The sequence below is a fragment of the Mustela putorius genome, unplaced genomic scaffold (genome assembly GCF_011764305.1).
Source record: "Mustela putorius furo isolate JIRA1106 unplaced genomic scaffold, ASM1176430v1.1 tig00003993_pilon_pilon_pilon, whole genome shotgun sequence".
Taxonomy (NCBI): domain Eukaryota; kingdom Metazoa; phylum Chordata; class Mammalia; order Carnivora; family Mustelidae; genus Mustela; species Mustela putorius.
In genome coordinates, this window is record NW_025422132.1 from 185,447 (window position 1) to 473,804 (window position 288,358).

The 288,358-nt window shown below is 43.7% G+C and overlaps 2 protein-coding genes and 1 pseudogene across 6 annotated transcripts; all 3 read left to right on the forward strand.

Moving 5' to 3' along the window:
* Positions 1–373: 373 nt before the first annotated feature.
* Positions 374–2,800, forward strand: LOC123389689 (annotated as a pseudogene).
* A 38,245-nt stretch (positions 2,801–41,045) lies between these two features.
* LOC123389690 (translation initiation factor IF-2-like) lies at positions 41,046–94,639 on the forward strand. Its single transcript, XM_045071905.1, has 6 exons — positions 41,046–41,119; positions 42,545–42,701; positions 61,649–61,834; positions 90,258–90,889; positions 91,172–91,346; positions 92,544–94,639. Exons 1-6 carry the CDS (start codon positions 41,046–41,048, stop codon positions 92,610–92,612), a joined length of 1,293 nt encoding a protein of 430 aa, XP_044927840.1. The 3' UTR covers positions 92,613–94,639.
* A 1,138-nt stretch (positions 94,640–95,777) lies between these two features.
* PROX1 (prospero homeobox 1) lies at positions 95,778–148,285 on the forward strand. Of its 5 annotated transcripts, none has more exons than XM_045071901.1 (7): positions 95,778–96,004; positions 96,138–96,243; positions 101,867–101,910; positions 103,977–105,768; positions 112,758–112,865; positions 119,312–119,506; positions 142,703–148,285. In XM_045071901.1, exons 4-7 carry the CDS (start codon positions 104,044–104,046, stop codon positions 142,889–142,891), a joined length of 2,217 nt encoding a protein of 738 aa, XP_044927836.1. In that variant the 5' UTR covers positions 95,778–96,004; positions 96,138–96,243; positions 101,867–101,910; positions 103,977–104,043; the 3' UTR covers positions 142,892–148,285. The 5 variants fall into 5 exon arrangements, with proteins under 5 accessions (XP_044927836.1, XP_044927837.1, XP_012904675.1 ...); XM_013049221.2 differs by having other exon boundaries at positions 95,779–96,004; positions 142,706–148,285; XM_045071902.1 differs by lacking the exon at positions 101,867–101,910.
* Positions 148,286–288,358: the final 140,073 nt, after the last annotated feature.

Genomic DNA, 288,358 nt, shown 5'->3' on the forward strand with positions numbered 1-288,358 from the left:
CTTCTCATCTATTATTAAATTATAAAATTTGGGGAGTTTACATCATAAGTCCAATTGGAAGGAAAAAACTCAGTCATTACATTTCCACCTAAAAGTGTTATTTCTTTGCCGTCGGTGGAGAGAACAGAGGCCCTCCGGTGTGCCCTTTATTGCACTTTGCAAATATTTCATCCTTTACAGATTCAGAGTTTGTGGCAATTCTATAAAGAGCAAGTCCATCAGTGCCATTCTTCCGATGGCATTCGCTCATTTCATGTCACATTTTGGTTTCATAATTTCAAACCTTTTTCATAATTTTCATAATTGTTATCTTTGTTATGGCAATCTGTGATCAGTGATCTTTGACGTCACCATTGTCATTGTTTTGGTTGCCATGATCCCGGCCCATTTAAGACAGAAAATCGACCAGACAAACCATACGTGTGTTCCAACTGCACCACCAGCCAGCCCTTCTCCATCTCTCCTCCTCAGGCCTCCTTGTTTCCAGCGCCACCACAGCATTGACATTAGGCCCGTTAATAACCCTGTGGTGGCCTCTAAGTATCCGAGTGAAAGGAAGATTCACAGGTCTCTCGCTTTAAATCCAAGGGTAGAAATGACGAAGCTTAGAGAGGAAGGCGTGTTGAAAGCTGAGATGGGCCGAACGTGAGGCCTCTTGCCCTGAACGGTTAGCCAGCTTGTGAATGCAAAGGAGAAGTTCTTGAAGGAAATTAAAAGTGCTGCTCCAGTGAACACACAAATGATAAGAAAGCAAAACGGCCTTATTGCTGATATGGAGAAAGTGTTAGTGGTCTGGATAGGAGATCAAACCAGCCACAACATTCCTGGAAGCCAAAGCCCTGATCCAGAGCAAGACCCCAGCTCTCTTCAGTTCTATGCAGGCTGAGAGAGGGGAGGAAGCTGCAGGAGAAAAGTCTGAAGCCAGCAGAGGTTGGTTCATGAGGTTGAAGGCAAGCAGCCGTCTCCAGAGCATACAAGTGCCAGGTGAGGCAGCAGGTGCTGAGGGAGAAGATGCAGCAAGTCACCCAGAAGGTCTCGCTCAGAGGATTCCTGATGGGGGTTACGCTAAACAACAGATTTCCAACGTGGACAGAACAGCCTTCTCTTGGAAGAAGATGCTATCTAGAATGTTCATAGCTAGAAAGAAAAATCAATGCCTGGCTTCAAAGTTTCAAAGCATAGGCTGACTCTGGTTAGAAACTAAGGCAGCTGGTGACTTCCTCTTTAAGCCAATGCTTGCTCACTGTTCTGAAAATCCAAGGCCCTTACGAATGATGCTAAATCTACTCTGCTTGTGCTCTAGAAATGGAACAACAAAGCCTGGATGACAGCACATCTGTTTACAAATCGTTTACTGAATATTTTAAGCCCACTGTTGAGACCTAGTGCCGGGCAGAAAGATTCCTTTCAAAAGATTACTGCTCGCAATGGCCACAGTCGCCAAACTGTGGAAAGAGCCAAGATGCCCTTTAACAGACGAATGGATAAGGAAGATGTGGTCCATATACACAACGGAATATTACACCTCCATCTGAAAGGATGGATACCCAACTTTTTTATCAACATGGATGGAACTGGAGGAGATTATGTTGAGTGACATGAGTTAAGCAGAGAGAGTCAATTATCATATGGTTTCACTTATGGAGCATAAGGAATGACATGGAGGACATTGAGAGAAGGAGAGGAAAAGTTGGGGGAAATTGGAGGGGGAGACAAACCATGAGAGACTGTGGACTCTGAGAAACAAACTGAGAGTTTTGGAGGGGAGGGGAATGGAGGGTTGGGTGAGCCTGGTGGTGGGTACTAAGGAGGGCACATATTGTATGGAGCACTGGGTGTGGTGCACAAACAATGAATCTTGGAACACTGAAAAAAATACAATAAAATTAAAAAAAAAAAAAGATCACTGCTCATTGCCAGTGCACCTGGTCCCCCAAGAGCTCTGCTGGAGATGGACAATGAGATGAATGTTGTTGTCATGCCTGTTCACACAACATCCATTCTGCAGAGGTTAGAGGACATGCAGGGAGCTGAAGTTGGAACAAGATGACCACTGATCAAATAATTCGACTTCCAGGTATTATCATTTAAGAAATACATTTCATAAGGTTATAGCTGCCATAGATCCTGACTCCTCTGAAGAATCTGGGCAAAGCAAGTCAAAAACCTTCTGGAAGGGATTTGCCATTCTGGATGCCATTAAGAACATTCATGATCCATGGGAAGAGACCCAAATATCAACACGAATAGGAGTTTGGAAGAAGTTGATTCCCCACCCTTGTGGACGACTCCAAGGAGTTCAAGACCTCAGGGGAGGAAGTGACCGTGGACATGGTAGAAATAGCAAGAGAACCAGAATCAGAAGTAGAGCCTGAAGATAGGACTAAATGGCTACAATCTCATGATAAAACTCTACGGGAGGAAACATGCTTCTTAAGGATGAGCAATGGAAAGTGGTTTCTTGAGATGGAATCCACTCCTGGTGAAGATGCTGTGAATATTGTTGAAATGACAACTAAGGGTTGAGAATATTACAAACTTAGTTGATAAAGAAGCAGCAGGGTTGGAAAAGACTGATTCCACTCTTGAGAAAAGTACTCCTGTGGACAGAATGCTATCTCTGTAGCATCACATGCTACAGAGACATTATTCATGAGAAGAAGAGTCCTTTGCTCCAGCTAACTTCAAGGCTGTCTTATTTTACAAAATGGCAACAGCCACTCAGGCACCAGCAACCATCACCCTGATGAGTCAGCAGCCATCGACATAGAGGCGAGACCCTCTCCAGCAATTATTATGAGGCACTGAAAGCTCAGGTTTGTGTCTTTTAGACAATAAAATAATTTTAAATCAAGGTATTTATATTGGTTTTTTAGACATAATGCTATTGCACACTTAATAGACTATAGTATAGCACAAATACAACTTTTATAAGTACTAGGAAACCGAAAAATTTATTTGACTCACTTTATTGCAATACTTGCTTTATTGCAATGGCCCAGAACAGAGCCCACCGTATCCCCTAGATATACCTGTGATAAAAAACACAAAGTCATACATGTAGTTATGCTATGAATCTATATTTGTCATTTAGAAAAATTACACATCAGAAGTTTATGGGCAAGGGGCACCTGGGTGGCTCCATTACTTAAGCATCTGACTCTTGGTTTTGGCTCAGGTCATGATCTCCAGGTCACGAGATCGAGCCCTGCTTCATTTCTCTTCCTCTCTCTCTGCCCCTTACCCCACCTTCTCACTTACTCTCTCTCTCTCAAATAAATAAATAAATACATCTTTAAAAAAAATTCCTAGGAAAGACATTATCTGCTACATGTCGTCAGAGACTTTGCACACACTATCTTCGGTATTCCTCGAACTACCAGGTAAACCAGGCATTATTCTCATGTACTAGATGAGGAAACTGAAACTCTGATTAATAAATCAAGATTTACATTTCCAATGTCACTAAAGCTAGAAGGTACCAGAACTTGTATTGGAATGCACCAACACGATCTTGGTAGGACTCTTTCTGTTCCCCTGCATGGCCCAGGGTCTCGCACCCCTGCCCAACTTTTCATACAGAGACCTGCCTAATGGCTATACCCCTGATGAATGCCCCAGGAGATGCCTCCTGCTATCTGGAGATGGACACTGAAATGTCCCGTCCAAACTGCCAACTTCCAATTTTATTTGACCTTACTAAGATCCAGCAGCCCATACCATCTCCCCCCCTACATCAGGAGACTTGTTCTTTTTCCCTCAGTCTCCTTATTTCGACGGGAGATGGAAAGAATTCTTTTTTCTCTCTGGCTGCCACCTTTGCATTCACTCTGATCAGTGCATTCAATTCTTTGTAGAAAAGGCCAAGTTGCTTTTCTGGTTCCTCAGCTTCTCAGACTCCTGGTCTTCAGGACCATGGTCTTAACAAATCAGCAGCAGGGGTAGGGACCTCATTGGCTGGGCTGCTCAGGCTCATTCAGGTTCCTTCTGATCCTTGCCTGTCCTGAACATTCCACAAGAAGCATGCACGAGGCAGAAAGGAAGGTGCCATGATTGCTTGGAAAACCAGCCTCCAGAAGAATCTGAGATTAGCCTGCTGGTCTCCAGAAGACACTTAGACGACTGCTTCGGAATATGCAGGCATCCCAACCTCTGGAGTCTGAACCATGTGGTAGGACAATTATGGTGGGCTTTCTGAAGTTGTGGAAAGGACTAAAAATGGCCAATTCCTCAGGACATAAGGAAAAATAGGCATGGAGCCAGGGGAAACCGAGAAGTAAGCCAGAAAGAAATGAAAGCTTTTCTGCTTTTCTTTACTATTCCATTTTACTAGCAGAGTCCTTTGTAAACAAATACTTTCAGGGGCGCCTGGGTGGCTCAGTGGGTTAAAGCCTCTGCCTTCAGCTCAGGTCATGGTCTCAGAGTCCTGGGATTGAGCCCCATATCGGGCTCTCTCTGTGGCAGGGAGCCTGCTTCCTCCTCTCTCTCTCTCTCTCTCTCTCTCTCTCTCTCTCTGCCTGACTCCCTGCCTACTTGTGATCTCTGTCTGTCAAATAAATAAATAAAATCTTAAAAAAAAAAAAAAGAATACTTCCAAATTCCCAGACCAGTGAAAATGAAGATTCATAGAGCTGTTTGGAGAGACTGTACCCTTATATGCCTTTGTGAACCAATACAAATTAAATTGTGGCTGCCCCTTTTTAACGACTGAGTAATGATACTTACTTCATGAAAATGGCTAATTCATAATTAGAAAGCTTAGAACATCAAGTTAACCAGAGTATTTGACTTAAGGGAGAATTTTGCCCCCAAACGGACTCAGAACCAGCTAGCTGGTATCATGGAAAATCCATGTGCTTCTGAATTAGAAGGACGAGGTTGCCTCCCAAATGCTATAATTTAGTAACTGTGTGACCTTCAAGTCCTTCGAACTCTCTGTGCCTTATTTTTCTCATTTATAAGTGAAGGGAATGCTATCGTCCCTCCCCCCACCGGATGCTACACGAGATAGGCACGTGCACCCGCCCAGAGCAGCCTTGCACGGAGGAGACACTTAGCAAATACAACTGTAATTCTTAAGATGGTAAAAGACATCATTTTTAATAGTGCTACGACTTGTTCTTCCGTATCTAATTCTTCCCTTCTCTTTCTACCAACCTCTACATACCCTTGTATTCTGGCTTTCCATACACCCCCTGGAACACTGAGAATCTTCCCAAATTCTGTGGTCTCGGCCCCTCCCTTTCTCATGCAAAGTATGAAGAGTTGTTTGGGAATATGGGAGACTCTCCCAGGCCAGCTCTCCCCTCCACTGAGACACCGCCCTCTGCCCTTGTCTTGATTTTCCCCATCATTTCCTCTTTCTCTGGGCCAGACCTGGATAAACTTGCAGCTTCCTTCCTTCGTGCTCTCTGGAGAGCTGAGAGCTGCACACTTGAAAGCCTAAAAACTTGTCATTTCCACCTTGAACTAGTGGCTGACCTCGCCAGACAGCCTGGGAAATGAATTAGTGTCCTTAAGCAGAGACAGAATGTGAGCAGTGACCCAGCTCCCCTAAGCGACTATGGAAACTGTCAAACGGTAGTTAAAGTTCCCTTTTTCCCAACCCCTTTAATTATGTTGAAAACTATGTCATATTGTTTTTGAAAAAGTTAATGAAATAGTAGGTAAAGGTGAACCAAGGAACATAATTTACTTGGATTTCCTTGCAAGCTTTTGATAAGGTCCCTCATAAAAGGCTATTAAGGAAAATAGATGACCAGAGGGCTATGGGCAAAAGTCTTTTTGGTGTATTAAAAACTGGTTAAGCTATTTTAGAAGGAAGAATCACTGATGCTGGCTACTTCTTGGAGTGGAGAGAGGTTAATCACAAGCTGTCCCTAGTGTTAGTGTTCGGACTTAAAGTGTTTGAACAATTTATGAAGGAAAAGAAAACCAAGTTAATCAAAGACATGAAATGATTATCATGGTACAAGCTTCCCCAAGTGCTTGTCCTGAGTGAAGTCTCCTTGTCCATCAGGAATGCAGTTCTTGGAGGGAGAATGGGGCATGGCCCAGAAGAGGAAACTTCCAAAGGTGGGAACTAAGTTTCTGAGAACCCTTCGGAGAAAGGCCAAAAACAAAACAAAGCAAAAAAAAAAATATGCTTTTTCTGTGATGGGCCCAAGCGCAGCCCGGGCTGAGGCTGAGGGAGGGGCGTGACAACCTTGACAGTGTCCTTCCCGCCCTCCCAGCAGATGGTGTTTTAAGGCCATGAAAAATCAGAAATGAGTGGCATGGGTGGAAAGCATTTCAGCAATACGAAGACACCATTTTGCATGCTCTTCATTCCAAAGTTGTAAAAGAATGATACTATTGGGAAGGAGAAACAAAGGAATGTAACGGGACCGCAGAAAATAAACACGGGACCCTGAAGGTCTGTTTGCTGCCTACCTTAGGGGGCAACAGGAAGACCTTCCCTGTTACAGAAGAAGACAGACCTTCCTTTAAAGCGCTTGTAATCTAACAATACGCTTATTTTCGCAGCTTCCCTGCCGCTCTCCACCGCCCAAATATTTTCACCATAAAACAGGACAGAAGGAATGACACAAATATGTGGATACTGAGGAGGCACATCCCAGCTCTTCCCTGAGCCTGGGCCCTCATTAATCTCTATGACACTCCTGACTGAGTCTCACCTGTGTTTTTTCAAGATCAAAAAGTCCCAAATGCAAAAGTCACACAGCCATCAATGGCAAAGTTCATTCGAATCTTGGTTGGCCAGACTTCTTTTCTTCTGCCTACTCAAGTCCTGGCTCTAATTCAGATGGGGTGTTATCTGCATGGCAGGAATGCCGCTATTTTGAGAAAGACAGAGAGAGTGCATGAAGTAATATACTGGACATAAAAAGGCCCCTCTAAGGGGCACCTGGGCGGCTCAGTTATTTAAGGGCCCAACTCTTGGTGTCCACTCAGGTCATAACCTCGGGGTCCTGAGACAGAGCCCCAGTCAGGTTCCACAGTCAAGTGTGGAGTCTGCTTGTCCGTCTGCCTCTCTTCCCCACCCTGCCTCCGCTCTCTTGCTCTCTTTCTCTCTCATAAAGAAATAAAAACTTCAAAAAAACAACACTTCTCTTGAAGAATCCAGCAATATACCCACACAAATATAGTCAAGTAACTTTTGACAAAAGTGCAAAAATAATTCAATAGAGAAGCGATGGTCTTTCAAACAAGTGGCACTAGAACAACTGGTATTAGAAATACTATTTTTTTTTAAATATTAAAAAAAGAAGGGGCACCTGAGGTGGTGCAATCGGTTAAGTGTCCAACTCTTGGTTTCTGCTCAGGTCACGATCTCAGGGTCGTGAGATCGAGTCCCATATCAGGCTCTGTGCTCAGTGAAGAGTCTGCTTAAGGTTCTCTCCCTCTCCCTTTGCCCATAATAATAAGCAAATCTTTAAAAATAAACAAATAAATCTTTAAAAATAAATAAATAAAGGTTAACAAAAATAGATCCTAAATGCAAATGTAATTATAGAATTATATGGAGAAAATCTTTACAACATTTGGGATAAACAAAAACAGCCGCAAAAGTGTTATCCATAGAAGAAAAAAAATTAAAAAAACTGGACTTGATAAAAATTCAAAACCTCAGGACCTGAGTCATAAGCAGGAATTGAAACAAAAAGCAAACCTTTCATTTTTCCGACGAGACTAAGCGACATAAAACCTTTTCTCCAGGACATGAGAAGCCGAGTGAGCAACTAAATTGAAAAATGACAGCACCTCAGCTAACTTTTCCCCAAAATGGGTCAGGTAGAAATTAATGGCTCTTTCCTCGGCCTTCCTAGTAATTTGTGTGCTTTTATCGTACTTAACACACTCTATTGTCGCTAATTGCCGTGGACTCATCCCATCTCATGCACAAATGTCCTGAGTTGTGAGCTCCTCGGGGGCAGGGCCAACTATTATTGTATTATTATTATATCTGCGCACCCTTGGAACTGAGCAGAAGAGTGACACAGAAGGTGTCGTCAATACAGGGCCGAAGAATGAAAGAAAGGAGGAGGAAAGCAAGAAAAGACGAGAAAGACATTGTGAGAAGAGATAGATGGAGAGAAGGAAGGGGGGGGAGGGAGAAGCAGAGGGAAATGGGTGCCTGGGGCGGAGGAACCGGGAACCGAGGACCCGTAGGGTCTGCTAGGAGACGGGGCAGTGTCTGCTGTGGGAAGGGGCAGCCATGGGCCAGCTGGGTCATCTGGGGCCCTGTGACCCCAATCAGCCTGTGGCCATGAGGCCAGGCCACTCTCTCGGAAATCACCACCAGCCTCTCTCAGGAGACGCAGTGTGGTTCGGCACAGGCCCGACCGCTGCTGAGGCAGGAAGAGGAGGCCGCGGCGGCGGCCTAGTGCCTCTGGGTCTACTCCCCCCGGCTCCCCGGCCACAGGTCTGGGTATCCGAGCCAGAATCGCTGGGTCAGGGTGGCCAGGAGCTGCTGGCATGGCCAAGCTCTCACGTTCTCGCCTTTCCAATGGCCCGGCCCGGGATGCTGGGGAGACGGGAGGGGCCAGGCAGCCAGCAGCCCAGAGTGAGAATTTCCCCTTTGCCAGAGCCAGCTGCTGGCTGCCATCTGGGCAGGGGCAGTGCCAGTTTCCCAAATCTGCCTTCCCTCTGGAAAAGGGGAAGAAAACTCTGTGCTGAGAAGATAGCTTCTCCCTCTATCCTGAGGTTAAAAACCCAACAAAACCAGCCTTTACAAAAACGGAAGCGATGGGAAATGCTACTCACTGGGCTGTTTCCAAAGGAATTTGCTTCTCTTGGGGCCTTGACATCCACAAAAAATCTCTATGCACCCTCCACGTCTCCTGGCTCTTGCATTTCGCTTCGTGATAACCTTTCCTTTTTTTAAATTGAATCTCATGGTTTGCACAAATAAAAATTCATGTGTCCTTTACTTCTGCTATGTCAGGGTGGGATCATCTGCCCGAAGCTGAAATTCCCCAACAGGTGGGATCTCGTCCTCTTGCTTCACTCTCTACCTGGGCTAACCTGGCACTCCCTGGATGCTTTCTGATGGGTCCATTCCTGCAGTGAGCGCCTACTGAATACCTTCTGAACACAAGGGCACAGAACTGTTGAAGAATCAAAGAAGGTCCAGGTCTGGTTCTCAGAGATGAGATGAGCTCAATGGAAAGCTTCCTTCAGGTCCTCCTGGAAGTCGGCTGCAGCATGTCAGCCCCGAGACCACAGGGTACTTACGATGCTGCACTCTGTTTCCCGGAGGCGACGGGAAAAGAGTTAGCCCCGGACAGAGCACAGAATCAATGAGAGCTTCTGCAAAACCAAGCAGAGGCAAGCTTTATCCCGGGGTGAGAGTGGATATATTTAACAAGCCACCCGCCATGAGCACTGACGGGTCAGAACAGATCCAGGATTTCATTTTTTACGGTGGCTTCATCTCTCAAATCCTTCCTCTCCACCTCGATACCTTTCTTCTTAGCAAAGCACAGAACTGACCCAGCCTCCCACCACCGCAAGCAGACAGACATGGGGAAAGAAGTGCCCAGGGCCGCGTGAGAAACTCATCTTCACAGAGCCCCTCGTGGTCTTCCCAGGTCAGCCTCCCAACTTTGCGGGCTCCCTTGTTCTGGAGCAACTCTCAGTGTGCTTACCATTCATGCAATAGTTGCAAGAGGCAGGCTGAAAGACACGGAAGGTCTCGAGAGCGAGGTTGGCTCTCTCCAATAGACGGCTTGGTCTCCCAGCTCTCAAGCCTTAATGTTTAGCCTGCTGGGGGGCAATCAGCCCTTAAGAAAAAGTGGCTCGTGTTTTCCTAACTCACAGGAACGATGCTATCTTGCTCTTTGAAGTGTTTCCTGAGTTAACTTACAATTATGAGAAACAGGAGGTCTTTACCATGTTTTTCACTTAACCTGGGTATTTAGCACGGGTAACACATGCGTGTTACCCACGTTACCCGCGCAGGCTGCTAGGATCGGGCCCACAGTGAGTGCTCCTTGCTTCATGAGTTAGAATGTGAAGGATCTCCTTTGTGCTCATCACAGTTGCTGAGACAGGCAGGGCGGGCATCATCAGTTCCCACGCTCGCAGCCCAGCAGAGCTAACTAGCCGGTCCCAGCAGGCACAGTAGGGGGCTGAGTTAGACCAGGTCTCCTGACTTCAAATTTAGCGCCCTTTCCATAAGCCAGATTACTAACCGATAAGATGAACTCCAGCATCTTAGGGATGATCTCACCCACTTGAGACAGAAAGTTAAATCAGCGCTTACACGGATGGGTACCCAGGTGAAAACATAGATGGTCTCGTGGCTGAGAGCACCAGCTCTGACTCGGGGTGTGATCCCTCACCAACGATGCGCTGTTGGACAAGTTAACCAGACTCCCCAAGTCTCTGCTTTTTTATCTACAAGAGGAAACGGTGTCTTTCCCACCAGTCTTACAACAGTAAGACTGAATGACCCTGATCGTTCCAGCCTGGAGTAGGTAGGTGCTCAGTACATGATCGAATTCTTTGTTACTTTTATTATTTATTTCTGAGATAAAGCCCTCCCTGGGGCTGTCTCTGATTTCTCTGAGCTACCAGGAGCTCCCGCTGTCTACTAACTGTCTCCTGCACAAGGTGGGGAGGTGGGCATTCATTCACATGCTGGTATGTTTCAGTGTGACATCTATCCGCGTCTTCCCCAGGAACGACGCTTGTCTGTTTATTGGGCACTGACTCTTTCCAGGCATCCTCTCATACTTTAGAAAGAGTAATTCAGTTCATCCTCACAACTCTGTGAGGGCAGGTGCTCTTGGAATCCCTATTTGACAAGCAGGAAAACTGAGCGCAGAGAGGTCGAGTCACACTTCTAGGAAATGGCAGAGCCCGTGATTCTAGCCAGGTGGTCCAGCCCCAGAGCCAGTACACCAGGTGGGCCCACCTTCTATCAAAGGATATACCTTAAATCAAAGAGCTATGAATGGTGTACCTTCCTGACCCTCTTAAATCTCACTCAGAAGTCTTTCTCCTACTCTTCCACCAGAGCTTGGATAGAGCTGGAGTCTCTTCCTAGAAGTTTCTTGAGCCCTGAGGTCTGAAGAGCCAGTTATTAAAACTGACTAACTTGCCGTGGAGTCGAACTATAAATTGCTCACCAAAATCCATTTCAAAGTGCTTATTGAGACATGGCATCATGGCAGACTGAGATACCAAATGGCCCACCTCTTTGTTCATATTCTAGCCCCTTCCTGATAATTTGCTGGCCTCCTAGACCCTGGAGCCCTATTCCCCATGAGGCTGAGATAGATACCACCAGGAAAGGGCTGCCTGGCCTCCAGGGATGTGCAATGAAGGAAGACAAGACAGGCACAGATGGACATATGGAAATCCCAGTAGACAGAAGGCATTCCGATAGACCTCAAAGGATCATGGGGATGGAGGGACCTTTGTGCAAGCCCAGCCTGAAGGAATGAGACCTGCTGATGCCCACAGAAGCAGCCCCCGAGGGACAATGAGGAGAACTTACACCATCGTGAAAAGTGCCAACAGAGTGAAAACAGGTTTGTTGGCAAATCCCAAAGCTCTAAAACCACGAGACATCTCCTGGTTTGAAGGAGGAAGTCTCAAGACAAATAAAAGGTAATCCTACTTCAAGACATGAGTGGTCTTCAGAGGTGCTTCCAGGAGAGACGGGACCAAGCACAGCCACTGGCAGGACAAAATGTCCCACTTACCAGCCCTTAGGTTTCCCCGTTAAACCCGGGCTCGCATGCATGACAGGCTCACACGAAGATCTCACGGGGGACTCTGCTGTTGATTTTTTAAAAAATAAATAAATAAAACAACTACGAGTTTTATCTCTTTATCTCCTCAGTTCAGAGGGGAAAAAAGGGACACAATCTGTTCTCCCAGTGGGACATCCACCTGATTAGATGTCATAAAACAGAGTAGTCCTTTAGTTAATAATGGCTGGAATGCCTCCGACCCACAGTTACTGGAAAGAAAAAAACAACAACACCTAACTAGAGATAAACTCCCTAGGGCTTCAGATCCGTTTTGCAATAAGCTGTGTTATGAAGGAAACCTGGCCCCGAAAGATAGTTTGAATGCAAAATAAAGATAGTTCACATGCTTTGAAGCAGAAACAGGGCTCCCGTGGAAGCACCAGAATCATATTTTCAGAGGATCATTATATTTCCTGCCTCGGACTTTATTTGGGTCCCACCGTTCTTTTATACGAGTCCTATTTTTAGTCTTCAGAGGCACCATATCCTGCCAGGCAGGGGCCTCAGCGGGGCAGGCCTGGGCAGCTGGGGTGTAGGTTGGGTGCCTGGAGAGGCAGGAGAGCTGGGCGGGGAGGAGGCAGGCAAGCTTCCAGGAGCAGGTGCAGTTCGGAGAGCCAGGCAGGCTGGAAGTAGGGCTGGGGGTGGCGGGCCACAGGGAAAAGATTAGGGAATTACCATGGGTTCGGGGAATAGGGCTTCAGGGTCTAGGAGGTCAGCAAATTATCGGGAAGGGGCTAGAATATGAACAAAGAAGAGGTGGGCAAGGAGTCTGAGTTCTGTCCTATATCCTGCCACAAAAGAAAGGACACGGGCTCCCAGGCATGGATTTGAGAACCTTGAAGACACTGGCTAAGTGAACAGAAGGCCAAATGATGATTCATCTTTTATGATGGTTTCTCACATATGAGGTCTCTAAGATGGGCCAATTCGTAGAATCAAAGAGTGGCACGGTGGTCACCAGGCTAGGGGGAAGTAGAGGGTTACAACAAGCCTGCATCAAGTATCAGTTAAAATAACAAGCCCTAGAGTTCTGCTGTACAACATCAAACCTGTAGTTAACAATACTGTGTTGAATACTTAAAAATTTGCTAAGAGAGTAGATCTCATGTCAAGGGTTCTTGCCTCAATCAAATACATTTTTTTAAAAAGCATGGGTTTAGGGTGAAGAGGTACAGGATGTGTTTGATTCAGGCAAGAGCAAATGTGCTAGGCTTGCAATGCCTACAGCCAGAGGCCCTCGAAGAAGATGACAAAAACATCTGTAGTCATTAAAAACTGTTGTAAAAGAAAAACTCAATCTTCATTTAGCATTCATGCATGACCACTAACCCTAGGAAACATCACCATTGGTGAAGAGGTAGAAGAAAAGCAAAGCACGGGGTCTCCTGAGTGAGAAGTGGCCAAGAGATATTCTTTATCTGCAGGGGTTTTAGATTGAGTCTTTATCTGGGGGCTGGGCCCCATCTTCTAGGTGGATCTCTAGACTCCCTTAGGTGTAGAAGAAAAAGAATCCTGAAATTCTTTTCTGGCTCCCAGTTGCTTCCCACCATGTCACCCTTGCTTGGCATTTTCCATTCTGTGTGTCTCCAAAAAATAACAGGGAAGTTATGAGGAAATGCCATGGCACAGAATCCAAGAGATTGATTTGACCCCGTCATCCGGTTGTCTTTATTTCCAGGTATAACAGACCTACCTTTCTTCCCTGGGGAATCCTCTTTTCCTTCCCACATCCCTATCCGGACCTTTCTGCCCTTTATGTAATCAGCACATCTCTACTTTTGTCTCCCGATGCCTTCCTCCTCTGGACCTGAGTGTTGTCGAAAGAGGCCTATGGAGAAATGGGGAGGAGCAGGAGGGGCCTCAGAAGCAGACCCCAGGTAATTCCTGTCCCATGTAGGAGAGGCTGGGGGGACCATATTACTGACGGTGGAGATAGGAGGTGAGCTGCCATGACAGTCATAGTCTGGGAAACAGATCTCTGAAATCCCCTCATGCATTGGCCCAGCCCTTTGTAAAGGAAGACACGAAAGGAATTAGAGAAGAAGATGATGCCAGCCCACTACAGGAAAAAGGAGAAGTAGAAGGAAGCGAACAGCTGAGCCTTGCAGAGCAGACACCCAAGGCCCGGATGGCAGTGGGTGCCCCAGTGGAGCTGGGGGCCCGCGAGTCACAGCAACTGCCTCACTGCGTCATTATGCACACAGACCCAGCCTGCACCGTTCACTTGCCCATATATTCGTGTCCCTTCTAAGTTCCATGTGTTGTGCCAAGTAATGAAAATGGACAAGATATTCCCTACTGGTGGGCACCCATCTATGAAGAGCACAGGCAACACAGGCCTTGGAGGAAGCACTGAATGAAGGCTGAGACAAGACACATACTGGTTGGAAGGCAATGTTCCTGGTCATCAAAATGGTGGAAGGGTCAAAACAAATCGTTATGGTATGTATTTGGTGAAACAACTTAGAGAAAACCTTATTTTTTTTTAGTTTTTTATTTTTTAGCAGCACATTGTCCACAGAAAGAGATTCACTTTTGTTGAGAAGATGCTGGCTTTCCTGAGCATAAGGATCCTTTGATGTCTTTGACTAAGAAACTCAGAAGAAAGCTGAATGTCTCTTGAGAAGAAAAGGAGGACATAGGCAGTGGTCACTTCGGGGAGAGTTTCAGAGAATGGGGAAGGAGACGCAGAGGTCCATGACCAAAGAGGAACGCTACCAAGAGAAGATGAAAATCTCAGTCTTCATCTAGTGCTGGGTGTTGTATCATGTAGCATTCTCTTTCATCTCCCCATAAGTCACATCCGGTTTTCTATTACTCATTGATGCTCTGCGGGGTAGGTCTGTCTTGAGGGGATGTGGTAACGCCCGGAGTCTCACTTCAACACAGTCACAGGCAAAGGTTCTCGGTGGGAGAACTAATCCATATGAATTACTTCGAGGGCACACTTTTAGCAATGCATTAGCAAGTTTCGATGTGAAAGGCATGTGCTCAGGAAGTTGAAAGAGAACTAACCCGAGGACAGGTGGTTAATCAAGGCGGTCTTCCTGAAAGAAGAAAATTTTGAACTAAAGATCCCTTAGGAGATAGATTCAGGTGGTGAGCACACAAAGGTACCTGGCAAGTTCACAGAGACCCCCAAAATGCATACACTGTTTTCCGACCTCAGTTCAAGACCCAGACATACGCAGACAGACACACGTGTACTCAGCTATCCCAACACCTGTCACAGAGGAAAACTCAGGAACGCACCAGGCCATGTATCCATGCACACAACCAGATATCACTTAGCACTTCACAGTCTGCCAAAGTGGCCGTTGCTGTCCCTGAGATGTACAAAAAAGTGTTCATTAGTATTAAAACCATGTTCCTGGCAAAGTGCAGAAAATTTATAACTTGTTAGACGTTTTTAGTGGAAAATGCCAAGACATGGCAGAGGAGGTTGAGCACATGGCCCTTGAAACCATCACCTTACAGAGCTACCGTGGGTCCGGGTCTTCCACGGAGAAAAGCGATCCAATTTTAGCAACATTCACAATCATCTCATCAAAGTCAGAGTGCGGAGGCTTTAGATGACACAAAAAGGCAACTCAGGAAAGAAGAAAACTAATAGCCCATAAAGTGTATATACATAAAGTCAGCGTCACTGGAAGTTAAAGAAATGCACATAGAAATGACATGATGCCAGTTTTGCCCTACTGGGCAAAGTTTCGAGAGAATTTAAAAGCTCAGTCTTGGTCCAGATGGGAGTGTGGAGGCAAGGTTCTCGCCCACAGCACGTGGGATAACCCTCACAGGAGGCAGGTCTACAGTCCACTCTGAAAGTCTGTGAGTCCACTTCTAAGTCTGTCTTAATGGAATACTCAGGTAAGTGCATAGAGACATGTACATAGGGATTTTCATCAAGCTGGTCTTTAAAATACAAAAAAAAAAAAAAGAATAGAAACTACCTAATACCTAGCACAGGGAGATTATTAAATAAAGTGCGGTATCCATTCAATGAAATACTGTATTGCTATTATAGGAATAATGTAAGGTTTCATGACATAGAAAAATGTTATAATACACAGCAGGATGTTATAAATGAGAAAAGCAGATCCCGTAGGCCATATAATATGATACTCTTTATAATAACAAAACCAGTTAATGTCTTTGGTGGTTTGACCAGAACGCAAGCTGTTACACATTGTCTAAAAAAGTGACTGGCTTCCGAGTCAGGCAGCCCAAATCCAGAGTCTTTATCCAAACACTTGTCTGCACATACACGTAGACCAAAGTCTGGGAAAGTGCACCAACACACGAACGGTAACGCATTGGGCAGCTCTGGATGGTGGGATTGCTCAAGGTTTTGTTTTTCCTTCTCACTTGTCAGTTTCTCAACATTAATTCATTTCAAATGTATATAAGTAATACTTGTAAACCACATTCAATTTTTCTCTAATGAATGCTTTCTCTGTCTAGAGGCAGAAGAAAAGTAAAGCCGAGGAGAAGCATTCTCAAGGGAGAGGGCAAAGATGAGAACCAAGTAGAATGACCCCAGCTCTGCATTCCCGGGACCAAGGACCTTATAGAAAGAGAAGATTTTCATTTTCCATAACAAGGTAGAGAATTTCCAGAACCTTCAAGCCCTCTAACTTCCCACGTCTTCTTTCCCAGATCCTTCAACCCAAAAGGAGTCCAGGATACTTCCTTGGGGCGGCTGCCGACCCCGACAGGCACACAGTGGCCTTGAAACAAAGGGTCTCCTGCAGAAACATCTGTGTGTGGACATAAATATGCATGTGCCACTGTCCAACAGGCATTTCTTGAGTTCTGTGCTGGGCACTGGGTGACCGTGAGGGGCGTAATTTAAAGAAGAACAGCCTCTGCCTTCAAGAAACTCCGATTGTTGGGGAGACAAACTGAAAGTGCATGATTACGGGACAGGTGACCCTTGGAGAACATTGGTCTGAACTTCACAGGGACGCTTGCAATGTGGGTTTTCTTGGATAAACGCGGTGCCGTCCTATAAATGTATTTTCTCTTCCTTGTGATCTTCTTAATAACAATTTCTTTTCTCTAGTCTACTTTTTTTTTGCAAGAATGCAGGATACAAAACATACACAAAAGCTCTGTTAACCACCTGTTTTTGTTATCAGTAAGGCTTCCAGGCAAGAGCAGGCTCTTAGTGCTTAAGTTTGAGGAGAGTCAAAAGTTATATGCAGATTTGTGTCTGTTAGGTTGGCACCCCTAACCGGGCGCCATGTTGTTCAATGGTCAACTGTGTTGTAGGGCTAGTAAAGGCGGTTAAGAAACAGTACAGGGGCACAAAGGGGGGGGGGGCATCTAATGCCTGTAACATCCTATACTCACCTCTATCATCAAGCCCATTTCATTCCATAGTTTAATTGTGTGCTTTCTCATTCATCTGTCCAATAGTTGACTAACTCCTTGGGGGCTGGTGCCGTCTCTCCTATTCATATTTGGGTCCCAGCATCTGGTGGCAAGAAGTATTCTTCATCAGCAGCTTTGCCTGAATGAGTGTTTCCAAATGGAGATGGCTCAGGTGGCAATCGTCTCCAGTCTGGCCCACCAAGGATCAGGCCAAGGGAGAGGCTACACCTGGAAATCTCTCTGGCTCAGACAGAGGGGACAGATAAGAAGAAGAAGGAAGGAATTGCTAAGCCTGGAGAACCCAAGTGCCAAGACCAAGTTTAAAAAACAGCTGATTTGTTCTGGTCAAAATAGATGCTGCTACAGCAGAGATGAGTCACAAAGGGCCTTCTGGATACACTAAGTTCATATTTTATCTTGCCAGCTATGAGGATTTAAAGAGAGAGAGAGAGATGCAATCAGATTTAGTTATGGGGACATCACCCTTGTAGCGCCGTGGAAAGGAAAGCCAGGAAGGAAGAAAAGGGGCAAGTCGGAGGCAAAGGAGCCAGTTAGCCCAGGAGACTCCTGCAGGAAAACAACCGGGAAATAATCAAGGCCTTGATGAAGCAGGTGTTCCGCGGGTGGGGAGAAAAAAGCCACCCCAACGTTATTTTCCTCCAGGCCAGCTTGAAACCATTCTCAGGCATAGAGAACACTTGAGAACTGATGCTGGGTGCAAAAAAGGCAAAGACAGTCGTCAGGACCCAACCATCCTGCCCGCAGAGCCAATCCCCCAAGGTTTGAAACCCCACCAGCACCTCGAAACACACCGTGCCCCCACGCAGAGCGGAGACATCCAGGCACCCAGAGAAACACTCAGAAACAGGCAGCAGAGGAGGGAACAGTGCACTGCAGAGCCCAGCATCTGTGCCTAGCAGCTGCCAAGCAGTCTCCATGTGTTCCTGCAGCTGTCGGCGTGAGAGCCATGGAAGACGGAACAGAAGGAAGAAAAGAACGTTCAGCAACAGGCCCAGAGCGCCAGGCAGGTGGGTGGGCTCTGGGACAACCGAGGCCGACCCACTGGGCCATCCTGGGAGCGCGGCTGCCATCGCTGAAGAATTGACAGCCAGAGTCCCGCCGGACCAGCCCTGCAGCAGGGTGGGGTGCTGACCTCCTCCCCTGAACCAGGTGACCTGGGGAAGCCAAAACTATACTAGCCTCATAGGCTCCTCTCATTTGATTTCAAGGCCCCCATCTCCACCGCTCTGAAGGCACGGCATGGTCCATTATCACTCTCTGTTCGAATCAGTGAATCAAAGTGAAGTCCAGGGGGAGAACTGTTTGAAAAGCTCATGACCTCCTCCCTACCCAGTCATCAAAGAGATGATCTCTGGTATCATTATTCAACCAAAATAGGGAATTACTGGTTTTGCTACTCTACCTGTGGGAGGTCGGGGGAGTGGGTCCACGGTGATTAAACCAATCATTCAGCCATTAATTCAGAGCCATATCAAGGACCTACCAAATACAGAGGCTAGGCTAGGCTAGGTTAGGCTTTGTGGCAGCTAACAAGACATGGCGGACAAAATAAAAATGCCTGGGATGTTTGTCATGCTGTACAATGTACAGGGAAGTTCATCTGTCACTCTTTTTACAAGCAGAGCTCAAGTTCAGTTGTTTGCATGGTACACAGACCCCAGATACTTATAGCCATTGGTTGTTCTGATTAGTCAGCCCCCTCGTGATGAAGCACTTGTCAAAGGCAGCATCTTGAAGACCACCCCGGCCCACAGCAACACTTCGAGGTCATACTGACATTCTCCAAGTATGTAGCCTGTGACCGTCTCCTAGTGAGTGGCAAAGTCAGGAAGAGAATCCTCGAGCGGCTTACGATAGAGGTAAAGGGGGGGACAGAGAGCTACAGAGTCATTCTAGGATGACGTGAAAAGAAATGCCTGATGCGGGGCACCTCGGTGGCTCAGTGGATTAAAGCCTCTGCCTTGGGCTCAGGTCATGATCCCGGGGTCCTGGGATCGAGCCCCACATCGGGCTCTCTGCTCAGCGGGGAGCCTGCTTCCTCCTCTCTCTCTGTCTCCCTCTCTGCCTACTTGTGATCTCTGTCTGTCAAATAAATAAAATCTTAAAAAAAAAAATTAAAAAAATTTTAAAAAAGAAATGCCTGATGCTGTGGGCAGGGAGTAGACACGGTATTGGGTAAAACTCAAAAAAACACAGAAGGACCATCAGGGACCCAAGGCAAGGTTGATGAAGGGTGCCATTTTGTGGAGGGAGCTGACGGCTGGTACAGGCCTTGAAGGCAATCTCCGATTTGGACTCAGACTGGGTTTTCGGCATGACGGTCTAGGAAATAGGCCATAGAGACAGACTCCCCGGGTTCAGAACTCCGCTTTCCATGTGTAAAGTGAGGATGGCTCTAATGGTATGTCCTCAAGGCTTGGCTGGGGAGTTAGGAGATAACCTAGATAAAGTGCTCCGTAATGCTTGGCTTTATTATTTCTTTTCCCTTTGCACATGGCAAGTGGTAAATATTCTTGCTCCCTTGTATGTGGCTTTACCTCCCACATACAAGTAGCCACTGGAGGACACCACCTCTGGCTAGAGAGCGTCTGCAAATTGCCACCCAGGGAAGGAATCTATTGAAAGTATTTCCTCGACTCACCAGAATGCCTGAAGAATCAGCTAAGAAAATATGTAAGGACCAGAGCAGCTCAGACAGCCTGGACCATGGGCAAAATCATGCTTGAAGACCCAGGTGGGGAGAACGCCTGCGCCACATGTCACAGTGGACACTGCTATCCACACCTCCAATGCCACGGGCTTGAGTATCGCACTGTCTTTTCACCTTCCTTCCAGAATCTGAGCCTGGGAGAGGGGGCATGTGACTGGCGGGGCTAAGGTGTCTGTGCACAGCCTAGCTCCCACGGGGCGGCGTGCTGCTGGCTTCAGGAAGCTCAACTTTTCTAATGCAGGAAGAGAATATGGTGGTGAGTGACCTAGATCAAGAAGAGATGGGGTATACCCTAGGGAGACAAAGCAAAAAGTTAGCATGAGCCCTGGCCTCTGCAATCTCAAGGAGCAAAGCTGCCTGCCGTATGAACAATAGGGCACCTTCTTCCAGATTCTTCCATGGGAAAGATGTGCACCCAGTTGAAGGCATTATCATTTTGAGTTTCTGTTACATGCAACCAAATTCCTACCCCAACAAATATTACTAATCCAACTTGAAATCCAGCCACTTTTCTCATCAGGAACATACATCTCTGGTCTCTGGAAAGCTAGGAAATTATCTAAGTGACGTGGGACATCAGCAGCTTCTAAGTAGACCTGTCTCCCCTGCCTCGAACCTTTCTCCACCCATAGTCCTAGAGATTCCTGAACGCTTACTCTCAGAAAAAGCCAAGGTTTCAATCCCTGTTAAAATATAAATACCCATAGAATGAAAATGTGGCTCTACTGGAAACCCACAGGCCAGAGGACAGATGCAGACCAAATACTGCCAAAAGCAACCCTAATCACGAATGCCTGTTAAATCTTAATAACCCGGTTACACTTGGGGCTGGCCTTGAGCCAGAACCCCGACCGGAACCCAGGCAGAGGCTGTGGGGAAGAATCACTTGCATCATCAGGTGAATTCCACAAAGTTCCCGGGTCCTTTCCATGGGAAAGTGGCAAGACAGGACGAGCTTCCTTTGGGAGAAGGAAAGCACTATTCTTCCTCTGGTTGATAGACAGTAATGGCACCCTCCCCCTTTGTCCTTCACTGAGTAGACACTAATTATCTAGCAGTCACTTTCCTTTTCATTTTGGGATCTGGTAAATTTTACCTACAGTCTGTAGTTGACTCAGCATGCCCTGAAGGGAAGGAATCTGTATTTTCTATCAATCTCCATAGCTGTGTTTTAAATGACATGTGGTGACGGAAAGCAGATCTAATTGCCCTGTGACAAAGAAGCCAATGATCGAGTCCCCTCTCGATCATTTCTATAGCACTGTTGAGTCACAACACTGTCCCTGTACTTTTTATTCATGCAAATGAAGTGTAAATCAAATAAAAGCAAACCGTCTGTCAACAGGTTGGTTTAAATACCAGATTTCTTTTTTCTTCCCTTTTAAATAAAGAGCCAACAAGGAGAGAAAAGAAACAAGATGGTGCCTTTTGTGTTTGGTTTAATAATTGGGTTTTGGTTTTGTTTTGTTTTGTTTTTCCTGTCCTTCTCCTACAATGAGGCCTGAAAGGTCACAAGATAAGTGTTCTTCATTCATATCCCTGAGCTGTCGGTATTTGGAGACGATAAAAAATGCACTTTTTTGTTCTCCCTTTTCTTCTGGAGGCCTCCTGTCACAATGCCCAGAGTAATGCTTCTGGAGCAGATGGAGAAGGCATGTGAAGCCACACTGGGAAACCACGGTTCCAGAAATGGTGTTTGTGTCAGCGCTGTTCTTCAACAACAAGAGCTGCCCAAGGGAGCCTTCTACACTGTCCTCCATACCCCACACAGGAGTCCGATAGGACCTTGAACACTTGGCCACTCCTGGTATTTATTAATTTGGCACCTGCTTCTAGAGACCCCATATTTTTCACCCTGAGGCCAATGAGACTTTTTCACCTCATAAGGATTTGGCTTGACGTTGGTGTTGGAAAGGACCTTGAGAGAGAAACCACATCTGCAGCTAAGACAGATGGGGTCACTCCGAGGAGCGAGACACTGTAGGCAGCCCCAGAAAGACAGCTGTTCAAGAAGAGCACTTGTCAGATGTCTCCAGGCACCTCAAAACAGGATGTAAGGATTTCGTGGGAAAATGCCCAAGACTCCATCGCTCCCCGTGCAGTGTCTTCGGATGGGTGCTGCCGACTGGTGTTATTCAGGATACCTCCAGACTAAAGGGATCTGGGGAAAACAGCCGAGATAGGAATACCCAACAGTGTCTCTCTACCCCAGCCTCTGCACGCCATACCACTGCTGTGCCATTATCTCGTTCAGTCCTCACACTCAATATGACACGGGTATGATTAAAAATGAACCAACCCTGGGACACCTGGGTGGCTCTGTTGGTTAAGCATCCAACTCTCGGCTTCAGCTCAGCTCATGATCTCAGGGTCGTGGGATTAAACCCTGTGTCGGGCTCCATGCTGAGCATAGAGCCTGCTTAAGCTTCTCTCTCTCTTTCTCTCTCTCACTTCTCTCCCTCTCTCTCTGCCCCTCCCCTGCTTGTTCTCTCTCTCACTCCTCATATATATATTTTTTTTAATTTTTAAAAACATACACATGTTAAAAAATAAAATAAATTTATTTTTTATATTTTTATATATTTTATATTTTTATATTTATATATTAACATATACATGTTCAAAAAAAATAAATATTAGTCAACCATGCTGGGGTCTCTGGAGGGGGCCAGTAAAGAGCACCTCTCTCTACCTGAGATCTGAGCAAATTGATAACTAAAACAAGAGTGTCAGATGGAGGCCAAAATAAAATCTTCACCTCCAGTAAAGGCCGAGTGGAAGGACCCTGCTCAGCATGAGCACCGCAGAACTACGCAGAATCGCCCTCCCAGGCACAGGGCATGTTGATCTGGAGAGATGGCCTCTGCAGTGTAGAGAGAGAAGAAAACTCCTGTTTCTTACAGACAGGCAGGCAGAGAGCTCCCAAGAAGGAGAGGGGGAGAGGTGAGTCAAACAGGGATGGTTTCTTTTTCTTAAATGTATCAATCAGGTGAGTGACAGCCAGGGTCCAGCATGCCACGCCTCCTACATGGAAAGAAACATCAGGAGCAGGGAAACCCTCCCCTCCCCAGGATCATTGCAGAGATGAGGAAACTGACCCCAAGAGAGGTTCAGAGATTTCACTATGTCACCCAACTAGTAAAAGGTGATGTCAAGCCTTTGGACTGCCAAGCCCCAAGATGCTATGTCACCTCTGCAACTTGACTTTCAGGTCTGGAAGGACTTTATCTTCACTGCGGTCATCAGCCACTTCCTACCCAGCCCCACCTGGGCTGGCTTCTCCATTTTCACTAAAGTCTCCTAATACGCTTTCTCTGAGGCAGTGTTTAAAGCTGACTGATCACTGCCTGATACCCTCACAGAAAACCCCAATTCTTTGCAGCTCGACTTAACTGGGAAGCATGTTTTGGCGGACTTGACAGATAGCTTGAAGTCCAGACCATCTGCATTGGTCCTAACCCTCCTCAGACATAGCATTACCTCCTCCAAGTTGGCATTTCAGAACAAAATTCTTTATTACACTTAATAAAGGGAGAGTGTTGAAAATATGGTCAATTTTGTTATTCAGTCTCCTGAAATCAACACACACACACACACACACACATACACACACACACACACACCCTTCTTTTTTAGCCCTAATATTTGTGGCTTTTTTCCCAATTAAGATATTCTTTGAGGGTGCCTCTGCCTTTGGCTCAGATGGTGATCCTGGGGTCCTGGGATCAAGTCCCACATCGGGCTCCCTGCTTGTGGAGAGCCTGCTTCTCCCTCTTCCTCTGCCTCTCTTTCTCTCTGTCTCTCATGAATAAATAAAATCTTTTGACAAAGAATAGTCTTTGCTCAAGGTCAATATAGTTAATATCAGTTGTGTTATACAGCTCGTCACTAAGTGGTGTTTCCCTTTTTGACTTGGTCATCAGGAAACTCAAAACCAGATTTGTGGCTCCATGGCAGTTGGACAGTGTAAGATGTGAAGGTCTATGCATCCACAAATTCTCCCTCTTTTGAAACTCTCCCTCTCACCACACCCTTACTCTGTATCCTATTTATATCCTCAAGACAATATTTGTTCTCCATTTTATAGTAGACTGGTTACTCTTGTAAGAAATCATAAATCTCATGGGAAAACAGAGATAAATAGAATGCATCCATTTCTTTTTTTTTTTTTTTTTTTTTTTTAAAGATTTTATTTATTTATTTGACAGAGAGAAATCACAAGTAGATGGAGAGGCAGGCAGAGAGAGAGAGAGGGAAGCAGGCTCCCTGCTGAGCAGAGAGCCCGATGCGGGACTCGATCCCAGGACCCTGAGATCATGACCTGAGCCGAAGGCAGCGGCTTAACCCACTGAGCCACCCAGGCGCCCAGAATGCATCCATTTCTTCATTAAATTTGCAATAAGTGAATTTTAAAATTTTACAAAAATATTCAATAAACATGTATTACCTGGGATTTTAAATCTTAGAATCAGAATATAAAGTTTAATTTCATATAAAAATTTCCAAATATTTAACAACCTTCCTTCTGCCATCTAAAATCAAACGTATATAATTAGAATAGATTTTTTTTCTAAGTTAAGGTTCGCTGACTCATAAATTATCAATTACATTCTATTTTTCAACATAATGGTTTATTTAAACTTATTTTCTTTTATCACTAAGCTAATTCACAGCATTAAGAGATGCATTCAAAGGATGAAGCATTTGACTCAGGTTAATTCTGTTTTATTTCTATAAATACATTCTAGATTTAAAATCATTAAGTGCTGGGCGCCTGGGTGGCTCAGTGGGTTAAGCCGCTGCCTTCGGCTCAGGTCATGATCTCAGGGTCCTGGGATCGAGTCCCGCATCGGGCTCTCTGCTCAGCGGGGAGCCTGCTTCCCTCTCTCTCTCTCTCTCTGCCAGCCTCTCCGACTACTTGTGATTTCTCTCTGTCAAATAAATAAATAAATAAATCTTAAAATCATTAAGTGCTTTATTTGGCCATATGCACCATGTAAAAAATAATGGCACTTGGTAAATTTTGATAAAAGATCCTCACTAAGCCTATCTCTCAAAGGCTCTCTCTGTTGGCATCTGCAGGTCAATCCAACCTCCTCTATACCCCGTTGCCTCTTGAAATTGGGAAGGATTTTTTGTGATTCTTGTTTTGGTGGTGTTTTCACTCAGAAATATCAACTGTTGCTGTCATTCTTACCAAAGTAGGTTATCTCATTGCCGTCATATAAGCCAAGCTTATTTCTTGCAAAATATTTTTTAATAATCCAAAGTCCAGTCACGAGATCAGTTGTCACCGGTTTGGCCTTTAGTACCCGAAGGGGACAGAAAATGAGACCATTTCATTTTCTGTATTTTCTTCATTAGTTCTACCTCAATTCACAGAGAGTAGAAAGAAACTGATGAGAGTTTTGTTTTTGTTTTTGGTGTTGAATATGTGGTGACATTTATTATATTTCTTTTCCATTTATTTATCTTTTACAGAGTGTGTGTGTGTGTGTGTGTGTGTGTGTGCGCTCACGTGAGCAGGGGTGAGGAGATGGAGAGTGAGAATCTTTTTTTTTTTTTAAGACTTTGTTTATTTATTTGTCAGAGAGAGAGCACAAGTAGGCAGAGTGGTAGGGAGAGACAGAGAGAGAAGCAGGCTCCCCACTGAGCAAAGAACCCGATGCGGGTCTCAATTCCAGGACTCCGGGATCATGACTCAAGCTGAAGGCAGCAGCTTTACCCACTGAGCCACTCGGGAACCCGAAGAGTGAGAATCTTAAGGAGACTCCCCATTGAGCACAGAGCCCGACGCAGAGCTCGATCCCATGACCCCAAGATCATGACTTGAGCAGAAATCAAGAGTTGGACATTTAACCAACTGAACCACCTATAGTGACATTAACTTAAACAGAGAAATTAAACACTGACTTCTTACATGCCTAAAGATTATGACACACTTGGTATTCACCATTCATTTCTTCATCCATTCATTCCCAAAATATTTACTCAGCACCCACTCTGTGCAGACATCATTCTGTGGGCAATCAAGAAAAGAGCAAAAAGACCATGGAGGAAGCCAGGGAAATAGAAGCCAAAACACCTATCCCTTGGGCAGCCAACAGGTGACTCTAGGAAACACCGTACAACCAGGGCCTGGCATTCAGTAAGTGGCACATAAATATAGGCTGTACTGAACTTTACCCACAAAAACAATTTCACATTTCTAATTCAGCAATGTGATATTCATCTAATATCAATATATCCACAGAAATACAGATCAACCTGAGAAACTGTGGGCTGAGACTATGTGCATCATGACTCAGAAAGCAAGACCATTCGACCGTGCTAATTTAAATTCACCCATTTCATTTCAATTAATTTCCCCCATGTAGTTTCTTCTTGTTCTCCCCCTAAAATTGGGAAGTACTTCTGGAATGCAGGCTCTGAAGCTAGACTTATCTGGATTTTTTTAAATGGAGGTATGAGTTATATGCAATAAAATGCAAGATCTTAAGATTTTGAACATGTGGGGGCACATGGGCAGCTGAGTCAGTTAATAGTCTGACTCCTGATTTTGGCTCAGGTTGTGATCTCAGGGTCATGAGATTGAGTCCCAACTCCGGCTCTGTGCTCAGCATGGAACCTCTTTGAGATTCTCTCCTTCTCTCTCTTCCTCTGCCCCTCCCCCTACTTCCACTCATTCTCTCTTTCTTTCTTTCAAATAAAATAAATAAATGTTTTTAAAATTTTGGGGGGGCACCTGGGTGGCTCAGTGGGTTAAGCCTCTGCCTTCAGCTCAGGTCATGATCCCAGGGTCCTGGGATTGAGCCCCGCATCGGGCTCTCTGCTCAGCGGGGAGCCTGCTTCTCCCTCTCTCTCTCTCTCTCTCTGCCTGCCTCTCTGCCTACTTGTGATTTCTCTCTGTCAAATAAATAAATAAAATCTTTAAAAAAATTGTTTTTTGAACATTTGGTTCAATGAGTTTTGCAGTTGTATACACTCAAAACTACAACTTAAATTTTAAATTTTTAACTACCACTTAAATAAGATACAGACCATTTCCATCACCCCAGGACATTTCCTTATGCCCCTTACCAGGCAATCACTTTCTGATTTCTGTGACTATAGATTAATTTTTTCTGTTCTATAACAATATAAATGGAATCCTAGGCCATGTACTTTTTTTAATGTCTGGCTTTTTTCACCCAAACAGTGTTTTTGAGATGTTGCATTAATCAGTGGTTTGTTCCTTTGTTTTGCTGAATAGTATTCCATTGTCTGGAAAAACTGCTATTTGTTTATCCATTTTCTTGTCGATGGAAATTTGGGCTGTTTCCAGCTTTTGGCCATTATGACTAAGATTGCTACCATTTTTGTACAAGTCATTTTGTGCACTCACGTTTTCACTTTTCTTGAGTAAATACTTAGAATGTAGTATTTCTGAGTCCTACAGTGGATATATGTTCAATTTTTAAAGAAACTACCAGATACTTCTCCAAAGTGGTTGTCATTTTTTATTCCTACCAACAAATGTATCAAAGGAAGTTCTGATTCCTCCACGTACACACATTTGGTATTGGCAGTCTTATTTGGTTTCAGCCATTTTCATGTGTGTCAAATATTAGCTCCCTATGGTTTTAATTTATATTTCCCTGATGATTAACAGCTTTTCATCTCCTTCCTGCTATTTGTACACGATCTTTGAAATGTCTATTCAAGATTTTTGCCCATTCTTTTTGTCTTCTTATTGTTGATTTTTATAAGTTCTTTATATATTATGACTCTAAGATCCTTGTCACATTTATATTGCAAAGTCTTCTTTCTTTTTTTTTAGATTTTATTTATTTATTTGACAGAGGGAGAGAGAGGGAGGAAGCGGTCACAAGTAGGCAGAGAGGCAGGCAGAGAGAGGGGGAAGCAGGCTCCCCGCTGAGCAGAGATCCTGATGGGGGGCTCAATCCCAGGACTCTGACATCATGACCTGAGCTGAAGGCAGAGGTTTAACCCACTGAACCATCCAGGTGCCCCCAATATTCATGTTATTAATGAAAGAGCAGATCTCCTCTGGTACCTTCTCCCAGTTAACTTCCCTGGAGAAGGATTTAGAAATACAGTCCTTCTGATATCACTAATCATCAACCTTGTCTTTTCTTCATACAAAGAAAAGCATTTCTCTATTTTTTTCCTATCCGCTCTCTGTTCCTTTGCTTACGGTCTTTGCAGAACTTGGCATGTCCCTAACGACATCTATATATCCCTCATTGAATTAATTGCTTCATTCTCTAAATACATATAACAGTTCACTTGTTTCTTTCTTTCTAAATTAATAGTTTGCATGTCGTCAACCCAAAGTTTTTCTTGAGCACCAGACCAACATATCTATCCATACATACTTAGCATGTCTACTTGGACATTCTCTTCAAATTATGCGGCCCCCAGATGGAATTCTTCATGCCACTTCTTGCAATTATATTCCCTCTTTGTGCTTCCTGTCATGGTGAGAAGCACCACCACATGCCAAGTTCTTAAACCAGAAACCCATGCGGTTTTTTTGACTCCCGTATCCACTCCTTCAGTCTAGGCCATTAATCCTATCAGCTCCCACCCTTCACCCAAAAGATCTTGAATGAATCCACCTGTCTCCATCCTACTGTCACATGCCAGTCTGCCCACTGTCATTTCCCATCTAGATTCCCATTTTAGTTTTGTCATCTTTCTCCGCACTACGTGGTCTTTTGGGTAGTTTCTACAATGTGCCAAGATTTCTCTTCTCGTATCTTTGCAGTTGAAATGACTTTGCCCATGGGGCGCCTGGGTGGCTCAGTGGGTTAAAGCCTCTGCTTTCGGCTCAGGTCATGATCCCAGAGTCCTGGGATCGAGCCCCACATCGGGCTATCCGCTCAGCAGGGAGCCTGCTTCCTCCTCTCTCTCTGCCTGCCTCTCTGCCTACTTGTGATCTCTCTCTGTCAAGTAAATAAATAAAATATTTTTAAAAAAAATAAAAAAGAAAAGAAATGACTTTGCCCATAATGCTCTTCTCTAGAGCTTCCTTGATCTGAAACAGTACCATGTTCCCTACCTTGGTACCCTCCAACACCGTAACCTCCTTATTCTCTTCTAAAGACTCATGACAAACCATGGTCACAGTTTTCCTGTTGCTTTCTCCTGCTAAGACGTAGTAAGTTCCAAGAGATAGGCTCCTTGTCTTTCTTGTCCACCAGTACATCTCCAGGATCCAGCAAAGTGCCTGGCGTGTGCTAAGGACTGCTGAATGAAGAAATGCTTCCCTCACCAATTCAAATCAAGGGAAATTTTCATTTCCTATTCACCCCAAAATATTTTGTTTCACCAATATGAGGTCTTATAAATGCCTTCTTGGGTAGATTCCATTGACTTCCTTCCATAGCTTTTGCAAACTGCATCAATTTTCCCAGATCAGCGTTGCTCACCTCACTTCACATGTCCTCCAGTCTTTTTCTCCCCTAGCCCATCCATGTCCACAGCCCGGCCCCAAATTTGTTATTTCTCTGAACATCCATGCATGGCCTAGACAGAGCTGCATCTATGAGAAACTAAATAATAAGCAAAAGGAGTTTTAGGCAGATTCGGTCAATTTGGTGAAGAGAAACCAGCCGCAGAACAGCTGACGAATCAGCTCGATCAGACAACAGACCAGGTAGAAATCGTGTTCAGACAGAAAACCTCGCTGTTTCCTGTACCCTTCTCTGCTGGTATCACTCTCCCCTCTCGTGAGGGTGTTTGAGTCTGATCCTCTCAGCCAAGTGGCAGATGGAGAAATTGTTTGCGATTGAGATGAGAATATTTTATCAGACTTCCTACAAATGGGGTCCACTGAATTTTAATCCTCTAGCAAAGCACTGACAAAAAAAAAAAAAAAAAAAAAAAAAAAAAGGAGGAAGAGTCTCCACAGGACATCCTGTAAAGTCTCCTCAGGAATTAGTGTGTTTTTGGTCAACATTCAGTTGAGAGATGATAAACTTCCAAGGGCAATCGAGAGAGCCCTGAAACAGATACTTCCCTGGTCCCTCCAGCCTCCCGGGGAAGCCTGCATGGCAGAAGGGATCCTGGGTCAGGAGCCAGGAAGTCTGTATTCCAGACCTGGTTCTGGCCCTGACTCCTTAGGTCACCGCCTGTTGGTGATGTCACTTTTCAATCTCTCGGTTACTCCATCTGTACAATGGAAAGAACACATCCGATTCCTCCCAAATGGGTGGCGAGGACGCTTGGGAGATTTGTATGCCGTCCAGATAGAAGAACCAAAAGTTGCTTGTGAAATTCTATTTTGTTCTCTCCCCTCTTCTACAACTCCACGGTAGGCAACAGCAACAGCCTGGATGTTTACTGAGCAGTTATTATGTGTCAGATATGTGCAAAGCAAATATCTATGCACACAAAAGCTACTTCGTTGTGTGTTGCCTGAATAATCTCCATGAACCCTTACTAACTCCCGGGAGAGAATGTTAGAAAGGACACATAAAATATGAGAAACAGTGTATCTCGTTAACAGATAAGATTTCATCATTGCTTAGAGCGGGAAGCGGGAACAGTAAATGGCTTTGGAAAACAAGGGTTATGGCCATATGCCATGCCTCAAAAAATACCTTCACAGCCACCCTGAAACAGATCCAGGCAGCCATCCCCAAAACTGCATTTGCTCCCACCTCTGAGGGCCTCCTCTGCCACTCCCTTCATGCGCAGATGCACACAAACATGTGTGCACAATATGCACACAAACGTGTGCAAATAATAATGAGTCTGAATTTATTGTGCACCAACTATGTACCAGACTGTGTAATGCCAAGCATTTTCAGTACATTTTTTTTAAAGATTTATTTATTTATTTATTTATTTGACAGAGAGAGAGAGCACGCGCGCACATGAGCAGAGGGAACAGCAGGCAGAGGGAGAAGCGGACTTCCTGCTGAGCAAGGAGCTTGACTCAGGACTTGATCCCAGGACCCTGGGATCATGACCTGAGCTAAAAGCAGACGCTTAACCAACTGCACCCCCCAGGCACCAAGCATTTTATGTATATTATCTCAACTACACATCACACCAACCTTTGGAAGTAGGTACTATTTTTAGCCCCAGGATGATAAAACTGAGATGGGGAGATTAACCAGCCCGAGATCAGAGGTAAGTGACCGAGCTAGAACAGGAGGCTAGTATTTCTGAAATCCAAAACTCACTGTTCTATTTACCACTCCATACTACCTCTCGATGCATTGTTTTTCATTTTAACATTTCTTTTATTAGTATTATTATTGTGTTCAGTTAGCCAACATAGAGTACATCATTGGTTTCTGAGGCAGTGTTCAATATTTTTAAATTAAGCTTTACAACTGGTACATACATTTAACGGGGTAGCAGAGGGTTTTGTTGTTGTTTTTTTTTTAATCCTCAAAAAAGAAGCAGTTGTTATTTAAACAGTGGTACCGAAGAACAGAGGATATGGTGTGGGGTTGCGGGCATGATGGAGGGGAAGGGGCCCGTGACCAGGAGGCAGGAAACCTGCTCTCGTCTCCGCTCTGCCAGTACTGGCCATATGACCAAAGACAAGCTGCTTGGCCTCCCTGAGCCTTCATCTCCTGGCTTAGGAAATGAGAGAATGGGCTAAATGATGCTGAAATGTCATGTGCATTCTCCATCTCTACATGGAATCTACTCCAAGTGAATGTATATGGGATCATTCTCCAATAGCCCAGCTTGAAAGCCCCACTAGCTCAGGGAGACGAAAGGAGGCACACGCAGGACCTCAGCCCCAGGCACGCCGCGCCTCCCTCTCCATCCCAGACCCTCTCTACGGCTCTCCAACAACACAGGCTGGATCCAAAGCGCCTGTTCCAACATCACTTCTGTTTACTCCACCATCAGGATGGTGTCATTTAGCCAGAGCCATCATTCACAGTCACACCAAATGGCCCACGGAAGAAAAGTTGGTTACACTCGAAGAACAGATGACAAGTGACAGGCTCCGCTCCTGATTTTCCATAATAACAGAAGAGACCAGCAACTGCCATGGTGGTCCAACACCAGAACCGGCCCCTCCCTTCTAAGCAGAGGCGATCTGCCGATCTCCCCTCCTCTCTGGGATTAAAGAGTCTCCCTTGTCCCTGGTGAAGCCGGGCATCCTGCCTCTCCAGGGACAATATCAGCAAAGCCATGCACACAAGCAGTCCCGCTCATCTGAGCTCTGCTGCTGGATAAGAGGGAGAAGGAGCTGAAGACAAAACACATGGTGAGAAGAAAGGACTATAGATGTTCTCGATCAAAAGCAGCCATGGGGGAGAACTGAACTATTTTGCCCATGCCCCAGCAGATTCACTTTCAGACCCCTTTATTTTGGCCGAGGAAAGGCAAAAGGAGACTTCCACGGTAAATGACTAGACAGTTGTCTGTTGCCTATGGGATAATCAGAAGTTTCAGTCACTGAAACTGGGCATTAGGGGAGTTCTCCCAGCCTGCTCTGAGGAGGCCATTCATTCTGATGAAAAGTTCTCCTAGGAAGGCTAGGTCCGGTGTGAGGATTGTTATTTTACTTTTTAGGATTCTGTTTATTGATTTAGAGAAAAAGAGAGAGTAGGAGCTAGAGGGAGCAGGGGAAGTGCAGGGAGGGAGGGAGTAGGACAGGCAGACTCCACTCTGAGCACAGAGCCTGACGCGAGCCTCGATCTCACAACCCTGAGACCATGACCTGTGCCAAAGCCAAAAGTCGGACACACCTAACCGACCGAGCCACCCAGGTGCTCCCAGGTTGAGGATTTTTAACATCAAGACATGTCAAATTGTCATTTGCCCATTTTTGACCCACACAAGTAGAAATAGTGTAAGGTTCAGCTTCATAGTTTATGGAAGCCACTGCTCTAGGTGGTGTTGAAAACGTGTAAGGAGAGGAGACACAGTCTATCTCCAAGGCGCTGCCGGGAGAGAATTCCATAGAGAATGTGGATCGGATATGTTGGTGTCACATGAGGGAAATACAGAGGAAAGGGGGCTGGGGACTAGAAATGCAGTGTCCTGTAGTAGGAGTTCGCTCCTTTCATCGGTAGGAGTCCAGATCCAATGGAATAAGCACTAAGTCCCCTTTCTTGCCGTCTCAGCATCTGAGGATCAGGCAGTAAACCCAGAGTCTCCAAGCAAGTCTGAGAACAGGGTGAGCTCTGAACCTGCCAACCTTGACTGAGTCTCTTTAGCATTTGTTATTTTTATGGGTCCCTGAATGCTTCCCTTGAATATTAATTTTCTTCAATTCTTTAAGTATATATTAGTTATTACATATTTTTGATTAATATTTGATGGCCGCTTAGGCTGCCAAGAGCTCCCATAAATTTCCCCAGTGGATATCTGGCACTAGGTAAGTGTGGGAGACCCCTTGTGTGGAGCAAAGACATCAATCATTTTAAGTCTCTGACTCCACACCTTAATACCCAAAGATATATTGCTAAGAAGCCCATAACAAGTCATTAAAAATGAATGTCTTGTGGCAGCTTTCATGCCTGCAGAATTCAGCAGGGGAGGGAGGGGAAGCTGAAATGGGGCGAAGCCCAGACCGCTCACTAACACCTCACTAGGCATTATTTAAAGATTTTCTATCCCTTACTCCAGGACCAGCTACATGATTGGCAAGGTCCAGTGCAAAACGAAAATGCAGGGCCCCTTCTTCAAAATTATTAAGCGTTTTGAGACAGCAATGACGACGCATTAAACCAAGCGTGGGTCCGTGTGTATGACGATGCAGGTCACGGAGCCGTGAAGCCCTGCCTCTCTCCGCCTTCCCAGGCACCCGCACCTCTGTCTCTCTGGAACTTAGTCTCCATCTGTAAGGGCTTCCCATAACAATGACATTAACAATAGCACTTACTGAAACACTGTAAAGGCATTCACTAACTTTTATTTTTATAAACTCATAAGATCAAGAGAAGGTTCTCATTAACCCCATACATGCTATTATTACCCCCGTTCTATAAAGGAGGAAGGAGATAGAAGCTTATGATGGTTAATCTTACACGTCCACTTGACTGGACCACAGGGTCCCCAGATATTTGGTTAAACATTATGCTGAGGGTGTCTGTGAGGGTGTTTCTGGAGGAGATTAATGTTTGATTGGTAGACTGAACAGATGCCCCTCAATAATGGGGTGGGTCTCATCAAATCAGTTGAAGTGCTTACAGAACAAAAATGCTGACTCTCCCTCGAGGAAGGTGGAATCCTCTAGCCTCACTGCCTTTGAGCTGGAATACCAGGTTTTTTCCTACCTTCAGACGCAAATGAAAACATCAGTTCTTCCTGGGTCTCCAGCTTGGCAACCGCAGATTTGGGGACTTATGAGCCAATTCCAATTCTTATATATGTGTACATATACATATGTATGTATTTCACAGAGAGCAAGACGAATAGATGGTAGATGGTTGGGTAGACAGTTTCCTATTGGTCTGTTTCCATGAACAACCTTGACTAAGGCAAAGCTCATATAGTTAAGGAACTTGCCCAGTGCCTCAGACCTGATGAGAGGTAAGGTTGTGACGTGAACACAGTAGATGGACGCCTGCAAATGACTGCAGTGGTGTTAAAAAAAAATGTGTGAACCTGGCCTGCTTAGAAAGAAAGGAATAAATCCATAAAGCAGGGCCCATTAACAACTGTCATTTGGTCCAGGGCAGAAGAAGCCAAGCAGGTCAATGCAGAGAGGCTGGTACTGGGAGACTCGGGCTGAATGCTCAGATCCAGAGAAACCCCAGCTCTGGTCTCAGGACTTTCTAACAAGACAGTCATGTTAGTCAGGGGAACCCCCATGCCCCAGGCTCTGGGGAACCCATCTGGGAAGAGAATGAGCTAGACTTCATGTCCTCCACGAAGTCCCTTCCCGTCTAAATAATGAGGTCTTCACAGTTCAATCCAATGAGCTTCTGGGAAGAAACTGAGATGATAGATACCTTCTCTCTTTGGGTTCCTTGAGATGACTTTTGTTTTTTATTCACTGTGAAGAAACTCACCAGATTGGAGAAACGGTCCCACATCATGCCTGCCCACAGCATAGACACATGAAAGGGATGACGAAGGATGCTCCCAGGGACAAGAGATGCCCAGGGGACGTACTAGACAGGTTTATACTCACTCACTCACTCACTCACTCACTCACTCAAACCTTCAGTCCAACCTGAGGCTTGCGCGTGTTTTCTTAGCTGTCAGTGTCCTGGAAGTGGATAGAATGGGATCCAAGGGAGCTTCAAGGAAACCTTTATCAGAAACCAGAAGTCCTTGTCCTTTCCCACTATCTTAACTTAGGAGAAGAAGGACAACAAGACTCAGAGGAAGAAGGGTAAGACAGAAGGCAACTAGGGGTACCCGGATGGCTCGGGCAGCTAAGTGTCTGCCCTTGGCTCAGGTCATGGTCCCAGGGTCCTGGGATCGAGCCCGGCATCAGGCTCCTTGCTCAGTGGGGAGCCTGCTTCTCCCTCCGTCTGCTGCCCCCACTTGTGCTCTCTCTGTCAAATAAATAAAATATATTTTTAAATTTTTAAAAAGAAATAAAGAAGGAAGGCAACTAATGCCTTTTCTTTAACCCCCTGATCTGTGCCAATTCCTGAGACAGCCTCTGATTGATACCCTCTCGTGACAACCTTGCTAGGCAAGAAATACTATCCCCATCGTACAGACACCAGTCTGAGGGTCAAGGAGATGAGATGACTTGCTGGTCTCAAGCTTGTCTCGAGCTTCTGAGCAATGGGCAGAGCTCGAAGTCAAACCCAGACCTTCCATGGCACCAAGAAGAGCCATGCTGAATTATTTCAGTGTCATAAACTGAAACAGGGTCTGGAATTAAGCTGGGCACTTTGAGTGTGTCCTGAAGACATCGGTTTACTTTATCCAATACATTAGCATTTGTTCAGTCTTTACCAATGCTCAGATCAAGTCAGGACATGTAAGATGAATTAACCCCCCATAAAGGAGATATATAATGGCTATGATCCTAGTGGCCCTCATCTCCTAGGGTCCCAGGTCCCGTTACTCATCAGGGATTCTCATGGCCACTCAGGGAACGTCCTGTCCCCCCACATGTGAGCCAGTCCACCTTCTAGTGAGCTCTAAGGAGCATCACCGTCTTCATTTATTGAAATCTCCAGCACAGAACACTCCACCTGCAGCAATAATGGGATCCAAAGGTCCACCCGGCCTTGGGCTCGATAAACTACAGTAGACTTCAGTCCTTCCTGCTGGGATCTCAGGCTGTACCCCACAGGGTCCTGGTCTGGCCATGCACAGGACCCTGGAACTATGGAAATACAGCACACAACACACAGCCTAGCAGACAACAGGGGTGACCGAGACGTTCTTCTCTGCCATCACACACGTGCCACGTTTCCCACACGATCTCACCTCCTCCCCAGAGCTCTGCATCCTTCCAGCCCCTTTAACTTTCTCATTTGCTTCCCTGTATTTAGTCTGGTGGTAATTAGTTAGACCCATGGTTTTAAAACAGGGGCAATTTTACCCCCTGGGGGACACTTGGCAATATCTCGAGACAGTTTCAGTTGTCACAACTGCGAGTGTGCTACTGGCATCTGGTTCATAGAAGACAGGGTTGCTGCTCAGCTTCCCACAGCTCCCGGGATGGCCCCCACAACAAAGAATTATCTAGTCCAAATGTCAGTAGTGCCGCAGTTGATGAACCCTGATGTAGACCCAAGATGGCAAGCTTCTGCCACGAGTGCTCCTCTTTCCACTCCCTTTATGTCCTTTGCTGTCACATCTCGTTGATCAGGACAGTCATTCCCTCTGAGCCCAGTTCTGATCTCAGAATCCTCTCGGCACGCGGCCCCAGGGAGCTGCTAATAAGTGATAGTGGCCAAAATGCCAAATGAGCTCGACTGGCCATCCTTACGCGAGACGCTTTCTGTGCTGGCCCACGTTCACCAACGTGGACGGTCACCCTTTCCTTGCAAGGATCATGTTTCTCAACTCTATCATCCCCAATAGCTTCAAGATGAAGAAAGGAGAAGACAGAGAGACGAAGAGGAAGAAAGGGAGGCGGCGAAAGGAAGGAGGGAGGGAGAAAGGGAGGGAAGGCAGGAAGCAAAGAAAATCAAAGAGAAAAGAAGGGAAGAAAAATAATGGAATAAAACAAACAGGAAGGGCAAGCAGAAGAAAGGAAGTTCCAAACAAGGCTTCACTGAGACGGACCCTTCGAATAACGAAAGCGGGCCCTCTGCATTTTGTGTATTTGTTAAGGTGTCAAGGTCAAAACGAAAGGAGCCAATCTTCAGACCTTCCCTACCATCAAGAGGTTGGCTCCCTGGCAGGAGAACATCACTGTGTCTTCTTTTGGTTACTGTGGTTGGCCAGGCTCATCGTGGGAACTCCCACTTCCCCCAGTCCCTCCATCAACCCCAAGGACAGACTTATCTTGCCAAGGGGTGAGGCAGAACTGTCCTTTGGTGTCCTCTTTCCCACAGGCCACACAGAGGGCCCCCAAAGAACAAAGATTCAAGTTCTTCCCCAAAGTCGGTCTGCCCTCATCTTGGTGCAGATCACAGATGAAGGCAAGGGTGCCCATCCTAGGCAACGCCATCGTCTGCGGTCAACAGTGGTGGTAGTGAGCAAAACCAAAATCCTAAACAGTGCTTGACCGTTGGTGGAGTTTTTGATAGATTCACTCGGAGTGTTTTTAATAGCGTAGATCTTCAGGAGAGATTTGACGAGCCCTTACCATTTCAGCATTTTGCCATTAAGATGGCCCAACCGCATGTCCATCTTGAACTTTTCCCTTTTCCTCCATGTGGAATGGAGGCAAAATTCTCAGGTCTACAAAGGGCACCCCTTTTTCCTACTGAGTAAACAAGTGATCAATTTGTTGGAAAAAATTACACTTTGAAGGCACGTATAATTTTTGGCACCATGCATCTTGGGATGTTTTTTCCCCCACAGCATTGCCAACTAGAAGCCCAGCACAGGCTGTGTTTCAGATGCTTCCATGCATCTCTACCAGCAGCACTTGCCCTGTCTAAGGTACAAATCAGCGCGGCTTCCCATGCTCAGCTCCCACAGTGGCCAGACTCACAACCCCCTTCCACTGATTTAAAAAAAAAAAAATTTTTTTTTTTTCTTGAATGTATTCCTATTCTCAGAGTCCATCTGTTAAGTCTTTTTATCGGTGGCATATTTGGGACCCCATGCCATGCAAAATTCCACAAAGGAACCTTCTTTGTCCATTGTAAAATGAAGTGATCTTCCCTCCTCCCTGTAAAAGAGAGCCATTTGGATGAGATCCCAGTCCTTGGAGAGAGAAGATGGAGGCAGCAGGAGTGACCGCCCCCCCGCCCCGCCCCCATCCTAGCTTAGCTCCTCCTGCCCTTTGGACAAGGTAGACCAGAAGAACGCAAATCATTTAGCCTCTATGAGCAGCTGAGCAATGGTGTGCAGATACCTCAGGCAAGTTGCAAAAGGGGTTAGCTGAAGTGGGAACTGGACGCAAATTTGGCATTTGGAGAGCCCTTGCATTTGCTGAGAGATTTCCAGGGAAGAAGTCGCTGGCCCCTGCGCTCTTTACCCCTTTCTCAGTGACTTCTGAGCCGCTCGCCTCACACTCCTTTAATTTCTAGGCAACCAGGCCCAGGAGGACCCGTGCGGGCCCCAGCTCCGCTTTCGCTACTACTGCGAAAGCAAAGGCATCCTTCGTCACCTTTGCCTCCTGTACAGAAGGGACTGGTTCTCATGTTTTCCCCGGCTCAATAGCTCGGGGCTTTGCTAATCTTGCTGAACACTTCAGTTTTTCGATGGTATATCAATGAGGCATTCAAACAGAGCAGTTTATACACAAAAATTCTGTCTGCTTTGTAAAAGATTATCCTTTTATAAACACTCGGCAGAAAACATAAAAGCAAAGAGGGGACAGCACATAGGACAGGAAAGATGTTAGCAGGGAGATTAATGCTGAAAGGGTCGAAATGAATGGCGCTCACTAAAACGAGCTCCAGATACTTTGGCTGCAGCGAAACATAAATAATGGGAATGACACATCGTTTATTCGGGATAATGAGTTGATCCAAAGTAGAGGCCTAGGACAAGAGATTAAAGATTAAATATCCATCTCCTGATGAATATCAGTAGCCAACTTTAACCTTTTCCTTCCAAAAGTACAATTTTACTTGGACAGTTGTGCGTGTTTGTGCTCCAGTACAGGAACTGGATTCTTAAAAAGCAGCCAATACCCCGTGCCTCTTTTTCTTATCCTAGTGGAAAACACGGTTGCACATTTCAAGACAGGAAGTGTCTTGAACTTGATTTCTAGGCTCTGAGCCTCTGGACACCATTATAAAGAAAGATTCCCTCCCTCCAGCGTTCTGCACTGGAGACATCGAGCTTAGGGACTCTGCTCACATCTCTTCATTCACTCATTTAACAATAAAGTTTTTCAAAAGAAAAAGGGAAGTGGGATTGGCACAACCCCATATGGGTTTCACATCGACCGGGAGCCCCCCCAGAATGATGGGATGGCACGAGTCTCAGAAATCTGTGTGTCCAAACAGCTCACCCCGACTCGGGAGAGGACACCGAGGCTGGCGGCCAGGGTGTGTCCCGGCCGGGGTCCCACAGCCTATTAGAAGTGGAGTTGGGACTAGTACCGAGCCTTCTGGCCTCCAGCCCCCACTCTCCCCAGTGCACCCTGCTGCCTCTTTATTCCCTCAAGTTGGAAATAATGACCAAAGCAGCTTGCTGGAAGAGCCAGCACCCCACATGCTAAATTAAAGCCCTGAATTCATGAAAAACTTAGAATATTGGAAGCTCTGAATAAATAAGGGTTGGAAACAAAAAAAGGGGATGGGAAGAGTTGGAGCAGTGGGAGCAAATGCAGAGGAGGAGGAGGCAAAAGGAGCAGACAGCAATGACAGACACCCGACGCCCTGCCACCCAGGCACGATTCTGGAACAGTCTATGAGTGGCCCTTCTCTCTCAAAGGGCAAGAAGACACCAGGCAAGGAGAAATCGTGTGGTTTGCCCATTTCTTGGAGCCAAGAAGCAGCCCACTGTTCACAAGCCAAGACCAGGAAAGCGGTTTTGTGGCTGGTAGATACCGGGGAGTGAGAAGAGCAGTTAAGATTCAAATGTTGCCATTGAAAAAAAAAAAAAAAAAAAAAAAACCCAAACCAAAACCCAAAACCCAGGACACCAACCAGGCGGGAGCAGGAGACCATCACAGGTTAATTCCGCAGCCGCTCACCTACAGAGAGCAAGGTCAGGATTTGGCTGGGGTCCCATGTGATATCAGTTTGGTGGTTTCAGTCTATGCTCCAGGGAACATTTGTCTCAGTGCCAAACCAACATGCACGCACGGTTGGCAAGCTGTCCTCGGGAGGCCAGGGATGAGGAGCTGTGGAAGTGTATCCATTTTCACTTTGCAAGTGTTTGCATGCCAATGCCTCGGACATGGCTGCTCTTCGGAGAAAGAGGGGAATTCATGCTTGAGAGCAAGGCTGTTTTCAGCTGCCTTACCCCACAAAGGGGGGTGGGGGGAGAGGTGGGAGCTAGCCATTCCAATCCCTCTGTCCTCTTCCTGAGTGAGTTCAGCGTTTTGTCATAGGTGAAAATAATTGAACTACTTCCTAGATAAGAAAGGTATTACTGGGACCACCTGCCAGATCTTAGCAGGCAAGAATTTTTTGTGATGACCACGTGATGACTCAGAGGTTTCCACTTAGATGAGATCATCAAGGCAAAAGGTGAGATAGTCATGAGACATGCAGCTGCCATTTTGGAAAATGGAAGACGTATGAAATAGAAAGTTCTTTAAAAGGGCTCTGAAAGGGAGTCCAACATAAATTCGGAATTTTTTTTTTTTTTTTTAAAGCACTGAGCATGCTTAGCACCAAGGACCCAGGAAAAACCCATAGCACTGCTCAGCTTCCCTCAATTGAGAGAGTTCCCCTAGGTGAGCCCACCAGGAAAAAGACACATGTTAATGTCTTCACCAAGGCTTGAGAAATAATCTGGTCCACATAGTTATGGAAACAAGGAGAGGGTAGTTAGGCGGGGGAAGGTAGTAGAAGAACTTTCCAAAAGAAGCACCATGTTTTCACTGAATCTCTCCATGATATCCAGCCCCGGGTAAGGTTATGTCAGCAACGAGTAGTAGCAAACTGAATGCCACACTGTGCTAGAGATGGCGTGACACCATGGGTCAGGACAGGAGGAGGACGGACATGGACTATGGACCCATCCACAAAAAATTTCCAGGTAAACATTCCCGGTAATTAAAAATGCAACTCATGGGTGCCTGGGTGGCTCAGTGGGTTAAGCCGCTGCCTTCGGCTCAGGTCATCATCTCAGAGTCCTGGGATCGAGTCCCGCATCGGGCTCTCTGCTCAGCAGAGAGCCTGCTTCCCTCTCTCTCTCTCTGCCTGCCTCTCCATCTACTTGTGATTTCTCTCTGTCAAATAAATAAATAAATAAATAAATAAAAATGCAACTCATGCAAGCAACATTGCCTTGCAGTTGAAGCCTATCAGCAGATCTAACCATGAAAAGACTGCAGCCTCAAAGTGAGGCTTCTTCATCTCCCAGGAGAAAATTTAGTGGTTGTTGAAGCAAAGATGGCTGCCCTCAGATTAATCCCCAGTGGGTCAGTAATGAGCTGGGCTTGGGAATTTCTCTGAAACTGCTGTTTGAAAATGTTGACCTACCAGCAAAGATCTAGGGAGGCTTTATAGGGACTCCCTAAATGGGATCTTTTTCTCAGATGATCAGACTCTCGGCAGATGACGTGGTCTTTCTCAGAGCTCCCAAGTGACAGGCCTCCATGCTTGTGAGACTACGTTTGTCCTTAGAGCCAAGGCTCCAGATAGCAATGGAGAGGTGGGGAGGAGAGTCTTCATAGGCCAAATTCTGATTTCCCCCCGAATATATTCACTGAAAAAGAATCAATATTTTTTATAGGTAAGTGGGTACAGTGAGAAAGAAAAAAAAAGTGATCTTTCATGGCTAAAACAAGTAGTGAGTTCTGGAGGGCTCAGGCTCCCAGCATGTTCCCCAGTTCTGGGCCTGCCTCTAACACTGGTTTGTAGTGCGGACTGACGTTCGTTGTTTTTACAAATTTACACATGTACGTCCATACGCGCTTTCCAGACTTGGGCTTCCAACTCCAGGGCGCTCAACTCTACATCTGTGTGACGACAGCTAGGTTTGCTCTCCATCAGTTTGTTGGCTCTGTACCTTCTTCACAATTTGGACTGACTTGGGGGTCATATGCTCTAGAAAGTCCGTGTCAGCTTGATGGAAAGAAGTAGTAAGGATTGAAGGAGGTAGGACCAAGAACCCCAGGGAAGTAAATCACAAACCCTTTCAAAAAGGCCCATGAAGTGAGGGGTCGTTAGCTAAGCGGGCTTACCAGGTTCAGAGGGAAGCAGAGGTCTGTAAACGGTGATGACTTCCCGCCTGCCCCTGCGAGCACTCTTCCCTTGCTCTGCACTCATCAGTAGCTCTCAGTCCTCGTGACACAGTAGAGTCACGTGGGGAGTATTGCAAAAATACCCATGCCCAAGCCTCACCCAGAGATTCTGACCTAATTATCTGAGGTGAAGCCCAAGCAATTGCATCATTAGGAGTTCCCAAAGAGATCCAAGTGACTGACTGTCAGCCCCCAAAGATATCAGGTCCTAATCCCTGGAACCCATAGATGGTATCTAGATGGCAGAAGAGGATTTGCAGATGTGACGAAGGATCTCGAGATGAAGAGACGAAGCTATGTTATTCAGGAGGGCTCTGCATGCACTCGCCAGTGTCCCTATAAAACGGAGGCCGAGGGAATTGGACCCACACAAGAAGAGGTTAATGTAAAGAGGGATAGAGAGAGCTGAAGATCCAGAGTCTTGCAGCCTTGAGGACTGGAGTGATGTGGTCACAAGCCCGAGAACGCTGGCTGCCACCCGAAACTGACAAAGGCAGTTTGCAGTTCTGGAAGCATCCAGAAGGAGTACTGCCCAGGTGACACCCAGATTTCAGTGCTGTGTTGCTGATTTTGGACTTCTGGCCTCCAGATCTATGAGAAAATAGGTCCTATTGTTTGAAACCACTAACTTTGCAGGGATTAGTTACAGCAGCCACAGGAAACTCACAGAGCCGGGTTTGGCAACCACGGCTCTGATGTCAGTGGCCACAAGGAAAGCCATCAGAAAAGCCAAGCTCAGCGCCACCTCTGAGCCATTCATCTGCTCTGCTCTTTTCTCAATCGGAAACACTTTCCCCCAAAATCTTCACTTGTCTGACTCCAAAAGCTTTTCCCTGGTCCCCGACCCAATCTGCATTGGATCTGCTTGGTATTTCCGTTTAGAATTTTGTTCCCATCTTTCATAGTGCTTATTCCAGTTTATCATCAGATATTTATTTCTCTGGTTATTTATTTAGTGTCTTTCTCCCCCAGCAGAATATGAACTCCCCAAGAACAAGGTTTAGACCATTTTGTTTGCCACTGCATTTTCAGCACCTGGCGTGGCAGCAGACACACACTGAGTGATCAATAAAAACATTAAAGGAAATAATGAACTTGAATATAGACATAGTAGGTGGGAATGAACCCCAGATAACAGCCACGAGCATCAGATCAGGATGAATCTCTTGGGAGAGAGAATGGTAAGAGCTAGGTAGCAATCGAGGAGTCCCACATAAGAGGGCCACAGTGCTGACAGTCCCCTGGAATCTGTGGGAGAACAGGGCTAACGAGGGAGGTTATGTACAAGGACTACATACATGCACACTTGACTCTTGCCCTGAGCAGCCGATCACAATTCTAGATTGCACTCGCTATGTCATGAGGATCTCGATCCAGTACCAGGTCTGCCTACTACTGGCTCAGGAACCAACCGGACAGGGAAAAGAAAGCAGGTAAACTATCTTAAGACCTATAGCAAGTCATAACTGGGAAAGTGTAGGCACTGACAAATATTCAGGTGAGGTAAGACACATCTATTCCGGCATCTGCATGAAAAGATAGGACACTGGTTGACATCCATCCCCCTCCAGGTGTTTTAAGTACACTCCAACTATCCACCTGTTAGGGACTACCTGTTTTGTTGTATTTGTGTAGTCTGTGCTTAAAACAAAATCACTTGAGCAAACCCAGAATAGTAAATACAATCCATTGCACTATTCCTTCCTGAACATCTGCTCCAACCATAGGAAACAGACCCCAACAGCAAAAGCAATGGACTACAGGACACCGCTTTTCAGGGTCCGGGACCAAGATGGTTCTCCCACCAGAACACTCCAGGCCGCGCACTCACCTGGTGAAACAGTAACGGCCAGAGCAATGCCACTTTGAAAATCTAGAAATTCCACGATTCAGGAGAGCAATTAAGCGAAAAAGCAGAACTAAAAGCCCTATGTTCAGACCCAAAGCTAAAATGATCAGGTAAGGGAACAAGAGGGTTGGTAAAGGAGAAATCCTCAGGAGGATTCCAGGTAGGTTGTGTGATGACAAGGAACAAACTCACCCACACATACCAGGAAAAAGATGATGCTCGAACCCTGCCTTTTATTTTCCTTTGGTCTTCCTCCTGCAATTTGGACCTCAGGAACACACTGCTTTTATACCTGTAAATGTAGACATTTTAATCAGAGGAATACCAACGCCAGTGAATTTTCATAAAGAAGCTACTTCCTAGAGCTGACCTCCTCGGTTCTGTGTATCTCTGGTTTCACCAGCTTCACCCTGGTGTCTCCAAAGGCAGGGGTTTTGTGTTTATCCTGCTTGGAGTTTGCCAAACCTCTTGAATCAAGAGGTTTATGTGTTTCATCAATTTTTTAAAAATACTTGACAATTATCTCTCAAATATTACTCCTTCTTCATTGCCACTCTCTTATCCTCCTGGGACTCCAATTTATAAATGTGCTAAAACATTTCACTATGTCCCATTTATCTCTTCTGCTCAGTATTTTTTTTTTCCCCGTGATTCAGTTTGGCTATTTTCTTTGGGTCCGACTCTGAGTCCACCAATTCTGTCTTCTGCTGCACCTGGTGAGCTGCTAGACTTAGCCAGGGAAGTCTTTAATATCAGACATAATATTTTTAGGTTTCAGAACATCTGATTGATACCTTTATATAGACTCAAACTCTCAGTTGGTTCTCTCCCATCTTTTCTCCTCTTTTGTACATCTTTTCTTCCATTTTCTTTAGCATATTTATACTAGCTCTTTTAAAGCCTTTGAATGAATTCCTGTATCTGGATCATCTATGGGTTTACCTCTATTCCTTGCTTTTCTCTTAATTGTTAGTCTTGTTTTTCTGCTTCATCACCTGTCTCGTAATATTTTACTGTATAGGTAACACCATGTGTAAGGAGTCTGAGAGACGGGTCTTTGTGGTTTCCCCCAGAGGGTCTGTACATTCCTCTGGAAGGCAGATGGGGAAAGGAATCGATCACCTCAGTCCAGTGTGGAACTGGGCTGACTTGGAGCCAGATTGAAACGTCCATTAGAAAAAGTCCACCCCTCTTTTCAAATATCTCAATGACAACTGTGTGTTCACTGTAGGTCCTTCCATCATCGGGATGGTTGTCAGAGCACTTGACAGCAGAAAGACACTGTCCTCTGTTTTCCCAGCCCAGCTTCCCAGACTCTTGGGCCACCCCAGTACTTGGCATATGTGCCCTAAGAAAACTGGCTAAGACATCTAGAGCCCTTCTAAATCCGAGCTTGCCAGCTTCCTCAGCAGGTTTGTCTTTCCTCTGCAGAGTCCCTCTGTCTAGGCCATGCCTGACCGACCCTCAGCCTATGACCATACATATAATTGTCCCCAGGAAACAAAACAGCCAGTAATCTCAGCTAACCCAGGAAGCAAACTTCCCTCTGGAATTTTAATGTATCTAATACTTTTTGTTTCTTAGTTCTCGAATGTCTTTAAAAATACAGTTTTTCAATATATTCCATTTTTTTTCAGTTGTTAGAGCCAGAGCCAAGAGCCTGCCATGACATACTATTGAAGAAGTTCCCATTAGCCCAAATTAATTCCACAAATAATTCCTATATAGAATAGGCAAGCTTTACCAGTATTTTCTACTTCATTCTTATTTACTGACATGTCTAGCTCAATTTTTTTCTACATAAATTTACAACCGAGATTTGATTTATTCATCGGTATCTTTTACCATATAAAATGACATCACTCATAGCTTCGGTTGAGTTTCCACTGCAAACATAGCTTCTACTGTGTAATTTTACTGATTTAAGGTTTGGAGACCTAAACTCCAAACTAGTCAAGAACATTCCATTTTTTTCAGGCAAGCTGTAGACTCTAATATATTTTACCAAGTACAGGTATAGATACTATAATTTTTACTCTGTATTGATTGTTTTTACCAGGAATAGCCTTCAAAAATTCAATAAAAAAACCAATGATCTGACCTAAGTCCTCTTTAGTCTCTGAGAAAACCCCTGTGCAGTTCTCCTTAGATAGTCCAGAATTTTTTTAGCATCTTGAATTGTTTGTGCATTCCTAACAAATGTCCCCTACAAGTCTCTAATCTATATAGTCCTAGTGCCCCGTGTTGGCAGCACAAAGAGCAAAATGATGAAACTGAAGTGGTACGCTTGTCATGGTGAGATCAACATGCCTTGCATCATGATGGGAACACAAAGACCCTGGGAACTGAAACAGCCCCAAAGGCTGGGAGTCAACTCGGTCTCAAGTTTGGTCCTTACTTGTCTCTCTGCCTTTGCTCTTATCTCTTCGCTACAGAAAGCTCCTTGTGGGGTTGCTGGGCTGACTCAGTCTGCACAATGTATGACTTTTGATCTCGTGGTCATGAGTTCAAGCCCCATGATGGACATGGAGTTTTGAGTAACAGTTGGTTAAGCATCTGTCTTTGACTTAAGTCATGATCTCTGGGTCCTGGGATTGAGCCCCACAGTGGGTGCCCAGCTCAGCAGGAAGTCTGCTTCTCCCTCTGCCCCACCCTCTTTGTTCCCTCTCTAATAAATTAAAAAAAAAAAATCTAAAAACAACAACAACAACTTCCTGTGGATTCATCATGATTTTCCACTCCCTCAACCTCGGATCTCCCAGAATTCCTCCCCTACAGCTGTCCTGACCTCTCTCCCTATATCATCCCCTTTCAGCTTTAATCCCTTCACTTTTTTGGATGGGACAACTGGGTTCAAAATCTTGAGGAAAGGAAGGTGACTAGCCCAACATAGTCATGAGGACACCTGTTCATAGAATCTTCCTCAGGAATAGCTCTAATTCGTACTTTTCAGTGTGATCTGTAGATCACCTTCAGATCCAACATCCACCCCTCCACATTCCATGGCCCTAGGTCTTTACCCTGAGTTACAGTTCCCTTGGCCATAAGGGAACCCAGGCAAGAGGCTGCAGCTAATTAAGCATCCTGGTAGCGAAAAACTGCACGTCAGATTAGTCTGGGTTCGAATCCCAATTTCACTGCCTATAAACTGATCTCAAGTGAGTTTTCCAATTCTGAGTTGTACTTTTCTTATCGGTAAAAGGATAAAGTTATATCAGCTTTACAGAAGGAAATGAAAGGATACATCTAAAGAGCCACCGAAAAAGTACTCGTAAATATTAGTTCCTTTCCTTCTGAAGACAGGTACTATGGGGCCACCTTCATCCCAGAGAGGATAGCATCATCATAGTGTCTGGCCAGAACCAAGCAAAACACAAGAGACGAACCCAAGAAATAAATGAATGGATTGCCAGCAAGAGACAATGTTATTTTTTTCCCTTTGCCAAGCCTGAATTTCCCAGAGATACTGCATTTCTTTGGAAAACTCAGCAAGCACGCAATCCAGATATAGTCTCTCAGGCAGGCAACATGTTTACAGTCAAAAAGCTCACTTCCACTTCAAGTTTCCAATCCCCTGCTGCTACTTTCTGCAAACTTAATTAATTAGTTGCCGCTAACATTTGTTCAACCTCATGCAGCAATGGGAGACTGAAGGAAACGGGCTTTCGTAAATTAAAAACATTTCAAAATATTGTCTTCTCCTAAGAAAACAGCTTTTTTTAAATTAACACTCCATTTGGATAACTTTAAGGTTTCAAAAGAAAACAAACAAGGGCGTTCCAATTCATATCGATTGCCTTTAACTATTTCCCTACCACTAATTTCCACTCCTACTCTCACTATCCTAAGCATCATCGTCCCTGTAACAGGTCTGCGAGGGCTCCTATACTTATCTCCTTTGTAATGCTCAGGTAATTATATCACATATGGTCCTGGTGTGAAAATGCCTGCCACACACTCCATCAGTCAGCAGATTAAGAGATGCCTAAACCCTAAGTGATAATGTTGTCTTAGAAAATTAAAATCTCAAGTGCCATATTGAAGGCAGTGATGTGGAACAAGAAGGTACAGTAAATTTTTATTTTTCTTATTGATTTGGTTGTTTCACCACCAAGACATAATTACACTGGATAAGACTAAATAATAGGGAAAGTGGCTAGCAAACATCAACTTAGCCCAACCGGTGAATCCAAGGGATTCAGAGTGGGGCATTCTGATCTGTTAACAGTTATCAGTTGAGTATTTGTAATCAGGGAGGGAAAGCTCCTCCAATGACCGATGAGTCTGAGATAGCATCCCAATTACTAGTCACCTAGTACCTGTCGTGATTTTTGTACAGTGCATCATTACATAAAAAAGATCAATGATATTCATTCTGTCTACCACGCATGATCGGTGAGACACTCTACAGTTCCACAAAAACGTCAGTTGTTGTTGTCTTACTGCTGTTATGAATAATGTAGTAGAAAGAGCTTTGAACCTGGAATTATGACCTGAGTCTTAATCAGAGCTCTGCTCATAAAATGACCAAGTCACCGTCAGTGTGGTGAACAGTGACATGGGATGAGCAGTGACAACTGGTAGACACACTATTTGGGGATGCTTCTATAGTTTCTGTGACACAGTCAGAATGCCCACAACTGTGTGAAATTATCACCCATGCCTTCCTGGTTCATTTCGGTGTAATCTTCATTCTTTTCCTATGTGCTGATGATACTTATAATGCTGATGATACTTATAAGACTCCAAAATATGTCACACAGTTTGAAAATTACTGGTTCAACCATAGAAGTGGACAAGAACAAAAGGGGAAAATTAAGAATGCAGAAACTAAAGCCTGGATCACTAAATGAGTACATTTATCTTCAAAGAAATGGGAGGCTGTAATTGTTGAGACATTCCCATCAACAGTGATGTTGACTCCAGGCACCAGAAAACAAATCAAAGCTGCCACACGATAGAATAAAAAAAATTTGATTTAATTCTGCACAAATAACACCAGTAGTTATGTAGGTAAAAATACCTCCACTTGAGAGTAACTACAACAGGCATGGTAATTAGCATCATATTTAACATATCAGATTATTTTTATTGTTACTTTTATTTGATTTTGCTCAGTTTTAACAATGTGTATGTATGAGTGCTCAAATAGAGATAGAAACAACAAATCTCTCTCTCTCTCTATCTATGTAACAGATATACCTCAGAGATATTGCAGATTTGGTTCCAGACCACTGCAATAAAGCAAATATCACAATAAAGCAAGTCAAATTTATTTTTTTGTTGCCCCAGTGCATATAAAAGTTAGATTTGCACTACATTCTAGTCTATTCAACAGGTAATAGTGTTATGTGTTTAAAAAAAACACACAATGTACATACCTTTAAAAATAGTTTATTGCTAAACAATATGAACTGCTATCTGAGCTTCAACAGCTGTAAACTTGCTGCTGGTGGACGGACGTGCCTCAGTGTGGATGCCTGCTGACTGACTGATGGCTGCTGCAGGTCAGGCTGGCTGTGGCAATTTCTTCAAACAAGACAACAGCAGAACAAGACAACTTGCTGCACTGATGACCCTTCCCTTCATGAATGATCTCTCTGGTGCACGTGAAGCAGCTTGAGAGCATTTTGAGGAGAACTTCTTTCAGAACAGGAGTCAGTCTTCTCCAACCCTGCTGCTTTATCACCTCAGTTGACGCACTCTTCTAAATCCTTGGTCGTCATTTCAACAGTCTTCACAGCATCTTCCCCAGGAGGCGATTCATCAAGAAATCATTTTTTTGCTCCCCCATGAAACGCAACTCCTCATCCACTAAAGGTTGATCACGAGAGGGCAGCAATTCAGTCCTGTCTTCAGGTTCCATTTCCGATTCTAGTTCTCTGGTGATTTCCACCACATCTGCAGTTACTTCCTCCACTGAAGTCTTGAACCCCTCAACATCAACCATGAGGGGTGGAATCAACTTCTTCCAAACTCCTGTTCATGTTGATATTTTTCCCTCTTCCTCTGAATCATGAATGCCCTTAATAGTATCTAGAATGGGGAACCTTTCCAGAACATTTTCATCATATATATATATATATTTTGATATTTAGTATTTTTTAAATTTTTTATCTGATTATAGTTGACATACAGTGTTACATTGGTTTCAGATATACGACATAGTAGTTCAACCTCTCTAGATGTTATGCTATGCTCCCCACAAGTGTAGCTGCACTATTACAGTATCATTGACTATATTCCCTATACTATGGTTTTGTTCCCATGACTTATTTATTCTACAACTGGAGGCCCATTTCTCCTACTCCCCTTCAACCCTGACTTCCACCTGTCAGAATGGCTAAAATCAAAAAGACAAAAGGTAACAATTGTTGGCAAGGATATGGGGAAAAAAAGGACCCTCATGCAGTATTGGTGGGAATGTAAATTGGTGCAGACACTGACTGTGGAAAACAGTATGGAAGATTCCTCTAAAACTCAAAAATAGAAATACCATATGGTCCAATAATTACAGAAGGTTTCCAATTTATTTTGCCCAGATCCATCAGAGGAATCAATATTTATGGAAACTCAAACCCTATAAAATATTTTTCTTTAGTAATAAAACCTGCAAGTCCAAATAGTTCCTTGACCCATGGGCTGCAGCAAGCATGTTGTGTGAGCACGCAGGAAAACAACCTTGATCTCACTGTCCATCTCCATCAGAGCTCTTGGGTGAGGAAGTACATTGCCAGTGGGCAGTAACATTTTAAAAGGAATCTTTTTTTTCCTGAGCCAAGAGTCTCAACAGTGAGCTTAAATACGTGTTGTAAACAGATGCGCTATGGACCAGAAGTTATTGTTTTGTTTTATTTCCAGGGTATGTACAGAGTTGGTTTAGCATCATTCTGTAAGGGCCCCAGGATTTTTAAAATGGTAAATAAGCATTGGCTTTAAGAGAAAGCACCAGCTGCTTTAGCTCCTAATGAGAGGGTCAGCCTGTCCTTTGAAGCTTTGAAGCCTGGCACTGACTTTTCCTCTTTAGCTATGCCCTAGATGGCATCTTTTTCCAAGAGAAGGCTGCTCTGTCTACCTTGGAAAACTGTTGTTTAGTATAGTCCCCATCAGGAATCCACTTAGCTAAAGGCCTTCTGGATGACTTGCTGCATCTTCTCCCTCAGCGCCTTCTGCCTCACCTGGCACTTAAATGCTCTGGAAATGGCTTCTCACCTTAAACCTCATGAACGAGCCTTTGCTAGCTTCAGACTTTTCTCCTGAAGCTTCCTCACCTCCCTCAGCCTGCATAGAACTGAAGAGAGCTGAGGCCTGGATGAGGCTTTGGCTTATGGGAATGTTGTGGCTAGTCTAATCTTTATTTCAGACCACTAGAATTTTCTCCATATCAGCAATAAGGGTATCCCCCTTTCTTCTCATTCAGATGTTCACGGGTGCAGCACTTTTCATTTCCTTCAAGAACTTCTCCTTCTGGGGCGCCTGGGTGGCTCAGTGGGTTAAGCCGCTGCCTTCGGCTCAGGCCATGATCATCGGGCTCTCTGCTCAGCAGGGAGCCTGCTTCCTCCTCTCTCTCTGCCTGCCTCTCTGCCTACTTGTGATCTCTCTCTGTCAAATAAATAAATAAAATCTTTAAAAAAAAAAAAAAGAACTTCTCCTTCACATTCACAGCTGGGCTAACTGGCACAAGAAGCCTTGCTTTCAGTCTGTCTTAGCTTTGGACATGTCTGCCTCTGAGCTTAAGCATTTCTAGCTTTTGATTTAAGGTGGGAGACATGGGAATATTCCTTTCACTTAAACACGTAGAGGCCATTGTAGGGTTATTAGTTGGCCTAATTTCAACACTGTTGTTTCCCAGGGGATAGGGAGGCCTGAGGGGAGACAGAGATGAGGAACAGCCAATTGCTGGAGCACTCAGAAGACACACACATTAATCAATGAGGTTCACTATCTTACATAGACGTGTTTCCAGGTGTCCCAAAACACAACAGTAACATCAAAGATCGTTGATCGCAAATCACCATATCAAATATAATAATGATGAACAATTTTGAAATACTGCAGGAATTGCCTAATTGTGACATAGAGACAGGAAGTGAACAAGTGTTGTGGGAAAAATGAGGCTGATGGACCTGCTTGGCACAGGGTCACTACAAACCTTCAACTGGTAAAAAATGCAGTATTTGGGCAGCAAAATGACGAACACAATGAAATATGCCTCTGTGTGTGTATACACATATACATATGCACATACGTAATATATATGGACATATTTATTTGTATTATTCAAATACAGAGAAAGATAGAGACATACAGCATAAGTTCTCTGTCTCTCTCCATTTATGTATGTGTGTATGTGTGCATCCAAACAAGAATTTATACAAAGGGATAGAGACAGAATGAAAGAGACAGACAAAGACAGAGTACAGAATATTAGTTGCCTGCAAGTTGTCAATAGCCCTTCTGTCCATTAAAATAACCCAGATTTTGTTGGAGAAAGCAGTATGTCCAACTAAAAAACAACAACCACACGATATTTGCAGCGTTCCTTGCAAACCGAATGGCTACATATCTAACTGCTGACCAGCAAAAGGTAGGTATTACTGTGGCATGGAGCCTCCAGGGAAGCCCATTAAAATTAGGGCTGATCAGGTTGGAAAGCCCGTTTGCTCCTTGCTTTTCCCCTTCTGCTTGTCTGCAGCACTGATGCTTTACTTGAAAAGGATCAGCCAGCTTGCGATTCTGAAGAGACAAATCCATGCTAAGGATGGCTAAGTGGGAAGGTAGGAGGAGGCTGGGTCTCTGCTCTCATCAAGATTTGCCAAATCAACTTAGGATTACTTGCCTTCGTACTTCTCATCTAGGAGCAAAATCAAACACCTAATTTTTTTTTTTTTTTTAAAGCCACTGCTTGGGAGCTTCTGTTCTCAGCAGTACAATAAAATTCCTAACTGATGCAAGAGGAACATCGATCCTTACCCTCAAGGCATTTATAGCTTTACTGAGAAAACAAGATAGGTACTCATGTTTGACCCAATTAAACAAGGACATAGACACATGTATGGTCACATGCTTTACAAAGAGTGTGTGCTATAAATGCTACAGGGGGTTGACAAAGAGAAAGAAGGGTGTGCGTTGGAGTTCTTGAAAAACATCTTCACGTGGAAAGGACCTGAGCCAGCCCTGACTCACACAGAGATGTTGACAATTAGATGTTTGGGGAGTGGGGCCCAGGCACGAAGAACAGCAAGAACTGAAAGGCAAAGGCCAAAAAGCAAGTGTAGTTTGCTAACTAACTGGACCAGGCGGGGAGCTGCAGACTGTGGCATAGTCAAAGATGATTTGAGTAAGTGGGATGGGGCTAGATGACAGTAGCCTTGAAAATCAGGCTGTGGAATCGGGGTTCATGGGCAGCAGGTAGCTCTTCATCATTAATTTTTCATGTCTTCTCCTAGGCCCTTGGCTACTTACGACTCCCATATTTTTGATGGCCTGTAAGATGGTTCTACTGGACATCCCAATCGATCCCAGAGATAACATGTCTAAAAATAGAAGTCACCATTTTCCTGCATCAAGAGATCAGTGGTGTTATCAATTATCCAGCCTCCTAGGGGGTAGAAAATGTGGGGTTGTCTTTAATTATACAGATAGTCAATATCCAGTGCTGCCTGGTCCCATCCTTCCCACCTTCAAAATGCCTCTTGAGTTGATTTCTCTCTATCCATTTCCACCATCATCCTCTGGGGTTGTCTTGTAATCCTCTCTTACGAGAGTCCCCTAACAAATGTCCCTCCCGACAGTCTGTCCCCTGCTATAGTAATCCTATAAATAACTGCCAGAAAAATCTTCCCAAGTTACTATCCCAAGTTACCACCCCCATCTCATACTTCCAAACCTAAATTCCTCTGCTGAGCTTCCAAAAACTCTCATTTTATTGCTACCGAACCCGTCTACCTTATTTCTTACCACACAGGAACCAAGACGCAGTGCTAGTCTTCTGTACCGGCTCAGAGGACCTACTCATTCATTCCTGGCTCCCACACACTCAAAATGTCCAGTTTTCCTATTTGGTTATCTAAACACTATCCATCCTCCTCAAAGGTTATTCAACCAACATGGATCTCTTTTCTGGATTCCCACCTGCTTTACGTTTTATGTCACAAAACATATTATTTCTAATTGTTCATGTATTTCAGGTTTGCCAGCCAGGTAGATTGTGAAGAGGGTAAGATCTATGGAAAGTTGACGTCAACTCTTAGGGTTGAGGGACCTCCGTAATGTATCCTTAGTGTTCCCCGTGTAGAAGTCTTCAATCTCTGCCAGAGCAAATTCAATCCTATGCTCTTCAAAAGAATAGACCTTCAATAAATATCTATTCAATTAATGATTTATAAAACTTTTTTTGATACCGTGTTAGGCCAATAAACACTTGTTAATCATTTGATGACAATTACTGACCAAGGTTTGCAATGATGACACCATGAACATATGCTTTACGGAGATTAATCATTCTTGTTGTCCATATCTATGAGTGTTGACTCTGCCAGGAGAGTTTTAGATCTACTAAGCCAATATAGTTTACATTAATCAAAAAAAACCTAAAGTAAGTTCCATTGTTATGTAGAATTTATTCTGGTTTAATGACCACTGATTATAGTTTGGTTAATCCCCATTCATAGACAAATTTACCTTGAATTGCTGGACAATTAAATATACCATTGTTCAAAAGGCAGTAATTATTTCTAGCTGAAAATTGAAAGGTATGGAACTGAATCAGCTGTACCCATCCAAAATTCCTGATGAATTCTGAAAACCCATATCATCCTTTTTCATTTACTAGATCCCCTTGATAGTATTAGAATTTTCCCTTTTGATTCAAAGGAAACAATTCCATCAGTAGACACAAAGAGAGTACCTATTTCGAGATGAATTTGAGCAAAGAGAATTATACCCTTAAAGAAGCAATTCATTATCTTCTTATAAATAATGGACACCTTTGCTAATTTCTCAAAAACAGGAAAACTGAACACTCAATCAATAAATATATATCCTTAAAAATGTTGCTAAATCAACTCCATTACTTTGTTTTAACAGGTCATATGATACATCAGAAAAAAATTCTAGATAATGTGTTTTTAAAATTTTCCTTTTATCTTGACATCACTAAATGGGAGTATTCACCATTAAGTTCTTTAATGACAATATCCTTTCCCTTACAAATGGCTTTGAAGTCTTCTACCGCCTATTGCAAGTATGTGGATACTTCCCCAGCAAGGGTGGGCAGGAAGCCAATACAAGCCACCAGGTGCCAATATTACACCTGACAAATTAAGCCACACGACTGGAAAAGGGTGGGCCCATCCTCCTGCTGGAGGTTCATTTCCTCTCATTTTCCCATGAACAGGAAGTCATTGGAATGGGGAAAAAAGCTTTCCTTAAAGACCCAGATGGTCAAAGGTCCGAGCTTGTTAACTCCTTGCTAACAAACAACTTGGAAGCAAGTTTAAACTGATCATAAGACTTATTTACATTGACTTGTTCAGCGCTGCTGAGGGCCTGGGTGCCAGGGTGCTGTGATTTAGTTAACCCTCTGGGTGGTTCCTGGGGCAGATGGGGAGGTTCCTCACAGCTGGCGGAGGAAGCCGTTCTATCTCAGCCTTTGCACAAAACCCAAGACCTTAAGATTGAAGGGGTCCTGACAAGATCCTTACTGCGGCCAGGGTTAGGGCCAGAGCCCTCTCTCCATGACCCAATTCAACAGGACTGATCTGAAGAGCCTAATCAAAGCTGACTGAAATTCCATAAAATACCGCACCATATTTATATAATACTCAATCCAATTACACCCCTGAACTAATGACTTGTAACTGTCTTATAAAGATCACTTATTTAGCTTGATGAGTGTTAAATAAAGCATAATAAAAGGGATGTTTTCTAGCCAAAAAGTAAGCCAAAGGCCACAGATGTATACTTAGACTCATTCTAATGCTGTTCTAAGAAATAGCTACTATACAAGATAATGTGCATTTGCAATGCATAAACAATTAATTATTAACATGAATTCTACTTACACGCGTTTTTTAAAAAGTAATACGAAAGTGACATGATATAATGTACAGTGTTCTACAACTTGCTTCTTTCACCTACCAACGTAATCTTGACATCTGTCCTTGACGGTCTATATGGTATATTCATTCATTTTTTTTTAAAGCTTTTTATTTATTTATTTGACAGACAGAGATCACAAGTAGGCAGAGAGGCAGGCAGAGAGAGAGGAGGAAGCAGGCTCCCCGCTGAGCAGAGAGCCCAATGTAGGGCTCTATCGCAGGACCCTGGGATCATGACCTGAGCTGAAGGCAAAGGCTTTAACCCACCGAGCCACCCAGGCACCCCTATTCATTCATTTTAACTGATGTATCAAATCAGTTCCCTTAGTTTTTTGGCCGATCTGTTAGGTTAAAAAAAAAAAAAAAAGGCAGTTCATGCCCTTTTATTGTACATTCGTTTTTACAACTAATGAGGTTGAACGTATTTTTCAGCCATTTGCAATTTCTCCTGAGAATTGCTTATATTATTTCTTTTGCCATTTTCAAGTACATTATTTATTTTTCTCATTAACTTGGGAGCGCTCTTTAGATAATGGACAGTAACACCCTTTATTCTGTAATGTACGATTCAAGTATTTTGTCCCAATCTGTCATTTCTCTTTTAACTTTGTTTATGATGTTTTTTTATGAAGTCAACTCTGTCAGGTTTTCCTTAATGGCCTCTGGATTTCCCATCTTGTTTACAAAGAATTTCTAACCCAAGATGACTGGACTAAAACAAAACAAAACAAAAAAAAAAACAAAGAAAAAGAAGGTTCATTCATATTTTCTTCCAATACTTGTATAGATTTGATTTTTATGTTCAGAGCTTTATTCCATCTGGAATTTACTTTTGTGTATGGTAGGAGTCCAGATGGACCGCCAGTTGTCCCAACACCATTTCTTGAGCAGTCCGCCTTCAGCCACTGATTCAAAATGCCTGCATATTATCTGCTAAATTATCCTATATTCTTAGGTCTGTTTCTGGGCTGTGATCTTACTGATTATTTGATTTCTCCATCACCACACTTGTGCACTCACTGTGTCACAATTGCATACTGCTTACGAGGAATAGTTCCTTTTAACCTCCACGAGGACAAGTCCTCACTCATCTTAAGTTTTTTTTGGTTTGTTTCTTGTGACTGTTGTCACATATGCTGCTCTTCCAGATGAACTTTAGAGTAGACTGCTCAAGTTCCATTCCTGGGGTCGCAGTGCAAGATACATTTTTAAAAAACTGAATGAAATTTTACATCTTAAATGCATCTGATTTAAAGCACAAAGTTTGGGGGTGCCTGGGTGGCCCAGTGTGTTAAGCCTCTTGGCTTCAGCTTGGGTGTTGATCTCAGGGTACTGGGATAGAGCCCCGAATTAGGGAGCTCAGTGGGGAGCCTGCTTCCCTTTCTCTCTCTGCCTGCTGCTCTGCCTACTTATGATCTCTCTGTGTGTCAAATAAATAAATAAAATCTTAAAAAAAATAAAGCACAAAGTTTCATATGATAAAATACTTTACAATACTTTTAAAAGTTAAACTAGCCTAATGAGTAGGATATTTTGTTATTATTCTTGTTATATTAAGACTTTCATGGGGATAAATGGAAATACATCCTTTTCACTGGCTGCTTGGCTAACCAAATGGTAGCAATTCTGTGCTAGGATATGACAGTACATGCTATGAGCACATAGGAATAATATGTGGCATAGTCCCTGTCCTTGGAAATGTACAACCTAGTTAACCAGGCAGGACATTTATCCGTATACATATAAGGCATACGGATTGACACAACATACATATTGATAGAAGTTAGCATATATTAAGAATCAAATGAATTACTATAGAAAATAAACAGTTCAAAGGGAGGAGAGTTACAGTAGGGAAAGCCCAGAGGCTCACCCTCTCTCTCTCTCATCTTATGGGAGGGAACATTAAGTCCCACTCAGGTTAAGTCATCGAGATAAGTAGCAACAGAAAACATCAGGTCAGCTGGTTCCCCTTCCAGTGACCTTCCCGCTGCATCAGGCTTTTACACCCTTCTTTTGTTGACCATTTTAGAATGATCTAGAAATCCGTATCAGTGAAGCAGCAGAGTCTTTTTAGAAAACTCACATTGATAACTGTGTCAATACCCACAAACCAGTTTCCCCAAATCAGTTAAAAAGGAAAAGGTTGCATTCATACAACTCTATTACAGGGATGCCTTTTGATACATGTGACATCAAATAACAGATATTAATGATGTTTCACTTTTCAACCACTGGTTTTGACATTAGAACACATAGACTGTGACTAAGTAATAAAATGCAAGGATTTTTTTTTTTTTTTGGCCCCTTTAGGCACCATCCATCCCCTTGTCATATTTTAAAGCCTCAGGTAACAAACCCTAAGACCCACAGGAATCTTTACACCTGTGGAGAAGAGATTTCTAAAACTCAACATCAAATCCACTTTTGATTTTCCCTTGAGTTTGTTTCTGTCAATGTTAGGCAGGTAACACATTTCAGCTTTTAAGCCATGAAGTGATCTTTTTTTTAGAAAAAAATTGCATTCACAGCTTTAATCTTATATTTCCATGCGTATTGAGTTAAATGTTGTAAAACTATCAATTCTGTCAAAACCTAGCAAAGAGAAAACAGGACACCATGCAATCTTAATGTCCAAACTGACTAGTGATTATCAGAAATTAAATGTGCAGGAATTCCAAATCTTTTTTGATCTGAGATGTCTAGATAACTTTTGTTTTTCCATAATTGTATGAGGTTTCTACATAGTATTTAAGAATCAATTATATTGCAATTGATGTAATTAACTCTAATAATCCATTAAAAGTCAGTAGGAGGGCTATTCAAGTCAATAGAAAAGAAGGAGTATATTATGAAGGTGTTATTAACCTATACAGAATTTTACTAGACATTTTCTTTTCTTACATAATAAATACACAGTGGTTAGGAAGGCTGTCATTATAATTTAATGTGAACAATAGCCCATCACTTCTTTTCCTATGCAACCCTTAACTAATTCCATGTACCATGCACAAGTAAAATGAAACCTTTTCTAATCAGGGTACAGTCATATCAATCATCTATTACTCCACGATTAAAGAAGAGGTCCTTACCCAGCTAAGTGGGAGAGAATTGGGTGCTTAGCAGAAGTTTCAGACCCACCTTTTCTTTTAGTTGACAAGTCTCCATTTCTGAAGGCTGTCTGCACAGTGTAACTAATCAAAGAGTAAACAGCCATCCAGAAAGTTCTGTATTCTGAACAAGTATTCAGAATGCTCCAGCAACCATCAAATCATCATTGAAGCAAGGCTACCCACCATCTAGAACTTTGGAGCGTTCAGCAACTTTTGAATTAAGTGAGATGAGACCTCCTCAGCCTCATGGCATTCTACATACCCACACCACTTCCTCATCGTCTTGCTTGGCCCTGGCTGTGACCCTCAGAGGTATTTAAAATAGCCATCCTCAGTAGAGCTGGCCTTATCATCCCTGGGACTCCAGGTCACAGAGCAAGGCCTAGGGGCTCTGCCTGCTCCCCACCCCTTCTCCATCCCTGGCTAAATGAAGTCAGGAGAATATAATTTCATCACTGATCAACAACCAGACTGCTCTCTGGAAGGACCTTCATCTCTCGCTAGGTCCCAGTTCTGCTTTTCCAATTTGATACCGACCAAAAATACCATCTACATGGAAGGACATTTCCTTATCATTCTTAGCCACTGACCCTACTATAGACTTCATTCGGAATATACAGTGTCAGCCTCACATATGCATCACAGTAGCTGTCCCCAGCTGTGTGGACAGCAAGCATTACCGGGACTAACACCTTTGACACCAAGAACAGCAATGCTCACAAAGGAGCCCCCCGGGGTTGTACATGAAAGAGGATGGTGCTTAGAATCACAAGACCTGGGATGAACACGGGCTTTGCCAAGAGCTAGAGATGTGATCCAAAGACTATCACTCCTGTCTTCTCATCTGTAAAGTGACTGGGAAGGGGATGCCTATCCGAGGGCTGTTATTACATGAGCCCCACTGCATGAGGATTGCGTAAGACCAGCATGGGAGAAACAGGCTTGTGAGTCAGAAAATATCACACAAATCTGAGACTGAGCTCACAGCATGGTTCGGTCACCAAGAACTCTCAAAGCCAAGGAGAAAAGGGATAAAACAATCACCCTCAAACTTTGGTGCACATGAGCTTCATCTCGAGACATATTTCAAAGCTCACATGGCTGTTTTCCTGGTGAATCCAATTTGAGCCATAAGCCGAGAGGCCCCAGAATAGGCAGCTGGCTGAAAATGGCTTCCCATTCATTCATCAGGTATTTCAAGCACTAGGAAGTCTTAGAGGATACAAATAATGACAAGATAGAGCTTATTGTGGAGCGACTGCAGATCTACATGCAGAAAGAAGACAACCATCCAGAAATAGATAAAATAGAAGGCTCTGTGTGGCACAGTAGAAAAGACAGCAAGTAGGTGAGACCTCTTGGAGCTTGTCCCTAGAGCCCTGACATACATAAATCTGTATTCCCTGGAAGGAAATTCTGGTTCCCTCTGGCTCCTCAAGTAAGCACGGCAGGTGCCCTGTGTCCCCTCCCCCACGAACATTACCTCCCGGCCCGAGAGTCACCGTGAGTCATTGAGTCTCGGCCAGGAATCAAGGAGAGAGTGTGGGTCCCAACCCCTCTCCTGGAAAAGCCAGGCCTCACGGTGAAGGGGCATCTCTGACTCAAAGGGTTCATCTCATAGATGGAAGAAAGAACCCTTTTCGCTCTGGAGAGCTCCTGATGTATGTGGTCCAGGCGAAGATGGAAGAAACCCACCAGAGGCATGGGCAGCCGCAGTGACTAGAATGAGACTTCCCCTCTGAAGGTTTCACTTTGAATCTCCTCCCTAAGGCCAGTCCCGGAGAGAGAATCTGGACACAGCAAAGCAGTGGCTTCAAAGTCACAGCAACTTTCCACATGCCTGGGAGGGATGGAGAATGTCACCTTCCTTTTTTCTGAAACTCCCAACATCACTTTGTATAGGTCGCAAGAACACAAAGAGGCTTGGTCCCAGAGTCAGGAGACCTGGGTTGTCGTCCTGCCCCTGTCAGTGACGAGCTAGGCAACAACCTCCCTTTTCTTTGGCCACATCGTTTTCCAAAGAGGAAAAAAAAAAAAATCAGGATCCTGACGTCTACGTGAGCTACTTCACAGGGTGAACGTGGGGGCTAGATGAAAACCTTCTTTGAAAAGTAGAAAGTGCCACTGAACGGTAAGACATTAATAATATTAAAGGCCCCAAGGGAACTGGGCGACCTCTGAATTACCCAATTTGGTTATGAATATTGTCCCCGTCATTTGCTCAAGTTCTTACAGTTATGAATATTGTTCCCCCCCAAATCTGTTCAAGTTCTCGCTGCTGCTCTGCTTTGAACGTGGAAGCGGGCCCTCTGATAAGTTACCACCAGAGCTTGCTTCGCACAAACAGACCCACAAGACTCGCCCGCAGGTGCTCCTGAATGCCCTCCGGCTCTCTCCAGGCCCCCAGAAGCTTGAAATGCCCCCATCCGGCCCAGCCCGCTACACAGACCCGGAGGTACCCAGGAACGTCTGACCCCTGTCGCATTCATGTGACACCTTTGTTCAGTGCAGCATTCACTTGAGAGGGGAAAAAAATACCTCAACCAGGAAATACATCTTTTACTGCTATTTCATCCTCCCCTCACGTGGCGCTGGAATATCGCTTTAAAGAACATTCTTGTGGCCTTTCCAGTTCTTTTCCTTTAGGTCTGCAAACACGAGTAACCCGTCCAAGGGGAAACTACTCCCCAGTAGAGCCGTTCTTCAAAGGGGACTTCTTCGGGCAGGAAAAGGGAATGTCTGATACCAGAGCTGAATAAACACAGTCATCAAGCCCAGTGCCAGACTGGAAAACCAGGCCCTCTGAGCAAGCAGCCGGCCAGCCGCACACCTCAGACATGCTCGGGCTCGGGCCCTCCTGTCCCTGTCCTTCTCGGTCCTTCTGGCTCTGTCTCTGCTTCTTTTTTCCCCTCTTCCATTCTGTCATCTTCTTCACCAAATGTCTTAACGCTCTTGGGTCTCCAAGCATTGTTTGTATTATTATTCATTGACTGAGCTACTGGGCTCTGCAGGTTTCAAAGCCCATTTCTGAATCACAAACCATTCCAGCATCTCTACTCCTACAGCTTACCTTACCTCGAGGTACCTCTAGTGCCCCCCGCCTCATCCCGGGGGGGGGGGGAAATGACAAATTCACAGACTCAGAAAGAGAATTGTCTACTCTGGGTTTTGAAAGAGTCCAGAAACTATAAACCCATTTACAACTCAGCTTAGTGTCTCGGTCTACAGAAGTACTTCCAAATGTCTAAGCTAAATTTATACCATAATTAGTTTTTCCATGTGAAGAGCTGGTCATGAGTGAAATTCCAAAACATAGGTCATAGCAGGGCTCAGGTTTAGAAATTGTAACTTGTCTTCTCCATACTGGAAAATTATGGGGTTTTCTTCTTAAACAATTATAGCCATAAACTTATGGTTATTCAGATAATCTGGACACTAACTAGTTTTAACTATCTGTTTATCCATACATACTCACATGGACAGAGACAATTTTGTGTGGATGTCATTAAACACATTATCAAATCAATTAGGTCTTCAGCCACCCAAAAAAGTTGTCAGAGGGTCTCATACTGATTGGTTTCTTCTTCGTGCTTCAACTCTTCCTTAAACATCTCTTTGAAAAAGTAGTTCTTTGATGATAAATATACTTGGAAAAGGTTTATAAAAGTCTCCAGTCCCTAATTTTAAAATTAGAAGTCAATTCTTTAATTGACTTAGCTTCTATCCGTAACTGGTTTCTGGCTCACTCCTTATCGTAATTTGCGAACGTCCCATATAAAATGCCTCTCTAATTGGCTTTACAAACTTCAGATTTCCACAAAAGCAACAACAAAAAAGAGTCAAAATAGAGAAATGGTCAGTCAATACCTGGTTAGTAAGGGACTTCTGGGACCCAAAGCATTACTCCTTTTTTTCCTAGTAGTAAGCCCTTAACCTCAACTGCTCCGTTTTTTCCCACTGTCCCATCAACATTTATGCACTGGAAGTTAGTCTTCTAAAAGACTAGTTGAGCCCTACACTATACGTTTGACCAGTCGGAATGCCTTTGATTACTACAGGGTAATCATAAGAACAATCCAATGGTCCTTGATGTCATGAATCACCACCAACAGAAAAGTCCAGAGTAGCCACGAACTGGTAAACTTATTTTCCTATTTGCCAAGAGCTGTGCAGTGTCTACTTTAGGAGAAGGAGAAAAATATTCTAATTCGGCTGCTCTGATGCCATATGACAAGCAACACCTGGATATTTAGAACTAATCTCAACAACAAATAGATTTTTTTATATGCTTTTTGTATAGACACCACATTCAACGGCTTGTCAAACAAAGAGCAATAAAAGTCAGTGACTATTTTTAACCAGTAGGAGTCTAAAATGCGTGTAGATTAGGTTCTGGGTTACACAATCCTTGGCGCAAACATCCCCTTAGATGGGCTGAGGGGACAAGGTGGGAGACATTCATTTCACTTACCTTTGCCCGGGTTTTATTTGTTCTGCAGATAATAAACTTTGGACTTCTTTACCCAACCAGTCATCTTGCACAAACAGTAAACTCTCTCAAACTTTCTGTTCCCATGAGACCCTTGAGAAAACAAAATGGGGGGGAGGGGAAAGGCATGATTAAAATCTACGTTCTTTGGTCAACATCCTAGAATTGAGCAATTTCTTGACATCTTAAAAGGGACTGTCTGGCGTCAGGTTGAGAGTTAGTAAACTCCCTATTGATCAAATGACTGAAATCAGTAACAATGGCAGTCAGGATTCTGAAGTGGCAAACTCGTTCTGAAACTATCTCCTGATCTTCCACGCAACATCATGAAAACCTTCCCCACATTTATCCCACATGAACAGTACTTGCTAAACTTCTAGATCACACAGTTCTATCAGCAAAAAGATTTGAGATATATACAATTGTGTGTTTTCGCTTATAAATTCTATGTGTATCACAGTACTCAGCGTATCAAAAATAAACACACCCTGGGGCACCTGGCTGGCTCCATTAGTAGAACAAGCAATTCTCAATCTCAGGGTCATTAGTTCAAGCCCCACATTGGGCCTTGAGCTTACTTAAAGGTAGATTTATAGATCTCTCCAAAAAAAAACCAAAACAAAACAAAAAACCTTTACTTAAGATGAAATTTTAAAATAAAATAAACAGAAGATTTACTATCTTCCTTCTGGACCTCGAGGGATCATTTGAGATTCTCCATGAAGTACCAATATTCTACTTCTGAACACAGTGTTTTAAGAACACAGTGACCTGGAGCACCTGGGGGGGCTCCATGGGTTAAGCGTCTGCCTTTGGCTCAGGTCATGATCCCAGGGTCCCGGGATCGAGCCCCGCATCAGGCTCTCTGCTCAGCGGGGAGCCTGCTTCCCTTCCTTTCTCTCTCTGCCTGCCTCTCTGCCTACTTGTGATCTCTGTCTGTCAAATAAATAAATAAAAATCTTTAAAAAAAAAAAACCCACAGACACATTTAAGAACACAGTGACCTACCACTGTCCCAAACTCAATCACCACCTTGCCCTTATGAAAACCCGTTCTCAAAAAAAGATCTGCCGTCAGTCATTATTAGCACCTTATGGGAATGAGGGCCCATCATTATATTAATGCTTCCAGCAGGATTTGCATTTTAAGCATGTGCCTAACTAGGAGAAGAAAGCTTTATTTCATGTTAATGCAATATCAGGAATGTCAAAATAATATATGATAGTTGAAGGATAGAAGACTTTTCCTGGCGGCCCCCCCAAGCAAACAAGTTGGGATGTCCCTTACCTAGCAGAAAGGCCATGGCAGCACCAGACTTTGTATATAAAAAGGGTTTAGGGACTGCAAATTATTTAGAAAAGGGAAGAGTGGGGATGACACAAGTTAGGAGATTTTTCCTAAGGCCAAGCCCACGTTTCTACTTAAATCGTATGTCATTTAGGGAGTCAGAGCTGGGAGCTAGCTAGACATTATAGAGGAAGAGCTTAAGTCCTCCAAGTCATGTCCGTGGCCCTCTGAGGACCAATTTGGAAAATCCTTGATAAACTCCCACAAGGCTGACATGGAACGTCAAAGGCTTTGTAGCCTCATGTTGAAGCAGAAAATTTCTATAATCCAAGGGAAAAACTCACTTTTGCCACAAACAATCATTCCCAGGTACTGACATAGCTGAAGTACTTAGGTTTACATGAATTCACAAAAAGAGTTTTCCCAGAGAAAAGATAATCAGTCATCGAGGTTATTTTCATCTTCATGAATATGTAGTTGAAATGCTTTAAAAATCAGAATAATCCAGGCGCCTGGGTGGCTCAGTGGGTTAAAGCCTCTGCCTTCAGCTTGGGTCATTATTCCAGAGTCCTGGGATCGAGCCCTGCATCGGGCTCTCCGCTTGGCAGGGAGCCTGCCTCCTCCTCTCTCTCTCTGCCTGCCTCTCTGCCTACTTGTGATCTCTGTCTGTCAAATAAATAAATAAAATCTTAAAAAAAAAAAAAAGTGGGCAGATCAGGTGCCCATGAAAAGTTATAAAATGGCATATCTAGCCTTAGGCACAAAACAACATAACCCCAAACACTTCAAGTAAGTATCCCCTACCCAAATGAAGAGGAGGGTATAATTAAAATTCATGAATTTCCAGAGAAGTAGGCACAGGCATTTCAGACAGATAAATAAATTGGTAGGAGACATGGGAAGAAGTTTAACTTAGCAAATAATGCCCAGGGGACACAAGACTCACTAGGATGAGAAAAGCATGCATAGCGGGGCAAGTATAAGGTACAACGTTAAAGTTAATGGAGGAGTCTGGTTATATATGTCATTTAGCCAAAATTCAGTTTTGCTTGAAACATCTATGTCATTAGGGCAAAATATGTGTTATGATTGTTGTTTTTTTTTACTTAAAATATCCCCTATTACGGCCTTTCACGTTAGGTGAGATAACATAAGTGAACAGACCTAAGAAAGCACGATACGATACCAGCTTCACGGCAGGGAACTTGACAAGCGTGTGCAGGAATTCTGCCTGCTCTGGGACCTTTCCGGGCTTTGACCTTTGTTTCTGAAATGTCAAGGGATCTCTTGTGTCATCATGAGTCCCCTCCCCCAATCCCTCAGAGCTGTTACCGTGAAATGGACATGAACTGTGCCAAAAACGATAAGACCTGAGGATTGCTGAACACCACCAACTCTTCTGTCAACATTCCTGTCCTGAAATCTCCTTTTACTGAACAAACCTAGATCACCTTCCACTAATGACATGGGAGAGAAGAAAACTGAGGCAAATTGTCCATTCTCTCTCTCCAAAAGGTAGTTTTCAAGAGGGAAATGGAGAGATACCACCTGTCTAGTTTCTCCCGTGTTTTCTGGGTTCCACATTTTGCTCTGTAATTGTCACAAGTCGCTCCACCTGTTCATGATCAAACTGCCAAAAGGAATGGAAGCTCACCAGGAGCAAAATCTGGCTTTTCGGTGTCTTGTATATTCCCCATCACAAATTTAAAAAGTTAGCGTCAGCCTCCATGCAGAGCAGGAACTCAGCGTTAGGCAACAGAGGACAGCCTAGTTTTGCTCAGATGTTTGAAAGAATGCATGTGTCGATCAGATCATCAAATGGACCACCAAGCTATGGATCTGATAATCACAGATTTCAATCCCTTCAACTGTTGAGGAAGTCAAAATGACTAAACCGCAAGTTATCATATTAGCGCTTACCAGTTTCATGGCCACATACATGGAGTATTGAGATCTACCGCTCAGCAGTGGATTGGGGCACCTGTCCAGTCAAACTGGAATGGAGATGGATTTTAATCTCCACAAGGGCAGAGACTGTGCTTCTGTAGTCCACACGATTCCCCAGTACCTACCACAGCGCCTGCCACCTGGTAGGTACGTTCCATAGCTTGTCATTAAGATGATCACCACCATTTCTTTCCTTCCTGGAATGCACAAACCATTCCCCTCCTGTGGGATGGTCCCTATTTCTCCAGCTCCTGGAATCTGGGATGGCTGGTGACTACTTTGATAAACAAAACATAGAAGTGACCTGCATGACTTCTAAGGCTAGGTCTTTTTTTTTTTTTTTTTTTTTTTTGCTTTTAAAGATTTTTATTTATTTATTTGAGAGAGCGCAAGAGCAGGGGGAGCAGCAGAGGGAGAGGGAGAAGCAGGTTCCCTGCTGAGCAGAGAGCCCAATATGGGACTCGATCCCAGGACCCTGAGATTATGACCTGAGCCAAAGGCAGATGCTTAACCAACTGAGCCATTCAGGCACCCCTAAGGTTAGGTCTTAAGAGGCTTTGGCACTCGCAGGTGGACTGTAGAGCGCTTGTGCTGGGAGAAGCTGGTCACAAGGTAAGAAGGCTGATTACCAAGAGGCCAGAAGGCTCTGAGGAAGCCCAAGGTAACTATGTGGAGAGAAAGAGATTCCTGACTAGCCCCATGCCAGACATATGACTCGGAAACCCTTTAGCTGGCTCCAGCTACCATCTGGAACCCTTTAGCTAGCCTCAGCTACCATCAGACCGCAACCGTATGAGGGACTCCAAGTAAGAACCATGCAGCAGAATCCATCAAACTCAAGAACCAAGAGTGATAATAATAAATTGTTGCATTAAGTCACTAGGTTTTGGAGTAGTTTATTACCAGCAACAGATAACTGGAATAGTGTTCAATGCTTATTAAATAATTTATAAAAGCAACCACTTAGAATAAAGGGTTCCCAAATGAACCCAATGAAATCCATTAAATAAATTATTAAGGTGATGTCAACAATGGTAAAGACTATCAGAAAAATTGGACAACTCTGTGGATAATTAAGGCCAAGAGGAAATCTGTTACAGGGTAGAGAAAGTAATTTTTTTTGAGAGTGGAATTTTCCAGATTCACTAACCATCTTGACTACATTCATTAGATGATTGCTCAATGCTCTACTTCCCTTTACACAAAATAAACTCATGATTGTGTTCCATCCATGATTCTAGGTGCAAAGCAAGAGAAAATATATTTACCAAGAAGGACCATGGGTAAACAAGGGAAATAGATTTTGTGGAGCCTGGTTTTTCTATGAAGACTCTAACTCTTCTCTCTATTCTTTTAATTTTATAAAATAGACTTCAGTCCAGGTACACTGTGTAAAACAACTAAATATAGCCAGAGATCAGGGTGGGTGGGAATGGAAAAGAGAGGCTAAATACTGGGCACTAGCAGCTCTTACATCATCACATCCCCCATAATTGTGCTATTATGCACACAACACTTCAGCTAGATACGGTCGCCACTTCATAATGATAAAAAGATTAATTAGTGACATGATCCATATCTTTCACTTCTTTGATGGTTGTAAATAAGTCTGAGTCATTCTACTATTATTTTTACCATAGACACAATAGTCTTACCCCTTTTTGATGAGGAAAATAAATACCAAGAGGATGTCTTTAATCTTCTACAGGGTTTTAACTTTGTGCCTTTCTAGATGAGACGACACCAGGGTCTCGCCCTCCCTTTCCTGAGTATCCTTTTCTTACGGCCGAACAGGTCCTTTCTAATACCCAAGTCTACCCCACCCCCACCTCACTTACACAATACTCCCCACTTTGCCCCAACATGAACTCACAAACCCCACATTCCCAAAGAGATCCCAGCTCTGCCAAAGCACAAAAGTCATGTTTGGAGCCAAATGAATAAAATATAGAAATACTTTGACTAACTCTACACAACCAACTTGATTATGTGTGTATATATGTGTGGGTGTGTGTATGTATGTACATATATACATGTATATATATATATATGTGTGTGTGTGTGTGTTTGTTTTAAACTACATTGGCCATCTCTACAGATCCACTATCCCAGATCATTACCAAAGTCTCCACTTTTTGGCTGTGTGGACAGGACACAGAGCTCAAACTGAAGGTCACCTGTGGAGCTTGGAAGACAAGAAAGGAAGACTGCTTAGCTGAAGAAGAAACTAGGGCAGCCATTAGAGAGAATCATCAGATTCTGCAAACAGGACCCTTGAATTCTAACTTAAATACATGGGACTTTCTTATTTGCTAGTGATTCTGTTGTCATGCCATCCAAATCAATTCACAACAGTTTTTTGTCTGGTATTATCTAGCACTGGGGAATAGAGAATTGATTAAGATCTGCCCTCAAGAATCTAGAGAAAATGGGTTATGGAGGGATGACCACTTGGATTTACTCTAGCAAGGACAAAGAACATTTGTGCCTGACATTTTTTTTGTTGAAACTCAACAAGCACCACCTTTGTCCTTCTAAGCTCCCCTCTGTCCCGTAAGGGCTGAAAGCCTGACAACTACATTCCCAGACTCCTTGAGCAGTAGTGTTTTGGTCCTCCCTGTCATTGAGAGATGCTCTTGCAATCCCTGGAAGATGGAGGGAAAAGCCATGTCTCCCTATCAGAAGCTACAAGCAGGTGTGTGGGCACTGGCAGAAAGCAGACACAGGGCTCTGTGTCATTCTACTAAGCTTCACCCCCATCGGTGCTGCAGACAGCTGAGATCATTGGAGGCGATCTGACGCCCTGCTGATGCCTTCACTTGAGATCTCCTGAAAGTCAGCAACAACGTCCTTGACCTTGACCCTGATTCTCACGGTGATTCTGGTCTTCTAATCCTCTACCCTCTTACACTGAATTCCTCCCTGATGAAATACTTTGAGTACCGTCCGAACGTGATAGGTATGTTTCAGTAATAAACACCTCTCCGCCCCAAACCCTGAATACAACAAAATACAGTTCATTTCTTGTTCAGGTTATAAGCTGAGTGGTTTCTATCTTGTAGCTCTATCATCTGAAATACACCTCCTTCAAGATCCAGTGGAAGAGAAGAAAGAAACAGGAAACATACATACACTCTTAACTCCCTGGACCAAAGGTGGCACCGTACTTATGTTTACACTCCATTACCAAGAATCGGTCCTCTGGCCTCAATTACATTGCAAGAGTGAGGACATTATGATCTTCCCAAGGGCCCAGGGAAGAGAGATCATTTGGTGAAGACATTACATTGCATCTGCCACAACAGGCTTCCGTTTTTCTGACTAAACTCGCCTATAATAGTTCATACCAGATATGGTGTTCTGTAACAAAACACTAAAATGTGTGGCATTGACTCTGTGGTCAGGTTGCTAGAAGCAGATATGTTGGTCTGCATGGCTGGAGAGCCATTACATGCAGTGGAAAAATACTTGGCAAAACTGCTGCTTTTAGTAACTTGAAAGTCAGACCACATGACTCTTAAACTTGTAGGTGAAAAATAGCATGTGTTGGTTGTTATTGGCTGCTTTGGTTACCATAATAGAAGAAGATATCAGGAAATAATGAACCTGGGGCGGGGGTTGTGTTTTGTTTTGTTTTGTTTTTTTCTTTAGCAAAGGTGAGAAGAAAAAGTAATTACTAGAGCTCCCTTCTGGTATCGATTTCTATATTCCTCAAGGTAAATAACACTTGCTGGGAAAACAAACAATTCCCGACAGCTCAGGGACTAAACAAATGAACATGTATCTGTCACTCACAAAAAATCTCATGTGCATGTTCCTGGTTGGGCAGCTTCTTCTGGGCTGCTCTTCTCCAAGCAGTGATTTGGGAATCCACATTCCTTCCATGCTCTACATCTATGCATGGATGATATCAAAGCATTATCTTGCCAGAAGATGGACAGAGAGAGAACAGAGAAGCTACCTGTGTCTTAACTGAGCCCCAAAGGGACACATCTCTCTTCATCACAGTTCATATTCCGCTGATGGGAACCAGTCCCGTGGTCCCATATCACCGCAAGGGAGGCCGGGAAATGTAGTCTTCTCCAGGAATTTGCATCCCAGGAGCACCACCGCTGGGCAGAAGGGGAGGATGTATCTTCATTGGCCTGCTAGGCACCTCTGTTGGGAGACTGTGATGCTCCTTTCTTTTTTTTTTTTTTTTCTGCTGCGGTATCCTTTCTTTCCCTCACATTCGTAATAAAGCTTTGTGCTCCTTCGAACTCCTCTTCCCTGTCCCTTTTGACAACTACTTTCTCTCTTTTGTCTTTTGTTTGCTTTTCCTTTCCCCTCTTATTTTACTGTTAAGATAATGAATCTGCAGCATTCTACTGTCTGAGAAATTTCTAAGCATGAGGTCAGGAGAAAAAGATGGGGCTGTCATCTTGTCCGAATTGAGACCTTTCCTCCTGTCTCAATTCCCATCTTATTCTCACTGTGGGAAGTGACAGGCCTGCAGAAAGGGGCGGTCAGAAAGATCTAACAGAGCCAGCAAAATTATCTGCGAGGTTGGTGATGCTTTTCCTACTTCCTTGTTCCATGTTCTTTGGTGGTTTTTGTTTTTTCAGGGTCCGTGCTAGCTTTGGGATGAAAGTTTCAAGTGTTCATTTTTTTTCTCTTTATTCAGTTATTAAAAGAGACTACCCTTCATTGCTGGATGAAAATGACAAACGTGATCCAGACGGTTTCAACTATTTGATAACACGATGAGAGAGGAGTTTCCTTCACTCACGGAAGCAATTTTTATCCATTTTCAGTTTGAAGGCAAAAAATAAGCGTTTTTTGAAAATGTGAAATTTAAATATTTATGACGTGCTAATGCCAGATTCCTCCATGAAAGGTGACCAGTCCAGGTCACTAGGGCTCCCTCACAGCCTACCTAACCCTACACTTTATTTGGTGGGGGTTGGGGGGGGGGGTTGTGCTTAGGACAGAAAACTAAGGCCAAAGTTCCTAATCCAATAGCTCCTGTGCTTTGGAATCATCCCCAGTGTAGTGAGGATTGGCCTGCTCAGAAATCCGAGTTTTCTAACTTTAATTGGAATCCATGTCCAACAAGACCCGATTCTCTCAATCCTGTGTCATTATGCAGCAAAGAGTCCCAGGGAAGTCACGGCCTCTCAGCATCTTTCTATTTCTGTGTGTGCTCTCTTCTCTGGCGAGGTAGCTGACTTGAAGCGAGAGCCCTGGAGCCCTGACAAGCTCCTCGAGGCCCTTTTGAATATAAGAGCGCTATATTGGGGGCAGCAAAAATAATAACAATACCAAAATGCTTTACATCCTTGCCAGATATTGTGCAAGCCCTGCGATATTTAATCCTCTCACAAATGTTACAGGAACAGGTATGAGAATTATCGTCCCTATTTTACAGATGGAGAAACTGAGGCTTGGAGAAATGAAGTCACTCTTGAGGAGCTATCATTATTGATTTTTCCTTCAAGAACTTCAGCTTGATTCTGTTTGACTGTTGATCCACTCAACTACTAGTCTAATTCCATAAAAGGATCCCAAAGAGTTGGAATAAGGACAATGGGAGGAGGGTAGGTTGAGCCTCAGAAAATAAGGGGTAAAAATGCAAATTTTCACAGAAATGAATCATAACAATAATAACTACCAACATTTCTTGAACACTTGCTACATTGCCAAGCACTGCTCTAAATCTTTTATATGGGTTGGGGCACCTGGTTGGCTCAGTGGGTTAAGCCTCTGCCTTCGGCTCAGGTCATGATCTCAGGGTCCTGGAATCGAGCTCCACATTGGGCTCTCTGCTTGGCGGGGAGCCTGCCTCCTCCTCTCTCTCTGCCTGCCTCTCTGCCTCCTTGTGATCTCTCTCTCTTTATGTCAAATAAATAAAATCTTAAAAAAAAAAATCTTTTACATGGGTTAACTATCCACGGAATCTTCATAACAACACTTAGAGACGAGTGTTATTTATTCCCATCATCTTAATTCTTTTTTTTCCCCCCCAAAACTGAAGTGCAGGGGAATTAAGTTTCAGGATCACACAACCAGCAATCAGCAAGATGTAGAGGACTTGAAATAAGAACATCAAGAACCTATTTGTCCTCCATGGAGGTAAGAATGGGCAGACTGGAAACATAGCTCTGGAAAGTTCTTCAGCATAGCTCACCTTCTGTGACTCACTCACACAGTCCGAACCATCCCTCAGGCAAAGCAGATCCAAGGCTCTGGTGCAACCTCTTTCCTCCATCTGAACAGAGGAAGTTTTGGATGATGGCTGTGGTCCTCAGAACATCCCTCATCCCTCCCTCACCAGACCACGAGGGTTCCAGTGCCAAGGAGCTCTTCTGTCCTATTGAAAGCAAAGAATGGTTGCCTGTGAAAAAAGTACAAAGAGCAAGCAAATTTAGTCAGTTTATGCAAAACACAAAATGGCATCTGCCATCTGGAAAAATACACCAAAGCCGTAAGCCGTCAAGCCCCTTTCAAGACTTTGGCATATAAAATCAACATTTTTTTTTTTTTTAACGTCTGAAAGGTCCATGTGAACTCCCAGTTTCATTAAATATAATTCCCTCTTCCCCATTCCTGCCATTGGCCGGCCGCTCCCCCAGCACACACTCCTCCCAGTTGAAATATACACACATACGTACATATTCTCCCCCTTCTCAGAGGCACAAAGATCATTGGGAGGGAGGCCTTGACAACAGAGAGCTTTCAAAGAGAACATTTTTTTAAAAATCACTCATAATTACCTTCTTCTTTTACATTTAAAGTGATTTAAACAAAAACACTCACTTTGGTATTGCGTACTTCTACATATCTGGAAGCTAGTTTTTCACTGACATTCCAGCGGCCCCAGAATTGTGGGTTGATGCTGCTGCTGACGTCACAACCATAAACTCCTGCTCTTGCCTCCACCTGTGCTCATTTCAAGGCCTTCCAGCCGGCTGAGATCAAGGAGGGTGGCACTCGGGCTTTGCCTGGGTTTCAGGCAGGGCGAGCGGGGCATCCAGGCAGAAACGCATCCATCACACAGGCATGGAAAGAAGATGCTGTCGGAGCTTACTTAAGAGTTATGGTTACCGGGGCAGGAGCTGAGACCTGGAAAATCACCATGAGGTGTAGGAGGGGGAAGCAGATCACAGCACATGAACTGAGAAGGGACGGAATCATGGCTGAGGATAAAGTTAAATATGGGTTTGGATTCAAGGAGCCTGGAGCATGGTCAGAAAGAGCCAGTTAGGGGCACCTGGGTGGCTCAGTGGGTTAAAGCCTCTGCCTTGGGCTCAGGTCCTGGGATGGAGCCCTGCATCGGGCTCTCTGCTCAGCAGGTAGCCTGCTTCCCCGCCCCCCCCCTTCCTGCCTCTCTGCCTACTTGTGATCTCTGCCTGTCAAATAAATAAATAAAATCTTGAAAGAAAGAAAGAAAGAGAGCGGGAAGACAAGATCACTGACCAGCGCTCATGAGACGGTAACTAAGAGGCAGGACGTGATTCCCATGGGGCAGCCGTTTCTCACCCATGAGATCACCGGCAGAGCAGCTCTCTCTAAAGGCGGGTCCTTTATGTCTGAGAAGACTGGGATCCGGGGAGGTAAGGTCACACTGCTGGTGGCAGGGTCTACATTTAAAGATGGGTGGTCTAATTTCAGAGTCCATCCTATCACCACCCTGTTTGGGGGCCTAGCCTGTATGTAGAGCCCAAACAGGAAAGTTACATATCCCGGGACTATGAATTTTCTCCTGGTTGTCAAATGACAGGCAACGTTTACTTCACATACTGCTCTATATTTCTCTATTCTCTACGATAAAAATATTTCAAAGATTACTGGGAAAAGAAGCTAAAGCGTGCCTCACGTGAGGGAAAGAAGCTACAATTTGGTTAATGAAGAAAACTTGTGTTCTCAGGAACAGAGGAGCCTCTGAGGCCGGAAGCAGGAGCGAGGGTCTGAGTGGCAGCCAGGATTGGTCCCGGGGCTGTTCAGATCAGATTTCATCGCTGTCTGTGACCGGGATACACCTTTTATCTGCAATCGTTCAGCTCTTCCTAGGCCGATGCCCTTCCAAGGCCCAGGGTGATTCCCAAGGTTGGACCTTTGAGGGGAGGAAAGGAGTGCTGGGGTGTGGGGGGTGGGGTGGGTGGGCAGGGGTGATGAGCTGGGAGCAGTTTGCATCTCCAGGGCTGACCTGTTCAGAGCATCAGATTCTGCCCCTCTTTCCTTAGTACCATTTGATCACGTGTGTTTGGTCCCCCCCCCACTGAGTCAGGGTCATTCCCCCTCAACCCCCGACTCAGAAGGGCCTGGTGACAGGTTACTTTCTAGTTGCAGCAAAATTAGGGAGACACAGTGAAGTTTCCTGAAAGCTGGTGTGTTACGCATAACCTGCTTTAACAGAAAGAGGCATGGCCAGGAGTCTGCCAGAACTCCCTTAAAACCCTAGCTCAGCTACTTATCAGCTGTGTGACCGTGGACAATTTATTTAACCACTTTGGTCCTCAGTTTCCTCATCTGTAAAATGCAAGATGCTAGTTAGAAGGACTGGATTGGCTCATTATATTACAAAAATAATAATTATTATCATTTATTTTCATACTACACTATTAATATTATTACTATGTATTATTAATAGCATATACTATTAATAATAATAATTATTATTAATAATTAAATTACTATACTATTCCACTGTATTATTACTATCATCGGTGATAGTGATAACATCAGATTCCCTCACGGTAGAAGACCCGCTCCTGCCACTTCTGGGACGTTGCCAAGTTGCTACAGAAATGATGTGACAATGGACTCCAATATATTATTGAAATGACATTCTCCAACTCCAGGGGCTGAGGAGCTGGTTGCCACCACAGAACCCCCTTTAGGCCAGTCTTTTGAGTGTCATTTACACCAGTTTGGAAGTAATCTGCCTGCTCGCCCTTCCAGCAAAGGATGTCATGATCAGCTAATGGAAAGTGACAAGAAGGGATATAATGAATGAGAGAGAGTTAAAGTTTGGGATAAAAAAAAAAAAGAGCCTTGTTCTTTTGGGGAATGCACAATGCTAAGCATACCATGTTAAATCGTGCGTGTCAAATAATGGACTAATTAAGAATCTTCATCCAGTTTTTTTTTTTCACATCTCATTTTTGTTGTCCTTTCGTAGATGTATTTTTCAAATTAGCTCTTAGCTCTTTAAATAAGTACAAAGGGGAGAGCAAAAAAAAACAAAAAAAAAAAAAAAACAAACTTGTCCATCAGAGAAGCCAAAGATAAATGTAAAAGGAAATGCACCAGGAATGGAGATGAGGGCTTTGCAGGATATGTTGGGAAGTTTTATAATCATAGCAGCAACTTCTTAAATAATGGAATTTAATAACATATAATAAACTATGATCTAGTAGAACTCTGATTCAATCCCACTAATTGTTTGAGCCAGCGAAATGAAGGCAAAGTTTATCGTGCCAACACGCTGCTAATGCCATTGAACACCGCGGGGGACAGACAATTGTTCCCAGCTGCCCACCTCCTCTCACCCAGAGGGCACATGGTCGCTGCCCTCCAAACACCAGGCTGAATCCCCAACTTTCAATGGCAATCCTAGTTCTAGGACTTTAAAGTCACAGAATGTAATTTTTGCAATCAACAAACTATTGTATTAAGCTGAGAACAGAGGGATAACTAGATACAAAGCCTCCAATTAGGTTATAAAAAATAATAACCAATATGCTTCCACGCTAATGCCAAAAAGTACAAAAACCTATAATAAATCTAATTGAGCACATGATCATAAGCACTGTTTTTCTACCTACATAGTTCTGCTATATTAAGGTATACTCCAAATAGAGAAACACTTTTTTTTTCATTGTTATTGAAAAGGGTGCGCTTTTTTTCTTCTTAATTTGGATCATTTTACCAGTATCAAATAATGGGAAGGTGTAACGAAGGAAAAATTTTCTCTGTCAGTACTCATTGATTATGTTTAAGTGTAAAAATGAAGAAAGGAATTACAGCAATTATCTGGATAATTCAGATCTCCCCCAAAAGATTAGAGGTCTCTAATAAAAACATATTGTTTTTGCCTGAATTACTCAGATAATAGCCTTAGTTTTCACTTTATAAGTGTGGACCAGGCTATTGACGAAAAATCTTTTGTAATCATTTAAAAGGGTGGGGTTTTTTTTCAGGTTTTTCTGACAATTCAGAGTATGATTTCTTTGTACCTAAACTTGAATGTGCCTCAAAAAATACAATCTAAAATTCTACAGAACATTTTGCAAAGCAGCTATTTAATTTACTAAAAAAAAAAAAAAAGACAACAAATGTGCAAAATAGGTATTCCCTTCCCTTTCCCAAAGAGGTCCATGAAATCTTGGTGACTTTTGGGGGCAAAAAAGGGGAGTGAAATACCTCTGTAAACTGAGAGTCTAAAAACAGGAAAATTAGTCTTGTGCCACGGCTGTGAGCAGCTAATAAAGAAAACATCGTTAGAAGAGATTAAGGTTCAAATCAAGGTCAGAAAAGAGACTGGTTGAGGGAAAATGCCATGTCCCAGTGCGTAGCAGTTTAAGTGAGACAGTTTCCCCCTGAATCAGTCTTAGGTTGAAAAATTACACTGTTGGGGTTAATAAAGAGGCTGGGCATTTGTTTGGACTGAGACTTCAATTAAAATGTTATTTGGGGCAGCCAGAGCTAATGTCTTGCTTAGAGGTAAACTGAACCGCCTTTTAAGAGGTTGGAGGAAAAAAAAAAAAAGAAGCAGCAGCAGAAGAAAAAAGACCACCTAATCTGTCAAAGACCCTGAATAACTGGCAGGAAGAATTGTGTTTGCTGGATCTGTGCCCAACTCAGCAGTGAGCATTCTTAAGGGTTTTGTGACATCATCTGGGACAGCTGAGGTTGTTGGAGTTTGTGATTGTTGCGCTAGGTCAGGAATCTGCTGTTCAGCTGAGCCTTCTTTGAGACAAAGAAAAAAATCTGGGTGGTGTAATGTGCCAAGGTTTGGGCTTGATGTTTTCGTTTTTGGTTCTGGTTTTTAATGCCCCAAAAGAGGTGGGACCAAGAATCCCAGGTCTTAGTCTCGTGATTCTAGCCCAGGAACAAAAATTGTTGAATACAGTTCATTGAATTTCTCTGTCCATACCGATTTGCCCACAGTTCAACAAAACCACCAAAGTTTGCTTTCATTTCACTTCTTTAGGGTAAGTGAAAATCCGCCCGGAATAAGCTCCTCTCCTCTGCATTCACTCCTGGCCTCCACCGGGATTCAGTACACATGTTTGCTCTGGCCAGCATCAGGCATACCTTGGTCAACAAAGCAGACACGTTTTCTAGCCTTTATGAGGCTTAGAGCTTGAGGGAAGGGAGCGCAGTCAATACGTAGAAAGATAAGTAAATATATAATTACAAACTGGTAAGCTTAAAGGAAACAGTGCGAAGCTGGGAACAGAGTCCTTTCCTTTCCAATCTTCCTCTCCTGTAAAGCCCTGAGCAGCAACTGCCGGAAACCCTCTGGTTAGAGCACGGGGTGGTTGGGGAGCTAGTTAATGGTAGATACAAACTATGTGACTCTCTGTTGGGGAGTCTGGGATCTGGTTGTGGAGATAAACAGTGTGATGCACAGAGGGAAAGGGGTGGGACAGACTAAAACCGTGGGGACTGGAGCCAAAATGAACTTACAGAATGGACTTTGGGTTTTTTTCTGTCAAAAGAGTGGTACAAACAAAGCAATGGGCTCCTATATATAAAGGTGCAGAACCAGAAAGGGCCCCTAGGGCAGGGAAAGACACTGCTTTATGGGAGAAGTGGGGCCAGGTGACCACACCATAGGAAAGGTGTGCTGGGTTCACAGAAGAACATGGGAACCATCCCGATCGTGCACTTCCTTTCTGCTGTGCAGTTCTTTTTTAAAACCAAGACAAGAGAATGGACGCAATTAGTCTGACTCTCAAGTCACACTGAGCCCCAAGGTCCAGTTCTCTCCAAAGTAGAGAAAAAAAAAAACCTGTGAGAGCATGAATTCCCCACCTCCACCATTCCACCCAAATTAAAACAAAATAGAGCTAATGGAATAGGTTTGGTCTTCAGAATAGTCTTTAAGACAGGGTTGGTTGAAAGAGAAGTGGCAGACCGTGCCTTTAGCCTGAGCCCCACCGCAGCATCGTGCAAAATGGGAAGATAACGCTGTGAAAGGAAAATGCCAAAAATGAGATCATTGCAATGGGAACAAGGGAACCAGCAAGCTGAGAAGTAACACACCATCATGAGCGCCACGTCTGTCCAAGTTGTGGCAAAATCTGCCAAGCCCAGATTGACTTCATTAGTCACTTAGATGCACAGATATCACAAAAAAAAAAAAAAAAAAAAAAAAAAAAAAAAAAAAAAAAAAAATCCCCCTCCTCCTCACTGAGAAATAGTTGATCATTGGCATAAATAGAAACCGATTAGAACATCAATTCTTCAAAGCATAAACATTTCATTCACCAACCAGTTGCTATTTGGCCCGTGGCAATTAAGGAAGAACCTGTGCAATGTTACCACCCCAAAGGTGTGATTATAGTCAGCTTCAGCAGGGAGTTAGGTTGGATGTGGATTCCTAACAAAAGCGGGGTGAGCTGGCAAGATGACATCTTCCCAGACACAGTCACGGAACTTGGAGAGAAGCAAGCATTGCTCTATTAGCCTTCTTCAGCCCTTCACTCCTTCCGGTCTACTGGAACCAACCTGATTTTCATTCAGCAATTCTTCGTCAGGTACTTTCCAGATGCCGGGCATTGTGTTGGCCATTGGGAATTCTGCACTGAACAGGACAGCCAGAAGCTTGCCCTCTTATCCTTCCCAAATTACCTTCAGCCCGCTCTGCCCCCGTACCCGGCTTAACTATTTTCCAGAGTTTTCAACACAGCCTGATACCATACCCCATCTGTAGGCACCTCTCACTCACTGCCTCGCTCACGAGCTCCACGGACAGAGACTCTGTCTGTCTGTGTGGCATTCCCGACATCTAGGCCACATCAAGGGCTCAAAGAATATTTGTTGGATGAATAAAGCTTACGTTGTAATAATTTATTGCAATTATGGTGAGCAGAATAAAAGAAAACTCTAGCTGATATGAGCCTGTATCATTCAAGTGTCTAACTTAGGAAATGAGGGAGGCCCTTCCTGAGCAAATACTTTGAAGTGGGCCCCTAAGGTGGGGAGTCCGTCCGGAGGAAGGGTTGGGGAGACCTTGTGCGCACGCGCGTGGGCAGCCGCCTGTACAAGGGCGCTGGCGGGCAGGGAAGCAGCAGGAGCAAGGCCAGGGATGTGGAGACTCGGGGAGGACGGGCAGTTCCAGGAGATGAGGCAGGAGCCCAGGACAGAAGCCAGATTATGCAAAGTCTTGTCAGGCACATTCAGGATTTTGGACTTTATCCTAAGAGCAGTGCGAAGAGTTTTAGGCAGTGACACGATCACAATTCCCAATTCATGAATCTCTTTAATAAGCACAAAAGCAAGCATTTAAATCTGAGCCCTCTGAAACTGACTGGGCCTAAGAAACAACTGGAGTTTTCAGCATGCTTAGAAGAGGGAAGTATGAAGACCTAGTCATGTCTCCTGGGTGTATACCAGAGGTGCCACATTATAACAGGCCACAGCTAACAGATGGGAGTCTTGATTTGGTTTGTTTTGGTTTTTAAGGGACTGTAATCTAGCTACAGAGAGCCAGTGAGCACCCAAGAAAACTAAAGGAAACTTAGGAATCACACAAGAACAAGTCTGCCTGTCCTCTGCCTGTGTTGAGGCCACCACAGCCACATCTGGCCCTTCCTGGTCTGGCAGGACAAAGGTTGGCTCCTCTTCCTCCTCCAGGCCTCCCCCCGGGAGGCTCTGAACCCCACTGCAAGAGCCCACGTCCAGGTCGCCAAGCACAGAAGCAGTGTGTCTCCTCAGTGACACGCACGTGCCGCCCGCCATCCTGTCCCTCACCCCACCATCATGGTGTCTCACCTGGGACCCAGCACCAGGACACAACACACCCAATCGGTGCCCAATAAATACTTGTTGGATTAATATTAGAGTGCGTTATGACATCATTTCCTTACAGCTCTGCCACAAACGTTTATGGAGTGCCTACTTTGTGCACAGTGTTGAAGCTTTTCATGCATTCTCATTTAATCTCCACGACAATCTCATAAGGCAAGTATTATTACGCCCAGTTGGCAGACAAGGAAACTAAGGCTCAGAGAGGTGTGGCGACTTGCTTAAGATTTCTCTCACGGTGCAACAGGGAACGCACTTCTGTTCCTCTCCTCAGCCCATGGTCTGATTAATTAACTGGGCTTATGCTCACCTTCTCCCTGAAGGCTTCCTTGATACTCCCTGCTTCCCTGAAGCTAAGCCTCGGGGCTCCTAAAGTGTTTCGTGTCAACATGTATTCATAACTCTCTGACCTAATGTCTTCCCAGCCACCCTGTGACTGCCTCAGATGGGTCTGACTTATCATTATCATCAATGCTGAGCACGGTGTTTGGCACAGGATGTGGCGGTAAATTAATATTTGTTCAAGAATAAATGGATGGATGAATAAACCCAAAGGCGATCTCATATAAATTCTAAATTCGCCCTTTAAGAAGCTCATTAAGAAAATACATTATACACACACCCTAACAGATAAATTGAAGAGTGAGCATTCATGTTGACAAAAATTCAACACCATCTACCCTTTCCTCTGCTTCCACCCACAGCGGTGGTCCTTTACGTACTGGTTTCTCTGGTAAATTGAAAATCTGGTTTATTTTCAAAATTAGAGATGCCAATATTGTGCCATGACATAAAGAGAGAAAAGGGAATCGTGAAGACATGTGTATGACTACGCATGAGTCATGGGTCCACGCACAAGCTGAGAGGCCGCGTGGTAGGAGCAAACAGCAAAGGGAATTATTCACTGCCCCCTGATTTTTCCCTCAGAAGTACAGAAAGAGCTTTATTTCATTTAAAAAGGAAGAGGGGAGATATTGGTTTTTAAACTTGGAATATACCCTGTAGAAATACTTCACATACAAAAGCTAAACTATTCCCAACCAATCACAACTCAGAAGTTGGAATCTCCACGACGAGATTGCTACACTAGAAACAACCTGTTTATTAGCTCATAAAAGACATGTCACTGAACAATTCATAATAGGGGGTCTGAGGGAAATAACTCACCCATTGTGAAGTCAATGTTCAAATCAATATCCCTTGGGGAGAAAAATATTGCTCATTGATGGAGATTGATTTTTCTTTTTCTTAAGAAATTCTCGAGGGGTAAACAACATTTTTTTTCACAGTGAATGTAACTCAACATGCAGATGTCAAGGTCTATGTCTCCCTATCTTCATTAATATGATATTCAAAAATTATTAGTGTAATTATAAATACCTTTCCACCTGTTGAAAAATAGACTCCAGTTTCATTCTTTAAAATCTCATTTTAATATCCAAGCAACATGACCACACAGCAACTTGATTTATGTCCTCTGCTTCACTTAACAGCATTCTTACAGGCAAGATAATACTTTTCCATATTATAAAACAATAAAAAGTTAACAGAAACCCCAAGAAAACTGGGTCCTAGATTTGTTTACCTACGAATTTAGTGACTAGTTTTAAAAAAAAAAATCTGTTTTTCTTCTTACCCTTCCCATTCCCACTTGTACCCCCGAATGATCACAGCAACATTGAATCTAGCCATTTACTAACTGCTTTCATGAGAGCAAGAAATTTTAATCGGCAAACAGAAAAGAAGGCTGGGTCTAATTGGTTTTATATTTAACATGTTGCTTCAAGATGATGAATCTTGGGGGTGCCTGGGTGGCTCAGTGGGTTAAGCCTGTCTTCAGCTCAGGTCATGATCTCAGGGTCCTGGGATCAAGCCCCACATTGGGGCTCTCTGCTCAGCAGGGAGCCTGCTTCCCTTTCTCTCTCTTCCTGTCTCTCTGCCTACTTGTGATCTCTGTCAAATAAATAAATAAAATTAAAAAAAAAAAAGATGACTCTCATAAACTTATTTATAAGACTGTAGTTTGCTTACATTTTTTTAAATTCATAGATTGCCCTCTTGGGTCAAATGTGTGACCAAAAGAAAGCTTGCCTTCTACCCTTTTGAAACTCAGAAGTTGCATAAGAAAGGACAGATGGATGGTTTGGGGAAAAAAGAAATGTCGTTCAATTAATGTTTGTTGAAAAGGGTGTCACAGATCATTGGCAGAATTTCCACTCATTGGCAACTCCCCCAAGCAGCCAACGATTAATTGAGCACCCAGACTACTGAGTTCTATTAGGGGAGGAGAATGATGTGTTGGTGATGACAGAGGCAGAGCTGGGGAACCAACAGAAGTGTAAATGGATGAACCATCTTTGACAATGTAGGAAGAACATCACTGATACCTTAGTAGCCAAACATTCAGTTTTTGTTATTTGGGGGATGGAGATGGATTCATTATCAAGCCACATTCTTATATCCCATCCCCCCATCCCCCCCACCCCCCGTGTCTAAAAGAACAGATTTCTTAAATGGCTTGAGTAGACGAAATTAGGAGAACACTTCAAGGACTGTCACCCTGTCATGACCTACAGCTTAACTTTAGGAAAAATTCAAACCACACTTAATACACTGTTTTTTTTCTCATCTAATAGTGTAACTAAAAGTGTATCATAACACACTAGATGTTGTATAGAACAAAGCAAAGCAAAAACAAAAAAATGAAATTAAAAACCATTTACAGGAGCGCCTGGGTGGTTCAGTGGGTAAGGCCTCTGCTTTCAGCTCAGGTCATGATCCCAGGGTCCTGGGATGGAGCCCCGCATCAGGCTTTCTGCTCAGCAGGGACCCTGCGTCCACCCCCCCCCCACCTACCGCCTGCCTCTTTGCCTACTTGTGATCTCTGTCTGTCGAATAAATAAATAAAATCTTTAAAAAAAAAAAAAAAACCATTTAGGACTTAAGCCTCTCCTAAAAATTTGTGTCTGTTGGAAGTGAAAAGAACATGATCTACCAGAAAGACAAAAATTAATATTTATTAGTCTTTTCATCGTCTACTTATTTAAAACTCAAAAATTATTTTCATGCTTTGGTAGGGCTATCTGGTTGCTGATCACTTCAGAAGCGTTTCTGCTTTTATCACAAATTAAGAAATGTGGACATTGAGAAACTGAGACTAGAAATACCTACAGACACTGGGAACAAACTACAAAAATGAGCAAATTACTATGATGAGCAAAGCAGGGAAGAAGAGATATGGTCCTCTAGGAAAACTGGGGTAGCCACGAGCAGATCACATCTGGGATTTGCTTCAAACTGACCTGGAACCAGAATGGATCTCCAGACTGTTTTATGCACAACACAGAAGGGGCACTGTGGCCTGTGCTTGAGATCCTGGTGGAGAGATGGGGGGAGTGAAAAGTGAAATCTGCAGAAATTGACCAAATGGTTTCTCTGGCAGGTCCAGGCATAACTTTACCCCTCTTAGGGTGATCCATGAGTGGGGGTCTGTCAAAAGCTTCCAGCTAACCCTCCCACTGAAGCAGGGTTCTGAAGGTGTCAGCAGGACTTGGTTGACTGGACCATTCATGGAGCTTCGGTTAATTATTGACTGATTAAAGATTGCCCTTATCTTTCCATCAGGACCTGGCTCAAGACTTAACGGTAAGCAATTTAGAGCCAGTGCGCCCTTACCCACTTACCCACGTGTTTTTGTGTGTTGATTGTTGTTTCTTTCTTAATTCTCCTTTGGGTCACTTTAGCTTGTTTTTCCCCATAAATCACATTCAGATCAGAATGGCCAGTCCTTACAGGGCTTGAGAGTCTTGGAAAGGACTGGAAACAAGAGGGCCTGGGTCTAAGTCCAGGTATAAAAGCCCTGAGAACTGCTGCTTTTTATTTTATAATTATTATTATTATTATTATTATTATTATTATTATTTTGCAAGACTTTGCTTATTGGGGCAGGTTTCCCCATGAAGCCTCTGGGAGAAAAGCAAGGCCTTTTTGTCTCTAAAATGCTGGGATGCTCGGGTCCTGGATGAGGATCAGCCCCCCAGTCTGCAAGGCGGCCTGTCCTCTCTGCTGAAGGCCTCTTGGCAAAGCCTGGGGACCAGCCCAGGCAGCTCGGGCCCAGCTGCCCCAGATAAGAGGTGGCCCGTGTTAATACACAGACTTCCTCTGCACCTCAGCAGGGCCTTCCTTTTCCAAACAGTCTCCCTTTAATGTTGGCGAATGTTGTTTTTCCATTGACTCAACATCTCGCCTCTGGTGGTAAGCCAGTGGGGAAAGTTGGAGCGGGGGAGGGAGGAGGAAGGTGGGAGAGCCATGCCAAAGCAAGAGAGAGAGGGCCGGAGGCCACATTTCCAAACATGCTAACCACCTGCTTTGGAAAGGCAGTGACCGAGCCTAAAGTTCTTGCTTCCTTTTGACTGAGATCAGCCTTTTGTTCCCCATCTGGGATGGGCCCTGGACACCCTCCTCCCCAGGACACTGCCCCCTCAAGCAGCAGTTACTTCAATGTGGCAACCACGGTGAAGGAGCCACAACTTTCCTCTATGAATCTCACAGTCTTATCTGTTCGATTCGATCTCTCGAATAAGAGAGTTACTGGGGTGTGTGGAAAAGGGAAAAGAAATAAAAGAGCAGATGGAGAAAGTGAGCAGGTGAGGGAAGAAAGAAAAGAGCAGAGAAAGGGAAAGTGAGGGAAAGAAAAAAAATCAGAAGCCCGGAAGTGAAAGGCGAACAGGAGAGCATAAAAGATTAAAACAAGAAAAGAACTCAAGGAGGAAGTGGAGAGGGGGAGGATGGTTGAAAAATAAAATCTTCGAAATGAGAGTGTTGCCCCGGAAGCCCGCGTTTTGCACCCACAGGACTGACCTACGCTGGGCTGGGGATGGAGGGTAGTCCCCTCAGGGGGCTTCTCTGGGCCCCTGGAGGTCAAAGGGCATCTTCAAAACCAAATCTTGATTAGAGCAAGCTAAATGTTTTGACTTGAAGGAGACACGAAGGATTAAAAAGCAAAATAGAGCAGCGTGGGTAAGAAAGAAACAGGAAAAGAAAGAAAATTTAAAAAAAAAAAAAAACCTCACAGGAGACACAAAGGGAATGATAGAAAACACTTCTGAATCAGCTAGTCATCTACTAACAAGCTGCAAAGATTTCCAATGACAAGTTGTCACATTAGTTTAGTGAAACTGAAGCAGTACTTATCCCCTTTCCTGTGCTTAATCTCTCCCTGCGTGCCACAAAAACATGCTACCACGTTTAATAGGATTAGTTTCGTTCACTTTCTCCCCCCACCCCTTTTATTTTTTACAATTCTATTTTCAGCAATACAGGGATCCTTGAATTCATCGACTTCCTGCAGTGCACGGCAAAACCTGGCATGCATGGTTTTTACCCTTTTAAAGACTCTATTTGAATCTGAAGAATGTCATTTGACTATTTTGTACCTTTTCTCCCCAATGAATTACTTGCTCCTCATGGAAATCTCCATAGCTTAGAGGGTGGGGGAGGGGGCGTTGATGGTAAAAGGGTCGAGATGTGGAACTGGGGCTAGAAAAAGCTGACGAAGCCCAGTCTTGCCGGGGTTATGTGCCCTGGGAGAAACTGTTCCAGCTCTGACCACAGGCAAACCTGGGTGCTAATTCTGACTGAAAATTGCCAGCTTTGTGGCCTTGAGCAAGTGGTGAAACCTTCCCCAGCCTCAGTCTATTCATCCTTACAGTGGGGATAATTCTTAGCAGGGCTCTTGAGAGAACTACCCTTAATATACTTTGCTTCTACCCTTCTAAGTTTCACTTTTTCTTGCTGTATTATGTTCCTGAAATCAGTGTGTCTTACAATCCCTGGTACATTTCAGGGTCATCATGTTTTGTTTTTTCTCTCAAAGGCCATCTTTAAATTGAGTGTGTCTCACCATCGACAGGATTTTAGAATTTAAAAATGGCAGCATGGTGTAGAGCCTCGGGCCCAGTTATAACACTGGAAGTGCTCTAGAAATGCTGAATTGTCCATCATTGCTTATAACCACATCTATTTGCTTCTTTCTGAATTCTCACTCAAACACGATGGGATGCAGAGAGGAGGAGGTGTGGCCACTTTTGCCCCTCATCCAGAATCTTCTAGACTTGTGCTCCTAAGTTTCAGAAACTGAAGTATTCAAACATAGAACTATCCACCCATGTTGACTAACACCCCAAACCCTCCAGTCCACTCTGCTCCCTCAATGGGGTCACCAACTGACGTTCTCAGCACGGCGTTGTGAACATCAGCTGTCTGTTGAATTGTGTTATTCCATTTTCTTAGAGTCCACTTTGGGTTATGCACCCCTCCTGCCTTCTGCACGCTCCCCCAGGCACTACCATCAGATCAGCACGGAGGAGATTGGGGGGTGAGAGTGCTTTATCTGTGCGGGAAAAGGAGAAGGCCCAGGGGACCTGGGGCATGGGGAGCAACACTAGGCCTACAGTAGGAATGGGGCCCAGGAAGGGAGGCCCTGCTGGGGGCAAAGGGCTCTGCCTACAGAAGAAAAAGGGAGCAGGGAACAGGGTACCCCCCACTGTACACCTGCCAGCTCCCACACCCTCAGGGGGAGGCCCCAGGGTGCCACACCCGGCCTGAGTCAGCCCTGAAGCAGGGTCCCAGGGCTTCCCTGTCAAGCCAGCCAGGGGGTTCCTAAGTCTCAGCTGGCTAGTGAGGGCCTGAGGAAGCCCAGTCACTGTACCTTTCATCCTCCCTTGAGCAAAGGTCACCCTTGGCCTCCAGACCTTTTCTGCTGCCTCCCCTTCAGCCCTCCAGACACACTTCCATGCACCATTCAGGCCTCAGTGAGCTGCCTTGCAGGGGAACTGGTGCTCCTTGCCTCTTTCCAGTCACAGGCACACACCCCCCCCCCCCACCGCCGCCCCACACTGGCTGCTCTCTCCCCTTAACTCTGCTCCCTTGAACCCCAGGACCTCTCCAACTTGGGTTCTGCGGTGCATACACCTACCTTCTCTCCTGACCCCTGACCACCCCCCTCCCACCCTCACTTCCCCCCCACCCCTCCAAATTCTGCCCATCACCCCACACTATACCCCCTCAGCCTCTGCCCCTTGGCCCCTCCTCCCCCCACCTCTCCACCAGGATCTCAAGTACAGGCCAAAGGACTCCTTCTACCCAGGGAGTAAGAAGTCAGTGCCACCTGCCTACCTGCAGCTTGGCCCCAGATGTGTGTTTCTCTGTGTTTGTCTTGAGGTTCTTTGTTTTGTCCCCTAGAGTCACAGCCATTTCCCTGAGGTCCAGAGAGCACGAATCTTCCACATTTGCCCAGAGATATCCACAAACCCTAGGAAGACAGGCATCTAGGGGTGATGCTTGACCTCCCTGTCACTCAGAGAGTGCCTCCTCCCAACCCCTGGGGTCATTCACTAGGGACTGGGCCCACAGATGCCCCAAGCTGGCCATCTGTCCCTTATCCCGGCCCAGGAAACACCCTGATTACTTATCTCAAGCTTTTGGAGGGTACCAGCAAATACCTTTTTGGGGATGTATAATTAGCTACTCACAGCCTTCTCCAGTTCTAAAACGGTCACCCTTCTTGATGTTTCTCTGCTCATTCAGCCCATTCCCCTTCTCTGGCTTTCTTCCTCTCACACTACTGCAGAACCACAGCGGGGGCTGACATCTTCCTGCCTATCTTTCTTTGCCTTCTGGCAGCAATCTTTGGCTGGGCCCCCTCGTAAGGATGTTGGGGTGTGCTTGTGTTCATTGCTTTGAAAATAATTTCAGGAAGGGTTGTAGTTTACCTTACCCAGATTTGGGGGAATTGTTCATCAGACATGTAAAAACATACCATAGATGATACACATTTGTCTTTTTTTACCTAGGATTGTTGACCTTTTTTTCCTTCTTGTTGTTCCCTTCTTGAATAGAACTTTTTGTCTTGTGGTTTCATTGGTCTGATGGGCAGCTTCCGTAGGAAACGTCTGCCATCTATAAAGCAGGGAAGGTGAGAGGAGCAGACTTCAGATCACTGAATGATTTCTGTCTGCCAGGATGGACAGGCCTAAGTCCAAGAGCAGAGAGCCTAGCTTCCAAACATGCACTAATTCTACTGTTTATGCCCTAAAAGGTGAGATGTGTGCACAAAAATGGCTCAAAGTTGCAGCTAAGCATATGCTAAAATGTGCCTATGTGTACCTATCAAATGACCCTCCGGTTAGCTTCATCAAAATATTGGGGCGGGGCGTTCTGTATAAAAGGAGACTAGATCAGTAAGATCAGTGCGCATGTGTAGAGCACACACTTGTAGAGAAAATAGGTTCCCTTGGCTCCAGTCATACGTTGAACAATTTTACTCTCTATAACTCTGTAAGCTGGATATTATCCCCACTTAACAGATGAAAAGAACTGAGGCTCAGACAGATTAAGTAACACACCTAAGGTTGCAGAATCAGTAACTGAGCAGTAATTGGAAACACAGCATGACCCCCCAGACGCCCAGGTCCTCCCACTGATTGCCTAGCCGGGGTGGGCCCAGAAATCTTTGTTTTTTGAAAAGCTCCCTTGGTGATTCCTGATTACTTTCCACTCTGGGGAACCGCTGCTCCACATCAAACCAACCCGCTATCCCTGTCACCGGTCTTGCCTCTGAGCAGTCATCTCCGCGTTGGATAAAACATTTAAAACATATTTAAATAGCAATTTTGAAAAACTCTGCAGCATATGGATTTTCCTTTTGATCTTAAAATGATGACAAACAGACACTTAGATACTTCATAAAAGAAATATCACCAGAAAAATTAGAGAAATCTGGCTTTCAACTTTGTCTTGCTCTAATTTAAACAAAATGCAACTTCCCAGAGTTTCTCTCTCTCTTCCCCCAAATAAATCCAAACTGGGAGCTTCCTTCTCTGTGCCTGGCCTACACCTATTTATCTCTACCCGCTCCTGCATAGAGGCCCAGTAAGATGGACAGGAAGTCCCCAAATCCCCAAAACCCATCAAAAATCGAGCACCTCCTGGGAATTCACACCCTGGAGTCGAAAGACCAAAGAAAAAAGCTGGAGTAACGACCAGATATCCTTAGATTAATTGACAAAAGAAAGGGAGTGGACAGGAGGGGAGGTTTCCATCCCTTCAAAAGCCCCCACCCCTCCTTGGGTCCCCGGAGAGGCCCCCCTGGGCCAGGTGGAGCGCGGCCCCCGGTGCGGGCGCGCCGCCGCGGGAACGGCCCCCGCAGCAACAGGCGGGCGGCGGGCGGCGGGCGGGGCGGGGGTTGGGCCGCGGGGCAGCTCCGGCCCGGCTGCGTCCGACGGTCCTTGCCCCGCGCGGCGCGGGGAGCAGGTGGCTGCCCTCTGCGCCCGGCGTGCGCCCAGCGCGGGCCAGCCGAGCAGGGCTCCGGCCCCGCGGCGGCCCGGGAGGAGGCGAGGGCCGCGGGGCCCCGGCGGGGCGAGCGGGACCCCCGAGGGCCCGAGCCGGCCGGAGGGGCGTGCCCTCTGCTCGGAGTGCCCGGCCGCCGCCGCAGCATCTCGCGCTCGCGGACTCCGGGCCGAGAGGCCGCGACACCTCGCGCGGGGCCGCGGCGAGGAAGGAAGGGCCGGGAGGGAGGAGGAGACCGGGAGGAAGCCGCGGGCCGGGCAGCCCCGCTCCCGCCGGGGCCCAGGAGAGGCGATTCGCAGGCTTCCCTCCCAACCCGAAACTTTTCCAACCCACGCAGGCGTGTTCCTCACGGGTTTCGGCGGCCGGAGGCGCCGCCAGGGAGAGGCTCGGCACACACACGCGTCCCCCGACACGCGGGCGGAGGTACACAAGGCACACCGGGAGGGACCGGGCCGCGGGGGAGGCGGCGGGGGCCGCGGCGGGGGCCGCGAAGGCAGCGGGCGGCCGCACAGCCTGAAGGGACTCCCCGCGCGCGACCGGCGGCGCCTGAAACCCTGCAGAAGCTCGGGAGCGTCGCGGTGCCCGGCGGCTCCGCGTAACTTTGCCCACTGCGCCCCCGCGTGCAGAGGCGTCCCCTCGCACTCACACCCTCACCCCACCCCGCTCCCCCTCGGCTGCGGCCGCGAGCCTGCCTTTGTATTTCAGGGACTGGGAAGGACCTGCTAATCTGAGCCAAAGAAGGAGGGATGTAAATTGCGAACATTCCACTCCCTGGTCCCCCCAGATCCCGGGGGAGAGCGTCCGGGTCTCCCCGAGAGCGTCCCTCCGCTTCCCTCTGCCCTTGGGTCTCCAGCTTCTTTACTACTGTGGACTGAAGAAGGTAAAGCACAGCCCGATCGATGCGAATAGTTTTTCTGAAAGCACGACCTCCCCAAAACCTGGCCCCCAAAGATCCGGGCGGGGTTGGAGAAAGGCACGTTATTTCGGGGGAGGGGGGCAACAGCACCCCTCGGGAGGCGCGCGCGCGGCCTGGAGGACGCCTTGCCGGGCTCCGCGGCCGGGCGGAGTGGCTGGATTATGTAAGTAACAGCCCTCCATGTGCTCACCACCATCTGTTAATATCTTGATATTGGAAAGTTCGGTGCCTGAGGCAAAGCCAGGGTTGGCGGCGCAGAGCTCCAAGCCTACTCTTTTCTACTCCCGGGCAGGGAATGTACCTCCCTTCGATTGTTTTCGCCCACTTCCCCAAAATCAAGTTAGTAATGTGCCCCTTCCCTCACTGACAACCAGCCTCACAGGTGTGTGTGTCTCTGTGTGTGTGTGTGTGTGTGTGTGCGCGCGCGCGCGCGCGCGCGTGTGGACGAAGGGTGCTTTTCTTGGAGGTCACTTGATTGTAATGAATCCTTTCGATGAATGTATATTTTTATGACAATTCTAGTTTCCTTTAGGCATTGTGGTGGACCCCTATTTGGAATGGAAGCTTTATTACTTAAAAAAAATTACTTTTTCCGCCAGCACTCCGGCCCCCTAATTCTTGTAAGGGTTATATTTCAACTTCTTTGGAGCGCCTGGCCTCTGTTTACTTTGAAAGCTGTTGGTTAAACAAACATCACTGGGGAGGCTTCAAGCAGTGGGGTTCCCAAGAGAGAAACGTGGCAGCTGCTACTTGCTACTGATCTTGTGGCATTTCTACCCCCCCCCCCATTCAGAACAGATCCAGGTTGGGCTTGGAGTCACACTGGGCACAGGGGATAGAGGGGGGTGGGGGATGAGAGAATGGCGGTCAGTCAGCCCTTCGACAGCCGGAAGCAGGCCGGCCTGCACCCTGGACTTGGTTTTTCTTTCTTTTTCTTCTCCTCTTTGGGTGGTGGCGGTGGTGGAGAGTGGATGGTTTTCTGTGTATTTGTGTGTCCAGGTAGGGATCTTCAGCATCTTTCTCCCGAAATCCACGCTCACGTTGGCCTCTGTACCGGATCCAGTTGAAATTCCCAGAATTGATTTGTTTTGGATCTGATGACGGTCCTTTGTAAGGTTTTAAATTCCTTATGTGCCCTCTTCCCTCCTTCCTTCGTCTAAGGGCTTTAAGAAAGAACGGTGGAGAGGGGCTGAAATACACCGAAGAATCGTCAAAGCAACGTGTGTTTAACCCAGGACCAGATGCATTAAGTGGTAACTGCAGGAGTTTGACTAAGAACTCACTGCAGACCCCCTTCCCATAAATAAGTAAATGCAGTGTGCGTGGATGAGATTTGTTGGAAGACCGGTCAGAACTTGTGTTAACTTTAAAGTTATTGGGGTTGTGTTGCCAATGGGCTGAAGAAGGGGTTGACCCTAGGCTTGGCCCCTGGTTGCAGAGATGGAGCCAGTATCTAGGCGACTTCTCGGCTCCGACCTGACCGATCGCTTCTCCCCTATCAGAAAACAAACCGAGAGTCGCCGGAGATAGGGGGCTCGGGCCTCACGCCTTGCTCTTGGGCGGCCCAAGACCTGGGAGAGCGCCGCAGCTTGGGCAAGAGAGGCTGCCAGGAGCCCGGCCTGTACGTCGCCCCGACGGCAGGGGACAGGACAGGGCGCCGCGTACGTAGCTCACGGAGCTGGGCTGCGGACCGAGCTCGCTCACCCGGCGTCGCGTGCGCTCCTATTTCAACCAGCCGCTCCTGCGCCCTAATGCGGGCTGCGAACTGCCGCGGCAGAGCGCAGCGAGCCGCGAGCCTCCGCTGCGTCGGCGGGGGGGTGGGGGAGCTTCCTTGTCTGCCAGGCGGGTTACCCCGACTTCCATTCAGGCCTGCCTTCCCCCGGGAGTGGCAGAAGGGTTCCTGGGGTTCGCAGGGAACTTTTCCTGCCGCCAGTTCCGGGGCGTAGAGTGTGCAAAACGTGCATCCGAGCGCTAGGTGCAATTGACATAACTTGTGGGCTAAAGTTCAAGCCATTTCCTTCCAGATTCTGAATCTTTTCTGTCCCTGGGCTCCGTTTCTCCCCCCTCCCCCCTCCTCCTCCTTCCCTGCCCTCCTTCCTTTTAAATGTCAAACTGAGCAGATGGTTTTAAGGTGTGGAGGGCATATATCTTTGACTCCTACCCGTTTATTTGTGGGCTGGCGCTAACATATGTACAAACTGGGATACTTAAAGAAAATAATAGGACGGAAAAGAAGAAAGGAAGTAGCCTTGATCCATTCACAGAACGCACATTTCCTCGCTCAATACACCCGCTTACCTCGAAAGGACCCAACCAATAGAAGCATTATTCCATCCTGTATCTAATGGGCACGTTGAAAGATTATTACTGTTCCCAGCCTAAATGGTCACATCCCGGTTACAACACTTGATACAATAGCCGATCATTCTAAGTGTGAGTGGTGTGTTTGTGTGCGTCTGTGTGGTTTCCCTAATGGTGTGGAGGGAATGTCTGGGGGTGGCGGAAGGGGAGGAATGAAGGCTGGGGATGCTCAAGCAAGTGTCTTTTCTTATCCCTGACACCTACCCTGGCCAGCTTGATTTTTTCCCCCTTCTTTTCAATGTTTGAATCCCGTGCCAAAAGTTTCCTACAGGGTATAGTCTCAGACATGTTATCATCTCTATTCTTATTCAAAGAGAAGACTTCTTCACAGTCTGATGAATTTGAGGCTGAATTTGTAAATGTCCTAGGAAAGAGGTGTTTGTGTGTGTGTGTGTGTGTGTGTGTGTGTGTGTTGCAGAAGATGGTGGTAGTTGTCTGCCAGTGTACTTTTAACATAGCTCATAAACACTCTGTTGTCCCAAAGTCATTCAACCTTTGATCTGCCTGAATTCGAGGAACATACAAAAAGTACTTGCCCCCATCCTACCTAAAAACTGAGTGTGTAATCGACTAGGTATGAATGTTTCTGCTTCACAGCCCTTGTAAGTCCTGGCTTTTATAGGATCTTTAGGACATAAACACGGTTGCTTTATTAAAAGCGTTTACGGTGCCCGGTGAAAGACACGTTCTGGCTGCCGCTAGAAATGCCCTTTAGCATTTGCAAGTTGCAAACCCCCAAGGAGCTCTTTAAGAGCCACATTATCTAAAGAAATCTTGCCAGTTATTTTTCATCCAAGAAATGTCAAACCAAAGTGAATTTTCTATAGCTTTATGTTGGAAGCCCGAAATTTAAGCGCTTGAAATTTCTTACCTAATAAACTTCAAAGTTTGTTACCCAGGCGTCAAAACTGTGTATTCCTATATGAAACCTCTCTCTTTGGTCATTCTGGGGTGAGTGAGTTAGTGCGGGGTAATTGCGAGGTAATGTTTGCAAGATCTCCCCCCCCCACCCCGGCCAAAAAAAAAAGAAAAAAAAAAAAAGGCTGCTGTTTCTACAACCCAAATAACCAAGGGCAAATACTCATATTCCTAATAATTTTGACGGGAGATTAACTGGAAGTCAGCCAATACTGGTCGGCTACCAGATGCAGCGGAGCCCAAGGGAAACCTCTGGCACCCATGATTTTAATCTCAAACCTACCTGTATTTTATTGTCCACCTCGCCTTTAAAAGGAAGCAAGGGTGACATGTATTCTTGATACTATCTATGATCATTTAAAAGGTGGAACGATTGGAGCTACCCCGCTCCCTCCTCCTAGACCACCCCACCCCTAAAGCCCCACTTTTTCTCCAGTACACTTTTCCGTGCCTTCCTCCACCCAAGTCCGCTCCACGCTCGGCCACTCGGGGCACTGGATCAGCCGTATCTGGGGAAGGAAGGGGGGTGGGGGTGTGGGGGGGGGGGAAAGGACCTGCGTCCTGGACGAGCTAGTGTGAGCCGAGCGCCGCTCGCGCCGTCGCCCGCTTTGCACAGTGCCCGCAGATGGCTCGCTCCGGCCCCGGCGCGGCGATCCCGTCGCCCCGAAGCGGTGGCAGGGCGGGGGCGGGGGTGGGGGCCGGGGATGGAGGCGGGGGGAGGGGGAGCGCGGGGCCCCTCTCCCCTCCTCTCTTCCCAGCCCCTCACCCCCACCCCTTTTATATATTTTTTTTTCCTCCCAAGTTCTCTTGCCTCGCTATCCCCCCTTGAATCCGAAGGCGCCTCGCGATTGGGTGCTGGGGCCGGGTACGTCAGTCAGACTGTGACGTGCAGTCTTCCTGTTTCCTTCAGCTGTGTCTTAAAGTAAATCTTGTTGTGGAGCGGAGCCCTCAGCTGAGGGAGCGCTCTGAAATCATACACCATTGCAGCCGGGGAAGCGCCGCGGCGCAAAAGAGCTCTCGCCGGGCCGCCCGCTCCCGCCCCGCGCGGCCCCTCTCCGCCGCGGCTCTCGCCTCCGCGGCGCGCTCTCCGCTCCTCCCTGCTCTCCTCTGCCTCCTCTTCTTCCCTCTCTTCCCCTCTGCTCTCCTCTCCTGCCCCCTCCCACCCTTCCCTCCGTCCCCGCTCCGTCGCCCCGCTCGCCCCGCTCGCCCCGCTCGCGCACACTCACCGGCCCGGGTCCAATTATCACATCCATCCCCCGCGAGACACCGCCGCGTGTGTGCGCGCGCGTGTGCTCCTCTCCCTGCCGGCGAACCGCGCTCGGTCCCCCTGCCCTCTGCACCGCGTAAGTATCCGCTCCCCCTCGCCAGTCCCCTCCCCTTTTCCAGAATCACTTGTCCTGGCTTGTTCTTGAATGGGAAGAAAAGAAAAGAGGCTCCCATTACTCATACCCGTGTAAACATTTTTTTTTCCCCCAGGAGAAAATGGTGTTATTTGAATGAAGCGTCATAAAATAGGCTCTAAACAGTTTCTAAGCAGGAGCCTCCGTGGAACTCAGCGCTCCGCTCCTCCCAGTTCCTAAGAGTAAGTGATCCGCTTGGCTTTTATTTCTTTCTCTTTCCTGCTGGTGGCTGGGGTGGTGGTGGCGATGGGGGGGGGGGTGGCTGATACGGCTGGACTTGTCGCTGATCTTGTCACCTTTTGTGTACTGTTTCTGGGCTGTGAGGAGGCGTCTGCTTCCTTTCCTTCTTTCTCCTGCCCTGCCTCCTCGGGAGAGAGGACCGCGAGGGGGACCGGGTCGCTTTTTGTTCGCCTGGATCCCCGCTTTCCGCCAAGCCTCATCCTCCCCGTCTCCCCCGGCTAAAACTCCGGTGCTGGTCCCCTCGTCCTTTCTCTTTGTCTTGTTTATTATAGCTGCCTTTCTTCCAGGCTCTTCCAATTTGCTTGTCATTTGCATACCTTTCACTTCTCCTTTTTAACCCCTGCGGAGGGCTGGGGAGTAGGGAGGAGGGGAGAGGGCGGAGGAGGAGGGCGCTCTGTGACTTTGCTCGCCAAACGCTGTCGTAGCCGAAATGTTGAAATCGGGGTTGGAGCGGTGGAGAGATGGTCCCGGGAAACCCGCGCGGCGCCCCTCTCCCGAGCTCCGAGGAGCCAGGGCTAGGTCAAGTTGAGTTGGGTAAGGCGGCGCAGGAGCCTCGGGAGGTGGGGTGGTGCAGGGATGGGGGGGGGGGCGAGCGCCGCGGGGGGCCCGAGCGGTCGCGGTGCGGGTGGGGGTAGGGGATGTTCTCCCGCTGCGGATGCGCGACGCGAGGACTCTCTCCGCGCTCGCTGGCAGTCTGCGCTGGCGGGCTGCTCGGATCTGGTCTTGTCTCGGTGGTACCTGCGGTTCTGCCCCAGTTCGGAGGGCTCGGGAGGGAGGAGAACAGAGGTGAGGGGGACTGTGACTGGGAAGAAGGGTGAGGAGGGCGGGAAGAGCCGCTATCTTGGCCGAACAGACTAGAAGGAGGAGGAGGGGGGTGGGGGGGGGCGTTGGCAGGGAGACATCACCAAAGTCCAGTTTAGCAAGTTGTCGGTTCTTCTGGCGGGCTAGCCGCTTACTCCTGCTGAAGCTGAATGTTGGTGAGAAGTGTGGCTTGGAGTTCGGGTGGGGGGCGTGGAATGGCTGAAGGGAGTCGCTTTCCAGCGAGACTCCCCCTTCCTTCTCCCGCCACTTCTCAGCTCTTTTCGGAAGTTGAGAGCCCTCCAGGCTGGTAGAGAAAGAGGAGGAGGAGGGGTTGGGCGACCGTCTTAAATAGCCCAAGGAGGCCGTTGGAGTGTGAAACTGCTGTTCTTGGCAATCCAGAACCCTACTCCGCCTGGGGGAAGGCTGGGAACTCACCTGCTTGTTTTTATTTTTCCAAGAAGGTCTGTGTTGTCTCCTTGAGCTTATAAAAACAGTGCAAGCACAGGGTGGCCTTCTCTCAAAGTCAAGGCTGTAAGTGTCTTGTTCTCTCTCCCTCTTCCCCTCTGCCCCCCCCTTCCCTCAGCCCCTCCCTCCCACCCTCCTTCCCTCCCACCTATAACCTCCCTTACAAAAAAATAATTTCCTTTCCTAAACTAGGTAGGCAGAGGTCTATTAGTAGAGTGCTGTGCATGGGCAGGGCCTGACAGGTGTGTTGTGTCAAGAAAGACAGGTGCAAATTTCCTCTGTGTCTGTGTGTGTCTGTGCAGTTCCAGACCACAATGTGTGCTCCAGGCTTCCCGAGGTTTATGAATTTATGGGCACCCCGGTTAATAGGATTGTCCGGGCTAATGGGAACCAGGCTGTTGTTAACGTTTTGAGCCCTGCCGTGGGAGTTCTTTGCTTGGGGGGGTGGGGGGGGCGAGTTGGTTTGTGTTTGTTTATTTTTCTTAAGGATGTTGGCAGACTGCGGCTGAGGCTGTGTCTCAGACTTCTGTCTGCCAGGCAGCGGAAAGCACCCCCACCTCAGGCAGCAGGTGGACGGAGATTGACTTTCCTTTTGCTCCCCTCTCTGCTTTATGCCTATCTCCCAGGTCTGCGGTGCCGGAGGGGGGTGGGGGAGAGCTGTCTTTTGTGTGCTTGTGTGTTTTAAGCAGCCACGGGTGGTGTGTGTAACTGCCAGGATACCAAAAGTCATTTGAAAGTGTTACTGTTGTTAAAGCTTATCTTTTTAGCGTGCTTTCTCCCTGCCCAGAAAGAATAGGTACGTGCACAAAGTCTTTCAAGTCCGATGTTAAATACTCTCATAAAGTAGAATGAGCCTGTCATTGTACCAGACATGTGCCAGATGTCCTAGTTATTACTTGGATGGAGAAGGAAAATCTCAAGTACGTGAGAGGTAACTGTTTGTTTCTGTTGGATGCAAGATGCAAGCAGTCGGCTCTCTGAAGAGTTTCTTGCAAGAACTTCTGAGTATTTTCAGAATGGAATGGGCTGTGTGTGGTGAGCAGGGAAGAGGGGAGCGTTCAGGTTAACCTGTGCATATGCTACAACGTGGACTTGTTTATATAATGGTAAAATAGGGGAAGGTAAGGCCCGAGGCTTGATGTTGCAGGCAGATACTGAGAATTCAATGTAAGCACTATGGCTGGATGATTCAAACTTAACTTTTAAAGTTTTTCTTGAAGCAGGCTCCTTCTTGTGTACCATAGAAATAGATTACAGGGCGAATGGTTTTCTCGGTTGGTTTTGCTGTTTGGGTGGTGATCATTGTTTCACGAAAATGCGATAGCCTGTGTATTTGCTCTTTAGCCTTAACACATTCAAGTCCCTCCCCCAATACTTTTCCTTGGATTCTTTGGAAGTTCTTTCATGTCATCTATGGATATGTCCATTCGCTCTATTTTTAATGGGGATTATCTGCGCTGGGTACTTACTGATATTTTTTATGTGTCCATTATGCAGAATTCTGTTTAGTTTAATCACCACCTTGTGGGAAAAAAAAGTCATGCATACGTAACATGCATCTTTGTTCTCACTTTATTCATTTCCTAGCATGGTTCCTCTGTAAGGAGCCCTTGCAATCTTAAAACATAAGCTAGCTGCCAGGGTTGCTCTTTATTTGTTCAAAGTGCAAATAGGCCTTTTTCATGAATTTCTTGTATCAGTTAAGGGATTGTCTTGTATTTTCTAATATAAGGAATTTTTAGGTTTAGGATTAACAAAGAAATTATAAAATGTTAGTGGTTTTATGATATGAAGATGGATTGTGTGTGACATGTTATTATAATTGGATTCTAATTAAGTACCTGTATAAACTGGAAAGGACATATACGTGAGGAATTTCTCAAACCTAACCGCCTAGTGTACTCTAATGCTTCAAAGAACATTTAGAGTGTTTCAGTGTTCCACGAAAAGAAAAAAAGCGTAAGTGTTTTGCCTTGAGATCATTTATTTAGTAATTTGGTGAATTACTGCTTTTTAAGTAAGTACAAGTGAATATTTTTGGCATGTCTCAGAAAATACTCTGTGCTCATTGTGCAGGTGGAAAATGTGTGGAATTTCTGATAGGATGGAGGCATTTTCAGTGAAATGGCTGTGATTTGAGGACTCTCTTATGATCGGAAAATTTGAAGCCTGATATAAGATTTGACAATACAATCTTAGTTAATTGAAGTATTAACTTGTATCAAGTGGGTTCTTCAGGCTAAACATAAAACGCTTTCTTAACCTTACAATAAGCAGAAACATCTCCGAAGGGCAAGTTGCTAATTAGCAGAAATGAACTCTTGAATACAGTGAGGAGGGCAGCTTAGTGATTTGGTGATGTTGGAGGAGAGTCCCTCCGTCTAACCATCTGATCTTTTCTTCCCCCCTTGAATGACTGAATTTTAGGTGGATTTATAATGTTCTTTGTTAGTGATATTCCACTTGAAATTTCATAACCAGGTTGGCCCAAGTAAGTTAGAGGCCCATTCAAAGCCGGTTTTCTATAGGAAATAAAGCGTAGGCTTGAGAAATTTCTTCAAATAATTTCATCAACAAAGACAGATAATCTAAGGGATCCAAACAGGAAACCATGCCAACCTTACACTCCCCCTGTCTCATAAAAGATTTGTCTGAACTGTTTGGATAATTACCATAATGAACACTTCTTTGTCCAGAATCTGGACTCCAGATAGATACAGTAAAAGTTGAGCTCCCCTCCCCCAAATAACTTCTTTATTAAAGTAGAGCACTTAACCACTTTCTCCTTCACACACTGCAGTGTTCCTTTGAAATTCTTCACTGAAAATTCTTTTCTAACACGAAGCCACCAGGTTCCTTAGGAGTCCCCATGTTAGATCATCTGACATTCTTCAGATGATTCAGATCTTAATGAGTCTTTTGGAGTAGTTATAATCTGACTTGATTATACCCGGATGTGTGTTCTTATCTTTTTCTGGGAGGAATCTGCTCTGTCAAGATATTCATTGTATAAGAATTAGTAAAGCATTTGTATACCAAATGTATGGCAAAATATTTAAAAATAGAACTATTCTGTCTAGGTTTTCATACCAATCACAGAGGAGTTTATAGGAATACAATATGTGTATCCAAATGACGATCTGTTTGGGTTCAAATTCTATACCAGTAATTTTTTCTGCAGACTTGCTGATATAGGTGTTCACAAGTTCTGATCAAAAGGTTTCATATTATCTGGTTAAACTCAAAATTAATGTTAAGATTAAAATATAATAAGAGTCGATAATAATTGTAGTTGAAACCTTGTGGCTTAGTACAGATGTTGAGAAATACGGGAATTTCTAAACATCTTAATGGACAGGATGGTATCAGTGGTAAAGTCAGTGCATAGCAGTCTCTAAATTCCGAATTAGGAAATCCATGGAAGCGCCTTTAAGAGTGTTTGTGAGTGATTTAATTTCTATTAGCGTCACGTAACAATGCATTTTCTCGAGTGGTGTATGTGTTCACATAGAGATCTTGTTTATGAATCAAGATGCTAATGAAGTATTACGTCAAGCAGTTATAATGGCTTCATCTCTGTTGCCTCCATGGGTTATGGTCCTCATGTGTACTACTACGATACCTTTAGTTCTAAGTTTTAGTTTTAGGTCTTAGCTCTATGGAGAGATGTAGTGACTTGTGCCTATTAATAGAATGCCTTATCTTAGTGTGGAATATACAATTTTTCCTGTTTGTGTTGTCTTGTTGGTTATATCTCAGCTGAACATTTTATAAGACCTAAAAGTGTTTAAATTCTCTTAGCCTAAAACAGATAACAGATTGTTACCTAATCTAAAAATGATGACTAGTTAAAAGAGGATTGCAAGAATCAGTTTAGTTTGGTGAATTTGAAGGAAGTAACAGGATGTTCTCTTCTTGAAAGACCCAACAAGGGTGTTTAATTCACACTTAACCATCCACCAAAGATGAGAGTATCGTGTCTTTGCACCTTAGGAAGAGCACAGCCCTCTTCTTGGCTTGGGTATGAGGCAGGGATGCAGCTGTTGATACCTAGGCTGGCTGAGAGGAAGTGCAGTGGACACAGAGGTAAATGGCAGTTGGGAAAGGAAGGATGCCTGGGCACGACCTTGTGCTCATCCCTTACACCAGCCTGTCATTTCTGAGCCTCAGTTGCAGAAATGCTCTTCCCCTGGGTAGGAGGACGGGTAGGAGAAAAATCTAGATTAAGATGAATAGAGGAAGAAAAAGACTGCAGAAAGTTTGTTCAAGGTTTTGATTGGAGATTCGTGTGTTTTTCAGGTGATATTAAAGAGAAAAGGATTTGCCCACAAAAAGAAAAAAAGGTAAAATTTTTAAATAATGGCAATGAACTCTATTTTTGGAGAGCTGATAGACACACAAAATAGTCCTCCTTGCAAAGACCTACCCCCCACGTGCAAGTCTTCCTGGGCTTTGAAATAATTTATCCCTTTTCTTGTTTGTCTTGGTCTTTTTCTTTTTCTCATCTGATCGTTACACCCGATTTATCAGATCTAATATGTCAGAGAAATATTTGGTCATTGCATTTTTGTATTCCTGAATGCAGTTTTATTACTGATGTGTGAGGGTTCCAAATCGTTCTGAAACCGATTTTGAAACCTGCATTGAAGTTCTTAAGATCTGTTTCCATCCCGACTTCAGGAAATTTTATCCTGGGGCATACAAAAAGTATTTCATTTTTAAGCGTATGAAAAATATGGAGAAACATTCTATCACATGCATGATACTCTAAAACAGTCTTTAAAAAAAAAAAATGCTGTATCTTCATATAGAGACCAGGAATAAGGAATGCAGGATGAAATCTTTGTTGCTTAAAAAAAAAAAAAAAAAAAAAAAAATTAAAAATCCACACACTGTCATCTAAGCATTGAGCATTTTCTTGATTTTTACAGGTTATTTCATGCTGAAATTATGCCTATTTGCATGGATAGTCATTCTTTAAAACTAGCCACAGATGCAGTCCTAGGGAGCACGTAGATGTTTTTACAGGTGAACCGAAAGAGATGGGAGCTGTTCCAAACACTCTGCACGCTGCCTTTGGCAATAGACCCTGTTATTGTGAAGATGTGCTCTGTTAAGCAAACGTGAAGTTTAATATTAGATAAACCCTGTGTGAAAAAAATATTTTCATTTTCTTCATAAAATGTTAACTGTAAGCAAAAAGATTCAACATCTTATATTTACACAAAATTTGGGGCTAGCCTCACTAGGTAGTAAGTCACAAAATATGTCAAGTGCCTTTTATGAAATGCAAGGAAGGATATTCTCTTTCTTTATGGGTCCTCAAGAAACAATGGAAGTTCATATGCAGAAAAGGTACTGCTCTTTCCTCCTGTATTTTGATTGATGCCAGTTTTCCCTTGATTTATCTTTTTTTCTTTAATTTGCATAAGAAACATGATTCATAAATGGTGTATGTTAAAGTTTCCTTAGGCATTTGGAGTATTATTTTGGCAGATTGGAACAGAAGAAGACTGAGACCAGAGATGTTGTTATTTACCCTTACCTAAGTCAGCTTACTGGTCCACATATCGATTTCTAAAATGTGGCAATTCCTTCTTTTGCAGCAAGTCCAACTTTGTAATAATTTAAGTCATCAAAAGGACATCACAGAAATGTATAAATATTCTCACACTTGTGTTAAAAAATAGCAATAGATACCATTTTCGAATGTAATTTTACTAATAAAAATGCATATCTATGCTAAATAAGCAGACTTGTAAAATGAGTATTTGTGCATTTATTTCAATGTTAAATTGACCATTTATATTGGAAAGATGCTGATGGGGGTGTTCTCTTTCCCTTTTCGTATATGACAAAAATATTTTAAAATTCAGCAATAAAGGGGGCGTGTTAAGTATTTGCATTTATTTTCAAGTCCTTTTCCTTTAATAGCATTAAAACCACAATAATTTTAATTCAGAAATGGAATTTTTCACCCAGATTTCACCCGGCCTCAAAATTGAACCTTATTTCTTAAGTATAGACCACTTTCATCTTCTTCTGTAATATGAATCTCAATGCCCAAAATTTAATCAATTGGTTGTCAGAGGCTGTGTTCTTATAATCTACTGTTTCTTCTGAAGATAAACAGTATCATTTTAGGCATTTGTGAAAGAGAATCATATTACTGGTGCTTAAGCAGTTTTTGCTTTTTTTTTTTTTTTTAATCTTAATCCATCTTAAACCAGTGGAGCAGAAATATTTAAAAATGTTTCATTTCAAGCAGAGTGCATAATAAATTGCAATAATTGTAATGTGCCATAAATCCCAGAGCCTATGCATTTTGCATTTGATTCAGGATTGAGGTCAGGAAATTTGGAGAAATTTAAAGAAAATGATTCATCAGTCCTTTTGTTCTGTTGGCCAGGGTCCCGGGATTCTTGAGCTGTGCCCAGCTGACGAGCTTTTGAAGATGGCACAGTAGCTGTCCAGTGATGCCTGACCATGACAGCACAGCCCTCTTAAGCCGGCAGACCAAGAGGAGAAGAGTTGACATTGGAGTGAAAAGGACGGTAGGGACAGCATCTGCATTTTTTGCTAAGGCAAGAGCGACGTTTTTTAGTGCCATGAATCCCCAAGGTTCTGAGCAGGATGTTGAATATTCCGTGGTTCAGCATGCAGATGGGGAAAAGTCAAACGTACTCCGCAAGCTGCTGAAGAGGGCGAACTCGTATGAAGATGCCATGATGCCTTTTCCAGGAGCAACCATAATTTCCCAGCTGTTGAAAAATAACATGAACAAAAATGGTGGCACGGAGCCCAGTTTCCAAGCCAGCGGTCTCTCTAGTACAGGCTCCGAAGTACATCAGGAGGATATATGCAGCAACTCTTCAAGAGACAGCCCCCCAGAGTGTCTTTCCCCGTTCGGCAGGCCTACCATGAGCCAGTTCGACATGGATCGCTTATGTGATGAGCACCTGAGAGCAAAGCGGGCCCGGGTTGAGAACATCATTCGGGGGATGAGCCATTCCCCCAGCGTGGCATTAAGGGGCAATGAAAATGAAAGAGAGATGGCCCCGCAGTCTGTGAGTCCCCGAGAAAGTTACAGAGAAAACAAACGCAAGCAGAAGCTGCCCCAGCAGCAGCAACAGAGTTTCCAGCAGCTGGTTTCAGCCCGAAAAGAACAGAAGCGAGAGGAGCGCCGACAGCTGAAGCAGCAGCTGGAGGACATGCAGAAACAGCTGCGCCAGCTGCAGGAGAAGTTCTACCAAATCTATGACAGCACCGACTCTGAAAATGATGAAGATGGGAACCTGTCTGAAGACAGCATGCGCTCGGAGATCCTGGACGCCAGGGCCCAGGACTCCGTGGGGCGGTCAGACACCGAGATGTGCGAGCTGGACCCGGGACAGTTCATCGACCGAGCCCGCGCCCTGATCAGGGAGCAGGAGCTGGCGGAGAACAAGCCGAAACGTGAAGGCAACAACAAAGAGAGAGATCACGGGCCAAACTCCTTACAACCAGAAGGCAAACATTTGGCCGAGACCTTGAAGCAGGAACTGAACACTGCCATGTCGCAAGTTGTGGACACTGTGGTCAAAGTCTTTGCAGCCAAACCCTCCCGCCAGGTTCCTCAGGTCTTCCCGCCTCTCCAGATCCCCCAGGCCAGGTTCGCCGTCAACGGGGAGAACCACAATTTCCACACCGCCAACCAACGCCTGCAGTGTTTCGGCGACGTCATCATTCCGAACCCTCTGGACACCTTTGGCAACGTGCAGATGCCCAGTTCCACAGACCAGACGGAAGCACTGCCCCTGGTGGTCCGCAAAAACTCCTCCGACCAGGCCACCACTGGCCCCCCGGCCGGCGGCCACCACCAGCCCCTGCACCAGTCGCCTCTCTCCGCCACCGCTGGCTTCACCACGTCCACCTTCCGCCACCCCTTCCCCCTTCCCCTGATGGCCTACCCATTTCAGAGTCCATTAGGTGCTCCCTCCGGCTCCTTCTCGGGAAAAGACAGAGCCTCTCCCGAATCCTTAGACTTAACTAGGGAGACCACGAGTCTGAGGACCAAGATGTCATCCCACCACCTGAGCCACCATCCTTGCTCACCAGCACACCCGCCCAGCACCGCAGAAGGGCTCTCCCTGTCGCTCATCAAGTCCGAGTGTGGCGATCTTCAAGACATGTCCGAAATCTCACCGTATTCGGGAAGTGCAATATCCTTTTCTTTTCCACCCCCGCGAGGAAAACGAAACAAAACAAAACCAAAAGGCTTCCCCAAAGGTCGGGTGTCCACAATATATAGAATAACGTAGATTAGTATCTTCTTAGGAACGCAATCTTTCCTATTATTCAGAGTAATAGGCTTTTATCAGCACACGTGCTGCACTCCTGATGGCACAAAAGCTTCGCAGGAAACCTACATCTTTCCAACTTTCACAAGTTGTTAATTGCCTCAGAGAGCTGGTATTTAATATGTGCTTTTCAGCAGTGCTTTTTCTGCTTTCTTCCTGCATTCTCTTCTTTTCTTTTTCTTTTTCTTTTTTTTTTTTTTTTAAATTTCTTTTAGGAGTAGAGTCAGAGATGGACTAAAAAAATATCATTATAATATTGAATTCTATCAGTTTTTTTTTTTTTAAGGTGTTAAGCTTTATCATGGAGTCAAGAGAAAAGTCAGTTTTGAGATCCCTAAGATTCCATAAGAAGAATTCTCCCTTTAAACCATCTGCAAGGCTCCTGGGCCATGTAAAGAAGACCTGATTTAATCTTATGAAGAGCACTTTACTGGTGGGAGGCTCCCATGAGAGAAAAATGGACACAGGGGTGGGGGAGGGGGGAGGTAGAGTCTCTCTTTAATCTTTAAGTAACGTCATTTGTCATTGTTGGTGTTTCTTTAAGGAAATATACAGGTACTGATTTATTCAGACGGCATTGGTCGGTCTCTCTCTCTCTCTCTCTCTCTCTCGTTCACCCAAGGTCTGTTCTTTGGGTCTGGTGCAGCTGCCTCTATGCATGATTAACCTCTGTTCAGCCATACACAGAAATCTTTTGTCCTAACATACACAAAGCAAATTATTTTGGAAAGCAAGAGAGCACAATTAAATATAAAACTCAGCTGTATTCGACGTAAAAATGGCTCTTTTTTATGACTTTTATATTTTGAACCTGACTTTTTAGGTAGAGGTGCCAGTTATATTTTTTTTATTAGACCTGTCCTGAACTCCAGCTATTTTTAATGGACATTTTTTTTTCCTCTGTAATTTGGTCCTTTCAGTAAAATTTAAAAACTCTTGTGGTTGTTGGTGTTTGGGGGTAGTCGAATAGTAGCATTTGGGGGCAGGTAGAGGCATGTTTCTTTTATAATCAATTGCCAGATGGACATAAAATTTAGCAATTAAGTTGGCTGTTGCTAAATTCAGGATTTTGAGCAATTGTCCTGATGACTAGAGATTGGCATTTTAGTATCTAAGCCCACTCCAGACGCTGCCACGTAAGTGCAAAGTCCCAGCTATGGTAGAAATACATTTTTCTGTGTAGGGAAGGCCGTTCTTCTAACCAGCTCTTAGGACAGTAGCAAAGATGTCTGCTAAGATGAGCCACGAGTATGAGACCCACTTGGGGCACTGAAACATGGTCTCTTTCCACTGTGAGGAAGAAGAGAATAATGTCTCGAGAGGAAGGAAGATGAAGATGTTGAGGACTTAGATAATAGAAACAGAAATTGAGTCTTGGCTTGGTTGCTAATTTAACTTCTACCTTCCAAAGACCTAAAATGTAATCTACCAGCCATGAATCAAAGCTGTGCCAAGCACCGTGCCTTGCACATTATAAACAGGCAATAAACATCGGTCAAAGTGATTGCCATATAGTGTCGGCGATGAGAAAGGCCAGGCAAGAAGATGCAGGGCCTGGAATGGTTTTCCTTGGGTGGAAGAGGATCTTCTGAGATACACACAAGGCTGAGGTCCAGGGCTAGACCCTATCTTACTTCATTTTGAAGGCTGTAGTCATGATGGTGGGTTGTTTCTCTCCCTTCTCTCTCTCTCATACACACACACAAACACATACACACACACTCAGGAAAGGGACATACTCATTTTGAGGAATATTTAAAGCCAGGTCTCACAGTCCCATAAGTGCACACTAAACTCTAACCAGTTTATGGTTTTGTTTTGTTTTTTTATTAGACTCTTTATCATAACCAGATCTTTATGCCTGTGCCTTTTTTTTTTTTAAATGTAAGTTGGGTCTTCTAGGAAAAAATCTTTTAGATTGCTTTAAGTGTTGGCTACATTCATTGTCTCATGCTCTCTAAATCCCCTGAAGAATTTAGAGGATTTGAATAGAAAGAAGTTCCTTTTATTTCTATACATATCAAAGGCTTTAAGGAGAATATAGTTGCTTCTTCAGCTGAATAACGTCCCTCTCCTACCAATATAAGAGGCTGTTGAACAGGGATGGCTTGGAAACACCTGTGTTCGTATGAAATGTTGCTTACACCAGGAGCTGTTTCTTTCATGGAGCTAAACCTTGTCTCAGTTAATGATTACGTGTCCCACTTTTGGCCTTCTAGCCTCTGCTTCTTTCCCCTCCATCATGCCGTACTTTTAAACATTCACCCCACTGATACATTCTTTCTTGGGAAGAAGATAGGCAAGCAACCCTTTCTATAATCCCCATGATTCTGAAGCCAATGAGGGTCTGAGTGTTTTTGGGAGACTGGGTCCACTGGTCTCCTGTCTCCATCCTTGTATGGCAAGGAGTTCTTCCCTTGACTTACCCGATGGCGTGTAGGCAAAATTCTCAAGCTTTTAGTTGAAAGAATTCTTCTGGGAATCCTGGAGTGTGGTGTCTTACTTCAGTTTTAGGTATATAAGGCCACCTTAGAACCATCGAGTTATTCCTAGAAAAAAAATTCAATAGACATGAGTAGGAATAAGGATGAAATGATACCTCTATGGTTGTCCTTCTTAAGTTTTTCTTTGTGGTCCTGGCTTTTCCAATAGTAATGAATAATATAATTCTTAAGGAATGATTCTTTCCCACTTCAAAGGGCATCGTGTGCTTCTTTGAACAAAGTCGCCAAGATAAGAACTATTAAGAACACCAGCTTATCAGATAAATCCATTCTAAGTTCAGCACATGAAGCATATGTAATCTATATAAACCCACTACCTCGTTATCCTTTTCTAATCCAAAGGAAGTAGTGAATGTGTGCCTGTTGAACTCATTGTCAGTGCACCTGCTCCAGGAGCGCACATCTCCGGGATACGTGTGTTCGTTCAGTATCTTTGCAAATGAATCTATTTAATCAAATACTAAGTTTTATTCAAATTCCAAAAGAAAGAGACAGCCAATTGTTTTTCTTCATGGTGTTCCTTGTCATTCATCCTCTTTGCATCTCAAGAAAAACAGCCTTGTTTGGGCCTCAGACATTTGCATGCCCCCAAGTCTAAGCCGGAGAGTAGTCTTAGGAGCCTTTAAGATGCACCAGTGGAGAACATGAGCCCCTTTCCTGTGACAGTCAGCATCCCCGACTTGACTTTGGGGGAGAATATTTAAAGCATTTCAAGTTTAGGAAAGGAAAATTGTTTGGTAATTTGAGACTAAAATATAACTGGAAAACATGAATTAAAAATGAATTTCTGATATGTGAAATAGTCCGTAGACATTTTTAGAAGTCTTGTGGAGCCACAGTGATTCTATTAGCTTCATGAGCTACAGGGAAAACATTTACACAAAAGACTGAGAGACTCTGGGTTCTTACCCCACCAAAAAAATTATTCAGTAAATATTTTTTTTTTAATTTCCATAAGTGACACATCTTATGAGTTCAACTTCTTAATGGAGTAACAGCGTGTTCTATCACTTTGATTAAATGAGACCGTCTAGATCCTCTCCCCATTTGAGGGAGAAATCCTCTTGGAAACAGCAAATCAGAGCATCAGGAGAGTGCTAAAAAAAAATTCTTTGGGTTTCAGAGCATTTTAGAAAATGTAAGTAAGTAGCCCCAATCCAATTCGGTTGGAAGTACAGCTGGTAAAATCTCTAGCCACAATTCGGAGTTCAGCTGAGGGGGGGAAACATCCCCTTCCTCTAGCACTCACAATGCCTTCTTGCATTTGCCTTTTGGTGGCCCTGCTCCTCCCCTGCCACCACGGTGTAGGTAAGGTTATATTGAGCTTGGTAAACAGACAACACTCCGATTCCCAGGTTGTGCGAGGCCCCCCCCCGCACCCCCCCCCCGCAGGTTCAGCTGCAGTACCCACTTCTCTGATCTTTTCTATTCCTGAGCAGATGTCTTTCATTAATTTATGGATTTATCATCTTTTTTTTTTCCTTTTTCATTTTCTTTTTTTCTTTTTTCTTTCTTTTTCTTTTTCTTTTCTTTTTTTTTTTTTTTACACCTGGCAGCTGTCTCAAGTTTCAGTAGTTATTGTCTATTTTGCATTACACATAGAATTGAATGTCATCTGTCTTCACAAAGCTATGGCTAAGAGAATTGAGGCAAAGCCACATGAGCTGCTGGGACAGATCTTGTTTGCGTTCTATCCCCCTCACCCCATCCCCCCCTTACCTCCTTAATATTTATTTGTGCTCATTTTCTTTCCTGGCCTTGAATGGAGCTTAGCTCGTGTTCAGTACAGCTGTATGTTTACTGAATCTATTCCATCATGAGTCATTGTGCGTGTGTAAGTATCCTGGAAACAGCTAGTGCTTTCTTGGAAGAACAGTTGCTTTTCAGCACAAGCACTTAAAAGGGAAATTAACCAATTGGTCAGTTCAGATTTATTTTGAGGAGGAAAAAAAAGGATTATCTAACTGTTGGCTTTTAAATGTTTCATTAGCTATTTTTAATAGTTTATTAGAAACATATATTTTATGGGAATTTTATCTTAATTACACGACGAGCGAGAGATAAAGATTTATTCTCTGTTCCATTTCAACTGATCAATTCTAAGTATTACCAACAGGAAACATTTTAAAGCAAAACGAACTTGAGACACTGGAATCAGAATCATTTTTTTCATGAACTAAAAAGCCTCTAAATCCTGATCAAAATAAGACGGATAGTGGTTTGTTTTGTTTTGTTTTATTTTGTTTTGTTGTTTTTTTTTTTTAAATAAAAAGAGCTAAAACATCGAAGCATGATTTAAGCCTATTGAAAGCGTCAGGAAGTTCTCTGGTAGTTCTATCTCCGAGAATCACAGCAAAACAGGGTGTTTTGCAGTAGACCACATTTTTTTTAACCATTCAGAAATTTTCCCCTGCTAATAATTCAGTGTGCAAGGTTGTTTTTTCATCTGCCCATCTGAAGAAAAGACTAGAACCCAGATCTGAGAGTGTCTGCTGAAGTTTGGAGTTGCCTAAAAACTCTTATCACAAGGCAAGGCGAGACAGCTTGCCACTATTCTTTCACTTACCCGTTTGGACAGATGGTCCTGAAGTGTGCTGGGCTCCTTTAGTCTTCTCTACCGTTCTAATGGAGGTTACTGGAGGGCCTTTCAGCTCTTTCCTTGGCACAAGAAGTATGTCAGTCATAAATTATCGTCTTTGTGATCATTACGGATCTGAAACAAAAACACAAGTTCAGTGAAGCTGCTTTGGCTCACAGACAGAAAATCGAAATTTCTTCCTTCAGTCCGTATTGTCCGTGGGGAGGGCGGGGGGGGGGTAGCGCAAGACTGAACTTCTCTGTTTACAAACCAAGATGATCTTTTAAAGGTTGCATGATGTTAAATGGAATGCGAGTGGATCCAACCTCCAGCAGAATATTTGGTTCAACACCCTGCGAGAAGTGGTCTCGAGCTTATCAGTGTGAATTTGATTATGCGTCGCTACCAACTTCCTGCTTTCTCTCTCTTCCTAAGACTGGTCACGCTGTTCTTGATGGAGGTCATTTAGAAACCTTGACTTTTCCTAAATATGAGGTTTTTCTTTGTTTTGTTTTGTTTTTTTTACCTTTTTTCACCAGGTGTGGCATTTTTGTTGCCTAGTAAGATGTGTGTGCGCGCACACGTGTGTGCACGCACACACTTAAGTGCAGATTTTCTTTTCTTTTCTTACTTATTTTTCCCAGACTCTCTTTTAAGAGAAAATCCTTAGAGAAGCTTCTAGAAAGGACCCTTAATTGACCTTGTGGGGGACCACATTGATTTTCTCCACGTGCATCTTCATTTCTGATAAATTATAAAGCCATTAATTTGCTGAGGAAATGGCAGGGCCAGGCTGCGGCACAGATGTGACCAGAGCCATCCCAGCTCGGAGTCTGCTGAGGACTGCCAAGAATCTGGGGGAGAATCAGGAAGCCTGGATTGTTATGGTTAGCCTCACATTCTCTTGGGAACTGTTTTAGTTGCTGCTGTTTACAGATCTAAAAGGTAATGATGTTTCCAGATAAATAGGCCTTCTTATTTTGGGTAAGTGGCCATTTATTGATCTGCTAACCCACATTTATTGATTTGCTAGCCCCCGCCACTGTGCCACTCTCAAAGGAGTTAACTATAAATCCAGGAGAGGCAAATTGTATTTGGTCTTGGATCGTTGCTTTAACAAAAGCGACACCCCCTCCCGGCGCCCTCTGTGCCAAAACTACCCCTCCCAAGTTGCGGCTATTTAAAAGGAAACAATTAAAAGGATATAATAATAAGATAGGAAGAAAGTGAGTCAAGATGCTCCATTAGATTAGCACTAAAAGGTAAAATACGCAGCTTGCCCGACAGTGTTCAAAATAATGCATTTTATATTTTCATGCACATTAGGATAATAACTTGATGTAAACTGCAGAGCGGGGAGAGAAGAACAAACAGAACTGTAATTGCAGAGAAGAAAAAAACTCTCAGGCTAAGAGTTGTACAATCCGTGTTGGGTGCATTTGTCTCCTTAGCAACAAGTGAATGTATAGGGAGCATAAGGACCTCGGACGGGGGAAGGTGTTGCCATCCTCACCACGGAGCCGTCAAGATCTCTGCAACCCCGGTGTCCACCCTCACCATTACACCTGGCCGTTTCTTACCAGCGGGGGTCGTTTAGAGCAAGGGGCAGCAGCGTAGTGATGGGTTCCATGGCCCGCGCCATTGACCTTCCAGAATTCTACCCTCCCCCCAACCCTCAGCTGCTTGATGGGCCTCCAGGTTCTTTGGGGGAGTGGGTGGTGAGTGCTTGTGTTTAAAGACATTTTTTTCCTTAACGAAATGCCTCCTACATGCAGGAAGGATTGTCACCCAATCACTTGAAAAAAGCAAAGCTCATGTTCTTTTATACCCGTTATCCCAGCTCAAATATGCTGAAGACCTACTTCTCCGATGTGAAGGTAAGGATGTTTTTCATCGGTCGTTTATCAGTCTCTGTGCATGTGGTCGTGATTTAAACTCTTGGAAGTTAGCGGAGATGAGTGTGAAAATCAATCCAAGAATACACCTGTGTTTAACTGATGCAATGCACTTGTCTTTTTGTCAAAAGCCGTGCCAGGCAAAGATACCCCATAAGACCAGGAGGCTGGTACCAAGTCACATGGGTTTCCAGTGTGATGTGGGAACTTAGCCTCTTGCTTTGTATGTCTTAGTCACTTCTTGGGAGAAATTTCAGCCAGCCCTGAATGGGTGTGCTTCCCAGAATTTTTTTTTTTCCCCTCCCTTCAGCAACAGTAAACTGTTTTCTGTTTTTGTTTCTGTTGGTTTCCCCATATTTGCGCTTAGGAAAGCAAACTCTAACACCTCTTTTTCCCCCCTGTCGAAAGGAGCGTACATTGAAATTCTCTATGCAGTAGCTGCTTAAAAACAAAAGTGATGATTGTCTCTTATTTACAACTTAATTTGTTGTTGATGTAGAGTACACTGAGCATAAGGAGAATGAATAAAGTGACAGATTCAGGACACATTATTCAAATGAGGATATGAAAGCTGTCGGCCTACAGCTGCAGCCTCCCTCATTCTACAGAATACGGGGACCTCCTGGTTCTGTGTGTGTGTGGATGTGTGTGTGCGTGTCTGTGTCTGTGTGTGGGTTTTAAGTAATTGTTTGCAACAACTTGATGTTGTGTTAATCATCTGCAACTTTTTAAAACATAGATTGGGTTTTGATGATGATAATCACATGCATGGTATCATTATCCGAGGAACTCGATAAACATTACATTAGCTGAGATTAGTTTATTAGGGTTGGGTGCCTTCCCCCCCCCACCCCCCGCTGCCCACCCCCATGTGTACAAGTTCTTATTCCTGCCACTGAGAACTCAGGAGCTGCCAAAGCAGACTTTTACCATGGCACCACTCCCTCCAAGCAGAGGGTTTCAAGCCCCGTGGCCCCATGGCCGCGCTGCACCCCCCTTTTGCAGGCCAACTCATTTTCATTTCCTTCACTGATGTTATAAGAAAAGTTCTGTTTTCCCTTCTGTTAGCTTTTGAAGTGTGTATCCACTTCAGCCTTTTATCTTCCTCCTTCCCTGGGGGGAGCTCCTTAAGTGGCAGGCGTGTCCCCCCAACTTCCAGGGCCAGCCTTCTGGGCCGGATAGGAAGGCCCAGAGAGGCAGTAACTTGGAGGGCTGGTTGAGGATCGTTCAAGTACAGACAAGGCTGAGTGACACGGTAGGCCCAGGAAGAGGGTTTGGACTTCGTGGGGGACCATGTGAAACAGACACCAGGGAGGGAATTTGCCAACTGGTTGAAGACTGGAGAGCTTCTGCAGCCTAATGGAACCTGGCAGAGTTCTTTGGGGGCCGGGGGTGGGGAGCAGTCCTTTCAACACCCACGTTCCAGGAAGAAGGGGGGACATGGACGAGAGGAAGAAAGTGTTACTGTGCACCTGTGTGTGTGTGTGTGTCTAGGTGCCCATGTTACCTCCTCCACTCCTCTTAGTGCAATGATCAGCACTGTTGTGATTATAATAAAGACAATCCCTTATATTATTTAGATAGTGCTTGTCCTAAGAAGGAGGCCGTAGCGCTTTTCAAACTGCATCCATAGGGATCTCTCACCCACCACTGGAAACGCAGCCCCGGGAGGGTGGAAAGCAGCAGCCATTCTGAGCCAGCAACACTATCCAACAGTACATGTAAATATGAGAAACATTCGTGGGCTGGGGGAGAAGGGCAAGGGTAGGGGAGATTGTTAATCTGGAATCTTTATAAATACTCGGCAGTGTAAACTGACAAGAAATTGTTCTTCCTCTAGAATGCATCTAGTAATTGAGCTTTGCAAATAATCACTATGTAAATAACAATTAAATACCGGGGTGAATATTTTATTTTTAAAAAAGCACTGATATTCAGATGATAGATTCTATCCATACTCGATCCATACTGGGAGAGAAGGCTGTTAAAGTATACGTGAGTCTGGTTAATTCCCAATTATCCACTCTAATGGAGGGGAAACGGTAGGGCATATAATGCATAGCAGAAAATCACCGAAGGTCATTTCTCTTTTATTTTTGGAATGAATTATACATTTTTAACTTTGCTAATTATGTTTTTTCTTTGGCTAGTAATAAATGAATTTGTATTCCCTGAGCTTAGGCTGATGAAATTGGAAAGGCATGCATAGAAAAGGGAAGGATAGTCCAGGCACGGTGTTCCAGAAACTTGGTAGAAAACAATAGCAGATCATGCTTGGACTTTTTAATAGTAAAGAAAATCCAGAATTTGAATGCCGACAATGCATAGGCTCATATACATGTATATTTATATGGATGTTATAAATGTATAGATACATAATAAAGTGGGTGTGTATATATGTACATATATATACATACATACTTATTTCTAGATATAGATATATAAACGTGGATACTTACTTGCAAGACGGAAATAACTAGGTGTTTCTCTACATATGAATATGCAACCCAAAATTTTATTTCATTGTAGGTAGATTCAAGAAAACCACTACAGAATTAAGAGATCTCTAGAAATTAGGGGAAGGACATTGGGAATTTCTAACAGGTGAGAGCCTATATCACCTGTCTTGAGAAAGACATAGTCATGTGTCTGTGGACCAAGTCAGACTTCTCCCAGCAACACAAGCTTATACTTACTTGATTGTGGCTGACTTCATCTAAGTGAAAATTCCTAATCCTAGCAAAACACACCTTTCCAAATCATCAGTCATTTCATTTCAAATTGGGGACCCCAAGTTAGTTTTGCAAGTTAAGAAAAACAGAAAAACAAAAACAGGAGAAGTAACACAAGTGGAAAATATTTTGTTTCATGAGTCAAGCGTAGCCTAGGTGTCATCAGACACAGTTGGAAGATCATGCTAGACCAAGTGCATCCTCTGATGGGCCCCAGAAGGTGAGCCCAGGCAGGGTGGTACGCCCTGCCTTGCATTTTTCCTTAGGGAGGGATAGAGCTCTTCCCTCTCCGCAAGTGACTTCCATTTGGGCAGGAGATGAATGCTTTTAAATTATTCTGGAAAGAAGGGGTGGGGGAACACCTCTCACGATTCAGATGCTGGCTTGGTGAGAGCTGTCCAGCGATGATCTATACGAAGGATGAAACCGCGGCTGACTTGGTTTCATGCCTAGAGTAAGAATCTAAACAAAGTGGCAGGTTCTCACAGAGACCAACTCCATCCCCTCACCGTGACATTTAGCCAGACAAAAAGCTCAGCTCACCAAGGCTTCAAAATCCTTCGAGAAGAGCAAGGAGGCAAATGGACAGGACATGCCGAGGACTGATGGGGCCCTTCCGTCTTCCTGTGCACCTACTGGGGGCTGATTTTAATGTATCAACTAATAACTCTTAGACCACTAAGTACAACAGATTCAGTGTCATTTTAGCTTTGAAGAACAGACGCTCACAGCTTTTCAAGCCGGCAGTGTTAAATGATGTATCTCATTCCCTCCACCCCTTGAGTCAACTGCTGCCTAGCCAGATTAAGGTGTCAGATTGATTTGTTTTATACATCTTTTGACCATGCTCATTGAATATTTAGGAAGTTTCTTCAGCCCATATTGAGGCTGAGATGTCCCGTGGGAAGCATTAATCAAAGTCACAGAGACTCACACACTGTGGAAACACAGCCTCTTTATTGTAGCGATTAGTTTTTGCAGTAACACATTAACACACTACAGAGCTTTCCTTTATAGAACAATTGATCCTTTTCTTGTAAGCCACTACAGAACAGGGGGGGAAATTAACTCTTTAAAGTTTAACACTTTTTCTCCCCCAGCGTGAATATCTAGAAAAGGGGGTGGGGGGGGTGGGTGCTGCCTCTGCTTTTCGCCAGCAACTGGAAACAGAACAAATTTCAGTGCACTTCTGGTGGAGGGAAACCCAGTTCTCCAAGCTGTTGTGCTGGTCATTTCACTTGTCTTGTGTCGGGGGGAGTCTGTTGTTTTTGCCCATTCTTTCTCTCTGGTATTTCCATTCTGTAACAATAAGCTTTAAATCTCCCTTTATGTCCCATTCCTAAATAATGGCAAGTGCACTTACTTTTTTGTCCTCCCCCATTAGGTCATTCATGACCATTCTAGAAAAAAAATACCCTTCTATTTTTTTCCTCTACAGTACTCTTGTCCATAGGAGACAATGTCTTGTAACAATGCAGAAGCCTAATCTCCATGTCAAAGCAATTTTCATTCCCCAGTGCACAGCCTGCTATCATTTTGTAATGTTTTGTTTCTTATTCTAAAAGAATTAAAAAGGAACAGTAAGCCGTCACGGGGGCCTGTAGTCCTTATCTCAGTGTCTGGAAATTTGGACAGTGTATTTTACTGCTGAGATAAAATGGAAAGAACTCCAAGTTCAGCAAATCGTAATGGGTTTAAGTTCTATTGAAATCGGCAACCAGAAGATCAGATAACGGGGGTCCTTCAGTTGTCTTTTTAATCGGGTTCCCCGCAAGGCTGAATAGAGACAGAGCAGACACACAGAGTGAAAATATAATTCTTGGATAGGTTAAGTACATGTTTGAACTCTTGCAAGCAGAAGCGATTTGCTGATGACTTAATCATTTTCTGGTCAATTATCTGTAAGGGCCCTTGCAACTCCATGGCAATTATGATGCAAGGTGGCCTTTTGGGAGAAACACCAGTCTTCCTGCTTCTGTTTCCTTGTTATGTCCATTCCCTGCCATAAATTTTCATTCATTTATTATCTTTGCTAGTATAGAAACAACTTTCTGTGTAGTAATTACAGCCCCAGTACACACTTTAGCTGTCATCTTGTTGGGAGTCTGGATGTTCTCATGGCCGCTGTTTGATAAGTGGTCTTTGTTGATTTTTGATGAATGTACATCTTTTTCTGGGGGCCCAGGGAAGGGAATGCCTGTGATGACAAAAGGTAGGGGGTTGTCTGTCAGCCCGCCTGATATAAAGCTATGGATTTATTGGTTTTGACTTGGCAAGTTGAGATGCATCTGTCCTTTACTGCGAACAGAGGACTGTCAATAAGAATGGTATCATTTGCAGTGAATCCAGGAAGACATCTTCATTTAAAAGGTCATCAGGAAACCTTGGTAAACAAAGTTCTAAAGCCAAATCATGTTATGGTAACTTGGCATTTAAAAAAAAAAAATGTAATAAAGTGTCCGTCTGGGCCATCTGTGTACTCTTGTCTTAACCACTCCTTCGAACGCATAGACTCCAACAGAAAGGGACGTGGGTCTTACCCAGCATGGGCTGTAGGAAGTGTGCGAACAGGCACAGTGGTCTGGCCAGACAGAGGTGAGCACCGTGTGCAAACAGAAAGTGGAGTCACAGCCGAATGGCCGTGGGGATCACCCATTACCAAAACATAGGCCAATGCCAGACTCCTCTCCTTTTGTGTGAAAGTTGTTTTCTGGCATTGCACGAGGTCGTCATGTGATGACACAAATTCTTATTTAAAAAAAAAAAAAGAAAGAAATCACACTAGTGGTGAGGTCATGTGGCTCACCATCTCTGGTACAGGTTTCCTCTGCTACCCAAAAGTAGAGCGTTCCTACAAAACTTTTCATAAGCCCAAATGACGGAAAGCCAAGGACCAATTACCGTCAATTTATACGGAAAAAACGTTGAGCCTTCCCAGACCCAAAAAAATAAGCTCTCTTAGACTTTTCTGATACCCTAGGACACTTCTTGATAGCAGATGCACAAAATAAATCAAGATAAAGCACAGATGCTCACAGACACAGTGCAAACCCATGGCGCCATGATGCTGAGATACTGAGCCTGGCTCCTGGAGAAGGTGCTTGGGGGGGCTCATCTCGCTGCTCGGGGAGCGTGCCACCACCCTAATGGCTCGCTGTAAAGCTGAACACCGTTTGCCCTTGTTGCTTTGCTTCTGAAAAGCAGATATCCTTTCTGGATTTCTTTCGGTTCGTGAAACCAGGTACCAATGTAGGTCTTTTCGTAAAAGCAAAATGGTGGAACGTGAACTTTTGAAAAGCAGGGGAAGCTGTACTTGCAAGTAATTACTCTTCCCAGCACTCTGTGGCTTGAATGCATTTCCATAAAAAACTATACAAATGCTGTTTGTTCCACTGAAAGAGGAAGAACGGTGTTTAGAATAAGATATTCAGCTTCTTAAGGAAATTCAGATTTAGAATGTGAGTTTTTCATCGGAAATATGGAGGACTGGGAGGTGATTTCCATGGCTGATAGGTTTTATAATCTCTTATACATGTACTACTGCTTTCACCCCTCCTGCCACCATTTTGGTGGAATCCAGAACATACTCTGTCCAAGTAAGGAGGAAATGAGAACTTTAAAAAGACTTCAAATGCTTAAAGAATAAATGAAGAAAATGGCCATATTCTTATCCTTTCCAACATTTAAATTTGACAGTTCAACAGATGCATTACCTCTCAGCTCATCAAGTGGTTTAGCAATTTCCGTGAGTTTTACTACATTCAGATGGAGAAGTACGCGCGTCAAGCCATCAACGATGGAGTCACCAGTACGGAAGAGCTGTCTATAACCAGAGACTGTGAGCTCTACAGGGCTCTGAACATGCACTACAATAAAGCAAATGACTTTGAGGTAGGAACTCATCTTTATTGTTTGGTCATCTCCCTTTTCTTTAAAAAAAAAAAAAAAGAATTAATTTTCTCTGGCAATGTCCCCAAATCTGTTTTAGTCTTGGTATCTCACACGAGCATCCCGCAATAGGGGAAGAGGTGAGGCCAGAAGGAGGAGCCTTCACTCCATGGGCAGAGTCCTGGGGGACTGGCCCACTCCTACGTCCTTTCCCATTCCCCGGCTCTGCTGCTTGCATGAAGAACCATGGGCCACAGAAAAGGGAACCCAAGAATTCAGAGAAATTATAGCAAGGAACCCATACACACTGACTCCCCTTTCCAGGGAAGAGGTCCCCACTCTAACGGGCCTTTTTGCTCTTAGGTTCCGGCATGTCAACTGAGCGGACATAGGCTATGTGCGATGGTGGCTGCAAACATTGTTTTCTAAATAGGTCTAGAAAGGTCGCTGGGGGAGTGATTCCGTGGTTTCTCCTTCAATCGGCATTTATTTCCTTTATGGAAGAAATGGTACGAGAATTTGCTTAGTATGTATTAATGAGAGAGCCATCCACATCTTTTTATGGTTTTGTTTCTGTTTTTGTTCTTTTGGGGGGAGAGCCTAGGGTGTTTATATCCCTATGTGTAGCTTCACCAGCATGCTGCTCTTTGTTCATACACATACCCTCACACACACACACGTATCTATAACATGCATATTCTAGATACACACAAAGCAGTATAGATGATTCCCAGAAAGCAGTGGCTACACAACAATGAAGGATGCATGGCTATGAGTAAGGTGTTTCTTTACCGGCTAATGCTGTGCCTCAGCAAACCGTTTTCATTGCAACGTGATGACTCTATGCGACAACACTAGTGAATCTCCCAGCCCTCACAAAAGCATTTTGCTGAGCCCTGCTGGCTGAGGCAACAATAGCGAGAGGTGGGAATGTGGCAGAGTTCTGCAGGCTGAACCCCCAGTGGTGAGTGTAGACAGGCTGTGGGTGGCTTGCCATGTTAGTTCTTTTCTTGTGTTATCTTCAGGATAGGAATGTTCTTCTCTGCCATCGGCTCCTACAGGGGACGTTCTGTTAATATTCATGCTTTCCTCACATAGATAGGTACCCAGAAACACCCAGGAAGTTGGCTACTTCAAAGGAAGAGAAGGGCATCTTGGTCTAGACTGGTCAATGAAAGGGACCTGCCCTTTCCTTTTGGGGCTCTTCTCACATGGGTTTTGGCAGTGCACATCAGGGATGGTGGCTGACCATGCAGCAATGGTGGAAACTTAGCCATGGGGAAGTCATGGTTTTCCCTTGAAAGTTTGAACGCTTCTACTGTAAGCCAACGTATCTTTGGTATCCACGGTGAAATATGTGTTACGAGCAACGTTTCTCTTTGGCTGAACACATTACAAGTGGGGATCCTTGCATTGCTTCTCCATTGTAAAGGGGTCCATGTTTTAAAGTCTGTTAGAGAGCTCAGGTTTACACTCAGAGTTTTGACAGAACTCTCTCAGGATTTTCTTCTAGAGCTGACCGATAGGACTAGGGCTAACCATTTTAAAGAAATCCTATGAAGACTTTTCATTTCTTTTTCTCCCCCTTTCTGTTGAGTCTGTTGCTCTAAACTTTACCCAAAGAGAACTCAAGTGTATGCTAGTGAACTCTTTACAGCTGATAATGGCAAATATTTGTTCGGCGACGTGCGTCAAGCTTTCTAAAAGAATTGCCCAAGATTCGCGCCACGAGTTCTGCCTTTTTGCTGTGTAATACACTCTGAGATGACAAATCCTTATGGTGCACATTCGGATTTTTAAGGTTCTTAAACCTTACCTGGTTGGAACTTAAGCCCCTGCTCACAGCGTAAGGGCCAAAATGACACAAGCAGGGGCGGCTGGCATCGAGAAGTACCCAACAAGCTGTTCCATTTAGCAGCATCTAAATCCTCCCTTAATGTGATTAACATCTGATATTTCTCTCTTTGTGAATCATACCCACTTCCAGCCAGGACACCTCTCCTTTATCTGCAGTGTCTATTTTAAGACTGCTTCAGTGCAAGGAGTATGGGGCCCTGGGAGCAGTTTTGTCACTTCTCATGTGACTTCAGACAAGTTATTGGTCTATTCTGGGTCTTTTCCTTCTTCAGTAAAACACTGGGATCTTTCCGGAAATGCGGTAAGACGCAGAGCAGGAACATGGGTTCCGCGCTGTCCCCGCCACTCGCCCATAGGCACAGACGTGTACACGCACGCCCGCCGCCACAGACGGTCGCTAAATAGATTTTCATTTCGCCTCCCAGTTGGGCTCATTTACTAACAGAAGCTTCGGATGAGATGGTCCCTTCCCTTCTGTGCCTTGGTGCATGGAAGTCAGTGCTTAAGTGAGATGCTCAAAAAGCCACTGGTCTTATCTGTGTGGTTTTACCACTGCCGGCGGTGGCCGTGAGCCACAGCAGACCCCAGCACCTTGAGCAGAATATCTCAGCTGGTGCTTTGTGCACTCCTTGACTTTTGTATTTAACTTTCTTTTAAGATCAAGTAAAGTGAATCTGTGGTCTTACAGGAGCGAGCAAAGAGGATGGCCAGGTAGAGAACGGTACATCTTGTGGGGTTCATTTGTTCGTTCTTTCTTTCTTCCTTTTCCCCTAATTTTTAGACAGGGATGAAGCATGAAGTTATGGCTACATGTTGCCCAAAGATCCAGTCCATTCTGAGGACTATCTATTCACCCAATGAAATGTTAGTTGGTCAAATAATAAAACAGCTTATTGGTGGCATTTTTAAGTTTCTCAATCTGTTGTTTGTGACAACAATAAGATAGCTAACGTTTATTGGCTGTACTGTGTCCTGGGCACTCTTCTCAGTGTTTTACCAGTATTAACTTATTTAATGTGAGCAATAATAACGCTGTGGATGTTACTAGAAGAAAACGTTTAGTTTGCCTAAAGCCTTATCCTGTTTTTTTAAGTGATTCTAAACTGGTGGGAACAGGTAGAGCCAGGGAAAGAGAGAAAGGTCCTTCACCATGACTTTCTTCTTTCTTTCTCTTCTGCTACTTGTCTTTTTTCAGCTTTGTGCTCCGTCTGTCTCTGCCTCTGTCATAAGCTGGCTGGCGGCACCTCTGTCCCCGCCTAGCACCATCCCCCTCCAGCCCCTGCTGCTCCTGGCTCTCAAGGCCAGAGTGGTTGCTGACCCCTGGCCTGCAGGAAAATAAAGCAGATGGGAAGGTTATCACTAGCGAGGAGGGAGTGGCTTCGATCTCTCTCCTCCTCTAGACCCTGCGTTTCCTGGCCTTTATGAGTCAGGACCTTCTAAGTGACAGGAGGGCTTGTTCTGCCTTTTGTATCAGTTTACACAATGGCCAAGATTCTTGGCACAGCACTTAGTGTGGTGAGAGCTTGAGAAGACCCAGGGGAAGTGGGAGAAGACCCGGAGGGGGAGGGGCACGCACCACGCGCCGCCGCCCTCAGTCTGTGCTGGAGGAAGGAAAGTTGGCCACCTCGCTCGGGGTGGGGCATCTCGCTTCTGAAGGTGAGTGTGTGAAGGTGTGCAGGAAAGGGGTGTTTAATTACAGGCTGCATCTTTCACTCCTACTTCGCACGTTTAATGAGATTGGCAACAATAAATTTGTCTTTCCAGGTGTTATGGTATATATTTCCATGCTTCATTCTCACTTCCCTTTGAAGAGGTTCCAACATCTTTTTATGGGGAGGGAGAGGAGGGTTGGGATGCCTTCCCAGTTTTTAAATCATACTGATACTTCTGACTTTAGGGGCAGATGAGTTGGATTTTATTACTTTTTTGTTTCCCTCCCAACTGGGGCAAGAAGGAAGGTAATGATGGCTGTCCATTTCCAAGGCTGCCCCCGCGCTCCCTGTCATTCTGTGGTCCTGGGAGGAGGTAGCTCTCGCCCCTCCGTGCCCGGCCGCCATCCCTCCCAGGCCTGCCAGTGCCAGGCATTTACCTGCAGGCAGGGTCCAAGTGCCCTATGAGTGCCCCTAGCTCCGCCCCTCCCCAAGACCCAAGTGCGGGGATGGGAGGCTGAGAAGGAAACAGAATGGGGGGCACCTGACTCATTGATTAATGGGCTCCTACAGGCCGTCTCCTAAGACACTGACACCCCACCCAGCAGATGCTCCGTCCCAGAGCCTGGGGTTCGACTCTTTTCCAGGCGTCCCATGACCGGCAAGAAGGGTGGTTCTGCGGACCCGCTGCTGCCTTGCCTTGCTTTGCCCTTAGAAAGCGAAAATAAGCCCCCAGCGCCCCTCCCGTCGCACCCCTACCCCAGACACTGAACAGCACGGGCTGAACACCTCCTCTCCACCCCGCCTGCCCCTGCGCCCAGCCCTCCCGCTCCCCACACATCCCGCGTTGAAGAAGATTGAATGTGTTTGGAAGTCTTTCATTCACATTGTCATCTCTTTAAAGAAAAATGAGGACAGGTGGATTTAGGAAGCGTTTCCCTCCGCTCCAAAGAGATGCTTAAATTTGAGTGATCATTGGGGAAACGGGCGCACGGGTGAAACCCTCTTACTGCGGCTGCGGGCTGCGGTCTCGGCCTCGGAGCGAGCGGTCGAGTGATCACGTGACCCCCACCCTCGGTGGGCGGCGAGACCAGAAGACGCTCTTCCCGCTTCTTCCCCTGCCAGTCCCGCCACTGACAAGCCAAATGGATCTTTTAAGAGACTAAATGAATGTTCTCTAAATATAAGTAGACACATGGCTGTCTGGGAACACATTCCTGTACAGAATGAGGGCCTGAAGAGTGAGGGAGAGGACGGCAAAAGACGCCGGCTCCGAGGTGGGCTGGCAGGGGCGGGGGGCGGGAGGGGGTGGGGGGCAGAGGCAGGATTGTGCGCGCGCGGAGCTTCGTTTTTGCACCACTGTCCTTTTGGGATTCGAGGTGTTGATCAGTATAATGAAGCGGGACCATTGATTTATCATCTGTTTAGTAATGTCGTTGCATTTTTAGCTCCCTGTGTCTTTTTTGTCATTGGGTTACATTCAAGCACAGTAAGATCAGCTTTAAAACCTCCTTACTCAACAGCTTTATTAGTTATAGCATTCCATGACCTTTCTCAACATTCTTAAAGAAAAAGATACAGTGTAACGTCGCTTCACTTTGCTTATTGTCCTTTGTTGGGGTGAACAAAGCATTTTCCACAGTGGCTATAGCACATAATTATACAACTTTCAATGGCAGTGTCTTGGCACATATCAAAGTTCAGAGAAGCCTTTAGAAAAAAAAAAAATGTTTTGTGGCAGCCTAGGGAGGGTCTCATCTTTCCTTCAGAAAATAGTTCAAGGCTCTTCTGTCAAGCTTCCCTACTTAGAGCTTTTTCTCCTCCTGCTTCATAAAGTTTAAAGCGGATTCAGTGGAGTTCTATGATCTATTTCCTTTGAAAGATTGTTCCTCAGCACAGAGAGGCCCTTTGACTTCAAGAGTGCACAGATTCATGTCTTTAGGTATCATATGTCTGACCTTATCAGTTACTCCATTTAATGTCGGAGAAAAAGTCTCAACTCTTTGTGTTTGTCTGTTTTGCCTCTGTGAAATGATTTGGTGAAAAGACCATCCTTTTTAACACACCACTGAGAGGCCGTTTCTGCTGCAACCTACCCTGTGGCTTTTCTCTCTTTAAAAAAAAAAAAAAAAATTGTCCTTGTGTTTTGTGTATGGATGAGTTCACAGTGAGAATAGAATTATACAAGGGCAGACGCACACACAAAAAAAATCTTTTGCTCCCCCCCCCCCACAATGATCTATTGGCTCTCTTGGTGGCTCTGCCCCAACAGGAGAAGGCATTTAGCAAGCACAGAGGTGGCAGCGTAGTGCTGGGAAGGCAGTGGGCTTTCCCTTGCTTCGACCTACCCCTAAGGCCTTCATAATTAATTGTCCTTCAGAGATGAGGGAAGTTCAGAGACAGTGTGGGGAGTGATGTCTATTGTGTGACATTCACTTCTCCTTGCCTCTGCTCTTTTTTTTCGTCCCACAAAGGGTTATCAATAGGAGAAAGGGAGCAAGTTCTCTGCGGAGAGCCGCCGCCGGTGGTGGTTGGAGCTTTCGGTGGGACGTTAGCATTGTGCTCGGCCCATCCTGGCTTCAGTGTCTGGAGGAGTTCTGACAGCCTTTTGAAAACCAGCCTGTTTATTTCGTCTGGATGAAACAAACTCATTTAGCCACCTAAAGCTTGTTCAGAAGTTGGCGATCCCTTTTCACGTGGACGATAATATTTTAAATCAAATTTCCTCAGCCTGCTCCCACCCCCGGATTTGATTTCACTGGAACCCGTTCGGTTCTTTTTCAGCCGCAGGGCAGAAAATGTAGAACTCATTCCCTCATTTCTCTTAAGTGTCTCGGTATAAATTTCCAAGAGTGAGTGTTTCTGCAACCGGTCTTTTTGGTGAGGCCTAGGACTTTGGTTCTGGAGAGTAGATCATTCTGGTTTGAAAATATTGTGTCACCTTCAGTGATTGCCTTAAGCCAGTCGTCAGTGCTATTTGGTAACATGACACAAAACAATGCAATCTGTGTGCCCCCCCCCCACCCCTGCTTTTTTGGCTGAGACACAAACTGAAAGATTCAATGTAGAGACAGCTATTCGAGAAGTAAAAGAGGAAGGCCATTAATGATTATTATACTTCTGTTCCTGTTAAATAGGGTGAAGCCAAGAAAAACAAATATAATTGTTCTTCCAAAGAGCGGTTGAACGGGCACATTAGAAAGGTTTAAGATCAGTTCGCTTTCGGGGGCACAGGGACCTCGAGGCTGAAGGGAACCATCTCTCAAGGAAATCTCTGGGTCTCTCAAAGCAGCTCCTCCTGGAGGAAGGGACCCATCACGATGGCCAGAAGTGATTCTGTCCCTGTAGCCTCCTTGAACAACTTTCCCCACAGACCTTTTGGTATTTAAAGAGAACCTGTGTATGGAAGTTGACACAACTAATATAGTCATACCAAAAAGGGGGTCATAAAAAATTAAAGTTATTCTTATAAATCTTTCATCAGAAGCAATGAAAAGGGACACGAGGGTAGTCTCGGTCCTTTGTGCTGCAAGCTCTTCTTCCGGGCTCTGGGCTATTGTTCTCGCAGCTCCTCAAACAGACTTTCACTTTCACACTGACAAAAGTCACTTAAAAGCCAGACAGCTGTACTAACACACCCACCTTAGCGAGCGGGAGCCGCGGGCAGGTGCTGAGCCCTCTGCGGGACCTGGTTTCGGATGGGCGGGGGCCGCCTCCTCCCTCCCAGCCGCCGCCCGGGTCCTCGCACCCAGGGGGGCCACGCACGGCCCTTTCGTGTCCTCCCCACCCAGGTGCCCCCGGAGTTTTCTTGCCTTCTCTTCGCGGCCTGAAACACGGATGTCCCTGATCGCATTGATATCTCAGGTGGGAGGGCCGGGGCCAGGTTCGAGAAAAGTTTGAGCCCAGAACTTGGCAGAAGACGGAGGGAGCGTGTCTCAAAATTCTCTCCTCCTACTTCCCTTTGCTTCTCTTCCTTCTGCCTTTTTTCCTGCCAGTCTGAAGCTCTCATAAGCTTTTCAGATTGCTGCTGCCTCCTTGGGAGCAGCTTGGGTCAGAGGAGAAGCACCCACCGGTGCTTGGGGGACAAGCCTTACCTCGGGACCGAAGATCCAGCTAGAGAGAGCGAAGCTAGGTGGCTCTGCCTGCCTCCCAGGCCTCGGGGCAGCCGCTGCCATGGGCCGTGGTGAGTCCTCCCTGTGTGTGTATTACAGCCCCCCCCTCCCCTGTCACCTTGTGTACAGTCTGGTCTGTGACACTGATGGTGATTATGTCATTATTTTGCTCTGGGGGCCCTGGCACATCTGCAGAGCCCAAGCACATCTTCTTTGTTGCGCTGGCAAACATCCCACACCACAAATGCTTCATTAGCCCGGCTGCCGGCCTCCTTGCCAGACGCGAGTGCCCAAGCCCAGGCGTCTCTCTGCTCCGTTCTTTTGTGTCGCTGATGATCATGTATTCATCTTCCCGGTTCTTCCCCATTTTCCTCGACTTCTGAACTCCAGATGTCCCAGTTTTCTTGCCCAAATCACTCTGAGGTCCACAATGAGAAGCAGGGCGACTCTTCCCCTTGACCCAGCCCCACCCCCTTGCCACCTTCCTACTTCTCCGTTCCCCAGATGGATGGTGACTTTGCATAGCTCCCCAACACGAGGGCTGACATGTTCAAACTTACAGTTTGCCCAGATACCAAGGGACGGCTCCCGGGGTCTGATGGTAGATTGGGCTAGGATGGGGAGTTATTAGATACCGCTTGTTGGACGGATGCCTTTCTCCTGCATGCCACGCCTTTCCTCTCCTTGGCTCCTTTTTTTGCTCTCTACGCATTGCCACATTTTACCAATTTTCAGAGAGCAGTCTCAAATGCGAGTACAGGAAAGATTCTTCATGCTCCGCTGTGCATGTTATGGTCGTCTGAAGGTTCTTTTTCTCTGAATGGAGTCGTCATCTCCACTCTACCCCCTACCAAAGTCCCCTGCCTCCTCCTGCGGCCCTAACCTCCCCAGCCCCAACAGTGACCTATTATTAGATAGTTAAAGTGATTAGCGCTTGGATCTTCTGGAAAAAAGCTAAAACATTTCCCTTCAGTCTTATCCTGTGTGTTTCACAGAAATACAGCTTTTGAGAAGGTGTGCTGGCTTCTCCATTAACTGCAGTAAATTCCCGAGTTTAATCTCTTGGGCTGTGATGGGTGCTTCATAATTGGGATGTTTAATTTTCCCTTAAATTTGAAGTAATTGGTCTGTGTTACCATACTATCAGTAACTTCCCCCGTAGAGAATTTAACCAGTTTTTTTTTTTTAATCTCTAAACTACCACAACATAAGATATTTGAAATGTCTCTATCTTTGAGTAAGACAGAGATTTTTTGTTTTAAGGATTAAGTTCATATTTTTATGGAAATCATGGTCAGACCCTAGGACAGAGACACTAGCAAAGAATAAAGAAAACTCCCTGCGAGGAATGAGTTGTTGTATTGTACCAGATCGGAACACGTTCCAGTCAGAGCCCCTTTTCGAATATTAGGAACGATCTGGCCGGAAGAGTGAAGGGAGAGGTGGTCAGATCTGTTGGCTACCCAGCCCCCTGGGCAGAAAGCCCGTTGGGAGAGGCTGGTACCTGTCACTGTTGGAATCATTTTCAAAAGACTCAGGATGTCCCTAGAACATTCCCAAGCTTCCATTATTAGCTCATTATGGTTTTATCACCCATGGGTTTATTTAAACCTTTTTTTTCAAACCTAACTGCATTCTCAGAGTATACCACTCCTCAAGATAATAATTCTCTAAATTTATTACCTGCTGTGAAAATTGTATCTTCTTTTTATGGCTCTTAAAGTGATTTCCCTGGAACTCCAAAGGGATCTCCCTTGTTATAATATCCTGGGATTTGTGAACAGGACTATGGCCATATTCTCCATTTCCTTTCTGATTTTATAGACTTTGATCATTCCTCCCTCTTAATCTTCATCTCTCCAGATTAAGGGGCTCTAATCCTTTTTAAAAATCTAATCCCGTACAGTAAGTGGGCTGCCCGTGATCATTTTTGCTGCCCTTCTGTAATGCGTTTCTGGCGTGACTGTGTCTTCTCAAGGGACGGTTACACTTAGCAGACCACGGGAGCTAATTCGAGCTATGGGCAGGCCACACTGTGGTTTGGTGGTTGTACCTCTCTCACACACACCCACTGTGATTTGTTTTGTTTGTCCCAAAAGTTTATCCTCAGAAGTTGGATTTCTTGAGTAACATCTCAGTAGCGCTTTTTGGTTAAGATGGTCCCATGAGAACAATTGATGAGACTTGGCAAGTATTCTTATTCTGGCAAATCTGATTGTGTCTCCAGGACATAGCCAGCGAAATAAAAAAAAAAAAAATTAAAAACAACAACAACAAAACGGGCAGATCCACCATCCTATATTGTCAGGATGTTTTCAGTGTTCTTGTAGATAAAGTATCAGGGTATTTGGTATCATGAAGACATGACCTTCGTCTTGGGCTTGATTCTTTAAAATGATAAAACTAGGGCAAGAAAGCTCCGGCCTCTGAATTATTCTCAGGAGGAAACAAAGTGTTTACTTATAAGTCAGTGTTATTTTATGTGAAAGCATCACCTTGAGATCTTAAGAAGGAAATCCTTTGGGGGAGTCTTTGCAATGTCAGTGGTCGTGAACTAATAATAGTGCAGCATGGATTCTGGAACTGGCTCCTGGGGTCCTTGAAACCCTTGAAACCTTGACAAGTATGTTACCCTCCCTGTGCCTCAGTTTCCTCGTCTATTAAATGAGGAAAATAATAGCAACTACCTCACAGAGTTGTCTTGAGAATGACATGACTAGACATGATGACCTTAGCACAAAGTAGGTGCTGTATAAGCATCTGCTTTTATTAATTCATGCAGCCAAGTAAAAGTTACCTTGTTGCTGTTATCAGTAGCTCAACTCTTGCACCATTTCCTGCTGACCCTAAATAGGCAAGCAAACAAATGAGCAAACAGGGAGTTCTCATCAGAATTGGGACAAAGAGTCAATGCAAAACTGGTTTTAAAAAGAGAAAGGGAGTCCTCCTGCCCCAGGTGTGGCTGTACAGGTGACACTAGCCTGGAACAGGTCCAGGATTCCGGAGTCATGGGTTCCAGATGAGAAGGGCAGCAGTGAGGGGATGGGGTCTGGCAGAGGGAGCACCGGATTGGTGGGGGGGGGGGGGTCTGCCTCTGATAACACCTGCCACGTTGAGCTCTACTTTGCTCACCTGTCAAGTGATAAGATGAGACACGGAGCTTTGTTCTATCTCTGAAATTCGGTGATTCTAGAAGACCTTCCGCCTTCTTGAAATAAATCCTGGGCACAAGGCAAAGCTTTCAGCAGTGACTGTGGAGCCCCTAGGAATCCAGATGGTGTCCATGTAGGGCCACTTCTACCCTTGTGGTTCTGCTGTGGCTTAATTATCTCAGTGAAAGTCTCTAGGGTGCCCGTTGTCGTGTTCTCCCAAGGCTCTCTTTGCAGATCTGAATCTCAACAGTGCCCTTGGAGACGTGGCAACTCCCGTGCTGGGATTAGAAAGACTAATTTTTTACATTCATAAACATCTATTGACTGAATTGGCACGATCGTTATACTCTGCTCACTTTACGTGTTGTGTTGGCGGGGGCAGCTGAACAGTGAGGACATTTGTGCCGAAGCCCTCACGCAAGTGGGTTTTCTAGGAGATGGAGCAGAACTGAACGAACTGAGAGAGGGCGTGTATACCTGTGCCCACACGTTATCGCACTACGGCACACCTCCCCCCAACCATCAGAATTTGCGCTGTGCGTGAACCTCTGTCTAAGATACAACATCTGCCCTCGTTCGGGACAGAAAGGGTTGTTTTGGATAACTACCTTCACTACTGGGCTGGGTTGGCAATTTTTGTAAAAGCAACACCACCTTTTCTTTTAAGGACTCCCAATATAGTGGTAATCTTGATCGTGAAAGTCTTTCCCAGTGGGATTTGGTATGTGTTCATGCGTTTCTGGTCGGTAGGGATCGAATCTTCACACAAGTCATTTGGATATGTATTTCTCATCTTTTTAGGGTCCTAGTCCCCAATGTCTGTTTTTTTTTGTGTGGGGGAGGAGGGGCTCCATAGCATTTTAAAGTAAAATCTGATTCTAAAGGTGACTTTTAGTAAAAGGTAGTATGTTGTTGAGAACAATTGTGGGGGTTAGAGTGGTGCAAAGGCAGAAGAACAGCCGGAAGCAGAAGTGGGTGGAGGAAGATGAAAGGCTCTGGTTTCAAGGCCACCGTGTTTCCTTTAATATAGAGACAATTTTCAAAGATTTCTCATTTTCAGTGGCCGGACCATGGCAAGAAAATCTGTGTATCAATTCCTGTAATTGCCTTCCGGCAGGACCAATGCAAGAGCCAATCCCTGACAGCGTCCTAAGACTCCCCATCACAAACATTACCTCAAGTCCCGTTAGGTGTTGGCATGGGTCTGGAAGGCTCCCAAAGGCCCCTGGGAGCCATTCAAGAATCAGTTCCTCCTCTTTCCCAAACTATTTCCCTTTCTTGAAAAAGGAATTTCAGTGCCATTCCAAGCTCTTAGGTTGCTTTGAAATACAACTCATCCTTCCTTTTGCAAAGGGTAATTGTGGAGGAAAGACCAATAGAATATTCTAGAAACACAAAACAGAATTTTTCTGAGAGAATTAAAATCCTTTAGTCAAAACCAAAAGACCTGATGGAGGCCTTTAATCCCAGTCCTTTCTCAGAGCAGCCCCAATATTATTTGGGATGCATACTCTGTTGTCGCCAGAGTGGTGGTCTTTCCTAGGATCCAGGGATCTCAGAAACACTTTTTTGATCATCATCCGTACCTCACGGTGCCTTCTCTGATGCTCGCCACGGGTGATGCTCTTCTCATCATCCTGCCTGAACCCCACTTCCTAACAGTTTCTCCCTGGGCTCCTCAGCTCTGTTAGCACGAATACGGGACATGCAGACTAGCTTCCATATTAGTCTAGGCAAAGCTTAATTACGAAGATAAACCCGCCGCAGAAAACAATCACGTAATGCATTCTTGAACGAAACAGGAGTAACTGTGGATTATCTGTGCCCCAGCTTCCTTTCGTGCAATATTGGAGAGTTTATGTCTTGTTGTTTTTGGATAATGTCCCATCCAAGAGTGGCACCAAGCTTGGCCCTATTTATTCTACCATCTCACCCAGTAGTTGTAGCAAAAGTTAAACTTTAAGCACTATCAGCCTGTCTTGAACTCAGATACCAATGGCACATAATTCGTGGGGCTACCTTGAAGGGAAGGGAGCTAACACTGCTGTGTGAAGGTACGCTGCTTGCTTTTCCATCTAAGTACGGAGCTGATTCCTTTGGTGTGCTGTGCAGGAGGGTCTGGACTCCTCCAGCTCGTACATTTGAATGTTTCCTGCCAGGAACATTTCTAATAAAATGCTCCTCATCACGGCAGAGAAGGACTGAAGTCTTCCTGGGCCTTGATGATCGCTGGGTGTGCCCATAGATATGGGCAGCCTTCCATGCATCTGAGGAATGGCAAGACATTGCAGGTTGAATTTGGGTGAAGCAGTCCCAGCTACCCTACAGGAACAAGTAGTGTGCTGACCCGGTGAGGCACATGGGATTGGTGAAGAATGAAAGTGCGTTCAGGACCATTGTTAGCCCTCAAGTTTAGCTAAGAGCAGAGGTTGGCCAGATCCGGCCCTCGCTCGGCCTGTTTTTTATGACTCTGAGCTCAGAATGGTTTTTATATTTTTAAAAAGTTGTAAACAAGAAGAAGAATATGCAACAGAAAGAGAATGTGGCTCACAAAGCCTAGGTATTTACTATCTAGCCCTTTACAGAAAAAGTTTGCCAACCCCTGGTTTGGATTGTTTCACTCTTTTGGAGAACACAGACTTTCTCCGAGTCCTGAGATTCCCAAACTCCATGATTCTTGGATGAAAGAGTCTTGGTCCAGGTCTTACTGAACAGCCTACCAGATGTGTAATTCCGGCAGGAGCTTCCAGTTATGTCTAAGATCTAAGAGTATCTTCCATGAATCCTGGGGCTAAAGAGATTAGGAAAGTATTAGATTTTCATTTTTATTACTTTTTCTCTGGTTTTCTTTTTGTTGAATTTTATTTGTTCATTTTTTTTTTTTTTTTTTTTTTTTGTCTATTTAAAGTTGGAGTCACTCTTTGAAACATGGGTAGAGTTCAGGAAGGAAGGAACATTTACTCTGTCACCACGAATAACATGATGATCTTTGTGTTTCCTGACACGTATGCCACCAAGACTTCCAAGCATGAGCAAATAAACTAGCCTTTTTCGTCATATTTGGTGAACCAAATTTCAGTGCCACAAAATAATTTTGACAGGGTCATAGAATGTATTCTAATGGCATTTGCCTTTCTATTCCCAGCAAGCTAGTTAAGTACTTCCTTTTCTGGGGCTAGGAGAGAGACAGTTTTATTTCTCTTGATATCTCTATCAAGTTTCCAATGGAAGGTTTATGCCATTTAAAAAGCATACATGCACTATTAGCAGGCAGAGTAGCTGTTAAGACATTCTTTTTTTTTTATTCTCAAAAGTCACAATTCGTCAAAACTCTCCATCCAAGCATAGTTCTTGATCATCACGTGATTTTTTTAAATCAGCACATACCTCATCAACATCTTGGAGGTGTAGAAATTTTATTGTGCATTCTGTATTTTCTAAATAGCCACTTGGAAATGAGGAAGATTCCATTTAGGTAAGGAAACAAAGGGAGTCAGGGCACACTTCCGCCCTTCCTCCACGCTGCTGTCAGAGAAGCCCACACGAGGGGTGATTGTCTGTGGTCTCCCCAGCCCCTCCCTGCCCACGCTGCAGACCCAAGTTCACGTCTCTGACACTTTTTCATGGAACTCCGCTGTCCGTTCAAGGTGGATCTTAGCCTCCCTCGCGCCCTTCCCATGTGACTCTTCATTCTGTTTATTACACTTCCTCCAGTGGGGCCATTTCCACCATGTCTCCCTGGTGGCTCCTCTACCGGCATCTCCACGGACTGGTATTGCGCCGGAGGATGCCAGGCGTGTTCCTTTGGAAGTTTTCCTGCCACAAGCTCAATGTATGTCCCTGCCGCAGTGACAGACGGAGATACGCTCTTTCCTTTTGCCACTTTTTCTAATTATCCCTGCAGCTCTTTCAGTCTGGCTGGGAGCAACCTGGGGACCGTTGTGTGGGTCTCCCTCCCGCTCCGTCCCCCATCCCCGCCCCTGGCACATTAACATGACATTGCGTGGTGTGCACAGAACGGGAACAGCTTCCACCAGCTGAAACCTCTGATCCCAAACCCACTAGAGAGTTTGGCTTTTGGATTTTGGCAAGAAGGCCTGTTGCCCATCAGGTCAGCATGAATAAAGATTTCTTTCTTCCTTTCTTTTTTAAAGTCAAGCACCAACTGACACTGCCCCCCCCCCCCCGCCCAGCTCCTTTTCTCAAGACAATTTAACCCCTTCTCCCAAGTACATTTTTTTTTTCTGAATGCGTGGGATTTTGTTTTATTCTTTTCCTGTGAGGCAACCAAGAAATCTACTATATGCCGAATCTGAAAGCCAAATCAATTCTAAGCCATCTTATCATTTTTAAAGTATGTTTATCCAGCTTTGCCGTAGGAACAAGCAGACTGTTTGAAGGCCACATACTTTTCAAACCTTGGTTGCAACACGTTTGCCCCGTTTTGAAACTGTCTTTATCTAGCCGAGAAAACGAAAATCTATTTGACAAAGTGGCACTCTGGCCAGTTTATCTTGCAATATGGCTTTAGCTCACTGAGTCTATTGATTTCCTTAAATTAATGTTTACAGAATGCTACTGAATTTTGCTCAACAGAACATTGTTCTTTTGAAGGTTTGTAAAAAAAAAAAAAAAATATGATACAGACTGTTATTGCCATGTGTTCCTTTGCTTAGAGGAAACCTGCGTTTGTTTTTTCATTTTTGTTTTATTGTGTGTTTTTTGTTTTTTAAGGGCAGCCTTGAACTATAACCACTTCCTATAAGCATTTACTCTTCACATATTTAAGTAGCAAAACACGTTACTGGGGGAAGTGAGCCCGCTCTTAGGCCTAAAACTGCATGGGCATTATGCTGACCCAGTCCCGTACGGTCCCCGGAGGCTGAAGGCCACTTGGAGCATCAGAGTGAAAGAGACTTTAGTCCGAAGCCCGGTTGCTGCCGCAGAATCTTCCTCTGCCTTTCTTGGTATCAGCCGGCGGCCTCGGCAAGGGGCTTCGCAGCCCGGGCACCCCGGGTGACGCCAGGCTTCCAAACATAGGTGTGAGGATCCCAGTAAAATTTAAACACCATGTAGCCGTTTGGTGGGAACTCCACTAGCTCGTTCTTTGACCATGGCACTCAGCGAATCTCAGGGGACCATTTTAAAACTGGCCCTTAAGCTCTAAGACAGGGGTTCAGATCACCATCATGAAGTGACTGAAATAAAACTTGGGAAATACAAAGCAACTTTCTCAACTTGTTGACTCGGGCCATAAGATCGCTGAAGCAAACATACTCAAAGCATCTCTCAAAATACTGCCTTGTACACACTGACGCGTCACAGTGAGACACTTGCCAGGAACTGGACACTTCTTTAAAGGTTCCAAGCATCACCTTCCGGGGGAGTATTTTGCGCTTCCCGGAAGCGCATCCATGTTTGCTCTCGCCCTTGGGCCTTCCCCGCCACGTCGGGGGCGTCAGGACGTGATCCCACAATGCACTGCGCGCGGCGTCCGGCGTCATGGCTTCCTTCCAGGCCGTTGCGGCCCCGGGCGAGCGTTCAGGGTAAACGGGAGCCCGGCCGCAAGGGAGACCCTGCGCCACGGCATCTTGTGACCATATTTGATTGCTCCAGGTTTCCTCCTCTGCCCCCGACAGGAAAATTCCGGGAGAATGAGACAGTGGAGAGGAGCAGCAATGTCGTCTCTGTTTTTGCCTTTTCCTCTGATAATCTTGGAGGAGTTACTAAAGCATCTGAGTTTATCCATTTAAGTCCACTCTGTCTGCAGTGTAAGTCCCCAGCTTGTGCCACTGCCGTCAGGAGCTCCGTCTCTCCTTGATCAATATTTACTTAACAAACAGCAGGGATGGGAGAGTTTGTTTAGAGGAATCATGTGCGCACCAGGGTGAGCGAATGCTCGGGAAAGTACTTTAACTTTGTCTCCTTCCCTAGGACCTTCGTGCGCATGTGTGCGCGTGTGCGCGTCCAGAGGCCCTTTCTGTTTTTAGCTTCTCCAAAGACACTTAGAAGTCATCGAAAAAATGCCTCGCGAAATGTGATTAGTGCATTGTTCACACTCTAAGAGAACTCATGATGTAAATTCAGGTTTGAAAGCCCCAAGTTCGACTTTTCCTTTTAGGCTCTTACACAGGTTCAACATTTTGGAAAGACTCTTGGGATGAACAAGATGCACAAGCGTCTTCCTTTGACCTTGCTCAGATGAGTGGGAGGGAAGGAGATGCAGTTGGAGACAGTGAAAACAGTTTAGACAAGGCAACTCTATTTCTAATGGCATTAGAGAGAGAGAGAGAGAGAGAAAGAGAAAGTGTGTGTGTGTGTGTGTGTGTGTGTGTGTGTCCGCGCACGCACACGCGTGTGTGAAAGCCCAAGGAGAAAAGTAGCTCTCCAGATTTTCAAAGCTGCTTACCCAGTTTTTGGAATTAGATGTGTCTAACGCTAATAATAAATATGAATACCGCGGCGTTCAAGTTTAGAGAGCATTATTTCTTTAAACTTCACCGAAACAATTGCTTGAAGGCTCAAGTCAGTGTCTCCAATGCAGTTGACTTGGAGGCATCTGGGTCTAGTTGGAGGGGTTTTGTTTCTGTGTGGGTAGAGGCTGGGGGAGGCTGGGGGAGTTATTTATTTATTTGATTTTGTGAATTGGAGTTGTAAAGCCATCTGAAATATTCATGCAGAATTGTCTGAGAAGCCCGTTTCTGTTTTATTTACTGCACAGTAGAACAGCCACAGTGGATTAGTTCTACAATACCCGTAACAAAAGCCCAACAGCTGATGCATGTGATGTTAGGAGGTGACAAAACAGTTAAAGTATGCTGCTGGCTACAGGCAAGCAGTCAGCAGATGCAGACAAAAGGGTTTGTGACAAGAATAACTCTCTCTCCAAGGCGAGCAGTGAAGAGTATCCAAAATACCAGTACCCTTTTCTCCTTGACATTGTCTTCTTACAGTCAGCATTTTATTGCCCTTTTATAGTATTAAAAAAAAAAAAAAAGTGGAGGGGGAAGAAGAAAGAAAACCCACACACCAACTAATTCACCAAAATACTAGCCACGATGTTACTTTTCCATCCGTTACATGGGTTCCCTTTTACATTTTCCCTTCAAAGTGAGTTTGAAAAAAAAAATAGTTTAAAAGATGAATTGAATAGATGATCTCCCTTGATAAGATTGTAATCCATTGATAACCTTGATAAACCATTTGAGCCTTTGGATGTTGGGGAGGGACTGGGGAGAGAGCTCTATGCCTGGTTTGTTTTCCCTCCATTTCAGCAAAGATCATTTCACTGATAAAATGGGGCCAGTGGACCAATTTTTAAAGGGGATGGAGGATGGAGAGGTATCCATGGGAAACTGTGCAAAGGGCCAGGTTGAAGTCTCCCGCAAAAGGCCAAGGGATGAGCTTGGGGATCTTTCAGAGGTGTGAAAAATCAGCTTCTCTGTCTCCAGAAAATAGGGGAGGCTGTCTTCTTTTTAACCTTTGTAATTCCCCTTCTATTCTCTGTGACATTCATTCAGCTGCCAAGAGCGTTTGGCAAGGTTTGGACCAGCGAGCACACTTCCAGTGACCACTAACCTTGGTATGTCCTGACACTTATGATGAGTGTCTGCAGGACACAGAAGGCAGGCAGCCTGCTATGTCAGGCTTTTATTATGTACTGCAGAGGCTAGGGACAGTCAGTTTAATAAAACAAATCATCCTTGAAGGTAAAGCAACTGGGAAGAGGAGGAGGAAGACAGGGGGAAAATGTGTCTTTGCCACTCATTCTGGGGCGGGGGGGGGCGCGGGGGAGAAAAAGAACAGCAGAACAGCCCCCCACCCAACACACTGTGCGTGTGCGTGTGCACACGTGGATCCATGTGTGCGTGCGCACGCGCCCAACCCAGCCACAGCCGGAGCAGATCTGATAACGTCCTCCCGATTTCCCCATTTCATCAAAGCCCATAAGGCCCTTGTTTGCTCTGAGGAGACTCAAATACAAATGATCGTGATGAGATGGGTAGACGCTGATAGCCAGCCCCCTTCAGATTTATGAGTGCATTCAAGTACCTCGTCGTAATTCTCTTCTCCTCCAAATATCAAGGCAAGGAGAGGCAAGACCATTTGGGGTGAGGTTCCTATATTGGGATGCCTTTTTATCAAGCAAAGTTTCCATTCTCCTCTCCTGAAGAACACTCAGCAGAGCAGCTCCCACAATAGCTTCAGAGTTCCAGCCAGAGACTTTGGAAGCCTTTTGTTTTTTCCCTGTGGCATGTCCAAAGGCACGGCCTTCCCTCCCCCCTCCCAGCAGCCTGCATTGTCTTGCATTCCAGGGACTTGATTGACTGTTGCCACCTGATGCTGAGGAGACACTCTGGGGTTCATTCTGCAGATTGTTAGGTTCTATTAAAAGAAACCTAGATAAGGGATTACTTGTCACTAAGGGATTTTCTGCAGATGTTTATTAGTGATTGGAAATCCATTAGGTGTGAAGAGGTACAGAAGAATATGGACACCACCATTCTCGTAAGCCCAGATTCTAAGGCAGCCCCCCCAAAATCAGAAAGGGCCCCCTTTTAGTCTGTTAAATGGAGTTGGGGAAAGTTTTAAAGCAGAAAGGGGTAAGGGTCTCTTTTCTCATGGGTGATATTTCAACCTGTGGATGGAACTCCTTGGCACCCTCTCAAAAGATCAGTTGCCACCCATCAGTTTACCTCTCTGGAGCCACCAGAAAAGATTAATTGCTCTAGCATTAGAGGATCTCATTATCAATTGCTTTAAACCAGCCCAATCTGTTGTATGAGTATTGCCTCAAAGTAAGCCCTAAATTAGCAAACCATTTCATTTGTTCAAAAAGAATTCATCCCTTCTCAAACATAAACCAATATCCTAAGTCTCCTCCTGGGAATCCTTTGTACCATTCACATTTATTTTGAAGTTCCTAGCTCTTCTGTGGTTTTCCTCAGCCACAGATCCACAGCTTGTCGAGGTTTTGATGCCCCATATAAATAGAAATTACTGAAAATGCATTAAAAGAGAGCCAGCATGGTTTAATGATAAGACACCTGGACATGTTATTTCACATGAGTCTCTTGTTCTCATAATTTATTCATCTTGTAGAGTCTCATAGTTTCTTCATCTACAAAATGACTTTTGAGGTCTATTCCAACTCTTTAAATGCTAGCTTTTAGCCTTATTGAAAAAATTTTTTTTTTCTTGTTTAAGTATTGAGGGAGAAGTTACATGTGACTCCAGAGCAGTGTGGAATAAAGCAGAAGGCAGGCTCTCATTATGAAAGACTATGCAAAAGAACTTTGTTAAGCATTGTGGCGGAGACCCACAATAGAAACCGTGGCTCTTTATCTAAAGACACGTCGGGGCAAATTCATTACAACTAGATAGAAGCAGGCGAAAAATTAAACCACACAAGACACAAATACAAAAGATGGTGAAGGATAGCCCAAGATTACCACCAAAAGAAATGAATGTTTAAAACAAGATAAAACCCACTAAAAGCCATGTACAAGCATGGCAAATAATAATAGGGTGGGAGAAGCACGCCCCCCCCCCCAAGTTACTTTGATTTGCCCTCAGGCACCCCCTAGAACCTTCTCTCCCTCCTCCAGCACTGATGCTGTTCTAGATGCATCTTCTCTCCTCTGATGGTGATGGTCTCAAACAATACCTCTGCTCCCTTGGCCCCGGGTACACCAGATCTCCTGTGGGCCCTTGGTGTGGAGGAGCTTCCGGTCTACCCTGACTTCCTCTGGAGGAGCGACCATCCCCTATGTCCCGCACTGCTCTCTGCCATGCCCTGCTGCGTCCCCAGTTGTTCAAGGAACATAGATCTGTGTCATGCCTCTGTTGCCAATGGCAGGGAAAACCACAATTCTTGAAATGCTTATTTTAATAAATGCCTATGATTATGTTTCTTTAGCATTTGGCTAATAGCTCCCAAACCAAGTAGTCAGGGTGAGGAGTTGTCCCTGCCTCACTGTTCTCCAGCCAGATCCCCTCTCTCAGTAATGCCCATCTGATAAAACGCAAAGGATTATCTTTGAGGGAAGAGGGGAGAGTATGCAAAAAGGCTGCTTAATGACTTTTTATTTGGGTGTGAGGTCAGTGAGAGAGCCAATCCCTTCTCTAGGCTTCTCCTATCCCACAAATACTCATGTATCTGCAGGAGATTTGGGGAGAAATTACCAACATTGTGTAGAAAATTTAGATGAATTCTCATCAGGGAATGGCCACTGGGGTACACATCCCCTGGGGGACAAGGCAGGGACAAGGGGTTGTTGGGATGATTTGGACAGCAGTGTCTGGAGAAACTGGCTGGGGTGGATGTCTTTGGAAGAGGCTACTGAAAATTTTCACTTTTTCTAGACTCTGATAGGCCCCACATGGGGTCCTTTCTTTTTCTGGGGAATTAAAATCCTTTAATTTTCTTTACAAAAGACAAGTGACTTACCTTTGGAAGGAGTGAACTTCTTTGTCCAACTTTAAATGTATGAAACAGGGATGCCTGGTGATCATTTTAGTTTTTCTTAATAGTTACTGTCATTATAAAATGGTCCATTGCACAAATTGAGAAAGAGTGGGAGAAAGAGATCAAATCTGTTCGACATGATGATACCTCCGTGTAGTTGGTAAAATGGCATATGTGAACTGGGACGAAAATCTTTGAACCCTTCCGTATGTGTGGGCAGATCTGTCTACACCTACAACTGCAGTGCATTTACTTCCTCATATATCTGCACTTACTATAAAAGTAAAACTTACTAATGCAGAAGTACCCCACTAAAAGAAATCTACTGAGTGTCCATGTGTACATGGGCAATTAAGAGTTCACGGAACGGGGGCACCTGGGTGGTTCAGTGGGTTAGGCCGTTGCCTTCAGCTCAGGTCATGATCTCCGGGTCCTGGGATCGAGTCCCGCATCGGGCTCTCTGCTCAGCAGGGGGCCTGCTTCCCTCCCTATCTCTCTCTCTCTGTCTGCCTCTCCATCTACTTGTGAGCTCTCTCTGTCAAATAAATAAATAAAATCTTAAAAAAAAAAAAAAAGTTCACGGAACGGCTCCACAAATCCTTTATCTTGGTGTAGGGAACAGAAGCCATGCTTTACCTTGGGTAGCTGACAGAGAATACTAAGGACATCAACATCTACCCCTTTCCCTGGACAAGACGTTGGACTATTAAATAAACAATTGAGAACACACGTACTTATTAATTGCTGTGGAAGAAATGGATAAACAATTAGGGCTTCTCAAAAGAATATTTGGAAGGGGCTCCTGGGTGGCTCAGTCGGCTGAGCGTCTGACTCTTGATTTCACTCAGGTCGTGATCTCAGGAGTGTGAGATCAAGCCCGGTGTCAGGCTCTGGTTCAGCATGGAATCTGTCCTTTTCCATCTGCTCCTCCCCCCTCGCCCCCACTCATGCTGTGCTCTACCTCTCTCTCTCTCTCTCTCTCTCTCTCGTTCTCTCTAAAATAAATAAATAAAATCTTGTAAAATATAAAAATAATTTACAAAAAAAAAGAATGTTTGGAGGATATTTGTCTTAGAATGTAAGGACTTTGAACAATTCCCTTGATCTCTCTGAGCCTCAGTTTTCCACACAGTAAAAGGGGACAGGGACACCTTATAGAGATGCTGGGAGAACGGAATGGGATGATTCACAGTCTGTGCATAACTGAGCTCCTGACACGTAACAAACACTCCAGAAATGTTGGTTTTCGTTAGTACTATCAGCTGCATGAATCACTCTTATGGAGCAATTCTAATCTCAAAGTCAAATAATTTCCGATGTAGAATTTTAGGACCGGTAGAGATTTTGTATTTTGGGACTCAATGTTAATGTCATGCCCTTATCCCTGTCTGTACGCAGAGCACTTTCTGGTGCATGTTACTCCCATATACAATTTGGCATTTGAGTCAGCAGTCCTCTGCTGCTATGAGAAGAAAACAGATTTTTCGGTTTTCTTCATTTACAGGGGGTTTCGGTGATATCAAAGCCCAATGATCTCTTATTCTACTTTTGAGAACCACACTTTGTTTTCATAATGGAAATCAAAAGGAAATAGGATTCAAATTCTGAAAGATTAGCCAGAGACTTGCAGCGGAATGCACCTGTTTAACAAAGTGGGGAATCCCAACGGTGTGTCCCCTTTTCTCACCCAAACATTCAGAAGGGAATCCCGGTGTTTCAGTACGTCTGCGTGTATCCTTTACACAAGTCCCTTTCTAGAACTTCACAAAGCTGTCCACCCCACATTACAGTGCTACTATATATAACGGCTTTACATAAGAGAAGAGAGGCCGGCCATTTTTAGCAAATGCGGGTGCCACGTAAAGCCCCTTTCTGAAAGAAAGAACTTAGCTCCGCTTCCTTTGAAGAACTAGAGACTTGAAACTGAAAACTTTATTAATGCCATTGTCCCCTTGTATCAGCAGGTTCCAGAAAGATTCCTGGAAGTTGCGCAGATCACATTACGAGAGTTTTTCAATGCCATTATCGCAGGCAAAGATGTTGATCCTTCCTGGAAGAAGGCCATATACAAGGTCATCTGCAAGCTGGATAGTGAAGTCCCTGAGATTTTCAAATCCCCGAACTGCCTACAAGAGCTGCTTCATGAGTAGAAATTTCAACAACTCTTTTCGAATGTATGAATAGTAGCAGTCCCCTTTGGATGTCTAAGTTGTACGTGTCTAGATTTTGATTTCCTATGGATGTGGATGGGAGGCATGGGTATGTTCTGGAATCAGCTGGTAGTTCCTCCTCGTCATCTTGCGCTCATTTTCTTTGGTTTTCCGTTGCAAGGGGATGGTTATTTTCCTTTGGTCTTTAGTTTACTTTTGCCCGAGGCCCTTAACATTTGGAGACTTTAAAATAGGGTTAATTTTCAGGGAAAAAGAACGTTGACGTGTGGAAATTCTCTAGTCGCAAGGAAAGGCATTTCAAAGATGCTTCTGCTTGATCGATAGTTTATCGCAAATGGCAGTTGGCAGAGGGAGACCCGTGACACGGCACTGCCCCACCGACGGTGACGTGTGTCTCCTGCTTTTACTGCTAACGAGGCCAGAAAACTCAATGAAACCACTACGTAAACTTAAATATTTTGTTCGGTTGGAACTCCGTAAGTTGTATTCCTTGTTTACCCCAAAAGGCCAAATTCCAAAACCAAAAATAGTCACGGTCAAGCCTTTCCATAAGAGAAACGGCGAGTAGGCCCACACGGGTGTACCCGTTTCTTCCGGGGGCAAAGCAATTCTTCACAAAACTGACTCTTTCGAGACGAAGCTGGAAATTCGCACCCGATCTTCCGGTTACATCGCTCTTAAGAGTTACAATCGGGTCTTCGTAATCAGTGAGTATAGATCATTTTTGATAGAGAAACACCCCTTTCACATCATTTTCTATTATCTCACTTCAGATATTAAAAGGCACATACGTTTCAAATGGACTCTTAATTTGGTTTATATGGTTCAACGAGTTATTATGTCTGTTTTATATTTAACACTTGTTTCCAAAAGAAAAAAAAAAGCAACAACAACACTATGTTCTGAATACATTTCTCTAGTAAGGAATAAAGGACATCCCAAGTTGACCATAAAATTCCTGCCTACATTAGACTCTTGTTGACAGTGGTGAGCTGACTTGATCTTCACCACCAAAGAGGAGCCCACGTCAGGATGACCTCTTTTTTCATACGCGAACCCACACTGCCCTGATGGATATCCCAAGTGGTGATGGTCTAATGAAGTGTTTCTTCGTTTTAGGGACAGCATTTTAAAGCAACTGAGAAAGTCTCTTCGAATTCAGAAGCTAGTACTGACCAAATCGTGCGAAGCGTGTGTAGGCAGCATAGGAAAGGTTGGGGTTAACCCAAAAGACGCAATTTCAGCACACCTAAGGAAGCCGGCTGCTGGTGTGCGCTTTCTTCAATGGTTCTCCTCTTCTTCCTTTTTTCTCTTTTTCCAGGTTTTCCGAGGTGTACAGTGTCCCATACTTGCTTTTAAAAAAGTCCTACGGCATTCACGCTTGTTTTCCCAGATGGGTTTTGTGTGCAGATACAGTAAGAATTCCTTGTTCATTGTAATAGGCTTTTCCAGACACCCCCCTCCCTCCCCTTAGGGCATTGGACTTACGCTTAAAATGACACAGGAACAAACCTGGTATTTAGATTATACTGAACACAAATACCATTTTCCCTTAATTTTCATAAAAGTTACATTTGACTCTGGAGAATGCAGGTTGACCCATGTGACTAACTAGCTGACCCAATCGCTGTAATTTACCATCATTTATAAATTCTGCTGATGGACAGGAATGTATGGAGGCAATTACTGTCAGCACAAAGCCTTAAAACCTGCTGACTTTAAATTAAACAGCACAGTCCTGTGATGCCCAGCATCATTCAGGAGGCTAACGGGCCCTCGCAGTGTGCAGCGACACGGGCTGGAACACCACGGGCTTCTCTCTGCACCCCCAACCAATGCATCATCCAGCTCATGCTCCCCTACGTAGCACACACCAAGCCAGCAGATCCAATTTGCTCCGGTTTGCTTGGGGAAAAAAATAAAAAAATGTTTGGATAATCATTGCATTGGAATAAAAAGCAAACCAAAAAAAAAAAAAAAAAATCCAATCAGCACAAAGTAGGGAAGCAATCTCAACTTGTGGTCACACTCTTTTGTCTTGCTTCACGTGAAAGAGTAGGAATTCATTGTTCACGTCCTGAAACCACTGGGTCTTCGCTGTTCCGTGTAATTGACATCAACATCGTGCTGCCATTTACAAGGTAGAAGGCAAAACCGTAGTGTATTCACCTATGTAGACAGACTGCTAGCATCTTCTGATCTGGGGCAAATTCAGTAATGATCCCAGGCTCATTTGGATCTTTAGCATTATTTTCCCCTGCCTTTCTAATTTAAGTAGACGGATTCAGCAAAAGTGTGTGTTCACAACCAACGTTGATGTGCTTATCTATGATAATAGCCGTTCGAGGTTCACTGAGGCATAGAAATGGTTTCAGAGTAGAAATTGCATGAGGTTAAACTCACCTCTTTGTTCGATCACTTTTGCTTTTGGGTGGTTTTTCCCCTTTTTACGATCACAAATCTTGTGCCTCCCAGTGCATTGGAAAGTGACAAAAGCCTGTCTCTCAAAACTCCTACTTAACGATTCTGGGTTTGGTTTGGTTTGGTTTGGTTTTTTAATCATCATCTTTCCAATCTCAGCTCAACTCTCACCAAGTGAAAATTGGCTACTTGGGAGAAAGTTAACTTTCTATGAAGTTGGGAGGGACAGTTTACATAGGAAAAAAGAAGTCTAAAGTGCATGTTGAAATACCACATTACCACTTATTTTCTGCTAACCCTAAATTATTTTTGCATATACACTTGAGGTGATAGTCTGTGCCTAGACCTAAAATGCACCAGCGGGGGGATTTTTAAAAATCCTTCAAAATACCAGTTTTTTCCCACAAGTACAATTGTTCTTGTGCCTTCTGTGGCTTTCGATTTCATCTTTTTGACTTTATTTCCAATTACTACAGCTGCAATAAACACTAGATCTTTTTTTTTTTCTGGCTGTTTGACATAACGTTGATAGCTATGCATATTTTGTGTCTTTTTAAAACAAAGCGGGAGAATACGTTTTTGAAGAAGAGAATTTTTAGAACAGTTTGATACCGCAAATTATTTTTTCTTCAATTGTTTGAGCAGCATTCGAGTTTTGAAAATTCTTGTAGAAGCCAATTTTTTGTAACTGTGGTGCAAATCTTGTGTTTTCTTAGCCTAATGAAAAGTAGTATAGAAGCAATATTTCATACCATGTGCTGTATATGTGTGTGCAGGTGTGTGAACACGAGGACACATACACACATATACACACATGTAAAAATATACATATATATATGCGTGTGAAGTGGAAAGCTTACCTTTTCCTATCTAGATTTAAGGACCTATTTTAGACATTTGTTATGTTTTGTGAAAAGAATGTTCTATTTGCAACAACAAAACATTTAATTCTTACTGTATCTCTGGCTGTTTAATGAGGACGTTTCACATTAAATGGTAAAACAACGTGGAAGATGGTAGAATGTAGTAATTATTTAAGGAAATGTTCACCCACATATTCCTGAAGTTTGCTTTGTGCCTCCGAGTATTATTTAATTCAAGTGTTTTATGTTTGCAGAATCTTTGTTGCTGTGCTAGGGATGTGGGTGAATATCATTTTTAAAAATGTTAAAAACAACAAAAAAAAGCAAAATAAAAACACTAAAGCAAGAGGGGAACTTTTATAAAGCAATGTAAATATTTAACCTCATGGCTGTTGTTACGTAAGACATGAGATTTTAATAAATAACTACATTCTCACAACATCTGTTGAATTTATTAGGAACACTACAGTGACTGTATAGACAGTTGAAAGCATTCTTGAAAATCCTGCTCTCTACTTTTAAAAGATAACAGTCTCTTTCATCAGATGTCAAGGGCAAGGGTAATGCAGTTTCTGTAAATTTATGAAATTTCTTTTCTATGTACATGAAAACACTTGGCAAGTAACCACCACACACACACACACACACACACACACACTCACACACACATGCACGTACACAAACAGGTTAATACTAAGTCATAGAGCTGAAGATCTGGGGGCTTTAAAAACAGGATGTCCCTCAGAAGCAATCATACATTTATCAAAGAAAACGTGGTTTACTGACTCCCTGAAAGCCGTGTACATGTGAGGACAGAGCAAAATCTCTTTGCCCTGTATATTATAGAATATTCATTGGTGTGAATAGTACAAATGTTTCCTTCTGGTACAAACTCTGTGTTTGCAAATTACAAGAAGCATTGTTTTGAAAAAGCTCCCCTTAAAAGAATGTAACTGGTTTATATGAGTAAGCGGTTACTGCATTGCACTTAAATGTTCTGTTGAAGGAAATGCAGTTTTGTTTTCTGTAGATCTGTTGGTTGTAAACCATCTATAAAACTAAAGCTAAAACGTTCATATTCAGAGCTGGGATCAAAACTCTTATTCAACCTTTGCATCTTCTCATAATCATCCTTCTAAGAATATAGCAGGATCTGGAAGCGTCTGGACTTTTGAGTCTTTTAACTGAGCCCTCTCTCAAATCTGACACCCTCTAAAATGCGCAAACGAGCAGAAAAGGCGAACAGACTGGCCCGCTTTTGTGAAAAGGTATTCATTCTGTGTTTTAAAAATATTCTAATCCTCCACGTGGGGAGGGGGGAAACATTTTCAAATTGTATATTACCACTTCAAGGATAGAATTAGAAAAACATGCATTTGGGGTTGGTCTCAGCACTACCTACAAGAATCAAAGGTCATGGCTTCTCCCGATGTTGTCCCAGCCACTTCTTATATGTATATAGTATAAACCGTGAAAAAACACTGCCTTTATATTATTTAGCAATATGTTGTAAATAGCATTATTAAGCTCTTTTTTTGTAATAAAGACCCTTTGATTTGAATATAGTACAATAACTGAACTGATAAAGTCAATTTTTGATTTTTTTTTTTTTTTAGCTAGAGGCAATTTCAATTGTGGATTTTTGTTGTTGTCTATTGTTCTGAAGACTTTGCATAATTTATTGGTTTAATTTATCCTAATTTATTTGATGAAGGTGTACAATTTTGTATTACCAAGGATGTACTGTAATATTAATTGATATGATTAAAAAAATGAGACTCCCTGTCCATATTAAAAAGAAAATAAAAAGGTGCAGTAGACAATTGATTTTAAAGTAAAAGTACAAAAATTTAGTTTGGCAGCTACTAAATTTTAAAACAGAAAAAGTTGTGGGGGTGGGGTGGGTAGGGGGTTTTACTTTGTGTGTTTTAAGCTTTTGTATACTCTCCAAACTTTTACCTTTTGCTTTGTACCACTTAAAGGATACAGTAGTCCAATTGCCTTGTGTGCCTTCCATCTTCTCTTAAACTGAATGTATGTGCAGTATATATGCAAGCTTGTGCAAAATAAAATATACATTACAAGCTCAGTGCCGTTCGATTTTTTTTTTAATCACGTGACATTTAGCTTTTGGACCTGTGTCCCATTTTAGGACAACGGGCTGCTTGGGACTAATATCCATTCCGGACTTTGCTTTCATTAAAATGCTTAATTACACAAGTCTAACATGAATGCTTGCAACTCCTAGAATTGATCTTTTTTACTTCAGATTATTGTAGCAAAGGGCTGTGTGTCTCTTTGAGACCTCTTCTCGCGGATTTAACTTTAAAAATGACAAAAGCTTTGGTTTAAAACAATGTTAGTGAGCTAAATTTAATTCAAAATTGCAAACGTCTAACAGTTCTAAGAATAAGGAGAGGTGTTCCCAAAAATCAAAAATGGCAAATATATCACTTGAAATATGGGGAGGGAGAGCTCATATTGTTTCCCCTCTGGTTGGAGTCAGAACTAAGTACTAATGTAAATTTTCTGAAATCTTTCTAGAATGTTCCTTCAAACGTGACCGGCAGCATGTTTCATACTAAGACCGCTGGTCCTATGGCTTTTGAAAATTTCCTTTATCTCTTTCGCTTTGGTTTAAAACCCTGTCTCCTTTATCCTTGAATCAGGAGCAAGAAGAATTAGCAAAAATCCTTCACCTACATGAAATTGACTCTATGACCCATCATTCACAGCTGCACCTCTGTTTCTGGCTTCCATTTTACTGTAGACTGAGTCTTCTCAATCTCAGAATTCTTTCACTTTCACCTAAATGATGAAATTGTATTTGACCCTGTTCACACAAAGGTGTTTAACACTATCAAAACAATTAAATAATAACAGTATTTTCCCACTTAACGTTATTTCTCTATCAATGGCACAGACTTAAATTCCAGTCGTCCTACCTTAATTGGGCAAAAGAGCATGCTACGTCTCTCTGTGCCAAGTATTTATTCCATGATTGGAGAAAAATTAAGAAGCTCTCCCTCTTCCACCTGCTCTTGGAAGACAGGAGACATTTGAATAATATAATGACTCTTCTATCTTCTTGTACTTATTTAAAACTGATGTGCTTTAAACTAAATCGGATAATCCAGGTAGGGACTAAATCACCAAGACGTTACAGCAGGTGGTAACGGGTTTTGATAGGCTTATTACCAATATAGCACCAAATCATTCCTTTTGTGACTCTAAATTATCCAGTGGCATTGGTCTAGAACAATACTGACCCCTGATCACAGACCATATTCCACAGATGTCTCCATGTCAGCCAGTAGTCACGTTCTACCGGAAAGTATAAGCTCCAACACACTAATAAGAAAAAAAAAAAGACAATGCTGGTTTTATTCATTGTTATCTCCATCTGTCATCATAAGCAACTTACAAGTTTTCTTAAAGACCTACAGCTAAGAAGGACTCTCACAATTAATTTACTACCATGTGCTGAGGTAAGGAGTAGACACCCCAGAGTAGGAGTCACAGGAAAACATCAGACATGTGCCGTGTATTGCCAAGTCCTGGAATCTATGAATACTCCTGTATTTTAAAAGGCATAAAATAAAAGAGAAGTCTATATAAAGGAAAAGAGCTGCCACAGTCATTAAAAACCGGCTGGTAAGACATCTAAACAAAATTATGAAAGATCACTGAAGAAATAAGTGTGCTGCACGCCCCCGGTCAATATTATAACCCTTTGGAGGGAGGGTCAAGACACTGGCGTCAAACTGGAAGGGTAACTTCTTTGGCTAAAGGGAAGATAGTCAAGAGAGCACCGCTTTGAGTGCCAGAAGACTTTCCTTGAAGCTGTTCGTTTCTAAAAATCTTCACTACCCAGGGAAACCTAGATAAGACACATAGCCCCTGAGTGCCCAGAAGAATCCAAAGAAGGCAAACGAATCTTTGGGATCAGATCGCCACCCTGTTAACTTTCTCTGACAGATGACTATGTGGGGGGAAAAAAGCTTTATTAAAATATTTTTCTTCTCATAAGAAAGGCAATTTAAGATGCAGGACAAGGCAAGAACAAAATTCTGAAGTTGAGCGAGTGACTTTGGATCCTTTCCTCTCTGTTCACGATCCATTCTCCCTTCAGTGTCTCTGCCCTCGCCAAGGCCTTGGCACTCCTGTGCTGCCTCAGCCTCCCTCCATCCACAGGGGTGAGCCATCCATAAAGTTAACCAGCTACCATGATGTTGGCGTGTTTCTCTTCCAGGGGTATGCGCCTAAAAAGTTACTGGAGCACAGGGATGCATTTTACATTTTCATATGAGGTCCAAGGTCACCTGAATTTGAGCAATGAGGGGTTGGGCCTCCTCCACAAAACAGAGACCAGGTCTTTGGGGTGGTATCACTCATGGCTACACATGGCCCGATGGCAGTACTATCTGTCAGAGTATTTCTGCCCCTCGGGCTTCTTTCCCTCCCTCCCCAGGACTTGTCTCCTGCCCACGGTCATAGAGTCCCTCCTAATGTCCCCAAAAAGCATTTATAAGGACTCACAGAAGGAGGGACCCTTCTCCCTTGGATCTTGGAGATTTTCCTGGTAGAGGAAATGATTAGCACTCAAGAAATCTTAAGAGAATAAAATTCAGTGGCTTTTATGCTCCAGATCTCTAAGGTACTATGACATTATCTCAGGGACCACCAGATTGAGACTCCTCTTAACCAAAAGAGCTTTATCTTTATAGTAAGACAATAAAACGTTCATTGGGGGGAAAATAGTTCTCTGCTTGAAATAACAATGATCTCGCCAGGTGCTATGGGGCAGATCTCTAAGTATGAATATGAGTAATAAGTAGCAAGTAAGTTCAGTCAAACCTTCATTTAAAGAAAGCAGTTTTCTGCTAAAACAACACAAGATTCATTGGGTAGAGTAAGGGATCTTTAAGGATGAATGTAAAAATTAAATAACAGCTCTATGAGTTCTGTCAAACCTTCAAAAAAGAGAGATCATTCCTACAACATAGAAAGAACACAGAAGCTGGGACGTGGGTTTGTGCTGAATCACTATTCGTTTGCTTTCCTTTCCCATGGTTGATGGCTTTTGTCAGCTCGCCATGTTGTTTTCGGTCGTGATGGAAGAATTATGCCCAGACCCATTGCAACTTCCCAGGACATTCGAATGTTGAAGAACACAGAAGTTCTTCAGGAACTGAAAGCTTCTCTCGCACACTTGCCATTTCTCCAGCCCCTTGCCCTCAGCCTCAGGCCTAGAGCTGCTGTGGCCCCACCTCCAGCCAGCCATGCTTGGGTAGGCCCCAGAATAGGAGTGAAGCAGCTTAGAAAGATTAAGGTGCCACAACAGCCTGAAACAGAATCACTCAGGCTGCCTCCACCCTGGCAAAGGGGAGGGTATTATTTGCAAAGCCCCCTGCTGAGTAGCCCAGGTGCTAGCTAGACAGGCTCAGGAGATAATTTGGCAGCCGCGCTGGAAAAAATGCCTGTGTCTCTACAAATAAATCTGCCAGTGGAGAAAGCACTGGGTTTTCCCCATTGCTTGTGCAAATAGTACTCCGTGCTTTGCTGGTATTGGAAATTCCTTGGTGTGAGTAGCTCTAGACCATCAAAATTGGGGCTATGGATTTCTTGTCATTGTTGCTACCCTTGACCTGTTGGGAAATGATTCCAAAAATCAATGGTCCTATTTCCAATTATTTAGAAGTGGAAAATCTTTGGTAACCAGAGGAAATGTTCTCCCTAAATCCCAGCTCAGCAGCTGATAGTGAGGTGGAGCAAAAGAGTCTTGGAATCTGGCACAGAGGAGCATAAATGATTAAACACTCAAGCCTGATAAGGGTGTGTACATCTGAAAAACTCATGAGGAATTATACATTACCAATTGAGTACTATATATGCGCCTTCTCCATTTGATATTCAAGAATTTATAGAATCAACACTATGGTTAGATATGTGAGAAATCTCAGTGAAGTGGGTGCATTTCTAAGTAAAAAGAATGTATCAAATTTTAGTCTATAAGTTTAAAAAAAAAAAGAAAGAAAAAGAAAAATTTAAAAGATCCAAGGCCATAGAAGAAATTGTAAAAGTTGTCCTGAAAAAGTTGTCCAAAGTCTCTCCTTCTCCAAAGGCACGTGGCCTTGGTAGTTTTATGGGTGAAATACATAAAATATTCAAAAAGAGATCATATTGGCTAAATAGTTCATCCCAATTTATTTTATGACCCACATCGAGTACCACAAATTCAAAAATCCCAAATAAAAATGTAAGTATATTTAGTTGAGCAGTGTATAAAAAAGAAAAACATGATACTACAAACAAGCAGGGTTCATTATTTGTAATAAACTGAAATGAAAGAAGATCTGGATTTACTTCCTGATGAAAAGCAGGAACAATTTCTTGATGTTTTATCTTTCCTACCTCCTAATGACAATGGAAACAAATGTTTCTTATTGGCACTGTCAGCTAATCCAACCATCATGTGCTAGTCTCTCCTAATTTTTTCTCTAACAAGGGCCAAGGAGCCTTTGCTCTGTTGGCCATTTTAGTTTGCCAGGCTGCCTAACTCAGAGGTCATATCTCATTTTAACATGGATTTTTGAAGTTCCAATCTTTGGAAAAAACCAGATTCATACAGAGAGCCCTAGGATTTTTCTCAACAATTTCAAAGAGAAGGAGAAAAAGGAATAAAGGAATCCAGCAAAATAATGCTAATTTAAAGTAGACTATTCAAGCTACATAAAAGGAATCCCGAAATTTTCCTTTTCTAGCATAGCAGTTTAAAATAAAAACCTATGTGTTTATATTCTAAGACTAAAAAGTGAACTATCCAGCTCTAAAGAAGTGAGTTGAGCAGCATGAACCCCAGGCAGTTTGGTGAAGCATATGAGAGCGGCCATTGTAAGTAACATGGCGCTGGAGAGGAATTTGGCATCCATAATTTTTTTAAAAATTGTGCATGCCTTTGCCTCACCAGCCCCACAGTTAGCAATCAGCTTTTTAGAATATGTGCATGCATGAGGAATTACAAAAGCACATAATTGGTTACCTTAAAATGTGTGTTTTTTTTCTTTTCTTTTCTTTCTTTTCTTTTTTTTTTTACAACTCAGGTTAAACTCTAATATCAAGCTCCTTTTCTGTCTGATGAGGGAAACCATCTCAGACTTCAGGCATGCTCAACCATCTCAGACTAGGTTTTACTCCCTTCTGCGCCCTTCCCTTAGGATGGGCATCTAAGTTCCTGGACTAGCAAGGAGGCTTCTGGCTCTTGGTAGGATGTCCTCTCTAGTCTTTGGGCAGGGAAGCATGGAGCATTTGATTCCAAGTTATTATCAAGGTGCCATACTTTGCTAAAATGGTCATCACTGCATTGGGCTTCTGTCATGCCAAACTCACACCACTTTCCTCCGAGGCATTCTCAAGCCCTTGCTGGCTCATTCTTGGCCGTAGTACGTCCAGTGGTGTGGACACAGGAATATTTGACTCTTTTCTCAAGCCACTCTGACTTGACTGGTATTCATGGTGTCTTTACCATACCATAGCCACACCATGTTGGCCCAGGACATTTCTACATGCCTTCTAGGGTCAAGGTGCCAGGGAGAACATAGACACAAATCCCTTCTTCTAAACCCCAGATACACTGGGCTGATCGGTCACCTTTACCCAAGCCTCAGGCTCAGCCCAGAACACAAAGGACAGGGTGTCTTTACAAGAACAGGGTCTACCTAAGTTTTCTGGCCATTTCGTCCCTCAGTCCAGGAAAAATTCCATCCAGTGACAAAAAGTTTAAGTTGGCTCCTCTTTTGTTATTACTCTGTTATTTGCGGATTAAGCTTTTTGCCTTGGTTCTTTTGGTGCTTTTCTCTTGAAACTAGAGTCTTTTCTTTTGGCGTTTAAACACATGTTATTTCCCCTTACCTGTGAAAATTAGTTTTCAGGAAAATTTCAGGATTCCTCCCACTCATCCCCTCCCTACATCCAGTATGTAATGAAATGGCAATGACTGCGCACGTGTGCGCTCATATCCCCACGACAGGTCGATTTTATAACTGGAAGCTTGTCCTCTTCGATCCCCTTGACTTCTTCTGCCCATTTCTCCATCCTCCACTCCCCACCGCTGAGGACCACCCATCGCTCCTCTGCACCTATAAGCTTGGTTTGTTTGTTTCTTAGATTCCATGCATATATGAGGTCATACAACACTCGTCCTTCTCTATCTGACTTCTTTCTTTCACTGAGCATAAGGCCTTCAAGGTCCATCCATATCGTCACAAATGGCAAGATTTCCTTCTTTTTATGGCTGAATAATATTCCATATTACATACAATACGCCACATTTTCTTTAGCCATTCATCCATAGATGAACACTTAGGTTCGTTACTTCCCTATCTTGGCTACTGTAAATAATGCTGCAAAGGACATAAAACAGTCTTTCTTATCACACACACACACACACACACACACACAAAGGCTGGCTCTGGCAAATTAAAAACCTTGACTTTTATCTCAATACTAAATGTTAAGACCCTATTTAGAAATTTTAAAGTGAAAACCTTGGTTCTTAATTCTCTGCATTCGCTCCATGAATCCCTTCCAGAAACTGTGCTTGCCCTGGACTGAACAAGAAAGAGTCACAGATGCAAAAACTTCAGTTACTGTATCTCAGTTTTATCGGGACAGTTCAGGGATACTCATTGCAGGATTATAAGTAACAAGGGGAAATTGTAGACAGACTAAACTTCCAACACTGGGTGAATTGTTAAAATATGTTAAAATAAAATGCCTCTTTAAGGTATATTTGACTAGAGTACAAATTAAAGCCATGCAAAAAAAAAAAAAAAAGTCATGCAAAAAAAGAAATCTTATCTGTGCTTTTTTTAAAAGAGTTTTATTTGCATTTTTAGTAGTAAGATTTGTATTTTAATTCCATGGTCTATGCAATATTATGTACCCATGAAAGTTTGAGATTGAGCTACAGTTATGTAGTGAAATGGGAAGTTTTCTATAGTATGTTGTCAATTTTTTAAGTAGATCTAACAATATGTGTATATAACATGACTCCACTTTCCTGTTTTTTCTTTTTTTAAAGCAGCTACACCTTTATTTAGAGCTCTATGACTGTGTGCACGCGCACTATCGGTGAGAACACACAGCTTTATAGTAAATGCGACCACTGGGGAGTGGAAGAGCGCAGAAGGCATTTAGGTGAGAGGGGAGTTTCCACATTTACTTTTTACATTTCTGAATAAATGCATTTACTTTTTACATTTCTGAATAAATGCATACATTCCCCCCCCCCCCCCAGCAAGCAAGCAAGCACAGCTATGGTTTGTAGGAAGCCTGTGTATTAAGATACGAAAGCACACAGGTAAAGCGCCCCCCTCCCTGCACAGCAAAGGAAGCGAGGCCTGCCCCCGATCAGTGGCTCCCCTGGGCTGGTTGGTGGTCCCTGGTGGGCAGCCTGCACCGCCAAGCTCACCTCAGCCGTCGGCGACTCCTGAAGAAGGTGGACACACCAAGCCAGACACACCTACACCTGAGGCCGAAGCCTTGACTTTGGTTTTTAGTTCTTTTGAATCTTCACTTTATAGAATAAATAACTCCAACCTTTCAAACTAAGGAGTCCAGGAGCCATGCTATGCAAAATGCTTAGTGTGCTGTGTGCTCAAGAGAGGGTAGGAGGGAGAGGCGGTCAGGTGGGAAGGGTTACCGTTGACCATGAGGTGTGGGAGACATGGCTGTCCTCACTGGGTGGTCACTGATATCTTAAATGTCACCACTGATGCTTGGTTCTTTTTTCTTTTCTCTTGCCAGTCTGATGGCCTAAATCTATTCTCATGGGGCATCGGGTAAGGGAAGCAAGCAGAGTACACAAACAGGAGTGGAGCAAGGTGCCTTTTCCCCCAGTGAGTGTGTCCAAGCAGGATGTCGGGGCACATGGGTCCCTACCACAGGTAAGGAAGAAGTGGGGAAAGAGGCAGGGGAACATTATTTACGAAGAACAGAGTTCAGAGTGAGTGAGCAGGAAAGAAAATTAACTTGTGAAACAGATGACACAAAACCCATGCTGGAAGTCTGGGTGGAGGGCAGAGTGGGGGTGCAGAGGGCCACGGGGAAGAAGGTGCCCCCAGGTCTGGAAACCGGCGCTGGGTGTATTGGGATTCACCGCTCACACTTCTGGGAACTGGAGCCTTGCGCGGAGCGTGCATGGTGGCAGAGGTGGGAGGCAGAGGAAATCCAGGCCACCGGCACCCCCACCTGCCCTGACCTCTCTCACCCTGAAGCCCCAGGAAGGGGAAAATCAATGGGCTCCCGAAGTGCCGGAGCCTCAGGTCCGGGGCTGGAATTTGACCCATGCAGAGTGTTTACTGATCTAGAGGCGGATCGGTGCCAATGAGCTCATCTTTATCTTGAGAGGAAATTAGGGAGACCGGACCCAGACAAAGCCACGTTTTATTCAATGAAAACTCAGCGCCACCTCCTCCTCCCCCCACCCCCCAACAACGCACACACCGTGATAGTAAAACATCGGCCCGAGTGACCTAGTCTCGGAAGGTCAGTTCTGAAAGATCAACAAATAGGGAATTATGAGCTGACAGGAAACCACATAAGTTATTCCCGAATATCTTACATTTACCCCTCTTGCAGATTCTGCATGCTTTTTTTTTTTCCCCCTGCAGTCTGCAAATATTGACTGAGTTCAAGGGCAGTGGTATAAGGTCTAACTTCAGAGTTAGCGTGAGGTGAAATACTTAAGATGGTGCAATCCTGCCCTCATGAAGAACGTATTAGATCCCCAGGTTGGTTATGGGCAGTTCTTGTTCCCTGACCCAGTTGATATTTGTTTTATCAAGTCAGGGACTATTTTTGTCATCATTGTTAATCTCCCTCTTGCCAGATCTGTTTTGGCCGAGGGCATGCACTTGAGGTATGTTAGAAGAATGGAGTGCGGTATTGTGGGAAAGAATGACCACTAATGCTGTCTGCCTACGGCTTCCTCAGCCCTGCTCATCTGATCTTAACCGACTAAGCAAAACTGTGGATGGAAACTCCTACAAGTCTGTGACCTGGTTCCAAGAAGCCGATTTGGGAGCTGAAAGAACAACAGAGACGCATCCCCATGACGACTACAGGTCTTCATTCTGTTGGAAAGAATTCTGACACGCCTGTCAGGGGAGAGCTTGGCAGATCACGCTCCCAGTAAAGAAACCCAGGACTATGTGGATGGGTCCAACTCATCTAGGCTCCTCTTTGGCTCCAGTATCACACAGGTCTTGTCTCGGGGATTCCTGGAGACCTGGCTAAAGAGCCCAGGGAGCTCTAGCTGGGGCTCAGAACGAACCGACACTTGGGTGTTGGAGTCCGAGAGACCCTGGTTCAGACCTTCATGTGTCCAAGCCTCAGTTTCTTCGTGTGTGACAATAATCATAATAATGTTCTCCTTGCAAGAGTGCCATGAGGATTAAATGCGGTATTGTATCTGGAAGCATTTAACACGGTGCCTGTTACTTAAAATGGGATTACTATGTTTTAGTCTCCTTCCTTCCGCTCAGCTCCTCCAGCTGCTGGTGTATCCCCTTTCCCTGCTGCATACATTTGACACAGTGGAATCAGGCCAGTGATACTTGGGGGATACCATGGTGGTAAGAATGAAGAGAGAGAAGAGAAAGTTCGACAGTGTTCGGAACAGCAATATCCACTTTTAAATGATCTGAGTCTAAACTGAGTGGGCTCCATTGACTTGCAAGACTGCAGATACATAAATAAACTTGGAGCTGTGGGACTGCTTCCTAGACCTGGACACAGCCAACAAAATATCTTGGGGAGTTCAAAAAAAAATCTAAATACCAGAGAGATCATTGTAGTTTTCCTTTGATATTAATGATGTGACTCAGTTGCACAGGGCCATGGTGAATCTCCTGGGTAATTGGTTTAAGGGAGAGATGATATTCTTTTAGATTCATAGCAGCTTCAGCCACTCTAGTCTAACTAGCATAGCACAGTGAGATGCTATACATCATCTTCTGTTTCAAAATATCCTATCTAAACATCGTGTACATTGAGTAACGCTTAGCCACTTCTTCTCTTAGCATCGTAGGAATGGCTGGAATCCGCCAAGCCATATCTTCTTGTTGGGCATCCTCAGTTATCCATGATGTCGCAAAACAAACTTGCTTCCTAAACTATATATATAAAGTGGCTATTTGCAAAGTAGATGGTCAAGTCTGTATCTTATATAAGTCAGTATTCAGAGTTTCTGATGGCAATTATTACTTCCATGTACAACATAGCCAATTCTCCAATGTATCCAATGTGGTCAGAGGGATGATTAATATGAAAGATCAAGCATTAAAAGTGTATTTATGTTTGATTTTGGAGTGATAACATGTCAACCTTGAGAGAAGCGCACATGGTGACTCTTGAAACTGGCCTTTGTTTCTCCATACCTGGTACTTCCCAAGGGCACCAGAGCTAGCCTGGAGGAAGAACTGGGGAAAGCCCATAGAGGACATTCAGAAATATTTGGAGAATTCATGCACATTTCAATTTATGTTTTTTACATATTAGCAAAAAACATTGAGAGCATACAATGGAAATAAAATAACAACCAAACCTACAAAATATCAGCAGTAAAGCTATAAAACTACTCTAAAGACATAAAGAAGCCCTAAAAGACTTGAGTCAGGCAATAACAATAACAATAATAATGATAATAATTGTAACCAATATTTATTATATTCTTATAATGTGCTAGGAATTAACTAGAAGATTTCTTTACTCTCAGAAATCTTATGAGATATTAATGCAATCAATTATCTTCATTTTTTTTTTAGAAAAAGGAAAGTAGGGCCCATAAAGGGAAGGTATAAGTTTTTGCACAGGGAAGACCCAAAATGATAAGCAGTTATTTTGTCTAATTTGCTCAATAACTTTATTCCATAAATTAATGCAATCAACTTATAAATTAATGCAATTCCAATCAAATTTAGGGGCTGTTAATGGAACATAACAATTTTTGTTTACTTATTTGCTTAAACAATTTTTAAGTGCACCTTGAAGAGAAAATGCTATAAAGAAAGCCAAGGATTGAAGACTAAATAGGGAATTTGTTTTTAAAACCATTAACAGTTACGTTGAAGTTCAGTAAGGTTACTGAATACACTCAAGGACTTACAATGAAGCCCAGCACACAGAGAACAACCAATCAGTATCTGGAGACTCAATGCATATTCCTGTCTATTTCTTCTATGATTTTCCCCAATGAATAGAAAAGCAAAATATGAAGTAACAATAATAAGGATTGAGAAACATAGTTCAAGAAAGAAGATAAGAAAACCCGGAAAGAGACATAGGTAAGCATAGGAATTTTGTCTATAATAAGGAGGACTTTCAAATCAGGATAAAAATGTATTCCACAGCAAAAGACATGCAGAACTATTCAACAAAGAGCATTGGAATGATTTGTTAGTGATAAGGAAGAAAGTTAGATCCCTATCCAACAGCATATGCAAAAATAAATTATTAATGGACAAACGGTTGAAAAATATATATTTTACATGTGTACACACATGTACACACTCTCATACACACAAAACAGAGGAACACTCTGGAAAAACTAATTCTGCCATCTTGGAGTTTGGAAGATATTTTAAATACAGAACATGTTTGAAGCCATAAAAAAATAAAATGAAAAGTATGCCTGTATAAAAAGTTACACCTCAGCAAAAAAGGAGAAAAAATTTAGAGAAAATACATGTTAGATACATTTAGATTAATGAGCCTTACTGTATAAAACACACCAATAAGTCAATTAAAAAAAACTACCATTCAATAGTAAAACGGTTAAAGAACATGAAAGATCAAGATACCACAGAAGAAATAAATGTGGCTAGTGAATATGTGAAAATGTGCTTACCTTGACTGGCAAGAGAAGTACAAATTAAAACATAATGCCATTTTTTTTGCCAGTTAGATTAGAAAAATGGAAACTATTGGTGCTATTCTATTCAGTTTCGATAAGGGTACGAAGAAATAGGCACTCTGAGATATTATTGCAAGATCATAGGTAGATGTTTTTTAGGAACTCCTGGGTGGCTTAGTTGGTGACATGTCCTTCTCTTGATTTTGGCTCAGGTCATGATCTAAGGGTTCCAGCATTGCTCCCTATGTCAGGCTTCTCACATATCAGGGAGTCTGCTTGAGGATTCTCTCTCCCTCTGTCCCTCTCCCTCTTGTGTGTTCGCACACACACATGCATGTTCTCGTTCTCAAATAGATAAATAAATCTTTTAAATAAATAAACAAATAAAAAGATTTTTTTAGAGGACAAATGTACAGTAACTGTCAAAATTTAATATGACCTAGTAATTCTACCTCTAGGAAATAGATATATTCAAAAGATACACAAAAATACATAAGAAATTTTATTTAAAACACTGTTCTCAAATGCAACAATTATAATTTATCGGATGAACGATTAAATAAATTATTTGATATCCTTATCTGGAATACTATAGAATAATTTTTAAAATGAGATAAATCTTCTTATAACAACACAGAAAGATCTTTAGGGCAAATCACTAACTAGCAAAGTCTAGGAGCAGAATAATATAGTACTTTATTTTGTTGATTCTAAAACATTTTTTCCTACATATCAACACTTCTGAAATTGCGGTGCATCATACAATCAACAGCTCCTATAAATTATAAGAGGTAGCATTATTTTCTTCAGTAAAACATAAAATGATGACAGGCCTTATAATTGATGCCTCAGATTTTATGAAATACAGTCAATCACATAATCACATTTATATTTAAAATTATATTCATTTATACATCTAACAAGATGAGTAATGGAGAACTTAACTGGTGCCTTTTTTTTTTTTTAAGAGAGAAAGAGTGTACATTGTGGGGGGGAGGGGCAGGGAGAGAGGAAGAGAATTTCTTGGGCAGACTCCACACTATTGGGTCTGACCCAGGCTCGATCTCACCATCCTGAGATCATGACCTGAGCCAGAATCAAGAGTTTGGACTTTTGACTGACTGAGCCACCCAGGGTCCCCAGCCTCTTGCTTGATTCTAAACCGTCTGGTGCAATTTGTACCAGCAATAGACAAACATGATAGATCAGATAGACAGACAGACAGACAGATAGATAGATATAGATGGGTAGACAGATAGACAGCAGATACTCAGGATTAGAGAGGAGACATAAAGGGCATCTTTTCTTTTTCACCGTGTAAACTTTTTATTATTTGAATTTTTACAAGCTTTATTGCTTTGATAATTTTGAAACAATTTTATAAAAGAAATTTTACTATAAAAAAATTATATGACGGCAGATCAGCAGCTCCGTCTTGACGGATGCATTTGCTTATTTGCCACGTTTGTATCGAGCTCATCTTTGCGGCCAGCGCTCAGCGGCGGCCAGGGTGAAAAGGACACAACCACTCATGCTCGAGGACCTCGTGGTCTCCAGAGAGCAAATGTGCCTAAAGGAGAATGCTTTGGTGGCACGTGCCCCCTCGTCTGGAGGTAGAACTGCAAGCCTCCTGCTGGTTGTTGCCTAGAGTGACCTGTCGGCAGGTGTGGCTTCCCCGGATCACAACTCGAAGCGGTGCATCCCGGAGACCTATAGTTTTGCCGGAACTGTGTGCAGTGGCCCCAGTAGGGCCCGTGTCTGGAAATTAGCCACGCAGCTTCTCAAACAGCTGCTGAGAGTCGTCTGAGAAGAGTCATTTCACTCTGGGGGTAGAAAGCCTCTGTGGTCACAGCCACACTAAGCTTCAGGGCATTCTTCTCTTTCATTCCTTCAACAAACATTTGTTCTAGGCTTCGTGGAAACGGTGATGAGTAAGACATAGTTTTTACCCTGGTGGAGGCTATACTTTAGTGGGGGGAGAAAGTTATTCACAAAAACAAAGGAACCGCGTAGACTACAAAGTTCTTTATGGGTGCAGAAGCTTAGTAATGCGAAGGCAAGGGTTACAGGGGAACAAGTGTCCCCAGGGTCGGGGCGGGAGCAGACAGCCTTCCCTGAGGCGGTTACTTGGCACTAACATCGAAAGACCAAAGAGGCGGGGAAAACAGTTCTAGGTTGAGGGCTTGGCAACTGTAAAGGACCCCTATGTTTGGGGGAAATGGAGAGCATTTGAAAGAAGATGGTCCCTCTAAAGCCAGGAAGCCAAAGGGGGGATGTTTCCAGGATAGGGTAGTGTGATGAGGAGAATGTTCTTTCGCTCTGGAGGAGGAAACACACTAAGCTCTTTGCTTCACCAGCCAGATAAAAGTGATTAACATTTAAGGAGAGACAGAAGGAGATCCACATGTGACTCACCTGCTTTATCCCAAATTATGACATCTTTCCCCCGATGTCTTTTCCTAAGTGAATGGAGTCATTCATCCATCCACTGGACCAACCTGAGAACCCATGAGTCATTCTGTCTTTCTCTGTTCCCACATCTGATCAATATATCGTTTGGCTGTCAATTCATGTTCCTTGTATCACTCAAACCCATTCACTCCTGTCCAGCCGCAGGACCCTAATTCAGGCCCTGTCAACTCCCGTTCCAGGTACTACAATGGCAAGAAGTGAACAATATTGTGATTGGCCTCCTACCTTCCATCTTTCTACCCCAACATTAATTCATTCTCCTGCACAGTATCGAGTGATTCTTCTAAAGCATTAAACTGTCCCACTATTTGAGTCCAGAGTCTTGCCATTGCTCCAGAATAAAATCCAAAGTCCTTAACTTTGGTTTGTAACCCCCCTTACGACCTGTCCCTGGTGACTACTCTACCATTCTCCACTCAGCTATAATGAGCTACTTCTTTTGTGCAGGTTCCTTTTCTTCCAATCTCATGGCCATTCTTCATACAACTGCTCTAAGTAAGTCATTAATCTTTCTGGATCACAGTTCTGGTATTTCCCAGATTAAGACTAATCTGCAGTTTCTTTTCGCTTCAGTATTGTATCTAATCCCCTTAGCCTGGCCAACAAGATCCCTACCTGTTCCTCCCGTCATATTTCCCAATACTTTCTCCCTTCCCTCTAATTCTTGCCCCTGACAGCCCTACAGTATTGAATTGTTCCTCGTTCCCAAGACATACCCTGTTATTTCATGTCTCAGTACATTTGCATAGATGTTTCCTCTGCCTGAATGCTTTTCTTATTTGCTCCTTGAACTCTTTGTTACTCCCTAAAACACTATTCAGAGCTTGAATGTGAAAACCTAGAGTATAATATTAGTCCAAAATATCAATCATAAGTAAATATTCCAATATGCATGAAAATAGAGTACTATTTTCCATGTACTCTTTCTGAAAAATTTACCTAAGATGTATTCCAACAGAAGGAAGGTGAAAACCCAAAGGGAAGAAAAAAAGGAAGACAGGGAGTGAAGAAAAAGTCAAACAAACCAGGAATTATACAGAAATGGATTGACAGCTGGGCAGAAGCTTTAGACCATGGTTCATTCTTATTGGAACAGGAACCCAACAGTTCCAAGAAAGACGTCTTTAAGAGAAATGTAAAAGAGTCTATACAATGGGCAGAATACGTAAGAAACTGGAAAATATATGTGAAACTATGATGAAATGATGTGTTTCGGGACACCTGGGTGGCTCAGGTCATGATCCTGGCCTTCCAGGGTCGAGCCCTGCATAGGGCTCCCTGCTCAGCGGGGAGTCTGCTTCTCCCTCTGTGCCCCCCCCCCCGCTCGTGCTCTCTCTCTCAAATAAATAAAAAAAATCTTTAAAATAGAACAAGAAATGTTGTGTTTCTTCCTATGACAATAAGAAAGGAGAATCAAAAAATGAATATTCTCTATCCTATGCCTATTACCTAGATTTTCCATGACAAATGAAAGCCTTAGAGCTGCCTCTACAAACACTAATTATTCTGTTAAAAAACAAGACTAAGGAGGAAAATTGAAGCGGTCATAATAAATATTTTTCTCAACACAATGGTAATAATTTTGTCACACCACAAACAAGAAGAACAAAATGCATGGAAGGAAATTTCTGGAAACTGGGAATATGCAAACTGAAAGAAAGTCCTAAATTTCCCTGGATTAGGGGACTCCGGCCATCAGCATCACATCATGCTTTGGAGGCCCATGATGTGCAGTTGCCGTCATCTGCCTGTGGGTTCCCTCAAGGACCATGAAGAATGGCACTGACTATTCTAACCTCTCAGGATCCTTTAGTCTTCAGGGATGGCTGTACCGTCTTCAATTTCTGCGTGGCTGGCAATATTTGGGCAGCCTCTAAGATTCCCATTCCTGGAATGGGAATTCCTGTACATGTCTTATACGGTCCCCTCACTCTGAGTATGGGCAGAACCAATGAATATGATAAGCTATGACTCCCATAATTAGGTGATATTATATGGCAAGAATGAAGGTATTTTGCAGGCATAATTAAGATCCCTAAGCAGGTGATCAAAAGTGACATTATCGGGGCACCTGGGTGGCTCAGTGGGTTAAGCCTCTGCCTTTGGCTCAGCTCATGATCTCAGGGTCCAGGGATTGAGACCTGCATCGGGCTTTCTCCTCAGCAGGGAACCTGCTTCCCCCTCTCTCTCTCTCTGCCTGCCTCTCTGTCTACTTGTGATTTCTCTCTGTCAAATTAATAAATAAAAAATCTTTTTAAAAAAAGTGACATTATCCTAAATGTTCCTAGACTGATTAAGTGCGATCATAAAGATTTTCCTGTTGACCTTGAAGTGCCATGTTGTGAACTGTCTATGGAGGGGGCCACATGGCAAGAATCTGATGGCAGCCTCTGAGAATTGAAAATTGTCCCTAGTCACCAGCCAGCAAGAAAATAGGACCTTTATAACCATACCCCAAAGACCTGAATTCTGCCCCCAACTGGAGAGCTTGGAGGAGCCCCTCAAGCCTTCCATATGATCACAGGCCCTCACCTTGATTTCAGTCTGGTGAGATACTGAGTACAGGACCCAACTAAACTCTACCAAGACTCTTGCCACACAGAAACCTGAGATAATAAACTTGTGCTGCTAATTTTTTTTCAACAAAAATGATTCATTCAATGGGTAACTAAATGTGATTTATTATCTATAAATTTATAAGGCATTATAAATAAATCAGATTCCAAATCATAAAACAATTCCAACAACAAAATACAAATATAAATTAGTAGACATACCTTTCATTAAGGCTGCCAGACGCACTTCACTCTGTTGAAGTCTCAAACGATAAGAAACATCCAAAAGCTCCCACAGGTTTGTTTCTCTGACCTGTTCTTTCTTTACTGCAGTAAGTATTGGTGGTTTTGTTCATACAACTACATTTTCAGAGTGTCTTCCAAAGACCACGAACCAGTGTGGAGGACCATTGCGCTGGCTGTCTCTGCTACACAGTCTTCAGGTCTTTAATGGTTTTTGATATCAAGTGGACGAACCTGTTTCAAGCCAACTACTATTAGCTTGGAGTTTGCCTGGCGTACTCTGATGTCTTACCTGGTTTCCAGAAGTCTTCCTACTCCACCATCTTGCTGCCATCATTGTTGTCGTCATCATCATCATCAGTATTGATCAACTTCATTGATTTAACAAACTTGAATAAGTATCTTCTATGTGCTAGCTCTCATCTAAGTGCTGGTAAGTAGGAGGCTCAAGGAAACCAAAAGTTAAATCCAAATATGGCTGATTCAAAAGGCCTCCTGCTGCCTTCACTAGGCTGTCATTACACACGGCACCACTGAATTTGTGGTAATTTGTTACCCAGCCTTAGAAAATGAATACATAGTACAATGTCAATGGCAGCGTCCAGTAGGGGGTTGGGGGCACTAGATACAGTTGGCCTTGTGAAGAACCCTGGAGCCTACAGCTCCTGGAACCTTGACCCCAGAGGCAGCAAGGGTAACTCCTAGGGAAGCCTTGTCGGAGACACGCTGGGGGCGCTACGTGTCTGTGAGGAGGGTTCAGTGTCCAGGCACTTGCACCGGAGATGGGCTAGGTTTCCTGAGCACTTTGCAGAACTAAGAGTGGAGGGAAGCGAGGAAACCCAAGCATGTAGCAGGATATTGACATGTTACTAAACCCAGAACGTAATGCATGGCTTAGAGGCTGGGAAAGAAAGAAAGAATTCACAATAAAAGAAAACTGCCCTCATACTTCAGGGCATGAACTCCAGATAAGATAGACGTGGGTTCAAATCGTTCCTCCCGCTTCTTATTCTGTGCTAGAACAAGTTATTTGAACCTCAGTTTCTTCATTTCTAAAATAGTCCTTAAGGTATCTCCATCACCAAGTTGTAAGAATTAGGAGAATATGTATCAATGCCCTCGTACAAAGGCAAGGGCACACTAGACACTCCACAGAGTGGCAGTTATTATGGCATTATAATAAATGATCACAATATGTATCCATTTGTTGTGCCTGTGTAACAAATTGTCACACGTTTAGTGGCTTAAAGCAATATATACTCACCATCTTATCCTTTCTAAGGGCAGGAGTTTGGGCGTGGGCTCCCTTGGTGCTGTCACTTTAATAGGACAATTTATCCCAAAGCAGGACACCACAATCAGGTCCACTTGGGAATATGAAGCTATTTACAATTCCTTTCCTCAGAAATAGTCCTAGCTGAGGTGATGAGAATTCTTCCTTGGGAAACTCTGGTCCTCAGTGTAGGAGTGATGGTGATTGTGGGAGTGGGGAGTGAAGACATGATTAGTCCTCATCAAAAACAGGTACCCGGAAAAGGACCAGGAACAGGGAGGGAACAGAGCCTGAGTGAGGGCCACACACCTCTTCCAGCCCTCAGCTCTCTATTCAGAGCTGTATGTCTTGCTCTTTAGTGGGGCTCTCTAACTGAACAGCACTGATTCACAAGCAGACAGACAGAAATTATTTCTGCTTATCAAATTCACTGTTCCTTGTCTTTCTCCTCGGTTAACATAGCCTCCTGCGGAACTGGTTTCCCTACCCATGTGAACATTCATGAGTGGTGTAGGTAGCTTCTAAGGACTTGCAAACCTTCACTTTAAGTTTCTTCTGGGGTGCGCCTGGGTGGCCCAGTGGGTTAAACCTTCTGCCTTCAGCTCAGGTCATGATCCCAGGGTTCTGGGATCAAGCCCCACATCGGGTTCTCTGCTCCGCAGGGAGCCTGCTTTCCTTCCTCTCTCTGCCTGCCTCTCTGCCTACTTGTGATATCTGACTGTCAAATAAATAAAAAGAATCTTTAAGGAAAAAAAAAAAAGAGAGAGATTCTTCCAGGGTCCGGGGATCATGGAATACTCAGAGAGAGTATTCCCAGCCTGCTTCCAAGCACCAGTGTCTCCCGAGTTCTCATGGCCTTAGCTACGGCACTCACCACAGATTTGAGCACAAAGGAGGCCTCATAAATCCCGACTGGCTGACTAGCTAACCAGCTCACCTCCCATGTAGTGCACATCGCCTGGACCAAGAGCACTGACTTCCCAGCATTCTGCACTTGACGCTCACATCGCCATCCTTGGAGCGCCCATCAACCCTGGGAGACTCTTGGGACAGGAACGCTTGCTTATTCCTCTCTCGCAGATAGATTCATAAATCCGACCCAGGATAAGGTCTGAGTGCAAACCTAGGACGTCTGACTGTCGTCCAGCCTTCCTTCGTGCCCACTCTGTTTTCTTGTATGAGTCTGTGGTCCCTGCCTTCCGTTCTCCTTCTCACTCATGGCGATCTACTCACAGTTCAGTAAATGGATACTCAAAACACAGGTGTCTTCTGAGTGCTGCAGAGATTCTGCATGGGAGAGGACCAGAAAAGTTTGCTTTTCCAACCCTCCTCTGCAGTCAGGCCAGCTTCACAGGCATGAGCCCTGTGAGGTCACACGGAGTCCCACACTTAGCAGAGTCCCACGTTTGTTCGACTGCTCTGCTTTGGAAATTCTTAATAATTCTTTTTTTTTTTTTCAAGATTTTTATTTATTTATTTGACAGAGATCACAAGTAGGCAGAGAGGCAGGCAGAGAGAGAGGAGGAAGCAGGCTCCCCGCTGAGCAGAGAGCCCGATGCGATGCTCGATCCCAGGACCCTGAGATCATGACCTGAGCCCAAGGCAGAGGCTTAACCCACTGAGCCACACAGGTGCCCCTGAAATTCTTAATAATTCTTAAACAAAGGACCGCACATTTTCATTTTGGCCAGAGCCCCACAAATTAGATCACCAGTTCTGTCTGCAATAAACACACAGGGGGCTTTAATATACAGTTGCAAGTTGGAGAAAGACTATAAATCCCTTTTCCTATTGGCTAATCAAACTCTGTGCATTTATTATAAGTTACTGTCCTATCTGCTTTACCCTCAACAAAACCAGGTTGATTTTTCTGACCAGCAAACCAACAGAATGAACAAAAAAAAGGTTTTTCGTAGAACACTGAAAACTCCCCTCTGTCTCCTCATCCAGCAGCATCCTGGACCCACCTAGAATGACATGCCTTCTCTCCTGCAGCTCCCTCGAAATCTCCTCCAGTATATCCTGGCATGCTGGTTCTCTCCCTCATCTCCTACAGCTCATCTGTGTTTGTTAAATATTATTTGGCACATGGTAAGCTCTTCAAAACAGGAGACTTGGATTGCAGGGGCCAGGCGGTGGGCTTCTGAGTCAAGTCCTGCAGGAAAGAGGCTATCCTGGCCCCTCCCCCACCCACATTTGCCCTGTACCACGGGCCAGGCCAGGACTGTGTTGATAAAGAAAAATAACAGAGGCAGAAAAAGCTCTGGAGATGAGGTCGGATCACTTACCTAGTGATCTTAAGGTCTAAGTGACCTTAGACCTGAAAGCTTGGATTCTGAAGGAGGCTGGAGAGGAGGCTGTTGAAACCACGTTGGCCTTTTCTAAGCATGTCTGCTTCTTGGCACCACACCCAGAACCTTCACTAGGAAACTCTATCGTGGTCATGATCTCAAAGTCACTCGTCCTCAAAGTTTCTAGTCTGAAAAAGGAAAATAACCATCTGGAGGGCATACTTTTGCAGCCAGGGGTGCTGCTGACTTCTCGTTTACTTCTGATACCACAGCATTTTTCTAGGACTGACACGGAAGAATTTCTGATTGGCATCTCCCAAGGTACAAGGTGATTTCTCTTTTTCTTTTCTTTTCTTTCTTTTTTTTTTTTTTTTTAAGATTTTGTTTGTTTACTTGAGAGAGAGCAAGAGAGAGAATGAGCATGGGCGAAGGGCTGAGGGAGAGAGAGAGAGGGAGAGAGAAGCAGACTCCCCGCTGAGCAGGGAGCCCAATGCAGGGCTTGATCCCAGGACCCCAGGACCAACACCCGAGCCAAACACACTCAACTGACGAAGCCACTAGGCACCCGGATTTCTCTTTTCAATGTAAGATACCCACACTCTCCCATACTCAGACCTCAACAATGACAGTCACATGCATGTGAACAGTCCTTTCTGTTTTTCAAGGCACTTTATAACCCACATCCCATATGATCTTCTCGGCGCATCTGTGAGATGAGTGAGGTAAATGTCATCCCCATTTTACAGATGAGGCAGCTGAGTCTCACACACATGCGTGCCCGCAGTGACCTCAGCACGTGTGTGGCAGCACATTTGAAGTCATCATCCTGGCTGCTGTTTCAAGCGTGAGTCCTCACTGTAAAGGAAGGACGATGAGAAATTTTTCCTCTTAGACTATGAGAACATCCGCAGTCGCTTCCTCTTTCCGCGTTGCTCTGGGCCTGGGACCGCCTCTGATGAGGCCACGCGTACCTGCGGATCGCCCCGTTGTTGTTAAAGGCGTTGGTAAGCTAAGACAACTCACTGCAGGGAGAGAGGCATCTTTAAGGCTGGAAGAAAAGATGCTGGAAAGGGAGGCAGGACATGGTAGACCAGAGAAAGGCCGTGATTGAAAAGAAAAGGGGGAAATTATCCCAATTCTAGCACTGCTGGAAAATGGGAAAGTTATTGCTGCACAAAGACCCTCTCGAACCGCCTGCCTTCCAAAATTTCTGCTGCACTCTCTGCGGTTACTTGTGTATGGCAGAAGCAGCATCTTTGTATTATATGAACAGTCTGCTTCATAATCAAATACCATCTGTCGCTACATCTGAACTTGTTTTCAACATCTGTGCGTTCTGGTCTTAACAAAGCTTTAAAAACTAATTCAAAAACTTTCACAGATCACTGACTAAATATGTACATTGACCATCTTTCCACACTGGTTTGCAGTGTTTCTTCTATAGGTGCCTGCCTCTGCCCGGGAAGACTGAAGACATATATACTTGGAGGCTTTATTAAGCTTATTTCCTAATGGCCTTGGGTAGCCAAGTGCAAGAGAGGGACACTTGCTTATGCACCGAGAGGACCCATCACATTCTTTCTTGGTGCCAATATGGTCCCTTTCTGCCAATGAGAAACCTGTAAGTTGATCAGCTACCATACCCCAATTACTCAAAATGACACTACAGATAAAACGGCAACCAAGGGGAGAATCAACTGTATGGCTTATACGCAGCTAAAGTGTGTTTGAACAAATGGTGAAGTAAAACCATGAGAGCTCTCGGGAGGATAAGGACGCTGTTACTTTGCACATGCTTCAGAAATGTGAAGTACATCTTTACAGAACTTTTTGCCAACCCCCTGGCAGATGTTGACCAGTTTTGCTTATGTATACATCAGTTGCAGAACACTAAAACAGAGATTGGAAATTTTAATTTAGTCAAGGCAGTTGGGCTAAAATGATGGCTTTTGTGGAAACCATTAAATAGAGCTGCCTAATGAAGTACAGTACAGGGCTGGCAAAGCGGGCCTGATAGGGGGCTGCGGCTTCCAAGAGGGCGAGAGGGAAGGCAGGGGCCGGGAGGTGCCGGAGCGCGGGCAGCATGGCGTCCCGAGGCGACACAAAGGGCTCGGGCTTGTGGGGGCCGAGAGGAAGGAGCGCTGGACGCCCCACGAGCACAGGGTCCTCTGCCCACAACTCTGATGGGATCTCAGGGGCGCTTGCTCATGCACGCACGCGCGTGTGGGTGCATGCGTGTGTGGGCGTGGGCGTGTGGGAGCGTGGGCGTGCGCATGGGCGTATGTGCGCATGCGTGTGTGGGCGTGCGCGTGGGCTTGTGGGCGCGCACGCGTGCGCATTGGGGCAAGCGCAGGTTTTATTTTGGAAACGGCCTCTTAAGTTGCAGCTGCCCATTTGCGAGGGGCCGGGAAGGGAGTGGGGTGTGGTGAGCAGGTGCATGGCCCCTTGAAGGTGGTCTGGGTGAGTGTGGGTCACAGGGACGGGAGGGTAGTGGCAAGTTGGAAGGCTGGGGAGCTCGTGGGAGGGGTGGGAGGCTGGCGGGTTAATGAGTCTGGTGATTGATTCTGCTGCTTCAGTACACTTGCCCTTCCCTCGGCTGCTTGACGGCAAGTAGCCATGAGGTGTGCCTGGGCTGTTCTTTCCCACTCAGGGTCAGTGGAGGCAAAGCAGAGATGACACCAGGGTTGATAGAAACCCATTTTAGTGTGTTGGGGCTGTTGTTTAGAAGACAGGACATTGACTTCTGGCATAGTGATTGACTATATTAAAGAGCACTAGACTTTGTGCATTTTTTAAAGGATTTTATTTATTAATTTGACAGAGAGAGCATAAGCAGAGGGAGAGGGAGAAACAGGCTCCCTGCTGAGCAAGGAGCCTGATGTGGGGCGCCATCCCAGGACCCTCAGATCATGACCTGAGCCGAAGACAGACGTTTAACCAAATGAGCTACTCAGGTGCCCCCATATTTTTCAACTGTTCTATTTTAGTGGGAATTTTTACCACGTGACCATCTAATCCTTTAATCAGCATGAATGTTTTAAAAAGATCCAAACAATACTCTTAGTGTGACTATCATTATTCAGGCATAATGACTTGCAGCATGTAAATAAGCAAAACTCTACTTTATTTTATTTATTTATTTTTAAAAATTTTATTTATTTCTTTGGCAGAGACAGATCACAAGTAGCAGAGAGGCAGACAGAGAAAGGAGGAAACAGGCTCCCTGCCCAGCAGAGAGCCCCATGCGGGGCTCGATCCCAGGACCCTGGGATCATGACCTGAGCCAAAGGCAGAGGCTTTAGCCCACTGAGCCACCCAGGCACCCTGCAAAACCCTATTTTAAAAACCCTGTTTATAAACATCTATTCCTGGCCAGGTATTATACTAAATAGAGATTCTGTCCATATTCTTCTTGTAGGGAATAGCATGAAGTAGTTTATTTTCATCAAATAACTTTTATTTTGAAAACCAGCAAGGAATTAGTGAATACTTATTTGAAATGATTATCTGAGACTAAATGGATATTAGTGTATTATTTTCAAGCTGATTCAGATATATAGACAAGGCTTAAGTACAAAACAAACAAACACACACACAGAAAACCATATTATTGCTGTTTAGTATTTGGGATGTGTATATGTGTATTGTGTTATTTGATTTTTGTCAGGGACAGGACCAAACTCCTAATTCTTCAAGTGGACCCAGCGAAACCCCAGGATTAGACCCTAAAAGTTCAGTGTTCTAGAGTGTAAGTCTCAGCCTTTCAGGGATGAGCACCTTCTGTTCCCCCCCAGTATCCTGTAACATTAATTCTTTACATAGATGATGCTTAATGGACACAGGGAATTGCTGAGCCAAGTTTGGCAACCACTGCTCCCAGATTATGAGAGTTCCAACACCCACTTTTAGCTCCAAGTAACTGCAGATCTTTCATAATTACAAAGACGTATTAACCCCACCCAGTGAAATATGCAAAAATCAATCATGTTTGGTTAAGAAATGTTCATGTTCCATTCAGGTAAATATCGAAAATAAATTTGGATTAAAAAAAAAAAAACTGAATTTACAGCCTAGGGGAGACAACCAAAAGAGTTCTAGATGGGACAGAAAACCAGAGTGGAATTAAATATTGCCCAAAATAGTTATAGTCTAGCTCTCAAAAGTGGATTCTTTCCCCCTTGTAGGTGACTGTCATTTGTCTATAATACTTTGCCTTACTGCTTCTGCTGAATATCCCGATTAACCTCGAAGTGAACACATTTCCAGGAGGTAGAGAGGAAAGAATAAAAGGGGAGAATTCCAGTTAGATGCTACATCATCGCTCTATCTACTGAAGAAAGAACAGTAGATGTTATTTTGAAAGCCAAATTATTTGGAGGGGAGTGAGAAGAAAAAGCAGGACTCAACTGACATTGATGATCACCCTGATGTACATTTTCCAGTTCATTTCTTTTTCCTAGGATGTAGTGTCAGTAAATGCCGCTGCTCTTCAAGGTTTGCCAGTATTTTTGTGAGAAATCTCCATCCTTTCTGCTGGGGGTTTGCTATAACTTGGCAATTTGTAAGCACACTGGGCTGAATCGTGGTATACACATTGTCAGTCCAGATGCAGTTTTCTGTTGCAGTTACCAAAAATGAAATCAAGGAAGCTGCTTGGGATTTTCGTTTATGGGGACATTCATGAAAGAAGACTACATGTACTGCTGTTTTCTCGCTGTACACTTCTACTCCTTGACTTTGTTCCTTGTTATTTCTGGTTATTTTCATCTTAGAAAAACTGACATTAAAACACACAGCCAAAACATTGAGGGAGGCTTCATGACAGAATATGTATGTGTTAAGGGACAAATGTGATTTTGATATAGCTGTGACTGGTAGAAGTCGAAGGCAGAATATGTACCCTCCTCACAGGTGTAAGATCTTTGGTTTTCCTTCAGCCGCTGCAGATGCCTCCTGATCACTGTGCTGTTTCCCCCCAAGTTTCTGGGGGTTCTCCACATGCCCTACATTTTAGTATGCATTGGCTAATTGGTGAGTGGGGACAACGTCTATCCCCACCACCATGTCTTCGACAATGCCACCCACCCTGGCCGCATCAATGGACAGCTACAGCAACGGCTCTTGACAAAATAGTCACACTACTTCAACAATTGATTCAACAGATTTTTCAATGGAATTAATAAAGCAACTGATTCCTATGACTTTGTAGACTTGAAGACGTATAGTTTCGGTCATGCCATGTAAATATATATGGGATGGAATAGGAAGGGAGTGTCACTAGAGCCATCCACAGCTTAGTAAAGACTCTTGGGTTAGGAAAAGGAGAGCTTTTCACTGACTTCCATGACATAGACCATGTCATAGATACAGAGTTGTTCTTTAATAATAAATTCTCAAAGCGAAGATAAGAAACTCCAGGAATGCAGAGAGAAGTTGCCTTCGGAGGGAGCCCGGCACATAGACAGCATACAGAGAATGTTGGCTGGACGAACAAAGGCCCCAAGAAGTGGACTGTGAAATTAGGCAGAGCTCACTAACACCATGGCTCCTCCCAAGACAAGAGCTGTGATTTCCACAGATGTGTTGTCTGTCTCAATATTTAAGTACTTGCAAGAAAGGATCGGGTTCCTGCTTGAATCTCTAGAAACTCTTATTGGTCTGGCCCCATGGGGCCTTTTCCATCAGGGATTTGTCCCATTCTTCTTTGTCTCATCATCTTCTTTCTCCATTCTATTCTTCAAAAAAGGAAAAGAAGAAAAGAAAACAGAATTGAAGAAGGAAGGAAATGGAGGGAGAGAGGGAAAGAAAGAGGAGAGAGAGAGAGAGGGAAGGAAGGAAAAGAAAGAAAATCAACCACTCTTGTACACACTCAGAGACTTCCATTTTATTTCTGACCTCAAAGATGGCTTCTCCAATCACCTTGTTCTCTGAGCTGAAAGACATTTGAGGAGTCACAGAAAGGGAAAAACCTTGGCATTGCTGACAAGACACACTGCAGCATCTGGGGTGCTCCTCGGAGACCTGTGGCCAGGCTAACCTGGCCTCACTTTGCTGAGCTTGCAAAACCGAGAGGATGAGGTCACATTTGGCCATGACTATAAATAGACATCCGTGACAACTAAAACCAAAAGGGAGCTTTGCCTCTGATTCACAGGCTGACATCTCTGAACAAAGAAACTGGGCATCCATCATGATCAAGAAATCTTGAAAAAAAGCAAAACACACTGGAAAGTAATTTTTGTGTCTTCCTTTTTTTCCTTCCCTTGAAGTTCTTTGGTCTTCAAAAGATATCCCTTGGGTTCCAGTATCAAGATGAGAGAGGAGTCTGAGGAATTCCCTATTGCCTGGGATTTCCTAAGAGAAAGTATCTCGCAATTTCCTTACACCGCCAGGCTACAGAGTGGCTTTTTCACAGGGGCAACTTTGTATAATACATGATCTGGTCACAGGGAGTCCTAACATGGCAGCCTGCATCCCCGCTACAGAGTTACAGCATCCATGGCTCATGATCTTCCAAGAGCCCATCCTTAGCTAACAACTTAGCAGGGCTGAACCAGAGTGAAATAGCCTCCCTGGCTTCCAACCCAGCCCGTAAGAATCAGGATCCAACCATCCGCAGTACCTGTTCGTAGACAACTAAGCAGTTATTTGTCTTCCAAATCACAAAGAAAATGCATACGGCGAGCCAAGGTTCTTCCATTTTATGGAGTGGCAGGACTGGCCGCCTGGGGGTCCTCCTTCCATTTCCCCAGAAGCACAAGCTGCTGCCACTGCTCTCTGAGATGCTGGACTCCCCTTCCCCTGAACAGCAGTGTCAGCCCGCAATGGCGAGGAAACAGGAGCCGGAGCCCTGAGTTCTAACATTAATAACAGTATCTGAGCAAAGTCTGTTCTATCAGAGAATTCAAGTATAACTCTAAAAAAACTGCCATCTGGACTAGGGAAACATGTCATCTTTCAGACTATGCATAGCATCAGTGTTTTTCTTTGCACAAATTTAGCACTCTGCCCCCTCCCCCTCCTGCCTCGCCCCCCTTCCCTCCCCACCTCCCCTTCACCCTCTCCACAGCTCTGTCATTTGAGAAGCCCTGTCTTCACTTTTCTTTGTATTTAATTTTTCATATCATTTGCAGGACATATCACATATTTGTTGTGATTTATTCAATACCCATCCCTCCTCTGACTTTGGAGAAGGCTATCACCTTCCCCTCCTGCTCTGGGAGAATCTGCCAAGTCCGCAGTTTGTGATTTTTGTCATAATCCATGTGCTTAAACAGTCAGGGGAGACTGTCTCAAGATTCCTCGGGTCCCGAAGCTGCCTCCCACCCATTGTCTTCGCATTCAGGGTTAGTGCTAATGAGGAAGGACAAGCCTGACTTGAGGACCATGCGATGTGACCCCTTGGAGAATGAGAAACTTATTGATTCCTTATTTGTTTCTGAGGAGTGACTGCATATCCTAGGATTTGCTAAACTGTGTATAACTATATTTAAAATTGTCCCTAACATGCTGGGGACATTTAAGGATTAGAAAATGAAGTTTCTCTGCCATCTGCATTTAGCCGTGATGGGTCTTTTAGTAGTACGTATTGGCTCCATCTCCAAAATGGCAATGTATCTATGTTCAGAGTGAGAGAGAAAGAGGAAAAACCCCCAAACTACTGGCATAGGTCAGTTGTTTATTAAGATTTTTTTTTTCAGTAAGAGGCCTCAAGAAACCAAAAGGGAAAAGAAAACCATCATCTGGATATAAGCAAAATTTTATGAGAATCAGCCATGTGCAGAATCCTACTGTGGAAACCAAAAAAAATAAGGCTCTATTTCTTACCAAAGACCTAGATGATGTTCAAGTTAGCATAGCGATAAGGGACCAAGACAAGGCATCGCCTTCCCCCCTGCTCATTATTATGTAGGCATATGTTTTGACCCTCTTATTGGAAGGTAAACCACTCAGAGGCAAAATCTATACATCACCTCAATAGGGACCAACAGGAAGTGATTCCCGGTGAATTAAGTGAGTGAATGTCACCCGGACTGGACAGTCTCATCAGGCAGGTTAGCTAATTGTGTGATCCAGGGAAGAGAGGCCCTGGGGAGAGCACTCAAGAGCGCCATCCGCTACTGGTCCTGCTCTTTCAGGGAGCACTCTGAAAGACAGAGTGCTGACAGGTGTGTAACGATCGACGGCCACCACCATGGCCACACGACCACATACATACAAGAGTATTCTTTGCCAAGGTGACACCACGATAAGCAGACTTGAGGCTTCTGCGTACTTCTAACACAGGTTCACAATCCATTTTAAGCCCTTGACCTAAGTGAATCCCAGCACTTCTGCTCTGTTCCCTAGTTTGGCTTCCCGGCAGCTTGTATCCCTCGGCCATGTTCCCTTCTGCCAAGTCATTAGGAGCAGAATCTCAGCATCTCGAGGTTTCTTTCTGCCCTTACTGCTTAGAGTCACACCACCTCCTTTCTCCAGACAACCTTGTCAATCCACATTAGGTAGAGAAAGATCCATCCCGCTACTGAGCCCGTGGTCTCAGGCAGGTCACTTAACCAATAAGCGACTCCATTTTCTCTACTCTAAAATGGGTAAAATACTGGCTGCTGTTCCTGAGTCCACCACTGGGGTCTGTGAGGCTCAAGGAAGACAAAATTACATAAACAGGTAGCAAAACTGCAGAATGTTTTCCAGATGCAAGGTGTGACTCTTACCCTGGGCTGCCCAAGGATTGATTCTGTGAAACTGAGACTCTCCCTTGACATCCATAGGTCTTTGTTTTGCTCACCTATCAAGGCAGAAATGTGCTTTGAGATCTTGAGCAAAAGATACTGTCCTACTACAAATTACCATGATCTAATTAGGCCTCCCTCCATAAATCTGTCATTCGAAAGCCATTCAGGCCTGCTCAGCCCAGCCCTTGATTTAAACTGCTCCAGGAGTCTAGCCGAAGATATGTCCAGGACAGAATCCAACACAATATTCCAGTCTCCTCCCACTGCTCCCTCGAGGATGGGCTGTTCACCGATTTTGGCCACAATAACAGTTATGTAGAAGAGAGATTCATTATAGTTTGGGCATAGATCTTAACCAGTGCCCATGCAACCTCGTGACAACATTATTTAGCATTCATATTGGATGTGAGCTCTTATTGGGAAAAGAATATTGCTAAAGATTAGCATTGCTGGGCCCTTGAAGCGGAGAGAGACGGAGAGGAAGGATGCATATTTGCTCTATTGAATTGACAGGTGTATGGAACCCCCCCCTAAGTATGATGAATAATTTGCGGTGGCCTATGTAACAGAACTATGGTTTTTGTAAAAAATGTTGGTGCTGGCCAAATCAAATAAGGTTTATTCCTGGTTGTTCTAGCCGAAGAAGATTCTTTTTTAAGTGTAGAAAATCCAAAGCAGTGGGCAATCCAAAATTCGTTAGACTAAGCTTTCAAATGTGTGTTTGTGCTTCTCTTTGTTGATGGGTATCTCTGAGGTTCCAGGAATCCAAATGGAGCGAGGTAGCAGCCCCCCACCCCCCCCCCCGCTCTGTGTCCCCCTCAGGGCAATCTGGGAAGCAGAGAAACTTGCCCATCTCTCCTCTTCTCATTTCCTTCCCAGGACTGCCATTTCTGCTTTCCCAGCCCTGCCCCACCGTCCCCAAACAACACACCCCACACTTCCACCTTCTTTTCCTTCTGTGCCTCATTCCAGGCTGTTTGGGTTGCAAAGAAATGCTCTGTGTGCAAAGCAAACAGAGAGCAGTAGCATATCAACAAAGCCTTATTACACAGCTAATGGGCTTCTACTCTCTGGAGGAGCCAGTGCCGGACTGGGAGAACCCAGCTCGGTGCCCACCACGTTACGGAGATGTGCCTCCCTTAGCTTCCCTGTGCACGTGGGCCCTGGGAAAGCCCTAGAATCGCCTCCCACCAGATGAAGGTGTTTGTGATTGCCACCCAGGGGGCGGTCGGGGCTGTGATGGGAACGTCCAGGGAGACAAGCAGGTAATTCCGTCAGGGACGGGGACAGGAATGAGCCCTCTGTGCAGCCGTGAAGGGGGCAGAGGAAGCCAGAGACCCCCGCACCGCCCCCCCCCCCCAGGCCCTGGTCTTGGCCCCCACCCCGGAGGGGCCTCCGCCGGGCGGAGCCCTTGGTTCCCCGTCAGCAAAGGCCCACAGGACGGTCCCCGTGTCTGTCTGGGGCCGAGGGAGGCGGCGATTAGGGAGGAGGAAGGCGAGGAGAAATGAAGCAGAGGGATCAGAGGACGGAAGACGGAGAGGAATTAGCCAATAAAGGGCCCTTTGCGCGTCCCCTTTCACGGGGGCTCGGATTAATGGGGGAGGCGAGCGCCCGCACACAAGGAGCGCGCAGGGCCGAGCTTTTCAAGCGGAGCCCGGGAGGAAGGAGCGGCCGAGGAAGCCGGGCAGGGGCTTGCAGCCGCACTGAGGAAAGGGGTCGGCGCAATGTTTTCAAAATAAAAAAGGCTGGGAAGAGAACAGTGAAACGGAGTGGCGGCGGAGGTCACCGGCACATTCAAGTGTGTTATTGTCGCCATCAAAAAGATGCTTGGAAAGGAAAAGGAAGGAGGGAAAAAACGCTTTCAAGTTTGGAGTTCCTTTCTTCTTTCCTCAAAACGAGCCATTTGAGAGATGGCGCTGAGGATTATTGTCGTCTATTTTGGGAGACGATGCTGGTGTCATTGGACTCCAACCAGCCGGGGAGTAGAGAGGCAGGCAGCCGAGTCCGAGCCCGAGTTCCTGAGGCTGCGAGTGGCAGCCACGTGAGCGTGGGAGCCGCGCGCCCCTGCAGCCCGGCCGTGTGCAAGGACAGAGGTGGCCCTTCTGCCCCTCGGCCCGCTGACCAAGGCCCTGGCCAAGCGGCCATTTCTGCGGCTCTTCCCGCACAGCTCTGGCCAGTCCCCAGAGGGAGACACAGACAGGGGAAGGGAGGGGGGACCCTTCCTGAAGGACCGCTCCGGACTCCATGCCAACCTGAGACAGCTGCTGATGTTGAACAACAACATCAAGGGCCTACGGTCCCTTCCTGCCCCTCCTCCTCCTCCACCACCACAGAAAGAACTGTGAAAAGACCAAGAGTTGGTGGGCGGCCAACAAGAACTAAAGAACTTGCAGCTGGTAGAACCACCTGTGCCTTGTCAAATTCCAGCCAAAACAATCCCTTCCCCCGAGTCGCCCATGAAGGAGAAAGGGAGAAAATCTGATAATAAGATGAGAATCAAGGGGGTGGAAAGTGAGTGGGGTGGCTCCAGACCAAGCACTCAGCCAGTTGGGGACGTGAAGATAGGGAAGCTGTGCCAATGGAGGTCAAAAATTCAGCACTATGTTCTCCAGAGAAAAAGAGCGACAACATCCGCAGCCCAGCCAGGCAAGGCACCCTCAGAATCAGCTTTCCGGGTGGGCAGTGCTTTGCCGCACCCAAGGCAGATGTGTGGACCAGTGTGGCAGACGGCATAAGGAGGGTTCATGAATTCAAATGTTGAGTGTCCACAGGAACATTCCAGAAAGGGCCCCCTTGCCCTTTCTAATGGCAAAATCAAAAGATGGCTAGAGGTTAAACACTTCCCAACTGCACTGCTTATCTGTCCTGCGTGTTCCACCTGGAAGGTTTTGGTTCAGAAGTCCAAGTTCCCGTGGCCAGGCTTCATAAACGTGCGTGAACAACAGTGATGAAGAAGACATTGAAAGAGCCCAGAAAAATAGCACACCTTCGAGTGAGATGTGTTCTTAGATTCCAGCTCTACCGTGATTTCCTCTTCTCCGTGTTTCTTTCTTCCACTCACCGGGAACGAAGCTGCCATAAGTTTAGCTTTCATTCCTCTCGAGGCAGTCTTTAACAGTAACCACATATTCATTGTGGTGCGCGAATAAATGCTGGTTCTAAAATTAGAAAGTTCTCCTCATCCTTTGAAGATTAGCTGAATCTCTAACTAATATTATCATTGGCCAGGTAATGTTGGCATGTACTAGAATTGAATTTTTGCTGGCATCCCCAGCTGAAATTCACATCATACTTGATAGCCATTAAAGATTAGTAGGTCATTCCCTGTGTTAAAACTTCATTTTCAAAGTATTTATTCATTTCGCTGATGATTGCCACCCCCTGTCTGGCTTTTTCTTTAGGGCGTCCAAGAGAACGCTATGACCAGAAGGATGGCGAAAACAAACAAGCTCATGGTCAGTGTCCACTGTAAACACCAAAAGCAATATCCTGTCATTTGTCATAGGAAGGATTATTGCAATTGGTAAAGATGAAGAAAGATGGTTGCTTTTTCTCTGGTATTAAAATGTTCCATTTTACATGCAAAAGTAAGTCTTCATTGTGACAGATTTTGTTGTTCACTAAGTATATATTTATTAATATACATTTATGAAAAGCACAATGCTTTTAAAGGTAGCAATGCTCTGGCAGTATTCTGGCCCAAAATGTATAACATTAATCTAATTATGAGCTAACGCCAAACAAATCCAGATTAAGGGATTTTCTACAGAATAACTGGCTTGTACTCTTTTAAAAATGTTGAAGTCAAGAAAGACACAGAAAGACTGAGGACTTGTTCCAGATTAAATGAGACTCAGAAGCCATGACCACTAAAGGAAATGCACGATCCTGGATTGGACTCTGCACCAAGAATAAAAGGATAGCTACAAAGGGATTCCTGAGAAATTTGGTAAAATTTGAATATTGAGTCTGTAAAAGTGTAGTTTCAATGTTTATTTTCCTGATTAATTTTAATATTTTCATATGGTAAAGAAAGGTCTTTTATCCTAAAAAAAAAAAAAATACCGAGATACTAAGAAATAAAGGGACATGGTATTTCCAACTTACTCTCAAGTAGTTCAGAAAGAAAAAATAATACGCATGCCTGCATGAACATATTCACAGAGAGAAACACAGAGACAAAGCAATGGGGCAAAATGGAAACAATTGGTTAATCTGGGTGAACGTGTATATAAGGGGTCCTTGTGCAATTCTTGCGAATTCTCTTTAAGTGTGGAATAAGATTAAAAAAAGCAAAACCTCCTCCCATCGTCTGCCTCAGAGATCACTGCTTACACATTTACAGTCACAATGCTTATTCTCTGTGGCGAGCAGATTCTAAAATGGTTCCAAATGTCTCCAGCCTCCTGGTATTCAAGCCCTTGTGTGATCCTCTTCCCCTTGTGTGTGGGCTGGAATTAGGGACTTGTTTCTAACCAATAGCCTACTGCTAAAGAGATGGATGTCAGTTCTGAAATTAGGTTAGAAAGGATGAGTCTCATCTTGCCACACTCTTTCTCTGACTTCTCACCTGCCCATTCTCAGGGAAGCCAAGTGCCGCGTTTCAAGTCACCTTATGGAGAAGTTTACAGAGTTAGGAGCTAAGGGTTGCCTCCAGCCAACAGCCAAAGAGGAACTGACACTTGCAGCACAACAGCAGAGAAGAAAAGTCCTGCCAGCAACCACATATATAAGCTCAGAAGCAGATCCTTCCCCGATCGAGCCTTGAAATAGCTGCAGCCCTAACCTTTCGAGAGGCCCTGAGCCAGAAGACCTAGTCAGTCTGTGCCAGGAATCCTGACTTGCAGAAACCGTGAGAAAACCAATATTAGCTGTTTTAAGATAATGAGTTTTGGCAAAATTTATTATGAAGAGGTAAATAATACGTTCTCCAACTTTCCTCTCTTCTTTTACATATATATTTTTTTCTTTTCTTGGGAGGAAGGTAGTTAACAGTATCAGGGGTATCCATCCATGTCATCATATATTTTAATAGCTGGGATTGTTAAGTATTGTTCAAATTGTGCCTTGCAGAGGAGCACCTGGCACAGGGTGAAAATAGAAGCTAAAGTCTAGCCCATGCCTCTTTCATCAAAATGTGCTTCCTGGCGTTTGGCTCTGTTCACACAGAAGAGGTGTTGTCTTTTTCTGATTTACACAAAGGTGGCTTCTGGGCTAGTGGCAGCCCTGTTAACAGCTGTGTGATATTCCATGGTACGGTCCCTACTATAATTTGCATAACCAGCTTCGCCTTGCTGGCCATTACAAAACAAGGTGATAATTAGCTCCAGTGAACATGCTTGTATATAGATTTTTGTGTTCCTGTACAAACATTTCCGTATGAAAGATTCTAAATTAGGATCCCTTTACCATAGATTATGTCCGTCTTTAATTTTGATCGTCCTGACAAACGGACTTTACTATAAAGGTTTTTACTTGTTTATACTCCTAACAAATATAAAGAAGTTGCTTATTTCCTTATCCCCTCATCAACACTGGATAAGATCAATCTTTTAAATATTTGCTGATCTGATAAGTAAAAAATTTTATCTCAGTTTTATAGATCATTTGTAGAAAATCAAATATTTCTAACTTTCTGTTCTCTGAGTCAGAACAATTTCATAGTAATAGTGATTCAGTCTTTTCCCTCAAATATGCTGGCAATGTTGAATGAATTTGTTAGAGACCAGAGAATCAGACCCTACACAACCAAGGTCCATTCACTCAATCTTATCTCTTATGTGGTATGTGAATACGAGGGAGAAATACAATGGGAAGTGAGTATACAGTTTTAGCAAAGGTCTTCCAGCATTTGACTTCCTGAACACAAGTCTCAGTAAAAACTTTGTAAATAAGGTCACTTTTGTTCAACCATTTTGATGAAGGCTGTATCAGTAGACCAAATGTTAATGAGAAGACCCAGATTTAAGACCCATGGAATTGTAAGCCTTACTCTTCTACTAGGTATGTGTGTGTATCTGTCCAAGTCCTCTGAGAAGCACACACGAAGACAGGATTAGATGTGCAAGGATTTTATTAGGAGTAAGGTCTGTGATAGGAAATGGTGAGGGAACCAGAAAAAGCTGGAAGAGCTACCGGGCAGTCATGCAAGACTGACCCCAAGGGCAGGAGGGAAGACTGGGAGTTGGGTTGAAGCATCCTAGAATGTCATGCAGTCTAAGGAAAGTTCAACAAGACCTCGGAGTGTCCTGGAGCCAAAGTCATCCATCAGAGGAGTCCAGTGTCTCCCAGGGTTGAAATTGCCTTAGTATTCATGCCACACTCAGTCACTGGCTGGAAAAAGCCCATGGGAAGCCAGACCTTGGTGTAAATGCAGCCATAGATTTCACAGCACAACAGCTGGAGGCCATGGTCAATTGCACTCCCTAAGGTTGGAGGCCTACTAGGCTCATCGTCAAGGTCACCAGCACACATTATCAATGAGCTCATCTTCAGACAGAGCTTCAGTAACCAAAAAAAACAGAAAATAGAGAGGGAATTTGTGTTACATTTTTGGTTTTTTGCTTCTGTAAGTTCTATGCAACTGCTTACCTTATTTTAAATAAAGAAGGGAAGCATTTCTACCTAGTTAATGATTGCATAGCTTTCCCAAGTTCCACAGGTAAAAGATGAGGATTTGTAAAACAGAGAAGTAACTGGAATTCTATGTGCAAGCAACAAAGAAATGAGCAGCAATGGGGGCCCGTGGAAGAGCAAAGAAGAAAAATAAGTGGAGATTGGAGGAAATCTAGACATCTCAGAGGCAGGTAGCCGGAAGAAAATCCCAGAAAAAAGGCTGGATGAAAGATATAGAAGCATAAGCATGTCCAGCCGTCAGAATAAAGGATATTCCAATGCAAAGCACCAGCATCAGATATGCAAGTTACCGATTGCTCACTCGGTTCTTAAGGGTTAGGTTTTGGGAAGAAGGGGTTAAATATGAATGCTTCTCTAAAATATATGTCTTTTTTTTTTTTTTTACAAAATTTTATTTACTTGACACAGAGAGTGAGAATAGGAACATAAGCAGGGGAAGTGGGAGAGGGAAAGCAGGCTTCCCACTGAGCAGGGAGCCTGATGTGGGGCTCGATCCCAGGACCCTGGGATCATGACCCGAGTCAAAAGCAGATGCTTAATGACTGAGCCACCCAGATGCCCATAAAATATGTGTCTTAGATGTTGAGTTCTTTTTGCTTAGTCTCCAGGGGGTCATTTTGTTATGTTGAACTCTAAGGAACAATCTAAATTTTTTGCTTAAGTTCCAATTTATCTTTATCAAATATGCTTTTAAAGGCTTATAAGCCGGCACTTGGAAATACCTCAAGCTGTGCAAATACCGTCATAAATGTTCAATCCACATATGTGTTTGTACTGATCAAATCTTTGCCTTACCTTTTCGATCATAAACTCTTTAGGAATATCTTTAAAAAGATAGGGGCACCAGTGGAGCATGTGGCTCTTGATCTTGGGGTTGTAAGTTCGAGCCCCACGGTGGATGTAGAGTTTACTTAAATAAAATCTTTTTTTTAAAAAAGATATAAATATCTTCTATTGCCACTATATTTGTCACAATAAGATTGTTATTTGATTGTGATCATGTTTGAATTCTGAAAGTCTATATATAGAAGTAAAATACTTGTACACATATTAATACAAATGTGGTAGACTCTGCTTATCTATTTCCTCCATTGTATCTTTGCTGCGTTTAACACTGTTGATCAATCACTTATTGGATGATGTTTCTCCTTGGCTTCCCATTACCTTAACTTCTTGTCTCTCCTCCTAACTCCCTACTTCCTCTTCTCCCCAGTTATCTTTGGCTTTCTATCACCTCTTAATTTTGAACATCACATATCAATCTCTCTGAAGCCTTCCATTATCACCTCTAGCCTAATGCTCCTACTGTATGTCCCCAAATCGTACTTAGCTCTGATCCTGTAGTTCCAACATCCTCAAGGATGTTGCCTTGAAAATAATCTGCTGTCATTGCTAGTTTAATATGGTCCAAAGCATTCTCTTGCTATCACTTATCAATGCCACTACCATTGTCTTCCACTCCTACAAAGGAAACTGTGGTAATATCTTTAAATTATTCTTTTTTATTCTTTTGCCCACACCTAATTGCTTAACCAAACTACATTTCTCTTTTCTTTGCAAAACAATAAATCAACTACCTGTCTGATTCCAACCCCTTGGCTTGATGAGGTTGTATGGTCCTTTAAGCTTGGCTCATATCCCCCTTTCTGCATTTAAAAGAAAACTCAGTGTCTCTCCCACCAAAGTTTTCAGGGTTTTCTGGGGATCTTGTACCTCAGCTACTCATTCTGGTCCCTATTTGCCACTTCTGGTGAATTTTCAGTCTTCCTCACAGCTCACCTTTGTAGCTGTTCAACCCATGGACCCCAAGAAGATCCCGGAATGGGACATGATATTCTCTTTGTTTTATTTTACCCCAAACATCTCTCACCCAACAAAGCCCTATAGAACAAACTTGACTGAGGATTTCAGTAGTAATGACAAAGGGCCCATGTGATTATAGTCAGAGCCAGATAATAAAACTAAATATTCAGCTTCTCTGTTTGTAAGGTATACCTTTGTATAGCCAGGGAATATCACTAACCATCCCTTCTGCTAGGGCTCCAGTCCTCAACACGTCTCCAAGTTCCATCTCCTCTCTCTTCATCTCTTGTCTTCTCTGCTGGCTTAGTCTCAACCCCAAGTTCCCACTTACTTCTTATGCAGGTAAAGTGGGACCAGCTGTTGCAGACTCTGGCAATAGTTTAATCTGTCACTCCATCTCGTAAGATTGAGAGCTTTCTCCAGGTGGGTCTCACATCTGAGTCATTTTTGTAATCCCTATGGAGTTAGGCCTGATGACTGCCACGTAGTAGGCTCTTGATAAATGCCTAATGAATTCAACTGGGACTGGATTCATTTTCTTTGGAAATGGAAATTTTTTTTCCCTGTGTAACTTACCTTTCTATGCAAATGACTATATGTAAAATTCATTTTGACAGGTAGGTCACTTGAGAAGGTTAAAAAAATAGATGATATTGAATAATGTGTTGGGTTGATTTTTTGACATTAAAATAACCACTTTCTTGAGGCTCTTTAGTAGAAAGTTCTGATTTGTTAATTTAGTAAAAGGCAACATGTGCATCTAAAGGCCTATGCAAGGAGCTTTGTGGGATCCAAGCCTAAATCACACATGGTTCTAACCCAGGATGCCTGCCGTCTATGGGGGGACAAGGATATGGATTTGTATCATTAGGAGGGAAATGTACAGCGTGCAGAGGGTTGAATTCTCTCAGCTGGTGTTGGCAAGGTGTGATTCAGACCTCCGTGTGGGTTGTCGGGACATGGAAGTTATAGTCACGACCGCCCCTTCTGCTTCAGCTGTATGTTGCCATTCACGTGTTGTCATCAGAGGGCTTATACCAACTTCATGATTTCACTTTATTTTTATATTTTCTCTTGAAAAGCTTGTACTTTTAAGTAATCTCTCCATCCAGCATGGGTCTTGAACCCACAACCCTACAACCCAGAGTCTCATGCTTCACAGCCAGGTGCCTCAAAAAGCTTGCGATTTTAAATATCTATATAGAGAAAACAGAATCTTGACTTCGATTTCACAGTGCCATGGCTTTTCTGAAAATTTTTTTCTTTTTCTGTCAACACAAGTGACGCTCTATTTACAGCCACTGAGAGGGTCAGCAGTGACTCTGGAATACAGGCGGGTGCACCACGGCCCCTCACAGGCCACTAGCCTTATGACCTCAACTAATCTAACCTAACCACCTCCAAGTGAGAAGGGGCTGTTTGAATGGACCCCACTCAAACACTGAAATTGCCTCCGTTGCCGTTGCCAAGTGACGGTGCATCTGTAATTGGATACCTCCAGTGAAAAAGACCTTATTTCCTCTTTAGGTTGCCCATCCTGACATCAGACATCTCTCTTAGAAATGTCTTCATTTTATTGTATGAAAATCTGTCTCCCAGCATCTTCAGCCGTTGGTCCCAGTTGTGCCCAAATGGGGTCATCCCGAAAAAAACTAATCACTCTTCCTGTGACTCGTGGTGTATTTAAAGATAATGAAGATGCTCCCCCACACAGTCTTCTCCTATCCAGACTAAAAATCTCCTGTGCTTTCAACAACACTTCATTGGACCGGGTTTTGAGTCGTTTTTCTAGCTTTCACACCTTCTTTGGAAAATACATACTTCATTTATATTTTTTTAAGTATAGCATCTGGACAACACATTTCATGTGTGTTCCAAATACTGTTGAACAAGACAATTACCTACCTCATTTTAAACATAAGCTTTTATAATACCTCTTAAAAACACATTTCTTTTGGTTTTTTTTGGGGGGGGGAGTGCATCATTCATATTTTTTTAATATTGAGATTTATGCTAGTTAAAAATCTTTCTTTTTCACATATGCTGTGACTAAGACATATGTACTCACCATACAGTAAGAGTTTGATAAATATTAGCTATCATTATTAGCAGTTACCCTTGTTTTGTGATAGTAAATTTGATAAGTATGTTCTCTACAAGTTTATCTCAACACTGATTTAAACTTTAAAAAATAAAACAGAGTATGGTTGAATATAGAGTTCATAGTATACTTCTACAACCTCTCTTGACTGATACCAACCAATCCTAACTTAAACTCCTTGGGACATGGATATTCATTAATTACTAATCTACCCTATTATCTTTAGGGAGCCAAACTTTCCCATTTCCCTGAACTCTGGATATGATGAGACCCGGGGAATGCAAATACCGCTTCCTGTCTTGCCTCTCCCCACCTCTGCAGATACCCCCAGTCCAGCAGATTTGCTCCTCCCCTCTTCTTTCTTCCATTTCCACCTTGCCCTCCAAGTACAGTTCTTCTGTCCCCAGTGGAGTCTCATATTTGCTAATGTGTATGTCCTTTCAGTCACTTTGAGCCATTCCCCAGCACTATTGCCAGTTCTACTGGATACCATTACTTTTGGTGAGCTCAGCTCCCAATCACCACTGGGTGTAACACCAGCTGCCTCTGCCAGGAACCACTGCCATCTTCCTATGGTATGACGGTCTCCCATAAAGCACTGTTCTGGCTTTTGTCACCTCTTGTCTATACCACTATTGCTACACACCCAAAATGGGTGGTCGTTTATGGTAAACCAACTTTCTCATGCTTTCTCAAACTATTTGCTTGTTCTTTCATTTTCTTCTTTGTTTATGTAATCTCTATACCAAACATGGGTCTCAAACTCATGATCCTGAGATCGTGACTGTCATACTCTTCTGACTGAGCTGACCAGACACCTCTGAGCTATACTCTGTTGAAAGGACCCAATGCAGTGCTGCTTGGGTCCCCAATATATTAATACATTTGGGGTTGATACTTTTTTTTTTCATTTTACAGATATCTCTCTCCCTAGGTCCCAGACTTGAGCTCCTGTAGCTGGACCAGGAAGCAAGTCAGACTTGCTCTTCCCCTTCCTATGTTTTCTTGTCATTTTCATACCTGGTTCCTTCTTCTCTTTGTATGAATTCTCTCTCAAAGACTACCTGAGTCCACTTCTGGCATCAGACAGCACAAGTTTGAACCTCAAACTTACCCTTAACCTGTGATCTCCCCCCACCCACCCACACACACACATACACACCCCTACCATCTATGGATTCCTTTCTTTGTGTCTGTTATCATAAAAAAAATTACATATATTTATTGTTTCAGTCCTCACAATAATTCTTAAGTAGAGGAAAATATTACAATCTTGACTGTATAGATAGTGACACTAAAATTCCAGGAATTTATATAACTTATTTAAAGCTACATAATAAGATATTGACAGAACTATGATTCAGTCTGTCCTTTTAGTTATCACATTATTCTCCCTCCCTCCTCTTAGGTCTTCTTTCTCCATCTTATTCCCAAGTGTCAAATAGCAAAGCCCCCTTACCTGCTCCCTTTTCATCATCTTCAAGTATATCAGAAATCCAAGGACTTCTTCTACCATTTTGGATGCTACCATCTTGATGTTGGTCACCACCATCTCTCCAACTGGAATGAACTCACGCTTGTCTCCGTTTCCTCAAGGAACTTATTTAAGATGTACATCAGATAATTTCATTCCTCTGCCCTAGCCAGCTGATGATTTCCCTTAGCTTGCTGGGAAACATAAATTTAATACAATTCCCTTTGAGTTTTTGCCTCAACATTGAAGCTTTTTCCTGCCAGATGACATCTGTGCCTCTGCCCTCACTGGCCCTGCTGTAGACACCGTTCCCCAGGAGTCTCAAGGGATATTTGCCTCCCTTCTGCTCTGAGTACTCTGCCTAGCTATCACCAAACCTTGCTCCCTATGCTCCAAGCCTGGCTAAAATGACCTTCTTATGGAATCTTCCTGGCCACCCACCTTCCCACTTTAGATCTGCTTCTTCCACATTTGTGTCCATGTGACATGCTCTGTGTCTCATTTCATAATGAGTCTCCCTGTCTCCCGTCATCAGACCTTTCATGATATATCCTCAGCAATTTGACCAGGGCCTAACATAGAGAAATTGTGGGGAAATATATTTCCCAAGAAGTCAAGTCAAGAAGAGTGATAAACAATAAATCAAAGATCAAGGAAAGACCCAAAGGTATCTGGGGGAAGAGCCCTAGAGGCAAAGGGAGAAGTGAGAACAAAGGTTCTGAGACAGGAGTGTTGGGACATATCTGAAGAAAAGTTGGAGACAGGGTGCCTGGGTGGCTCAGTCACTTAAGCATCTGCCTTTGGCTCAGGTCATGGTCCCAGGGTTCTGGGATCGAGCTCCGCGTGGGGCTCCCTACTCAGTGGGGAGTCTACTTCTCTCCCTTTGCCCCTCACCTGACTTGTACTCTCTCTCTCTCAAATAAATAAATAAAATCTTTTAAAAAGAAAAGTTGGAGGCAGAGGCAGCTGAGCTAGAGTAAAGTTGGTGAAAGAGAAAAGAGTAGGAAATGAGGTGAAAGGTGTGACGCATAGTAAGGACTTGGTTTTATTTTGAGTGAGGCAGGAACAGGGTTTTGAGCAGAGGAGTGATGTGAGCCAGTATGTGTTCATACTATCAGTCTGACTTCAGAGCTGGAAGAGGACCAAGAAGGTGAAAAAGGCAGAAAGAGGAAGAATGGATTGGAGGCTACTGGACTTCCCCAGGTAACTGATGATGGAGACTGGACCAATGTGGTGACATAATGGTGACATATAAAGTCATATGTTTGGGATATAATTTGAAGGTAGAGCTGGACATGGATATATTTGCTTGTGACCTTAATATGGAAGATGAGAGGAAAGGGTGAGGAGAGAGAGAGAGAGAGAGATGGCAGTCACAGGGGACACCAAGACTTTTGGCTTAGGCAATAAGCTTGGAGTTGTCATTTACTAAGACAGGAAGACTGTTGGAGAAATGGCTTTGGGGCAAAGGTCCTGTGAAGCCTGAGATGCCTATCAGATATCCAAGTGGAGATGTTAAGTAGCCAGTTGTCTATAGAAGTCCCAGGGCAAGATCTGAGCTGGAGAAATAACCATGGGAATGTAAGCATTGGCTTGGGCTGCCGTGACATAAAACCACAGAAGAAGTGGCTAAAACAACAGAAATGTATTTTCCGATAATTCTAGAGTCTGGAAATCCAAGATCAAGGTGTCAGCAGGCTTGGTTTCTTCTGAGGTCTCTTATCTTGCCTTCTTGCTGTGTCCTCATATGGTTTTTCTCTATGCATGCATATCCCTTGTGTCTCATTATGTGTCAGAATTCCCTCTTTTTATCAGGACAATAGTCACAATGGATTAGGGCCCATCTTGATGGCCTCATTTAACCTTAATTGACTCCTTACAGATCCTTTCACCAAATGTAGTCATGTTCTGAGGTACTGGGGGTGAGGATTTTAATATATGAATTTTGGAAGACACAATTCAGCCCATGATAGGGAGTCATCAGCTTATTGAAAGAGATCAGATGAGATCATTAAGGCGATGAACTTAGAGTAAAGGAGGCAAGATGTCTAAAGATGGAGCTCTGGTAGTCTTCATTGTTTAGAGATCAGGGAAATGAGCAGGAACCAGCAAAGGAGTGGCCAGCAAACTGGAAGAAATCTAGAAACATATGGTATCTTAAGAGCCTAGTGAAGGAATTAATCAAGAAGGAGGAAGTCATCTCAAATAAATAAATAAAACCTTTAAAAATACCAGGGTGGGGGGAAGCCTGGGTGACTCAGTCACTTAAACATCTGCCTTTGGCTCAGGTCATGATCTCAGGATCCTGGGATCGAGCCCTGCATCAGGCTCCCTGCTCCGTGGACAGTCTGCTTCTCCCTCTCCCTCTGCCTCTCCCCCTTCTCCTGCGCACAAGTGTGTGCTTGCTCTCTCTCTCTCTCTCTCTCTCAGATAAATATGTAAAATCTTAAAAAAAAAAAAAAAAGAAGGAGGAGGAGGAAGTCATCTAGATTGTTAAATTTTTCTTAGAGACAAAGGAGGTGTGAACTGAGACGTCATCATTGGATTTGGAAACATGGACATCATTAGTGGCCTTGATGAGAACAGTTTTGGTGGTTTGAGGGAGGGGTGGAGAAACACAGACTGGAGCAGAGTGAGAACTGAAGAGAAATTGTAGCATTGAATGCCACCAATTCTTCTGAGTTTACCTATAAAGAACAACAGTAAAATTGAGCGAAAACTAAAGGGTGATAAGGGACAAGGCAGGGATTTTTTTTAAGATGGGAAAAACAACAGTGGTTGTATACTAAGCAAATAGATGCATTGTAAAAGAAGAAAGAGATGATGCAGAAGAATTGCCAGAGTGATATCCTTGAATAGCAAGATTCAAGGCTGCTTGGAGTATCAAGTAGCAAAAGTGAAGGGGTTTTCTTTAAGTAGGAAGCTGAATGTTGAAGGTAGAGCAAACACATAGTACAAAGGCAGGGAGCAGGGTGGATGTGGTTATAAAAGTTCTGGGATTTCCCTGCAGAGCATGGGTGGGAGGGGAGACACTGAATACCTATGAAAGAGCAGGGGGCAAGGTTGTAGGAAAGGGCAGGAGAGTGAATGGACTAGGGAGTTATAGTAGAACTGGCAGCCAACACTGAAAGCCAAGTTGAAGATGGTCATCCTGAACTTAACCTGAGACCACTCGTCATGGTTGCGTGTTTTCCTCCAGACTTGGTCAGCTAGGAATGTGTGGGTGTCTTGTGGGTTGTGAGGTCAGTGCAACCAGGGCTGGCATTTTGTCAGATGGGTCCAACAAGAAGAGTTAGAATGTTATATAACGGGTTGCTCTAGTGATGGGCCTTAGAATCTCAACTAGGGAAGAAGAGAAACAAGGACATGAGTCAAGTAAGCGATGGTAATAGGGTGGTAAGGTCAAGGGGGATCCACCCTGGTGGGGCGATTGGAATTGTTGGGAGTCGGGGTACTAAAGAGAGCTAGAAAGATAGAAAGGGTTGGTCAGAAAGCTCTTTTCTCAATTCTGTACTAAATGGCAATTCTATTCCAGAAGAGGGACTATGATTTGTACTTATTTTTCTATTCCCAGAAGTACCTGTAAAAGAAGTTCACATAATAGACATCTCTTGAGAGAGAACCATTATTGTGTCACCAATGTGATGATTATTTTCAGGAGACAGCACGAGAAGAGTGGAACTGTTCTAACAGAGAAGCCAGCTCATCTGGGCTCAAGTTCAGACTTTGCCTCTCAACTCTCAGTCTGTGGGCTCATTTCTTAACCATTGTGAGTTTCAGTTGGCTCATCTGTAAAATGAGGAAAATAATAACTGTCCTGCAATTATTGCGAAGATCAAATGCAATAAGGTATGTGAAAGTGCTTTGTAAACTAAAAGGCCAATTAACAGTAACCTGAAATAGCCACAAGATCATGAATCACCCAGCAAAGGGAGAAGCATAAACCTCCAAGGACTTTGGAGGGGGACCTTTGCACCCCTTCCAACCTCTATGACTAAGCCAAGTGATAGGCTTAGGGGACACTAGGCTCTTTTTGCGATTTTGTCATTTGCAGCCCCTGTTTTTGTGCTCTAAGCCTCTCATCAGAGAGGAACAGAGTGGGGAGAAAGGGAAGGGAGGAGATCAGAGTGTGGAAGACAGTGGGACACAATAGCCTTTTCTGAGTGCCCACTGTACATTTACCAGGCATTTTGCAAAAATCTCATTTAGTCCCCTCTCCTCTACTATTTGGTATTATTTTCTCTATAATTCAGTATTACAGATGAGGGAACAGACTAGAAAGTTTAAGTTATTGGACCCAAACTATATAATCAGGAGGTGGCAGGAGGGGAACCAACCCATTCTCTTTCTGAAACCAAAGCCCAGAATCTTCCTGATGAACCCTGGAGTTTCAGATAACTGAAACCACTCTTTTCCACCCAAGAAAAATTATCCTTTGGGAGAGTTTTCTGAACTCAAGCTCTCATTTGCTCTGTGATGCTTAAGCTTCTAGAATAAGAGGAGGATGTAAGCAAGAAGAGAATCATTTTAGAACACTAAAACTGGTAAAATCCTTGGGGCAAGGAGCTATGCACACCAAAGGGAAAACAACTTAGATTTTGGAAGCGGATTGTCTTAAAAGTCTCTCTTAGTTTTTCACTTCCTTGGAGCTTATCCATTAAGATGTCTATGGCAACACAAGCGAGGGACAAAAAGAACTGAACTAGTATTCCAGACTCATGTTACGAGGGCATCTCAGTATTGAACTGGTCTAGATATCTCTTCCTGAGTAACCATCCACCCCAAAACATGGCTTGAAATAACAATTTGGCACTATCTCTTGTGGTTCAGAGTTGATTGGGTTCTGCCGGATGGTTCTTGCTTAGGATTTCTTCCTGCATTTAATAGCCAGGTGCGGCTGGGCTGCATGTTCAGTGGGTCTAGATGTCCAACATGGCTCCCCCTCCTGGTTGGTGCTTAATGCTGACTGAGGACTGCATCCAGTCAGTGCTGTCAAGCAAAGAGTGCCACATGGTCTTTTCATGTTGGCTTGGGTTTCTTCCTTTTCACAGTCTCTGGGTTCCAAGAGGTAGTGTCCCAAGAGTGAATGTTCCAAAAAGTAGGAGAAAAAAGTTGCCAGGCCAGTTAAAGCTATGCCTAGAATTGTCATGGCATTATTTCTACTGTTATCTGTGGGTCAAAAGCAATCACAGATCACAATCAGATACAAGAGAGTAGATGAGGAAGAGACAAAGTCACACTGCAGAAGAGAGTAGGGATGGGAGACACCATGGCACACACCTTTGGAAAATATAACCAGCCACAGTCACTACTCCAGGGAAATAGCCAAAGTTACACTGGCTTCCCCATCATTCACACTTGTGGCCTTGGGGTTTGATCTAGCACCATCCAGACTCTCTACCCACATCTCATACCATTGCATGCTATGCTGCAACTATATTATTTTCCCTCTTTTTCCTTATTCCTACTCAGAGTTTTGGCATTCCTGTACAAAATGCTCCTTCCATCAGTTCTTCCCATTGGAGCCTCCCTCTCATCACAGAAGTCCCAGCTCAAAGATCAACTCTTCTGGGACACCTTTCCTGAATAACACATGACTGTGTTTATACCCTCCATAGCCTGTATGTATTTGCTTTCCTGTCCACCATCTGTCCTACCAGTACAACACAGCCCCAGGACCCCAGGACAGCAGTGACCTGGTCTTTCTTGTCCACCACTGCTTCCCAGTGCTGATGCTTAGCGCCCACTGCATGGTGGTCATTCAGCCAATTTTTGTTAAATGAATGAATGATCAAATGACTATCCCTGTCAACTGACAGCCAAAGACTGCTTGGAGTCCAGGAATCCTCCTTTGGGACGCTCTTTTATCTTTAGTCACATCTTACACGATTCCTTCATGATGTTACATATTTACCTAACTAGTTAAAATGTCTATATTTATCTACCAAGACCACACTTCAGGGTTTTCAAGCTGTATCTCCAAGCACTATAGCTCTGTGGCTCCAACCTGCAGGAAAAAGCCAAGAGGAGACATGGGGGAAAAGGAGAGAGACCCGATCACCATTTTAATCATAGCACCAATCCTTTTGTTGTTCTAAATGTTGGATTTCCATGGGAGACTTGCTTTGAAAAATGATTCCGTGGCCAAAAATATGACTAGATGGTCTCTCTTCCTCTGTTCTCTGTCTTCATGGTGGTATTTCTTTTTTTTTTTTTTTTAAGATTTTATTTATTTATTTGACAGAGATCACAAGCAGGCAGAGAGGCAGGCAGAGAGAGGAAGGGAAGCAGCAGGCTCCCCGCTGAGCAGAGAGCCCGATGTGGGGCTCCATCCCAGGACCCTGGGATCATGACCTGAGCCAAAGGCAGAGGCTTTAACTCACTGAGCCACCCAGGTGCCCCCATGATGGTATTTCTTAGTGTGATCTTCTACCCCCCAACATCAGAATCAGTACCTTGGAAGCTTGCGGATAATGCAGATTCTCTAGCCCTTACTGAATTAAAACTTTTTGGCCATGGGACTAGGAAATCTGTATTTTAACAAGGACCTCTGGGGCTTCTTACGTACCCAAAAGTTTGAGAATCAGTGCTCTATGATGTGAGAATAATCCAATAAATTACAGGAATATATCTTGGTTGGAGGCCCTGAACGCTCCCTCAAATATCTCTCTGTGGCACAGTAATTGAAGCTAGAGCATATATATGTGGACACACACACACACACACACACACACACACAATTACCAGTGACCAGCGTCACAGCCAACCTACCACCTCACTCAGGTGAGTCCTGCCAATTAAGTACTTCTTGAGTGGTATAATAACAGGGCCCTTAAAATTCCAAGCATAAAACAGCTAATAAAAGTATCTTGTTTAACAAAGTAATAATAAAAAAAAAGCAGAGACAAAAAAAGCTGCAAAGTTTTCTTTGTGATCATTGTTTAACACTGTATGTAATTAAATATTAATGAAAGTATGCTACTTTCATTTTGTGAGCAATTTAATTCAATTAAAAATAAATGGGTCTCCTTGGCTCAGTGGGCATACTGATATACAGAACAGCACTGCCCTTAACTTGGTTTCCACTGTGTTTAAATCCAGCACTGAGCAGAGCTACTGAAATTCAACCCCAGGCTTACACGATTAACTCGTTAAGGACCAAGAGCCAACCTCAGGCAGTCAACGGAGTATAGCGTCCTGTAGCATTCACAGGGAGCAACGCATAATACTGTTGACTTAAAAAGTACTTTAATCAAACATCTGCTATGTGGGATGAAGAGACACTTGAGATATTTCCTAGATGTCAAAACCTAGTGATCTAAGGGGGTGGGATAAGCATTGGCGAGAAAGGGGCAGGAGAAATCTAGAAACACTGTCTGTATCTTGATCAGGGTGTTGGTAACACACACACACACACACACACACGCACTCACACACATCTATTAAATGTATTTTGTATATATTTACATATATATGGGTACAGCTCGGTGTGTGTGTACATATATATACGCATATATATGTGTGTATGTATATACATTTAAGGTTAGTGCAATTTATGCACTTGACTGCAAACACATTATTCAACCCTTGAATAATGTGGGGGTCAGGAGGACCTGCAGGGGACTGATACCCCTGCAGCTGAAAATCTGGGTATTAAGTTTTGACTCCCCAGAAACTTAACTACCAATAGCCTACGTTGGCCTTACGGATAGCACAGCCTATGAACACATATTTGCATATGTTAAACATTATATACACTGTATTTTTACAATATTGTGAGACTGAGAAAAGAAAACGTTATTAAGAAAATTATAAGGAAGAGAAACTACATTTACAGTGTTGTACGGTATTTACTTAAAAAAAATTCCGCATTTAAGTGGAACCGTGTAGTTCGAACCCATGTCGTTCGAGGGTCAGCTTACATTTCATACATAATGGGGAGGAAAGAAACACTACTTCTGCCCACGAGGACCTCACAGTCTGGTATTAATAGGCACATGAGAAGCCACAAAGGCATCAGGAAGCTCCCGGCTTACCATCTGGCTGGGAAGGCACAATTACTTAAAGGGACTAATTTTGTGATAAAAACTTACGCTGTCTTAAAGGGTCCTTAGGGAGAAACTGATGAAGTGGCGGTGATATTCGACAGTGGGGGGCGGGGGTGGGGTGTGCAGAGCAGGTGCACCCCGGCAGCGGGACAGGAAAGAGCGAGCGCTGGGGCACAGACAGTTGCGCAGAGCAGAAGTGAGCGCTCGGGGGGCCAGGAGGCCCAGTGTGGAATGAGCCTTGGTTGGGTCCGCCCAAGGTGGGAGAGGGCTGGGCGCGGCGGGGAAGCTGGTGAGAGCCCGGGAAAGAAGCCCTGGGGCGCCCGGGGTGCAGGCAGCACCGGGACTCTTGGCAGGCCGGCTTCTGGGCCCCGGGGGGGAAGAATCTCGCGGGCCGGGAGGTAATGGATCTGCTGCCACCTCGGTGGCTGGAGCTGCTCTTTCATTCCCCCACAAGGGCCGTTGTTGGGGAATGAACTTCAGGATTCCAGAGGCCACGTCTAATAATAACAATGTTATCAACGCTGCGAGGCTGAGCCGGTGGAGTGTGTGTGTCTGTGGCTCCCCAGGGGCCCGCACCCAGCCCTGAAAGGAGAGCCGGCCTTCGTGAATGGGGAGGAAAATGCCAATCTCTTGACAAAAAGTTTGCTGCTGAAAACGAATCCCCGGCCAACATTTTACAACCTGGACGCATTGTTAATGTGCTGCTTTATCTGGCAGGAATAGGAAGCCCTGTTGGAAAACAATGTATTCTTTTTAGGTGCAAGGTCAGCGTCTGTTGGACGTCAGGGTGACCGCCAGCCCCCCGCTGCCTGGGAGAAGGCTCCAAAGGGCCGGCCAAGGCGCTTCGTGGGCGGGGTGAAGTGCCCTTAGCCGGAGTGAAGGGAGGCAAGACGGTCTCCCCACCATCCCGTGGGTATCCCTGACTCACACGGGCCTAGTCTGCCCGAGGGGGGGGGGGCAGGGTGCAAACAGAGACCACCTCCTGACACGTGGCCCTGAGGCCCCTGGTTTGGGGGCGTGTGTGGAAGTAGGGAGGCCCTGTGACCCTCAGCCCCTTGCTCCCTCACTGCAGGGCACCGGGGAGAACTGCTCTCAGCCTTAGCCAGGGAGGCCCAGGGCTGCCCCAGCCTCCTCCTGGAGCCTCCCCAGAGCCCCAGCATGATGGGAGCACAGAGAATTCAGAAGTGCCTTTTCCCAAACTTACTCTCAGCCAGAAAGAAAATCTAGGTGGTTGCCAGCCAGCCCGGAGTGAGAGTGCAGGCTCCACAGTAGAGTAGCTGGGGGACCTCACACAAGAGGCTTCACCTCAAAAAAGTCTTGTTTGCTCACATGCAAAAGGGGATTGATACTAATGCCTCCCCCCCCACACACACAAGGCTAAGGGAGGGGAGGCACTTAGCACAGGCCTGGCATATGGCCAACACCCAGTACAGGGCCTTGCATTTGCTGTTTCTTCTACCTGGAACACTCTCCTTCAGAAAGACCTGTTCCCTTCCCTCCCACACTTCCCTTCTCTGGTTCGTTTTTCTCCACAGTGGTTACTGCTATCTAATATTAGCGTATCTCTTACAGTTCTGTCTTATTTATCACCTGTGTCTGCCAAACAAGAGAGAGGCTCTATGAGAACAGCGATGAGTGTGCTTTGTCTGCTGCTGAATCCCCAGAACCTAGAACAGTGTGTAGTGCACAATAGGTGCTCAATAAACACTAAATAAAGGATAGATGAGGAGGAGGAGTGTAAAAAGTGCCCAGTTAATCCCTTGATTTCATATTTCACAAGCTGGGCACTCCTACAGATCGTAAGCAACATGGTTAGAGATTATCCTGTAGAAGTGGGTTCTCCATGGCTAAGGTTGACAGATATGCAAGTAAAAATCCAGGACGTCCAGTTCCATGTAATTTTTCTTTAGTGTAAGTACATCTCAAATGTTGCATGGGACATACTTAGACTAAAACAGTATTCATGGTCTACCTAAAGTTAAAATTTATCTGGATGTCCTGTGTTTTATCAGGCAACCTGACCCATCCCTGACTCAAGAGCAGGCACAAATTAAGTAGCTGTTGCCTAAATTGATAATATGTTCAAAATCCAGAGAAATTAGAGTAAACATGAATAAAATAGGAAGATCAGGCCCAAGAGTATGCTGCTCTTGTTTAACAACTGACTCTTCAAAAAAAAAAAAAAATCTTGATTTACAACATTTGACAATTTCGGTGTAAATAAAACCACCATGACTGATTTCAAGCTACCAAGGAGACAAGATTAGAAGTTAGAGTTTGGAAGAGATGAGCCCAATCAGCTTTGGCAAAGCAGGTGGGCCAGCTTTCCGCACAGACACCTCAGAGTCATAGGACAGAAGAAAGAGGCCACAGCTGCCAACCAAGGGTCATGAAGAAGACATGAGTCCCCTCCACCGTCCCAGAGCGAGGCTCTCCGGGCCTCGTCCTCACACACATTCCCTGAGGTAGACGTTATTAGTCCCAAGGTTTTTAAAAACAAATGGGAAAAATTGGGCAGAGAGAAAACTTTGAAAATTGTCTAGTCACACAGCTCGTAAGCCCGCCCAAAGCCCCCTCTTTCTGGCCCAAACAGGTCTGTCTCTGCCAGCACTGGATATGGAAGCCAACGGGCTTCAGAGATCAGAGATCAGCAGGCCGGCCTGGCGGTTCCTCAGGAGAGGAAATGGAGACAAGCAGTAAAAGGGTCGGCAAACTCCCCGCAGGGCTGCGGGATAGGACCTGTAGCCCCGACCCTCACGGTGTGTGTGTTCGCACGCGCCTGTGTGTGCTCGTGTGCGTGTGTTGTAGAGAAAGTCACAGAGCGTGTTCTTGTGATGTGAGGAGTCTAAGAAGTAAGCACGGGCACCCTCAGAGGAGTCCACAGGGTAAGCATGCATCAGCTGGGTCTTTTTTTTTTTTTTTAATGTGTTGCAAATCTGGACTAGGAGTTCTGCTTTCTTGATCTCACCCAGGTGATTTCAAACCTTACACCAGAGCAGAGAACACCTGTTACAAAGCAGTGGCCCGTGCAGGGGGTAGAGGGCTTTTTCTTTACCCAAGGTGAGCAGTCTTGACTCCTGGCTTGAAGCGAGAACCCGCAAAGTTCTACAAAAGCCCCTGAATATGTCTCTCTTTTCTTTTCCCCCTGGGAGTTCCACAGAGGCCAGCCGTGGACAGAAGCCGGGCTCTGCGGGTCACTGCGTGTGGCCATGGGCAAGTCCCTGTCCCGCTCTCTCCCAGCTCTACAACAAAAATACATCTCCGGGGCCTCTTCCAGCAGTAACAGCTGTGATGTTCGCTCCGAGTCCCCACCTTTTCCCTCCCCCCATCTTCTCCCTCTCTTCTCCCTTCCTCATTATCTTCCTGTTTTTCTCAGTTTTTCCAAAGCTTCTTTCCCTTCCCTCACCCCGACCTCTCTGGCTCTCCACTGCCCTCCCTCCATACCACAGCCTCGCTCATCTGTCTGTCTCTCCTTCTCGTGCCTTCTATCCTTGCCGTCCCCACCCCGAGACTGCTGGAGCTAACACTGGCCCTTAATTAGACAGAAACTCTGCTAATAAAACAAAGAAAGAAAATAGGAAAGCCAGGAGCAGGCAGCGCCTCGAAGGAGAGGCCGATCTCCAGAGCTGGCAGGCCCCCAGGGATAGTCTGCTATTCATATATATTAACTGTGCCCTTCTCTTTTATCTGGAGAGCACTTTGCCAGCTACACAAACAAAAGATTATGCAGATTATCAGAAGCATAAAGAAAAAAAAATCATCTTAACTAAACATCCCAAAACATAAGCCCCTGAATGGGAAAACCTGGGCATCCCAAGGCCACAAGCACCCCCCAGAATGAGAACGGCGCTGGCCTTTGGCGGTCCCCCTCCGGTGAGCGGCGCAGCAGCCCGAGAGGCAAGTGTGCTCTCAGGTGTCCCGGCTTGCTGTAAACTCTGAAAGCAAATGGGAGCCCTCAAGGCTCATTAGACCTATTTATACAGTTCTTCATTGGGAAAAATTAAATCTTCCAAACACAGATAAATACGCCCCCGTGACAAATGAACTAGCTCGTCTCGTTTAAACCCCAGCTCCGGCGCTGACAGATGTACTCACTGAACCCCCCCAGGCAAGATAAACATAATTCTTTATCTTGAATTTCCTTTCGTTGGGAGAGAAGGAACACAAGGGCTACCACAAGTGTGTAGGGATAGAGAGGCAGGTATGGGGAAGGTTTGGAGGGGGCAGCGCTGTAGGCTAGAAAGAACTTATGAAGGTCACCTTCTTGGCCAGGTAGCCAAACCACAAGGCGTCTCCCCGCCTAGCTCTGCTCAAGCCTTCTGCTAACCTTGAGGGTTTCTTAGCCCAGCTGTTCTGACCACCAGCTATCTTCTACCTACACGCAGTATCCTTGGAGACCCCAATGGTGTGCAGGGACACAGGGTGCCCTCAGCATGGCTTGCTGCCTGCCCTCCGTGTTTCTCAACAAGCCTTATCTTTTCCAGGAAACACTCCCTTTCTGGGAAAGGTTGGCAGAGAATGATCCTGGCAGGAAATGGCCATCTGAGGACCTTTGAGAAGAGATACAGTAAGATAGAAGAGAAGAAAGAGAAGCCTCTGGCTCGCTTTTGGGAATCCCCGTTCCTGGAGCCACGGTTGCATGTTCTAGAGCTGGTGCCCACTGGCCACAGGTGGCTGCTGAACACTTGGAAAACGCTAGCCTGAACTGATATGTACTGTAAATGCAAAATATGCCTGGAATTTTGAAGGTTTCATAGCTCCTCCCACCCCCCCCCCCAAAAAAAAATTCCCACAGACTTTCTGGTACCTATCTCATGAATAACCTTTAGAGACTGATTACATGTTGAAATGATACATTGGATATGTGGAGTTGAATAAAATATATGATGGAAAAGAATGTCACCTGCTCCCCCCCCCTTTTGAAACCTAAAAATTGCCTAACACACCTCTGGAGAAGCTTTAGCTTTGACACACTGAAATCTAGGTTTCCTCAAGAGCCCATTTTCAGACTTTGCCTCATTATGAAACCTTCTCATGCTTGAACCAAAGTGGAATTGATGTGTGTTTTCTTCCCCCCCCCGCCCCCCCCCCCGAGCACAGGGCCCTAAAATTAAACTTGTCCTAAGCCATGAAAGGGAAAGCTAGATCCAGAAGCCCCTCCCTTGAGCCCCTGTACCTTCAGGCTTCAAAGCTCCCTGCCACGCCTGTCATTTCTTCCTCTTGCCTCTTCCCACACTTGTCCTGAGAAAGTGGGCTCTACACTCCAGGTGTGTTAGCCTTTGCTTTAGGAATAGCAGAATACAATGCTGCTGAGCCCCTGGGGAGACCATCAGCCCCATTCAGATTGGTCTACTTGACCAGCCCCAGCTAAACATACTGCATTGGTCTTTTTTTTTTTTTTTTTTCTATTTAAAGGCAACAATGCTCATTTGTCCTCCTATAGTAAATAATACTTATTCATTGTAGAAAAAGGGGAAAAGAGAAGCCAAAAGGAGAAAATAAAAATCACCCACAATCTCAAACCTCAGGCTAGCCCTTGTTGATGTTTTAGGGTGCACCCTGACAAAGATTGTATTTTGTACAACAAAAGGGATCATTGTAACATCTATTGCGTGCTTACTATACTTATGCAGTGAGCTAGACATTTCAAACATATTTTTCCTCGTAATTGTCCTAAAGTAGATCCTATTATTATCCCCATATTATGGCTGAGAAAACGGAGACCTAGCAAGGTTAAATGTCTTGTCCAAAGACAAACCACTAGTAAGTGGCTGAACCAGTTAACCCGAGTTCAGATGAGCTCTGGATAGGATGCACTCAGACTCCTGCCTCTGGCGGAAGGGTCTCAAGTTTGAACACTATCACTTCCCTCATCAATTTGTTATCTTAAAGGCATCCAGCTCCACCTAACCCTCCTGGATTCACAGTTCTTACCTCCATCCATTCAGACCATGGTAACAAAATGCCACAGACAAGGCAGCTTATATATAACAGGACTTAATATCTTACACGTCCGAAGTCTGGGAAGTCCTAGATTGGGACGTCTGTCGATTCAGTGTCTGGTGAGGGCTGGCTTCCCGGTTCATGGATGGTAACCTTCTCCCTATGTCCTCGCATGCCCAGAAGGGACGAGGGAGCGCTCTGGGGTCCCTTTAATAATGGACTAATCCTATCATAAGAGCTCTGTCCTCATGACCTGATCATCTCCTAAAGGCTCCGCATCCAAATAACATCACAGGGCTGGCTTCAACATATGAATTCTGGAGGGACACAAATAAGCAGTCTGCAAAGGCACCATTCATTCCACGTGTCCTAATCTACCAGACACTGCTTCCCATGTATGTATTCATCCATTCAACAGAAAACTTGTTGGACACGTAACTATGTGTCAGGTTGTATTCAAGGCAACCGGAATATAGCAGTGGACACAATGCACAAGGTTCCTTTGCTCTTATGGAACTTGTGCTTCAGTTTTGGGAAAAAGACAATAAATAGACAAGCAAGTATATGTTATGTCAGATGATAAGTGCGGCAAACCACTAAGAAGGGAAAGTTGGGTAAGGTTACAGGCACATGAAAGGATGGGAGGACAGTGGCGATAAGAAACGTGTGGTGGGCTGCATTCTTATTTGCAATTATTCACACCTTACCTAGAAACTTGGCCGAGACAGACTGCTCTTTTTTTTTTAGGGGCAGGAACACCTCCCAGGAAAGGTAACATTTGAGCAGGGACCTTGAAAGAAGTGAGGAAGGGAGTTAATAAGTCACCTGGGAGAAGCTTTCCAGAGCCTAATGCACGAGATGGGAACGTGGTGGGTGCCTCTGAGGAGAGTCAAGGGACTAGTGTGGCCAGGATAAAGCTAGTGACAGTGGTAGGAGATTAAGTTAGACAGGTGTGTGGAGTGAGGACAGATCACATAGGGTCTTTAGGGCCACTGCAAAGCTCTGGCTTTTCCCCTGAGTGAGATGGAAAGCTATGGAAGGTTTTTAGCAGAGGAGATGTGACTTACCTATTCAAAGGATCACTCTAACTACTGTCTTGAGAATATATTTGGGGGGCAAGTGTTGAAGCCGACTGACCTCTTGAAAGCTATCCAGGAATCTAGAGAGAAAATGATGCTGGCTAGGAACAAGATAGGAGTGGGAGTCAGATTCTAGATCTATTTTGCAGGTAGAACCAACATGCTGATGGGTCAGATGTGGGTGATGAGAGAAAGTGTCAAGGAAGGATCCAAGTTTTTTGGCCATAAGCAATGAGACAGATAAGATGACCATTAACTAAGATGAAAAAACTATAGGAAGGAGATTGGGGGGCAGTATAGAAATCAAGAGTTTGTTTGGGGGAATGTTATGTTTGAGGTACTCATCAGACATCAAATGGCAAAGCGTTAAGTAAAAAGTTGCATATTACCTGATTTCAGGGAATAGTCCTGGCTTGAGATATGAATTTGAAAGTTCTTGAAAAATAGATGATACTTAAAACCACGACCCTCAGGGAGGTTATCTTGGCAGTGATTAGTTACAACATAGAAGATCTATTTAGACTACATCCTTGGACCTTCCAACTGGCGGATCTTACAGAAGTGACAAGAAAACAGCAAAAGAGATGGAGGGAACGGTTAGTGAATAACCAGTAAACGAATAACCAGAAGAGAGGGCCATCCAGATCTGACAAAGACAGCTTTTCAAGTTGGACTCTGTCAAAAGCTGCTGATGGACTATGATATGGAGATCTAGCCATTGGATCAGGCAATCTGGAGAGACATATATTACCAATATAAGCAAAGAAGACAAACCAAGAAATCATTACAGAAGGGCACTGGGTCAGAGGAGTCAATGAACTTCCCTTGCATTATTCTTGTCTTCCTTCATGGTTCTCAGGGATACCCGAGATCAGTCAGCCTCTTGCAACTGTTCTTGCTAGTCTTTTCAAGAAATAGTCTTTTTAAAAGTTAATGATGCTTTGTGGTGAGTTCCCATTGGAAGTTCTCAAGACCCAAGGCACCTTCCAAAGCTTTGGTGAGTTGACAACCTTTAAAAGAGGGAATATATTTTCCACATTTCTGTGAACTTACAAAGCAGGGTATTTTCAGACGATCGTGCGTATGCGGAGGACAGGCAGAATATTAGAACATGTATCTGGCTGATATTTTCTTAGCAAGTGTTAAAATCAGGTGTGAGAGTCATACTAATGGAGGATTGAATTGGATTAAGTTGCCTGGACTCCATAAATAGACTTAACAATTCCAATAACTGAAAATCAACTCTGACTGTCTCATGTTTTCCTCTGTCTTCTGACAATAATAAGATTTGGCCTTTTCTGTCCAATTCCATTTTTTAAATTTTTTTTAAATGGGGGAGGAGCAGAGGGAGAGAGAATCTTAAACAGACTCCATCCCCAGCACAGAGCCCTACTCAAGGCTGTATCTCACATCCCTGAGATCATGACTTGAGCCAAGAGTCAGATGTTTAACCAACTGAGCCACCCAGGCACCTCTGTCCAATTCCATGATTTAAAATATTTCTTTTTTAAAAATTTTATTTATTGATTTGAGAGAGTGAAAGAGAGAACAGGAGAGGCAGAGGGTGAAGCAAACTCCCCACAGAGCAGGGATCCCGATGCAGAACTCAGTCCTGGGACTCCAGGATCATGACCTGCGTCGAAGGCAGTTGCTCAACCGACTGAGCCACCCAGGTCCCCTAAAATATTTCTACAAAGACTTAAAGACCATTGGCCTTACAATAGCATATATACATGATGAGCCAAGCCTATTTTGTTGCCTCTAATCCATTCTGAGGAGCCCAACCTTAATCTCAGGGTCTACCTCTCAATCTTCCTTTGTCCTCTCCTTGAATAATTCATCCAGAAACTCTTAAATGTCCTTGGCTAAATAAGGTCCAGGTCACGTGAAAGAGGGATATGACTCACTCGCAAGGCCGTACTTGGAATTCATGCAGTCCTTCAGTGTGAAGAGCCAGCGGGAGAGGTCTGATCCGGATAGTGATGGAGGACAAGTTCCAGAGCCTGAAGGAAGTACCAACACAGGCATGCTTCCTTCCTCCCAAGGCAAGAAAAGCTGGCTCTGGGAAAAGACAGACAGACCTGCTTTATTGTATCTGGAGCCTAGTCTTCTAAATCCAAAAACCTCTAGAAACTTTCCAGAGGCAAGTGACTAAGAATATAGCCTTTCTCAAAAAATAGTTACTGTGAGTCATTACAGTGTTCTCTCTCTAAAGCTGCACCAGTTCTTTCATTGAACAGGCATGTTCTCTTTATCTCCTGCATCCACACTGTTCTAGAAGCTTCTGTTTTCATGAAGCATAGCTCCTTGAAAAGTCCATGTTAGTGTTCATGTACATGGAGATTTTGACGTGTTTGAGAACTGTTAAGGAGCTTGGCTCTCCATTAGTATAACAATCTCACAACCTACATACTCCACAGAGAAGTTTCTGGAAGTGTAGGCTGAATTCATTCACTCAACGAATATTCGTGGAGCACGTCTTGTCCAAAGCACCACCCAAGACCCCAGAGAGGACAGCAGGGAACGAAAGATACAAATTCTTTTTCTCATGGAGTTTACATTGCAGTGGGACAAGACTGAAAACAAACAATATAAGTAAGTGGAACAGATAATTTGTTAAATGATGGTAAATGCTATGGAGAAAAACAACCAGGGCAGGTTAATCAGGAGTAGCCCGGGTAAAGAGGTAGAAAGAGGGTTGTAATTTTAAAGAGGGTGGTCGGGAAGAGTTTGTTAAAGAAGTATCATTTGAGCAAAGAATAGGAAGAAGTGAGGGCTTGAGCTTTGCAAAAATCTGGGAGGGGAACCCACTAGGAAGAAAGAAGTGTGATAATATAGGTCCTGAGGCTGTGGTGTGCCTGGAATATTTTAGGTACAGAGAGAAAGTCAGTGTGGTCCACATAGGGCAAACAAAGATAAATCATGCAAGTCCCTGTAGGGACTTGAGCTTTTTCTCTAGTGAGATGGGGACCCACTGAAGGATTCTGAATAGGTAAGTGACATATTTTAACTTATATTAGAATAGGATCACTAAGGGGTGCCTGGGTGGCTCAGGTGGTTAAGCATCTGCTTTCACCCAAGTCCTGATCCCAAGGTCCTGGGATCGAGTCCCCGTGTTAGGCTCCCTGTTCAGTGGGGAGTTCTCTTCTGTAGGGTGCCAGGCATGGATTTATCCTCTCTCGGCTCCAAGTTCACCCTTCACTGCCTGCTCTGAAAAAATGATATGGACCCTTGCGATATTTTTCCTTTGCCTGCCAGCATCATGCTAGGCTGTGTCTGTAGAAAGCATGGAGAGACCTTGCAGGGGGAAGGGATGCCCAGCCTCGCTTGGTGCTCTTGTCCGGCGGCATCCCCCGTCACAGGCCGGGGCTCCATTGTTCCGCCCCTGCCCACCAGGCGCGTCTTCAGCGTCCAGCTCCTGCCGTACAGAATCTTCTTCCGCACCGGGAGGCTGCAGGACACACGGCTTGCCCAGCTCCTGCCGAGTGGGCAGCTCTTCAGCGCCAGGCTCCTGCCGCCCGGGCAACTTTTCCAGCAGCCAGCTGCGGCAGCACAGGTGGCTTTGCAAGTATCCAGTTCCTTCCGTGCATGGCAGCCAGTAGTAGTGCCCCACGTCTAGCAGCTTCCCCCAGCATCTCAGGTCATTTTATCTAAAAGCCTTCTGAGAGACACGACCTCCCCAAAGCTTTGTCTGCACCCTAGAGAGCTCATTTATGATGAGGTCTAGAGGGCAAATTTCCAGCAAATTCCACTGACACGGCTACTCGTTTGCTATCTTGGGGGCCACAAGGCATGCTCTCTCCAACAATGTCTGAATCCCAGCCTGGGGAGTGGGTGGGACAGAGAGTGGGCAAGAGGCAGGGAGGTGCTCCCGGGGCTCCTCTCTCAGCCCTGGGGGTCATAGTTGCTTCTTTCAACTGCTATTCCTGTGCCTTAGGGTTCTCCTTACTTCTGCCTAGTGAACCCCTCATTACCCTAATCACCTGTTATAGTTAATAATTCTTTATACTAACATTTTTGTGTTCAAATTACTGTGCAAGCTCTCTCTTTTGACTGACACATACAGCATCATACCTGGAAGGAAATTTAAAAGTCCGACCTCTAAATTGCCAAACCTGAATGTTTGGGAAATTGTTGGATAACAGAGACAAACTTCCCAGTTTTTATTCAATTGCTTGGCAGAGTTGTTTTTTTGTGTTTGTTTTTGTTGTTGTTGTTTGTTTTATGATTTTATTTATTTGACAGAGAGAGAGAGCATGCGCACAAGCAGGCAGAGGGAGAGGGAGAAGCAGGATCTCTGCTGAGCAGGTAGCCCAATGCGGGGCTCAGTCCCAGGATACTGGGATCATGACCAGAGCCAAAGGGAGGAGCTTAACCGTCTGAGCCACCCAGACATCCCCGCTGGGAATTTTATGCGTCGTGAATAATTATTTCCATCTTCCTTCCCGTTGTCTGTCTTCAACTGAAGAACCTAGAAAGCACAGTCTCTCCGAACCACTGGGGCATAGAGCCTAGAGGAGCACTTCTGACTTGGAGGTAGCTAATATGGACAAGCCCTCCGAGATGATAAATAATCCCTTAGCAGAATCAAGGATCTTTTGGAAGGTTCCTCCTGGACCAATGTCCTTCCCACAAAACAGTTGCTTTTTTCCACTTGTCACCTGGTTACAGCTGGAGAAACTGGGGCTTCTTGGAATAGGTCGTATTACCTAATGATTATACACGTAAGTTTTTGAATCAGACACTCTTATCATTAACCAGCTCTATGACCTTGGACAAGTTGCTTAACCCGTCTTGTGCCTTAGTTGTCACACGGATGTGTGAAGTCCGCATAATAGCGGATTTTGCTTCCAGAGCGCTATTGTAAGGATTAGATGAAATCATACACTTGGTAAGGAGTTCTGTGTAAAGCATTTCACCCGGAGCCTGCAAGTGTGGTGGTGGACATGGTTGCTGAAAAGTGTAAGACAACACGTTGTCAGGTGTTTAGTCAACATGCTGTCAGATCCAAGACCATTTGTAAGCAAGCTGAGTGACCAGTCTGTATCCCGATGGTCAGAGCCTGTGAATTTTCCACAGGTGGCACTGGCTGTCTGTGCTTTGTCCCTCGGCTTCTGTCCCAACTCCAAACCCAAAAAGTCATGCAGAAATATCAATTCTTGAGACCCATGATCTCTAGTACAATTTGTCAGAAAGTCTAGAAAGCACTTTCCGAGAGAAAAATCATTTGAGCCACATGGGTCATTGTAAATGTTCTACTAGCCCCACATTTTACAAACTAAAAATAAAACAGGTAAAATTAATTTTAATAATATATATGTATGTATTTAACCATATGTGTATGATACATAGAATATATGTAATATTACCATTTTTTAAATGTAATCGTCTTTAAAATACTATCAATATATTGCACATTCTTTTTTTCTGGCCTTTGAAATCTGGTATGTAACAAACACGACATTTCTCAATTCAGGCAAGCCACATCGAGTGTTCAATGGACGCATCTGGCGAGTGACCGACCACCATATTGAACAGAGGAGTTCCAGATCATCCAACCTAGACCCTTCGTTCTGAGAAGATGACACAGAAGCTTAAAGAAGTTTGATGGATTGTCCTTCCTTAGTCATGAAGTTACACAGTGGCAAAATCAGGACTAGAATCCAAAGCACCTGACACCTGGGTTTAAAACCCAGCCCTGCTCTTTATTAGCTGTGTGACGCAGGGCACATTTGCTTACCTCTCTGAGCTTCAGTTTCCTTTTCTATAAAATGGGAAGTTCTCCAAAGTTGTGCTAAGGATTGAAGAAGAGGATGGATGTAAGGCACTTAGGCCACAGCAAGCACTGGCTAACTGGAGTAGTAAGTGACCGTAATCGGCTTCACCAACCACACGGTCTTTTCCTCTGACCTCAGCTTACTCTAGTGGGAGGCAGAGAAGAGCTGGCCTCCCGCTGCTCACCGCCGGCTTCGGAGGGTGCCTCAGTCAAGCCAGCAAGCATGGTGTCACGGTACTGCACACACCCATCCCCGCTTTGGCAAGACTCTTCCTCTGTTTCCGACTCAGAAAGCAGAAAGTCGATCTGCCTTTCAAGATTCTCTTCATAAAGGAGACGTGATGGATTTTTTTCTAAATTTCATCCAGAAGAATAAAGTTACAGGGAGTGAGTCATGAAGTGTCCCTCCTATCCCCGCCCCTGGTGACCCTGAGGGCCCCTGACTCACCTGCTTCTCCTGCTGACCCGCCCTGCCCACCCAGAAGCCACACGCTAGCTCCACAGGAGATAATGTCATTTGTTGACATTTCCCAGGTGACAACAAAGTCAAGCCCTCTTTTAGGGATCTGAGTCTTTGCATATAATTACCAGACAACTTACCCTCAGGGAACTGAGGCTTGACATTCTTCTTTGTCAAGAGGAACCACACCTGAGAGAAAGGGGGTGGAAAGAGAACCACAGCCACTTCTCTGGGCCTTTCTTCATTTATGGATCTCAAAGGGAGCCTTGAATGGAAGAAAGAAAGATAGATAGATAGATAGATTTATTTCCATGGATGTGTACTCTGGAAGGGAGTGCATAAACTGAGCGCAGCAAACAGAACATTTCCACTTTCAATGAACGAATGCCTACTTGGCATCCTACCCTTTGTAAAACACGTGGCTAAACATTATTTTTAAGCTTCAAGAAACTTACAACCTGTGTGGAAGAAAATGCGGAAGAATTTGCTTTACACAATATTGATATAGATGGCAATATGATATAATACTTTACATTAACTATTGATGTATACTTATAGCTATATCATTAGTAATAGAATAGAAGACTGTTAATTAAAAGAACTATAGATCTGCTACCCCAAAGGCTTAGGAATGAAGGGGTGTGAAATAACATCAGGCTGGATGTCTTTCTAGAGGACTTGTCCCTAAGTCCTAGAGGCTTTAGGGAGGTGGCAGAAGTTGAAACATCAACGGAATTTAAATGAGATCGAAGGAAATTCCAGGGAGAGAGTGTGAAGAGGTGACAGGAAGCCAGACTCAATATTAAGAAAGGAAAGTCGAGGCTTGTGTAGGGGACCAAAGTGCTGGATGAGGTTTTTTTTTTGTTTTGTTTTTGTTTTTGTTTTTTTTAAAGATTTATTTATTTATTTATTTATTTGACAGAGAGAGAGAGAGATCACAAGTAGGCAGAGAGGCAGGCAGAGAGAGAGAGAGGAGGAAGCAGGCTCCCTGCCGAGCAGAGAGCCCGATGCGGGGCTCGATCCCAGGACCCTGAGATCATGACCTGAGCCGAAGGCAGAGGCTTAACCCACTGAGCCCCCCAGGCGCCCCTGGATGAGGTTTTTGAGAGGTGAAATGCGGCAAGGAGTTTGGAGAGGAAGGTCCTGCTCTATTTGGTCAATGGGAGGGTCTAGCGCCCTCTCTGTGCCAAGCCCTTTGCTGGGCCTTGAAGAGGGGGCTGTTTGCAAAGAGCCCACGGAGCCCCTGTCCCAGTTTAAATCTGGTTTGGGAATTTGGTCAGCTATTTTAATTTTATGGTAATGAACCTCCACACTGAGATACGTGCTGCAGAGAACACCTTCCCCTTGCACTTCTAACCACAATTTTTTTTTTCCAACAAGGGCATGGGTGATGCCCGTTTGACTCTGAAGTTCAGGGTCAATAGCAGGAATAAGAATAAAAGCAAAAAGTGGGAGAAGAGACTAGACCAAGAAAAGAATGTATGGGGAATCACTGCCATTAAGGTTCTTGGGAGTCTAAGAACTTCATTTTTGTTTTAGATAGCTTGTATTTTATTTTATCTTATTTAAAGATTTTGTTTATTTATTATCAAAGAGAGACACAGTGAGAGAGGGAAGACAGGCGGGGGGAGTGGGAGAGGAAGAAGCAGGCCTCCCACCAAGCAGAGAGCCCAATATGGGGCTCGATCCCAGGACCCTGAGATCATGACCTGAGCCGAAGGCAGACACTAACAACTGAGCCACCCAGGCGCCCAGAGTCTGAGAACTTCTAATAAATACCATTTTACTGCATTGGCACCCTGGGCTCGGCTTACTGAAGAATAATACATTATGACGGGTTTGTGAAACCCATTACCTGATGAGGAGGCGTCCACCACAAAACTAGAGGCAATTTTAGCTGTATTAGACTCTTCATTCACCAAAGGCATCTTGTCTCACATTTTCGTATATTGATAGCTGCTTAACCTGGTTTTGTGAAATAAATAACCAACCCAGGAGCTCATTCTAATTACCTCCTGCCCTTTGGGTACCTTATTTATGCCTCCTCTTTTAAATAAGGTTTTTGCACTTTCAGACTTCCCTTTCCCTTCTTCCAGAGATTTTCCTAAGAGTCTAGCAGGAACCCTTGAAAGCAAATTTATCCATCTAGTTGCCTTTGGCCTTAAAAATCTTCCCGGTGAATCTTTCATTCCCTGACAAACTTCTTTTAAACCATCGGTAAATGGTGCCGACAACGAACACCAAATGAAAGTATCAGCCCAAGAATTCCCATCATGCGCATGTGTCTGAGTGCTTTTCTCATCCTCAGACTTGGATCCGGCTCAAGCCATTAACACTTTTCCTCAGAGTAGACACCTTCCTGAAGTCACACCTGAAACTTAAAAAAAGCTGATGTCAGCCAAAGGCTGTCATTCCCTCCATCAAGGGTTGCCTTCCCCTTTGCTAAAGAACTGAAATCAGATGAGTTGCTGACATCTGGTGGTTGCTAAGCAGAGTGTAAGCTCAGTCTCTGAAGGTCTTCCACCTCGGGTTACAGTCCATTCCCAGCCTTCCGTTCCTGGAGGCCTCTTCTTGACATAAGAACATTTTTTTTTTTTTTTTAATCCGAAGAGATAGCAAGAATGCAGACTATGGACTACGACCCAATGCAAGTGATCCTCCGTAGCACTGAGAAGATGAGTGTGGGCAACTAGAATCGAAAGTCGGCTTCCCGGGAGCAGCCAAGAGTCCTTGGATTTGGACAAGATGACACTTGGTCCCAAGATACTTGATGAATCATGGAAGGTGAACCACACAAGGGAATCTCTTTTGGGGACAGGTAATATTTTTGCTGCAGCTGGAAAATTTTGTACTCTGTTCATTTTCACTTTGCTGCTTGAGTGTTTTAAGAAGCTGTTCATGTGTTGGGGATGCACCGAGTGGAAAGTAGTTTCCACTTTTTTGGAATTCTTGTATTCTTCCGTCTCTCTGCTCACAAAGTGTGGTCGGGAGCTGGTGGGAGTGTAATGGACCTCAGCTCTTTGCTCGCAAGGGATTTTTGAACTCCATCTCCAAAGGGCAAGGGGGAATCTTTGCCCTGGACCAGACAAAGGCATCTAGCGCTAAGGCTCTCAGAGCCCAGCCATAGGTCGGGAACTACAAAATTCAAGTGTGGGGAGGAAGGCTTCCCCAAAGTTACAGGCAGAAAGGAGATGAGTCACTATTCTAAAATGTTACTTGATCTCTTCATGGCTCTCATTACTCAATACATGCATTTTGTTTATTAGTGATCCTGGATTTTGCGTCTCTACTCTTGTTTTGCCTTCTGTACTTAATACTCCCAATCCCTAAATTAGAAAGTGAAATTTGAAAGCAAGCACTTCACTGGTCTCCTCCACCATTTATATCCTTAGCACCTGAAATGTTGTTTAGTACAGGATAAAGTTCTCAAGTGCAATTTTTAAACGTGACCAACACTCCTTTAGTCCCATCCGAAGGTCAAAAGGGAGTCCGTCCCTCACCTTCCTTTCTTCTAGAAAGCCCACAGGAAGGTCATGTTCAGGGATACCACGGAAGAGCCACAGCAACTCTATATTTGCTTCCTTGATTGACAGCCCAGAGCAGAGGGCAGTCACCCCAGGGCCAGCCACATGGGTTCCTGAAGGGTGACTCTTGCAAACAGAAATGAAGGCTGCCTTCCCCATAAGGCCTTCCAAGTGTTCTAGAGAACTGGAGACAGAAATCTTTATGGGCAAGGTTGACTATATTGCAACACATGTTCTGGGTACTACATTGCTCTTCCGGTGTGCGTGAGTCTGTGGGGGCTGGGGGAAGTGTGTTGGAAAACTTTCCCTGTGTCTCCAACTAAATGGTTTCCTGAGGAAATGAGAAATGGAGGTGGGGTGGGTGGGAAGGAATGAAAAAATTCCAGTAAGGAAAAAAAAAATGACTTTTTTTTTTTCTTTGGAACAGGGGAGTTATTGGCAGATCTGAAATTCCAGGATCTCTATGTATTAGAAACACAAAAGGCTTAATTTTTTTTTTTTTAATTTAAAAACATGGGGTAGGAAAGTCTACAATAAGCACTTAAGAGATAATACTTTTGAATTGAGGGGGTTGAGGAAGCTTGGCCCAGGGTGATGAGAACCCAGGGTTCTGTCCCTCCCCACTCAGCTCAGCAGAGCAGACACTTTCTGACACCTATTAATATAGTTTGTGGTTAAATTGCTGGACCCCCTGTGGACAGAAAGGGCCTCTTTATCTTTAAACAAACAGATGAGGAAGGAGGACCTCCCCCACCCCAGCTTAGACCTATGTTTGTGAACCACACCATGGGTTTTTCCAGCCTGGCTATCAATCTTCCCTTGTTTGTGGTTTGAAAGAAAAAAGAGCCGCACCGGCGAGGAAGGACATCAGCAGAAAGGTAAATTGGCTCTATTCGAGCAGAGCTTAACAAAAGTCACTCGGTCTGACTTTTCTTGAAAATGGATGGAGATGTGGCAGAATCAAGGACTCACGGGGAGACTCTGACCCTCCCTCCACCCAAAGCACCACCCATCCCCTTCATGGAGGTTGCTGTAACCCGCGGGCTGTTGCCTGTGCAAGGGCCCCTGCCGACAGCACTAGAGGCCACGTCCAAGGTTCCAGCTTAGAGTGTTATCAGCAACGACAGCGGCAGGGAACAGAAAGCTCTGGTAAATGTCTTCTGCACACAGCGCCATGCTAGGCGGTGTCGAAAAACTCACAGCCACCACAGACTTCACAGTCTAAGAATAACCTAATAGCCTTCTCAGCAAACATCAAGTATGCTAATGACAAGGTTATTTTTGCTTTCTTTAATTTTGATTTTTATCGTGGTGCCAGGCGGTGGTGGAGCTCACGAGTTTTTGTGTCCGACAAAACCTGTCCGAATCGCAGTTCTTTCACCCATTAATGCGTGACCTTGAGCAAACATGAGACTTCCCTGTGCCTCTTTGGTCATCTATGAAATGGGGATGACCCCAGCCACCAGACAGAGTTATGGTAAGGAGAAAATAAATTCTGCCACATAGCCAATTCTCAGTAAGCGGCGGCTGTTGGTGTCAGGTATAGAGAAACAAAGCATTTGGGGAGGACCAGCTGTGTGCAAGACACAGCTTAAAGTTCTCTGCGTGGATTACTCTTTGCACCTCATCAGGATCCTATGACACAAGTCCTATTCTTATTCCCATTTTAGAGACATGAGGAACTAAGGCACACATCTCCATGAACCCAAGTTGTCTGATTTCAGAGACTTCCTCACAAAGGAAGGTATAGTTGTTGATCTAAACAACAGTGTTGCCATTTCTGCCCAAAATATCTGAGAGGGAGATTTCATTGCTGTCCCTGTCACTTGCTGACACGAGGCAGTGAACGTCCAACATCAGCTGGACTCTGTCTCCTTGGACAGCCTCCAAGCTCGATCTAGATGGACAACCTCTACGAACATTTACCCTTGCCCTGACCTCCCAACAGAAAACAAAAAGGGGACAGTTACATAAAGTAATGCTGACCTACATTCTTGACACTGTAAGTAGCTTCTGGACCCCAGAGTGAACACCAGGGTTCACCGAGAGAGAACAAACTGATGTTTGATTTGCCCTTACCCCTCACATACCCTACCAGCGGCCCAACTTGACCACAAATCAGTGGGTATTGATTGGTTTGGTTTTGCAACCCTTGTTCCCTCAAGGGAAGACTAGCTCCTTAAACACAACCCAAAATGAAACAAAACAAAACATTTAGCAAGACAAAAGCTCTAATTTTTGATTTTTGTGGAAAAAATAAGTTTGCAGAAAGTGGTTACAGCTATAGAAGAGTTCTTTAAAGAAATTGCTTAATTTTCAAGTACTTCAGCACTATCAAATAAGAGAATATTGCCAAGTGGGGTTGTGGAGACAAGATTTAAGGAGCAAGTGATAAAATCTCATAATTACTGCATTCCATACATAGAATATTTGCACAGATAACGTTTGACTCCTCAAATAATTAGACATCATTCCCTACAAACTTGTTTTGCTAATTGCCTTAGGAGATATTGTTTCAAAATAAAAAACAAAAGTCCGATCTGTTTTAAATCTAAATTATCCAAATTAATGGCTCTCTTATTACTAAAGTTTGTGGTTATTAGTCTAAAAAATGTTTGCTGGTTTTTTTTTTTTAAAGGATATGCAAAAAAATATACCAGCTAAATCTTCTCTGGAGTCATTAGCTTCAGAAAAAAGCAGTGACTGAGATTTAGAATTACTGATGCTGTTTTAATACATGGCCCATTCCTTACAATGTCCCCAAACCACTACTATATAGTTTTCCCGGTAGGAGACAGAAGCCCAAGTTCAAATACAGAACTACCACTGGATCATTTGGGGACATCCAAAACCTCACTCAGCTTTCCAGGTACTACTTCCTCCCTCCTATAGATGACTGAACCATCCCCAGAGTTCCTTCAGAGATGATGATGATGTGACTGTTGATGACAACGATGTGATGGTGATGACGGTAACAGTTGTGGTGACACGCTTGTGGCGATGGTGATGATGATGGTGGCCCCTGCTGTTTAGTGAATCTTCTCCTATGCCAAACACTCTTCTAAACCTTTGACTTGAATTAAGTCAGAATATCCTCTTGGAACCCAAGACCAGGGATCTCTTCCTAAACCCCTGTCTATTGTGCACTCTTGAACAGAGGACAGTGTGGCAGACAGCATTTTCGAAAAGTAGCCTCAACAATATCTTCCATCCTACAGCCCATTTGTGTAGTGTGTTTTTGACACTTGAGTGGGGTCTGTGTTTCCTCCCCTTGAATCTAGGTGGATTGATAACTAGGGCAGAAGTGACACTATGTGACTTCCAAGGTCATAAAATGCCTGACAGGTCCTGCCCATGTCTTTTAAAGATGCTTACCCTTGAACCCAGCCATGAGACTGTGAGGAAGCTCAGTCCACAAAGAGAGGCTATGTGTAAATGTTTGGTCTGACACACCCAGCAGGGTTCCCCCACCAACCACCTACAGTGATCGCCAGAGTGAGTTAGGATGTCTTCAGTGACTGTCATCCCTAGTCACTGAGCCCCACTAGCCTTCCAGTCTTACTGGTGCAGTGACCACACATCAAGCCTCTGTCCCCACCATGGGCCCACTCTGAATTCGTGATCCATGAATGTGGTGAGCATAATAAAATATTTGTGGTCTTAGGTCTCTAAGTTGAAGTGTTTTGTTATGCAACAATACAGGCTCTACTCTCTCCCTTAAAGCCCCCATAAGAGGCAGGCCCAGGACCTCCCTGCTCCTATTCCTAACCCTCATGGGGCCTAGGGCAAGAATCCAGATAGAGGTCCAAATATCATGTGTCTGAATTTTTAAAAGCCATAAATCAAGCTAATAAACCATTAAATAAAAAATGCTCTGCTCCCCTACATAAATAAATATATGTTTGTAACAACCTGAAAGGGTCTTATTTAAAATTTCCGCAGTCCTTAGAGTCCTATACCAGAACTCAGGCTTCTAGGACAGCTGGCCATCAGTCTGTGGTTTGCCCCCTTCCTCCTCCTCTTCCCACTGTCTCCACCCCACACTCCAACACTGCAGCTCCAGCTGGGGTGTCCAAGTTCCATAACACCCCTGACCTCTCCACCCCTGCTTACATCTACCCCTTGGCCATCCCTCAGTCCTAGAGAGCTATACCCATGTGACATGGTCTCACCAGGGCCACAAGCAGAAGGGCAGAGACCCAGAAGCCCATCAAAGTAGAAGTCCACATATGCTCCTGACCATTTGGGCAGAAGATTCCCAAGGAGAATGTGGTCTTGGGATGGGCCCCTCCTCTTGTCCCAGGGGGCAGGACACTGCCAGAGGAGGACCAGAGCAGCGCCCTCTAGAGCACAGGGCTTAGGGGAGGGGACCAAACCAGTAGTGCTCCTGGGCCTTCCCTTGACTACTCCTCAGAACAGAGGAGGCTGTAAACACATACTCAGACATCTTCCCAGAGCAGAGTGAGAAGAGCAAATGTGCAAGGGCTTCTGGGATAACTTTACTCCTCCACAAGATATTCTACCCTCGTGCCTACACCAGGCTCAGGAAGGGGACTGGAGGGATGTTTCTGTAGACCATCTCCGGTGTCTCTTAGTCTCTTAGCTCTCCTTCTCTCCCTCTCTCTCTCTCTCTCTGTCTGTCTCTCTCTCAGGTCTTCCTGTTTTTAACAGAGCACACACTTCCTGCTGTGTTCTCCAATCCAACTTTGCCATCAGTGAAGCCAGGAAACACATTTTGATCCCCATTTGCCTCCTTAGGCGTAATTATCATTTGGTCAGAACTAAAGAAGGGGGAAACGCTGGAGACTGATTAGCACCCCAAAGCTCCAACATCAAGCAACTCTCAAGAATTCAGGGGTTTAGATCCTCTACTCTTGCCCCTTTCGGAACTGTGCGTTTCAGAGCCCTGAGGAAATAAGCAAGTGAGCCCAGCCCTCCAGCAACTATTGCATCAAATGGGGAATGGAGAAGAAACAAAATCCATGTCTGGGGATATCCTAAATATATATTTTCAATATATTCTAAAATGTAAAGATGTAAATGAGGAAAAGACGAGATTGGTAAAATGGGGGGAGAGACTTTAAAAAAGAGAAAATGGAAATGCATTTCAGGGATGGGAGGGATGGTAGCTGGCTTAAGGACAGAGAACCAGAAACTCCAGCACCTAATGTGAGTGTCCTTTGGCAACACTCTTCGTTCATGAAGTCAGGAGGTGATGGGGGTACATGGCCCTGGCCTGTTCTGTTGGCAAGAAGCAGGGAAGCACAACAAAACTGCACTAGGTGGGAAACTTGGCTCACTGTCATCCTTTCTGCCCAGACCACCATCACCATGAGACTTTTCCTTCCAAAGCAAATTTCTCTTAACTAGTTAACTTGTATGTGTGTGATCAGTTCCTGGAAGCAGGCGTCAGTGGATACGTGCATTACAAGCACAAGCAATTTAGGTGGAAATTCAGCTGCATTTACACTTATTAAATCGTCAGACTTGGGGCGCCTGGGTGGCTCTGTGGGTTAAGCCTCTGCCTTCAGCTCAGGTCATGATCTCAGGGTCCTGGGATCGAGTCCCGCATGGGGCTCTCTGCTCAGCGGGGAGCCTGCTTCCCTCTCTCTCTGCCTGCCTCTCTGCCTACTTGTGCTCTGTCAAATAAATAAATAAAATCTCTTTTAAAAATAAATAAGTAAATTAATCATCAGACTACAGACCCACTTAGGGTTAAACGACATGATTAAGTTACAGTAACAGTAGGGTCAAATTCGTGTGCTTGCATTAATGGGAGAACTTGTTTTCAATTAGCAAAATTATGTCCCACGTATGTCTGCATGTGGATAAATACACAGGTCCCATGGGCATTCAGGTCTGTAAGAGAGGCTGGGTTGTATGCATGAGTCTGGGAACCAAGCAACAGGGAGTGGAGAAATTAAGATTGCAAAGAGGTTTTCAAGATTCCCTGCTGTTTTCAATGACTTGTATTCTGAAAATACCTTCTATTTAGACAAATGTGACCCAGCAGTGGACTTTGCTTAGAGTTTATTTTGGTTTTCCAGGAAATTTGTTTAACTGGTTTAGGTTTTGAATGAGGGAGGAAACTGTAAACCAATTAAATGCCAAGCTGTTGAGAAGCCTTGGCCTGCTCAGCTAGAGAAAGTCAGAAAAGTAGGCGAAGTGGAATATAATAAACTTTACTGCCCTCAGCAGGGGAGGTTAATGAAAAGAGCCAGAAGACGCCTTATTTAAGCTTTGCTCCTTACTATCGGTATGACCTTGAACAAGTCACCTTACCTCTCTGAGCTCCTCTTTCCGTAAAATCGTGAGTCTGCCTCTCCCACATCCACAAGTGGTAGGAAACCGGTAAAACAGATGAGAAAGTTTCTTTTTAAATACACGTATTGTATTAGACTCCTTGTATCACTTACTTGACTTGTAATTTACTTTTCCGTGTGTGTTGTGTGTGATATTCTCCACCAGATTGTAAATTCCACTTATACAGGAAACAGCTGTATCACAGCACTGGTTTTGCCCATACTGGTGGGAATACACATAAATGCTACCACCAATGTTATGTAATCCATAGGAATAAATACCAGTGAGTGACTCAAGAATCCCATCTCTACTTCTTCACCCTTGAAGAAGGGTGAAGGCCTGTGAGGGCACAAAGAGTATATGCTATTTAATAGAGGGCAGACCAACCTATGTCATTGAAACAAAATATCGAGAAGTTCCAGAACAGTCACTGTTGACCTCCCATTTCCCTTACTGGAGATCCCTGGTTCTGTGTAGTTATGCTTGTTTTGTTGTTGTTGTTTTTAATCTTCTCTCCCTCTATTTTTTTAAATTTATTTTTATTTCCTTCTTATTAACTTTCCTTTTTATTTATTATTCCTTTATTATTTCCCACCCATCTACACTCTTATCTTTTCCATGTCCCCCTTTTTCCTTTGGCCGCCCTAATGACCCTCCAGGTTAGAAAGTTACTGCCCTGTGCTCTTCAATGGTGTTGCTCTGACCAGCGGCCGTGGTATCACCTGCAAACTATTGGCAAAGCAGATCTCATTAACCACCATCCATCCCCCCTTGATCCTCAGTGGTTCATGCGCACATTAAAATCTGTGAAACCCTGCTCTGAAATGCAGGCACACGCGCACATACAGAGCGAGCTTTGCGCCAACTGGCCGGTCCCTCAGTCATCGGGAGGTGTCATGCTGATCCCACTGCAACTTCTGCTGCTCTCAGCCTGAGTCAGACTCTTTCCGGTGTTTGTTTCTTCTGTTCCCCTCTAGCACCTCCTCTGAAAGGCTTGAAATGGCAAATCAAGTAGGAGTTGTTGCAAAGCTATTCGTTTTAGTAAGTTGGGTAAAAAGTTTAGTAAGGAAGGACTTACGAAGCACATTCTTGGGAGGAGTTTTGATTATTTGAGTGCAGCCCAGATGTCAGCTGCAGTCGCCCTGTCACAGGTTTGGGTTAAATTAGCTCAAGCTGACGTGACAACGTCCGCAAGGAAGTCGAGTGTGCTCCTCCAGGACTGTCACGCATTCTCGCGGGCATCCTTCTTGGGGCCACTTTTGTGTTCCCTAGGCTCATGGCCTCCCTCTTCTCTTGTCACCGGCTTCTCTCTGTACTCTTCACCGAGTTGGACTTAGCCTGCTCTGTCGTTGAGCTCTCCTTTCCCCAACAGCGTGCTTGTAAGGCAAGGGTGTTCAGGAGCCTTAATCGAAGGTCAGGAGGTGGGTGGTTTACATCTCAAGTAATACAAAATGGTCACTGGACATTTTCTTCCCTTAAAACCCATCCCCAGGGCTCTATCTGCAGGTCCAGGTTCCCACCTAGCTGCCCCGCTCACCCTCTTTCTTCCCTCTCTCCCTCCGTCTGTGCTCTTCCCTCCGCCCAGATTCCTGGTACATGACAGCTTGACAATTTTCTTTTCTTTTGCAGACACTTTCTAACCCACGCTTACTTCTTGACTTCCTGGTCCCCAGCTAAGCACATGGAAATGAAATGATTCTCCTCTACTTGCAGTGAACACATCGACTTACCAAAATTAAAGCTCATTGCATTCTTTTCCTTCATCCCATCTCCTGTATCTCGTCCACCACAGTCCGCAGCTCTTGAGATCTACCTACTACGGTAGAGCTGTGGTGCTTTGCACAAAGTCCTTGACCATTTTGAACCTGAGGATCTACAACTATAAAATGGAAATAATGTCATTTAACAGGGTGTTAAATGCATCTTTTCCAGTTCACTGGGCATTTTGGCTGAGACCCCATAGTCCAGACAGGGGAGTCCGAGCACCCCACAGGAGTGGCTAATGGAGGGCCTGGGTCCTGACGTGTGGCACCCCTTCTTTGCCTCTGCGTAACCTGAGATGAGGAAGTTGATTTGAATGAAACCAAAGAGGATGGAGTGTTTTCCCTTCCTGCTCACCCACACAGAGAAGGAAAGTGGGTTCCCTCCTCAAGTGAAGTAAGGAGACTCTGTGGTTGCTAGTGAAGAGCAAAGTATTAGAGTTTGGGGGAGCAAATGGCCTGTATTGTCTGACTCTTGCCAGAAAAAACCCAAGGTAAGAGTTTGGTTGAAGTTTCTCTCTTGGCAAAAGCTCCTCTCTGGGCCATGGAGGGATCAGTGTGCACCTCAAGCTTTCAGTGGAGCCAGGATGCTGGCTCTCCCAGGATTAGGCTTGCGTCACCTCCAAGAACCTGCCCAGGAGGACTCACTGTGTCACTGTGACCATTCTGAATAGCAGAGTGAGGTGGCTCCAATGGAAAGAAGCTTGGATGTGCTGTTAGATGCAGAAGATGAGGGAGTGTCCCATGGAAGGTGCACTCACTGTGCCAATACTGAGGGGAGCAGAACCTCCACTGAGATGCCCAAGGAGGAAGAGAGCGAGCATGTGGGCCGTGCATGGAGCCAACCCAACACACCACCAAGAAAAGGCACTGTCTCTCTCTTCTACTTATTCCTTGCCTCCAAGGGAGACAAAAAAAGAAAAAGAGAGACCAAAAAAAGACAGAAAAAAAGGTCTCCCTCTCTTTTGGGGAGACCAAAAAAGAAACTACCATGTCACCCTTTCCTCTGTAGGGAACACAGAATTGTTCTTGGATTTCCCAAGAGCACTTTAGGTTAAGCTGGCTTCCTTCTGGGCAATGGAATGTAGGGGACAATGGTAGGGGATACTTTCAGGCCTCGAGATCCAGTCCCCTGCACGATCCCCCACCATTTTCCTTCTCCTCCCAGGGCGGTCTTGGAAGACATAGGCTGAAGATGGCAGAGCCACAAGATGGAAGGAGCCTGGGTCTCTGAGTCACTGCTCAGAAGTGAACTGCCTTACCCTCATGGACATTGGTGCCAATGTTTTATTATGCTCAAGTACCAAAATTTCAGGGACTTTTGATTTGTTTTCTTTAGTTACTACAGCATGGCTTAGCCTGCCCTAATAATGCCTGAATCAGTCATGACCTGGCAGTGCTAGTTGGAGGTGAGGCTTTAAATAAAATGAGAGAATGAAGATTTTATACTGTGCTGGAGAATAATGCTTGATACTGCAAGGTGCATTATTTTATTTTATATTTTAAATTTTTGTAATAACTATAGAATCACAAGAAATTGTAAAGACAGTAATGAGGAGGGGCGCCTTGGTGCATTGTGCTCAGTCGTTAAATATCTGCCTTTGGCTCAGGTCGTGATCCCAGGGTCCTGAGAGTCAGCCTCCACATCAGGCTCCCTGCTCAGCAGGGAGCCTGCTTCTCCCTCTCCCTCTGCCTGCCCCTCTCCCTGCTTGTGCTCTCTCTCGCTCTCTGTTAGATAAATAGATACAATCTTTAAAAAAAAAAAAAATAGACAATACAAAGAGGTCTCAGGTTGTCTTCACCAAGTTTCCCCCAATGATTACATCTTATATAACTATACTATAGTCTCAAAATCAGGAAATTGACATTGGTGCATTCATTTGTCTAGTTCTCTATCATTTTCTCACACATGCAAATTTGTATTAATTCCGACTATCAGGAAGATCAAGATACAGAACTACTCCTTGACCACAAAGATTTCCCTGAGGCTACCTTCTGTAGTCCTGCCAGCTTCCTCAGCACCACCCTCCCTCAACATCCCTCAGCCGGACGACCATGAACTGGTTCTCCATTTCCGTAACTTTGTTATCCTGAGACCATTGTAGAAGTAGAACATGTATTTTATGACCTATTGTGATGAACTTTTAAAAAATCAGCTTAATAGCCTTGAGATCCATCCACATGCAGTATATCAAAAGTCCATTTCTTTTTATTGTAGAGTAGCATTTCATGGTGTGGACATACCACATCTAGCTTAACCATTCACTTGTTGCAAGACATTTTGGTCATTACCACTGTTGGAACAAAGCCAGCTAAGTAAAGAAAGCCGCCATGCACAATCAGGCCTAGTTTCTATGTGGACATGCTTCATTTTTCCAGGATAAATGATTGCTGAGTTGTACAGTCAATGTCCACTTTTTTAAGTTTATTTCTTGTTCTTTTGTTTTTTTTTTTTTTAATCTTAACTGTTCCAGTAAGCGTGTAGTGAGACCTCATTATGATCTTAATTTTCACTTCCCTTATGGCTGGAGATGGTGAATATCATTTCTAGGTCTCATTTGTCCTCATGTATCTTCTTTGGTAAAATATTCCTTCATGCAGTTTGTTCATTTTATAATTGAATTGTCTGCTTTTTTTAAAAAAATTCTTGAGTTTTGAGGGTTTTCTTTTTACATATTCTATGAGTCCATTTTCAGAAAAGTGGTTTGCAAATTTTTTTTTCCCAGTCTGTAGTATGTCTTTCCTCTAATTTATCAACTTTTTTTCTTTTATGGAATATACTTTGATGTCATGTCTAAAAACTCTTCCCCACTCTCTAAGTCTCAAAGACTTCCTTCTATGTGTCCATCTAAAAGTTGTATGATTTTACATTTTACATTAAAGTATATGGTGCATTGTGCAATCACTCTTATATAAGGTGTGAAGTCTAGGTCAGTTCATGTTTTGCCTGTGGATGTCCAATTATTCCAGCACCATTTGTTGAAATTGGTTTCCTTCTGGTGAATTGCTTTTGTGCCCCCTTGTCAAGAATCTATTGGTTGTGCTTGTGTGGGGCTATTTCCAAGCTATTTTTTTTCTTTGATCTAGGTGCCTATCCTTCTGCCACTATTGCACAGTCGTGACTGATTTTTTTTTTTAATATGTAAAAATGACTGTGCAAGGCTATGGATCTGCTTAATTTCTCATCCAGGAGGAAAGGAAAATGATCCAACAGGGTTTGGAGAGAGTAATGCAAAAAGTAAATTTTCTTCCTATTAAAATCCTATTAAAAGTCCAGTTTGTTTGATAAATAGTTACAATATCTACTTCTTGGTGGGTTGGTTGTGTGTGTGTGAGTGTTGTGTATTTAACGCATCATGTGTGAGAAGCATTTGATATTGTGTCTCGTATATCGTATGTTGTTTAAGTCCTCAAATTAATTGTTTGTCGTTAGCGTTCAACATTATTATCGCCTTCATCATCCACGGTGTTCTCTGAACCTCTTCTAGTGGTTACACAGAGGGGCTAGCATTTTTATTTCTCCAACACATCTCTCAACTAAGAAGTTAAAAATTATCTTCAGGATTAAAAAATAGAAACAAACAAACAAACAAAAAATCCTTGCAACCTTGCTTTGCATCTGTTAGCCTTCCTCACCCACCTTGAAGAAAAGGGAAATTTATCTGGACGGGTAATAGACCCCAAGATGGCGGAGGCGAGCAGGGGTTTCCTCCAAACCTTCATGGCTACTCACCTGCCTTGCACTTTTTCGGGTAAGAGGAGCAAGATGTGTGCCTGGACTCTGTTCCTGGGGCCTGGCCTCCTGGGCCAGTGCCTGGCTTGATCAAGGGGACCCGTGGCTGCCAAGGCTGAGGGCCGCAGGGGAAAGAAAGGGGAGAGAAGGGAAGTCACTCATGGATGTCAAGCCCTGCTCAGAGCCCTGTCAGCCCCCCAGCAAGGTTCTCAAGGACCTAATTTGGGACTCCATGAACCTTAGCCAAGCCCACCAAGGCCTGGTTTAGATGTCCCAACTGAAGACGGGCCTGGGAGACCACACCAATCAATGGGTTAATAAGCATTTCCGGGGCCAAGGTAGTGAGGGTTGCAGCAGCTGCGATGAGCAAAGGGAGAATCTTTATTTTTAATTTCAACAAGTCAACTTATTAATAAAGAGGTTGGGGGAGATGTGAGGATGGTGGTGGTTGGGGGTTGGGAGGGGGTGAGAGCAAAGCCCATCACTTTCTAAATGTTTGCCTGCAAGGGTGGCCTCGTCTTTGAAATCAGAGTGGAGAATTCTTCAAGTCTGGTAATAGCAAACACTCTTCATCATACCCTTCAGTGGCTGCTGACTGCAGACAGCTTTTTTCCCCTTCAACAATAGAAGAGATGGGAAAGAAAAGGCAAGCTTTTGGCCTCGGGTTTTTTTTTTTTTTTTTTTTAAACCACCACTCTTTCCGCTCCAACCTACATCTAAGAGGGAGGGAAACTATCTTTTGTTATCACTCAATCTCCCTTAAATTTAAGAACAGCTGGGGATATTTTTCATGATTCATTAAATTCACATCATTCCAAAGAAATCTTCCTGCCGATTTATCTTTGCCTCGGCGGTCGGGGCTCCGGGAGCGCGCAGTCTCCTGAATGCCATCAACCTGGGTCCACTGTTTTGGGCTGAGTCTGTGATCTTTCATGCTGGAATATCTTTTTTTTGAGGGTGAAAGAGAGCAGGAAAGGAATCAGGGTATTGAAATGAATCTTTCCAGGCAATTTTTCCCTTTCTGGAGATAAAGAGAAAGTCGTATGGCTGTCACAGCTCAAGACTAAACCCCAGCTAATGTCCTCAGCAGGGAAGAATAATTAGTAAATTCTCTAATTAGAGTCCTGTTTACATTTCTCTTTTCATAGAGGCTAATCCTGGTGTTTAAAGAAGATATTCTGCCTTGATTAAAACCACTGGTTTTAATCGGAGCCACAGCAGAATCCATGGTAAATGCAAATATGTCTGAGTTCCATAAGTATTCAGTCATTCGCCCACCAGAGGCTGCCTCTTCACTGGGCACTAAATACAGATATGACATGATCTCTACCCCTGTGGGCTAAGGCAAGCATAACACACAGGTCTTGTCCTCCAGGACAGCTGCAATCCATCGGAGAAGGTTTTCTAGAACATTCTGAGACCATTTCCTGGTACCAGACAGAGAAAGGAGGGCTTTACTGGGTAACTGTCCTCCATCAAGAGGGCAGGAAGGTGAGGCATACCCGAGAGAGACCCCCCACCCCTCCCTGGGTGATTTGTTGTAGACCCCGGGACAGGAGCACTGCATGAAGGGCTTTTAAAAGCACTCCTGTGATCCTCATACGACACACAGATACAGAGCTGAGTGTGAATGGATGTGGTTGCTAGAGCCCCGGGCTTTCTGAGCCCTGGCCTCTCCTTCTTATCTGTATTCAAATGGCATAAGGGGCCAGGCTTAGTTCATATGTTTGCATGGGGATACCTGTAATTAAAAAGTCTTTCTTGGGGCGCCTGGGTGGCTCAGTGGGTTGGGCCACTGCCTTCGGCTCAGGTCATGATCTCAGGGTCCTGGGATCGAGTCCCGCATCGGGTTCTCTGCTCCGCAGGGAGCCTGCTTCCTCCTCTCTCTCTCTGCCTGCTTCTATGCCTACCTGTGATCTTTCTCTGTCAAATAAATAAATAAAATCTTAAAAAAAAAAAAAAAGACTTTATAAAAAGTCTTTCTTATCCTAAGTCCTTGTGCTAGGTGGGCAGCACAGTGCAGAAATGGCCCACTCGGGTTCTGGAACCAGCTGTCTGGGTTACATGCGGGCTCTGCTATTTGTGGCTGAATAACGTTCAGTAAATTACCTAGCCTCTCTGAGTCAGTTTTCCCAACAGTGAGGTGGAGCAAGAGTACCTCCTTCTAGGACTGTTAGGACTAGTAAAAGAATTCCCACGGCGCCTGGCTCCTAGTTAGGTACCGCGCGTGGGATCTTTGGTGCTGTTGAGGACGGCACCCAGTCAGACTACCTAGCTGCACAGTTACACTGCCCCCCTGCCCTCCCTCTTTTGGTTTTCCTCTCTAGTAGAATTATGTGCAAATAGAAAAAAAAGGAAACAAAAAAAATGCACTTCTCTCTTTGGAGTTAAAGAACATCCCATACCCTGAGAGATTCAGTGAGGACTCTTCTACTATAAATATAGAGCGTAACCACATCTGCCTCTCCTGGAATGAGGAACACTAAGCTTGTATTTCAACAAGCTTTCGAGGAACTTGATAGCAGTGATACATTAACAGATAAATAAGAAGCCACGGACACGGGCACTGTCCCTGAATAAGCATACAATCAAAAGCTTAAGGAACTCTGGAAAATTATTACTACACTAATGTTAACACGGCAGGGGGTGGGGCATCCTGTCCCCTCCACATTGCCCTTTCCAGCGGATGGCCAATGATTGCTTTGGAAGTCACATTTGTGACTTCCTTCTACGGGCAGACCTCTGGAGGGACACTGTAGGAATGCTCAAAAAATTTATCAGCCTTGGCTTCTGCACCCAAGAAGCCTGACTAGGAAGCTCCTAGTATACCCATCAAAAGGAGTAAACCGTTTGCAAAGCCAAGTGTTACCACAGGGCCTCTGATTGCTGAAGGAGCAGAGAGTGAAGAAAGGTTTCAGGGCAGGAGGCAGGAAAGTTCAAAAGGAACTTTTTTTTTTTTTTCCTCTCAGTTGAACTTGAGAGGAAGGTCAGATAGGCAAGTCACTTGAACTAAGGTCTAAGTGAAAAGGAAGGAAAAGAAACCAACAGGTAACCTACAAGAGACAGAGTCCTCTCAAATATTTTGACTCATTTAGTCCCCAAACAATGTTCTGGGATGATATTAACTTACCATTTTTATAATGAGGAAATGGACACTAACTCCTAAGACTTGAACCCAGTTAGGCAGACCCCAAAGCACTTCCCGCTTGATCATGCTCTTTCCCTGGAAGCACAAAAGTTGAGAGCATCAGAGTATGATCTCTCAGAGATGAAAAGGCAAGACCTCTGGGGAAAACCTATAGGGGAGGGAGGAGCTTGAGCATGGTGGAGGGAGGATCTCTCAGAGAGCGAAGTGCCAAGTAAGAAAACACCCTTTGTAAGAAAGAGAAGGTAAAGAGAGGCAATATTATAGTTTTTTTAGTTGATTTTTTTGTTTTATTTCTGGACATGTGTTATATTTACTGAATCTCATGAGACTCTATAAGGACTTAATTTTTTAAAATTGCACAGTAAAAATTACCATTTAGAATCCTTTTATTTCTTATCTTATGTCTATGGGCTCAGAATATACAGACAATCCTCCATAATGAGACCAAATTATCACCAAATTAAATGAGAACTTTATTTCCAGCCTTGAGTTACATGGTCTGCCCCACCAAAAAAAAAAAAAAAAAATTTTGAGAGAGAGCGCACGAGCACACTTGAGGAACAGAAGGGGGAGAGAGAGAGAGAGAGAGAATCTTAAGCAGTGTCCATGCCCAGGGGAAGCCAGACAAGGGGTTCAATCTCACGACCCTGAGATCACGACCTGAGCCAAAAATCAAGAGTCAGATGCTTAACCCACTGAGCCATCCAGGCAGCCCCAGCAACCTAATTCAATCTTAATTTCCATTAGAAATTAAGGTGTTCAGTTTGGGCTTCTTTGTCCAAAAGATAAGCCAGAGGAGAAAAGAAGGGCAAAGCAATAGTTTATTAATTCACAAAATGAATCCCAGAGTCACTGAATGAAACTCAGAGTACAATAGCCAGAATCGCCCAACTAAAATGCGAGGTTCTTCGTGTTAATCTGCCTGTTTAAATTCCTTTCGTAGTTTCCCATTTCTTTAAAGTTAAAAGTCCAAATTTCTTAACTATATTATACTGTGATTTGGGACTCTGGTTTTGTGAACAGACACAGCTATATCCGAATCCTAACTCTACGATTTAGTAGCTGAGTTTCTTGGGGCAAGTTATTTAATCTGTCTCAGTTTCCTCTTCTGTAAAATGGGTCAACAACTAAACCTATTTATAAGATCCTTGTGAAGATGAGGTGATACAATGCCTACAAGACGTTACTTAGTTCTGTGGTCTAGTAGAATGGTCAATCCATCCATCTGTTATGACCATCGGTCATCTTACCCCTATCTACCTGTCCAAAGTAATCTCTTAACATTCCCCCTCTTCCTGGCATTTCCATCCACACTGAACTTCATTTCTTCTGAGACAGTTTTCTCTTTTACCCTGGGCCTTTGCATATGCTGTTCCTTCTGTCTAGGATAGTCTAATTCCTCCTCTTCACATGGCTAATCCCTAGAGATATCCTGCCTTCCCCAACCCCAGCAAGTTCAGTTGGGTGCTTTTGTGCAATGTTCTCATGGCACCTCACACACCCCATGCCATAGCACTGGGCACATGTGATTGTAGTTGACGATTACTCTGCTGGAGTATCTGATCCATGCAGTCCTTGTATGCTATACCCGGCAGTTAGCCTGGTGCCTGGCATATAGCTATTGGTAAATACTTGTGAATGAACAATTGTCTGCAGTGTCATTGTGGACTAGAGATGGTCCCAAACATCCCCTAAGAGCCTATGGTAGTAGTGGGTGTCTGCCTCAGCCCCTCACCCTGGTGACTTACGGCCCCAGGGACTCTAGTCCTTCTGAGGGTCCACAACTCTTTAACCCCTCCCTCTGAGTCTTCACACTCCCTGACAGACCCCACAGGGCAATAAAGACAGTTTATCTTTGGGGGCCAAACCCAAGACCCTCAGACACTTGTTAAAAAATTATCATAAAGGATTTCAAGATGGCAGCAGCAGAGCATTAGGCCAAGTGCGGGGACCCTCCTCTGTAGGGTATGCCCTACAACTGCACAGGTCACGCACCCATGAGGTCACGAAGCCTGGCCACACCTTTCTCCATGCCCCTGTGTCCAGAAAGGTCTGACACATTCCTTCCCACTGGGGCACTAGGAACTAGTGTTATCTAATGCTATCTCCTCAGGAATCAAATGACCTTTAAAGATTACCAACTGGGGTAACAAGCTTAAAGCTAAGAACTGAATTAGTAATGGAATTTCTGGTCCCTTTAGCAGAGATAATTTTGTGTAGGGCTTAGAGGGGCAGGCAAGAACCTTATATTCCATTATTTTACTAAGACTTCCTCACTCAGTCTTTTATTTGAGTTTAGTCCAAACTATAGTACAAACACACATGTCCTGAATGGAGAATAATTTTTTCTAACTTCATTATATCCCTCAGTAAAATGAGCACTAACTATTAACTTGGGGGATTCCAATAGATGTTCTGAGGCTTCATATTAGTAAAGAGATTAGAGAGGTTCCATTAGAACAACTATATGTCAACAAGTCAGACAGAGGACTCAAACCTCATGATAACAGAACCCCATGTGGCTTCAGAATATACTAGGACTCCGTCATTCTCAACCCTGTCTGCTTCCTAGAACCACTGTGGGAAGCTTCTAGAGCACTGTGAGACGTGGGCTCCGGATCAACTAAATCAAAATCCACCAGCAGTATGACGAGGGGCGAGGCGGATTAAAGTGCAGTTGGACGGCTTCCGGAACAGGTATGGACATTCCTGGAATGCAAATTCGTATCGGAAGTTGAACCTCAATCAAAAGGTGATGAAAATCACATGCTGTTTAATAGCCTATGAATTTAAATCCACACACTAGAAGGAGAGCTGCTCACTTCAAACACGGTGATTCGGTATTGGAAAGCAGTGAAATCCCTTTACCAAAAAAAAAAAAAAAAAAAACCTTAACACTAACTTAAGGTTTAAAATCATCAATAAAATATAATATCAATTTCATTCCATGCCACAAATCCCAATTGCCATGAAGACTGCCCGGCCCTAAAATAGATCAAGAGCCTGTTCTAATCACAGGAGATAAATTCTGAAAAGAGCCCCTCTTCTGGGATGGCGAAGTCTGCAAGTCACTGTTTTTACTACAAGCTGAAAAATTAATTCCTTTTCAGAAATATTCTCATCTTCTCCTAAAAGGGGGGAAAAAAATGGTTTTTTTGATGTGGAGTGACAGGATTATGAAGTGACCCTCTGGGTCAGAAGGAGACTTTTCTTTTTCTCATCAAGGAAATCAATTTCTAAGTCCAAGTCTCTTAAAATAATATATTCTTGTGGCACGCATGCAGCTTTTTTGATCTGCTATGAAAAGAATAAGAGGTAAAGAGGATCAGGGGTGGCGATGGAATATTATAATCTGCCACACTCACACATCAGCCTTTCACTGAGTAATTCCAGATAAATTGAGGATTTACATATTTAAGATTAAATGGGGGAAAGAGTAGCTCATGCATAAATATAGGAATACAAAAATACTACGGGAGCAAGTTAACTCTTAAAACTTAAAGTTACTTGGTGTTTATTTCATTGCTCCACGTGAAGTTTAAGGTTTATCAGCGACTCACGGAGATCATCTCTTTCAGATGAATTGGACCGACAACCCACCCTTAGGGAATTTTCTTCCCCGTCCTCGGTAAAACCCCAATTACACCAACAAGCAACAGTTAAATGCATACAAAGACGCATAAATGCAGCAGATGGAAAACAGGAGGAAGCAGCTGGAAGTGTGTTTCCCTCAGAACTGTTTTTAACAGGCTGTGCACAATAATGCCTCTCTAATGCACAGATAAAAATAAAACATAAATATTGAAAAGGTTACTGGTCACAGCAACAAGATGACACGAGATGCTGCTGTCATGCCTGGTTCTGTTACCCCTGCAATCACTCTGATACTCTCTGCCGTGTGGCGCTGCAGAGAAAGCCTGAAAGTCATATTCGACCTCAGGATTCCAACTTTATCGGGAGCACAGACGCAGCCTGGGCCCTTTCTTCTCTTCCACGGTTCCCAAGAACCAGGTGCCCGTGTGACGTTGGTGAGGTCCCAGGCAGAATCCCCCAAAGGGAGCCACTATTTCTAACTTCTTGACAGCTCAAAATCCAACCCAGTCAAGCAGTGCCTTTCCTTGCTTGGGACGCTGATCCCACGGTGCTGAGAATCCTTCTCCTGTAGGTTCTTTCTAAAAACTGACAACTAGGATTGCAGAATATTCGTCATCCACATATGAAGGGAATTCAGACCCACCAATAAGTAGGGGAGTGATGTTTGGGCCCTTTTCCAGTGATGATAATCATTCCAGCTGACATTCTGTTAGGCTCCATCATCTATTCCTTTACCCTTCAAGCATCAACTGACCCCTTGCGAAGCCCAGGCTTCCACGGCAGGTGCTGAAGAGGAGAAGGAAGTGGACAGAGCCAAGAGGGAAGAGGCATAACGAGGGCAAATGGTGGGGCTTCGGAGGCAACGTTTTATTTCTTGACCTGGGTGCTGGGGACTTGCTAATTTCTTTTTTCTTTTCTTTCTTTCTTTTTTTTTTTTTTAAGATTTTATTTATTTATTTGACAGATAGAGATCACAAGTAGGCAGAGAGGCAGGCAGAGAGAGAGGAGGAAGCAGGCTCCCTGACGAGCAGAGAGCCCGATGCAGGGCTCGATCCCAGGATCCTGAGATCATGACCTGAGCTAAAGGCAGAAGCTTAACCCACTGAGCCACCCAGGCGCCCCACTTGCTGGTTTCTTTTAATAATGTATTAAGCAGTAGAGTTAGGTTGTGTGTACTTCCATAATCATCTGCTACTTTTCAGAATTAAAAAAAAAAAGAAAGAAAGAAAAAGAAAAAGACAAATATGAAAGACCCAGACAGGGAGTTTTCAATCGAGTAGAAAAGAAGCTATCTAAAGTTACCTTGCTTATAATGTGCAGGGAGGTATGTTCAATACCATAATTTATATATAGATAATAATTATAGATAAATATAGATGTATGATCATAAATACAATCATTCGCCCATATTATATAATTATATAGATAGAATTATTTATCTGCATAAATAAATTTCAGGTAAATACAAATTCATATACAAATAAAAATAAAATAGGAATAAAGAGGTCCATCAGGAGAGATTCCAGTTATCAGATGAGGCATCAGGAGAAGGTAGTAGTTGAAATCAGCCTTGAAAGATGGGTAACAATTCGACAGCAGAGCTGGAGCTCCTAGGAGGTGGCCATTGAGCAGGAAGGAAGGGTAGGAGCAAAAAAAAAGTCCAGAGAGAACCTCTTTAGTCAATGGAAAGCAGCTTAACTAAAGCTAAGCAATACACAGAGCTAGAAATGTATTTTATTTAGTGGATAAAGGAGGACCACAGAAGAACTGTGAGCAAGAAAAACTGTGTCTTTGAACTGTATTTAGAAGAATTAAATTGGCAATAAGCTACTGGGTGAATCGAAGGGAAGATGACTGGAGACATGAATGCCATTAAGATTACCCTTGACCTTTAGAATACTAAGGTGTGGAGAGGAAGCAGTGGCCGTCTGAAGGCTCAATGTCCACACTCGCCTGGATCCCTTCCTTCTGTAACATCCCAAGGGCCCCTCTTGAAATCGGTTGTTCACCAATGCTGCCATTTATCACCACTGGTGTATCTTGCCTATATTTATTGTTTGAGACCTATAAAAGCCTTTAATGTAGAAAACATGTATTCTACCCTCAAAAAAAAATATATATATATATATATAAATATGTTGATAGAGAGAAGTCACACATATAATCAGCCAATATGAATAATGCAATACCCAAATCTTATTGTTTTTCTTTCTGCTTCTGAGTTGAACTTTCCCCTCCCTTTGCTTCTGTTCCCACAGTTTCTGTGAACAGGACGTTGCTTCTGAAGGTGTGCGTGGGACTGTGGGCACATGCCCCCAAGTGCCTACCTATATCTCCTTCTGAATTTTTGGTGCTGCTTTCTCAAAGTCTGGTTTGGTCCTACAAGAGTTTCCAGTAGTTCCAAACTGTTGGCCACCTTAGTTTTCACGGCCGTAACTTGGGTAGTTATGAACATGATGAGAAACAGCTGTTATGGTCCTAAGTTGTCTGCCAGAGTTTCCTCTTCCTTAGGCTCCACCAGGATGTGTCGGAAACATGAACAATACTTAAAGGTCTATCTGGTGTGTTTACTCTTGTTAATGGTGGCTGGACCGGCACATTCAAAAGTGAATCACGGGAGACGGAGTCCCCTCCACTCTTCTCCTACCCACAGTAAATGCTTTCCGAGAGCCCAGTCCTGGTGCATTTTCCAAACTGCACATCTGTCGGTCTTGCTTTCCTCGCAGCGGTGGGGGGTGGGGGGGCGCCGGGGGGAGCATCGCCCTCCCCCTTTCTGGGGTCTGTCGTTGCTGAAGGTCGATGCACAGCCTTCTGTTGCCCATTCTTTTCAGTTTCTGGTACCCTGCATTTATCAAAGAAGGACAGTTTGAGGAAGGTCAAGGTTCAAAAGGACTCCATGCCAATAGGAAATAAGCCTTCTCTCTCCCCTGACACAGGTTTGCGCACGCCCCACAGCTGGGTCGGGTTTATGGCCGAAGGGAAGTTTATCATCGTTGGCTGGCTGGGTGACCAACTGTCGACTTGCACATATAGCTGTCACCAGTCCCCACTGTGTTTCCCCTGTGACTCATTCATGTCAGGCACTATAGCAACAGGTCTGGGATGTGCACATGCTGAAGTTCCTCTCCAGACTGAGTTCAAAGCACCTCTTGCCCTGGGATGGATCAGAAGACATTTTCTTTTTTGCTGTCTGCCAGCTGACCCAGGGCTGGCCAAAACAGGGAGGAATTTTCCACCAGGACATGCTGGGTCTCGGGAGCTTCTTCTGGAGTGTGTTCAGGTGGGAAACACCTTGTGAGTCAGAAGCTTGGATCATAGCTCAGGTCTCCCAGAAGGAGCTAAAATCCTCTCTGAAGTCAGACCGACTTCGCAGTGCCGTTGCCAGAAAAGAAGTGAGAAAAACGAGAAGTATGTATCAAGTTGTATGAAGCAGAATTCCTTCATCGAAAGTGTTGTCATCATTCAAGGCCTCGTTCAACTATTTGCTTCACTCAGAAACTTGTTCTGATACTCTAAATGAATCTCGATGGCTCTTTTCAATGATATTTGATATTTACCTAACCCAGTGATATTTTTAAAAAGCCCTTTCTTTTGTAAAATAACAATGACAGAGTTTCGAGCCTGTACATGGGTTTAGGAAAAGGTGAGGGAGCTGATCCAGCATATGTGACTTTTTTTAGTCCAGCCACCTGTTCTTAGACCTATCTGTGAAATCCAGAGGTGTGGTATGTGTTGGTGCAGATAAATTCTAAGGATCGTCCCAGGTCAACAGCTTTTGAAGTCTGAGTATTTATGCTTTGTCCCTCATTATTTCCACAAAATCCTGGTGAAGTAGCTAGTGCAGACTTGTTCCATGTACACCATGCATTCATCCCACCAATATAAATGACCACTGTGTGCCAACTCCTACCTTCAGGGGGTTTATGGCCCATGGCCCAAGGGTCATGATGTTTATGCAAACATCCATTAAAAATACATGTATGTTCAAAAATATACCCACATATATGTACATGACACATGATCATCAGACAAGCCTCCAAGGCCTTCTCTCTGCATTTTTTTTATTGAGGTGTTTGACTCTTTTATTCTTTTTTTAAAGATTTTAATTTTTTAAGTAAAGTCTACACCCAACATGGGGCTTGAACTCACAACCCCGAGGTCAACCCAAGTTGCACTCTCTACCTACTGAGCCAGCCAGGCCCCTGTCCCTTTTGTTCTTGTGCCTGCTTTCATTCCCCTCTCCACTCCACAAGCAACCTTCTTAAAGTCTATCCTTTCATTTGAATATGTTCTTGCAAAATACATATTGTTGGTTTGTGTGAATATGTTTTTAATTTTGCAAATCACATTGGCACATATCAGACTTCCCAAATCCATCCATGTTGTTGGCAGATATCTAACTGTGATGGAACCTATTCCCTCTCTTTGCTGCTCTTAAGGATTGTGTTCTAACATGTGTTTAAGACCTTTCCCATGCCTAATTACAGAGATAATCTCCTAAATTTTCATCTTTAAATTTATAAATTAGTGCTTCTCATTTAGGAATTTAATTTACCTAGTGACCTTATTGGAAATCCAGTTCTATTTTCCTTCCTACAGTGATACAGTTTTCCTGATACTGGCCACATCCCATCCACTCATCCCCTCTCAATTTGTAATGCCTCCTTGATTACGTAAATGCCTACATGTACACGTGTGTATTTTTAGAGCGACTTTCCCAAGGTCACTCAGTCCAAAGGCAGCTTAACTGAGATTAGATGCTCTGGAGCCCATCTGACCACATTGTTCACCTAAGATTAATAAGCTTACTCAGAAGTCACAGGACTTAAGCTGGAAAGGGACCTAGAGATTCTAGGCCAACTCTTTCACTTATTGTCAGAAAACTTAGACCCAGACGGGTTGAGTGACTTGCCAGAGGCAGAGCAACAGGGCCAGAGCTCAAATGCATTTCAAGGCTGCTGCTCCTTTCCGTGCGCTTAGAGCTTTCTCGATGTGATTTGAGGTCCTGGACACAGAACTGCCTGGACAAAACAGTGCCTGCGTGGGTTTGATGTCTGACCTCACCTATTCAGTGCTGTTAGCAACTAGCAGCAGAGAAACAGGGAAGAGGGTAAGATATTTTTCTGCATAAGCTAAAATGGGGGTTATAAGATTCATTTTCTTTTTTGGAGTAGACCTCAGATCTGTAGTTAGTATCTCTTCACATTTACTTGATGGACAAGTTGACCATACCTGGTTATCTGATTATGGGAAGACAGTTGATCGCAAACAGTAACTTAGAGGGACACAGAGCGGGGAATTAAAGATACCAAGGGGAAAAGAATCAGAAAAGTCACAAAAAGCTGAAGCAGAATTCAAATGGCACAGTAGCACGGCACCACAATGTGTCCATAAACACTCTTTCAAAGCTTGTTGGGGGCTGAGGGAAATCCCTGTACTATGGCCAATAACCAGCATTCGAGACAAATACCCCAGCTGCCAAGAACGGGTTAAATTATATTGACTCTATTCTGTTCTGAGTACAGAAAATATATGTTTCATCAATATTTTCATCCAAAGTGTTAATAATCATCATCAACATTGAGGGCTTATTTACACCCATATATTTTCTTTGTCAACTGAGCAGACTTAAATGTAACAGCACCCCGGTAGCCACGAGAGCACACCTGGCACCTAGATCTTTGTTTCTAGTATATTCTCCAATAAAAGGAACCAGGGATCCTTAGGGAAATGGCTGATTCAAGGATTCAAGCAGGGAATGTACAAGATGAGCCTGGAGCACCTTGCAATGCCAAAAAGTAAGAAAAAGCTTGGAAACTGGGGCACCTGGGGGGGCTTAGTTGGTTAAGCCTCTGCCTTCAGCTGAGGTCATGATTTCAGGGTCCTGGGATTGAGTCCCACATCGGGCTCTCTGCTCAGCGGGGACCCTGCCTTCCCTCTCTCTGCTGCTCCACCTGCTCCTGCATGCTCTCTCTCTCTCTCTCTCTCTCTCTCTCTCTGTCAAATAAATAAAATAAAATAAAAAGAAAGAAGAGCTCAAAAACAAGAAATCAAAAAATCCACAGTGATGTGGAAATATGTCAAAGGGACACACCAACTAAAATTGTTCCCAGTGGCCAAAGCTGGGACAATTTCAGCAAGAAAATAAACAAAATAGTACCAGATTATGACCCAAAGCATAAAATAAATATCCATGAGTCATGCTGATATAAGTAAGTGAGTGAATAAGCAAATAAATGTGAGAGAAGAGACGAGTCTTCCCTGCAAAAGAATTCCAAGAAATTCATGTAGATACACCACCCTCCAAGACAAAGAGTGTAGCTTCTCATTGCAATGTGCAATCCTCTTACATAGTTATACACCTGTATAGTGATACTCCTCCTTCCAAAGAGTACAGTATGTAAAGAGGAGAAGAAGGAGTAAATTTATAGTAGAGAAACATGACAAACATGACCGCAGCTAAGTGATCAAGGTCAACATTAAGAGTGATAAATTGTGTTGATTTTTACCCTTGATATGATGTGCTGAAAATGTACTTTACCTCTCTGATCTACTTTCCAAAACCCATAACCTCAGTCTCATCATGAGAAAATCATCAGACAAATACCAATTAAAAAAAGAATTTAGAAAATTCCTCACCAGTACTCCTCAAAATTGTCAAGGTAATAAAAAACAAGGAACATGACAGCTAACCATACTGTGGTATTCTAGATGCAAATCATGGAAGAGGAAAAGACGTTGGGTAAAATTTAGGAGAAACCCAATAAACTATGAACTTTAGTTAAAAATGATATAAGAATATCAGTTCATTAATTATAATAAATATCCCATACTAATGTATGATGTTAATAATAGGGATTTATGGGAACTCTCTACAGGAACTTTGTAGTAAAAGTAGAACAGTTTTAAAACATAAAGTCGGTTTTTAAAAAAGATAAACAGATAAACCAACAAAAAACCCAAGGGGCCTATAGCGCCAAACCCTCCTGCATCTAGAAAACTCACGTCTTTAGAAATAAGAACTTCAGGGTTCTGTGTAATTAAACTTTTGTCATATACAATTGAAATTATGATATTTCAAAGGTAACTATAAATGGCATGATTTACACCTTTGGCTAACAAACCACCATGATTATGTGTTATGTGATCAAACTCAACCTTGAACTCTTAGAAAGCTGAGAGCTGCAATGGTCCTGCTCACCAAGGTTTTCCAGCACCTAGGACAGTAACATGCTGGTCCATCTATTTGAAGGCTCAATTAAAAAAAAAAAAAGAATGAAGACATTCAAGATTATAGAATCCAGTCGATTTAATGTGGCCAAGATTGTTTCTTAAAGATGAAAAATAATTCAGAGACATAGAAGATTAACAAGTAAAACAATCATTCAAAGATTCCTAATGACCCCTTCCCACCCTTGATGATAGCTATTTTCAAAAAAATGAAAAGCCAGAAAATAACAAGTGTTGGTGAGGATGAGGGAAAATTGGAACATTTGTTCACTGCTGGCAGGAATGTAAAATGGTACAGCTGCTATAGAAAATGATTTGGTGGTTCATCAAAAAATTAAAAATAGAATTGCTCCATGATCCAGCAATTCCACTCTAGGTATATACCCAAAAGAATTTAAATACAGACTCAAATAGACATTCATATACCCATGTCTATAGCAGCATTATTCATCATATTTGAAAGTGGAAACAACCCAAGTATCCACTGGCAGATGAATAATGAACAAAATGTGGTATGTGTGTGTGTGTGTGATATATATATATATATGTGTGTGTGTGTGTGTGTGTGTGTGTGTGTGTGTTATTCATACTATATATACACACACTATAATATATACATACACACACATACACACTGGAGTATTATTCAGTCTTAAAAAATAAAGGAAATTCTGACAGATGCTACAAGATGGATAAATCTTGAAGACATTATGCTAAGTGAAATAAACCAGTCATAGGAAGATATGACCCACTGCACTGTAGTCAAAGTCATAGAACAGGAAGTAAAATAGTGGTTACCAGGGGCTGTGGGAGTTCTTGTTTTATTGAAACAAAGTTTCCACTTTGGAAGAGAAGTGATTTCTAGAGATAGATGGTGGTGATGATTGCAGAACAATGTGAATGTGCTTAATGAACTCTACAATTCAAGTGGTAAACTTTATGGCATGTGTATTTTACAAATTTTAAAAATAAAAACAAAATAAATACAAGGTTTAAAAAAAAAAAAAAAAAAAGATTCAGAGCCAGGTTGAAGCAAAGTTGCCCAGATCTCATTAACCCAGAAGTTCAGTAGGGGATCAAGAGAGAAGTCTAAAAATCTGTGAGCCATTTCATAGAGTTTTTACAAAACAGCCCAAGAACAGGTGGTGAATATTTTCATAGATGCTTCTTTAACTATGTTCTAGACATTTCTACTTTCCCTGTCATTAAAACTATTTAATTATATGGGCCCCCGGCTGGCTCAGTCAGTGGTGCATCCAATTCTTAGTTTCAGCTCAGGTCATGATCTTGGGTTATGGGGTCGAGCCCCATGTCTGGCTGTATGCTCAGCAGAGAGTCTGCTTGTCCTTCTCCCTTTTCCCCTCCCTCAAACTTACGTGCTCGCTCACTCCTCTCTAAAATAAATAAACCTTAAAAAATACTATTTAACTATAACAATAACCCCTCAGTGCTTAGTGCTTCTTCATGTACATCCTCACATCCATTTTTCACTTGCTTTCAGAACTTTGCAGGGAGGCAGGCAGAAAACATTGCCTGATGCCATATGTGTGCCCACTTCTCTAACATTTACTATTCTGTTTTGTGTGCTGAGCAGTCCATAGTCCAACGGGCCATGGGCACGGAATGGGAAGGCTAGAGCCCCTTGCCCAGGTTTAAAGCCTCACCACCCACTTCCCCATTGTATGCTTTTGGGCGTATTAACTTAATCCTCTGTGCCCCAGCTCCTTTATCTATAAAATGGGTTCTTTGGGCTTGAAATGAGTTCACGTGACATATTTGGAACAACGTCTGGCGTGTAGTGGACCGTCAGTGAATGTTAGCTGAGTTATTGTTGCAGTAGATTCGGAGGGATCCACAACATGGATGTGGAAACGAGTCAGGCTGGATCGGGGAGCTGAGATAAAGGGGTGGGGAATTCTGCCTGGGAAGATCAGAGAACACTTCACAGAGAAGACATGTGTGCCTTGAGTGCAGAAAAGGAGAATGAGAAAATAAGCTTTAAGTAAAATGAGGTAGCTATAGGCCTGCCCCAACTGATTATAAGACCCCCAAACCCATAAAATACCTCCTGGTTTTCACAGCTTTACCATGGCTACCTTTTCGCTGTGCCACGGAGAAACACAGGCCCGTGGGTCTCGTCCATCGCCACTCCAGGAATGAAGATCTGTTGGCTCCAAGTTTAAACGGTCGTCAAAGGTCTTAAATGTGCAGTGGCTTAAACATGGTTGAGCCAGCATGAACCCGGTCTTTGACCTTCTAGTCGAAAACCCATCTTTTGTCCCACAGAGAAACTCGGGCCATGTAACCCCCAGACTCAGCAGTCTCTCAACCAGTCTCTCCCGAGCACTTGCTGGGTGCGCTGTTCTAAGAATCTCGGGCCAAAATGAGCCACGGGGGCGCTAACATTCTAGCAGGAAAGACAGGAACTAAGCAGTAAACAAGTCAAAGGAGAAGGCCCCAGTATGCTAAGAGATGAGAAGCACAGGTTGAAGAAAAACCCCAGAGGCGTGAAGGGAGGGGTGGAACAGCTGAAAGCGTGAATTAAGAAGCAGAGCGACAATGGGCGCCTCGGTGCCTCAGTGGGTTAAGCCTCTGTCTTCAGCTCAGGTCATGATCCCAGGGTCCCGGGATCGAGCCCCACGTCGAACTCTCTGCTCAGCGGGGAGCCTGCTTCCTCCTCTCTCTCTCTGCCTGCTTGTGATCTCTCTCTCTCTCTCTCTATCAAATAAATAAAATTAAAAAAAAAAAAAAAAGAAGCAGAGCAACAAGGTGAGATGATAAGCGATCCATGGGCTCCACTGAGCTCTGAAATCCGCGCTCTAAGCCACAGTAGCGGTGCCTTGCCATAGCCCGTGGCCAGCCCTCACTCGGGATGGGTCCCACCTCCACCCCAAGGCAATGGACTCCGCAGGCAGCATCTCTTTCCACCTGGGGTCTGGAGGTGCAAAGTGACCCAGATTGCATCCCAATGTTTTGTCCTCCTCTTTGACCAGGAACCAGCGATTCATTCTTCAAACCTCACTCTCTTCCTCTCTTACCCAAACCCACTGCTCTCTGCCCTGAAAATCTTTAGGAAGAACAAATTGTGTGATGGTTTTCTTTCATCTGCTATGAGTAAGACTTCATGCGTTCATGCAATGACATGAGAAGGTTTCATGTTTGGCCCACTGGAGTCCCTGAACGGGGGGATCTTTAGCCTTGATCTTGACCCAGTTAGGACGATGAGAAGTTCATGTTCATTCCTAAGTGGCCAGTTGGAAGCTGTTTTATATTCCAGGAAATTGCCTGGTTCTTTCTTTATCTTAACCCAATGCAAAGCCTTCTTCTTTTATAGCAGGATGTGGGTTAACGCAGCCAGACTTCGGCAGGGAGAGATTGGTGAGGGGATTCCGGAAATCAGAGGGGCTGGTTCAATGACGGCACTCACCCCAGGCGGACGCTGAGAGGGGCACGAGCAGAGGAAACCCCCAACCAACCAACCGGCCTTCTTGCCCCGGGGGGGTCCTTCTCTCCCTCACTTCTACCTACTGCTTCTGAAAGCAGGAAGCAGTCATGTTAGGAAGTCACTCCATGTCCACAGGTGGGTGCAGCCCCCTGGGACAGAGAAGGGCTCAGCCCAGGCCCCAGCTCCAGTCTGTCCCAGTGGCCCCAGGTCCAGAGGAACCGTCACACAGGAGCCCAGCAGTGCAAGAAAGCCTAAGGCAAATCCCTAAATCACCACCCCCAGCGCGACCTCCCAGACTTTCAACCTCAATAAAACCTACTTCCTGACAGATCACAAAGGAAGCCCAGCATTTCGGGGTGGAACAGGCTTTCCTTTGGCGAATCTGCTTTCATTTCTGGCAGTCTTTGATTTGAACTGAATAAGCAATGCCACCCTGGCCCGGGGTTGGCATTTTAAATGACTTTGGTAGGGTGCAGGATACCACATCGGCCCACGTCAGATAACACAACCAGCAGCGACATTTGAAACCCCTACTCCGCAGTCCAGTTTCTTAGAACTGTTCTATGGAAGTGAAAACGAAAGAGAACTTCCGTCTTCCTCTGACCCGGCTGGCCTTCGCAGCTGGAATGTGCTGGGACTCACTTCTGGCACTGAAAAGGTTAATTGTCTCCTGCTGCGAAGTAGAAGCTGAGAAAAGTGTCCTGTGCAGGGGAGGAATTATGGTAAATGAGGTTTTCTTTATAGTACTGCTCATTCTCAACATGCTGAAAGGGCATTAGTTCACAGTCACTTTCTCTGGAATTACCAAATCTGCTCAGAAGCCTTCATTAGGCTATTAAACAAGACTTAATAAGTGAAAGTGATTTGCATCGCTGATAATCGTGGGCATTAATCAAGACGGCTTCTGTCTCTCTCCCTGCAATATGTTTCATGTTCCATTGTAAAGCCCCTTTAATTCTGGAGGGCTTCTTAAAAGGGAAATATTACGTTTAGAAAGCCATTTTTTAAATGATTTACTTAGCAACGATCACTATAAATAATGTTCTACTCCCTTCTCGGCTTTAACCATCACAGCAATTAATGCTGTGAGGTTTGCGCCCGTGAGAGAGCCAGATGTGTTCCCATTTATCAGACACAGGTTGCACTTCTTCTAATAAATACTTTCGTCTTTAAAAAGAACTTCAAGTACGACTCGAGAGCAAATGACCCAAGTTTCCACTTCTATCTGAAGGCGCATGCTGTGGCCACCTTCTACGCCACTCTAGGGACAGATGCCTCGACGCTACCTTCTGTGCCCTACAAAAGCCTTCCATAGTGAGCCATAAAATAAGGCAACCTGCTCGTAGTTGTCAATTAAGTAAGAAACAAATGCAAGTGAAGCTATTGAAGAGGGCTGCTTGCTTTATAAGGCAGCTGTCTCTTGTTAAAACCCAGGGCTTCAGAGCCAAGGGACTTCTATCCAGAGGAAGCTCATTTTATGACTCTTAGAAGAGAAATGAGAGTCCATACTTTGGTTTAGCAAGTGAAAGACCAAGGGCTGGTTTTTTTTTTTTGGTTGTTGATTTTCCTTCCCCCTTTCTTCCTTCCCCCCGCCCCCCCCTTTCTTTTCCTTTTTCTTTCTTTCTTTTCTTTTTAATTTCTGGCTTTCAACTTCATGAATGGATTACTTTTCAAGGCTTTCTGAACAAGAGATCACAGGCAATCTCGTTACTCCTCATGATTTAAAACAGTGTGGGAGACAGGAGTTTTTTATATGTAGAGCCACAGCCTAGAGTCAAGGGCAGGAAGGAAGTGTCAGGAGAGAGGGTAGAAGTCCCTGTCTCAGACCTGGGCCAACCATTCCCATCTGGGGTCTCGTCCCCTCCCTGCCCAGCCTCTCCTGGGACGGTCCTGCTTGAGCTGCCTATGGTAGAGATGTCCACATCTACATGTGTTTAATACACACACACACACACACACACACACGCATGCATGTAGACTTCACATAGAGATGCACCCCCCCCCACCCCCAAAGTTGTGGTACCACTGAGAGGTTTCAAGTCTCCTGGCACATCTGACTGCTGCTTCTGGCCTACTTATTGTGGTCCTGTTTATACTCTTCTTCTGCCTTTCCGGGCAGCCTCATTGGTTATGTCTCTGCTAAAATTAACTCCACGTTAATTTCTGGAGGCTTTGGAGTTTATTGCTGGAAAAAAGGTTATTTGCTGGCAGTGACTAGGGACATTATTGTTCGCATGCACTAGGGCTCAGCACACTATTTAAATGGAGCTCAAGAGATGAGCTTCTGTGAAGCAGAGGAGACTTGATCCATCCTAATGAACTGCAACATGAATTATATGCCCTACTTCACCACCTCCCTGCTCCACTAATCTGGGATAGTTCACATGGAACCATCTACCCAGAAGGGAGAAGACAGCATTCCCAACTGAGGACTCTCCCACTCTTTCTCTTTTTTCCTTTTCTTATTTTACTTCTTCTTCTCCCTCCCTCCCCCCTTTCTAGATCTCCAACCTCCAAGCTAGTTTGTATCCTTTTCTAGCCCACCAGGGGGACGGCTCCTCATATTCTGGGAGACACGACCATGTATTCACCCACTGCCGTCATATGGAACAACCCCCTCTCCTGGGCCCTCCAGAAGTGTCAGCCGTTGTGTTGGGAGATTTACAAGCACTATCTCCAACCCTTCAAAGAAGACACTGTTGTCGCCCTTAGTGTGCAGAGGAGGAGTTGGTTCCGAGTGGCTGAGTATCCGGTACAAATTCACAAGGCTGTTCGTGATGAAGACAGAAGTTGAATTAGGGCCCTCTAGGTCTGTTTGATGCCAAATCTCACACACCTTTTCAAAACCACCGTCCCCTGCTGCTGCTTTTGGCTTAAAAAATGATGACGGGCGTGTGGGGAGGCAGTGTCATTTTCCTTGAGACACTTCCGTGAGCACGTGAATGCTGGAAATTTGGGTGCCACTTGATCTCACAGTTTTGTTATTATTATCGCAGTCTGAAGTTCCTTATCTCTTCTTCTGATGAAAGAGAAAAACCAAACAGTCACAAGCGTGTTTCTTGTCAGAGCCCCAGGAACAACACAGCAACTTCTATTGACTTAGTTTCAGGGCCAATAACCAAGGTCAGCTACTTTAAAAAGCAGAGATTTCAAATTTTTTTCCCCTAAATGTTTCATAATGTCAGTCAAAAGAAAAAAAAATCTGTGTAAACTATACAAATTTCAGTGTTCAGATCTTTTTACTTGTTAATCTTCTAAAATATTAGACACAGTCATGTTCAATAAGTCACGAGACAAAAATTGAGTCTGAGGGTTAACTAATTCCCATCCGTTTTCTTCCTCCCCCCAGTATTCACAAATTGGCTGTTAAAGTTCAAATGTATTTCTATGAGAGGAAGAAAGATAATACAGTAATGCAGAAATGACATGTTAATTAGACAACCATAGTACTTTTTTTTAAAATCAGTTTTAGGTGCTTAATATAATGACTCAACAATTCTGCACATTCCTCAGTGTTTGTCAAGATAAGCACAGTCTCTTTTTTTTAAGATTTTATTTATTTGACAGACAGAGGTCACAAGTAGGCAGAGAGGCAGGCAGAAAGAGAGGAAAGGAAGCAGGCTCCCCACTGAGCAGGGAGCCTGATGCAGAACTCGATCCCAGGACCCTGAGATCATGACCTGAGCTGAAGGCAGATGCTTAACCAACTGAGCCACCCAGCCATCTCAAGATTCATGTACTCTTAATCCCCTTTATTTATTTATTTTTTTTTTTTTACTACTTCTTAATAAGGACTGTGAGGAGAAGTTAAGAAAGGGTTAAAGCTATTCATTTAAAATAAATTGAGAGGCCTCAGGCACCTGGGTGGCTCAGTCAGTTAAACATCTGCCTTCTGCTCAGGTCATGATCCCAAGGTCCTGGGATAGAGTCCTGCATCAGGCTTCCTGCTGTTAGTGGGGAGCATTCTTCTCCCTCTCCCTCTGCCCTGGCCCCCTGCTCATGCTCAGTCTCTGTTAAATAAATAAAATCATTTAAAAAATAAAAAATAAATCGAGAAGCCTAAGCATAGGAGTCATACACAGCAGCTGAACACATTCATTGAAACTCTGCTTCCTTTAGAATCTCCACTGATACAACAGAAATAAAGGTTTTGGGGGGGTTGGGGGAGGGGGAAGGTTGTTCTTTGCTTATTTTTAAGGAAATAAACCCACAAGGAGAAATAAAATGGAGGGGGGGGAGACAAACCACTATTTCGGAATCTGGAAAGCAGATGTTCGTGTGATAACCGACAGCAGACTCATGAAAACTGCGTCGCTGCCCAGGAGTAAAGAAGCCACAGAAGCACCTGACTGAAACTCAGAACCGATACAGATTGACCACTTGGTGGAACCAGGTAGCTCTGGATGTAGCCCCAGAGGTGGAGCTAAGAGAGGAAGTTTGGTTGAAAGTCTATTTCAGAAGCACAAATCTCCACTATGCTCTGCTAAACTCAGCACCTGCCCCTTCCCACATCGACCAGTAGGAAGACAGGAGGCTTACTCCCTAGAGAAGCCTCTGCACTGAGGACAGCAAGCACGTTTGAGGTTAGGGCACTGTCAAGAAAACCGAAGGAGCAGGAGGTTCATGCAGTGCGTGTGGAGACCCTCCAATCCTACTTCCTTACCCCTCTTCCTTCCCCAGCTTGGTCCTCAGAATACTGGAGGCAGGGAATAGGCAGACTCTAGACTAGGGCTTCTGATGAGCCTAAGGGGAAGGAACGAATGATACTGATCTGTGGATTTCCCCAAGGAAAAGTCCCAACTAGCTCATCCTACAGGGAATCCCTCCAGGTACACAGTTTCCAAGTGGGGTTCTATAGCCCCGTTCTAGAATGTGAACAGACGGCCAAGTGTCACCAGACGTCAGAGAAAATCATCTAAAATGGATTCAGAGAGCAGAAAACCAGGATAAAAGCACCTCGAAAGGAGCAGAGACCATATTAGAAGAAACAACAAACAGACCCCCCCCCAAAAAAAAGCATTAATGTCTTCACAGAGATAAAGGAAACATGAATAGGACGCTCTAAAAAAAGGAACTTTCAGGGCGCCTGGGTGGCTCGGTCAGTTAAGCATCTGACTTTGGCTTGTGTCATGATTTCAGGGTCTGGAGATGGAGCCCACATCTCATGGGGCTCCCTGCTCAGTGGGGAGCCTGTATTCCTCTGCCCCTCCCTTCACTCATGCTTGCAACTTCACTCTCTCTCTCTCTCCAATAAATGAAATCTTTAGAAAGATTTTTTTTTAATTTTTAAAGGAACATCCAAAGAACAAAGAGAGAGAGAAAGATAACCTTAGAATTAAAAAAAAAAAAAAAAAGCAATGTCAGAAAAAAATTATCAGAAGTGTTGAGGGATAAAGCTAAGATAATAAATTAAGAAGAACACAAAGACAAAAAGATGGAAATAGCAAATAAAAAAATTATAAGACTAAAAGACCAGCCCAGGAAGCTCAATATTATGATAATCAAAGTCCAAAACAAACAAACAAACAAACAAATGGGGGGAGAACAGAAAAAAAGTGATGGGGGAAAATGATTAATAGAATTATTGTTGTTTCCCAGATTTATAGGATCAACCAAGTATTCCCAACAATGAATAAAAAGAGATCCCCACCAAGAAATGCCAATGTCAACTTTCAGCAAGCTGAATACAGAATGCCTATAAGCTTCCAGGAAAAAAAAAAAAGAGAGAAAGGTTTTCTACAAAGAATCAAGCATCAGAGTAATATCAGATTTTTCCATGACAACTTAAAAGCCAGAAGACAATGGAGCAATATCTTCAATGTTTCAGGGGAAAATTATCCCTAACCTGGAATTTGACGTACAGACTATGAATTAAGTGTCAGGGTCGAATGAAGATGTTTTCAAACAGGCAAGATCTCAGAGCATTTATTTACCTATACCTTCATCCAGGTTATTGCTGGAGGGTACGCTCCACTAGAGTGAAGAGTAAAAAAATAAAAAATTTTAAAAAGGGAAGACAGGGTCCAAAAAATAGTGTATCCAGGACATGAGGGAGTTGGAGGGAGAATCCGGGATCATACCTCTGTGGCCATTTGGTCCCAATGGGAACAGAGCAAAAGACTGGAAACGTCTCCTTCAAGAGGATGAAGTCGATACAATGCCTAATATGTTTGAAGGTGCTAAGTGGAGATTTACAAACCTGGGAGGAAAATCGGACAGATGAATAAGTGATAAGCACAGAGAGCACTAAGTTCTAGAAAAGGCAATAATGAGAATACGCAAAAGACTGTGCCAGAAAGAAAATTAATCCTAGGAGAACACATGAAGCGCCTGTGAGTTAATTTGCAGAGTCGTGATAACGTAAACAAAGAATCCTGATCTATCCCAGATTACGACATGACTGTGCTGGAACTTTGAAAGGATAAGGAGTTACGTGCAGGGTGAGCAGTGCTGGGTAGAGGAGTAAATCCTCATTTCTTCAGTGGGATAATCCATACATAATGCCCAAGACGAAAACACCAGGAAGTAGAAATAGAAACACATCGTAAGAATATATGCAGATGAGTCCCAAAAGAGTCCGTTTCGAGAGTTGAAAATCCATCCAGGAAGAAACTGAAAGTGACGGGGATGAGTGTGGGTACTTACAAAACCATGTGACCCTTGTCACTCTGTGCCTGTATAGCTTCTGTAAAAATTAAAACTAGCTAAACTATGAATACTATTTTAAACCCATATGTAGTTTTTAAACTTCTCAAGCTAAGCTGGCTCGGTAAAATTATTCATAATATGTCACCTACCATACTGGAGGACAATGTTTTTAAACCATGTGTTGTGGCCTGTTAGTGGATGATGAAATGGATTTTGTAAGTAGTAATCACTGGGAAGGGAAAGAAATGGAGTAGTAGCAGACCTCACGTTCTTACAAGTACCCATTCACACTTCATTCTTCTAGAAATATAACCTGAGTTTTAGCTAGGCAAGATAGAATTAAATTTTCAGGGACTGTCACATAGTTAAATCTGGGCTAGTAAGATGTGGCAAGAAGAAAATGTAAGCACCATCCAGGCCATGCCCTAAAGACAAAACTATTTGGTCCAGACTTTCCCTTTTTCTTCCCTGTGGGCTCAAAGGTAGATCTATAGGTGAACTGAGTCCAACCAGCTTATAAGTACAACCACCCAGAGATAGGAGACCAATAAAATAGAAGGAACCTTGTCCCTGAATGGCTTGTCAGGCAAAACCAGCCAGCCAGATGTGAATTACTCATCACTGGATTATTTCATAAGAAAGTAGTAAACTTCTATCTCATTTAAAGTAAGTCTTTTGGATTTCTGTGCTACAACACCTACCATATGCCTAAGACACAACTAGAATAGAAAAACAGAAAAGCTCACCACTTGTTGGAAGGGTATGCACTGTTTTGTGACATTTCTGTTTTATTATTTATGCGTTTGATCATATATGTGTTTACCTATACTGGAGTGCAGTTAAAAAGTTCTACTGACACTGCTTAGGGTATAAATCTCTTACGTTCAATAGAAGTTGGGTAGTAAAAATAAAGTCATGGTATGTTCGAATGAGGCCTCTGAGCAGAAGAGAATATGAATTTATAAGCTGTGTAGCTTTGGGTTAGTGAGTTGGGCCTGTTTCCTGACACACAAAAATGACTGAGTGTGAGTAGGTGATGTTTAAATCCCTTTCAAGCTTAAAATTGTGTTACTCAGTTGACTTGTGATTCAATTCAACATTCTTTATCCTTGGTTAGTATCCAAACAGCCAGAAAGGCCACAGGCTCTTTATGTCACAAGCTGGGAAGGAGAGAGATATCAAGGAAGTTAGGCAGTCATGGCTCATTTTTACGTGGCTGCCATCTGGGTAAAGATACCCTCACCCGGAGTTGGAAGCTATGGCAGAATGAAAGGCTGCTCTCTGTTGTAGGATGTGGAAATCTATATGGAGTTGTGATGACCCAGACCACTCCAAATCACAGTGACAATTGGGCCTCAGATCTTCTTGATATCTGGGAAAGTAGGGAGAAATAAGAAAGGATCCACACGGGTCTAACAGGAATTATGGAAAGATTGCAAAACTACAATCAACAATGAAACAGGTGAGAATGTCCAGCTTGGAAGAAGGCTGGGGGACACTGAATAATTAATTATTTTGTAGGAGGAGAAGTGCAATTCTAAGTAGAGGGGTGATCAACATACTGTCAGTATAAACCAGTGGCTTCCAAACCTTATTTTTATTTGAAACCAGAATAATTTCTCCAAATGATATCTTAGGTAGCATCTCCAACACATAAAACAACAACAACAACAAAAAAATGGTTTTTTAATGACTGGATTAGTGATGGAGGCCCTCTACTCTTCTAACCATCTCAAACACCTTTTCTGGAACTCTAAAATTTGAGGAATATAATTTTTTTTTAAGATTTTATTTATTTATTTGACAGACAGCACAAGTAGGCAGAGAGGCAGGCAGAGAGAGAGAGGAGGAAGCAGGCTCCCCACTGAGTAGAGAGCCCAACGTGGGGCTCGATCCCAAGACCCTGGGACCAAGACCTGAGCCGAAGGCAGAGGCTTTAACCCACTGAGACACCCAGATGCCCCTAGGAATATAATTTTTTAAACAAGTCATTCAAATCAGTGCTTTGAAAATATTTTCTCACCATTACCTATAAGACTACACCTCCTCCATCCCCCCCAACATACACATGCCTGAAACAAAGTTCCACAAGACAATTTTACATTTTATACTTTTTGAAGTCTATTTCACTTTATCCTGTTCCTTTTTTTAACTGTCAACCATGAGGCACTTAATCTATTTCAACGCATAAATGAAGATGCTACAGCTCAAAAGTTGAAAAACACAGATCTAGATTGAGAAAAGATAGATACAAACTGTCTAAAAGTTAAGTTAAATTTCTTCCTTGTAAATGTAATTGTTTGGAGCAAGTAATCCTATGTGACTGTGGATTTGTCCCTTTTGAAATCTTAACAAAAGCAACTCCTGTTAGGAATAACTTGGGTTGGAAGGAGGTGAATGTTGGGCTGTTTCTGCCACCAGAGAGGGTGGATGGATAGTGGAGACGTGAGCAGACACTGATTGCTGCTTCTCAGTGTTGACGAGAGAAATATCACATAGAAGGCCTGGTAGATTTGCTGTGTGATTAGGCAATGAAAGAAAGCAAAACTAAGAATAACATAGAGACTATAAGCAAATCAGCTTAACCCTGTAAAAGAAATGTTCTTTTTCAACAATGCTTCTTACTCAACAAACCATCTGGAAAAATATTTTAAATCAATTTAAATCAATTAAAAAGAAAAGATCATTTAGGATCTGGAAAGGTAGACAGGATACATCTATTTCATAATTCATATGGAAAAAAATAAAGGATCAGGTCACAACTGAAGAGTCATGGGCTCTTACAGAATTTTGGCTGATATACAAACAACGAAATAGGGAAACAAATGAAAATTGGGAAAGCATAGCAATTCTTTTAAAAACTGTTGCTCAAAATTGAACTGTTCTCCGCAGACTAACAGCAGAAACACTAAATGTGTAAAAATCTCTAATAATAATAATAGGTCCTTTTTGTGCTTATTACTCCATGTTTATGAAATGCCTCAAATGAACCAATCCCTACAGGACTGGAGGATTTGGGAGAGCCCTGGCTGCAGGTGCCGGTATAGCCCAAACAGCCCTCGGAGATTTGGGGACTGGGGTCAGGGACTAGGAGGTGCTTGCTCTCAGGTAATTAGCAATGGCAAGAGCTAGAGAATTTGAAATTCAGTAAGGAGTATGCTTCACTTCCAGCTCTTATAAGTCAAAGGACAGTGCACCCTTTGTAATCACTTTGTAGGCTCTATTTTAGAAACTAACCAATGCTGTGTGACTCGACCACAGAACCAAATAAAATAAATAGGTCTGAGATGGGGGCATGTCTTGTCCGATGAGGGAATTCATGGTCATGCTGGTCAAGAAGGAGTGGGAATTATCACACTCCACGGAGTCCTGAGTGTTATTTTGTGACTTTAATTTGGACCAATCCATTGTATTACTTCTGGAATAACTCCTTAACTTCCTTATAATGTTTGAAACTAAAATAACTCCTAGAATATCGGATGCTCAATAAATGGTAAATCCTTCTCTTCTTCCCTTCTAAAGTGATATTTCAGGAAAGGAAGGTAAATGAGATTGTGGGATAATGGCTTTACCTGGCAATGCATTCTACTGCTGAGGAGGAAAACGTGAACATTTGGTGGGTCTACGGCACCTGTGAAAATGGAACAGTCATTGATGATGGGAAATTGACATGATAATGAGCTCATTTGTATTCCCGTTTGCCGTCTTCCACTGCCTTACTCTCTGACTGCTTAGCCAAATCCTTCTGATAGAATCTGACACAGCCCCTGAAATCTGGAGGTTTCTGTTTTTCTGTTAAGGCGATCCCCAGACACATTACAATTCACCATTTCTGCCATATCTGTCCTTGGAGGGAAATTAAAAGAAGATGGGGAGCATGTTCAGAGAAATGAACTCCGGGAGAAACATTAATACTCAAAAATGAAAAAACTTCCTTAATTCAAACTAATTAGGTACAAAGGTCAGTCTGAATGAAAGTCCATCTTATGTAGAAAAGTTGTTTTACAAAAACCCTCTCAAATCCTTTTTGGAACAAAATGGGATAGAAATGAAGTATTTCTTTTTTAATTCTAATGGTTATAGGAAACTAAATATTAAATCATATTCAAGTAGAGAATCTACTGGAATGAATTTCTCAGCCACATGATGTTACACAGTAATTGTTTGTATGCAGACGATTAAGGTCCTAGGTCCTTAGGCTCCATTGTTCATAAACATCATTAAGCAAGAGCAGCAATATTTGGGGGATGGTTCTTAGCTGGAGTTGTTCATCAAATTACCTGAGGTATCTTCACAACCAGAAGGTGCCCAGTCTCTCCCCCAGACACTCTCCTCTCCATACCTGTGGACAAACAAGAAAAGCACAACCTTGTTACATTTTGGGGGGGGAGTCCCACATTGATTCTTACACACACCTCCAGCCGAAAACATGAATTGATTGAACACTCACTGTCTTATGAACATTTTGCTGAGATGATCTTACAGCTGGGGAATCTTAAGTGGTCACAGAGACAGAATTGGGACTAGCTGGTGCCAAACTCAGTGCTTTGTCCTTAGGACTACATGCTGCATAAGATAACATCAAGGAAGCCCAAATGTATCTTCAAGTTAATAAGGTTTAACTAGGAATGAAGAAATGGATGCTGATCCCAAATAAAAATACGCTAATCCCCAGATGCTTGAAGGTCTGGGCTCACATCAAGCTTCCCGGGATGTGCAGAGCAGGGAGAGCACATTGTTCCCAGAGGAAGAAAAAGCACCACCAACGTTAACCAGCTTGCGAGCCTCTCTTCCTACACATGTGGTAGGAATTGTCACCGACGCCAGAGCTATATTTTATACCTGAACAAGCCTTTGTCCAAACATGCAGTGTTTCCTTACTAGGACACATCTGGCCCGCTCCTTGAACTGGAGCTCTGAGATTAGCTGGCCAGATTCCAACCGAGAAGGCTTTTTATCTTTCTCACGGTGACAGGCAGCATTTGGAAAGCCCAGAGATGAGGCCCGGGAAAGATGCTGATGCTATCGTGTTTGCTGTGAGAGCTATTATCCAAGAGAAGCATCTTCCTCAGGGGCCACTGCGTCCATCACACTGTCAAGACCCCTACAGCGGTCCTGACTGCCTGTCACACCCTGGTCTCAATCTCAGCTGTCTTCAAGAGCCCTCCATCAATTTGTCACCCCATCGTTGCTCACCTTTTCTGTCATCTCTCTAACCTGACATGGGTCTCCAGAAGCAGGATGCAGCTTCCTACCCCAGCCCTGTCCACATTGGGCTCCCTGGGGGGAAAGCCCCCCCCCCCACTCCTTCATCACACAAGCGGTCCCAGGAGCAGCTTGGAGGGTGGGCGAATCACCAGTTTGGGAGACAAGTGACCTGGGTCTACCTCCCGCTGCCGAGCAAGGCACTGAACTGCTTAGAATCTGTGTTTTCTTATCTGCAAATGGGCATGATAACCCTTGGCCTACCTCAGCGGTCAGTGCTGAAGATCAAAAGATCATCTTGGCTGCAAGAAAGCGTTAAGGGTATCAGCGGTGGGTTCCCAGAACAGAACCGAATCAGAAGAGATCAGAGGCTGAGACAGTCATTCATAGGCCAAAGGGCCCATCTTTTTTTTTTTTTTTTTTTCCGCATCTTCACTAAATTCAAGGGAGATGATGACAAGGTATGTTATCAAGTTACTTGGTGACCCATTGTTCATGCTTGGAATCTACCTCATGATTGCCGAGGCCCACAATATGAGTGTCAAGTCCCAGAAGAACGCCCCTGAGAGAGCATTAACTCATAATTAACCAAAGCCTTCCCCAGCGTTTTGCTTTACTCCCGTTGTCTATCTTTCTTTCTTGGCAAAGACATAGACAGTTGCTACTCACAGTAAAGGAATCCTTCTTGGACCAGGAGACCCCCTGTGCCTATATTCACATCAGTTCTGATTGTGTGGTGTTGTTGTAGAGCAACATGCTTGGAAAGCCTCTGAAACCATCCCGCAAGGCAGGAAGCACGATAAAGAGAGAGAAAATGTTGAACTGGGACTTGGGATCCCGACACCCACCCGGCCTCTGTCACCCACGGAGCTTTCCTCACACAAGTCCCTTTCTTAGCCATTCCCCGTTGCAGCTTCTGTAGTGTGAGTGGGTTGACTAGGTAATCCCCAAAGTCCCTTCAAGCCAGAAGATTCTCTGTTCTACATAAACGCTTATTAGTGATGCTGCATATTGTCTTTACAACATTGTTCATATCTGCCGCACCTGTTTTATATATTGCCTGTCTTTTTGGTGATAAAAATGATCCCAGTTCTCTGATCTGTATAAGAAAGCCTTGGGGAATACATCCTCACCTGTGGAATGACTGACTCAGGGTCCCAATCGGAAGAATCGGCTCAGTCACCCAGCATCCTCTTCTCTTCCTATCTGCGCACTGACACAATGCTACCTTGTTCTCTCTTTCTCTCTCTGCCACTTGTTCTCTCTCTCCCTCTCTCCTTCTTCTTCTCTCTCCTTCTGCCAGAAAAGAACAAGATCTTGGGGGCTCCGCGATTGGGGAGCTTGAAGAATCCTTGTATATGATCCTTTCATACCACCATTGCTATGTAGAGCAATTTAAGTCTAGATAGAATTTTCATTTTGTAAAATGCGCTATGTTCTTCAAAGTGATTTTTCTTTCAAAAAGATATTTTCAACTGGTCATTCTCACCACCTTCTTGTGCACCTCTTAATTTTCTGTGGGACAGATTTACACACTCCAGATGCTGAGCTAGAGCTGCTATGATTCCACCTGTCACATCTGGCTCTTTGGCACGCTAGGCCAGAAGCTTCAAAGTTGCATCTCTGCACCGTACGTGGTCCGACTGCTAGCTGCTGCTTTATCTCCTTGGATGTAATTTTCCTTTGATTCACCTATAATTCTGAAGAATTGATGCATTTGTATCCATTTTGAATAAGGTTCTATACAAATGTTGCATTTGATCTCTGAGCAGACCGTTTTATTTTCTCCTATGTGGCCCCTCGCCTTTAATTCAGGCACGAGCCTCAGAGCAACTCAGAACCACCGTGCCTGCATCAGTGCACAAGCAGTTTTGTTTGTTCGAGAGGCCCTGCTTCTTGTTCTTGGAGGAAAAAAGAAAGCTGTGAGGGCAGGGGAGCCATTCATGCCCTTGCATTTCAGAAGATGACGGACAGACAGCAGGGCTCCCTGATTTCCTCTCCTCCCCTTTCTCATCCAGGTGCTGCCTTAATATTTGGGCCTCTCATTTTTGCAAACAACGGGATTTGGCGGAGAGGTAGAGACCATGAAACGTGAAGTGTTACTATAGAGAATCGTTCCTCAAAAGTGTGTTCCAGAGGACATTGGTCAGCTAGATATTTTGAATAATCCATTGCAAAGACTGCAGTGCACATCAACGTACTAACTGCTCTGAGAAATCCTGAGGCATAGAAAAATACATGCATCTGGTAGTCTTAAGCAGAATTTCCCGAATTTGTTTGACTATAAACCCTTTTTTCATTTCACACCCATTAGCCTCCCCTCAGAGCCCAATCTGTGGGCACTGTGGTGAAGGGATGCTCTTGATTTGCTTTAATGAGTCCACCAGCCCTGACATAGCCCCATGGCTCCTGTAGGTATGTTAGGATGTTGGACATTTAGTGCAATGACGGTGACACAGACCAAAGCAATTGTAATCAAAGGAGGGATGTGGCTGAAGTGGTAACCAATTTTCTCGAGATCCTCAACCACCAGCAAAAAAAGACAAGAAACAAAAAACAGACAAAAACAAAAAACACAACACAAACCTGGCTTCAAATACCAGATGAATTCCAGAATAATTTTCCTCAAGGAAACATCATTACAATAAAGCTAAGGAATAAAGATATGGTATTCTAAGACAGTTACCGGGGGGTGGGAGGCAGATTTATTTGAATGCTTAAATTCAGGTGAATTTATCTCAAAACCTCTTCCAGTCTTTTTACTGACTCATCCAATGGTGGGTTACTAGTAAGGATATACACACTGAGTATATTACTTATATGCATCCATAAAATTTATTTTTCTTACCTTCGTTTCAGCAAAATCACCAAGTATGTTGCTGTAATCAAGACTGTCACATAATCTATGTTCTATTTTTAATAATACCATATTCGACAACCTTTCCTGAGCCATCGTCATTCTTCAATTTTTTTTTTTTTAGGGATGGGGAAGGCAGAAGGAGAGGGAGAGAAAGAATCTTAAGCAGGCTCCATGTCCAGCACCGAGGCCTACGCGGGGTTCCATCTCCCAATGCTGAGGTCATGACCGGAGCTGAAATCGAAAGTCAGTCCCTGAACCCACTGAGCCACCCAGGTGCCTCTTAATTTTTTTAAATTAATCTCATTATGGAAAAACTTTGTGGTAGTAAATGGACTTGCCAGTAAAAAATGCTTAAAATAATACTTAGATTCAGAGATGCCCCATGAATTTTACGTATCATGTATAAACATTATGATGGTGTCATATATGCAAATTATTGCAAACGAGATATAAAATGTTTTTAAATTAATCATATAAATTACTATCACTCACACTGTAAGTTTCATCATTTCTTACAACAGTATCTAGAGTGTTCAAGTATTTCTTACATCTTTTCAAATGTTTCAACATTTGGATACTTAAAAAACAAAACTATTGCAACATATCGCTTAAGATCCATTTTGAATTGTAATCACATCTCTTTCTTTTCCTTCTTTTCCATAGTCACGCAAGTTTTTCTTTTTCTTGTTTCAGTCTCCTTCTCTTTTTATTAGAATGTCACTTTTGTTGTACTTAACTCATGTAGCTTCTTCCAGTAAGGGAAAGATAGTTCCTCTATAATTAAAAAGACAGTTTTAGCCATTTGAAAAATGAAATAGGCAAACGTAGGTCTATTTGACTGTTTTGTATTCCTGTCTAACAGTAATAGAAATTTAAAATCTATACCAAGTAACCATGCACAGTAAAAATTCAAAATTAATTTCATTTTCCATCAGAGTCTACAATTTGTTTTTTATTTGAGGACTTCTATTGTTTTGCTTAAGTCTTCTTGTCTAAATTAAACCTAATTACTTTAACAGCATTTAGTTAGCATTCCTTTTGTGAGTCTGACAGTAAATCTAAGGTCAAATTATATTTTTTTCTATCAAGATGGCTCGTCTTTAGACAGATTTAGAAAATATAATACATAATCTTTGAAGTATACCAAAGAAGGTCATCCTTATCAGTCGTAGTCATGTCTCCTAGTAACAAATTGAAACTATGCATGCAACATGACACAAAGAATACATCTGGATTTTCAGAAATACTGGCTTGTATGCCTTTTTCCAACCAACCATGTTAGTTCCATTATAATAGGCTGCCCCTTGACAGTCCTTTAAATCAGTGCCTAACATTCAAAGATGTTCTCTCCAGTTCTTCAATTAAATCTGTATTTCAGATATAAAATCAAAGAAATTCTCATTTATTTTGACTTCCTTGTTTGCTTCCTTTGACAGTTCAACAATTATGTGTAATAAATGTTAGAGTTCAACAAGATGTTGGTTTCTTGCACGATATTATCTTATTCTGTCTCACGTATGATTTCTTCTCTGATTTTGTAATCCTTTATAGTGGTCAGCTTTTGCCATAGCAACAAACAATGCCCAAATCTCAGTGTTTTCCAAGAATAAACACTTTTTGCTCACAGAGGTCTAAGGTAGGGCTGTGTCCATGCTAAGCACCTCCAAGGTTTTCTGACATGTCAACCCACTGCAGTCACAGGAAAAGTAGCATCCACTATGAAGAGCATGACACTAGAACATCAAGGGTTGGTACAGACAGAGCCAACCCACGCAAGCACATTTAAAGCTCCTATCAGGATGTGGCATATATCACGCTCCTGTGCTCCTCCTATCCCCCCAACCAAGGTAAATCTCATGCCAAGCCGGAAGTCAATAGGGTGGAAAAGTACATTCCCACCAGAGGGAGGCGTGGCAAGGGAAGTGACAGAAAGCGTAATTGTAGACAAATAGGACTATCTACCAAGATCAACCTCTTGATCATGAGTATTTGCTTTCTTCCTGAGACCAAAGTATTATTCAATCAAGTCTTCAGGCTTAAAGATGAGGATCTCATCATTTCCGTCAGGTCCAGTTCCAGTTCTTGTTGATCCAGAGACATATGAACTTAAAAAAACATATTATTCCCCTTCACCACATTCCACATACTATGGTCAGACAGGAACAGGGTAATTCCAGTAAATACTTCTGTTTAGAGAAGGAAGGAAAGAGTGGAGCCTGGGTTACGGCCCACTTCCACTCCTTGGGAGGACTATGCCAGTTTATTACTCTTCACATGTCTTGCCTCAACTTTCCAGGAGTTCTGTTCTCTTCCATCATCATCCTTGACCACATTTGAATAAGGCACCAGAAGATATGCTCTCCTGGTGGTCAAGCAATCTCTTAAGCTTACTTTCTATCTCTATAAACTTAGGTTATTTTTAAAATCTCAGTCACAGTTTTTCTGAACCCATGTTAAAGCATTTTTGGTAAGAGTGTTATATTAAATGTTAAAGGATTCTGTTTGTAGGCCTTTCATCTGTTTGATTGCAGTCAACTTCCTATGCCAATAACCGTACCATGGTTCCTTTCAACTTCTACATCCCTATGTATCTTTCTCTCTTCATAACAAGTACTTAAAGTTTATCGGGATTTGGTACAACCAGGCCCTTCTTTTTGCTCTCAGTTATTCTGTCCAACTGAAATAAACTACTTGAGGAGACACTATTAATTTAAACAGACACCTGAATGAAAGATGTGTAAGCCATGTTGTAAATGTGTTACTGCTCCCAGTCTGTGTGTTAATGGTAGCACTCCTCATTTAGCCCTCGTCCTCAGGTTATATATTAAAATGAGAACTTTTTATTGAAAGGACATGGAAAAGTGTAGCATATCAAATCAGCAGATCCCAGAATTCATGAATCCTCATTTTCCCTTTCTCATTGCAAACAAGCCATTTCTTTTCCTCAGCTTTCTTATAGTCTCCTATCATATGCAACTGATGATAACCAATCCATGCTACCAACAATCTGTTTCAAGGTCCCTTCACACAAATCCAGTAGGTACATTTTCTACCTATAACAATTTTACCAACTGTTTCACCAATATATAGCATAGGTTACTGATTTTTCCATCTTCTTATCTCTTCCTTAATTACTGAAACAATACCACATATTTGAAGGTTTTGTTAAGGAAGAATCCCACTCTTGGTACCAATTCCTGTACTCATCCACTTTTGCTGTTGCAACAATTACACAAATTGCTTGAAATTACAGAAATTACACATTAATTTCTTGCTTACGTTGCTTGAGGGCCATGGGTTAGATACTATTCTGTTGAGTCCTGCCACTGGGAGCTGCCTGGTTCTAAATGTCTTTTCTCTATGGGACCCAGGATGAATCTAGAGCAAGTTCTCCTCACAGTGAAAGGCAGAAGATCAAACAGACTATAGAACCAAACCAGACAAGCACATTTGAAGCTTTACCTTGGACCTAGTGTAGATCAGACCCACAGGCCAAAGTGACTCATTTAACTAAACTCAAAGTCCATGGTGGTAGAGAATATGTCCTGCCTATAACATACCCCAAATAATTAGGAATGAATAATATAATCTACCACACCCCTTATGTTAAGAATCTCATTTTGAATTCTTCATTCCAGATAGTTAGTGATCATTTATTTCATTGTTTTTGTATGTACATATACATGGCTGTCATTAAGTTCCTTAGTTGTAATGGGAGGCAGGAGAGACCCTCAAGGTGACAGAGGACAAACTCCAGAGCCCGAAGAAGTGCCAATCACAGGCATCCTTCCTTTCAGGTTCTATACCTCTCTTCATGCACCAGCTACCAACATCTTGCAGACTGGGACTTCTCTATAGACTGAATTTCTTTACAATATAAACCTACGGGGGTATTCACAGCAGCTATCTGGGGTAGCATAATAAGATAAATTACAGACCCTTCCTACAGGTGGGATATAACCTCTCTCTAAAGGTTTTCAGGCAGGACTAGAATGCACAGGGGTACTACAGGGAATGGGAAGCAGACGTCCAATAATGAGTGGCTGGGTGTGCCAGAGCGAAACAAGGAGAAAGGTAGAGAGAAATGGAGAACACTCATGGATAAGAGAAGGACCTGAGTACTGACAGAATTCTAGAGAGGAGAGAGTTTTAAGAAGGTGTTGATCAACACTGAGATATTTTGCATTAAATTAAAATATAATGAAGAATATTGGGCCTAATCAGCAGAAGCCCATTGTCAATATGTGAATAGTTTTCCTAGGAGATAGAATATAATTCCAGTCGTATCCATCTTAGTATTGAGTTGTTCAGCAATTCTGAAGTTAGGATGACAGACATGATGAGCAACTGTTGCCATTTATTGGGAAAGGATGAGGCAAGATCAAAAGCCTGGGAAGAGGACCCTGCCTGGGTGTTCTCTGGACTGACACCCATGATGGGTGGCAGCTGTCAGGAGAGCACTGTGAATAGGAAGACATCCAAAGGGCCCAGAACATACCAAGAGCGGATGTGAGGAGCCTAGAATGCTAAAGCATGCTTGATCTACCTCATAGTATTGCATGTGCCCCACCTAGGGAATATCCTAAAAAGTTTTAACTTTTAGTTGTGTGGTAGGTGATTAGAACAAGGCATAGCTAAAACTCAGGCAATCACAAAGTACATTATATCCAAGTTCTGCTGTTTCCACCTTCTCTACTAGGAGATTTCCAATATAAGTGACCTACAGTACCTCAGAGAGATAGAGAAGTCATGTTCATTATATTCTCTGGCCCTCACAGATTCAAAGTCCTCTTCATAAGTACCATATTTTAACTAGTTGGCCCAGAAAGACAAAGACTGACTTGCTAAACCATTATTGCCCTTAATTGAGGAAAATCCTTGCTAGATATTAAGCCAAGAGTGAAACCTAGCCCTCACAATGCACTCCATGGTTGAACAGTCTGACTACTTGGAATTTGTATTACAGCATTTTAGTTCTAAAAGGTATCTTGTGGATAATGTGACCATATATCTATCATCCAAACCAAGATAATTTTGAGAGTAAAAGGGAATAGCTATTAATTACTGCAGAACAATGGGCATAAACCAGAACGATCCCAACCAAACCAGGATGGTTCCTGAGATGTGTGTATGTTAGATAGCCTCTAAGTCTCCCCTCCATAGTCTATTCATATGCTGCTTCTATTGAAAGGTAAATCTATTTCCCTTCTCCTTGGATCCTGGGCTGAACTCTTGTTTTTCTTTAACCAGTGGAATCCAGTGGAAGCAATGCCGCTGACAGGCCTAGCTTAAGCTTGGCAGCTGCTGTTTTTGCTCTCTTGAAAGTCCGTAGCCATGCTGTAAAGAAGTCCAGGCCCTAAAGCATGTAAGCACGTGAGCGATTCCCAGACAAGACCTTGTAGAGCAGAAGAACCACCTTGTTAAACTGGAGAATCATTAGACATAATAAATAAATGTCTTAAGCCATTACCTTTTGGAATGGTTTGTTATGTAGCAGTAAATAACTTGTCACCCTCCCTATAGGTGATATAATTCACCATCTACACACAATAATGCAATACTGTTTAAAATAATATTAGCTAATAGAGAGCTCTACATTCAATTTTAGTAGAATTTGACAGCTCTTACAGAACTAAATTAAGTGATCTGAGAACATAGGTACAGTTGCCAGACATACAAGTCATGTGACCTTGAACACAAGCAGCTACATTTAGAAAATGATCCTCAGTGATTTCTTAGGAGTTTGAGAGACCGATGTCTAGTATTTTCATTGACTTCTCTTTCTACTCTTTTTTTTTTTTTCCTTTCCAATATCTTGACCAAATGTTTCTGGTAACTAGAACACCTTTGGATCTTCAGGTATCTATTGGCAAACTTGGTATCTTAGTTGTTAAGTAGTTTGAAAAGTTAGATAAATCTCTCTTTCCCAGAGCTCTTTGAAATTCGCAGCTGCAAAGTTCTGAAAAACTTGCCCATTAGCAACACAGCAGGTGAGTCCTGCTGGATGGTCATGACATTCAGTAAGATGACTGTGGCAGGGGAAAAATGGGGAACAGAGAATGGCCTCTGTTGAGATAGGAGACCCTGAGACTCCTACTTTTCTGAATTTCTAGAAACAGCAAATAAAACAAAACTCTGAAAGTCCTTGGTAAGCTTTCAGAATCCAGCTCTCCCCTTCAGAAGAATGGAGTTTTGTCAGGGAGGTGGTAGCATTCAGAGACAAACTGTGTTATAATTCAGATTCAAATCACTTTTGCTAGACCTTAAGCACAGCAAAGCACCGGTAGGTGGTCTAACAAGGGAGACAGGCAGGCCAGTATGACCTCGTGAAAAGTTTTCATGGAAGGATATTTTTAACAAATTATATCTTGATGTTTGCTCTAAGGGAAATTGTCAAGTAGAAATAATTTAAGTAATGCCTTTAATGAATAGATAAACACCATTTGAAATTAGCTGAGAGAATGGGTACTTCTATGAATGATGAATCCTTCACAAAAAGAACAAAAGTAAACTTGAACACAGACATTTTTGCTATTGTCAGAATTTTCCAATTATGGGTGTTTGAATTATTTCTGTTATTACTCTTCTAGTGACTCAGTCTAAAGCAGACCACAAAAAGAACTAAAGAGAAATAACAGTAATATTTCCTAATGCAATTTGCGTACTGTCAGTGACCATCAAAAAGGCATCATTGTCTTAAACTCTTTGGGAAGAAGCAGATCACAATGCATGTTTTTTTCTACCAAGAAAATAGCCATTATAACAGCATTGTTTTTGGCAGCATGTCACCTTAATATACAGGTGTTGCTTATTAATTAAAGTATGATGCTCTGAATTTACAATATTGAAGGGAAATCTGGTAACTCTGGCCATTATGTACATTTCCGCTCTTTCCCACCACTATCTTTTCTCTCAGTGTTTGTCTATAAGCTTAATTTTTTCATTTGCTTCAGCCAGAGAACCCTTGATAATTTGCACAATCACTCTATTCAAATTGTAATGCATAAAGTCAGTGAACTTGAGGACAGAGCAATATAAACTATACAAAAATTAAATGGCAATAAAATGACCAAAGATAATAAACAGATTTTCAGTGACTGGGACACTCTATCAAGCAGATAACATATGTGCTACTGAAGTGCCAAGGAAGGCCATGAGAAATATTTGAAGAAATGATCAGATATGTTCAAACTTGGTGAAAGCAATAAATCCACCGATCTGAGAATCTCAACAAACCTCAAGCAAGATAAACAAAAAAGAAAATCATATCAAGGCATAACACAATCAAATAGCCAAAATCAAATAGCCAAAAAGAAAAAGATCTTTAATAAAAATTCAGTACAAAAAGATACATCATAAATGAAGGACCAAAGGTAAAAATGGCTGCCTACTTTATTACAAAAACAATGAAAGCTAAAAGACAATGCAATGACATCTTAAAAGTACAGAAAGAAAAAAACCTGTCAACCTAGAATTCTATATCCAATGAAAATAACCATCAGAAATTAAATTGAAATAAAGACTTCTCAACATGAAGTATTTCAGAATGAAAGAAGAAAGAGCACTGAAAATGATAAGTACATGGATTCCTATAAAATGTATTTTTTCATATTTTAATTTCTTTAGAACATAATTGCTTATAACAAAAATAAAACTGTATTGTGGACTTATAACATATTCAGAAATAAAACATAAGTCAAAAGAAATACAAACCTAAAAAGAATGAAATGGAAGTATATTGCTGTAAGGTTTTTACATTATGCATGAAGTGGAAAGATATTATTGGGGAGATATTATTTGAAGGTTGATTGTGACAAGTTAAAATTCACTAAGCAACCCCTAAAAAAATCACCAAAACAAATAAAATGAAGATCTGTAGCTAATGAGCAAATCCTGGAGAATAAAAATAGAACATTTACTCATCCTTGAAAAGAAAAAAGAAAATAAGAAAGAGAGCTAAATTGACAAAAGAGAAAGAAATGACAAGCTGATGCATTAAAACACAACTACATCAGTGATTACATTAGATGCAAATGATCTACATATTCCAGATAAAATGCAGAAATTATCAGTCTGAATTTTAAAAATCACAGATATGAGGGCAAGCTGGCTGTGAGAGCTGTCACCCCCATTGATTTCCAGGATGAATCTGGCTGATCTGGCTGGCTAGCAGATGTCCATTTCCTTTCTCACCACCCCATGAGCCCTCCTCCCAAATCTGCAAGCTTAGTTACAGAGGACGACCGACCTGCCCTGGCAGAGGAGGACATTCTTCATTCAAGGGTATACGAGTAGCTGGCTCCCCTGCTAGGACCTCCAAACAAGACTTTAAGGTCCATTTGTAGGAGAACATAGGACAGGCAAGTTTCCAAGTCTCCAAATACATCTAAACGAGGGGCTGCATGTGGCAGTCTGCTTTAAAAACGTAAGGGAGGAAAGGAGGGAGAGAGGGAGGGAGGGAGGAAGGCGAAAGAAGGAAGAAGGAAAGGAAAAAAAGAAAAAGAAAAAGAAAGGGACGCCTGGGAGGCACAGTGGGTTAGGCAGCTGCCTTCAGATCAGGTCATGATCCCAGCTTCTTGGGATCAAGTCCCACATCAGGATCCCTGCTCGGCGGGGAGCCTGTTTCTCCCTCTGCCTCTGCCTGCCACTCTGCCTGCCTGTGCTCGCTCTCTCTCTCTCTCTGACAAATAAATAAATAAAATCTTAAAAAAAAAAAGAAAGAAAGAAAAATCAGAACCTAAGTGTATGCTGTTTATTAGAAATATACCTTAGGAATAAAATCAAATAGGTAAAAATTAAAAGAATCGAAAATATATACCTAGCATAATCAGAATAAAAACAAAGTAGCTATATTTATGTATGCAAAATATTAAGAATATTCCTGAGATACTGTCATTTTATAATGATAACTATCTTATGCATTCTTATGTATTCAGTAAGAACACATAAATATCTTAAATACATGTGCATCCATTCAACAGATCAACTTACATAAAACAAGAGCTGACAGGACTGAAAGGAAAAAGAGACAAATCCACATCTATAAGGTGAAGATTTTAACACTCCTCTTCCAGGGATTTATAGAATACATGATAGAAAATCAATAAACATATAGATAACTTAAACAACAAACCAACTAAATAGACCTAATTGACATTTATAGAATGCTTACCAGTAGCAACAGAAGACAAATTCTTTTCTGGTATATGTTGACATTGACTCAGACCATGTGCTGGGTCATAAAACACATCTTAATAATTTTAAAAGGATTTTTGTAACATAATATGCTCTCTTGCCACAATGGAATCAAGTTAGAAATCAATAGCAAAGAGGTATCTGGAAAATGCTCAAATATTTGGAAATTAAATAGCATACCTCTACATGCCAATGGGTCAAAAAAAGTCACAAGGAAAATTAGAAAATATTTTGAAATAAATGAAAATGGTAATGCAACATATCCAAATTTGCAGGATGTGAATAAAGCAATGCACAGAGAGAAACATACAGTAACACAGGCATATATCGGAAATAAAGGGCAGTCTAAAATGAATTCTCTAACCATCCACTATTGGAAGTTAGGGGACAAAAAGAACAAATCAAAACCAAAATAAGTAAAAAGAGAAGATAAAAGTAAGTGTGAAAATCAGTAAATTGAACAGGCCAACAACAAAGGAAATCAATAAACCCAATAAAATTAATGAAACTCTAACTAGACTTAATGACAAAACAGAAGACACAAATAATACAGATGTTAAATAGACAATAAGAGGTTATTATAAACAATTTTGTGCCAGTAATTTATACAATTTAAATGAAATGCACAAATTTCTTGAAAGTTAAGAATTACCAAAACTGGTACTAGAAAAAAAAAATTCAAAATAGCTCTATATTAATTAAATAAATTGAATTAACAATTAAAACCTTCACATAAAGAAAATTCCAGGCCCAGTATGTTTTTCTGGTAAATCCTATCCAACATTTAAGAAACATATCATATAAGTTCTATGCAAATGCTTAAAGAAAATGAAGGAGGAAAGAACATTTTCTAGCTCATTTTGTGAAACCTTGATACAACAAGGGCATAACAAGACAAAAATCTACAGACCAATATACCTCAACAACAGATACAAAAATCTTTAACAAAATATTAGCAAATAGAATCAATAGGAACCACTTTCTGAAATGAGCGAAGTCTAGAAAATGAATAGCTTAATTCTGAGATATCCAAATGAAAATAGCAAGTAGTCAAATAAAGAAATAAGCTTAAAGGCAACAAATTAAAAGAATTAAAAGTTACGGGGTGCATGGGTAGCTCAGTCAATTGAGCCTCCAATTCTTGATTTCAGCTCAGGTCATGATCTCAGGGTCATGGGATGGAGCCCCTCACTGGGATCCACACACTGGGTGTGGAGCCTGCTTCAGATTCTCTCTCTCTCTTTGCCCCTCTCCCCACTTTCTCTCTCTAAAAAGAAAGAAAGAAAGGTAAAAGAAAAAGCAGCAATAGAAACCAAAACTCAGTATAACATTATCTTTCACAATGCTGAAGGAAAATAACTGTGAAGCTATAAATGTTTATTCAGCTAAATTAATAAGAGTAAAATAAAGAACCTTTCAAACAAACAGAAGTAAACATACATAAATATCCAAGAAAATTCTGCAAAGAAAGAATAATTGAAAGTGACTAATGCTGCCAAATATAAAACAGTAACAAAAACACTGAATAATGGCACAAGATTGAAGACACACAATTAGAGCAGAATAGAGCAGTAGAAATATATACAAAAACATAGTGGAAAGTAATTTCCAATGAAGTTAGCCATGACATTCAGTGCTTTAAAGATACACTATTCAATAACATTGTCAAGACGAATGGACAGAAATTTTTGAAAGGAATTAAGTTGAGTGAGTGACATTTCCAATATAGCCAGGTGGGAGACTCTGGTTTTCTTTCCTCTTAAATGCAAAGAACAGACATATGTGCATGAATCAGTCCCGTTTGAGAAAAATCCAGAAGCTAGCTGAGTGACTTTTTCACATCAGGCAACTGTAAAAAATACCCACATCAAAATGGGTAGGAAAGGCTAAGAAACCTTCTCACCATAAACCCCACTTGAGTCACAGTGCCTTTCAACCAGGACAGAATTCCCAATTCCCATCTTCTTCCCGAGGAGTAAAGGGCGTGAACCATAAAACTAGAGTCCCAAATTTTAAGGCTGATACCCAAAGCCTCCAGATCATCCAGCTCTGAGAGCCAGTGGGAATTGTACTCATGAGTTTCACAGGACTGTACCAAACAAAGAAGCAGTTTTAAAATGGGTGGGTGAGGATTTCCCATGTCTATCCACCCAGGCTCAGTGCATAGAAAGCAAACAAGATCACCAATCTTCCAGTTTCTCCCTGGAAGGAGTTTGACTATATCCTTTCCCATCTGCTGCCTGAGGATCCAGCTTCTAATCAGCCTGCATGTGAGAGCTAACTAGGGTTCTCCCAGGAACCTGAAAGAGCTGGTGGGTACTTTTCCTACCTTCTCCCCCTGGCTGGCTTCGACAATAAAACCAAGACACCAGTATCTCCCTGGAAGGAGGCTGTCCACACACTGAGTGCTCCGACTTTTGGAGGCATGAGCCTTCAATCACCTAGCTCTGATAGCCCATGGGGCTGGACATCCATGAGTCCCATAGGATCATATTGAACAAAGAAGCAGTTGTTAAATGGGCATACTAGCACTTTCTGCAACTATTCCTCCATCCCACCCAGCCTCAGTGCAGTGGCCAAAAGTTCCCTCTCTCAGTTTCTTTCTGAAAGGGATTTGATTAAATATTTTCCCAGCTGCTACCCGAGGGTCTGGCTTCTAATCAGGCTGCATTTGAGAGCTGACTAGGATCCTCCTGGGAAACTGAAAGAGCTGGCGGGAACTGTCTGTCACTCCCCTTTCCCTTGCTGACTCCTGTAGTAAAACCAACGCTCTAGTTTCTCCCTGAAAGGAGGTTGTCCACACATCTTTCACTCAACTGTTATGACTGCCACCCAAGAGACTGACTCCCAAATCACCTAGCTCTGGGAGTTAATGGGGTTCAATAATCATGATTCCCCCAGATCATACAAAACAAAGAGGCAGTTCTATTTGGATACACAAGAGCTCCAAACGAATATTCTTTCTGGCTCAATACAAAGTAAGTAGGCAAAGACACCTAGATCCTGGTTTCTCCCTGACAAGGGTCAAACTGTATATCTACTGCCTTGACTTCCCCAGCTTTTGCCTAAAGGTCTGGTTCCCAACTGTCCTGCATCAGGGCACTGAAGGAGCAGACAATTCATAGTCCTCTGAGAGCCTAAACTGTCGTACAGAGATTTCCCACACCTTTGGGACACTAATGGGTCTTGTCATACTCCAATCTACTGGGGGCCACTAAGCCACTGAGAACAAAGATGGTGAGCTGGATAGTCACAAAGGTTTGAGAGTCAACCAGGAGGACAGGTGAGGCTGATTGATGAGGTTCATCTCTTAACTGAGGCCAGTCTGTCAAGACAGAAAGAGGAGTCCATTTTATCTAATTTGAGGAAAGAAACACAGAGAATTTTCGTTTATGAAGAAACAGGGGAGTTTGTCCCAAACAAAAGAACAAGATAAGTCCCTATAAACTGACCTTAAGAAAACAAAATAAAGTATTTACTCAATGAAGTTCAAAATAGCAGTCATATAGATGCTCACCAAGGCTAGGAGAGCAATGCATGAACAGGGTGAGAATTTCAACATAGAGATAGAAAATATTAAAAACCATAAAACAAAAATCACAGAACTGAGGAATGTAATAACTGAACTAAAAATTTCAATAGGTTCAACAGAAGACTAAATCAAATGAAAGAAAGGATTAGCTAACAAAAAGACAGGGCAATAGAAATCACTCAGTCAGAGGAACAAAAAGAAAAATAATTTTTTTTTAAATGAGGATAACTTAATGTACATACGGGACACCATCCACTGGCTTGATATACGGATTATAGGTATCCCACAAGGAGAAGAGAGAGAGAAAGAAGCAGAAAGTGCATTGAAAGAAATAATGGCTGAAAACTTCCCAAACCTGGGAAAAGAAACAGACATCCAGATCTAAAAGATCAGAGATTTCCAAATAAACTGAATCTCAAGAGATGTAACTGAGACATATTAGAGTCAAAGGGTCAAGAGTTAAAGAGACAAAAAATAGTTGAAGGAGTTCAGTACCTCTAGACGGGTCTTACAGGAGACGTTAAAGAGAGTTCTTCAAGCTGAAATGAAAAGATGCTAATCACCGGCACAAGGTGGCTCAGTCTATTAAGTGTCTGCCTTCGGCTCAGGTCATGATCACAGGGTCCTGGGATTGAACCCCATGCTAGGCTCCCTGCTGAGCAGGATGTCTGCCTCTCTCTCTTCCTCTGCCTCTCCCCTTGCTCATGCATACTCTCTTTCTCTCTCTCAAATAAAACATTTTTTAAATCTTTTTTAAAAAAAGATGTCAATCGATAACATGATAACATATGAAAGTATAAAACTTACTGGCAAAGGTAAATATATAGTTAAATTCAGAATGCTGTAATATTGTAATTGTAATGGTAGCATGTAAATCACTTACAACTCTACTAGAACGGTTAAAGACAAAAGAATAAAAAATAAGGACAACTACAATAACTTGTTAAGGAATACTCAGTATAAAAAGCTGTAAATTGTGACATCAAAAATATAAAAAGTTGGCGATCTATAAAAATGTAGAGATTTTGTATGCATTCAAAGTTAAATTGTTATCAACTTAAAATATAGTGTATTAACTACAAGAATGTTTAATGTAAGCCTCATGGTAACTATAAAACAAAACCCATAGCAGATATAGAAAGGCTAGAGAAAGGACTTAAAGCATACCACTAAACAATCACAGAGGAAGAGAGCAAGAGAAGAAAAAAGGAACAGAAACTATAAAATAGTAAGAAAACACTGAACTAAATCATAATGGTAAGTCCATACCTATAAACAATTACTACAAGTGTAAATGTATTAAAATTCTCTAGTCAAAAGATACAGAATGGCTGAATGGATGAAAAAAAAAATCAAGTCCCAACTACATGCTGCCCACAAGAGATGTATTTCAGCTTTAAGGGAAAACATAGATTGAAAGTGAAGAAATGGGAAAAAATATTCCATGCACATGAGAATCAAATGAGAGCAGAGATATTTCTACCTATATCAGACAAAAACATTAAGCCAAAAATTAACAAGATACAAAACAAGGTCATCATATGATAAAAGTCATTATATAAGGTCAATTCATCAAGAAGATATAACAATTCTAAATATTTTTGCACCCAACAATTATAAATATTTATGCACCTAAATATATAATGGAAATATTAACAGATTTGGAGGGAGAAATAGACAGCAATATAATAATAATATGAAAAGTCAATACTCCACTTTCAACAATGGGTAGATCATCCAAACAGATAATCAGTAAGTAAACATTAAGCTTAAATTATTTATTAGATCAGCTGGATCTAATATATAAATACAGATCATTCTATCCAACAGCAGAATACACATTCTTTTCAAGTGCAAGTAAAAGATTCTCCAGGACAGATCACCTGTTAGGTAATAAAAGAAGTATTAACAAATTTAATATTGAAATCACATAAAGCATCTTTTCCAACCACAATGGTATGAAACTGGAAATCAATAAGAAGAGGAAAACTAGAAAATTCACAAATATATCGTGATTTTAAACAACATGCTATTGAACAACCAGTGAGTCAAAGGAGAAATTAAAAGGGAAATTAAAAAATATTTTGAGAAAAATGCAAATGAAAGTACAACATACCAAAACTTATCATCTGTAGCGAAAGCAGTTCTAGGAGAAAAGTTTATACTTATAAGTATAAACTCCCATTAAGGAAAAGAAATCTCAAATAAACAACCTAACTTTATACTTCAAGGAACTAAAAAAAAAAAAAAAAAAGAACAAACTTAACCCAAAGTCAGTAGAAAGAAGAAAATAAGATCAGAGCAGTAATAAAGAGACTAGAAAGACAACAGAAAAGATTAACAAAACTAAGAGCTAGTTTTTTAAAAAGATAAAATTGACAAATCTTTAGTCAGACTAAGAAAGAAAAGACAAATTAAAACAGAATTGAAAGAGGAGACATCGTAACTAATAACACAGAACTACTAAGAATCATAAAAAAAACTACTATGAACAATTATGTACCAATGAATTGGATAACCTAGCAGAAATGGATACATTCCTAGAAACATAAAACCTACCAAGACTGAATCATGAAGAAACAAAAAATCTGAACAGAACAATTATGAATAAGGAGATTGAATCATTAACCAAAAACCTTCCAACAAAGACTAGGACCATATGGCTTTGCTGGTGAACTCTACCAAGCACATAAAGAAGGATTAATACCAATCCTTTTCAAACTCTTCCAAAAAATTAAAGAAGAGGGAACACTTCCAAACTCATTTTATGAGGCCAGCATTACCCTGATACCAAGGCCAGACAAGGACACTACAAAAAAAGAAAACTACAGGCCAATATCCCTGATGAACATAGATGCAAAAATCTTCAAAAAAATTACTAGCAAATGAATTCAACAGTACATTAAAAGAATCATACATAATGATCAGATAGGATTTATTCTTGTGATGCAAGGATGGCTCAACATATGCAAATCAATCAGCAGGATGCACCACATTAAAAAAAATGCAGGACAAAAAGGATGTGAGCCTCTCAATAGATAGATAAACAGCACTTGACAAAATTTAACATCTTTTCATGCTAAAAACTCAATAAATTAGATATAGATAAAATGTACCTCAGCACAGTAAAAGCCCTATATGAAAGCCCACATCTAGATTCATACTCAATGAAGGAGAAGGAAAAGGGAAGTTTTTCCTCTAAGATAAGTAATAAGACAAAAATGTCCACTCTCACCACTTTCATTCAACATAGTTTTGAAGTCCTAGGCAGAGAATTAGACAAGGACAATTATGCCATAATAAGTAAAAGGCATCCAAATCAGTAAAGAAGAAGTAAAACGTCTCTGTTTGCAGGTGACACTTCATATATAAAAAACCTTAAGACTCCACTAAAAAAACTGTTAGAACTAATGAATTCAGGAGAGTTGCAGGATTCAAAATGTACAAAAATCAGTTGAATTTCTGCATAATAACAATGAACTATCAGGAAGCAAAATTAAGAAAACAATCACATTTACAATGGCACAAAAATTAATAAAATGCTTAGGAATAAATGTAATCAGGAGGTAAATGATTTGTACAATGAAAACTGTAAGACGTTGATTTAAAGAACATTATTGGTGAAAGCCACTGAAGAAGACAAATAAATGGAAACAAATAAATGTTCATGAATTGGAAGCATTAATATTTTTAAAGTGCCCATACTCCCCAAAGAGATCTGCAGATTCAATGTAAACCTCACCAAATTTCAACCACATTTTTCACAGAAATATAAAAACCAATCCAAAAATTTGATTGGAACTACAAAAGACCCTAAGTAGCTAAAGCAATATTAAGGAAGAAGGGCAAAGCTAGAGGTATCACACTTCCTGATGTTAAACTAGATCACAAAGCTATAGGAATGAAAACAGTATGGCCCCAGCATAAAAACAGGCACATATGTCAGTAGACCAGAATAGATAGCTCAGAAATAAATGCATGCACGAACAGCCAATTAACTGCCAACAAAGGTGCCATGAATATACAATGGCGAAAGGACAGTCTCCTCGAAAAATAATGTTGGGAAAACGGTATCCACATACAAAAGAATAAAATTGGGCCACTATCTTATATCATACATTATAGATTAAAACAGATTAAAAGCTTGAACATAAGCTCTGAAACCCTGTAACTTTTAGAGGAAAACGTAGGGAATGAAGCGCCTTGAAATTGGTCTTGGCAATGATTTTTTGGATTTGAAACAAAAACAAAAATAAATGTGAACCTACATCAAACTAAAAGGCTTCTGCGGAGTTCTTATATGTTGCTTAGTGTGAGAGCCAAATCGTTGGCTCACCAGACCCTAGATGAAGGCGCGTCACAGGAAGTCTAAGACATGCCAATACACAACAGCTACTCTGGCTTTTTTCTGTCTTTGGACACCCCGAGCTTGCTCCTAATTTGGAGACTGTGGACTTATTTTTCCTTCTTTTGCACACGGCATAATCTTTTATTAGTTATTCTTGTGTTGGCTTCTTCTCTACCTCATTACCTCCCATTCCCTCAGCTCAAACATGATCTCCTCACAGAGACCTCAATTTAACCCCTTAGTTAAAACAGAACACTCTTCCCCACCACAATTATTGCAATCACAGATTGTCCTGTTTACTTACTTACTTATTTATTGAATAGCCATTTTCTGTTTATTTTCCTCCACTAAAAGAGAAGCTCCCTTAGAACACAGAGCTACTATCTCATCATAGTATCCCCATACTGACACAATGTAAGTGCTCCTGACACAATGTAAGTGCTCAATAAATATTTGCTGACTGAATGAGGGCTGCCCCTGAAATGAGCAGAGAATGCATTAAGATTGCCTAGAAGGGGTGGGGGTGCCTGGATGGCTCCGTGGGTTAAGCCTCTGCCTTTGGCTCAGGTCATGATCTTAGGGTCCTGGGATCGAGCCCCACATTGGGCTTTCTGCTCAGCAGGGAGCCTGCTTCCCCCCCCCCCCCCTCCGCCTCTCTGCCTCCTTATGATCTCTGTCTCTGTCAAATAAATCAATAAAATCTTAAAAAAAAAAAAATTGCCTAGAAGGGCCAACAGTTTGGGGGGAGTCAGAAAAGGCTTCTGGAAGGATGTAAAGGCATGTCTATAAGTGGGGACCTGATGAATGAGAAGGCATTTACTAGGGTGACCTTTGACTCAAACTGAAGCAAAGGGGAAAGGGGACTTCCGAAGATTGGGCCTAAAAAGCTGCACTTGGGGAGGAAAATGTGAAAAAGGAAACAGACTTTTGTTGGAAGGCTGGGTCTACCAATAGTCCAATAATGGTTAGAAATCAGATCGAGAGGTAAAAGATGGCAATAGTGAAGGCTGGAAATATTAGCCGAGGACAAAATCATAGAGGGCTTTTGTGCCACCTTAAGGTATTATCTTAAGGATGGTGGGAATCTTTTGAGATAATTGAAATCAGAAGCAAGAGATCACATTTATGTTTTGAAAAAAAAACTTGTGTCCCTAATACCTCATACAGTCTGTGGCCAACCTAATTCTTACCCCAAACCAGGAAATAAACCCTCAGTGGAGGATGAGTTTAGGAGGAGCAGTCCCAGGCAGAAGCGCCTGTCAGCGGGGGCAGGGGGGTGCTGCCACAGTCACCCAGGGGAGAAATGACAGTGGCTGACTGCCGAAGATGCCAGGGGTATTTCCAGAGCAGGGCTGCAAAGGCTGCCCCATCACCAGTCACCTCTCTATCTTGGACAATGTAATCCTACCCTGCATGTACTTTATTAGCTTTGCAGACGACAGAAGACATCATCCTCATTCTCTACTTGACTTTTAGATGCCTGCCCAGGTTCCTAAAGGACAATGGGAAGGAAGGTGACTAGGTTTCCTCTCGATGCCTCTTCCTCTTCCCTCATTTCAGAAGTGCCTCTTTTTCAGATTTCTGCAATCTTATCATTAGCCCTAGATATGCTACAAGCATGTCCCTGTCTTTCAAACAAAGACCTGAAAAAGAAATTGAGAGAACCACCCAACTGAATCCTTTGGTGAGTGTATAGATTCTCATTTTCCTTAAGGAGAAAGACTCATTAAGTAGATCCTGCGTTCACCCAGGGCCCATGTTTACGAAAAACTAAACAGGAGAAACTCTACAAAACCAGTTCCAGAAAGAGGCGAGTCTATCCGTGTCAAACCACAATCCTGGAAATTGAATGTTTAATTCATAAAGTAAATTATAAGAGATTACTTGTACAAGTAGCTGCAATGTCCTTAAAATTATTCTTTAACTGAGGAAAAGTTTTTTGACCTTTGGAGAAAATGCTTGCTTCTAGCTATGACTAAAAAGAGATTTCCTTCTTTCTCTGTTGTGTTAAGAATCTTTTCTTCTTATAAAGAAGGCACCACAGTGATTTATAACTGTCATAAAAGCCTGGAATCCTTTTGAGGTTAAGCTACTCAGCTATTCAACTTTTACTACAGAAACTTTGAAATTCAAAAAGAAAAAATAATGTAAGTTTTTGAAGGACATGTGTTGCTGTAGGTGATCCTGTTAATTAAAAGTGATTGCCTGCTAGGAAATCATACTTTAAAAAGTTTCATGAATTTATTAGAACCCTGAAGGTATCTTTGTATGCACAGAGCTTTACACGCCATTTATGCAATTTTGTTTCAGATCTGCTGAAAGTCTTGCTGACACTCCCAGAGCAGGGAACAGCACTGTTAGCATGTGTATGTGTTTTGGCTAATTGAATTATGTGAAAATACATACTAATGAAGCTGTTAGCAGAGGTGTTTGCTGAGTAGACACTCCCTCTAATTTCTTCTAAATTAGAAGCATCTTTCTGCAGCAGATTGACGTTTTAGGAAAGGCTGCCTTCTCCTAGAAAAATAGCACATTGTCTAATATCGTGATTCATTTTTGTGCACGCTAAAAAGCTCTCTGCACACCTGATGTGCACATTGTACCAGAGAAAACCTAAAAGGCATTTTTAATTTCAAAAATGAGCTCCTCTGGAAAGACCAATGATGTGTAATTATCCAATAAAATTAATGAACGAATTATTAATCTTCTCTTAAAACATTTCGGTCCCCCCCTCCTTTAGCACACTTTTAAGAATGATGGTGTTTAGTTTGGTTTGGTTTTAATGAGGATTATTATTTAATGGCCCTATTTCGATTTTGTTTTTTCCGCATGTCTCTTTGCAAATAGTAGTTCGTAACATTTGTTGCTGTAATTCTGCGATCCCCTGATGCTGGTATTTGAGAAAGACGCTATGGCAACGCTGTGGTTGTTTTTCACAGGAACCCAGGGAGCTATCAAAGTCGGAGAACGTGCCTCTGTTTGCAGTGGAGGTAGGCAGGCGGTGAAATCCGCGCGCACCGCTCAGGCTCCGGGCGCCAGCAATCAGCTAATTGCTTAAGGGGGATGCGGAGCCCTTGCCCCCGCGCCGCCCGTCGCCTGGCGGGTCACTGTCACCGGAAAGCGGCTTGCCTGCCCAGTGTCGCATCGCTGCCTTGCACCGTGTGCTCTGCTGCCCGAGAGGAGCGGAGCTGGAGGCGCAGGCTCTCGGCACATCCTGGAAGAAAGGCTGCGGCGGTTGCATCTTCCGGCTCGGGGCCAAAAGGAGGGGAGCTTCGGCGGGAAAAAGAAAACCCTGAGAAAACGGGAGCTCCCCGCGCAGTGCTCCACGTGCACGTCGGGAACACACAGGGATGCCTGAGAAATCAACGTAATCCGAGACTGAGCTAGAAAGCGGCCTCGCCGCCGAAACCCTGGATGCTTGGGAAATTGTTTGGGGGGACAGTCGGCCATAGAGAATGCCTAGTGAAGGGAACTTACACTTAATGTGATAGGTAACGTTTTTACAAAATGTGTATACATAATTGTATGTGTGAATATATGTGTGTGTGATTGTGCAACCGAAGAGAGCATTATTCTTTGTTATCATATCTGGATAGAAATGCTGTGATTCTTGTTAAGACCCTGAGATCCTGCACAGAGAAGTTGCTTTTCAGTTTGGGGCTAGAAGCTACCAATCCCAGAAACTGTCCCCAGGCCTCTCACGCTGCATCTTTCACCTCCAAGGGTTAGGGGCTAAGCGTCCTCCACAGACAGCCCCTTCCCCCACCTCCAATGTCCCTGAGAATTCTGCCCACGCAGCTGAATCAGCACTGCGACCATGTCCCACGGTCCCACATCTGGGCCTGGCCATTTGTACCCCAGCAGGTCCTTTGAGCCGTTCTCCTGCCTGCCTGCTTCTGGGGACCTCATAGATTCCTGCCCTTTTGTTTTAAAAGTCCTGTTCTCATCTGCTTTGTAAGAATCCAGTTCGAAGTCCCTTTTCTGCCACTTACTAGTCATGGGTTCTTGTTCGTGTCAGTAACTCGCAGTCAGCACTGATTTCCAAATCCGTAAGATGGGGGAAAAGCAAAACAAAACAAAAAACTCATTGTGAGATGATTAAAGCTTTGTGGGAAAGGCTTCGAATATTCAAAGTGAGCCGATGGCATCATCATAGAGCAAAATATTTCTGTATCAAGTCATGACCTGGTCTTCAGACCTCCTGTCCAGATCTTCCCATGGACCTTCTGACAGTTGTCAAACTATTGTCACAGCCATCTCCTGAAAGACAAGCGGCTGACTGTCAGCCAGGAAAGCAGATCAGAAAGCAGAAAGTAGGGAAGCAGAGTCTGGGATGGAGATAAGCTTGCAGGTGTTTATCAGGGAGTGCTTCTGAGAGCACCACCTGGGGACAAGGAGGGAAGGAACCAGACAAAAAGGCCGAGGGCGAAGGGGTGCTGAGGACACTCTTTTAGTGCAGTCTTCAGCTCCTCCTACTTAGATCCAGGGTGACACTTCCTAGCTGCTTGAGTTAGAACGAGGAGGCCATACACTTACTCTCCTTATCCGAGCATTTGTTGAACAGGCTTTCCAGGGGAAGGGTTTTCTTCAGCAGAGACAATTGCCTGGAAGCAGCTGGGGTCTGCCAGCCAGGGGCTGGGGAATGAGTCCTCTACTCCTGAAAGTGGGTCTGGCCCATTATGACGCCTACCACAATGATCGTTTGCTTTGGGTTGTTTACTTCTGGAATATGCTTGGTGCATTGTCTTGTTGGTACAATGCATCGATTTTCTGTGGGGCCTTCAGAAATTACCCAGGAGTTTGAATACCCAAGCTCTAGAAATGATACTGCACCTGTCTGAATTAGCAAAGCATCTTTAACAGACTGGGTAGCAGGTCCTTCGTAAGCCTACCCACCCCCTGCTCCATCTCTCTGCAGTGTTACTTGGGGACTACCCCAGGATCTGTCCCTTAAGCCATCCTCTCCTACCCCAATGCATACACTTCACCCTTTGGACCACCAGTGCTGGAATTCAGACGTCATGTCTACGGCCTCCAGACATGTCTCACTTCTATCCACTCATCCACCTCATCTAGGCTCCTGGACACCAGCCCAAATCAGAACTCAGGCCCCGTATGTAGCCATTAAGGGAAGTCAGACAACTGCTAATCTGCTGTGTTGCCTTAAACTATCACTCAACTTCTCCAACTATAAAACAAGAAGGTCTGTTCTTCCCATTTTTACCTCAAAATTACTGGGTTTAATAATCAAACCAGGCAGTCAGAATATATGGGTGTGTGTGTGTGTGTGTCTGTGTGTGTGTGTGTGTGTGTGTGTATTTAGTGTATGTATTCACTTCATAGACATCTATTTGCTGGGTGTATAGCTGGATGGATATGTGTGTTCTACAACTTGGATGAATTCTATGAAACAGTCTATGGGCTGTACCTCCCCCCCATCACCATGCTTCTTTTGTGTGTCTTGGGGAACACAATCACTATCATTTCTAGCTCACAGAAAATTTTACCAAGGATTTTTGATAAATACAGAAGATGAAGCTAAATTCTTAGTACTCTAACTGGTAACTACTACCTTACCTTCTGAACACCCAAGATCCAACTTTTCTTTTTCTTTTTTTTTTTTTTTTAGATTTTATTTATTTATTTGACACACACACAGAGTGTGCACACAAGCAGGAGCAGGAGAGGGAGAAGGAGGCTCCCCACTGAGCAGGGAGCCCCACGTGGAGCTCTATCCCAGGACTCTGGGTTCATGACCTGAGCCAAAGGCAGACACTTAATGGACAGAGGCACCCAGAACAACCCCCAACTTTTCATTCATTCATCTGTCCATTCATTCAACAAACACCAGATGCCTACTATGTGCCAGACTGTAGATGAAGCCCTAGGGATGAAGCCATGACCAGTCACAATCCTTGCCCCAAATAGCAACCAGATGCCTTCATGCAAATTCAAACACGATCACAAAAAAGATGAATTTAGGTTGTATCTAGACTATCTTCTTTTTAATAATGTATATATTTTAGTGGTTTGCCTTTTCAAAGATGCTCAGTGTTGGGGCACCTGGGTGGCTCAGTTGGTTAAGCCTCTGCCTTCGGCTTAGGTCATGATCTCAGAGTCCTGGGATCGAGCCCTGCTTCGGACTTTCTGTTGGTTGGGAACCTGCTTCCCCTTCTCTCTCTCTCTCTCTGTCAAATAAATAAATAAAATCTTTTTTTAAAAAAAGATGCTCAAATTTTCTTATGAGAAGTTTTTGTAAATGTACATCAAAAAAGAAAGTTTGCCCCACATGCTCCCAAACATAATAGCCAGTCAACTACTACAGTCCATATGGAAAACCAATTTTGTTCTCTTAATTCACTTTCCAATCCATGTTATGGTCTTGCTGTGTAATAAAAGTCTTTAGCTAGTAGTATCTTTACATTGCATTTTTAATTTTCAAAGCATTTTCCTATCTATTCACAAATTCAAGCCTCACAAGAGCTTTGGTAGGTAAACTAGACAGGACTAAACCCATTACACTAAAAAGGAACCCAAGGTACAGAGAAAGTTGGGTGATGGTCTAAGACTGCTCAGCTAATCAATTAAAAAAAAATACAAAAACAGAAACAAAATTAAATCTAGTACCCAGATCTCTTTCTACTGAAAATTTTGTATATTTGGAGTTTTTCCTTGTAAATGAATTTTTATGACCTCAAGTTACACATGCTACTTCCACCCCTCACCCCTCGCCCAATAACCTGACAGCAAATCTCTCAGTTTGTCTGCAGCCTGTGTGATTAGCAGATAAAATGACTAGTGACATGTATCAATTTATTTGAATCACTGATTAAAGAGGACTGCTATGAATCCAGGGTCTCAATTTGTCAAGCCCCAGGACACAATTCAAGCTCTCTGTAATCTGGCCTCCTTGTCACTTGTTACTAATTGCTGGAAATTCTGAAATTATTTTATATTTTAAGGAATATTTTTAAGTTCTCTGGAGTATCTGGGAACATTCTATTGCAGGCAGCAGGTAAGTATTTGCCTTCTCAGTACCATCTCTTCTTGGCTTGAGCCAATCCACAAGAACATCCTTATCCTACCACCTCGAAAGAGAACACTTTGAGCCAGCAAACAAGAAGCAGGAAGCCTCATTTTCAGCAGTTGGACCAGGTCACGTCTCTATAACCCACGGACAGTCCCCTTGTCGCCCACCTCTGATGCATGCTGAACTCTGTCTCCCCCTGCAAATGCCTCAGAGACCAGAGCAGCAGGAGAAATAGCCAATAGACTGGGGGGAGACGAAGAGGCGGCCTGTTCCTGCATCCTCCTAGCCCTCATGCCTGTGTCTTCTAGAATGCTCTCCCTGATAAATTACATTCCTTCACCTTGATCTGTTCTAGCCTTGCCACTGGAAGTGACCACAAAAAGCACGTATGACCTTGTGAAATGGTGGCGGGGTGGCGGGGGGGGGGCGGCGATAAGGGGCACCCAGATGGCTCAGTTGGTTAAGCGCCTGCCTTTAGCCCAGGTCATGATCCCAGGGTCTTGGAATGGAGTCCTGCACTGGGCTCCCTGCTCAGTGGGGAGCCTGCTTCTCCCTCTCCCTCCACCTCTGTGATCTCTCTCAATCTCAAATAAATAAAATCTTTTTAAAAAAAGACAATAAAAATATATGTGCAGGTTTATTTGTATCAGATAACTCACAAAATAATCCTAAAGGAAAGGGTATTTGATACCTTTGATATAATTTTGTCTTTATAAATTCAAACACAAATGATGTGTAGATATATACCCATACAAATACATGTCCATACATGGAAAAATGTTAAAAATAACCGGTAAAATATAATATTAATTATTTCCTAGTATTAGAGTAATGGGTATTTTCTAAGTTGTCTGTACTGAACATGGATTATTTTTGATACTAAGAAAAAACATTACTTAGAAAAATAAGTATAATAAAAAATCTTTCTCCCCCCCCAAAAAAACCCAAGAAAATAAAAAATCTATCATATTCGTGTATATATGGCTTTTTGAAAGATCAGAACTTGTTGCACAATAATGTGAACACTATGGCACATTGTTTTGTTTTTTAAGATTTTATTTATTTATTTGAGAGAGAGCATAAAGGGAAGGAGGGGCCGTGGGGAGGGGTAAAGAAGACCCAGGGAGAAGCAGGCTCCCTGCTGAGCAAGGAAGCCTGACATGGGGCAACATCCCAGGACTCCTGGATCATAACCTGAGCCCAAGGCAGGCACTCAACTTTCCAAGCTCAACAGGTGCCCCCTTTTTTTTTTTTTTTTTTTGAGTAAATAGAATATGCATGAAACACTTTTTTATGAATAAAGTCTGTAAGCTTTAGAAAAAATTAAAAAGGCCAGAAAGAATTACATTGAAATGTTACATGGTTGGTTTTCTTTTTCCTGAATAGTTATTTCAATCTTCACTACTTTATGGATTTTTTACATGGGCAGAGGATAATTAATATTACTCTTAAAATAAAAACAATTAATTCCATGATTTCAAAAATACTAAATAAAAATACTGACTATGTATATCAATTTGTCCTTTTTGACATGTTGTTCTATATTTCTTTGCACGTGGTTTCATGTGCAAATTTTATTTCCTCAAGAGGACGGCAGATTTCCGGGAGGTCTTCTAGTTGTTTTGCTGTCTTTAGAGCATTTTATATGTGTTAAAATGTGCACGTTCGTGAATGCCACTCTCATCCATCCACATGAAGGGGAGAGGAGGCTGCTCCCACCAAATCTTGACTACCAGAAATGCCACTGCATCTCTCCTGAGAATGTAAATATCTGTTCACAAGACTATGTGAAGTATTTTAAATCGGTCAAACACAAGACAGACACGAGAGCCGATTTTATTGTTATCATCGTGTTCATTATGGGTTTGAAAGCTCATCTATGTTAATTCTGAGTGGGGTTCCCATCCTTTGTCTCCAAACACAGGCTACACACTCAGCTGGCATCCTTGCTGTGGGACGAACAAAGCCATTCATCGTTATTGGCAAGTTGGCCAATTTCATCATTAATCGATCATCTGCTTTTTCCAGTTCGGTCCTGAGGCTTTCCTCTAGGGAGCAGAGGGAGAGAGCAGGATTTGCTCGGTCAGGCATGGCAACAACAGACTGTGAAAGAAATGTTCGAGGTATTCCATCAATAAAGGAAGGTCACTTGCCTTTGCAGCAGGATGCATTCCAAACCAAAGGAAAATCAGGCTTAGGATTTCCATTGGTTTTGGCTTCTGAGTGGAAGTGTCTGTTATAACGCCCTTGCTAGGCTGCAGATGCTTCTTCTTGAGGGATGCAGGGTCATTTTCATACTAGAGGAAAGGGACAAGAGGAACCCTGTCCCCTGGGCCACCTGGCCCTCGCTGCAGACTCAGTCCTTAGCCGTCACATTGTAGGAACAGCAGGCAGAAGGAAGGAAGGAGGCACAAGGAAGCCACTGGGTGCTCCTGGCCTGGCATGCCAAGAACCTTGCTGAGATACAGATAATATTTCTTCACTCCTTTTTATTGTTGCATGCCCCAAGCTCTGGAGAGTCTGGATAAGGGACCACAACAGATAAGAAAGTCAAGATCTGCAGAGTGATAGGGCTTTGAACCTCAGTTGTTAAATTTACAAATCACTCAGATGAATCTTTTAGCTAAAGATGGAGGGAAGAAATGAGCTTTTTGATCCATTTCGGACACATAATGCCTCTCTGGAGACAAGATGCTTCTCAACAGTGATGTTCCCCCCATCAGTCATCATTCCAGGCAAAGGCCCCATTGGGGGCCTTTGGAGCGGATCGTCACGTGCTGCGTCAGAGAAGCAGGTGGCTGGTCTCCTTGCGCGTATGTCCAGATCACTACTTTACCTGGCATCCTTTTTCTAATCAATGACAAAAGCACATTAAATATCGCTGGAGTCCCTCCCATATAGGGCTTGAGACAGAGGGGAAAAAAATGTGTTCCTGCTCCTTTCAACTCCCACCCCCAAGAAACACAAAACTACAACCACAACATTATTCCTTGTGTCACTTTTAGTTCCTTATGTCATCAGCTCAAACCGACTGTCTGTATCTTAATGGTAAGAATCATATCTTATGCATAATTCACCCCCCCACCCAGCGCCTAAGCTAGCATTCTGTGCTCCTAGCACAATGGATGCTTACAAAATTAATGAAAACTAGAATGTGCATAATAGATTTTAATCTTCACAGCACTTTTGCATCTGGGCACATCTTACCATGTTCTGCTGACTCAGAGCAGAAAACTGAAGCTGCAAGGGCTTGTCTTGTCCTGTATCATAAAGTACGACAGAGCTGGAACCAGAACTCAGGTCCTACTTCTACTCCTATTTGGAATCCCCCACTTGGAAAATACAGAAATGGTGAAAAGGTGATGCTGGGGCTCACTGAACTAAGAAGTTATTTCAAGACTTGGGGCAGCAGCTGATTCAGAAAATGTCCAACATATCTTGTCAGAATCGAAAATAGGGAAAGGAAGATGGGTTCATGTACTAGACATGACCAATCTAAATTACCGATCTGAGAGAGTTCAGGCTTTCTGAATATCCATTTCTCATTTGGGGATGCCAAATGGAGAGGTAGGCAACCGAGACATCCTCGTAGATGTTTTGAGGACAGTGAAACAAACATGTCGAAATGGATGATCCTATGTATACGTCACACCTGCCTCTGAGTAGTTCTGGCACAAATTTCTCAAGTTAATTAATGTCATGGAAAATGGATGAGTTGCCTCTTTACCAATCCTGTGAGGAACATCTGAAGTATTGAGCAAACACCTTTATCATAAAATAATATTAATAGATCTAATGAAGCATTTCATTAAAATGTTACTCTCTAATTTCCGGATAGAATGGAGTTCCATGAGGGAAGGGACCAAAATTCTCTTCCTGACCAAACCCTAGTGAGATGCCTCTGAACCATTTTCTTGACTAGGCCTCAGTCTTGGCCTATAAAGAGTTGACCAAACACTAACATGGTTTCTAACAGGTGAAGGTCACATTCTTAAGATGATCCCAGCTCCCCTTAAGGAGCTGACTGAGAAAATTCAAGACTGCCAAACGAATTTGCTCTTTGTTCCAGCAAACCCCTGTCTCCCAGTCACTGTGGGGAAATAGGGACCGAATGGCATAAACAACAGTCAGCCAACCAGATGGGGTTTGCAGAGACCAACTTCCCCTCCTGCTTTTTTAAATTCTTCACTTCCCTGGCTCTACTGAGCCCCCACCTTCCCATCTCCCTTCCCATTCTAACTTTACCATGTCTAGTCACCTCTGTGCAGATCAAAGGGGAGTTCAGTTCATGCTGGACTCTTGTCCTTACTGCAATCGCTCTTACTGATTAAATGCCACCCTTCCCACTTTAATTAGTGTCCAGCTTTGTTTATCTTTATCAGAAGGGACTCATCTGCCTTGCAAACCCTGTATTTCCAACGTTTGTGCAATGTTTGTCCACAGTGCCTGCTCAATGGGTGTTTGTTCAAGGAATGAATGAACACATACAGCATTCACTGTGGAGAACTCATTGAGAACTCGGTCCACAAAACCCATTCGTTTACAACACCTGATGTTTTACTCCTCTGCAGCATGGATGCAGAGGGCACATTCCTCTGGAACTCAGCTTCTCAGTTCTCCCGGAATGCCACTGCAAGGGCTGACTTCTGCCTATGACGCGACCCTCCGCGTACCATGACTGGCCTAATAGTTCTTTCCTGCCTTAGAACACATGCTTTTCTAAGATAACCATCCTATCCCGAGTGTGGCCTCTGAGAGAATAAATTTACCAGCATTATAACTCACTCAAGGTTGTGGGTTCCAAATTTGAAGCTGAACTTGAGCTTCTCTTGGTTCAGGTTGCAATGAGTGCCGGCAAAAATATGACCTCCTCGCTCAAGAATAAAGGCCCCAGGGGTGCCTTAGCTATCAAGTTGCTCTTACAAAAGAAGATTCTGATGAGTCCAGTGTAAAAGGATCAGAGTCTAAAGGATTTAATGTCTCTTAAAATATTTGATGGTTTCATGGTGAAGGAGGCATTTATTTAGCAATATGTACATGGAGTCTCAATCATCTCAAAATCTTTGGAAAAGAGATGAAGATATTTTTCCAATGCCACAGTGTTTCTCGGTCCTCTCTTCCTTTTCCTCTCTGAGCAGAGTCTGAAAAATTGCACTAGGTATTTCCAAGCTAACTTCTATACTACCTAAATACCACCATTTGTCCTAGACAAGATTAATTCAGGACATAGCCATGAAGCAGAACTTAAGATCAAGTCTCATCACCTAAAGACAACAAAGCAGCAATAAGAAAAAAGAAAATTTAAAATTGCCTGAATCCATCAGGCGTGTTGTAATTTAACATGGATCTGGTTAGAACTTGGAATACATATAGTTTCTTTTTAATACTATTTGTTGAAAAAGGTTCTGCCTATAGCTTAAATATTCCTTATTACCATCTCAGAAACTTCCAGAGGGCCCTGGCCTCTCTGGCCAAATATGGGACTCTTGTGGGTTCAGAACCATCATTTATCTTTACACTTTTATTGCCTGGAATGTTTCAGGGAAATGTTATGAGGCTCCATGGGCTCACCAGGCTCCAATGTATCACCCTATTCCCAATAATCAAGAAATAGACAATTATTACAAGTTTACTCTGTGCTTAAGATTGAGCTAAGCAATAGAGAGAGAAATAGTCTCCACTCCCAGGAAGTTTATAATCTGGTCTTTGAGATAAGAGTTACACAAATGAGGGGCGCCTGGGTGGCGCAGTGGGTTAAAGCCTCTGCCTTCGGCTCCGGTCATGGTCCCAGGGTCCTGGGATC

Coding starts and splice junctions, on each gene's coding strand:
- PROX1 (XM_045071901.1), top strand. CDS start 104,044: ATGCCTGACCATGACAGCACAGCCCTCTTAAGCCGGCAGACCAAGAGG. Junction 112,866..119,311: donor CCTACTTCTCCGATGTGAAG/GTAAGGATGTTT, acceptor TAAATTTGACAG/TTCAACAGATGCATTACCTC. Junction 119,507..142,702: donor ATAAAGCAAATGACTTTGAG/GTAGGAACTCAT, acceptor CCCTTGTATCAG/CAGGTTCCAGAAAGATTCCT.
- LOC123389690 (XM_045071905.1), top strand. CDS start 41,046: ATGGGTCAGGACAGGAGGAGGACGGACATGGACTATGGACCCATCCAC. Junction 61,835..90,257: donor CCCGCTACACAGACCCGGAG/GTACCCAGGAAC, acceptor GGGTCCCCGGAG/AGGCCCCCCTGGGCCAGGTG. Junction 90,890..91,171: donor CCCCCGACACGCGGGCGGAG/GTACACAAGGCA, acceptor TTTGTATTTCAG/GGACTGGGAAGGACCTGCTA.